This window comes from Natrix helvetica (assembly GCF_964273705.1).
Source record: "Natrix helvetica genome assembly, chromosome: 1".
NCBI lineage: Eukaryota > Metazoa > Chordata > Lepidosauria > Squamata > Natricidae > Natrix > Natrix helvetica.
The window spans coordinates 319,211,307-319,499,664 of record NC_138548.1 but is presented as its reverse complement, the minus strand read 5'-3'; the positions used below and the strand labels follow the sequence as shown (position 1 = coordinate 319,499,664).

At 39.3% G+C, this 288,358-nt stretch overlaps 4 protein-coding genes across 9 annotated transcripts; 1 reads left to right on the top strand and 3 right to left on the bottom strand.

The window, feature by feature from the left end:
* Positions 1-17,133: 17,133 nt before the first annotated feature.
* On the top strand, positions 17,134-83,243 carry LMCD1 (LIM and cysteine rich domains 1). The gene is made up of 6 exons (XM_081939018.1): positions 17,134-17,355; positions 45,875-45,963; positions 52,470-52,725; positions 71,957-72,292; positions 80,559-80,774; positions 83,083-83,243. Exons 1-6 carry the CDS (start codon positions 17,329-17,331, stop codon positions 83,239-83,241), a joined length of 1,083 nt encoding a protein of 360 aa, XP_081795144.1. The 5' UTR covers positions 17,134-17,328; the 3' UTR covers positions 83,242-83,243.
* Positions 83,244-108,709: 25,466 nt separating this feature from the next.
* LOC309394443 (protein SSUH2 homolog) lies at positions 108,710-164,851 on the bottom strand. The gene is made up of 12 exons (XM_081957609.1): positions 164,720-164,851; positions 153,361-153,459; positions 150,091-150,172; positions 148,656-148,785; positions 148,262-148,322; positions 138,581-138,705; positions 137,311-137,373; positions 136,333-136,430; positions 126,905-126,997; positions 119,398-119,503; positions 117,837-117,944; positions 108,710-109,026 (listed from the first exon to the last, which is right to left on the bottom strand). The coding sequence occupies exons 1-12, from the start codon at positions 164,745-164,747 to the stop codon at positions 108,880-108,882; spliced, it is 1,140 nt and encodes a 379-aa protein (XP_081813735.1). The 5' UTR covers positions 164,748-164,851; the 3' UTR covers positions 108,710-108,879.
* A 7,897-nt stretch (positions 164,852-172,748) lies between these two features.
* On the bottom strand, positions 172,749-209,958 carry LOC309398973 (protein SSUH2 homolog). 3 transcript variants are annotated; one of them, XM_081966341.1, is made up of 14 exons: positions 209,672-209,958; positions 206,490-206,548; positions 202,029-202,163; positions 201,344-201,445; positions 199,741-199,801; positions 197,004-197,133; positions 194,972-195,032; positions 188,704-188,828; positions 187,115-187,177; positions 185,026-185,111; positions 183,276-183,368; positions 181,880-181,985; positions 178,192-178,302; positions 172,749-174,239 (listed from the first exon to the last, which is right to left on the bottom strand). In XM_081966341.1, the coding sequence occupies exons 3-14, from the start codon at positions 202,087-202,089 to the stop codon at positions 174,099-174,101; spliced, it is 1,140 nt and encodes a 379-aa protein (XP_081822467.1). In that variant the 5' UTR covers positions 202,090-202,163; positions 206,490-206,548; positions 209,672-209,958; the 3' UTR covers positions 172,749-174,098. The 3 variants fall into 3 exon arrangements, with proteins under 3 accessions (XP_081822467.1, XP_081822466.1, XP_081822468.1); XM_081966340.1 differs by lacking the exon at positions 202,029-202,163; XM_081966342.1 differs by lacking the exons at positions 206,490-206,548; positions 209,672-209,958 and adding an exon at positions 202,290-202,496.
* Positions 209,959-230,790: 20,832 nt separating this feature from the next.
* On the bottom strand, positions 230,791-282,659 carry LOC309398956 (protein SSUH2 homolog). Of its 4 annotated transcripts, XM_081966300.1 has the most exons (13): positions 282,420-282,659; positions 280,337-280,398; positions 266,629-266,724; positions 264,577-264,649; positions 263,455-263,584; positions 260,105-260,165; positions 256,903-257,027; positions 255,234-255,296; positions 251,784-251,866; positions 241,332-241,424; positions 238,830-238,935; positions 234,721-234,828; positions 230,791-231,725 (listed from the first exon to the last, which is right to left on the bottom strand). In XM_081966300.1, exons 1-13 carry the CDS (start codon positions 282,443-282,445, stop codon positions 231,585-231,587), a joined length of 1,167 nt encoding a protein of 388 aa, XP_081822426.1. In that variant the 5' UTR covers positions 282,446-282,659; the 3' UTR covers positions 230,791-231,584. The 4 variants fall into 4 exon arrangements, with proteins under 4 accessions (XP_081822426.1, XP_081822427.1, XP_081822429.1 ...); XM_081966301.1 differs by lacking the exons at positions 280,337-280,398; positions 282,420-282,659 and adding an exon at positions 278,434-278,590; XM_081966303.1 differs by lacking the exons at positions 280,337-280,398; positions 282,420-282,659 and adding an exon at positions 277,501-277,520.
* Between the last annotated feature and the right edge of the window lie 5,699 nt (positions 282,660-288,358).

The window sequence follows — 288,358 nt, the reverse complement described above, 5'->3', positions numbered from 1 at the left end:
GTGCTGAGGCTGCTTTGCCTAAAGGTGGTTTTCTGGGCCCCATTGTCTGAGTTCAGAGATGAGTATAAATCTTTTGCAAAAGAAATGGCATCTGTGAAGCGCGCAGCCGAGTGAGTCCGAGAAGATAGGCAAATCCAAAAGTGAAAGTTAATCCTCAGTCACAATTCCAAGCCAAGAAGTCACACACACACACACAAAATCAAATAATCCAAATCCAGAAAGACCACATAACAGGAGAAGCTCCAGAAGTCCTTCGGGGGGGGGGGGGGGTAATATAAAGCCAGACTTTTTCAAAGATAGTTTCAAAAGGCAGACTTCATTTATAAGTGCAAAGAAGAAGACGGAAGCAGGCTATCTTAGCTCCCCCTTTCACAGGGAATCAGGAGTAGAACATCAAAAATTTCCATAAAGTTTTCAAAACAACTCAGCAATCACCTCTTGCAATTGTGATATAAATCTTTTCACATAGTTAGTTCAAGTGACTAATTCAACTTTTTGCTCGCTCTCTCCATTCCGAGATTGAGAGATAGTCCAAATGCCGCTTTGCCTGAGAGGGGTAGAAAAAAAAAGAAACCCCCCTCCAATCTTCCAACTTCAGATTGAATCCACAACTTACAAAAAGCTGCTGCTCATCAATTAAAAGCGATTAAGGAGATTGGAGCGAAATTCTCACCTCCAGCACTTCAGCCGCTGCATGTAATTAGTTATTTCCTTCCGGAATCCATTCAGCGAAGGTGCTGCTATGCACCCTCTATGCTCCCCGGCTCCTGAGGCGAAACTGGAAACCCCCCCATGGCTGCAATCATTTTTTTAATTGCTAACTTTGCCTTCCAGTAACCAAAATGATGCCTGTATATATAGGCATCAACAGATGGAGTACATAGAAATCAAATTGAATATATTATTGCAAAAAGGAGATGGAGGAACTCAATTATAGCATCAAAGGCATAACCAGATGCTGACTGTGGAACAGATCATAAATTGCTCGTGTGTAAGTCCCAAGTTCCAGATGTTGAAGATGACTATTAAAAAGGCAGCAAACCATGAGATTGTTGTTGATGTACACTGAATAATGGGGAAAACGCCAAAGCATACCAAAGAAAAAAGAAACCAATATGTGTCTCATTGATTACTGCAGGAAAAGGCCTTTGTTTTGATCATATCAGAAACATCATATTAGAAACATCTCATTTCTCCATGTGAAGCATATATTCAGGTCAAGAAGCTACAATACAAATATGTTAAAACAGAATTGTTCTCGGTTTACAAAGGAATGAAATAAGTCTATATGAACTTCACTTGTTTATTCATTTTATATGCCGAGTATACTTTAAGGAAAGCTACATTGGAAGAAGATTAGTGTGGTTTTAAAATTAAAGGAAGAAACATCAATAACTTGTGCTATGTTGATGACACTGCTTTGACAGCTGAAAAGGAAAAGAATCTGCAAGCTCTAGTAGCAGAAGTCAAGGAGCACAGTGGAAACATGGGATTAAAATGTTCGTCAAAGTAGGTGAAATGGCTATGTGCAAGACTATAGTTCTCCTTTATTATATCTCTATCCCAAGTAGAGAAAAATAAATGAAATTTGAATTCAGTGGGAAAAGGTACTTATGAAGTATATAAAATATAATATAAAAAGAAATAGGATCAAGAATTAATGGGGACTGAATACATATAGAATTGATCCAAAGTGACTGACCAGGACAAAACTAATACATTGAGTGATTTGGACATACAGAGAAAATAAGTGAGTAAATTGCAAAGCAAATATATGAAGGAAAAGTGAACGGGACAAGAGGAAGAGAAAGTTGTGGTTGTAAATCAGAAAATGAGAAAGATGAGAGCTTTAAAACAGAAAAGGCAGTGTATAAAGTGACATATGGATATGGTGAAAACAAGAATGATTTGCAACCATAGAAAAGTGTGCAACAATATATATTGAATAGTGCTGATATAAATTATACTTAGCAGTAATTCTTCTGCTTTTAAAATGTTTTAATTTCTTTAGTTTCTTCTTCTACTCAGCATAATATGACCCTTGCAGAAAGAACACTGTGCGGTATTCTGCATTGATGTTCTTTCATATTATGAAACCATTTGCCTAGCTCACTCTATGCTGTTTCCATGGAATATTGTTTGCATACATTGTAAATAAGAAAAAAGGGGTAGTAACAAGTTGTCTGAAAGCTTGAATCAGTTTAAACAAGTTTATAAGAGTATCATTCCCATGTGGTCAGGCCCGTCAATTCTCTTGCTGTAAACGTTGCTTTTTTTGCAATTTGTGATTTTATTGAATGGCACCTGGATGTAGTTTTAATTCTGTCTCCCTACCAAATATATATATATATATATATATATATATATATATATATATATATATATATATATATATATATATATATATATATATATATATATATATATATATATATATATATATATATATATATATATATATATATTTCCTGCTTTTCTGCATGCAAAAATGAGAATACAGACACAGCTTTCTCCAATCCCAAAAATAAACAGAGTATAATGTTTCATGCCCAGTGAGGCATATTTTAATCTTAACAAAGATCATTTTGTTAACAAGCTATGTGAAGGAAGCCACTTTTGTGTAAACCTGTAATTGTTTTCCTGATCTAACAATTAAAGGAGAAAGATTTACTGCAAGACCTTAGAGTATTTATCTTCTGAAATACCATAGCATGTAAACACCATTTATTCTTATGTCTGTGAAGGAAGCAAAATGAACTTTAGTTAATGCCAGATTTGCTTACATGATCAACAAGTTCAGTTTTCATAGAAGTGGGTGATTAATATTTATCATGACCAAATAACAGTTTAAGTGTGGCACTTAGAAATTAAACTAAAACAATACTTACTGACAGCTAAAGCAAACTCAGATTGTTGAGTGGTCAAGATAATATGATTTTTATTCTATCAATTATATGAACAGTTCAACTACAACATATTTGCAATATGAACAATTATGAACTGAGTAAAAATTATGGACACATTATTTTCTGGACAGGATATTGATCAGTTCCTGATGTATACATTGAATTTGTGCATAAATATTAATGTATTGGATTCTTATTGCAATTGGTTAATGAAGCATGCCTGTCATATTATATCATCCCTCATTTACCTTGGGCTGCCACTATTCACTGTCATTCTTGCAGATTCATTGGCCTTAATACTTGTAGAATTTTCAATAAATCTAGCAACTAAAAGATACTTACTCCTGATTCAGCTATCTTCTCTTTGTTCTTTAGGAAAAGTACAAGTGGGGTGAGAAGCATAGAGTTATTTACCAGGAAACCTGTAATATGACGTGAAATGAGATCAGTAGTCTGACTCCAATCAAAAGAAAATGGCAAAACCATACCAGTATAACTGGAGACTGGCTCTGCTGTATCCGTTTTTTTCTTCTTCTATGCAATCATGTCCAATTCTTGGAAATTGCCTGGATAAGTCCCTATTTTCTTGGCGAAGTTTTTCAGAAGTGGTTTGCCTCCTTTGTAGGGCTGAGAGAAAGTAAGTGGACAAAAGTCATGCAGCTGGTTTCATCCCCAAGGTAGGACCAGAACTTACACTTTCCCAGTTTCCAGCCTGATGCCTTAACCAGTATATCAAACTGGCTCTGCATTTCCATGGTATCATTGAATCAATTTCAGCAGCATTTGGGAGATGCCAAACTAAGGCTGTCAGAGTTATAATAAACAACTTGTGCTTAAGAAAAGTTATTGCCATTGGAGCAGTCATATTATATTAAGTCATCATGTCATCCAAGCAGAGAGCTTGAGTTTTGAAGGAGCTACATGTTAACAGAATAAAAGTTGGAACAGACCTTGGAGGTCTTCCAGACCAACCGCTGCTCAGGCAGGAGCCTCTATAGCATTTTAGACAAGTTGTCCAATTTCTTCTTGAAATCCTCCAGCGATGGAGCACCCACAACCACTGAAGTTAAGAGATTCCACGCATTAATTACTCTAACTGTCAGGAAATGTTTCTAGCTTGGTCCTCTCCTTAATTAGTTTCCATCCATTATTTCTTGTTCTGCCTTTAGGTGCTTTGGACAATAGGTTGACAAACCCCCCCCCTCTTTGTGACAGCCCCTTAGATATTGGGACATTGCTATCATGTCACCCCAGCACAAGTGGATTGATTCTGTTTCGGCCGTGATCAGGCGCACCGGGAGGCTCCACCCACTCGCTGCAAGCACACGCATGGTAGTAGTAAAAAAAATGGAAACCCACCACTGCACGCCAGTCCTTCTTTTCATTAAACTTGATGTATGCAATTAGAAACTGTAAAGTTTTGTTTGATGGCCAGGAATACACCAATACAATTTGAACAACTTGAAATGAGTTTCAACTTTTCCAAACTTAATTTCAAAGCAGATAGCTGAAAGGCATTGATCAGTCTTCTCAGGCTGTAATACTTCTTTATTGGACAAACTATTAGCAAAAGACTGCATTAGGAAGCACAGATGGATAAGTAGAAACATCAGAGAAAGAACTGGACCTTTTTCTTATATTGTAGAGATTGCTCCTGATGTGATACCAATGGAAAAGAACAGAGGTACAGAAAGGAAAAGATGCAACAGATGTGACTAGAGGTTCAACTGTAGCAGAAGTAGCATTTACCCCTGAATGTCTGTGGAGAGTCTCAATCATCCAGGTCATGGTTGTCCCAAAGGTGCTTTTTCAAGACGCAACTAGACTTTCTGGTTTTTCTTTGAAGATGTTTCACTTCACATCCAAGAAGCTTCTTCAGTTCTGACTAGATGGTGGGCAAATCCCAAAATAACTTTGGGATTTACCCCTGAAGTAAACATACAAGCAGTGGTTGCTCCACCCTCAGGAATACGATCAAACACACCATATATTCTTATTTGTAATAACAAATGATATCCCATTTATAGAGAAAAAACATGGCTGTATTTGTAAATACAATAGAAGCTGTGTCTTGGTAGGCAGGGCTATGGTATATTATTTGGTGTCTAAATAAGAACAGAAGAAAATCAAGGAAATGCATAAATTCCAAGGCCTACAATTGCTCAATACAGACATATTGGAGATAGGTTCTGTACAGTGGTGGGGTTCAAATTTTTTTACTACCAGTTCTGTGGCCATGGCTTGGTGTGCGTGGCAGAGAAAGGTTACTGCAAAATCCCCATTTCCTCCGGATCAGCTGCGACTCAGGAGGCAGAGAATAGATGGGGGTGGGGCCAGTCAGAGATGGTATTTACCCATTCTCTGTACTCAAAGTTTCCGCTACCAGTTCTCCAGAACTGGTCAGAACCTGCTGAATACCACAGTTTCCTACCCAATGCTTTCATCTTAGACATCCCATAATGTTTACTTGATAATTGTTGCACAAGACATTATTAAGAAGAAACAGACACCTATAAATCTTCAATTTTACATTGAATGATTTTTGTTGAATAAGAATTATCCTTGTGAATAGACATAACATTCCACTCCTCTTACGTTAAAGGTGTAAGGTAACCAAATACAGAAAGATGTCAAGCTAGAATGCATCTTTCACAGTAGCAGTTGCAGTCATACTGCTTTTCTACTGAGGAAATATAACTATGAACAAATAATTGCAACTAAAATTGACATATGAAGAAATCTCTCTTTGCTTTCCTGACAGCCATTACTAGAACTGACAGCTGAATTTAATTAAATGCTGTACATACAGAAAGATACACCATTTCATTTTTTATGTTGTAGCCATTGCTCTCATTTATATTCATGTTTTCTAAGACTACAAAATTAGTTCATCTGTACTGATACTCTCACAACCCTTCTTAATATTATTATTCTGCCTTGGATGCAGTCTCTGGAGCACATCCAGAAGTTGCCTCTAAAACATAGTTTTAAAGAAAGGAAAGTGTTACATATGATATGGAAATCCTTTGTTGCTGCTTTTAATTGAGTGCTGTAAAATAATAATTTAATAATTATCAGGGTAAATTAAATTCACCTGCGTTCCTAGCCCAGTCTATGATTTGGGATGTGATCCTCAGCACCCTATTGATAGGCCACATATTATTCCAGCCTAAAAATGTGTTTTCCATTTCAGAACTTGATCAAAGTAAATGTGGATTATTATTATTTTTTAAAAAATACAGGAATCTGCCTTTTTTCATTTACTTAATAATCATTTTTCTTATCAAAGTTCTACCCTTGTCATCCACATGCTGGGACTGAATTTCTATAAATTCTACCCAGGGATTATCAAATTTCTAAAAAGGGGGGAGAGATTTCAAATGGTAAAAAAGTTTCTTCTGGCCTCATTCAAACTCCAGTGACTCAAGAGCCGTGGAGTTACTAGGATGTGACCAAGTGATGAGTGCCTGCCTAACTTTCTACAGGCTCATTTTCTATGAAACAGACTCAGATATCTGAATGGCATTGAGCAACGTCCTGCATCTTTGACTTCAGCAATTCATTGCAAAGAACTATAAAAGGACATGAAAGAGACATGAAGTCTAGGATTTTCTATCCTAAGAATGTTGTCATTGTAAGAAAGGAATTCTGTTTAGTTATGAGGTCTCTGCTGATTTGAAGTCTTTACTACTGATTTACTAATCTTTCCTTGTTATAGCAGACTTAAGCATGCTTTGCTGATTCACAAATACTCATGAAAAACAATGGATTGGTGAAATATACAGGAAGTGATCTCCCTGATTTTCCAAAAATTAAGATTCTTTCGCCCTTCATCAGACTTGCCCAGGATGGTTGCAAAATAGGTCTGGTGCAGAAATAGATCTGATAGAATAAAATAACAATGTGAATCCTGAATAATAGGTAAGTACAATTGCATTAGTCAGAGGTCAGCAGAAAAAAACAAACATGTTTTGGAATTCTGCCCGGTCTCAGATTGAATATTTGAATTTCTTCTAGGTTAATAACTTCAGAATTTCCAGTTTAAATTGTTATGTCAATTTTTTACTTGGTGCTGTCATTGTCATTTTAGGTGTTCAACTACTGTACAGTTTGACGATATTATATCTATCAGATCTGGATTGCAAAAATACTGGCTATTCCCAGATGGCAGCATACAAACACAGAAAGCTGTATTGCTTTGTTCACATGGTCAGATTTTTGCAGCCAAAATATGATAGCCCTAAACATATAATTTTGGACTTTATTTCACGGTTCTTTCCTAGGTATGATTTTAATCTTATTTCAGGGGAGGGGGGGGTTAAATTTAACAAAAGGCAAAAAAAAAGTACATTATGCTTTTGCCAAGTTGATCGTAGGGGTGGAGAAAAATAAAAAGTAGAAGTCATCCTACAGTTTGCCTGTGTTTGAAATTATGAATGCTAGATTGGGTAATGGATAGGCACACACAGGCTTAACAGTAACAATAGCTCTTTATTAAGTACAACAAGTGAGAACAATCCAGCGAAGGTTGAGTCTGACAGCAGCCCTTTTATAGGGAGCTGTCAGACCCTTCGACTAATAGGATTAAACAGAGGACCTTGGTGGAAACCACTGTAGTTAGAGCAAGTATCTAACAATGAAGCTACTCATCTTTAAAGTCTAAATTTTACTCCCAAATGTCTAAATCCCATTACAGCCTTTCATAAAGGATACTTATAAAGATCCCAGCTCAGTATTTTATTCATTTTTGGAAACTATACAACACAACAATCGTGTACAAGCACATGTCATAAAAATAAATCATGGAGTTCAAGTTGGTTGTGACGACATGCTGGATGAGTACAACTCAAAGGGATTAGCAATATAATCCAAGCAAGCTCAAATATTTGAAACATATTGCTCTGAATCATACAAATGACCATATCTGGAAACACAGAGGAGACTATACACTGGGTGTAGAAAGGACACGATAGCTTGGTTATTTGACATGGTCATTACATGGTGATTCATGACAGTGTCTTAAATGAAAGAATAAGATTTTTTTTCACAACACTATAATTCATGTGCAATTTTATTTTCAAAGTATTACTTCCCCATTGTATAAACTTGATTTTATTTATTTATTTAGATTTCTAAACCGCCCCCTCTCCCAAAAAGGGACTTGATAGCCATATTGAGCTATAATCTATATTTTAATTAAAAATATTTAACTAATTGAAATATATAATTATCAAATCAAAGTACTCAATCTTCCCAGCAAACACGATTTAATTTTGCTTAAAATGTACAGTGTTTAAAATTGAGCCGATTTCATAATTATTATAAAATATAGTTTTTGTCCTCTCTTTTTAAAAATGCATTATGTTTTCCTCTAAACTGTTCAGACCCAATCTAGAATGAAGTGACCTATAAATCATTTAAATGCATGAATAAATGGATGGATGAATGGATGAATATTTCTTAGCACTGGACCCTAAATTGACTTTCAGTGTTTAGAGATTAGGATTGCATAAATTATTTTAAAAGGTGCTTCACTCTCAGAAGTGAAAGGTCTTTTGGATCTGTCCTTCAAACCAATAAAGAAACCACAACCAGACTGTGCAGAGTAGGAAATTGCAGTTTAATTATGTTTACTCAAAACTAAAGTCTTCTAATTTGAATGAGACACTTAGCACAATCCATTGCATGTTTCTTGGAAACAGATCACAATGGGTCATACAAAATGTACTTCACTGTATTTAATAAATAATCATAGCTTATTTATTAAAACATTGATTCAGTGCTTTCCACATTGTTAAATTGCTTACAATAAAACTGTCAACATTATACAAGTATAATTGCTTTTTTAAAAATATTTTTTAATCAAACTTGTTTTTTTTAGGAAAGAGCATTTTGGAGGTAGCTGGCTATGTAACAGCCAGAGAATTAACGAATGATCTACTCTTTAATTCTTGGTGGCAATGCTCCACAGTAGGAATCCCTACAGTAATCTCAGATAAAAACATCCCATTGAAAGTGTAGATGTCATAATGTAAAATCCCCCCACCTCTGTGTTACTTTTGGGTAGCACACAAAACATCAGAAATTCCTGGCATGAGAAGCATGCTGGTCCTCTCCACAGATCACAAAGTCTCAATTGATCTGCATAGAAAAAATTACATTTTCTTCGAAAAAAATTGTCCCATACTGCTTATAGCTTCATAAACCAACCATAATATCTAATTGTGGTAATCACAGTAGCTAATTAGACATTACAGCATAGGAATTGTACTTGCATCACTGATCAATCCAAATGCTTCATCTTTTGATAGCTATAATATCTGAATTACTCTGTAAAGCAGCAGTGTTCAAATAATCTTATAGTTACCAGCCTTTAGGTTTCCAATACATAGATCACTCTGGAAAGGCAATCCCCATTTAAAATAATTGTTGTACCTATCCTAACCTGTTTTGGAAAATACTTTGACCCCCTCGACATTGTAGGAGCCCCTCAAATATTGGAACATGATAGCACAATTTCAATATTTGAGGAGCTCCTATAAAGATGAGGGGGTCAAACTATTTTCCAAAGTATGAATAGACAAGTCAAGAAACAATGGAAATGAACCAAGGAGAGAGTCAACCTAGAACTAAGGAGAAATTTCCTAACAGTGAGAACAATTAACTAATGGGCTAATTTGCTTTCAGAAGTTGTGGCTGCCCCATCATTGAAGGCTTTCAAAGAGACTGGACAACCATTTGTCTGAAAAGATATAGGATCTTTTGCTTGAACAGGGTTGGACTAGACAACCGCTAAGGTCCCTTCCAACTCTATCATTCTATTCTAACCTCCAAAGGCATCTAGGAATGCATCTTATCAATATCTCCAGGATGCACACTTATTCATGACACACGTAGAATGCTGTTATCTGATTCCCAGATTCCAGGAATTGTAGTCCTTAGAACTGTAGTTTTCACCAATGCTCCACTTCAATGTATATATCTTGAGTCAATGTGCTACTGTTTTTGGCACTGATCCTAACCATGCTCACTCATACCTGAGTGAGCTGGGTTCCATTAGTGCATTGTGAGCAATTCTTCTATTTTTTCTAACTTAAAGCACATAAAGGCTTTACATAGCTATTAAAACTCCACATTGGTTTGCTTCACCCAAAGAGAATTTGAGCTAGTTTTTGCTGTCACTATCTTCTTTTACCCCTCAATCAGGTTATAGGAACAAGGCTAAGCAATCAAAAATGCCTCCTTTCCTGAGGAACCCAAAGACACTTTAAACTCCGTATCTAGTAGTCAGGAGAGGATTAAAATTTCTGAAGCATGTTAATAAACCACAACCTGTATTGCTGGAGCTATTCATTCCAGTATTGAATAGCACTGGAGATATTGGAGATAGCATTCTTCCTATTATACTGACCAAGTACAGACCTTTTAGTCCATTCCCGGAATGAGGAGGTCCTAGGACCATGATGGCAAACCTATGGCACGTGTGCCACAGAAGGCACATGGAACCATCTCTTCGGGCACGCAAACCATTACCCAGGTCAGGTCTACTGTTCATGCATGTGCGCCTCCCGCCAGCCATCTTATTTTTGGGTCTTTGCTGAGAGATGCGCTCATGTGTGGGGGTCGCACATGCATGCGCAGGGATGGGGGATGCGGTGGCCCCCTGCGCCCTGTTTTTGATCCCAGGAGGTTTCAGGGAGGCCTGCTAACACTAAAACAGGGGTCGCATGTGCACATGCATGCACAGGGCAGGGCCTGCAGGGGGCATTACATTATGGGTGTCGGCATGTGCGCACGATAGAGCGCGCATACAAGCGTACTTTCAGCACCCAAGGAAAAAAAGGTTCACCATCACTGTCCTAGGAGGTTGTTTTATAAATAGCCACATGCATGTATCTTTGTTATCAGTGAAAGGACCTGTCATTTTGCTGGTTCTGAGAACAGGGAAAAAAAATAGAAAATAAGAAAATCTCTAATGAATGTTTGGATATGTTGGCCATATGTTTGGAAATATTTCAATTGCTGTAATCCTTATAGCTTCAACCCTTTCTTCTTAATAAACTCGGAAAAAATTGTTTGTTCAAAATGTTTAGATAGAGATTACCGTACTTAAGGAGTTTCACTCAACTCAAGGAGTTTAGGTAGAGATTAACACAACTGAGAGGAAATGAGATAGAAACCTGCAATTATAATTATCTAAAGGGCTGTTACAAAGAAGAGGGAGTGGGATTATTTTCTTTTGCCCCAAAGGAGGATTAGAACCATTGGATTGAAACTATAAGAGCCACAGTGGCACAGTGCAGTACTTCAGATTACTTCTGCTGATCACCAGATGCCAGCAGTTTGGCACATCGAATCTCACCAGGCTCAAGGCTGACTCAGCCTTCCGTCCTTCTGAGGTGGGTAAAATGAGGACCCAGATTGTTGGGGGCAATAGACTGACTCTGTAAACCGCTTAGAGAGGGCTGTAAAGCACTGTGAAGCAGTATATAAGTAAGTGCTATTGCTATAAGCAAAGAAGTTGACGCCAGGAGGAACTTCCTGGTTATATTCGCTGTCAGTCAATGGAATACACTGCCACATGAAATAATACATTTCCCTTCACTGAGATCTTCAGAGAGAGGTCATCTGTCAAGAATGGTTAGTGAATCCTTCATTAAGTTGTGAGTTGGGCTAGATGACTTCTAAAATTCCTTCCAAACCTATGGGGTTGTTTTTTTTTTCTTTAGATACCACATGCAGTCATCACTTGCTCCAAATTAAGATTTGCTATCACAGTGATTAAAGCTGATTCTGTCTCAAAGCTAAGGCTCAAATGCCAAACTGAAATGGGTTTAATCGCCTGAGATCATTCACAGCTGTGCTGCTGCTACCCTTCCAAACTCCTTGTCATTAGAGGAGAGTACTAATACTGATGGTGTTAGCTAGTTTGGTTAATGAAATGTCTGCAAGAAAACAACCAAACACAGAGAGCATCAAGGATCCCTCCTATGTACAACCAATCTATAATTACTGTGAATTTATGAATGGACTGCTGTCAGACTCAACTTTCGCTGGATTGTTCTTACTTCTTGTACTTCAATAAAGAGCTGTTGTTGCCTTTTAGCCTTGTGTGCCTTTCCATTACCCAATCTAACAGAGGGAAACTCTGTTGTTGACACCATAATCCTCTCTTGGGGGTCAGCCAACATTACCGCATCCCATTTTCACAACTTTCTGGATTGATCAGGCTAGTTCCTCCCCAGGTCTAACTAAACCCTGCCAAAACATCCTGTGCCTTGCTAGGATGCTGCTAGATCAATAAAACAAAAATCATTTCCACAAAACTGGGTAAGACAATTTTGTATAGACTTCATTTAAATCTATATCTCTTGGACTGTTTCCTAGAAACTTATTTCAAACAGGCTGAAGAACAAAATGCCACCTTCTATGAAGCTATTTAAACAATAGGCGGGGAAAGGAGCTAGGCCCAAAATTGGTCTCTTATGTTTTCCTCATCAACATGTGAAAGAAATTTGAGAACGACCAAACCATGTATTAAAAAGAGAAAATAGTGGGGTTTGGGTTAGGGTTTTTCCTTAAAAATATTAATACATAGGCTAGAGATTAGGAAAATAAATTTGTTTTCCTGGATGGTGTCCCACCTTTAAAATTCTTAGAAAAATGTATTTTGACTTCTTTTTTCCACCAGAGATAATTGGGATGGGGAATTGTTTATTTAAACAAAAAAGAAACAAGTCAATGTGTGGTCTTGGTTACAACATTAAAACATCACTCAACGGAAGTTAATATAAATATCTACAATTTCCTCTGAACTTCCATTTTAAGATCACAACTGTACAAACTAATGATTTCAAAATCAGATATTTTTCCAATTCTTCCTCTGCTTTGTAATGTTCAAATCAATAATCTGGACAGCTTTACATGTTTGAATTCTGCCAATATAGACTCTAATGCAGCGATGGCGAACCTTTTTTGGCTCGCGGGCCATAAGTGGGGGGAGCGCAGGGGGGTCGGTTGCAGACGTGCCACACCCATAATGCAATGCACAACACCTCCCAATGCGCATGTGCACACTATAGGCGCCCCCCCATTTTTGCATGCTTTTTTGCCCTCCCCAGGCTCCAGAGGCTTTATAGGAGCATGGGGAGGGCAAAAACAGCCTCCCCCTCCTGGAAGCCCTCCGGAGGCTTCAGGGACCTTCAGGAGGCTTCCCTGAAGCCTTTGGAGCACTTAAAACGACCCCCCGAGCAAACCGGAAGTGACTTCCGGTTTGCTCGGAAGCTCATTTTGACTGCTTCAGAGGCTTCAGGGAAGCCTCCTGAAGGTCCCAGAAGCCTCCGGAGGGCTTCCGGGACCTTCAGGAGGCTTCCCTGAAGCCTTTGGAGCACTTAAAACGACCCTCCGAGCAAACCGGAAGTGACTTCCGGTTTGCTCGGAGGGTCATTTTGACTGCTTCAGAGGCTTCAGGGAAGCCTCCTGAAGGTCCCAGAAGCCTCCGGAGGGCTTCCGGGACCTTCAGGAGGCTTCCCTGAAGCCTTCAGAGTGTCCCAAAAGACCCTCCGAGCAAACCAGAAGTCACTTCCAGTTTGCTCAGAGGTCGTTTTGAGCGCTCCGAAGACTTCAGGGACCTTCAGGAGGCTTCTCTGAAGCCTCGAGAGCAGTCAAAACGACCCGCCGAGCAAACCGGAAGTCCGTTCCCGAACTTCTGGTTTGCCCATAGGGCTGGTTTTTGCGCTCCGGAGGCTTCAGGGAAGCTCATGAAGTCTCCGGAAGGCCTCCAGGGGGGCGGGGAGGCTCTTTTCGCCCTTCCCAGGCTCCTATAAAGCCTCTGGAGCCTGGGGAGGGCGAAACATGGCTTTAAAAAAGGGTGAACTCAGCTGGCTAGCATGCGCATGCGCTCTGGCCAGCTGACAGGGCAGCGCCTTCCGTGCCCTGACAAATGGCTCTGCATGCCACCTGTGGCATGCGTGCCATAGGTTCGCCGTCACTGCTCTAATGCAATAAGGTTGGCAACAATTCTATTGGCCTTCCAGAAGATTCTTAAAACATGATTCTGTAACTGGTTTGAGGAACCATTGATAGAATATAGTGGGGGTGTAAAACTCAAAGCCCAGGGGCAGGATCCAGTGTTTGAGGTGGTTAGATCTGGCCCATGGGACCGCCCTGGAAACAGCAAAGGACCGGCACGTGGCCCTCCCGAGCTCTGTTTTCACTGGCATAGGGCTGCAGGATGCTGTCACAGCCGAAAATAAAGCCTGGGAGAGCTCTGTGTGCGCCCCTCCCAAGCTCCATTTTTGCTGACAGAGTGCTATTAAAACAAACTACTAGCAAAAGTAGCATTTGATAACACAAATGACATTGAGCTGGCCACACCCACCCTGGCCCAAGGTCAAACACAACCTTGTGGCCTCAATGAAATCGAGTTTCACACCCAGGGATTAGAGCCTACTAGATGGCTTTAGGATAGATAATTGAACACACTCTCTTGTATGTGTTCCTGCCATACAGCTTTTTAAATATTTTATCTTATTTAATAGCAATGGCACTTAGATTTATATATTGCTTCATAGTGGTTTACAGCCTGCTCTAAGCAGTTCACAGAGTCAGCATACAGGCCTGAACATTCTGGATCCTCCTTTTACTGAAAAAGCAACTTTTCTTGGGAAGAGGTAGTGGTAAAAGGACTCCAGACCACCAAAGAACACAATGGCATGACTTCATCAAAGCTGACAACAGCCAGAGCATAGAGTAACTCAAGCAGTGCAATTTCAAAAGATGTGCAGAGACCTGACCCATAAAATCACCAAGAGTTGGACCTGATTGAATGGGTAACATCAAGATAGACAGACAGACAGACAGATTTTTCTTATAATCCAAAGCTACTTGGGGGCAGGGAGATGTCTGAAAATGTTTAAAAATGGCTGCTCTGCAAAGGAAAAAAAACCAATCTTTTCTTCTTTTTAAAGTTGAGACTTTATTCTCAGCAAAAAGCTATGATGTTTGATTTCCAGTGATTTTCCTATCCCTTTTCAAAATCTTACATTGATCACTTAAATCAATTACAGTTTTGTTAAGTATACAAGCAGACTAGCTAACATCCATTACATTTTCTACCTACCAAATGATTACTGTACGTTATCTCCCCAGGGGTTTGTATCTGGGTTTGAATTCAGAGTCTGGAGATGATTATGTATTCACAGCCTCTTTGCTTCTTTATCCAATACGCCCCAGGTGATCCTGCTTGCAGTCTGAAACTATTAGATCACTCAGCAAACCCTAATTTGAAAGTCCGCTGTACTATCTCCTTCCAATTCTACTTTAAGAACTCCGATCATCAGTATCCACCTCATTTCCCATTCTTCGCTCATGGAAGGTTCTAGAAACTTTGAAAGCAAGCTGCTCTTCATCCCCATTAGTGTACTGCAGTAAATCTCTGTGGCAAATGATCCTGTAGATGTATTTATTAAACAGTTCGTTAAATCCACTGTAACATCATACACACTGTATAGATCTGGTTTGCAAGCTGCCTTTACCAATTTGTTTCTGGGTCAAATTCAAAGTGTTGGTATTGACATTCATGGCATGGGACAGATATTTGAAAGACTGCATTTCCCCAAATTCATCTGCTTGTCCCACCAGATCCAGCTAAGCAAGGATGATACAAGTTCCATCTTAAGCAAATCCTACTCTAAGTGGTGGAATCTCTTCTCTATTGAGTGGAGATTGGCTTTATCACTTCCAAGCTTGTGGAAGTCCCTCAAAACCTGGTTTTGTCGATAGACCCGGGTACTCCAGATGAAGTGGCTCTGCTATATTAACATATCTTCACCTTCTATTTAGTTTAGCTCAGTTTTTAATACAGGTAGTCCTTGACTTAACAACAGTTCATTTAGTAACCCTTCAAAGCTACAATGGCACTGAAAAAAGTGACTTATGACAGTTTTTCACACTTATGACCACTGCAGCATCCCCATAGTCACGTGATCAAAATTCAGATGCTTGGCAACTGGGTCATATTTTTGATGGTTGCAGTGTCCTGGAGTCATGTAAGCACCTTTTGCAACCTTCTGACAAGCAAATTCAGTGGGAAAGCCAGATTCACTTAACAACTAAGTTGTTAATTTAATAAGTACAGAGATTCACTTAAAAACTCTGGCAAGAAAAGTCATAAAATGGGACAAAGCTCGCTTAACCAATGTCTTGCTTAGCAACAGAAATGTGGGTCTCAATTGTAGCTGTAAATCAAGGTCTACTTGTAGTTTTCAATGTTTTCATTGTTAAATGACTTTTAAATATTAACTTGTAACCTTTAAGTATGAAGGTTCTGTGAGATGGACAGCTGTTAAATAATTAGACATTTATTCTCGATACAAATTTATTACTGTCTCCCCTTCCTCAGCTGTCCTAAATACAGGAATCATTACATAAAACCTAACTGCAGCACAAGGAAATGTTATCTGAATGATATGCCAAATTCACTTGGCTGAAATATTTGAAAATATTTATATTTTACTCTAAATATTTTATCTGTAACCATGTACAGATTTACGAAATGAAAATCACACCATGCACTGGATGAAATAGGATGTACAATCTGTACCTCGTACCACAGCATCTCTTAATCCTTCAGGGGCCAAAGGGCCCCTTTCTATTTTTTGCTGCAACAGTCCAAGCATAGCTCCACTTATGGCATAATTCCTGACCAAACATTTTAATGATTTCCCCAAATCATAGATCATCTTTACCCAAACAAGCTTTCCCCAGGCTGGTTCCTCCAGTTCCCACTTCTGGAATTTTTCTTTTCCTTTTGCATTTTGTTTACCAAAAAAATATATGTTACCATGGCTTACAAGTATTTTTGGATTAGATAAAACGTTTGATTAATACAGTGACTTCATCAGTTCCGTCGAGATAGGAATTTATTTTTGGATTTAAAGAGCTAATAATATCATCAGCTCCGCCCCGCCCCCAGTCCTGAATGAATGAACTCGGGGACTTTCGGCCTCCGTGTTCAGACACCACGTGAAACAGATGTGGCAGACGCCTTCCCCAGCTGGAACGCAGCACCCACCCCGCCCTTTGCTCAGCGTGGGTTTCAAAGCAAGCCTTAAGGACCTGAAGCGAATGATTCGCTTCTCATTGGCTGGAAAAGTTAGAGCCGCTCGCCCGATTGGCTGCGGCGCTGTAAGAGGGAGTTGTGGGTTCCAATTATAAAAGGGACTTCGCTCAGGCGGCCAGGAGATTAGCGCTCCGGATCAGAAAGTGGAATTCGTGGTACTTGCTGAATCCGAATTCCTCCTGACACCCGGCAACAGACAAGTCGCTTGTTAATCGCTGCAGCGAGGCGCTTTTGCTGGCGGCGGTCCGATTCACCTCGGAGGGAACACGGGAATACGGAGGGAAGCAAGCAAGCGGGACCATGGATCTGAGTTCAGGGATTCAAAAAGTAGGTGCCTTGCCCCGTTTCTTCTTCGGGGAGCCTTGGTTTCTCTTTCATTCTCCCGCAAAGTTTTTAAAGAGGGACAGCTGCTTTTTTTTCATATATGCGAACCTGTTCATTTGCAGGAAAACCTCATTGCGCTCAATGGGCATTCTTTTTGAACCAGCCTCTGTAAAACGGCGCAGCTGGACCTTCCTTGAGGAGCTGCCGTTGTTATTTGAGAAGTGAGGTGTCTAAAGTGTCCTTTTTTGTAGGTAGCCTATAATACACTGCCTTAGACTTTATCCGGGAGAGTCAACATAGGTAACCGCAGCAGCTGGTACGTACGCTGCCAGTCTTTTCTACGTGTTAAGTCTTTAAAGCAATTACCTGAGTTTGCTAATGTTATAAAACAGTAACCCACGAATAGATGGAAGCTTGCTAGTCGTCTGTTTAGTTCTAGAGTTTTGACCTGGTTCCTGGACTCCCGGAGTGCTTGTAGAATGTGGTCAAGGTTACAAAATGTATCATGCGAATGAGGATTTTGGATTATTTCAACATCTTAGTCTGTTTTCCTTTAGAAATATGGGGAATAGAAAGCCATGAATCAAACCTATGGCACTATAATATGCACCCATATATTCATTTTACTTTTCCCCTTTATGCAATAATCCTCAGTAGGGAAATTCTGCAGGAATGGGCTGAAATCCTGTACATCTTTTTAAGTAAATCTCAAACTTTTGGTCTTGCTATGTTTGTTAGGGCTTCATTTCCAGGAAATGTGAACAGAGGGTTTAAGTTTTACACAGGATTGTTTTGAAATTAATATATGAAAGGATCTACAGCTGTGTTGATCTGCTTCCTACTTCCTTTTCCTGAGAAACTGTTCATTTAACACAACTGATATGAGGAGTGAAGGACCTTGACTCCACTGTTCCCTTTTTGTAACCACGCCCAAATGAAGCTGTGTAAGAGGGATAGAAAAAAGTGTGGGAATGAGGGAAGGGATGGGTGATGAAAGAAAATTTAGGTAGAATTGGAATAGGTCAAATCCAGTAGTTGAATTAAGTGTGTGGTGAGAGAACTGGGTGGTGAGAGATGGTAATGTAATGATCAAACAATGGGAGTTTTATCCAACAACCCAAGTCAGTTCCCAAAGTAGACAATAGGCTAAGGTGCTTGAGCATACAGAATCTGGCATTAAATAAACCAAAATCAGAATGAACTGTAATTTGATTTTCTCAGGCAGATTGTAAAAGCCAATTCAGCTGAACACTTTTCTCCTAGGAGTTAAAAAGTAGCTGCAAAAAAGGAATTTACTTCCAAGTAAGTCTGCTTTCTAAAAATGTATTCCCAAAGCAGAGAGACTGGGGAGAAGCCTCCTAACTTTTACCATGGCTCCAATGTAAAAAATAAAAATATAATTTAAGTAGAGTGAATTTAGTACTCAAAGGAGCTTCAACTTTGAAAGCCATTGCAAATAATTTTGCCTGGATCTCAGTCCAAAAATCTAGGGCTTGTACTCAAAGGGTAGTAATGGAAATCCAAGGATGCAAAATTGTAAAGTTAAAAAAAATGTAGAGTTAGGTTTAGGATTATAGTGATAGATGTGAATAAAGATAGAACTAGACAACAGAAAAAAGTTTTCTTGTTAAACCCAAGACTCCTTTTTAGATAATAAAACACTTTGCAGTGGAGCAAAATGCAATAAAGTCTCTGTGATTTGTGCCAACTCGAGTTCTTACAAATGGTGTTAGTATTAGGAATAGGAATGTGCATGAAAAAAGCTGTTTCCCAGAGAAGTAGCATTTCCTTACTTTAGTTGGAAAAAATACAGAATAAAGATACCTAAAATAGTGAAATATATGATGTCTAGTCATTATTTACAATATTCTTATTGAAGAGCATCATTACAATAAAAAACTAATACAAACTGAAAAATGAGAAAAAGGAAGAATAAAAGGTGTAGGACAAAAGAGGAAAATGGAGAAATAGGAAAAATGTAATATTCATACTCTTTATACAAATATAAACAATAAATTTTAGTAATTTATCACCTTTTTAAAAAATGTCTTCTTCCCATTTCTCTTATATATAAACAATTCCATAAAGCATCATTTCAACAGCAGAGATGTCAGCAAAAGTTATTGTAAGAGTTACAAGAAATAACATATATTTAACCTTGATCAAATTAACCAATGTTATATTCCTCCCTTTAACTGTTAATCTTAATTTTTACTCACTTCAAATAATGTTGTATAACTTCAGCTCTTTCCATTATTTCTTTGACTTAACAATTCTTTAAAACTTTAACAAGCTGCATTTGTAAATGCAATGTAGGAAATTTATCCAGGCCACTCTTTTGGTTCGTTATTTAAATTATCCCTTTTAATTGTTAAAACATCAGCCAGTTACACCATTTTCCTTACTGTTCATGGGGCAAACCACTTGATCCCAGTCTTGTGAGAAATAATTTGTTTCTCTTCCATAACATCTTATAGACACAGGGTATCTATAAATGAAGGTATTTTTAAAATTAATTTCAGGATCCATTGATCAAAAATATCCTTTAATATGTCTAATATTCAAATACTTTACTTCATTCTGTAATTGTAAGTTGAATGCAATTGTTCTTTTTAATTGTAATCTTTCTAGTAATCTAATTCTAGTGATCTAATTGTTAAAATCTTATGGGTTTTTTGTAAAAAAAAACATTTTCCCATAGGAATGATTCTTTATAAGTAATTTCAAAATCTTATTTCAAATTTATTTGGACTCCTAGTCAATTCGTAACTTTCTAAAATCAAAAGTTTTAATCACCATTTTATAAGTTCTAAGATACCCCATTAAAGACCACTGTTTTGCAGTCTCCTCACAAGCAGCTTTATGGCACATTTGTGGGCAATCTCAAGTTCTCTCCTTGTCCTGAGAAGGGTTATCAGAGAGCCGGTCTACTCTTTATTCTGCAATCATTGGCTCTTCTCTTCACAGAACTATGTTCATTCTGCTATTTTTTTCCAGAGGTCCGCAAGGTTAGAGGCATTATTTATAATAATCAAAAGGATGGTTTCATCCTGTAACTGGATATACATGCATGGCCAGGGTAAGTCCCTGTTTGATCACCAGAAGGATGATTACATTAAGACTCTGCATTAGTCTCTTTGCATTTGTTATCCATGGTTGTAAGGCAATGGGTGTCAAACACACATTGAGGACTGCATCGTGGTTGTGTTTGTTTGACATTGGGAGCGTTGGGGAGTATGGCCAGAGTGTGAGTGACCAGCTCAACATCACTCATGTTGGGGGTGCCTGTGGAGCCCTGAGCGTTCGGCCCTCCCAAGCACCATTTTCACTGGCAGAAGCACCGTGGGCTGGTCCTTTGCCATTTCCAGGGCAGCCCTGCAGGCTGGATGCGGCCCATGGACCTTGAGTTTGACACCTTGTAAGGGGTGAAGGAAATGAAACACTACCTATATGAAAGAATGAAATATTAAATCCACAGCCATTTCAAGGTTGTATCTACAACTCTTGGGACCTAAGGAAAAAATGGCTGAAGCCAGGTTAAGGCACCCAGGAGAAGGTTGTAGAAGAACAGTTTATGCAAATATTGCCAGGTCCAATACATTTTTGTATACACTAACATCACCCTGAAATGTCTACAAAAATAGTTTCCAGTAGTTTCCTTTACAGTAGCTGAGGATGATTTACTGACGGGAAAACTAAGCAGATACAAATGCAGGGGACAGAAAATTCTAGTGAAACCAAAAGAGATATTCTAGAAGTCTCACACAAAGAACCACCATGGATGGAAGATGCAAAAGATCCCTACCAGGGACAGCAACATCTAGATTTGTCACCACCTGATGAAATCTGCAACTTCCATGGTCACTTTTCAATGGTTCAATGGTGTGGAGGAGATTATAGCGTAATATGTGACAATGGGGAGGAGGTGAAATGACTTTTGGATCCAGGGACTACAGAGATGTTCTTTTGTCCTCTGGTAGGGGGAGAAGCACTTCTCTAGGGAAGGAGCTCTTAACCAATGAAGGCCACAGTAGAGCTAATGGTTCAAGGCAGAGAATTATATGAACAGAGCTATCCAAACACCCCAGGAATTTACTATAGTAATAAATACTGACTTCATAGCCTGCTGGAAGTTGCTAAGTGGAAAGAAACTCTTGTAATAAAAATAACTGAAATAATGACCGGAATAGCTGAAAAAAGGCAGGAAATAGAAACAATAAGAGAGGAGATATCCCGGAGGGAGGAGCCAATGTCGTGACGATACGGACGTGCGGTCTCGATGCTCCGAGACTGCTGCCTATACTTTTGTCACTGGGTGGTCCAATCGGACCTAAACCGTCCTGTAGAGACGGTGAACAGGAAGAATACGTCTTGCTGATCTCAGGGACACCGCAAAGTCCCTGATCGATCCAAGACAAGTTCTTCAAGCCGGCGACAAAATGTCCAGCCCCAGGCTGATGAAGTTGAGATGGCTCCGGAAGGGAAGGGAAGGGAAAGTGTCCATCTGATGAGGAAACTTTACTGTTTTGGAAAAGACTTCCCAAATTTTTTTTAAGTTAAATTAAATCCAAAAGCGGAAGAAAAAGAGCAGCGAAATCAATCTATATTGGATTGCTTTGGATAATGTGTTTCATTTTCTTTGGAATTTTACTTTGTGGATTGAAGTGCTTGCAACTTTTTTCTTTAAAGAGAACGGACAAATTTTTCTTCGATATTTTTTATTTTTCAACCTATGGATTAAAGTCGTCTTCTTTATTTCAACAAGGACTTTTATTACTTGCTATTAATTCTATTTAAGAACTCTGTTTCTTTTAAGTTTGAAATAACATTAGAGAGTGGGAGCAATACTGCCACTTGGAGGCTAGAGGCTTGAGTTTTTGAAACAATGCACTTTCCCTTTTCCTTTTGCTCTCACTGACCTTGTAACTCGAGGCTTGACAACTTGTTTATAGAAAGTGATAAGCAAGGGCATGAATTGTTTTCACAGGTGCACTTTGAGAGTCTTATTGGCAGTGGGAGAGAAAAAGAAACAGAACTTTCTTTTTTGAAGATCATAAATGAACTTGTGTTTAAGCTAATTTAATATAAGAAGACTTGAAAGCCAGAGTGGCAGTATCTATCAGCTTGCCAAAATAACACAATATTCAAAAGAAACAATAACTTTGCAAAACATCTTGGCTGGAATTCAAAACTTATTGGAAATAACAGAGAGAATTGAGAAGAAGATGGAAAAAATAGAGTTTTTAACAGCAAAAAATGATAGGGACAGAGTCCCAAAAATTGAAGGGGAAAATGATTATAAAGATAAGACAACTGATTACTTTACCAGTGGAGTGAACGTGTTTGAAAGTGGGAAAAGGGGAGTATGGAAAAGGGAATTAGATCGACAGGAACTATACCAAGGCATGGAAGAAGAAAAAAGAGGAAAAACAATGGATTTAAGGAGAGAGAACTTCTCAGAAGCAAGATTGACAACCAAAGATAAGCTGATTAAGATAGCACATGGAGGGCATCAAGATTACTTAAGTGATGCTACAAGCAAAAAGCTGCTGAGAGAAGTCTACAAAATTTTTTATTAAGGAAACAAATAGAAGATCAATTCCACAAATGACAAAAGAAATAAGACTGTATTATTACTGGAAGGATACAGGCTGATATATGAAAGTTGATAATAAAAAATTAGTTAATTTTAGTAATTAGTGATTAGTAATTTAGTAATTTCCAGAGTGCTATGTTAAATAAATAATTGATAAGGATAATAAGGTACATACATGTGTTGGTTTGATGAGAGGAAATTTGATATAATTAGTGAATGAATTTTTATGTATTGGTTTAATAAAAGGAATTGGGATATAAATTGTAAACAGCGATTTGGAAAGGAGGATTAGAAACCTTGTTATCAAACATAATTAACTTTTACTTAGAACATGCTATAAAGGGGTAATGTTGTTAGATGATATTAGAAATAATTAATGAAATGCTACGATGTGCTTGTGTTTTTTAATTTTGGACTATTTCATGCAAAACGATATTAAAACAACCACAGTCAAATGAGAAGTGTGGTATGTTGATAGTAAGATATATAAAGATTTTTGATTTGAAATACATTATGTGATTTGAATTATAAGTGATGACTGTGGAAGAGATGCATGAAAGTTATTTGTAACCAATCAACACACTTTTACAATATGATTAGTGATTAGTAATTTAGTAATCTTTAGAGTGATATATTAAATAAATAAATGATAATGATAACAATGTACACACATGTGTTGGTTTGAAGAGAGAAACCTGATATAATTAGCAAATGAATTTTTATTAATAAATAACAATTATAATAATGAAATGACAAGGGATATACTTAATATATATATGTACTGGCTCGATAAAAGTTATTGGGATACAAATAGTAAACAGCGACTTGGAAAAGAGGATTAGAAATTTTGTTATCAATCATAATTAATTCTTAGAACATGTTATAAAAGTGTAATGTTATTGGATGATGTTAGAAATAATTAATGAAATGTCATTATCTGGTTGTGTTTTCAATTTTGGATTATTTTATGCAAAAGGACGTTAAAACAATTATAGTCAAATGAGAATTGTGGGATGTTGATAGTAAGATATATAAAGACTTTTGATTTAAAATATACAATGTGATATGAATTATAAGTAATGATTGTGGAAGAGATGCACGAAAGTTATTTGTAACCAATCGGTACACTTCTACAATATGTAACGAAACATTATTTTATTGTGTTGTGTTGTGTTTGTTTAATCAAAAATAAAAAAAATTCTTAAAAAAAAAAGAGAGGAGATACCTCCTCTGTATTAAAAGGGATAAACTAATGAAGTGATTTCAGACAAGAATAGAATAACAGAGTTGGAAGAGACTTTGGAGGTCTTCTAGTTCAAGTCCCTGCTTAGGCAGGAAACCCTACACCACTTCAGACAAATGGTTATCCAACATCTTCTTAAAAACTTCCAGTGTTGTGGCATTCACAACTTCTGTAGGCAAGCTGTTCCACTGATTAATTGTTCTCACAGAAATTTCTCCTTAGTTCTAGATTGCTACTCTCCTTGATTAGTTTCCACCCATTGCTTCTTGTCCTGTCTTCAGGTCCTTTGGAGAATAGCTTGACTCCCTCTTTTTCTGGCAACCCTTGAGATATTGGAACACTTTATTTTTAACTAGTAGTTTACAATTTTGAGCAAAAAACTTAGCATGAAATTGGTTTCTTACATTTTTCTCATCAACATGTGAAAGAAATTTGAGAAGCGATGTATTAAGAACTTAAAATAGCTGGTTTGGTTTAAGGTTTTTCATATAAACATGATTAATGCATAGGCTAGAGAAAAGGGTCATTATTCTGATCTACGTTTAAAGGTCTTCAAAAACATATTTTAACTTCATAATAGAAAGCTTTGTTGTTTGAATTGAGTTTTCTGTTTTCTCAGTGTGGTTTCATATTTATTGTATTTTTTATTTATTTTACAAACCTTATATGCCACTCCCATTGAAATCAACACTGAATGTTTTACATACTTAAATGTCTAAAAAGGATTAAACAACGGAAGAAAAAGAAAATAAAAAAAACATAATCCTCTTGAATTGGGATATTATCAAATCATAAACTTTATAGCTATGTACATATTTTCTTAAGTTTAGGCTTGTTGTTGAAAGCAAAAATGAAACATTTGGACTGTTACCCTACAAAATCTGATCACTTTTCCTCCCATAGAAAGTTAGTAGGAAATTTATTTATAAAACAAAAGGAGAAAAAAAGGCTATTTAATATATACATGTGTATTTACCATTTTTTTAAAGATTCATAAATTGTATTTTCCTTAGTGTAATAATAATTGCTGATAATTTACTGAACTGTCTATTGCAAGGTCTGCAAATCCTTCGATGACAAAAGGACCCTTTTTTTTTTTGGCACAACTCTCTAAGCATAATTATGTCTATGGCATAATTCTGCCCAAGTATTTTAATGATTTCCCCAGATCATAGATCATTCTTAGCCAAACGAAGTTTACTCATACTAGTTCCTCCAGTTCCCACCTCATTCTTTTCTTCTCCTTTTCTTCTCCTCTGGAGGAAACCAAACAAATGTTACCATGGCTTCATTTTTTTAATTACATAAAACATTTGATTAAAGCAATGACTTCATCTGTTCCAACCAGATAGTAATTTATTTTGGGAATTAAAGATCTAACAATGTTTCCGGCTCCCCATCCACCCCTTTCCCCTTAGTCTTAATGAATAAACGTTGTTGTTTCAGCACGTTTATCAGCCAGCCCATGAAAGGTGAAATAGGGATGTGGGAGTTTCGACCTCCATGTTCAGACACCATGTGAAAAAGATTTTATTTATTAAATTTACATGCTACCCATCTCACTGATAAAATAACTCTAGACAGCAGATTTGGTAAATGCGTTCCTCATCGGGAACTTAGCATGACCCTGCCATCTGCTCAAAAGGTTAAAAGAAGCCTAAGGACCTGAGGGAATGATTTGCTTGTCATTGGCTGAAAAAGTTAGACCCACTCATCTGATTGGCTGTGGAGTTGTGAGAGGGAGTTCTGGCCTCGAATTAAAAGGAGTTAATTCAGACAGTGAAAAGGTCATTGGTCTGTATAAGAAAATAAACATTGTAATACTTTCCTCCCAGCACTCACAAGAAAGAAGCCGCTTCACACGTTGGAAGAGGCTGAACAAGAAAGGGAAATGCATCTGTCTGGCTGACGATCTTAACTGGGGCTTATTTTGGGGTTAGGGATTCAAAATGTAGGTACCGTGTTCCATTTCTTCTTCTCCTCCCCTCCCAAGTTTCTCTTTCATTCTCCCTCAAAGCCTTCAAAACTAGTTTTGTCCTTGGAACCTCCCCTTTTATGCAGGAAGACCACTAATTATGATCACAACAGAACTTGGAATGTTGGTCATAAGTCCTTGTGGTTGTCACCAAATCACCATATGCCTTGTTACAATGGTTTTTAAGTGAATGAGATAGTCGTCAATCTAAATGCAGTTCATCCAATGGGTATCTTTGCCAGCAAACAGCAAAATAGTCATAAAACATGATCACATGATCTTCAGACACTGGATATTGTCATAAATGTAATCCAGTTGTCAAGTACCCAAAAAGCAGTCACATAATCATTATGCAACTGGTTTTAAGTAAGATTATAAAAAGTGTTGATATTTGGAGATATGTAACTTAGAATGCATATTTATATAAAGACTATACAGGAAGAGTTTAAGTCCTTGGTTTTAACAATATAATTTCATATTTCTTCCATTAATAGAGCTTTTTACATTTGTCTAGTACTGTTTTGGAAAGTGGGCATCTTATACATTTAGAGGGGGACAATACAAGGTCATCTGTGTGGAAAATTGAACTAATGTAACCAAAGTGGAAGCTAAGTTGGAATTTTGCTTCCAAAGAGAAGATGATGATGCCGTAAAATACTGTCTAGAATGTAAATGTAATAGGAGTGTACAACCTTCTTTATCCAAATAAAATGAGAGGCATCCTAAACATCAAATGACTAGGTAAACAGTAATGGGAGTACTATTAATGTTGGGTTAAAATAACCTGGACGCCACCATAATGGAATGAAGAGCATGGTGAGAGTTGGCTTGAGAAACTTGTCATAGGGAGTTCTTAAAGCCAGTATCCTAATAGTCAGACTTGAAATGATTATGCCCTAAGATCAGCTCCACAGCTGGCTTTGTGTTGCATCTTGGCCTCATAAATCCAGGTTGTAGCTAGGTTTGTATAACACAGTAGGCTAAAACAGCCAGTTTGTGATTCAGTGTGTTCTACAGATCTCTGCAATTTGGGTAATTCAGTGAACCAGGAGTAGGTAACCCCGATTAGCCTGTTGTGCAAAGAGAATTTTGAACTCAGTTTATGAGCTTTAACTTGCAAACTGTAATACTTCCAAGGATAATGTGATGTGGTCTCTATGCAGGTAGCTTTTGGGATAGGCTAATTATGTGGCTGTTCTTCAAGTCAGAATAACTTCATGGGTACATTCAGTGCAGGAAAGGTTGGCTTACTCCAGCACAGGAGCATTAATATGTATGTCCTAGAGAAGAGAAATCGGATGCTCATCTTACCTCCCAATCCTTCCATTTTTATACTAATGCCAATTATTACACCTCTATCAATTTGCCTGCCTAGGAATATAAAATAGCTTACATCTTTAAATGGACCTCCAAGGTGCCTTCCAACTCTGTTATTCTGTTGTTCAGTAACAAGAGATTGGGGCTTCTTAAATTATTACTGCAGGAATAGCCACAGAGGAATGCTATCAATGGTATCTTCCAGTGATATAGTCTGTTAAAGAAGGTACAGAAAGACATGCCAAATTTAATTTTCTATATGAATCAAATGTAATAAAAGTTGGCTTTGCTTCAAATGCCATGGAATAAAGCTCTATGGAGTGGTTAGTCTAATTGTCAAAATTGGATTTTCTCCCCCCCCCCCCCAAATAAGACATGGTTTCATATTAATTTTTGCTCCAAAAGATGCATTAGGGCTTATTTTCCAGTTAGGTATTATTTTGGGGAAAATACGGTTCTAAATGCATCGGTCTGGCTGACAATCTTAACTGAGGCTTATTTTTGGGGTAGAGCTTATATTACGAGCATCCTGAAAAAAAATCATGCTAGGACTTATTTTCCGACTGGGTTTTAATTTTGGGGAAACGGTGTGGTCATAGTTACCTTCAGGAATAAAGTTGGGGTTAGATGTCACCTGAATAAACATGATGCCCAATTCCAGATTGGTTGATAAAACTGTATTATTTCAAAGACATTTGGGATTTCCTTTGTCTCCACGAGGTACTCATTGCTTCCCCCCCCCCCCCCAAAGTGGGCTATAAAACAAATAATCACAGGAGTAAAACAAATAATCACAATTTGAAGTTCACGTGTAACGGCCCCTTTATCAAGTTATGTAGCAATGTTTAAATGTAGTTAATCTGGCAAGAGAAGACTGAAATACAAATGGAGGCAAAATATTTCACCTTACGTGTCTTAAACCTAGAAGCAAGTGGAGTTTGAGTAGATGTTAGAGATGTGCAGAGACCAAGAATATGTTTTATTTCAATGCTCATATAGGCTGAGCAGTTTCCACGTTTAGTACATTTCTAAGGATTTTGTTTTTTTAAGTTTGTAAAAATAGTTCTTAGTTTAGGTGAAGTTTATTCTTGTGTAATGCCCAAGTCAACTGTGCTAAATAACTCCAAGATATTTTGCAGCATTTTGTTCTCTTGCCCCTCAGTTTTTAGAAGGCTTGAAGTGCTGTTATAGGAACCATTTATCGCTTTGATTTCCTTAGTGCTTATGAGATTGCTGCCTGGCTACTTCAAAAACACCCACCTCCATGAGAATTTTTTAAATTATATGGTATCTCTAATTTGAACATTCAATGAAGTAGAGCAATTTCCAACCATTGTATTACATTTGGAGAAGGGGAAATCCCCTTGCTGGTTGACTTTGTTTAGTTTTAATTATGAAAATCCAATCCCTGATAAAAATCTGAGTGATTCTTTCAGTGCCTGCTACTAAAAAGAAGTCGGCTTTGAATTTTGACACCACTTCTCCTCTCCAAAAGAACAGGATCAAACAAGATCATAAACACAAAATTCCCTTATGCTGCCAACTTCCCTGCTTGCTCATCTAAGGGTTGTCTACTGCCACTAAAATGTATACAAGATAGAATCGTGTGCATTTGTGCATATTTATGTTATAGATAAATTAACAGAGTAGGGGCCATATTAAAAAAAAAAACCACATGACCAAAGAAATTAGGAACTTTACATCTGTTTCTCCCATAGAAATGCATCGAGATATATATATATCTGCAGACTCTAAGCACATCTGGCCCATTTTTCAAATCAATGTAACCCTCCTGTAATAAATTTTGTTCTCTTCAGTTTTCAAAGAGTTACATCCAGACTAATAGACAAAGTCTACATTATTTCTTTCCAACGTTCTGTTGGCTTGGAAGGAATAAAATAATTAATAGTTGTAACCACTGATTAAAATAAACTGCCTTGAAATTAAGACATTCTTTTATAAAAGCATTTGATCTCTCCATATGGGTATATAGATACAACTGTTCTGTTTTACATAAAAGTACTCTCATACATAGGCAAAAATATGTGTATACCTAGAGGTTGTAGGAATCTGTATTCAGCAAGTGTGCACGTATATATACTTACTAGCTGATAACCCGGTATTGCCAGGGTATTTATAGAGGGAAAATATCCGGATGAGGGTTTCTGCCGGCATTACTGCTGGTTCGGTGAGCGCAGAATTTCCTCCGTGCATATGCGCAATTGCCTGTAAATAGGTCTGCACATGCGCAGAACATCAAAAATGTCAAAAAAACAATGCCGCAGCGACCGGGGAACCTATTCAGGAGTGTGACAAGCCTGCTGTCCCTACCAGTTCGACAACCCAGTCACAATTTCCAAACCAGTGCGAACCGGTAGCAACCCATCTCTGGGCCAAACTAAACATAATTTCTAATATTGGATTTTCCCCTTTACCAGAGGGAGCCCCCTTGTGGAGTACTGTGAAGCCATTACCATGGCAACTCCACTGCGATGTACAGTAGAAGCCACTTTATGGCAGTACAGTAGAAACCATTTTAAGGCACAACAGGCTGTATCTTAACAGAACACACACATCAAGGGTGTCTTACCCCCACAGTATTTTTTTTCCAGAGAGTAAATTATATGTATACCAAATTTAGTTGAAATTGCTCGAGGTGTTCCAGAGTTATGGTGGAACACACACACACACACACACACACACACACACAGAGAGAGATTTATATATCATTATTTGCAATCCCTGCCTGTTTGCTTCCTTTCCTTTCTTCCTTTGCATCTTCCTATTATTCTAGTCTCAACAAATGAAAGACAACCTACTCCTTGTTCAATATTGCAGGTAATAATTTGGGGAAAAACTTAATCATCCTTCCTACTTAAAGTCAAAGATTATGTAGAGAAAATACACGTCAATTTGCCAATCATCCTCTTCTCACATTGGTTTGTTTTGAAACCAAAATTTGGGGGAAGGGAAGAATAGTGATGTGTGTGGGAGATAGTGGTATCATGATGTAATATTCTTATCTATTATTTCTGGGCAAAAATAAAGGTGTTTATGTGCATGCTGATGCATTCCAGAATAATAGATATGACCTGGTTCTTTTCTCTAACTATATTATGAAAGAAAGTATCATTCAAACCCAAGGTCTGATCTTCCTTAATGGTGAAAGGAAACAGCATTGTCTTCTCTATTCGTATCTTCCTGCGTCAGTAGACTCGAGAATATTGTGAGGCTGAAAAACTTTCCTAGTCTACCAGGTTTAGGTGAATTTCTTATTTCTTCTTTTATCGGTTTGTTTTCTCGATTTTGTTTTGTTCACTTTTGTTTCTGAAATACATTGGGTTTCCCAGAGACTGTGGGAACCTAAAGTTCATATATGTTACTTCTCTTACATGTTCTTATTCTGATAAAAGCATTTCAGGAAAGAACTCTAGCTCAATAAATTTGTTTCTATGAGACCTTGATTGCAGCCAGTTAATGAGCCAGATAGCAGTTTGAAATTTTGCTTAGCAGTGCCACACAGGCATTTGGACAAAGGTGTGTACAGAATCTGAAATTCATTAAGACTATTTTCAGGGTGCTCACGTTTCCATTATTTGCTCATTTTTAGGCTTAAACATTGTTGATGTTTAAGCTGAAAGAATATTCTGTAAGTAAAACAAAATGAGTGGATAACATAGGATTCTTAATATTAGACTGATCTGATTTTAAAATGAAATATAAAGACCTTAAAGCAGAATTCAACATTTGTTGGCTTCTTCAGGGAGAGTTTTTTTTTTTCTCTTAAGCAATAAGCAGACAATTTGTTTTCAAAACTGGATTTTAAAAAAGTAAAATGTTGCCTTTTTTCCTTTAAGTATAGACAATTGAACAAACGGTTATTCCAAAGAGTTAAATTGCTAAAGTACAACATAGTTGCTAAATGGCAATGTAATGCATAATATTTATTAGTAAAAATATAGTCATATACCTGTGATATATAGTATAATAGAATAGAATGACAGAGCTGCAAGGGACCTTGGAGGTCTTATAAGCCAACCCCTGCTCAGACAGGAAGCGCTCCTATAGCAGACAAATGGTTGTTCACTCTCTTCTTAAAAACTTTCAATGTTGGGGCATTCACAACTTCTGGAGGCAAGCTGTTCCACTGATTAATTGTTCTGTCAGGAAGTTTCTCCTCAGTTCTAAGTTGCTTCTCTCCTTGATTAGTTTCCTTGTTTGCTTCTTGTTCTACCCTCAGGTGCTTTGGAGAATAGTTTGACTCCCACTTTTTTGTGGCAACCTCTGAGATATTGGAACACTGCTATCATGTCTCCCCTAGTGCTTCTTTTCATTAAACTAGACATACCCAGTTACTGCAACCGTTCTTCATATATTTCAGCCTCCACTCCAGTGGTGGGTTCCTGCCAGTTCTAACCTCTTCTGTAGAAGAGGTTCCACAAATCTACCGTGCCGTTTAGAACTCGTTCCAGCTCCCTCCCCCCACCTGTCTGCACCACGCTTGCCCCGCCCACCGCTCACTGATTGGCTGGTTCACCAATCACCCTGCCCGCCTCTAAGAGTCCTATCTAAACCTTAAAGTCTTAAAGCTGTCAAGTTTGAACATCCCTGGGGTTTTTTTCTAAAGGGTTGGGGTGCAAGGGTCTTGTAACTTGACAGCTTTATGACTTGCACGCTTCAATGCCAGAGTTCCTGAGCCAACATGACTGAAGGAGAAATTCTGGGAGTTGAAGTCCACAAGTCCTAAAGCTGTCAAGTTTGAACACCCCTGGAGTTTTTTTTTTCTAAAGGGTTAGGGGTGCAAGGGTCTTGTAACTTGACAGCTTTAAAACTTGCGTGCTTCAAATGCAAGAGTTTCTGAGCCAACATTTTGGTTGCTAAGCAAGAGCGTTGTTAAGTCAGTTTCACCACATTTTACAAATTGGCCATGCCCACCCATTCACATGGCTGGCAAGCCACTCCCACCCGGTCACATGGCCGGCAAGCCACTACCACAAAGCAGCCACACCTACAGAAGAGGTTCTAAAAATTTTGAAAGCCACCACTGCTCCAGTCCCCTAATCATCTTTGTTGCTCTTCACTGCACTCTTTCTAGAGTTTCAAAAGAATATAGTATACTAGTACTAAAATATCACAGTATAGTCAGCTATGAAAAACAAGAAAATCCAGTGTCCACCTGAAAAAGCACCTTTGAGACAACCATGACCTGGATGACTGAGAATCTCTACAGATTCTCACAAACCTTGGACAAATTGTTTTCTTGCCAGTAAGATGTACTGCCTTCCTTCCAGTTGCCAGATGAAAGCTACCACATTTTTGGAGTATAAGACGCACCGGTGTATAAGACGCACCCAGGTTTTGAAGAGGCAAATAACAAAAGTTTTTTTCACTCTGCAAACCTCCCAAAAATGACCCGCCCATTCCCCCCCCAAAAAAAAGCATAAATAGCCTTTAGGGTGCTTGCAGAGTGCTCCTCGCGGGTGGGGGGGGCAAAAATGAGCAAAAAATGGCCCATTTTTCATAGAAATGGGCTCGGTTTTCATTAAAAAGGGGGCATTTACAGCCTTTACGAAGCTTGTAGAGTGCTCCTGGGGGCTGGGGGGGGGGTAAATTGAGGAAAAATGGGCCATTTTTGTGAAGGTGTGGGGTTTCAGGAGGCAAAAAATGCTGTATTCAGTGTATAAGATGCACCCAGATTTTCAGCCTTTTTTTGAGGGGAAAAGGTGTGTCTTATACTCCTTATACTTATGTGGTAAGTGGAAAAATTGGTATTTGTAACAGCAAATGTTGCTGAAAAACACATAAATAGAGCTTTTCCTTCTGCCTTTTCAAAAAAAAATGAGTTGGGCTAAGTTTTGACCCTAAATTAAAGGCCAGCTATTAAATGTTTGGACTTGCTTACCACTTGAGATGATACCCTGTTTCCCCAAAAATAAGTCCTCTCTGAATAATAAGCCCAATTAGGCTTTTGAGCACTTGTACTAAAATAAGCCCTCCCCGAAAATAAGCCCTCCCTGAAAATATTGCAACACAGCAGCAGCCATGAGGTGACCATACTCGCCGCCTCCTGCACCTCAAAAATAATACCTCCTGAAAATAAAGCCAAGTGCTTATTTCGGGAGTCAAAAGAAAATAAGATCCTATCTTATTTTCTGGGAAACACAGTAATACTTGCTATGTTTTTATTAAGGGATGGGTAATCACCCTAAATACTAGTTTCTGTGGAATAGAAAACTGAGGTTTCAGATAGGGTGTATAGGCTTCTTCATGGACCATTGTACTAAAATTGCCTGATGCTTTCCAGCTGTTCTGAAGATCAACTCTTAGAATTCCCAAGCATCATGCTCACTTGAAGTTCTGGAAGTTACAGATCTAATACATCTGGAAACCATGTTGGTGAATGCTGTATTGAACTTAATAGTTAAGAGTACAACAAAACTTCTTCTTAAAAGATGTATTCAATAGCTAATTTTTCATTATATGCAGGTGAGTTATTCAAAATTCAAGGAAAAGCAATTTGTTGAAGACTGAAGTGCAAATAATTATATCCTTCTCCAAACGTCTGGTACATAGGTTGAACTTGTGAAGAAAAGCCTTCACAGTCAGTCTTTTAAAAACAATCATTTTATGGCATTTATTAGTTATACATTACCTTTAGTAAGTTAGACATTGTTAAATAATCACTAGAGACAGAACTTGGTCCAATATGCCTTCAAGGGGGAAAAAGTCAGAGATAAAATAAACTTGGGAAGGTAAAAGAGGTGTTGTGAGAAATTTGACTCTTGTACTATCTTATATCACAAGCCAGAACATACTTTCAAAATTCCAAATGTGTCCCCTGGCCTGAAATATTACATACAGCAACAAAAGAAGTTGTTAGAACGATGTAGAATTTCCTAATACTAACTAATGCAATTACAGCTATCAACCAAGAAAAAGAAAGAATTAATTCTGTCCAATTAGAATTCCTAAAAGTAACAATGCCTACATCTCTGAAGTGCATTAAAAAAGCAAAACCGAATGCAGCATGCATAGAAGTGTTCACAGAAAAACTGGAGAATTTTTTTAAAAAAATGCATAAAACTTTGAGAAATGACTCGCTACCAGCAAGTTGAAACCTATCCTGTATTAACTTTCTCTTTATCTGTTTAGTGCCTGGGATCCTTTTCCAAAATATCCATTTAAATCCAGTTACTGGAAGCTCTATTTTTAAAAGCTGCTTTTCTCCCTTATCGTGAATTCACACATTGTAGTTGGAAAGGGCATCTTGCCAAGTATTTGCACTTAGAAGAGTACAGACTCTTGCGTTGTTATGACTTTGTCACACAGGAGGACATTTGGCAGCTATCTGATCTTTGGTTTTCTTGTGGTAGCAATGGCCAGAATTACTGGGGTGACCAAATTATAATTTGTTTTGCTTCCTAGTACTGTTAACCAATCAAATGCTCCTAAACAATATTTATGGCAGTACAGGTAGTCCTCGACTTACAGCAGTTCACTTAGTGACCGTTCGGGGTTACAACAGCACTGGAAAAAAATGTAATTTATGGCAATTTTTCACTCTTGTGACCATTGCAGCAGCCCCAAGGCCACATGATTTACATTTGAATGCTTGATGAGTGGTTCACATTTATGACGGTTGCAGTGTCCCGGAGTTATATGATCCCCTTTTGCACCCTTCTGACAAGCAAATCATTAGGGAAGCCAGATTCACTTAACCGTGTTACAAATTTAAGAACTGCAGTGATTCGCTTAACAAATGTGGTGCAAAAAATCGTAAAATGGGGCAAAACTCACTTTACAACATTTGGGCTCAATTGTCACAAGTTGAGGACTAACTGTAAACCGTATTTTGTGTTTTTATCCAAAATTGTTCCAGTTGGAGTACCTGTTTTTGTATCCTGTAGTATTTGCTTGCAACATAGCTATCATATTAGCACATTACATTTATTCATCATAAAGAAATCAGTTATGAATTTAATTTACAGTTGTTCATGATGAGGAAGATTAGTGCATAAACATTTATCTGGACGATTAAAAATTAATCTGGACTAGAAGTGATTCTAGGCATTCATATATTCTCCACAAAATTATAGGAACTAATACTGAAAATGTACGATACTCATTTAAATGTTTAAGATTTACTGCAGTTTATCCATTATACTCTCAGTTTTAAACACCTTTTGTGAGCAGTGGGCAGTTCTAAGAACAGCAAACATAGGCTTTGGAAGAAATTGCTATGATTTTGTACTTGTGTGGGTATTCACAGAAAAAAAGGAAGTGTTATATTTTAATTCTTGGGAATGAACTGCCTTATCAGCAATGCATAAAAAATTATTGAGGATTGTACAAGGTAAATATTGCTATAACATACGAAACATAACGTGCCAGAAGCTGGTTCGTTTCACTTGTGTTGGCCTGTTTTATATCACATACTGTAGAGCTAAAATGTGATTTCATAAGTTTTGTCAAATTTTCTTTTAATATCCAGAGGTCGGAAGATTTGAATTTGCCTACGTATATTTAACAGATTTCAATTTACCAATCTGTTGAATTTTGCAAGATATTTGATTAGTGCAGGTTGAAAGAATTTGACTATATTAAAAATGAAACACTTCTGGTGTCAAAATTAAAACGTTTCTGGTAATGGGACTTTTAAGTGTTATTAACAGAATGGAGAATATTAAACAAAAGAAAAAAATTGTTTAAAATAAGTACCGGTAATTCAATCAAATGAGTTTTCTCCTTGGATAGGATTAGTAAAGAGGGGGGGGGGGAGAGTTTTACTGCCTTGAGATAATAAATGGTAGATTTTCAAAGGACTGCAAAAAGAACTGTGATGAACCAAAATTTATTCAGCTGGTTGTTGAGGCTCTAGGAATTAAATGTAATTTAATTTTTTAAAGTTAATTAAGTTAATTTATTTTTAATAATTTAAAAACTGCTGACTTGCAGCATTGACAATAGTTATGGAATACAGCTTATTGTGGACAAAAGAAGGTTCATTACTTGAAACATTCTCTTAATTCTACCATGGAGTGTGAAAGAATATATCATACATGTAAACTTTATGCTGAGCAAACTAGGTATTTGATATTCAGAATAAGGCAACTACTTAGTAAATATGTGCAGAGTTAAGTGGTATGCATGTCATTTTGTGAAATAACTTGGAAGAAGTGTCAGATAATCATTCAGCACAATGAGATGGATAAATGTAGTATTTCAAAACATAGTGAGATCGAGATATCAGGGTAGAACTTTCACTGGTTAACCTCCTCAGTGTGGGATTTGTTGTCTCACACACTGGAGAGGAAGTATCAACGATCAGTATCAGTGGTGGGATTCAAATTTGTTTTACTACTAGTTCTGTGGCTTGGTGGGTGTGGCATGGCTTGGTGGGTGTTGTGAGGAAGGATATGGTAAAATCTCTATTCCCTCCCCACTCCAGGGGAAGGTTACTGCAAAATCCCCATTTCCTCCCAATGAACAGGAACTCGGGAGGCAGAGAATAGATGTGGGCGGGGCCAGTCAGAGGTGGTATTTACCGTTTCTCTGAACTACTCAAAATTTCCCCTACCAATTCTCCAGAACTGGTCAGAATCTGCTGAATACCACCTCTGATCAGTATGTCTATAAAATGTTACTTTTATAGATTACCAGCCGATTTATACTATGCTATCTTTTAGCATTTCTGTGGAGATTCTCAGTCATCCAGGCCATGGTTGTTCCAAAGACGTTTTTTCAGGAAGCAGCTGGACTTACTTGTTTTTCTTTGAAGGTGTTTCACTTCTCATCTAAGAGGCTTCTTCAGCTCTGACTGGATGGTAGCTTGAATCCTTCCATTCCCCACCATCCAATCAGAGCTGAAGGAGCTTTTTGGATGAGAAGCAAAACATCTTCAAAGAAAAACAAAGTCCAGTTGCCTCCTGAAAAAGCATCTATGGGACCATCTTTTTTCATACACTAATTCCAAACATTTGTCTGAGGATTGTCTTCCTCCCTTCCCCTCTGTCATCAGTACCCATCTCCTATGTATACCTATCAATGGGATGGGAAATTTTAGAATGGCATTTTAAAATTCTGTTTGCACATCTTTCTTCTGTGAAAACTCTACACATTTTTCTCCTGGGTTGAAAAAAGAGAGGAGGGTTAGACTAAGAGGGTTTATTTTTCCTCCAGTATTCCCACAACGTTTTACAGCCTCTTCACAATATTCTCTACAGTCTTCGCCAGAATGAAGCTCTAGGAGTGAATGAAATTATTGTATGTTGAAACTGTTTGTACCTCCAATATTTGCTCTGGTTTTGTTCCTCCCAGTGAGTGAAGCTTTGAGCAAGCTGTTGGCTTTTTATTCAGACTTCGTCTGCCATATTTTTCACCTTGGAATCAAAGTAAACTTTAGAACACTCTGCCCTGTGTATTCATTAATACAGGGAGAAGTTCAAGCAAGGATAGACTGTACACAAAGATCTGTTAGTATAGGACAACAGACGTAGCTGTTTCGGGAATGTCCTAACTTGCCATGGAGTCATTGAAAGTCTAGTAACTTTTCTTTTGCTTACAGGATTTGATTTTGTGAGCTTCCTAATCTTGCCAGCTCATCACTGATATTTTGTATTGGTATAACTGATCTACTGAAATAGGCTGGATAGCACAGTTTAGTCTATAAAAAAGCCAACTGTAATCTATTGAAGCTTTGTTAATCAAGAAGCCTCTTTATTGACACATAGCAAGTTGCTATAAAGAGCACAACAACAAGGGGATAAACTATTTGTTTTTATTTAATTGTATTTATTTACTAGTTTTTTCCCACTGTCTTTATTGTAACTCAAGGCGGTGAACATACCTCAGGCTTCCTCATTTCCCCCACAACAATCTTGTGAGGTGAGTTAGGCCAATAGTCACTCAGCCAACTTTCAGGCCTAAGGCAGGACTAGAATTCACAGTCTCCTGGTTTCTAGGATAGCACCTTCACCACTTCACCAAACTATGTTTTAATCCTTGACCAAAATGTCAATAGATGCAGCATGAGCAGAAGCATTTCTGCTGCGATTTATGTTGGATGGAAGATCCGCCTTTAAATGTAGTGTCTGTGGAGATTCTCAGTCATCTAGGTCATGGTTGTCCAAAAGGTGCTTTTTGAAAAGGCAACTGGACTTTGTTTTTCCTTGAAGATGTTTTGCTTCTCGTCTGAGAAGCTTCTTCAGTTCTCACCAAATAGTGGAAGATGGAAGAATGGACACAAAATGTCTTCAAGGAAAAACAAGTCCAGTTGTCTTTTGAAAAAAGTACTTTTAAAGGTAAAGGACTCCCTGTCCAGTTGTGTCGCACTCTAGGGCATAGTGCTCATCTCCGTTTCTTGCCCGAGGGAGCCACATTGTCTGAAGACAGTTCCATGGTGATGTGGATACCAAGGACACACAGAATGCTACTGCCTTCCCATTGAAGTGGTATCTATTAATCTACTTTTATTTGCATGCTTTCGAACTGCTATCTGGGCAGGAGCTGGGACAAGGAACAGGAGCTCGCCCTGTTGCTTGGGTCTTGGGTCTCGAACCTGGGCTATCAAATTTAGCATCTTTAACTGCTGACTCCCCCCCACACACACAATCTTTAATTTATCTTTCCTTAATTTAATCCATGTAAGGTTCAATAGAGAGCACCCAAAATGTGGAAGGTTGGGTATTACTTCTATTATTACTTTTGGCATAGCTAGAGAAAGAGACTTTAAGTATATTCAAGTTTCAAATAGTGCTACACATAAAAATAAAATGGATTTTTTTTAGTATTCTCTTGAAACAAATGTCCATGGTCCAATTGCCAAAGGGGGGGGGGGCATGTTTCAGAGGCTTTCCTTGTGCTATGAAAAGCTACAGCACACAACCTTGTATGAATGATTGCCCTTTCCTTTTATTGCCCTTGTATTTTATGCCTGAGTTTCCTTAGTCTTTCAGCAGGATTTTGATGGACTTGCTCTGCGTAATAGTGAACATTGGAACAAATTCATCTGCCTGAGATACGTGCCTTGGGAATCCTTTCAGTCGAGAGGATTAGCGATTGAATATGGCAAGCCATTCATCAAAAGAAACTCCCAACTGGACTTAGAGATTTTAGAAAATCATGATTATAATAACTACACGTTCTGAATCTGTTTCATGTCAATTGCTTCATGTTAGGAATAGTGTATTTATTCATTCAAACTACCACAGAGGTGGAGTAACTTTGTCTGTGGGGGGTCTTTGTTGGTTTCTGCTAATGTGTTGAGCAGTTGGAAGATGATGGAGTTCAGACCTCTCTGTAACTCTTTGAAAAACCTGGGGAAAAATCCCTTTATTCTGTAAAAACCTCTACTATTACATTGCTTTTGACATTATGAGTCCAATTTGTTATGGTAACAATTAAGTTCTAAGGAATGGAAGTCCTAGCAGCTGCATGTCAGTTTAGCAGCACAAACCAACATATTTGTTCATAGTCTGGAATCAAAATACTTACAAAACACACACACACACACACACACACACACACACACACAATTTGATTTTATTCTTTCTGATTCTTTTGAAAGCAATATTTAAATCAGCTTTCCTCCCTTCTCTTGTACTTTTTAAATTTGCAAATGAACTATTTAAATTGACTCGTGCAGTCTTATCTGTCTGATGTTATCCAGATATATTGAAAGGACTGTTACGAGAATTCCTGGCTAGAATGGCATAAAATTCTGGGAGTTGCAATCCTCAAACAATTGGAAAGTAGATTGAGGATGTTTCTTCTACATTGCACTTCTGATGTACAATTAACTAAATTAAAAATAAGAAACAACTGCCAGTGGCCAATGAGATATATTTACAATGACCTTTGTTCATGTACATAAGTACTACATGAGGGCAATAGTTGTTTCTTGCTTGTGTTCCATCCCAGAAATATACAGCCATCTTGGCTAATAGCCACTGATAGCCTCATCCTTCATTAATTTCCCTCCTCCAGGACTTTGTCTGGTACATTTTTAAAAGCCAGCCAAGTTGGAACCACTAACAACACATTCCACATGTGTTGTGCGAAAATGCATTCCCTTTTTGTTCTGATTCTCCCACCATTCTGTTTCATTTGGGTGACTCTGGGTTCAAATATAATGAAGAAAGATTTTTTTTCCTTTTCCATTTGGTTTGCATCATACCTAATTTGGCATTTTTATAATGTCTTACTCATCATCTTATTCCCAACCAAAATATCTTTTTTTTTGTACTTGTGAGCTACAGATAAATGAACACTTCTGTCAAAAGCATTTTGTCTGGGTGCTGATTGCACTTTTAAGTTCTAGACAGATTAGAAAGCCAGCAAAACTGGTATGATTAGATGCAACGGTGGCTGAAATGAGTAACTATTTGCTAAGGGGAAGCTGTATTATAGCAATACAGCCTACTACACTGGTGGTCTCTCTGCACCAGTGGTGTGCTGGTAAATGTTTAATAATAGTTTATTAACATACCACCAAAACGAAACCCCATATTGCAGTGCCTCCACGTCTCACTATCACTGCTGACTCCATTACTCCCCCCACGCTGTGCAGCTAGTATTTAGCTGAACAACTGATTGGCATCCCAACAATGTGGCTCAGTTTTGCTCTCAACAAACCAGTGAAATTCCAGAAAATTTAACAGTTGATTCTTATGAGCCAGTACCAGCCATCTCTGCCACACCAATGTTCCTCTAGCTAAGTATTGTCATTGATTTCACCTCTAGGGGTTCAAATTCTGACTGAGGTTCTTAACCTATATCTGAACGTGCAGGTTTCATGTTCTATGCATACCACTGATGTGCACCACAGATGTTCATTTATCTGTAGCTGGTTCTATTAAGTTCTTTTCTAGGTTAGAATGTGAACATTCAACATAGCCTGTAGTTTGAGCTAGGGTTGGCTTATATTTGTGTATCTGGTCACTACTATATTGTCAGAAATATCACATGAAATATTGATTTGTAAAATAAGGGAAATACATGTTCTAATGTATTTGTTTTCCTCTCATCCTCCAGATATCTAAATTTATCTGAGAAGATTATACGTTCCTGCAGGATATTTCATTTTTAGTTTGTGTGTAAAACTGAACTTGATATTTCATTCAGTTAGACTTCAATGAATACTTTTATGTTGGCAGAACTGGCAAAACTCAGAGGATAAGAATCTCCATTTCTTCTTTATTTGTCTTCTGAATTGTGTTTTCCCTGGGTCAAATTTATCTTTTCAGTTACTCCCTCATTTCCTTAAAGTTTGCCAACAACAATTACGAGACTTCAGAACACAATTTAGAAATCTGTATTTCTGCACAGCAGGTTTTTATAAAACACTCTAAATGTAGACAAGGCCTTGTTTGCAAAGAGAATATTTGGCAGATAGCATTGACAGCAGGAGTGGGTTTTAAATCCAGGTTTTGCTATCTTTGCCAACTCCTTAAACCATCCTCTCTGCTGTATTTGGTGTGCAAGCATTCAATTAAAATAATATTTATCATCTGTGAAAAAATATTTTCTGAAATTCATATTCAAGATACTAAGTAAGAACATGTTTTTGTCTATTATAGTGAGCCCTACTCTACGTCAAAAGAGATTTTGTTTTTGTTCAGTTGTCAAGACATGTTTGATTCTTCACGACCCCATGGACCACAGCTCCCCTGTTTTCCACTATGTCCCAGAGCCTGCCCAAATCTAAACCTACCGTGTTGATGACATTATCAAACCATTTCATCCACCCCCTTTTCCTTTTGCCTTCAATCTTTCCAAATATCAGGGTCTTTTATAATGAGTCCTTGATTCTCATTTGATGGCCAAAGTATTTGAGCTTCAGCTTCAATATCTCTCCTTCCAAAGATCAGTCAGGGTTGAGTTCCTTTAGGATTGACTAATTTGATCTCCTTCAATTCAAGGGACTCTTAAGAGTCTTCTCCAAAACCACAATTCTAAAGCATGAATTCTTTGCTGCTCAGTCTTTCTTATGGTCCAACTTTCACAGCTGTACGTTACTCCTGAGAAAATCATAGCTTTGACTGTATAGACTTTTGTCAGCAGGGTGATGTCTCTTCTGTCAAAAGTTATAGCAAAGGAATATTTTCTGAAAAGCAGTAGTGTCTACCTACATTGTACACATGTTTCAGAAGGTCCATGTACAGCTACAATATTAAAAAGAATATATCAGTAGAATGAACCATAATGAAAAATGAACCATAATCATATCCATAATCTGAAAGCAAAATAGGTTTGATCTTTAGTTTACCCAATCTTTATCAATTAGGTTACAAATGTTTAGGATTCTTCACTGTAAGCAGAAGAACATAGAATCATGAGGTTAGAAGTCTTCTAGTCCAACTCCCTGTCCATCCCAGGAATTTTCATCCTATGCCAGACAAATTGTTGTCCTCACTTAGTGTGAAAACCTCCAATCATGGTGTACCCTTGACTCCAGGAAGCCTCTCCACAACTTAATAAGCTCTCATGATCAGGAAATGTCTAGTTTAAAATAAGGAACAAGATGATTACTAGATTGACACTTATACTGAACTTTGTGTATATTAACATTCCTGTGGACACTTCATTTTTGGGTAATGATGGGAAATTAAAAATAACAGAGCATTCAACTAAAGTTCATACAGTAATGAGAATTCCATTCAGTTCTGTTCTTCTGCTCAAATGTCATCAAACTATATATTTTTTATTACATCCTGTGCTAAGTACATTGGGCTTTAAGCTTACTCCACAGTTGTCAGTCCGCAACTACCATCTCTGTAACCTTCCATTTAAGATTAATGCTTTTTTTAGGCTGGAAGACGGCAATTGCTTTGCCTATTCAGCATTTCACATCTGCTTCTGTTCCCCATCTGTATCCATGATGCTTCTACCAAGATAGTTGAGTTGTTCTTCAGATTTTAAGGCGTGTCCTCCTAATGTTAACAGAGTATTGTCTTGAATAATGCCAACTTGCATCTGCAAATAGATGGTTGCATTTGCTCTTTTTGTGCTTCATCACAAGCACGTAAGCAGCTTTATGCTAAGCCACAATAGATGATCAAGGCTACCTGTGACTTATTTGACACACTGTTGTTAAATAAGCCTTGGCTTAGCTCTACACACAAAACCATTTAATTGTAAATCCTGGGCTGCACCTTCTGAGCACAAAATGAAAGGTCTGAAGAGTGTGCTCTTATGGCAAGCAAACATTCTCCCTTGGGATTGTGGACATTGATTGAGTCTCCACCACAATGAGCTAGTAATACCCGAATAGGGATTGAATATTTGGTGTGTGTGCTGACTGGTATGTATATTGCCAATCTCTACAGAAACATAAATGCATAATACTTATTTTGCTGGTTTTATTTAAAAAAACAGATACAGCAAAAAATAAAGAAAGGAAGGAAATTAAAAAAAAATCAAACTGGCACCTTTCTGGTTAGGATCTTGAACAAGCATAGTTTCTTGCCAGATCTGAAGATTTGATCTTTAGATTTTTGGCCTCTACAAAAATTCCTTGGGCTAGGGAATAAGGTGATGACAAGGCTGATGATTATGGAATCATTCCATGCTATCCTTTTCTCTACAATGTTTCCTTTTGGTACAGCTTAACTTTTGGCTCTTCCAGTACAGTTTTTCCTTTCTTTGACTCCACTGTCACATTTAATCTGCAGAAAATGATGAAAGGCAAGAATTCCAATTTAGAGACAATGGTCAAAACACTTGCTCCAAATAAACTCAAAGCAACCTCTGTTCTTCAACAAGTTAAAATTAATTTCAACTCAAATTGCTTTTATAGGTTTCTTTATGGGACAAATCACCTATTATCCCATCAAGAAAAACCAGAACAGTGTTATAAAACTAACTTTTGGGACATCTTAAACGATTGAGAATCAGGGTAGGGATGTGAACACTTGACGTTTATCAAGTTTTTTTTACATTGCACTTGTTATATTGTGGATCTGTTATGTGTGGTTTCCAAGACTAGACACTGCTACTTTTATAACTCAAACTAATATAAATCATGGCATGGTTTTTGGATTTTCATTCATGTGCTTCAAACATTAAAAATGAAAACGTTCCATAACCATTGATAGGACATTTAACATTTAGGCTTTCGAGCTGTATGCTTTTTTCCAGATGCAATTTTATAAAATATATGGAATACTAATGTAAGCTTGAGCATATCCCATGTTTTTGCTATTTTCAGATACAACGTATGGGAATAATCGAGGGACGGGTGGGAGCAGCGGCCACCGTACCAGAACGGTGTTTCGGTGGGCCCACCTACCTGCCTGCATTCCTTACCTCTTTTTGAGGGAAACGGGCCAATTGCGCATGCGCTCACAGCATACAGCACTTGCATGACCTTGCCAAGCAGCTGGGGCATCGCAGGGCGGTGGTGTGCGCATGCGTGCGCAGTGCACGTGCCCGAGGTGGACGTCCGGCATCGTTGTAGCGTGATTGCGATGAGATCCAGAGCTCACCACTGGGAGGGAATTCATTCAGATACTAGTACAACATCCCTTAGCCTGAACGTTTTTGAACACCATTCCGTACTTGAACTATAAAAGTATAAGATGACTCTTGCACCTGGAACTTGTTGATTTTGGGTTTTAGGTACAAGGTAGTATAAACCCAGCAACCCTAAAATATTCCTACTTTTTACCCAAAGCAACTATTTAGTTTTTCTACATTTTAATAAATCCTTCTGTGTGCTCAGTATGTATATGGCCCATTAGGAAAGACATTTTCTTCTGAAGAATTGGAAAGTTTCCTTGAACAAGCTTACTGAGTATCTTACAGTGAAAGTTCTATTTGGAAACGGTGATGGAAAGGATTAAGAGTAAACCTACATGAACTTGTCTCTCTTTAACCACAATTAATGTTTTTATGGATAAGCAGAGTATGCAAATCCACAACAATCTCCATTTCTAGCTAACAGTAAATGGAATTTTAAAATTAACCATGATCATGTTCACCAACGATGATATCCCCTTGGGTTCACACATTATGCTTGGGTATAGACATGCTATCCACCATGGTTAAGGAATCAAAAACTGCAAAAATAAAGTGATGTTCAAGTTGACATTAAGCAGCCAAAGCGGCAAAACTTCACTGAAGCAGCAGGTTTCACTGAAGGAGAATATAGTCTTTACAAGAGACTTGAATTCATCATTTGCAGAGAATTTTGAAATAAGACTAAGGGCCAAGTAGCAACAGTTTGTATACCTCTTGATTAACTATGTTGAGTTAAACTTGCTCTTCTCTGGAACAGTTACAGCTGCTTTTTATCATGTTTTAAATATTGTGTATACTAGTAATGATGTGTATCAATTGAGCCTAGTATAAGTGAATAAAAAATAGATTTAAAAAAAAAAATTCTTCTCTTTAGGTCTCAATTACTCATCAACCATCAGGAAGAGGTGTGCCTTGTTTGAAATGCAGAGAAAAGTGTGCTGGGTTTGAACCACATTCTTGGAGGTAAAGGTTTTACTATTCCTTTTGCTCCTATTTTCTGCTCTCATTTACTTTGTATTCAGGGCAATTGTAAAGAGCTGTGTTAGAATGCAGTATTGCAGGCTAACTCTGCTCACTGCCAGAAGTTCGAGTCTGACCGGCACAAGGTTAACTCAGCTTCCATCCTTCTAAGGTCAGTAAAATGAGGATCCAGATTGTTGGGGGCAATATGCTGACTCTGTAAACCACTTAGAGAGGGCTGTGAAGCATTATGTAAGTCTAAGTACTATTGCTAAATGAACAGGTATCAATTGTTCTTTAGATAGAAACTGTCAGAGATTGGTGTTAGTCTATTATATTAAAAATCTTTTTCGACTAACACATTTTATTAAAAGGTGGTGCATCTGATAAAGTGAGCTGCATATTTTATGATAATATTTAAACGTTGGAAAAGGTGACTCCTGATTATAGGTGAGAAGGAATACTAGTGGAATCCATTACTATCAGAGAAAGGGAATATTGTTGATTTGTCTTTGCTTTTTATATCAAATTTGCTTTAGTAATTCCCATCTCAATGATTTTGTATGTAGAAGGAATTACAATGTAAAAATAGTGGTGTCAAAGTTTGGCTGGTGAATTCATTGCTTTTCTAAAATTTTGAATTGGATGCTTGAATTCACCTTACATTAAATGTCTTCATCCTGCTAACAAACACAGAATATGTCATGTTATAATATAGGCATTAAGAACACATTAATACCATGTCTGCAGTTCAGATCATACATGCCCACATTCAAATCTAGTGGATTTCACTTCCATTAAGTCAAAACTAGAAAAATACACTGGATGCATATTAGCAATAAGTGCTTAGTGGAATCTCTAGCTTTTTAAAAATCTTATTAGAAGCAGTGTAGACAGTATATGTTTAAAATTCCTTGTATAACTGGCAATAATCCACCATCTGTCTTTATTCTCAGTTGCTGAAACAGAATAAAAGCAGCCCCTATTCAAGATGCAAATTTGCCTTGAAATCTTCTTTCATTTTCACCGTTCAGATAATGGAAAGAAACTTATTAACTTTAATACACTGTAGACTAGACTGGAACTAGTATAGGTTTTTTTTTTTTTTTTTATCCTTCAGAAAATTGAACTCTAGATCAAGGTAGCAGGGCTACAAAAGTGCATTGTGCCCTTTGTCAATTTTCCAGATCAGTAGCATTATGCTGCTAATTTTTCATTCACTGCATTTGAATTGTTACGTTCTTTGTTAAAGGCCGGCTTATATGCAGTAATTGTGTATCCCTGACTTCTGGCATTTCCAATAGTGGGTAGCAGCTCAGATAGTTCTGTCAAAGGATGCCAGGCTTTCAGCAGTGATGTCATCTTTAAAAATGTCACATTCCCTGAAGCCTTCACTCCCACGGGAATAAGTTAGAAATATGCTAGTGGCTTGGTTGAATACAAATATTTGAACCTTTTGGTGATATTGATTCACTTACTTTATGTGAATGCTGTTGGGCATGTTGGGATTTCAATCTGCTTTTCAGAAGAGTAAGTCAAAATACACATAAAGGTGCAGCACCATTCCTACCTATATTTTAATCTTACACAATTGGCAATGGGATTTCTTCCACAATAATGATATCTTTGTAGCTTTCTCAACTGCTCGAATAATCCTTCCTCTGCATTTTATCGTCGTGATCTTTGTTAACGTACTGTTCTTGCTAAATGCCAGCTTCCTCCTACTTTCCATCTATTAACTGAGTCTTATGTTCTGAGCACACGTTTCTGCCTCAGACTAAAAAAAAATAAAAATGGAAGGCTCTTCCCCCTCCCCATTGGGATACTTCCTCAAGATTTCTGGTAATGCTTGCCCTGAATTTCATGCCTCATTTTTAAGGCTTATCAGCTTTTCTTCCCTTCTCTCTATATGTGAGTGGTGTGATTATTCTTGTATTTCAGTTTCCAGGTACATTTCACACATTTCAAAAACTGAATTTAGTTATCATTTGAAGAAAGATTACAAAATCGGTTTATTTTATCAAGGTTAAAATAATGAATTGGTATTTCCATTTATTTTTTTTAAATTGGGGCTGGTTTTGACTATTTGAAAAGAAATGGGGGGGGGAATCTCTTTAAACAGAAATGGAGATTTAAATATTAAAGGAAGGATTCAAATTGGGTGTGAATTTTTTTTGGGGGTAGTTTTTCTATATTATGTAATTTTATTACTTTTATCTGTCTAATGTAATCTTCAATAAAATTATTAGGGAGAAAAATCCAAATCATCCAATTTGAATCATGCTTGTTTATCAGAGAGAGTTATTTGGATACAGATTCCTCCAGATTTCAGTTGTAATCAATAAGAAATCATGGGGAAAAAAGTGCTCTAAAATTTGGATTTCTTCCATGTGAGCCCATCATTGAAAAAATATGAGTTTCATTTCATATAAAATTATTCCCAATCTGTGGATGAGACAGAAATATGGTTTCAGTAAAGCTTCTAAGGAAACTAAAATCTAGATTAGAATCATGGGACATGTTGATTCCATTTGCAGCTAGCTTATACTGCCAATACATTATTTTCCCCACACATGTTCAGCAGTACAAATGTTATGGTTATAATGAACCCAAAATAATTCTGAATGATATTACCATCTGTTAATCAAATGAACTGCCAGGTATAAAATCTAAAAAGTTATGTTCTTTTCTTTATGATTTTGCAGAAAATATAAAACATAGACTGTGTGGCTCTCAGTTTTCTGTAAATTTGCTGCTGCTTAAAATATTTTCCTCTCAAACACTTTATTTTGAGATATTCATAGCTCAGAGTAAAACATAACATTCAGCACCCAGATTTAGAGTCCGTCCTTCTTTCTAAAAGGATTTTGTCTGTCTGTCTGTCTATCTGTCTATCAATCTAATTTATTGATCATCCATCTTGCTACAGGGTAACTCTGGGCGGTCAATTATTATTATGGTATATATGATAATTGTATATGATAATTAGAGTTGCAAACAACTCTTTCTGAGACTTGAGAAAGAATAGCTCTTTGAATTAATAGCTTCTTAATTATTTTGGGGGATGGTCTGTGGTCCTCAACTAGCTTTCCTGGAGAGCTATAGTAGATAAAACAAGAACTAAAATGGACAAATAGCCTTTCCATTCTAAAGCATGTTCATTCATTCATTCAATTTATGTATCCAGCTACCCATCTGGGCAATGAACAATATTTAAAGTAAAAAGTAACACAGTTACAAATATAGCAAATAAAAGTACACAGCTGTTAAGGAAATACAGTAATCACTAACAACCAGGAAACTGTTATCATTGATATTTTTTGGATTGATGCATTCTGCTAATTTTTTTTTAAATTATAGTTTACTGAGTATGCTGTAATTGTCGAAGTTCCTGTGAAACAGTGGTGGGGTTCACACAGCACAGCAAACTAAACAAAATAAGATGCAATTTCTTCTGGGTCTCAAAAATTAGAGGGGAAAACCAGATTATTTCAGACTAGCCTAATTCCAGGATTAACTTTTTCACATAAAATCAACCCATGTCCTCTTTGGGATGTACTTCAAATCCATAGTTTATGTAAATTTAGTGGAATAGTGCCCAGAGGCGATGATTTTCTAGGGTGGCCCACACCTATGGAGTAGCTTCAACTCTAAAATTATATCATCATCATCATTGCTGATCTTCCGAAGTTGGTTAAGACTAGAGTCTTTTGTTAGGTCTTTGAGAAACATTGCTGCTGTTACATAAATGTTTCTTCCCCACTTATTTTTATTTCTGCTGTAGGATTATTGGTAAATCACTAGTTGTTCATAGTTGTAAACATTTGGGAGCACATGCTGATTTAGCAATATATAAACCAAATTAACAAATTAAGTATTCTGTGGATAAGTGTTTCTCAATTTCAGCAACTCTTGTATGGATCTATGAGATGTGTAAATTTCAGTTCCCAGAATTCCCCCAGCCAGGCTATTTAGCATCCAAGTTCAAACAGAAATCAGCCAGATGCTGCCACTTGCTATAAAATATTTAACATGGATGTTCTCAAATTAGCCTTGTCTGTAGTGTGATATAGATCTAAACCTAGAACTATTTACAGCTGTGGAATCATTCCATACCTTAACAGTTCTATCATTCCCCTGTTTACACAAAGGATTAATAAAATGTTTGATAATAATAATTTTTCATATAATGTGAAATTGAGATAAAGCATTAATGAATGAAATCTTGGTTCTTTTAGAAGCATAGCAATAGCACTTAGACTTATATACTGCTTTACAGTCCTCTATAAGCAATTCACAGAGTTAGCATATTGCCTCCAACAATTTAGGGACCTCATTTTACCCATCTTGGAAGGATGGAAGGCTGAGTCAACCTTGAGCCTGGTGAGATTTGAACTGCCAAATGGCAAGCAGATGGCAGTCAGCAGAAGTAGCCTGCAGTACTGCACTCTAACCACTGCACCACCATGGCCCATAGACATCACATTGCTCCTTTATGAGGTATTAGCCATCTCTGACACTAAAAATTCAGGTTGAAAGCAGCAGATTTAATTATTGAGGAGTAAAAAACATGAAGAATTCAAGAGTCGGGGCTTGGCTTATACAAGTTAAATAAGGTTTATGTTTTAATTAATGCTTCTTGTTTTTCTCATTCGTAGGTAGGCATCCTATTTGTTGCATCACAAACTATTTTCCACATTGCACAATATTTTGTTTTGATTGTATATCTATTTTTTACCAGGACTAGTCTAGTCAAGATTTGTCAGACATTTTCTTTGAAGTTTGAGTTTTGATACAGGCAACTTTTTGCAGCTGCTGGCTATATTAAAAAATAAATAAAAACTGATTCCTGACAACTGCAGAGGGTGTGGCAGTGAAATGCAAAGATGAAATTTAATTTGGGGGTGAGTGGTTAATGTAATAACATGTGATGAACCTAGCAGAGGCTCAGTGTACATACTTTCTTTCTCTCAATGAAAAAAATCAGTGCCGAATTACTGTTTTGCATCCAAATTTTTAGCTGTGGCCCAGAGTGACCTTTCCTACTTTAGAACATAAATCAGCATTGGGCCCTTTTCTTTGGCTTAATTTTGGGTTTACCATTAACCTGTTAGGGTTTGGAAATCTTGCTCATACAGTTGAAAAATATACACTCTGACAACTGGAGTGAATTTTTGCCAGGTATTCTTCTAAGCCAAAACAGATTCCGGAAATAGCCCTACCTTATTACTGGGGCAATCCTTTGCAGCCAACTTTAGGGGCTAGAAATAGTGCCTTACCGTGGCAGCTGCAGAAAACAAAAATGCATATCCTGTTGCTTTATGATTAATATAATTCTATCCCTTTGTTCTTTCTCATATTTCGATTTAGGATAAGGAATCAATTTGTACAGTGACACTGAAATGACACTGAAATGATTTCTTGGTCCTTAACAGTGTTTTCCTAAAAATCTCTTTATACTATTTTTTTTACCTCATAAGTGAAATGTAATCACCTTGACTTGATGTACTTTGGAAGTGCACAGCAGAACTGAACCCCCCCCCCCCCCAAAAAAAAAGAAGAAGTCCTTGCACTTCATTTGTAATATTAGCACTCATTCTGGATTGAGGTTTGGCAAATCCAGTTGGAACAAATACATATCTATATAGTGTTTTTTTTTCTTTTGTCAAAGCACCTGGTGTGCCCAAATATGGGAGGGAGCATATTGCTTCCCTTTCCCCTTTCAGCTCCACTCCAGGAACGGTGGCTCAGTGGCTAAGACCCTGAGCTTGTTGATCAGAAAGGTTGGCACTTTGGCGGTTGAATCCTTAGTGCTGCATAACGGAGTGAGCTTGTCCCAGCTTCTGCCAACCTAGTGGTTCAAAAGCATGTAAAAATGCAAGTAGAAAAATAGAAACTGCTACCTTCTTTGGTGGGAAGGTAACAGCGTTCTGTGCGCCTTTGGCATTTAGTCATGCCAGCCACATGACCACAGAGACATCTTTGGACAGTGCTGGCCTTGAAACGGAGATGAGCACTGCCCCTTAGAGTCAGGAATGTCTAGCACATATGTGCAACCTTAGGAGCCTGTAGTTTCATTTCAGTATTTTAATACTGGGATGTTCACATAGTGAGCCCTATTTAAGCCCTCACATTTAAGCCCTATTTGCCTTTATCAGTGTTACCCAAAAGCATAGGCTTTCAGGTAACATTGTTTAGGCCGATGTTTATCAGCCTTAGCAATTTTAAGATGTGTCATTGGGTCATTGAAGGCTTTTCCTCCAGGGTTTTGACAGTGAGGCTTTTTATAGTCTTATGTTCTACACCATTGCAAATTCCATTAATCCTTGCTAGAGATTTTTCTCTTCGGATAGCATTTGACCAAAAAGATCTTTTGTTCTATGTCATAATCCACTTTGATTTATAACCTCGGCTGTTTATTCTAAGGTTCACCCTTGAGCCACCAAAAGAGCACATACCTATGAGGGCCCAAGCTTATATCAAAATATGACCTCATTTATCTCCCACAGGAAAATATGCAAGTCATGCAAATGCAGCCAGGAAGATCACAGCCTGAGCTCTGATGCAGAAGATGATCGGAAAATTGGCCGCTTGCTTGCTGATTCAAAATATTCTTCACTCACTGCTCGGGTAAAAGGAGGCGATGGAATCCGCATCTATAAAAGGAACCGCATGATTATCACTAATCCTATAGTATCTCGGAAAGATCCAACTTTTGACACCGTTACATATGAATGGGCTCCACCTGGATTGACTCAGAAACTGGTAAGGAAATGTGCCCAAGGGCTGGGAAGAGAATATGATGCCTTTCAGATGGAGTAATGGGTTAGTAGAGAACAAGGTTGTATAGCCATTAGGAACTGCATACGTTTCAAAGAGATGGTGCCAGAAGACAGATAGGGTGTCACTGACCTCAAGAAGCCCATCCCTTCATTGCCATCAAAGGCCTCCCTGCATTTTTCTATTTCTCCACCAAATTTGGGAAGGCCACAAAAAAGAAAAGCTAACATTGCCTCTGCCTTTCCCAACAAACTAAATCAGTATGGTTGGTAAAGTTTCATTCACGTGACATCCTTAACCAGCTAAACCAAAAGTTAATCAAATGCCTAGCAGCCACATTTGTGCTATATGCTAAACCTTAGTTCTTTTTGTTCTTTTTCCTTGGTTCCTTTTGCTTGGAATGTTAAGTGAATCCAGCTTGATTCATTAAGATCCAGTATATTATACAAGCCTAGGATTTGGGTTAATTCAATAACCAAGTTAAACTTGTTATGCAAACATAGCCATTTTGGAAGAAATGTGATATTTAGTATCATATAATTATGACTCTCAAAGACCCAAATACGTTTGCATTGAAATTAAATAGTTTTTCCAAAGGAATGCATTATTTAATATCGCTAAAACCAAGTAAAGCCAAACATATTTGAGTGTGGTAAATATCCCTATTCTTTGGGAAAGCTTCTTTAGACAATATAAACTTACAGTAAAATAAACTTTCTTGAAGAATAATGCTAAAAATAAAAAAGTAAAAATAGTTGGCAACATAGTTTTGCAAAGAAAAATGATTAATGCAGATTGTTCACCTATTTGAAAACACCAAATTAATCTATATTCTCTGTTTAGTAACAGAGATTATATTTATATGAAAACTGGAGTCAGTGGTCCTTCATTCATTCTGTTTATTTTCTTCACTCATCCAAACACAAGCACTAAAAGGTACAAAAACTATTTTTCCTCCACTTTCACACAAATAAGTTTAACCATAGATGTTAAGATCTGATCCTTGTGTTGATGCAAATTAAGTCTGAACTTGATCTTACGTCTTTCTAAAGTCTTCTTAAGGAACTGAAGTCTATTTAAGGAACTAAAAGAGGGATTATATTACACATCATATTGTGCTGAATAGATTAAATAATTCTACAATGGCAGTACTTGGCTTCTATTATTACAATGCCCATTGTGCTCACAGTATGCAGCAATAGACTGGAACAAACCTACTGCAGTGATATCAAGTAACCAGTGCCTTGTAATTTGTAGAAAAAGAAAATGCTTAGTGTTGTGTTTATCGTCTGTAAATTAAACAGAACAGTGAAAGCCTAATCACCTTTGTGCTCTCTTCAATGGATAATTAAACCCACAAAATGGACATTATGCTAAGACTGATAACTTTTCTTGCTATTATTATTATTATTATTATTATTATTATTATTATTATTATTATTATTATTATTATTATTATTATTATTATTATTATTATGCAATACCAGCCATTTTAGCTATAGAACTATGTTTACTAAATCCCAAAGCCTCTTTCCATAGTTCTTTAAAAAGTTGTACAGCATCTTTATACTGTATTATAATGACCACTATAAGTAGAGACTCATGACTGATTCTTGTTTCCTACAAGGGGAAACTGGTACACCCAGGTGAATACCATTTCAAAGCAGGTCTATTGCACCATTCAGGAATCCTAATTCTAAATACCCAACTTAATGATGATGTTGACCTTAAACCAATAAACTGAATTTAGCATCTTGGCAACATGCAACAATAGAGCAACTGCTGATTATATTCTTAGAAATCATGAATGTGTGAATCATGGTATACATGCATCCTGAATTTAAATGAGTACTTTATCAAACAGCTGCTTTAAACAATAAAAAAGTGAAGTCTAAAATTCAAATCTAGCAAACTACATGAATTGGCCAATTTTAAATGTATTTTGGATTTCAAAATGTCCTATCTTAAAGGATAAGGAGAAATGGGGTCTTAGCTTCCTTGGGTTCTTAAGACAGCTGTGATATTTTATGATTTTCACTTGAATGAACAATGTGATTTAGATATAAAGTTTGATATTTTGTTTAATCACCTATTTGGAAACAGTGACTTTTGCCTCCTGTAAATGAGCAGATTAGCCTATTGCAAACTTCTGTTCTCTTATATCCTCCTCCAAAGTCTTCTCATTCCTTAATATACTCCTTCAAATGGGAGAGGCAAAATAATGGCCCATGAGCTCATGAGAATCCTTCCTTCCCATTGGGATGAATGAAAGTGAAATGTGTCTTATAAAAAAGAAAAAAAGCTCCAATTTCCCATTAAGAACATGCAGGGCATAATGCGTGATTGCTCATTTATCATAGTTTCTGTGTCTATTAGATTGTTCTGCCATTTATTAAAAGCATTACCTTCCTTTTCGACTTTCTTCATTAATCATTAAAATGACTTTTAAGAAAAACAGTTCTAACTGATGATTAAATTTATCATTTTATGTTAAGTCACATGATGGTAAAAATCATACATCTTTGTTTCATTGCTTTTAAAATTTGGAAGTTAATATAGAGTAGAGTTTTATAAACTTCTTTAGATCTAAGTTTTTAATCACTGTTCTTCCCTTATGTAATTTGTTCATACATCAGTTTGAGGTCAGGGGACACAATACTTATCCATGATCAGTTTTCTTACATGGGTAATGTCAAGGGGCCGTAGTATCAATGTACAGAGATGGTGATCACTGAACAACACCTTATATAAGAAAGGTTATTCTAGAGTTGCTTTGGATGACCTTATAAAATTACAGTTCATCTCAACTGTGCCTGTTCATTGTCACTTGAACGGAATGAAACTGGGATTCTTGAGATACCTGTCAGCCTCTGGTAGCATATCCTCATCCTGAGTATTTCCACTACACTCGGGAGGGGGGGAGGATGGGATTGCATTGTGAAATTGGTCCAAGATTAAAGTAATGTAATTCAGGGGCTCTGTGCTACATGAAATAGTTGATATATATGGATATTTAGTCATTCAACAATACAACATTCATAACTGTCCTACTACCTAGTTAATACTATTGATCTTGTCTTTTTCACAGCACAGGTCATGAAACTACAGTATGTGTACAATGTTGATACAAAGCAACAGAAAACAGTTCTTTGTACCTGGGAGTAATGTTCTTAAATGCTCGTATATTTATTTGTGGGCATCTGATTTAAATAGAGTAGTGGTGATACAATTGGAGATAATGAGGAAATTTAGTGTCAGACTTCAGCTTTTGTTATCTACCTGAAATATTGACTGGCATAATTCTGGTGTGCATCTTCATATCTGATTATATCTGTTTCCTAAAAGGTGTAAGACCTTGTGTCTGATTCAGAATGAAATTAAAAAGCAAAAAAGTTGATGTCTAGCACAAAAGCTAATCTGTTTACATTAATGAGGATCATATCATTTAGTAACAAGGCTTCTTCTTGGAATTAAAATAGAGAGTTTAGAGTTATTTGGAAACTGATCTATACATACTATTGGAACCATCACTTTTCAAAATGCTACATTGGCTACTACAGTGTGCTAAAGCAGCATTACAGATCTGCTTTAGCATACATTCCCTACCTTCTTTCTGGTAGCAAGCAATTTTTTCCCTCCAAATGCTATAGGTTGCTGCCTTTATATTTCTCGGTGTTCTCCTATCCATTTACTAACAAAGCCTGAGCTCCTTAGTTTTCATTCTTCGCTACCAAGCCTAAATTCAATCTCCCAGATTTCTCTCCACTTGGAACAGAGTATTCCCAATAGTTATTGGAATGGCTTTTTAAAGACTTCCTGTTGTGATCCACCAGCGGCCTGCAAAGAGTGAGGAGGTTGGTGAGGAACATGGGCCAGTCCTGGAGTCTGGAGAAGGCTTGGACGAGGACTCTGTGTCAGAGGCAGAGAGGGGGGCAGCGCCATCTGGGAGTCATGTGCTGTCTCTGGAGCCACCAGAGTCTGACATCAATGAGGTAGAAGAACAGGGGGAGCCTGATCCCAATGGGTGCATGCGCAGAACTGCCAGAATCCAAGAACAGTTAAGACAAAAGGGATACTTGGAGTAAGGCTTGGAGATGATTGGCTCCTCCCATAAGACATAAAGGAGGAGCAAAGGCACTTAAGCCTTTGCAGGAAGCAACTTTGTTCTGGTTGGTTTAAACTCTGAAGCTCTGTTTTGAATCTGTGCTCACTGTGGCCTTGCAAAGCTAATTGGCAATTAGGTCTTTGGCAGCGTTTCAAGGGAGATAAATGTGGGTGCTTATCAGCCTTATAGACTGTAGCAGACTTCTGTCGGACTCTTTACAAACTATTTGTGACTCATTACTGGCTGTGAATGAACTTAATTCACAGCTGTTGAAATAAGTAGAGGGTTTTGAGGACTAAGCCTGTGCTTTTTACTGTCTCAGGAAGCCTAAGTCAGAACACTTCCGTAAAGTTTCTATGTCTCTAGAATGCATTTCCCTGCATCAGCATTTTGTGAGAATATTGTTTATTATAAACATTGTTCTCATATCTTTCTGCCCTTATAATAGGTAAATTGTTGAATAGAGTTATTTTTGGGGGTGGGGGGAGTGTTGCTTTTTATGTTACGAATCTCGTGAGTGAACAATCAAGTAACACCGCAGTTATATTCATTGACGAAACTTTTTATTCTCAAGACTTCATTGAATTTCAATAGCTATCGGTATTTCATACCGATTTCATAAGAAAGAAGCCTTGATTGTTAACAGAGCAAGAAATAACATTTTTATTCATGGCAATTCATGACAATGAAAAATGGAGGTGGGAGGAGGATACTCTTTTTCCCAGCATTCTCAACCTGGTGTCTTTCAGTTATTTTGGACTTTAATTCATGGCTTGGGACCTTGGGCATTAACATCTGACTCATTTGAAGAGCATCAAGCTGGGGAAGCTCTTTGTCTTTCAAATAGGAGCTTAAAAGGACAAGTATTCCTTTCCATATCATAAGTCAATTTACTGGAAATCCCTTTTTAGTGACTAAGAGAGAAGCTGCTTTCTACTGAGTATTTTCCAGATCTTTTGGACCATGACTCTTATAACTTCTGTCTCATAAATATTCTGGCTAAGAAATATGAGAATATAGTTCAACATCTGGAAGGCACAAGGATGGGAAAGATTGTCCTAGGTAATAATAAATATATGTCTAAGGAAGGCAGTATTGAGAATGTAAACATAAAATAAACAGGCATTTAGAAACAAATGTATTTATAAAATTACTGTCTAAATCAGAAATCCCCAAACTGGGCTGCGGCCCACTACTGAGTCATGGCCTAATTGCCACTGGCCTATCTGAGTGACTGGCCAGCGCATGCCCGTCCCATACGGCTCCACTTATGCAAGCATTGCAGGCAATCGTGGTTGTTTCCAGTCCCACTCGCACGAGCCTCATGGGCGCTTGTGGACTCACTCGTGTCACCGTGAGCATTGCAGGCAGTCGCTGCCCCACTTGTTCAAGCTTCATTGCGGGTGCTTTCAATCCCACTTGTGCAAGACTCAGCGATTGTGACCCCACTTGTGCAATCGTCATTGTGAGCGGTCATGGCCCCACTCACATGAGCCTCATTGCAAGCGCTCGTGCACATGAACCTGCCCCTCCCACAAAATCATGCCCTCTTTCCACCCTTCCCCCACTCTGGTCTAAATGACAGGGACATTAAAACAAACAAACCAAAATAGTTTACTTTTCAGGTACCGTTTTTGTCTTTTTGTCATTCTTGCCTATAATATTTTTAGTGAAAGGTATTGTGTAATAGTTGTCCCTTAATTTGAATTAGTATCGCATAGAAATGTATTTTTGGCATAGAATCATTTTATGGCCTGTAAAAAAGCTCTTGGTTTGAGTATCTAACAAAGCAGTGCAACATGTGTATATTCAAAAGTAAGTCCTCTATTTTATGGAGCACAAAGCCAACTAAATCTGTGTAGGAATTCAGCCTAGTGCACATATATTTAAAGGTAATAAATCAGTGTTAGAATACATTTGCAAATATATTTGCAAGTATAATACTTGGAAATAAAAAATCTGTACAAGATCTGTAATATATTGTACAGCCAAAATGAAAGTGACAGGAGTAGATAAACTATAAGGTTTCTGTATGAACTGTGTTACAAGTAAAGTAATTGATATTCCAAGAGTAGCTGAAGAAAAATATGTTCAATAAAATAAAGAGAGAACTGTTTGTTCATGCATGAGGAAGCCAACATTTAAGAGGAAAAATATGTTTTATGTTCCATATTTTCAGTAGGAATCAAGTGCGATGCAACTTAGTATAAAAATCAACAGACATCACATCCATCTTCCAAGTTGTAGCTACTGTACTTGGATCAAATAATTGGTCTTAGGAGTTATAATAATATGTTGTTTTTGTCATATAGCCCAGGGCTTTTCAAATCGTTTCATGGAATTCTGAGTACTGCAAGAACTTGATGGGATTCTATGAGAAACGTAGGGCAAACGTTTAAGATGTTTGCTCGAACCTTTCCAATTTCCAATTGCAAAAACTTTGTTTCTTGATGTGAGGTGATTCAGGATTTTTTTTTCCTTTTCACTAAAAGATTCCATGGCTTGAAAAAAGTGTGAAAAATTCTGGCCTAGCCTATTTAACAGTTGGTTACATAGAAATCTTACATGAATAAACTTCCCAAACAGCATTTTAGTGAAGCATGTTTATGAGACTGAGCTATTCCAATTAAAATGTGTTTATGACATTTTTTTTCAATCGTCAGAAAACAGACATTCACTATCCAAATATGGATTATAGACTATTAAGTTTGACTAAATATTGACAAGAAAGACTAAATATTTTGCTTGGCATGTTGATTCCTTCCTCTAGTGAAGGAAACAGATAAAGTATTTATTATCCCAGTGAGTGTTGATTCCTCATTTCTCGTTGCTAAAAGTACGAAACGGCGTGATGAACCTGCTAAGAGTGATTTGTATTAGTCAGTGTTGGAATTTGATGGGAAGGTACAGTGCTGGTGAAAGACCCACTATTTCACACAACTAAAATGGCTAGACTATAATTTGTTGTAGTGAGTTTGATTCAGGAATGGTATGTTTGATGCACCAACAATCTGTTTAAAACTTTCCTACCGATGCAATTAACAGCTGAAACAAATGTGATCAGTTATTTGTGGTCTTCCTAGTTTAGGGAAAACTTTATTCAGGTTGCGGGAGGGAGTGGGGACCTTATCCAGATTGACTTGACTACTTTCAGAACTTCTAATTATTCCAGAATATTCTGGGAGATTGTCCCATTTGCATCAGCACAGTTCCTATGAAGCTACCAACCTCTGTGAACTTCACCACATCTCCCAAAACAGTAGGGCAGGGGTGAAAATATACAGATGTTGCTAAACTACAGCACCCAACATCTTCATGAGTGATGCTAACCATGCTAGCTAACAGGCAGTCACCTTTCTACCTTGCTGTAGTGCACAATGTAAAGCCACAGAGCTAGGAAGGGTCAAATATTCATTAAAAATAACTTTTCATGACTATAATCTTCTGATTAAACAAAAACTGAAAAGTTGCTGCCTATGATCACTATCACACTAAGCTCTAGCATGTAACTGGACAGATGTACAGAGCATGCTGAGTCTTAATCATTGTTTATAAAGTACCATGGCTGGTCTTGCAAATCTTGCTAAGCTGAAAATACTCAAGTCACCATGGTTTATGTTTTCTGTGAACCCAGTCTGAATATATACCGCATTTTTCAGAGTATAAGACGCACCTTAGTTTTAGGGGAGGAAAATAGGGGGGGGGGAAATCCTGCCTATCAGGTATTCATCTGGCTAGCGTCCTTAGTCTGGCCAGCTTCAGCACATAAGTTTGCTGGTTTTGAGTGTGAGTTTTTTATCCCCTGGTTGGGAGATAAAAAACAGCTTCTAAAGCACAGCTGATCGTTGGAGGGAGCAGCAATGAGAAAAGCAGGCAAAGTAAGGAAGGATCGCTTCACTGGTTAGCGCCTCATGTCCTTTTCATACTAAACTTCAAAAGTTTTGTTTCATACAATTCCAGGCAGAACCCCTCAAATATTGTAGTTGAAACTGCTAGAAGAACCACTCAGTGTTTATGCACAGGTAGTACTGAGTTGCATGAGAACACTTTCTAGACGTATCAAAAGTGCTAAAAGTTGTTTGCATTACAATATTGTTTTAAAGCTGAATTGCATGCCTCAACTAAGATACACAACTATGTGCATCATGCAGGCAGTGGATCGCACGCTGGTACTATCTTGGATATAATCTCTGCAGCATGTCAGAAAAAGTGCATCTTCTGAGCTTGTGACAGTTGCTGTGCCAAACAGGGACTTGTCCATCCATTTTATTGTCAACATCAAGGTCAGACACCACAACTGGTGGAGAAGGGGGGAGGGAATCTTCCAAATTTAGCTTTCTTTCATCTCCATGCTGACTGTGGTCCTGAAAGTGCTCCCTGTGCTCCTACTCTGAACAAATATTTTTACCAAAGGCCTCCGGGCATGCTTTAAGCTATTGTCTTTGTGTGTTGCCCCTTCCATTCAGTGTTGATTCCCGATGACTGCCTGGACCAGTTCCTGCAATTTCCTTAGCAATATTGTTTGGAAGTGGCTTCCCATTGCTTCCATCCTGGTTATCCCCTGGTTGGGAGATAAAAAAAACAACTTCTAAAGCACAGCTGATTGTTGGAGGGAGCAGCAATGAGAAAAGCAGGTAAAGTAAGGAAGTAGGATCGCATCCTACCGCATACTTCCCTGCGACCAATTCGCTCTCACAGGGAGGGACTCCTCCTGGTGCCGTCCACTAAGCAATGCCAATGGGCGGCGCCTAGGAGTAGAGCCTTCTCTGTGATGGGCCCAACCCTCTGGAATGACCTCCCCCCCGATATCAGAATCACCACCGACTTCCGCTCCTTCCGACAAAAACTGAAGACTCACCTGTTTCGTTTAGCCGGCTTGGCCCATTCATAATATTATCTTACCTCCTGGCAGATATTTTTAATTGGGTATTTTTAGGGGTTATTTTAAACATTGTTTTAATTGCTTTACTTTAGGTACAGTTTTTACAGCCTCCTCTTTTAAGTATTTAGTATTTATTTATGTTTGTATTTATTCCCATGTATTTATGTGTTTTAATTTGACTGTACACCGCCCCGAGTCCCTTTTGGGAGAGGGGGCGGTATAAAAGTTTGAAATAAAGTAAAGTAAAGTAAAGTAAAGTGATTATCTCAAAGTCACCCAGTTGGTTTTATACCTAAGGACTAGAACTCACAGTCTTGTTGTCCCAAGGTTGCTTTTTCAAGAGGCAACTGGACTTTCTGGTTTTTCTTTGAAGACGTTTCGCTTTGACTATCCGTAGATGGTGGGGAATGGAAGGATTTATATTCCTTGCAAACAGCTGGTATACATATGTAAACCCTTCCATTCCCCACCATCCAGTCAGAGCTGAAGATGTTTCTTGCATTTCAAAGAAAAACCAGAAAGTCCTGCTGCCTCTTGAAAAAGCACCTTTGGGACAACCATGATCATGGATGACTGAGAATCTCCATAGACATTCACATTCTCCTTGTTTCCAGCCTGGTGCCTTAACTTCTCTCTAAGCAAGACCTGGCCATATGTGACCCTTTGGCCCTACGTGTTTGGCTCACGTGAGGCTAATTGGAAATCAGAAATCAAATGCAAATAAGCTCACCCCAGGTGGAAGAGAAGAAGGTAAATTAGATCCACCTCTGCACGGTTGCTGTACGCTCCTTCAGTCACCAGTGCTTGCCCCTCTCCTGGAGATGAGGTCACAGAGTTTGAGAACATCAAATCAGGTTACATTGGTTCAGCTTTCCACAACAGTTCCAGTTTTTCACATGGCCCCCTAAGAAAATTAATTGCCCATCCCTACTCTAAGCTGGGTAGATTCAAGTTTTCTACATTGAAATCCATCACACTTTCCTATTAACTCTTACCAGGCATAGTGAACAAAAATTGCTTCCTTATCCATATTGAACCTGTTAGATCTGGGCAACGAGAGACAGACTGCGGACACGAAGTGACTTAACAGCTCTTTATTAGTAATAATAGTGATCCAGCTTGTTTGGTAGTCGGAGGGTTCCCCTTTTATAGGGATTGGGCACGCCCCTCGACCAATCAGAGGGATACCCGTTTCCCGCTGTAGGAGCGGACCAGAGGGAAGACTTATCCCGATATATGTTAATATCTAACACCCCTCCCCTCCTAGATGGGACGTTGCGGTAGGTAACATAATCTTTTAGGTAGGTGGGTGTTTGTCTTGCTCGGGAGGAACGTCGTAGTTCGGGTTGGCTTGAAGTGGTTGCAGGACTGGGTGCGGGTTGGTTTGAAGTAGTTGCAGGATCGGGTGCTTTTTCTATTTCCCGTTCTGGAGGTCTTGTGCCTTCGTTGCTCGGGCGTTCAGGAGTTTGTTCGGCTGCGCTGTCTGGGGGTTTCTCTGTTACGTGTGTGTAGTCTTGTTCCACGCTTGGCTCGCCGGCGTCGTTGTTTCCTATGCTGGGGTTTTCTTGTGGCTGACTTTCCGTAGACAGGAAACTTTCGTCTTCATTTCTAAGGTTGGAGTGTGCTAGGCGACCCCGCAGTTGATCGATGTGCCTTTTCCAATTCCGCCCATCTTCTAGCTCTAGCAAATACGATCGTGGGCCCGTGATGCCTATGACCTTTGCCGGCATCCATAATGTTCCCCCCGTGTAGTTGTGAGCGTATACTGAATCCCCTACTCTGAAAAACCGGACCTTACTTGTAGAGTCTGGGGGAGCCGTGGCAGAGTAATTCGGATGGAGCCGGTCTAGGTGAGATCGTAGGCGACGGCCCATGAGTAGTTCAGCGGGGCTCCTACCCGTCGTTGCGCTCGGGGTAATGTGTTGAATGAGGAGGTAATGGTCAATGCGTGTTTGCCAATCACCTGGACCCATCCTGGCGAGGGCCTCTTTTGCGAATCGCACCATTCTCTCCGCCTGTCCGTTTGATGCTGGGTGGAATGGCGCGATGAGGGCATGCCGGATTCCCAACCCTGCTAAAAATGTTTCAAAGTGCATGGCCGTGAATTGGGGCCCGTTATCGGATACGAGGAGATCTGGCAGGCCATGGGTGGCGAAGAGTCGCCGTAGAACCTTTATGACTGCCTCTGCCGTGGTTGAAGTCATTAGGACTACATCTAGCCACTTTGAGTATGCATCCACAACTATAAGGAAAGTCTGACCTTGGAATGGCCCTGCGAAGTCGATGTGTATTCGCGACCAGGGTGCTTTGGGTTTCTCCCATTCTGTGGCGGGCGCTTCCGGGGGTGCTGGTCTCGATTCCTGGCATGGGTCACAAGTGGCCACCCACTCCTCTATTTCTTTGTCCATGTTTGGCCACCACACGTAACTTCTTGCTAACGCCTTCATTCTAACAATCCCCGGATGACCCATATGTAAAGCATCTAATACATTTTTACGTAAAGCATGCGGAATAACAACTCGATCCCCCCACAACAAACATCCTTGTAGTACTGAGAGCTCGTCCCGTTTCGACCAAAACATTTTGAATTCCGGGCCCACATTTCCCTTTGGCCACCCCCTCCAAACCCAAGTTTGAACTTGTTTTATTAAATTGTCTTTAGAGGAGAACCTTGCAACATCGTAGGAAGAAACCGGTCCCGAATCCAAACAGTCAATGAGCAATACCGGTACTTCTGGAGTGGGGTCTGGCAGAATGTCAGGTAATGGGCAACGGCTGAGTGCGTCTGCGTGTCCAAGAGTGGAGCCCGGTCGATGTATCAATTTGTATGAATATGCAGCCAGGAAAACAGTCCACCTGGTCATGCGAGGAGAAAGGGAGACCGGAGTGGGGCGGTTTCCCGCCAAAAGTCCCAACAGCGGTTTATGATCTGTGATCAGTTCAAAATCGCGGCCGTAGAGGTATTCGTGGAAACGCTTCACTCCCGCGACGGCAGCCAGCGCTTCCCTGTCCATTTGGCTGTAATTTCTTTCGGCCGATGAAAGATTTCTGGAGTAGAACGCGATGGGTGCTTCTTTTCCGTCGGGCATCCTGTGGCTGAGGACTGCTCCAACTCCGAAAGGTGATGCGTCGCAGGTCAATACCAGCGGTAGGGTCTGGCTGTATTGAACAAGCAATGAGTCAGTGGTGAGTAGACGCTTTACTCCGGCGAAAGCTGCAGCTTCGGATCGTCCCCATTTCCATGGTGCGTTCCTCTGGAGTAGACGGTGTAGTGGCTCAGCAACGGTCGCCTTCTGTCTCAGAAAAACGCTGTAGAAGTTAAGTAATCCGAGGAAGGCCTGCAACTCGGTCTGATTTCGTGGTGTGGGGGCGTCCTGGATCGCCTTAATTTTCTTTGAAGTGGGGTGTATTCCCTGACCATCGATTCTATAACCCAGGAATTCTACGCTAGGCACGTTAATTTGGCATTTTTCTTTTTTAAGGCGGAGACCCTTTTCTCTGATTCTGGCCAAAACAGATCTGACTCTTTTGTTTAATTGCTCCTCGTTTGCAGCTGACACCAAGATGTCGTCAAAATAGGGGACGACTCCTGGTATCCCTTGCAACAGTCGTTCCATGACGCTCTGGAACAATCCTGGGGCAATGCTAACGCCGAATTGTAGCCGGTTGCATTTGAATGCTCCTCTATGCATCACTATCGTTTGGGCCTCCGCTGTGGCGCTATCAACTGGCAGTTGCTGGTAAGCTTGTGCCATGTCTAACTTTGCGAATATCTTTCCTGGCCCCAACGAGTGCAATAAGTGCTGTACTACTGGCACAGGATATGCGCTCTGTTGTAGCGCGACATTAATTGTGCACTTATAGTCCGCGCAGATGCGGACTGATCCGTCTGGCTTGACTGGGGTCACGATGGGCGTTTCCCAGCGCGCGTGATCTACCGGCTCAAGGATTCCTTGCTCCACTAACTTATCTATCTCTTTGTCTATTTTAGGGCGGAGTGCAAAAGGCACTCGTCTCGGTTTAAGTCGGATTGGCGCCACTTTAGGGTCTAAATTGAATGATATTGGTTTACCCACATACTTACCAAGACCGGGGCTGAACACATCCTCGAATTCCTTAAAAATCTGTTCAGCGCTGCTGTTTCTTACGGCGTTGATCCCGGTGACTTCTAACCCCAGGGCTTCAAACCAATCAAGCCCCAGAAGGTTCTGCAATGGCGCGCTGGCGATGGTCACGGGCAGCTGGGCTTCGATGTCCTTGAAACGGATGTGGAATGTGCCTTGGCCCACGATGGGGACTTGGTTCCCCTGGTAGTCTCGTAGCAGGACGTCTGGAGCGTGTAGTTGGCTCTTTCTGAGGCTAGGGATAGCCTGTTTCATGGATGCCCATGAAATGATCGTCAGGGTCGATCCTGTGTCGACTTCTAGCTCGCAGGGTGAGCCCTCCAAGAGGACTGTGACTCTCAGCCTTTTGGGCCGCTTAGGGCGGACTTGATGTATTGTGGTGAGATACGTTCGCAACTCCTCTCTCTGGGTCAACTCTATCTCATCGTCTACATCCTGAAAATACTCTCGTTGAGCGTCTTGATAGAACGCTCGTTCAGCTCTTTGTGTGTATTCTCTCTGGGGATACGCTCGCTCAACTCCTTGTGAGTAATCTCTCTGGGGATACGCTCGTTCAGCTCTTTGGAAATGTTCTCTCTGGGTAAACACTTGTGGATTTCTCTCTGGGCGCCCTTTTTGATTTCGCCAAGCCCCTGGGTTGGGCTTCTGTTGGCGGTACATGGGTGGCTGCCGTGAGGCAGGGACTCCGCTCCGGCACACTCGTGCGATGTGCCCAAGTTTGTTGCAATGCGAACAAACAACGTTCCTGAACCTACAAGTAGACCTGGGGTGATTCCCTCCGCAACTTGCGCAGGGCGGCAAACGGGATCCGGGTCTCCCCCCAGGCCTCAAGTGACTGCTCTGCATCAGGTGACTGTCCTCGAACTCGGGATTCTCGTAGTCAGGGCTTGCGTCCTCGTAGTGCACTCTGGTTTGCCTTGCTGCTGGCTGGTTTATGTTGGCCCCTCGTTGTATGGTTACAGATGATTTCTCCGCTGATTCTGACGCTCTTGCTTCGTTTAACGCTGTCTGTAGGGTTAAATTCGGGTTTGCCAACAGCTTCTTTTGCAGCGAAATGTCTCTTAACCCACAGATGAGTTGCTCTAAGATGTGTTCTTCCAGATCCCTGTATTCGCAGTGAGCTGCTGCTTTTCGTAGGGCTGCAACATATTGATTAATGGATTCTCCCGCCTTCTGAGTCCTCATGTTGAATTCTTTGCGGCAGACATGGCGGGAAGGTTTTGGCGCGTAGTGAGTTTGCAGAGTCTGTTGCAACGTTGTCCACGATACTGCTTGTATTGGAGTAGGCGCGGTGAGGTCTCTGGCCGTATTGAAGACTTCTTTTCCGCAGTAGCCGAGGAAGATGTTTTTCTTCCTCGCATCGGTGATCCCCGTGTATTCGTTCGCTTCGAGGAAACACTCGAAACGAATCATGAAGGCTTCCCATTCGTCGTTTGCTGGGTCGAAAGGAGCGGGGGGAGCATGCATCGCCATCTTCTCTGTTTGAATTTGCCGCGCTGCGGTGATCTGAGATGGCTGTCGGAATTGCTGCCGAATTCCTGGGCTGGATCAAATCCGGAGATTCTGGAGGTAGCGTTCTTCGTCCTATCTGTCTCTCGATCCCACCTTCGTCGCCAATGTTAGATCTGGGCAACGAGAGACAGACTGCGGACACGAAGTGACTTAACAGCTCTTTATTAGTAATAATAGTGATCCAGCTTGTTTGGTAGTCGGAGGGTTCCCCTTTTATAGGGATTGGGCACGCCCCTCGACCAATCAGAGGGATACCTGTTTCCCGCTGTAGGAGCGGACCAGAGGGAAGACTTATCCCGATATATGTTAATATCTAACAGAACCCTTCCACAATTATTTTTGTTGATGCAGCTATATACTTTGCCTATTGTACTGATATTTGGGCAGCAGATCTCTGGTTTAAAGGCTTGAACTTCACATATAGTGAAACCTCAGGCAAGTATATATTAAAAATCTTTCTACAGTTCATTGACAATTTGCTGACCAAGATGGAAATAAATTGAATTAATACAGCGGGAAGCCTTTCTTCTAAAAATACTGGTTGGCCAACTGGCTGCCTCTGAAGAATTTTCACTGTAAAAACAGAAATGTCCCTGTTTTTTTTTTCAAACCTGATCCATCAGCTGTGCCAACAACAGCTTCTCCTAAATGTTAATTTAGAATTAATCACCCTGTTATCTCTGTGAATTAATCTGCAGTGTCATTCAGTTGTTGCCATGGAATGCCAGGTCACACTATAATAAGGCTTCTCTCATCTGTAATTTCATCACGGATGAGGGCTGACTTGGCATGTATCACTGGGTTCAGAAGGGGATGTTCTCCTCTTATAAATGTATCCAGCTGGGTTTCAAGTGTGGCATCAATCAAGATTCCAGATTAGCAGTAGGGTTACCATCTGGGAATCTCTAATGGTTCTCAAGAGAAATTCCACAAGTCACCAGATGTGAGACACAGTTTATTAAGCTGGACTCTAGGGATCAGTTGAGATTGGTCCTGGTAGCCTTCCTCCTGCATCTAGTGACTTCTCTGACTGAGCTCCTTGATGCAACTTCTGGGTTGCCCATGGAGTTTCTCAGGCTTATGGTTCTAGCAGACTTCAGTCTGGTTTCTGTCAGTCTAAGGCTACTTGGGAGTTCATGACCACCATGGATCATTGTTTTCCTCCCCAAAAGCTAGGAGCGTCTTTTGGAGCGTCTTATACTCCAAAAAATATGGTAATCTAAATTAATGGTTGCAGGAACTGGTTATGTCTAGTTTAATGAAAAGAAGGACTAGGGGAGACATGATAGCAGTGTTCCGACATCTCAAGGGATACCATAAAAAAGAGGGAGTCAAACTATTCTCCAAAGCACCTGTAGACAGGACAAGAAGCAATGGGTGGAAACTAATCAAGGAGAGAAGCAACTAAGGAGAAATTTCATGACAGTTAGAACTATTAATCAGTGGAACAACTTGCCTCCAAAAGTTGTGAATGCTGCAACCCTGGAAGTTTTTAAGAAGATGTTGGATAATCATTTGTCTGAAGTGGTGTAAGGTTTTCTGCCTAAGCAGGGTGTTGGACTAGAAGATCTCCAAGGTCCCTTCCAACTCTGTTATTCTAAGTCTAAATGTTGCTGGCCCTCAGGAAGTCTCTTAATATTTGGAGATCCAGTAATGGTGTCAAGCCTGCACTGTTACTAATTTATTGTTTTAATTAACTGCTTTAATTGGTTTAAATGGGATTTACCTTGCTTTATTCCTAATTGTTGTTTTAATTATGTAAGCCACCCAAAATCACTAAGGTAAGATGGGCGGTGATATAAATAACCAACTAAATGAATCAAGTTTACTGATAAATTGTTCTTGTTATGATAGAAAAAGAGTATCCAAATAAAATATTAATGTTATTTGATTACCATCTTCAAAGCGCTCCATGGCACAGGACCTAGTTACCTGCGGGATCGCATCCTACCGCATACATCCCTGCGACCAATTCGCTCTCACAGGGAGGGACTCCTCCGAGTGCCGTCCACCAAGCAATGCCAACGGGTGGCGCCTAGGAGTAGAGCCTTCTCTGTGATGGGCCCAACCCTCTGGAATGACCTCCCCCCTGATATCAGAACTACTACCGACCTCCGCTCCTTCCGACAGAAACTTAAGACCCACCTGTTCTGATTAGCTGGCCTGGCCCACTTATAGTCCCATTTATACCTCCTGGCAAATATTTTATCCTGAGATAGTTTTTAGGGGTGTTTTTTAATGTATTTTTAAATCTTTAAATTTTAAATCTAACTTTAACTATTGTACAGTAAATTATTGCTACCTCCTCCAGCCACACCTATATTTATTTTATATTTATATTATGTATATTTATTGTTTTTAATATGACTGTAAACCGCCCCGAGTCCCTTCTGGGAGAGGGGCGGTCTAGAAATCAAATTAAAGTTAAAGTTATCCTTTTCTCTTGTAGCATTTGACTGAATGCTTGAATTCCCCCCCGCCACCTCTCTGTAGTGAGGTGCAGTCCTATATTATTGGTAACCATCCTCCAATTCAGGTTTTTCCATTAATTTGCATTAAAAAGGGAAGTTGTGCTGGTGAAGCAAAGCTGAAGTATCCTTTTCTAACTTAGCCCTCTTTAGATGTGCTGGGTTTTCATTTCCCAGAATTATTAGACTTCAAGGGAGGCCAAGTTGGTATATATTGGCTCTTTTTCTATCCTGCCCATTGTAGAAGGCAGAACAAGAAGTATTTTAGACACTATACAACCCGATACTGTTTCTGTTTTGCCTTAAGTATTAAGTGAGAACCATTAATATCTCACCAGTATTATTTGTGCACCACAGGGAATTTATAAGGCATAGCAGCTGGTGATTAACTATTACAGCAAGCTTGCTTTTTAATGGCTTTTAGCCAACTAAATGTTGGCAACCACTTGAAAGTAATCTATCATAAATAGGAAGCATGTCCCCAGGCTCATAATTAATATTTGCTAGACACCAGAGATTCCCAAAAAGTAAAAGAGACTGAGATTTTTACTGATTCCCCCCCCCCCCATTTTTGTAGTGCTGTGTTTCTAGAATGTTGTGCAAATTGAGATGAACAAGGCAGAGCCAAACTATTTGCATTTTCAACAATTGGCAATAGAATGGTATGTTACCCTCAGATGGAGAATAGCAAGGGAAGTCGCCTTAAGTGATTGTGGTCCATGTTACTATTCTGTTCCAGAAAAATATCACACATGCAACTATATCACAAATGCAGGCTTTGGTTGCTTTTGGTAAACAGCCACTAAAAAGCTTATTACCATTTTAAATATTTGAATTTAATTATAAACAGGGGTGGCCTGCTACAGGTTCACCTGGTTCAGGAAAACCAGTAGCTAACGTTATGGCTGGTTCGGAGAACCTCCAAATCCAACTCCTGGCTGGCCCCGCCTATCCCTCCCTCCCAGAATCTCCACGCATCCCGTTTTGGATGTGAGGTAAGTGCAGGGCCCGCGTGGAGGCTTGGGGCCAGTGAAAAAAAGGCCACCCAGAAGTTCTGGAAGTTTCTGGCTTCCGGAGCCCAGGGGAGGCAGTTTTTGCCCTCCCAAAAGCTTGAGGAAAGCCTCCCAAGCCTAGGGAAGGTGAAACACCACCACCCCGCCATGGCACAGGAGTCCGAGTAGGCCACACCCACCATGGCAATGCCCACCCAGCAATTGGGCAAAGAATCTGTTGCTGAAATTTTTGAAGCCCACCCCGATTATAAATATAACAATCATCCCCATGGAAGCATTTAGCTTAAGCTTTCTGGGTAGCCATAGCTTGGTTTCCCAGATTCAGTGGTGCCTGCGTTTGAATCCAACTCATTCCATGATTCCATCTCTGCTTTAGTGAAAAGAGGAAAGATCTTATTCAACATTTCCCTAACATGATCCTGTATCAAAGTATTTGGCTCAGTGTGACGAGGTAACCAAGGAAATGCCAAGCCTTCCTTTATCTTCACTTACCCGAATACTAAGACTCAATATGTAATATTCATACAACAGTTGCAACGTCCCAGGGTCACCTTAGCTGACCTTCTGACAACCAAAGTCAACGGAGAAGCCGGATTCACTTAACAACTGTGATGCTAACTTAATAAATGCAGTGATTCATCTAGCAACTGTGGCAAGAAAGGTGGTGAAATGGAGCAAAATTCACTTATTAACTGTCCTACTTAGCAATGAAAATTTCAGGCTCAATTTAGGACTAATTGTGGTCCTAAATCAAGGGCTACCGGTACTGTACTGTTGTTGCATGTTTTATTATGTATACGGTAGATATTAGAATATTTATGCTGAAAGTATCAACTGCATAGTTAACACGGTCGACTTCATTAAAAAAAAAACCAATCCTGATATTGTTTCTGTTCTGAATAAGCATGAACAGAGTACTTATTGTTAGGGTAATGTCCTGTGGTTGGACAGCAGGGAAGAAACCCCACGTAGTTGAGCTGCTGAACAGAAAATGACTGCTCAAACCACAGCTTTTGCCTTCAACTTGAGAGGGTGAAGACTTGCTGTGCTTTTTAAAGGCTGTGATTGTGTGCCTCTTTATGCTGAATTTGTATTTCTCTCAATTTCTCCAGGCGACCCAGTATATGACTTTGATTTCAAAGGAAATGCAGCCCGTGGCTGGCACAGAAGGTGCTTATTACCGTCGTAGAAGGTTGATGAGACAACTTCCTCTATATGATCAGGACCCTTCCCAATGCCGGGGCCTATCGGAGAATGAAATCAAGCTGATGGAAGAGTTTATAAAACAATATAAAGACAATGTTCTCGGAGTCGGAGAAGTTGCGCTGCTGGGTCAAGGGGGAGTCACCAAAGAGGAAGGAAAGCCATCTGATAAAAACACTCCAGCAAGTAAGGAAGCAGCTTCAACCAATGGCACATTGGGCCATGTATCAAAAGGGCAGGACTTGGTAAGTCCTCAACACAGTGTTTCAGATTGGGGAGGAAATGCATTTTTTTGTTTAAAAAAAGTATATAATGAATGAATGTAATGTGGATATTCAAATATGAAATATACAAAATACTATTTTTGTGTTCTGAGGCAACAATAAGTGAGGAGGCTACAGAACCGTTAACTGTTTATTAACACGAAGGCTGGTAAGATCATGGGCTAAGAGAAAGCATTCGAAGCATTCGAGGAACGCCTCCCATGATTCAGCCTCATGGCAAAATGGAGAAAAAAGCGTAGTGGTAGCCATAGTAGTAAGTAGTTGTGGGTCTGTTTCGCCAGTCCTCGTCACCAGTTTTGTGTTCTGAGGCAACAATAAGTGAGGAGGCTACAGAACCGTTAACTCTTTATTAACACGTAAACCTGACAGAAACAGAACAGAACAAATCCCGTCTGACAGCTATTTATACGGGTAGCTGTCAGACGGGGAACCAATAGCACAGCGGTAATTCTCCCGCCGGCTGGCCAGCGCATCTGGACCAATCAGAGGCGCTTGACACAGCGCCATCTGCTGTGCTTGGAACACAACACCTATCAAATCTTATTTGATTGAAGCGTCTTTCAATCAAATGAAAGATGAACAGGGAAAGATGAAAAGACTGCAAATAGCTTTAGGGAATATGGAAGGTATGTGGAGTCAAAAATGCTACAAAGCTGATACCAGATTCTTTTAGATACATGTAATTGCACCCAAAGTTTAAGCCTAATAATTAGTTCACAAACATAATAGCCATGAACAATAAAGATAATCATGCTGCCAATACAAATGGTAAAAATCCAGGAGCAAAAGTATTAGACATGAAGTGACTGCCAGAAGAGGTGCTGAAATAAACAAAGCAAAAATATTATAGAATTCTGCCTTGGAAAGACATTCTATGAAATCTCTTCTTGGCATGGAGCCAAGTTATTTGGAAGACTGCCTCTTCCTACTCACGTCTGGCAGAAAAGGTATGTTGTGGGTCCTTTTCTGCCCTGAACCCACCCTGTGGAACATAATCCCCTACCGGTTCTGTGGGTGTGGCTTGGTGGGTGTGTCATGGCTTGGTGGGCGTGGCAGGGGAAGGATACTGTAAAATCTTCATTCTCTCCCCACTCCAGGGGAAGGTTACTGCAAAATCCCCATTTCCTCCAGATCAGCTGGGACTCGGGAGGCAGAGAATAGATGGGAGTGGGGCCAATCAGAGATGGTATTTACCGGTTCTCCAAACTACTCAAAATTTCTGCTACTGGTTCTCCAGAACTGGTCAGGACCTGCTGAATACCACTTTGCTTCTAATGCTAATATTTATGTTTCTGATCATAGATGTTTTATATTGCTATTTTATGATTTTGGGCAGCTGTATGGATGCATGATAGATAGATGATAGATAGAAAGGGAGGGAGGGGGAGAGAGAGAGAGAGAGAAATGATAGATAGACAGATGATAGATGATAGATGATAGATAGATAGATGGATAGATAGATAGATAGATAGATAGATAGATAGATAGATAGATAGATAGATAGATAGATAGATGATAGATAGATGATAGATAGATAGATGATAGATAGATAGATAGATAGATAGATAGATAGATAGATGATAGATAGATAGATAGATAGATAGATAGATAGATAGATGATAGATAGAAAGATAGAAAGATAGATAGATAGATAGATAGATAGATAGATAGATAGATGATAGATAGATAGAAAGATTATAGCCCTAAAGTACTTTGGTAGATGAAAATCATGCAGAGATCATCTTAACTACTTTTAAATCTTCAAAGTGTTGGTGTTAAAATTAAAACTGACAACCTGTATAGTTTAGGTACTACCTTACTTTCAAAATAGCCAGTTCCAAAGACAGCAGCTTATAAGAGGAGTATTTTTTGCTTGTCCTTTAAATCAGTGCTTCAATCTCAGCAACTTTAAGATATGTGGACTACGTCTCCCAGAATTCTCCCAACACAATTTAAAAGCCATGAGCTGAGAGACTAATAGGAAAGTCGTGACTGTAATCTGCTGCATAGGTGTTGGCATTGCTTCTCCAGAGCACAAAGAGATGTTTTTGCTTACTTGTTGGTTGGTTTGGAGAAACATATTTTTCTTAGTCTACATTATCGTTGTTATAGCAGCGGCTCAGTCTAAGAAAGGCTGTGTCATCCCAGGAAATAAAAACTTACTTGTGACAGAGGCTCTTATTAACGGTGTTTGTGAATACCATCATGGCATGATGAAATAATTTTGACTACAAGATCATCCCTCAAGTAAATATGTGTTGTGGTGTTTACTTTCTAGGAGATTTAAAACTTTACTTACTATTCTGCAAACATCAGTGAAAAGCCTAACTTCATTTTAAAAATAATTGTACAACTAAATCCTTCCACTGAAGGGTTTTTGCATTCCAATAAAACAACATTAAGCATTTTGAGACTTGTCTCATGCATTCATTTAGACTTTCAAGGCTGCGTGTATTTTTATTGACATTCATTTCATCTGTCTTACTTTATCAAAGTATATTCTGATTCATAATTTCCAGCACAAGGATCCTTATATTTTCGTAATTATTTAAATCTTTTGAGATTCTTAGTAGAAAACATCACAGTATTAAATTTTCCATTATTTTCTTAAACTTGTTTATACTTCTCTTTATCTATCAGAACAATGTTTGAATTTTGTGAAAGGTGCCAAAATTTTATAGCACAAAGTTCTGTTATTGCTGTACAGTCCCTGTCTAAAGCTACAGACAACATAGTTCTTGTTTTTGATGAAATGGACTTTACATTCCAAAAATGAAGCCCGTGCTATCTTCTGGATTTTAACCCCAGTGCAGGACACCGCATAAATTCTGCACAGTGTCTCATTTTTCTGATAGATGCGGAATTTCAAGGCTAACGCTTGAAGTAAGAGCTGAATCTCTAATTCATTCGTTTAAAACATTTTCATAGCCACCCATCTTGTAACCAACTCTGAGTGGTTCCTAGTCAAAATCTATAGGTTATGTACTGTATTAAAATAACAAATAATTATTGTTGCTGGAGGAGCAAAACAGATAAGCTTTCCAAAAGAGGGATGATATCCTTCTAATGCTTCAATTTTAAACAATCCCAAATTCTTAGCTTTTTAGTTTGGCCAAGCAACTCTCTGTTTTGCTCCAATACAATAATGTGGAAGATAAAAGTAAAGCCTCCTTCAATTTGAGCTCAACTCTTGATGACTTTATTAGTGTAACTTTCTTGGCAACAATACAAAAGCATTTAGCTATTCTTGTTCCAAGATGTTTTTTCAACTCCCCAGTCTAGCCTACAAGTCTGGACTTGATAGTTGTTTGCCAATCTCCTCTACATTTCCAATAATTGTTTGAGCGTAAGTTGAGGTAAAAGCTTGCTTCTAAGCTATATATTAAGGCGGTTTATTTATTTGTACATACATACATACATTCCAGGCATACTTAAAAAGATTTATATTCTGTCTGTCAAATGCTTTAAGGATTTCTCGGGGCTGCTTTCCAGTATTTAAAATAATACCCAAATTTTGAAATGTGTAAAAGACCAAAACAAACAAAAAATACACTATCACAAAAATTCCTTATGCAAATTATAAAGCAGTCAGAGGCAGCATATTTGTATTTTCTAACAGTGGTGCTGCCTATGGAGGAAAGTCACTCATTGGCAGAAAAGCGATTGAGATGGTGTAAACGTGGCCTCCTACTTCAGGGAGGTTCAGCTTTGAATGCCAACACTGAGAAGGCCCTTCCAAGTGCTAAAATGCTCTTTCTCTTCTGCTAAACACCTGATGAGCCCAAGAGAAGGACTTTCCGTCAATTCTTAGGGAGCAGGGAAGCTGATATAAGAGGAGACAGCCCCTGAACATAATCTGAACTACTTGGGATTGTTTGTTTGTTTATTAAATGTACATAGCTATCTAAGTCAAAGAGACTCCAGGCAACTTACAAGAATAAAATCCCAATACAAACCCCAATAAATTCCCATCCTCCTGATAACAATCAAAGCAACCACTTGGCTCCATATCTCCCTGGGATCCTCAGGTCCATTGGCAAAACCATAGTATATTTTCAGAGTTTCGAAAGAGCTTAAAATGGGGTCCAATCTTATTTCCACAGGTGTGATGTTCCTCAGGGAGGGAGTCATTATGGGGAAGGCCCTTCTTGGTCCTATCAGATGGACCTCTTTAAGAGAGGGAACTAGTAACATACCTCTGGTGGGTCTGGTAGATATAACTTGAAAAAGATGCTCCTTCAAATAACTTGGCTCCAGGCCATTTTAAGGCTTCAAGGTGACAAACAGCTTCCATGTAGAGTGCATTCTGGGGTATGCCTGGAACCTTAAATAAGAATAAATCAGTTGGACCTTAAACTATCTTAATTCAGTTATTTGGCAAAAACATGAAAGTTTAATCATTATTGTCTTGAATAAATAGTATATTCAGTACTAAGCAACTAACGGGTGTTGCTTTCTACTCCAGTGCATTTTTGAAGCCAGCAGCCATCCCGTAAAAAGTAACTGTAAAAATGTCAGCACTTGCTTAACCACAATGCCTTAAGTTTTCCTGGCATAACAAAGTAAATAAGAATCCTAATTCCAGGTCTTGAAATCATAGGTTGTACTTCTCTATGTGTCTCTTTAAAAAAATGATAGTCTTCCATACTCTTTAAAATGGAAGCTTTGAAGTATTTCTTAGTCAATCAGGTTATGCCTGTCTGATAACTTACAGTACCAACGTTCAAGTATTTCCTATCGTAGGTGACTAAAAGGAAATTGAAGGGATCTCCAGAAATTGCCGACTTTTTAGTAATTATGACCTGAAGTTATGCGCTCCAAATTTAAATTGCATTGTGACTATAATATTGTTTGTCTTCCTGCCTTCTTTCCTTCCTTCCTCTCTCCCTATCTCTGTCTCTTTCTTTTTTCTGATTGTTCTGTTATTGTACTTTCCCCTTTTCTTGTATTCAGCATTAGAATTTAGTGGAAAATATTAGTTGGACTCTGGGGATAAAGCTCAGAGGTGCGCACACGGAGTCTGGGACCATAAGCGTCTACATGACTCCATTAATTTTCTTGGAATGTGGATCTTGATTTAACACTGCAAGGAGATAAAATGCCCAAATAATGTTTATATCTCTTGTCACCATCTGCTCACTGACTGGATAACTCTTTCTAATTTATTTTAAAGTTTTTCTTTCTGAAGTAGTCATGATACAAATCATTACTAGAAGCCTTGCTGTGGATTGCAGGCTTCTAATGGTGTAAAGGAAAGACGTTTATTGGCCACCCTGGTATTTTCCAGGAGAAATTTACTCTGGGCTTTAACAACAAAAAGAACAACAAATTGACCCAGACATTCCATCATGGGCCAAGTTTAACTTCCTATGAAAAAAAGGATGTTGTGGGCAGAAGGTTTTTCTGAGGAAAATATTTTCATTTCCCTTGAAACAAAATGAAAGTCTTGTCAGTACTGACTAAGGGGTTGGCATGTGGAGAGAACAGTACAGCTTTCCTATACAATTTTGACCCAAGCTTACTTTGACTTGATTTTTTGCCTAGGAAAGAAGTATTTATCCTTCACAATATCTGATCTAGCCCCTTCTTCTTTAGCAAAAGTGTTTAATTGTATGAAAAGGTTTAAAATATGTTATCTTTCTTGAGGCTTTATGGGAAGTTTAGATTGGGCCTAGGTAAAAAATGTGAGTGGACAAGGAGTGGACAATTTGTGGTCCTTAGTCTAATTTCATGCAGCTGTTCCCAAAAGCTGCTTCAACCAGTCCATTGAGACATTAGATCAGGGGCAAGCATGAGAAGGCAATGTCAGAATGAAGAAGATGAGGGAGAAAAGGAGTAGCAGAGAGAAAATGGAAGGGCTACGAGGTGCTGCCGCTAAATTTCCCTGCCATAACTATTGTAAACTATGGTTGTGTTGCTCCCAAAGATGTATCTGTGCTGAAAGATGGCCTTGGTAAGAAAATCACCCTGTAGCTCAGGATTTCTCAAACTGATCAACTTTAAAGATTTGTGGACTTCAACTCCCAGAATCCCTGGCTAGGGAAGTCTGGGAGTTGAAGTCCACACATTTTAAAGTTGATAAAGTTAAGAAACTGCAGGGAAAATTGGGGCACTCAACTTCAAATGCATCTCTAGGCTGTCATAGAACAGTTATAGATTACCAAGGCAAAGTAAATGCACATATGAAGTAAAACTGTGGTGCATTGTATAAGCCCTGTCCAAAAAGAAATAAATCCACATAATCTTTCATTTCCCTGTGATTTAATACAGGTAAATAATTTTGAATCATTTAATAGGAAAAAAGGTGGAAATCTTAGTAATAAATAGGGGTTTTTAAAAAAAGAAATGTGACAGGGTCATGAATCGAATTTTGATAGAACAGCAGATCTTTTACAATTTGTACAAGGAAATATGCATGTATGTGTGTACATAGATCTATATATTTATTTATATAAGAAATTGGTATGTGGCTCACTTCGCTTAGTACCTGGCATGTATGGTTTACTGTGTTTAACAAAAATCCTAAATCTACGTATAGGAAGCCAATAGAGTAAAATTATTGTTGCTTCTGGTATTGGAAGAAATGTGAACCTCTTGCTAACTTAGCCAGGTTTTTCTCAGGCTTTTTTCTATAGTTACTGTATGTTTTAATACCATTCATTTTGCTGCTCCAAAGTAGCCGTCCATTTAGATTTCTTTATTGCTAAATCCAATCTTAACAGAGATGATTTCACGACTATTTTATTTTTAATTAGGAAATTCATTTCTGAACATCAGAAGCATATGTTTTTGCAATGCATCACAGAATGTTTCCACAAAAATGACTAAAGTCCATCTCACTGGATGGATCCTTTTTTGTTTTTCATTTGGGTCTAAAAGGCAAAAAAAAAAAAAAAAAGCCCGAGACCATTGTTATCATGGGGCAGGCCAACATGCTGCCATCTACTATGGGAATCACTCAAAATATACTATGTATAACAGGAAGAATCTATAGCCCTTCACATGCTGCTGAATTACCACTCCGAGCAGCCTCTGCCATTAGCCAAGCCTGCTGAGGATTATATCAACATTGAAAAATTTCAAGTACAATGTCTGTAGTATTACCTTTATTACCATTGAGAGCTGAATATGCCTAGCAACTGATGACAGGTTTACATATTAGCAGTGGAGTGGAGTCCTCCACTCCACTCCTTGCAACAGAATACCTTTTGCCGCCAGACTTGAAATGTTGGCCTTATACAATTTAGAACTACGCCGCCTTCGGTCTGACCTAAGCGTAGTACATAAAATTATCTACTACAATGTTCTACCTGTCAATGACTACTTCAGCTTCAACCACAACAATACACTAGCAAACAATAGATACAAACTTAAGGTAAACCGTACCAAACTCAATTGCAGAAAATACGACTTCAGCAACAAAGTGGTCAATGCCTGGAATGCATTACCTGACTCAGTGGATTCTTCCCCAAACCCTCTATCTACTGTTGACCTCACCCCATTCCTAAGAGCTTTGTAAGGGATGTGCCTTCCGTCCCTGTCCTAACAACCCCATTTATTCGTATCCATTTCATGTATTCATAATCTGGTATATACTTACATCTATTATCTTATTCATGCTTGACAAAGCAAGTAAAAAATAAATTATGTAGTCTCCCTTTATCAGTACAAATACAACACATATCTATATCTATATCATCTATATCTATCTATCTATCTATCTATCTATATATATATATATATATATATATATATATATATATATATATATATATCTATATCTATATCTATCTATCTATCTATCTATCTATCTATCATCTATCTATCTATCTATCTATCTATCTATCTATCTATCTATATATATTAAACTGACATATTCAGCACATTTATATACTTGCTTGTGGATGTTCCACTTTGGGTGCCTTAATATATTCAACTCTAAAAGTTAATTAGAAGAGAACATTTCCTGAGTGTATGGGACTAATTCAGCAGAGTTTCATTTTCATTTTCAATTATTCTATTTGCTTCACCATTTTTTATATTGGGCTATTTTTAATGATATATGGTAAAAAAAAAATTTAGTTGAGCAACCTTATGATATACTACACACACACCCACAAATACATACACCACTGGGAAATTCCAGGAGAAGAGCAAATTGTGGTGTGTTTGGCTGTAGGCTGATTGAGAGAAATTAATTATTATTTGACTTTGATTTCTTTCACAGTGTTGTGACTTCTGCAAGCAGGTGCTACCTGCTGAGTTTCCAGTAGTGTATGCAGACCGAGCCGGCTACAATCACCAGTGGCATCCAGCATGCTTTATGTGCTCTAAGTGCTCTGAACCACTTGTTGACTTGATCTACTTCTGGAACAATGGAGCCATCTGGTGTGGACGCCATTACTGTGACAGCATAAGGCCACGCTGCGCAGCTTGTGATGAGGTACGGTTACTATGAAAATGGGTATTCTTTTCTCGTCTGTGTTGGACCCCAATTGTGAGATGGTCTAAACAGCTGCAAGGAGTCAAGATGTTTATCCAACGTCTTTCCTCTTTTTTCCCTTTTAAGCAGGACCCATGTTGACTTGCCAAAAAGGAATTCAAAATGTGCAGAGTGCTTTTATATATGGTGATCAATGGGATGATCTTTTGTTCATTTCTTCTGGGAATTATAAGTGAATTTTCTAGAGAACACTGCATATTTATTTTATACCATGATGTTAAGTGCATGTATTTTTGTCTGAAGTTAAGCTTAAAAAGGATTCATTTTTACAAGGAGGGAGGGTGAAGAAACTCTAATCTGCTGCCATTCAGAAGTAAGCTACCCCTGGAGCTGCAGCAAAGTTAGAGGTAGCAAACAGACAACTCCATGCCATTTGACTTCTATTCCTTGTCTTATCCTATTTCTAAAAGAACTGTTCTAAGCTTGTGACAGAATTAGCTTACTTTCTCCTCCCCCATCCCCTTAAAACTAACATGTGCACATAGGCTATTTAGTTTGTATTGATCTTACTAAAACCATTCCCGGGATAAATATTTTATTCCTTCCAAATTGGTCCCTTGAGCCTGATATTAAGTACATATACAGTTAAATGTTTTACAGCAATATATTTCCAATAAGCATTCTTGTACCTCTCAGATCTGTCATCATAAATGTTATTTAGCACATAAATGCATCCTTCAGAAAATGCCCCAGCTGAGTTTATAGTTCTTCCATCTCTGTGTTTCTTTTTTAAACCATTTATCAAAATCTAGGCTTGCAAATAGGGCTCGGTTTCTCATTGTTTGGAAACCTCTAAGGATTCTTGCTTTTCGATAAAGGAACAGCCATCCAGAATCCAAGCTTAATTTTTGCCAGAGCTCACAATCATGGTGTACATTTTCAGTACCAGAATTATATGAAGAAAAGTGGGATATGGGAAATAAGCAAAAATAAACAAATGGAACATCTTTTGTATTACTCAATAAATGCTAAATTCCACAGGCTAGATTGTAGAGAATATTTTTAAAAAATCTAGTTACAAAAAGATACATTTGTATTAATTAAAATTACAATACAATATTACAATTTTAATATCCTTTCTGCACCCTATTTCCCAGTTGACCCATTGTAGAGTTGAAAGGATCTTGAAAATCAATCAAATATCTGCTCAGTACAATAAGCAGCCCTTGGCTATGTTTGTTCATTGTTTTTTTTCCCCGCTGATAGCAGCTGATAAGAAGTTTCCTTTTCCTTCGGACATAATTTCCTTTCTTGACACCTGTGTAGCATATATGCATGAGACTAGCCATTTTTTTTTACATGTTAACCATTGTACTGTGATAGTTAGGGTTAGATAACATTTAGTGTTAACCATGATCAGAGAAATTTGGCTCTGTTCTTCCCATGCAATAAAGCTCACTAACAGCTTCAGCTCCTCCATAGGTTTCTATAGGAAGAACAATGTACAGCATACTGAGCTTCCTAAATTATGGTATAGTACCATGATGGGGAATCTATGGCACACGTGCCAGTAGTGGCTCCCAAAACCATCTCTCCGGGCATGCCAGCCATCGTCCATTGCTCTTCCGAGTCTTCACATGCACAGGAATGCCGGAAACTGGAAGAGCAGCTCCCTGGCATACACCTGTGTTCCAGAAATGGAAGACCAGGATGCATGCTGGAAACCAGAAGCACAGCACACGCATGAGCACCAGGGAGCTGCTCTTCTGGTTTCCGGTGCTCCCTCCTCCGTGCGCGCTCCCGTTTCAGCACTTGGGGCTGAAAAGGTTCACCAACACTGGTATAGTAGCTACTATTTCAAGAAGGGAACTCTATGTAGTGAGCATGGACTATTATAAAGAAAAAGAAATAGAATTTGGGGAAGGTATAAAATACATATGAGATGAGGTTTTCCTGGAACTTAAATTACTTAAGGAACTCCTGCTTCAGATACATAGTGTATAAAGAACACAATATATTCCAGTATATTCAAAAAGTCTCCTAACCAAAGGTATTTTTCAAGCATTTGTTTTCAAACAATGCTTAGAACTAAACATAAACTTCTTCTGCAGCTTGGTTGGACCAGAACTCTGTTCTTTATAGGAATGTGTAAATATTTATTTTCTGTGCAAAGCTAAGTAGCATGGATGCACTCTTTACACTGTTGGCTTGTCAACAGCATTGTGTTTGTAGCTCTCTCACTGTGTGATGTTTTCATAATGAAGACATTCAGGAAAGGAATGATAAATGGACTTGTTTACTTTCACAGATAATATTTTCTGATGACTACCTGCAAACTGAAGGCCTTACCTGGCACAAACAGCATTTCACCTGCCTGGAATGTGAGAGCTCACTGGCTGGCAAACCCTTTATCCTGGACGCAGCCAGCTTGTGGTGTACCTCTTGCAGTAAAAGCAAGCTTTCTTAAAACCGGGTGTCATTTCAATGCTGACGTTTTTGTGTGTTCTGACTTGGAACGGACTGATTGGTGGGGAGGTCTTAAGCCAAAGAAATTGCATCCTAAGGCTTTAGATCACTGAGGTTATTTGCAATCAAGTAATTACAGGAAAGGAGATGGGAAATGATAACGCAATAGGAAAAGAATAGAGGAATGGAATGTTCTAGGCCTTTCAGGAAAGACTTTACACACAACCAAATGTACTGAAAACTAGGCCCCATTATGTTAAATTATTTCAACTTTGGCATATTACAAAAACAACTACTCCAGGAGGTTTAGAAATATATACATACAATTATCATTGTGATGCTGGGTTTTGCTGCTTTTTTTTTGGGGGGGGGGGGTAACCAAAGGGCTATATTTCTAAACTAAATATCACAACGCCATTGCCCACAAATGAGTAGTTTTAGAAATATACGTAGAATGATACAGTGGGGAAACAAAACCGCCAATATCTGCAGGAGAAGGGTTTCCCTTCCCCTATGTGTTATAACACATTGCCTCCAAGAAAGAACATTATGGTTTGAAAAATAGATTACATAAAAAAAAAATGGTTCAACAGCTTAAAGAACCTGAAAGCAGAGTAGCTCATGAAGGATCACTGGAAAAATACAGGTTACAGTGGATGATTTTTCTTTTTAAAAATGCTATCTAGAAGTAGAATTGAAGCAAAATATGTTTGATGAGCTTTCTGGATTACACATGTATTCAACGTTTTGATGGTTTTATTCTGCCCCATTTTTTTTTCGCATGGGGGGTGGGGAGCAGCAAACAGATGAAAATACTTTAGTGCATTTAGAAATCTACGTGCAGTGGTCTTTTTGCTAACAGCCACATGGAGGGAGTAAAGGCTAATAAATCTCAGCACATTAGTGCTTGATCTCTGGAGGCGCTGCTTACACAATGTTGCTTTCATAGACTAGGAGGAAGTAATCACATAAAATCAGCTTAGATATTCTTGACAACTTCTCCCTATCCCAGTGTTGAACAGTCATGGCAATAGGATTAATTCACATAGGTGATCTTTAGGCACATGAATACCAGCATGGTTTTGTGTAGTCCCGTGATGGCGAACCTATGGGACACATGCCATAAGTGGCACGCAGAGCATCTCTCCAGGCACGCCAGCCATTGCCCGGTGCTCTTCTGGGTGCTCTTCCAGCTGGTCTTTGGGTACGTAGGAGCACGGAAAACCGGAAGAGCAGCTCCCTGGTGTGTCTCATTTCCGATACATACATATATGCTCTCCAGCTGGTCTTTGCACGGACATGTGCGCCAGAAGACCAGGTGACCTGCGCACACTGGAAACTGGAAGCTCAGCATGTTCATGCCAGGGAACTGCTCTCCCGGTTTCTGGTGCTCCCATGCCCTTGCGCTCCCATTTTGGCACTTGGTGCCGAAAAGGTTCACCAACACTGGTGTAGCCCCTAAAGAAGACTGCTTGATAGTGCTTGAAGTCTTCCTTATGGGACTTGATTTTGTTCTTGCCACCCCAGCCAGCTAATGGTCAACAAAGAGAGGAGTTGTGTTTGTATAAAGGCATTACATCTGGAAGGAGAAGAGAATTCAACATGTATATAGAGACTATTAATATTAAATTCTCAATTGCTGCATCCCGTCATAGATTTTTAAATGGGCAGTAAAACTCATTCTTCCTAACATTTATGATAGGGCTTTTTTGGCTTTAACAGTAAGAAATTTTAAGAAAACAAAATAGTAATGGGCTGTGTTTATAGCAAGTGAATGCATGCAAAAGGACATTGGTTTTCTTGGTAAGAGTACTTTGAAATTCTAAATGCTAGCCAATTAATTCTGCTAGGACTAGCAACAAGGTTTATGTTGGCTAGATTTGCTGTTTCAACTAATACCAAGGCTCTTTACTATAAATAATGGATGCTTCGTTAGCAAACAGAAAAGCAGTTGTTGTTTAATAACATTAGATTAGGTCAATTAGTAATGGCAATTTATAGAAATCTTTAATGCGATAAAAGGAATCGCTTTAACAGAAACTGGAAAATATATTTTTGCTTTTAGACGCAACATGTAGTAAACATTTTTTGTGTTTGAAAACAAATTAGATCTTAACCTTTTATGGGAATTAGAGATTTGTCCCATTTGTTCTATACTGTTCATCTAATACAAGCATCTCCAAATATCCAGTGCTGAAGACACCTCTTGCAGATACAAAACTGTTGTATCTTTCAACATGCACAGTATATACAACAGAACTCCATGGGCATTTATGAAGTGTTTCTTTCTTTAAGAAGGTGTGTTCAGTTCAGTTACTTAGGCATCTCATACATGTTAACAGAAGTGCATCTCAACGTCTCTTAAGTCTTATTTGACACTCGGGGCAGTAACTAGCTAACATGGGTGTCAGTGTGGCACTATAATCTACAGAAAGTTAACTTAAGTGTATTCCTGTAAATTGGGATAGAGGGCCTATGATTAGTGTGCATTTGAAAGAACTTCCTGCAGAAGTCAATCCTTAGGTAGAAAAATCTGAATGCTAAATCAGTTAACCAGACGTAGCTTAGGCCAATTTGACCTTCATTTCCTACAAGGGAGGCACATACCATAGTTTTTGAGGTGCTGTTTATCATAGAGCATTATTAATAGTCATTGACCACCATTAGTGGCTGGTAAAATGATTCTCAAAATACAGGAGAATCTGATTATTCTTCTTCATTTCTTCTGTGTTTTACTTTAGGTAACTTTATGTATATGTAGTTGATATGCGGCTGTTCTACTTCTGATCATTGGTCATGCTGGTGATTTGTGAGAGTGGAGACCACAACAGGTTATCCTGTTCTTACATTCTGTAAGGATCTGCCAGACTATCAATTCTCCTAGTTACACTGTTTGTAATTTATCTGTTCCAACCTAATGTCTCTGGAAGTACTAAAATTATAGTTCTCCTCATCTCCAACCAGCAAGGTCAGTGGGGATAACAGGAATGAATAATATAATGGAATTGGGAAATATCACAGTTGAAAAGATTGCTATTAAACTTTATGGATTTTTTTTAATGTAATTGTCAGTGGGATGCTGGGAACTGCATAATTCAATATGTGGCTTTTATTTTATTTTGGTGGAAGACTAAATTCATTCTGGACTGTGCCTAATAGCTTTTGTACGTTGATGAGACTTAAAGTTCTAACATAAATTTTCAGAAGTTTAAGTATTTGTGGCAGTATTTACACACTTTGTAACTGTATGTTTTGGAGGAGTGAGTTTTTCTTCGATCACAGGTCATAAACTACATTTGTGATTAATTTCGGAAGGGAATCGAGTTAGTATAATATTCATTGGATTTCTATCATCCACCCAGCTGTTGGTTTCCACTGACAAGCTTCCTCCTTATGCCTATGCTATATTTTTCCAGTCATGGTTCCAGTGGTGGGTTTCACATTTTCTTATCACTGGTTCGGCCTGTGTGCACCCTCCGCCAGCGCCCGCCCACCAGTGCCCGCACTTTGCTCCATCAAGTGCCTTCCATGCATGCACCTGGCCTCAAAAAAATGCCTAAAAAGGACAGCATAGAGACAAGGCGGATGGGAAGGCCTACCCACAATTTCCACTACCGATTTGAGCGAACCGGTCCGAACTGGCTGAATACCACCTCTGCATGGTTCTCATTGATATGGAAGGTCTACCAGTCCAAATACGAAGAATTTGCAAGCCATTGTTTAGGTCTGAATGAGAACAAGGAAGCACACAGGCATTCTCATCTGTGTAATGGCCAGCAGCTTGCAACGCTCATGCCAAGGGAACTTCATTAAGGTCATCGGCTAATCTTTTTTGCATAATTGCAGGTTTTAAAGGTAAATAAATGTTTTTTCTAATGTGGATCGAGACAGATCACAAAGGTTGCTCTGCCATCCTGTTCTAGTACTCCATGATATTGTGCCTATATGCAAGAGATGTTAAATTCCATGATTCCAGAAGCAACCTGATTATCCCTCTTTGATATCATTTCAGTTTTGATTATATGGGAGTTTTGATAGTCATGGAACTTTATCAGTAATGGAACACAGTGTGCTTTGCTTCCTACAACCCTTCCATTTTTTTTCTTTCATTGGGAAATGCAGGTGGAATGAGAGTCGGGAGTTGGCTTGTTGCCCCTGCATTTATATATGGATATATATGTATATATACTTTGTGTTGTTTAAATTGTAGAGCTTAATGTATCTAATATTTTCCCAAGAGATTAACTGACAAGTCATGGAAATGTATCTAAATGCTTCAATATAAAATGCTCAATAAATAAAATATTAAAATGAAGGTTGTTTGAAATGTTGCCATTTAATTAATCAACAAACTTCTAAGTCATTCCTAAGAAAGCTCCAGTGGATAGGACAGAAGTGAATATAAGTAAATTATAATTAAGTAACTTCTTAATAAGTGTGGTACTTTAAATTCCTCTTTACATTCTGACTTTGCTGTTAGATAACATTGTTACATGCTTTGATCATATGAGTCACTCTCTTTTGTTTTCAACCCACATTCATTCATCATTTATTCATTCTTGAACCTTGATATTCATGTTTTACTCCACATACTTAAAACCCTATGCCCATTTCATTCAGCTTAGCTTTATGTTTCCCCAGATGTATCCCTCATTTTCAACTAAAAAAAACACTGTACAGGAGGTCCTCAACTTACAACCACAGTTGTTGAATTATATAAATCTGAGTACATAAAATGAAGATAACATGTACTTACCTTGCTACCTTACATATTCCCTTATATTGTAAAATGTGCTTAATACCTGAACAGGGTGAATTTTTTCCCTTTTCCAAAAGTGGATGGAGAGTTAAAATATCTGAAAAACTGAACTGGAAAAGTGGCAAAATTCTGTTTCACCAACATATTCTCACTCTGTTTGCAGCACATTAAGAGTAACAGCATCTTACTTGTTGATTTGGATTGCATGTTGTGGTAAATCAAATTTTCTTAATTGTGATTTGAATAAGCTACATTTGGCTCAATATGATACTGTTAAGCCATAACAGAAGATGGGTTCACATAGCATACTCTGAATGGTAGCGAAACTATATTAAGACCTAGTACAATGTATGGTTGAACTCATATTTGAAATTAAAGAAAACTACAATTGTTGAAGTTCTACACTGTCAACCTTTCTCATATAAACCCGGTAGGCTATGTGTATGATGATAGAAAATGGGATGAGAGTGTGAAGAAATGCTCTCTTGTTGCTACCTCATCAAACAATTATTAGGGTGTTTTCCCCATTCTACATTAAAAGCCTTGTGTGGCTTGGAAGACATCCAGTATCAGAACACATCTTTTACTTAACAAAAAGTTCTAAGTTCAGTTCCAAGGCTGGAAAAACCAGTCCCAAACTCTTGATTTGCCATTGCCAATCCATATTGACCTTAGTAAACCAAGATGCCTTAATAGAAAGCAATTTCATATCTTCTTCAATCCATGACTTTGAGAGATAGGCAGAGTCTTAAAAGTATGCCATCTGCTCGTAATTCAGTACACACGAGGTCAGCACAGCCCACTTATCACACTCTTGGGTTGTTTTAGTTGACGGATAGTGCTCTTAGCCTCCTGAAATTTAATTCTTCACAGGATGGAAGGAAAACACTAAGTAAACAGTCTAATCCAACAACAGATTTATTCCATACAACTGCAGCCCGCAGGGCAAATTGTATTTGGGTCAAATTAACTAATTGGCATAGCAGAATTCAATCAATAGCAAAGATATAAATACTACATCTGTTTCATATTGACCACTGCAGACTGAAGTTTCATCCCAAGCTGCCTTTTGGAATCTATATATATATAAAAGCAAAATGCCCATCATGCAGCATCATGAAATCTCAAACCGTAAAACTTGAAATTTGGCACGTACGTTCCTCTTGGCTTCTAGGTGCTTGCTAAGAAATGATTTTTCAAAATGACCATCAGATCATTAGTATTTCTTATATTATTATTAACATGCTCTGATGCTAAGGAGTTAGACATTCTACTCCCCCTCCCAAACTGAAAAGAACTCTGTTCCAACTGCCACTTGGGCATGGCCAGTGCATGAATCACCTGGCCAGCCAGTTGTGAGTTTGGAGAGGAGCCTGAGGGAGAGAAGGGGGAAAGGAGAGGCCTCTGTGGGGCAAGCCTGAGGGAGAGACGGGGATAAGATAGGAGAGGCCTCTGTGGGGCCAGCCTGAGGGAGAGGAGGGGAGAGGCCTCTGTGGCAAGCCTGAGGGAGAAAAGGGAAATAGGAGAGGCTTCTGTGGCAAGCCTGAGGAAGAGAAGGGGAGAAGAGAGGCTGATTGTAACTACTCATTAATTTTTGAGCTGTGTCAATTTATCAAGCCCGATCACATAATTTCGTAGTGGAGCACGGGTATGCAGCTAGTTTGTAATAAAAACCATTGGTCCTGGTGAGGAAATGCCCATTCTTCCTTTGGACATGAGCATCTTGGACAAAGTAACCTCCTTGCAAAGCTGGGTAATCCTCAAAGTCAGGGGCGCCTTATTTGTATTATCTAGAGCAGGGGTGTCAAACTCAAGCCCACAAGTCAGTTATGGGCCATAGGGTGCTTAGATCTGGCCCGTGGGGCCGCCATGGAAACAGTGAAGGACCAGCCTGCTGTGTCTTTCGCAGCAAACAATGGAGCCCGGGAGGGCCTTCGTTTTTGCAGGCCAAGTGTAGCAAAACAAACTACTAGCAAAAATGGCATTTGATCACACAAGTTACATCGAGCTGGCCATGCCCACCCTGGCCACCCCGAGGTCAAAAACAACCCTGATGCGGCCCTTAATGAAATTGAGTTTGACACCCCTGATCTAGAGAAATCTAATCTGATTAAAGATAAGAATAGGAGAAACTTTGAGTAAGCCAAAACCTCTAGCCCCATGTTGCCCTTGGACACACAACTCCCTCTCACTCAGAATTAAAGTTATTGTAATAGCACAAACATATGGGATGACACAAGTAGCTCTCCTTGATCTTTTATCCCTAAATGTATTTGAGAGATTCTGACCCAGAGTGAGATGATTTGATTTCCCCCCTCATTTTGTGTTCTAGGTTCATGTCTCATAAGTTTCCAGTATATTTTACATATGTATACCGTATATTGTATGTCTCCTTGGGATTTTGCATAGCAAAGATAGCAGATCAGTTTCTTAAAATAATATTTGCAGCAATGATATTACATTAAAATATGTGGATTGTCCTCTTGTGTCTGATAGATGAATGTGCAAATATATCTTAATTCTCACTTGTTTCATTCTTTGAATTTATGGTAAGTATTTCAGGATTTTCTTGCTACATTAAAGCTCTAGTAGTAAGCCAAGAATGTCAATTTGCTCTCCAGATCAATTAGAGCAGAAACTACATATGCTACATGTTTTCATGTATGGTATGCAAGCATCATTTCAAAAATACCAATTCTTTAATTGTGCCAATCAGGGTATTTTATTAGAAAAAGGAAAGTTTATGTTGCAACAAAGAATATTTCTGAAAAAATACAAAGAGAAAAATAAAACTTAAAAACTTCCTTGTGTTCCCATAAAAGGCAGGCAAGGTAGTTTATGGATTAGAATGAAATTATTCTGTTATCTGTTATTGTCCAGCAGCTCTTGAACACCTACATATATTTTAGAAAGTCCATTTTATGAGTAGTACCTTAATACAAAGTTTTCCAGAATCATTTTTCTAAATCCTATCACCTGGAATCATGTCTCTAGAGCAGATTCCAAAACAAAGATTCTGGAAAACAAATATTAATTTGGAAAAGAAATATGTTTTAATATTAATTAATTATGCATATTCACAGTTGCGACCTATTTAATTCAGTAGCTAGTAAAAAAAGATGGCTGCAATATTATTTCTGAAAGCTAAGAATTTTCATATGTATTAGCCAAATATATTTCTCCCAGGCATGCTCATGAGCTACTGCTAAAATTAAGAAGTATTTGCATAATCGGATCCCAATGCTATTTTATTTTATATATTCATAAAGCAAGCTGGTGATCTTTCTACTTACCTTCACACACCAAGATTGATTTTCTGTATTGGCTAATATTATCTCTTCCAACTGAAAAGAACCCTTCAGAGTATTGTCCAGAGGTCCTACCCATCATACACTAATTGGCATTTGACCTGGACAACATATTTATATTATGACACACTGTGCAAAATCTAGCACTAACAATGGAGTAGCCACTTGGCTTATCCATTCAGACCCATTTAAAACAGCAAAGTTCAACCAGCAGCAATTTTCTGCTTAAAAATATCCTCGATTTACAACTACAATTGAGACCAGAATTTCTACTGGTAAGCAAAACAATTTAAGGTTGTTAAGTGAGTCACACCCTACTTTACAACCCTTTTCTGCCATGGTTGTTAAACAAATCACTGCAGTTGTTAAGTGAGTCAAGCAGTCTTTAAGCAAATCCAGCCTATTTCATTGTTGGAAGCCAGCTGAGAAGGCTACAAATGAAAATCACATAATCTGAGTTTGCCAAGAGTCCAAATTTTGATGACATGACTGTAGGGACGTTGCAATGGTCGTAAGTGTGAGGACTGGTTGTAAGTCATTTTGTTTTCAGTGCCATTCTAACTTCTAACAGTAGCTAAACAAATGTTTTTAAGTTGAGGACTACCTGTTCCTTATTTTTTGGCCTATATTCCACCTACCTTTGATTAGGGTGGTCAACATTTTCTGATGTGCTTATGTTTAGGGAAAAAGAACATCTGATTGAGATCAGAACCATCGGTGAAGAAATGAACTCATGGTAGAGAGAGAGATGAAAAAAATGGAAGCAATAGTGATATTCTCCCTGGAGTGACTTCATTTTACAATCTCTAATGGTTCTGTCATTCTGTAGCAGAAAAGGAGATTATCCCTACATTCAATATATCACTTTGTCTGCCCTTATACTTTGCTGATAACTAAAAGCTAGAAATAAATGTAAAAGCACAATCTCTGAGGAATTCCCCCCCCCCCCCCGGCTAGACATTTACAAATAGCAAGGAGAAACTTGCATTTTATTTCATTTTTTTTAAAGGAAAGAAACATGAACTCTAAAAACCGAAACCGGTGTTCATTTCATCAAATGCCTGACCTTTTACAACCAATATATAACTCTCACTTTGTTTCACTTTCTATTTCAGATGTTAAATACATTGGGCATTGAAACCGGGGGCATAAGTGTTTGGGATCTTTTTCATTGTTTTAGGTATCTCCAAATAAGTTCATCAAAGGAATATTATGGATTGGGTTTTTGTAGCATCTTGAAGTCAAGCAAGATTTGATAACTAAAACATATTTAAAAAACGCTTTGAAAAAATAGCAAGAGAGATTAGATTTCTGTTCTGATCCCCCGTCTCTTATACCAAAGCACTCCAAAACAAGGTCTCTGCAAGATGTTTTATTTACACGGTTTAAACCTTGGCAGCAATCCAGGTATAGATAACACCTTGGCAGCAATCCAGCCTGCCGAGATACGACACAGATTTGAGAGCGTCTCCAACTCTAATGATAAGTTGATTCCTACAAAACAACTTTCGGAAAGTCCCTCCTTAAATAGCCTTGAGAGGAGCCTGATTACGATCACCTGAGTCCAATCATCTCTTGTAAATGCGTAGCTGTTCTCTACATCTATCAGCTCTCCGTTGCTGGGCATCCAGAAACCACTCCCTTGTCTCCTCCCCACTGCTCCAAGGCATGATGTCAGGAGCACACTCCCTTTGGCTTTCACCGCTGCTCCATGCCTCAGGCACTTCCTGGTGGCCAACCAGCCTCTCTGATCCCTGCTCAGAGTCAGAACCCTGTCCAGGGTCCTCCACATCCTCCAGAGCCGACTCATAGGGACCCTCGCTGTTGGAGTCTGGTGGCATCTCCAACAGCTCCTGTTGGGCCACAACAGATTTTCATTAGGATACTGATGACATTAGTTCTAGAAAAATGTTTCCCCAAATACTCTGAACATATAGAGGCATAGAAGAGGCACTTTTCGCTGTGATTGGTGAAACAAAGATTTGAAAATTTATTTCATATATAGTGCTTTCTTTGAGAACTTGGAAACCCCACAACTATCATTCCTTTAAAGATGTTCCAGTAAAGTATTTAGCCTCCAATCTAGTTATACTCTTAAAAGAGTTGGTTACTTCCAGCAGATAACCAACAGATATTCCTTTATAGATTTAAATAAAAATTAAACAGAATTGTATTGTTTTCAAGCAGCATATGAAATGTAATGACTAACCTTTCCGTGATGGCAAACCTATGGCGTGCATGCCAAAGGTAGCACGCAGAGCCCACCCATGCCCCACCTCCCACCGACCAGCTGGTCTTCGGGTCTCTGCTGCGCATATGCGCCTGTCCGTGCATGCATACCTTTCAGTTGGGGCATGCACTGTTTGGGCACTCGGTGTCTAAAAGTTTCAACATCACTGCACTAGGTGCTTGGTGTTTTGGTATTACAAAAATAATCTGTTAGAATATGGATGGAGTGGCTGTAAGAATGGGAAGCCATGTATTTGGTGGACTGCCCTACACAAGGCCTTGTTGTCCCACAATCATAACCAGTTAAACTTGCGGTCCGCGGGCCGAATGCATCACGCACTGGCCATGCCCACACCTGGTTTAGCAAAGAGGGGGAAAGTGGCTATACATCACGTGACGCTGCCATGATGATATATGTTTGACACCCCTGCAGTAGAGGTTGGGTAGAGGAGTATTGCAAAACTTCACGCAACAAGCTGGAATCGCTTCCATTCTACAATTAGTAAAGCGGCTCTTTCGATCATTAAAAAGCCTTTCCCTATGCTGCCAAATTGTTCACCCTGGGACATCTTGAAAAAACTAAGATGGCTAAGTACTGAAATCTAAGATCACTTGGAAGCCCCAAGGCTCAGGCTAGACTTGAGGTTGAAAAACATTCCAGGGGGGGAGGGGAAACAATGGCAAGGAAGAGTTATCTAGTCACCAGTTAAGCTTAACTTGAAGGGGATTATATTTATGTGGGTGTTGGGATGCCTCGCCTCCCGCCAGCCAGCCAGTCTTAGGGTCTCTGCTGCGCATGCGCACATGTGCATTCACACACCTTTCAGTTTTGGCATGCGTGCACGTGCAATTTGGGCACTTGGTATCTAAAAGGTTCGCCATCACTGTTGCAGGGTATAGCAGCAATGGAGAATTCTGAAGTTTAGGCACTATTTATTAATGATAAGAGAGGGGATTCATAATTAACAAAAGCTTGATGAGCGTGCATTAATGGCTCTATATCTCTGAAACAGGTGACCTTCCTTATGCAACTATGGAATGAAATCACTTAGATTCCTTAAGTCTCATGTTATGACAGTTCCCATGCATTACTTCTCATGCAGCTCTTTCAGAGGCGGGCTCTCAAAATTATTGCCAGCTTTTATGGCACTAGAAGAGACATCAGGCTAATGTTTGCTCTCTTCCGCTGGGATATTTCCTTTTAATTCATTCAAGTGCAGGGTGGAGGACATTAAATGACCCATTGCACTTGCCTTCCTGAAGACATCTGGAGATTGTTATTGTACTACTCTGAATATAAAAGGAAAGGAGACAAGGGTTTTTGTTTTAAGAAAAGACATGGTGGTCCCAGTCAATCGAAATGGAGTATGTCCAAACAATCTGATACTTAATGGCATGCACATGGAGACAGGCATTAGACAAAAAGTATTGACACATGTGTGTTGCCATAATATGCCAGCTGTTCCCACCCTTCCAGAGACAGAGGAGAATCTGCCATTTAGTACTACGACTAACTGTTGCTTTTAAGAAAATTAATGGTTGCTTTTAAGAAAATTGATCTGCCATATAATACAAGCAGAAACCATGCAAAAAATGGTTTACATGTGATTCTGCTGCTTTTCCCAGGCACAGCTGTGTTCATTTCACTATTCAGAGATCACTGGCTCAAACTAATGCAAGTTACATCAGTTAAATCATGATCTGTAATTTGGGCCAATATTGACCCCTAAATGTATGTCCAGAAATAGCCAGTTGTCCCCCTTGTCCTCATGGGCCAAGAATGCTCACCTGCATTTACAGCACAAGCATTGTAGGGCTTTCTTCGGGTTTGGGATTCAACTATGGTTAATTTCCAAAGTGCTAATTTGCTTACAACTCAAAGATAGGAATCCAATTCAATCCAAGAGTAACCACCAAACTGGAAAATGGCAGTGGGCAAAGCTTCCAAATAAAGGATTACCGCAAAGATACCATTCTTTGAGTTTCGTGCACAAGAGTTTCTTTCTTGATGAAGAAATTAAGAGCTGATTGGTTGCTTCCTTCTGTGGGAAGAAGTGTCCTTTTCAGTACTAGGTGAGAAACTTTCAAACTTGTGTATACCAGTGGTGAGATTCAACATTTTTTACTACTGGTTCTGTGGGTGTGGCTTGGTGGACATGGCAGGGCTTGGTGGGTGTGGCTTGGTGTGCGTGGCAGGGGAGGGATACTGCAAAATCTCCATTCCCACCCAGTCAACTGGGACTCTGGAGGCAGATAATAGATGGGGGTGGGGCCAGTCAGAGGTGGTATTTACCATTTCTCCGAACTTCTCAAAATTTCCACTACCGGTTCTCCAGAACTGGTCAGAACCTGCTGAATACCACCTCTGGTGTGTACTTCCACATCCTCTTCTCCTTTGTAACATTTCAGTGGATAGCTTAAACATCTATGTAGGCTAAGGCAGCCTTCACTTCCCAGGTGTTCCCCAAGGATTTCAACTTCCATGGTGCTTATCCTATACTGTAGTCAAGGCTGCTTGTAAGATAATGGCAGTTGATATATAATAAGGAGGAAAGAAGAAGGAGGAGACAGAATATCAGAGATAAAGACAAAATAGCAAACCACAGCTGAGCCAATGGCACATCTGCAAATGTGGAGCACCTTCTCACCAAAATATTGAGCTGAAGTTTAGAAAGGGACATTACTTCTTTTATTTGAGGGGATAGAAAGGAGTACTCTATGCAGTGCTACCATTCTCTGGATTAGCTCATAATCTATCTTGATTTCTTTTAATTTCTTGTCACAATATCTAAAAAAAAAAACACAAGACCTATAAAATAATTGATGATCCTAATATTGTACACACCAATACAACTTTTTAAAATATTCCTTTTAAGAAAGATGAAGCCATTATCTCCCTTGGTCACCTTGTTCTCGCTGAATCTAATACAAGGATCCCTCGTTTGAAGACAAGTGATTGTGAAGGACATAACCTTCTAGTGTTTTAGATAAACACAGATATAGGTTCTAGCTTCTTATACTTTTGTTTATTCTCCGCACCATTTTCATCCCTCTATATTTCTCAGGGCCCATCCATTTCCTATCTCCTTTCATGTTTTCCTGATTTTTCCACCTTTTTTATTCTCTTTGTTCTGATCAAAGTCCAACTCGGCTTGGGGGAATGGGGGAAATGTTTATCTGCCCTAAGGCTTCTTCAGCGCATTGCCAACAGTTGAAAAATATTAATAATGCAGAGATATATGCAACAATACCTAGAGCATTTCACTACCATCTTTAAGTAGAATGCAATGATGCTGGTAAGTGCCTTCTTCTATGTCACTACGTTAATTTGTTGAGCAATAGGCACGTGGTTAATCTTTGCAATGGCATCTATCCATTCATAATTCAACGAGTTAATGATGATGCTGATCATTTGGATATCATCATTCTAGATTTTGCCTTTTTCACACCAGCAATATTTCATCACACTTGGTAAACCTACTCTTCTTCCATAATATCTCTTAACTCATAAAAGCCTAATTTTCATCTCACGATCAGGAGGCTGTGAGTTCGATCCTAGGTAGAGGCAGATATTTCTCTCTCTAGGCACATATATTTCTGCTGAACAAAACTCCGCATTGGCTAGAGGAAGAGCATCCTATCTGTTGGCTCCATTCAGTTGCCCAGACTCCAGCCCCCAAAAGGATTATGGGAGCGTTAAATGGTGATGATAAGAGCCTAATTTCCTCTAGTAACTTGTATCACAGAAAATGTTAACCATGCTAGAAACAACAGAAAATTAGTAAAAATAAAATACAATTAAAAATGAATAAATAACATACGCAAATATGTTTATATATTTATTAAAATATCCAAAATATTTTTCCCTGCCTGCTTTGTCAAATCACTTTTATTCCTGCCCTTTGAATCAATAGATGAAATGAGAAGTGGTGGAGAGTTTTTGTGATTTATCAGAACACCCTGAAGCTGCTGTCCTTTTTCTACAGATTTAGCTGGTTCCATGCATAGAGGAATCTGTTTCAATTGAAAAAACTAAAACTAATATTTTGATAGCTGAGCTTGGTCTAAGGAGGTAAGGTTATAAACGCTGCCACCATAAATAAATGAAACTCAGGCCGTTTGATTTCATTACAATGAAGAATAGAGATTATTGAGCATTCGTTGGGGAAATCTGGGGAGATGGTGGACCATTAAGATCAAATTCTATCACAGGAAAACAGGCATTAAGGCAACTGAGATGTGAAAACAGAGACATTTGCTTGTGATAACCTACCTGCCCCAAGCTCTAAGCAGCTAATAGCACATAGCATTACAATACTGGCTTTAATGAGAAAACAATAATCCAATAAGATCAGAATCATACAAGCCTTGGTTTTACCCGTGGCACTCCATGGAAACAAAGCTGGACTTTGAAGAAGCAAGATAAGAGTATTAGCACTTTCAAACTTTGACTCCTGAGAATACCGTGGACAATAAATGAACTATTGAGCAAATCAACCCAGATTTTTCAATCAAGTACAAATGACCAGATTCAAATTAGTTTATTTGGAGTCCTTGTGGACAACCATATAAATATGAATCAGCAGTGTGCAGCAGCTGCCAAAAACAACAACACAGTTCTAGGCTACATAAACAGAGGGATAGAATCAAGATCACGTGAAGTGTTAATACCACTTTATAATGCCTTGATAAGGCCACACTTGGAATACTGCATTCCGTTTTGGTCGCCACGATGTAAAAAAGATGTGGAGACTCTAGAAAGAGTGCAGAGAAGAGCAACAAAGATGATTAGGGGACTGGAGACTAAAACATGAAGAACGGTTGCAGGAACTGGGAATGTCTAGCTTAATGAAAAGAAGGACTAGGGGAGACATGATAGCAGTGTTCCAATATCTCAGGGGTTGCCACAAAGAAGAGGGAGTCAAACTATTTGCCAAGGCACCTGAGGGTAGAACAAGAAGCAATGGGTGGAAACCTAATCAAGGAGACAAGCAACTTAGAATTGAGGAGAATTCTCCTGACAGTTAGAACAATTAATCAGTGGAACAGCTTGCCTCCAGAAGTTGTGAATGCCCCAACACTGGAAATCTTCAAGAAGATGCTGGATAACATTTGTCTGAAGTGGTGTAGGTTTCCTGCCTAAGCAGGGGGTTGGACTAGAAGACCTCCAAAGTCTCTTCCAACTCTGTTATTCTATTCTATTCTATTCTACGTCAGACATATTACATAAAGAGCTCTCTCTCTGAAGAAAGGTGGAAGGAAAGAGGATGACTAGCAGCAAGATGGAGAGACTCAGTTACAGTGGCAATGTATATACTATTGTAAGATCTGAAGGACCAAGTTAGGACAGGTTGTCATGCAATCAGTCTGTGATCGCTAAGTACAGGTAGTCCTCAACTTACAGCAGTTCATTGAATGTCCATTCAAAGTTACAATGGCACTGAAAAAAGTGACTTATGTCCATTTGTCACACTCACAACCATTGCAGCATCGCCATGCTCATGTGATTAAAAATCAGATGCTTGGCAACTAGTTCATACTTATGACCATTGAGGCATCCCAGGGTCATGTGATCTCCTTTTGCAAACGTCTAACAAGCAAAATCAATGGGGAAGCCAGATTCACTTAACAAATGGGTTACTAACTTATCAACTGCAGTGATTGACTTATAACAACTGTAGCAAGAAATGTCATAAAATGGGGCAAAACTCACCTAACAAATTCTCACTTAGCAACACACCTTTTGGGCTCGATTGTGGTCATAACTCGAGGACTACCTCTATTGAAATCAATCTGATGTCACATAATCAAAATGATAAAATGCTACTGTCAGGCATGCCTCCATCAATAACCAAGAAAGAAAACTCCCAACTCCATTGTACATGGAATTAAAATATTTTTACTGGTTATGAAAAGATAGCAATGAAAGAAAGATCTGAGCAAGAAAGGCACGAACAAGTACATATCAAATGATAACCCATCCCCCTCCATCTAATGACCCCACCCCAGTGTCCAATCTGCAGCTCCCTTAGGTGTCTTGTGGATTGCATCTCCAAAAGGCATCATCATGTTGGTATGAAGAACGGTTGACCTTGACCAGGTCCAAACACCAGCCACCAGCATGCGCAGAAGATCGCGAGAAGAAAACTCCCTTTTCCATATCACCTCCTGTACCATTTATTCCCATCCCAAATACCATGCCCCACTCTCCCCGTTTCTAGGGCAGCCGGTAGCAAGTAAGCGAAGCAGAGGCTGACAGCTACCAATAACAGCAGTTAACAGTATAGTATATTGATTACATATGCATTCAAATGTGAACCTTCAGGTTTTTAGCCAGGTTGGACACATTTTCATACGTTGCTTCTGAAAATATAAGAGTAGAGTCCGTTTGTTAATCAGGGAAACATAACCTAGAACAACTTGCACATGTAGCAATAGCACTATAGCAATAATACTTAGACTTATATACCACTTTACACGGGGGTGAAATGCTACTGATTTGGGCCAGTTTACCCGAACCGAACTGGTGGTAAAAAATGTCACCGGTTTGGGCGAGCCGGTATTTCCAACGATCAGCTGTGATGTGTGATTTATATTAGGATTTCCTGCTTTCTAGCTAATATAAATTGTGTGGCACAACGGATTCCCCCCCCCCTCCCTTGCTGTTCTACTTACCTTTGCAGGCATGTTCGGTAGCAGGCTGCACCCACCCACCCAGATGTCATCCTGTCCATTTTTGATGCTCTGCACATGCATGGAAGTTCCTGTGCATGCGCGGAGGTGACGTGTGAGAGCAAAGTGAGCACGCACATGCTCACATTTGCGAACCGATAGCAAAGTTAAGTAGATTTCACTCCTGGCTTTACAGCCCTATCTAAGCAGTTTTACTGAGTCAGCATATTGCTCCCAACAATCTGAGTCCTCATTTTACCCACCTCGGAAGGATGGAAGGCTGAGTCAACCTTGAACCTGGTGAGAATTGAACTACCAAATTGCAGGCAGCAGACGTAGCCTGCAGTACTGCCCTCTAACCACTGCGCCACTGCAGCTCAGCATACAGGTTGACCATCCAAAGCCTTTCTGAGCATCTTTACAGGAGCAGCTGCTCTCTATTAGCAAGAGGAATTGCTGATGTCAATGAAATGAAGCAGCAATCTCCACAGGTGACATGTTCAACTTGACTTGGAAAGGGGAACCGCTGCAAAGGTGTCTGTCTGACTGGGTGGTCAAAAATATTAAGACAGTAGCTGGGGCTGTGTGATCAAAGCTTTGCATTCGGGTTTTTTTTTTTATGTCCACTGAAAAACACATTTTAAAAGAGGTGGACTTTGGTTAACACCAGGGTTTCCCAACCTTGGCTGGCTGGTGAATTCTGGGAGTTGAATGCATCTTAAAATTGGCAAGGTTGGTTTACAAAGTTATAGTGAACATCATCATGCTTTGGGGTTGTTGTTTTTTTACTTCCTTTTGCTCATGGAAGGGCTGTTCAACCCTCCTTGTGAGTGTTTATATAGATTGACAAATAATTTGAAGAATAAATCTGTGCTCTAATCTTCTTTTCACAGCTAGGACTCTTAAGTAGATCTTTCCCTTAGGAATTCCCTTGCAAACGACTTGATGGTTTTTGTTTGTTTGCTTTTAAATTTGTTCTTGTTTCAAACAAACAACTCAGAGATTTGGGAGTATAAAAAACCCCCTCTTTTACTCATGGACAAGGTAAAAGGAATAATACAAAGTTACCCAAGCATCGTCTCTGAGCAGTGACTATTTCCCCTGCCTACCAATCAGTATTGTTAAAGGAAAATGTCTAAGCCTTAATAGGATTTAAGATACCTTTTTGTTTACAAACTGCTCAGTGAATGAACAAAATTCAAAGAGAGTTTGGCATATGAGCACAAAAAAAAAAACATTATGTAAGATCAAGGCACCAAAATATATTTTTTTTTGGAAAAACCTGGTCTGGCTTCTTTTTGTTTGGCTCTGAGAAAGGAGGGGGGGAAGGAACTTTCCGGTTCATTCTGTTAATACCACAAAGAACCTTCTTTCCTTTTATAGAGAATAACTGCCTGTTTTATTTCCAAGTATACATGAGGTCTAACATACCAGGCTGGGAATGCACCCTTAATCACATCCACATGTTGCAGCAGAATGAAAGATCTGCATACAAACACATACATGTCAGGGACATAGGCTTACATAGATCCTTAACATTATCTTAACATTAAAATTTAGCTCCGACACTTAACATTACAATTACCTGTTCCAATATAAGAGGCAATTAAATCTACATCCAACTGTTGGTATACTGAAGTTATCATTGGCTTGTTTCCCTACCGGGTGGGCAAATGTTACAGAAAGGAGCTTCCAAGAGCAAAAAGTAAAATATGTGTTCATTAGTAATTTTAAGGCCATTTCTCCCTTTATCTAGTAAAACTGAACTTGGAAAAGGAAGAAGCAACGTGCTAAGGTTGGGGAAGGAAATGTATTTTAGCCTACTCTTTAATACAAATTCTTGGGTGTGTGTCTACTTATTGGTGAGCCAGACCAACATATAATAGCTTATAATTTTTATTAAAGATTTTTTTTTCAAAAATAAAAGACAAATCTAAAATGACAAAATAGAAGAATAAAAAATAAAGAGTAGAGGAAAAAAGTACAGGAAACAAACAGCAGCAAAGAAACAAATAGAAAAAAGAAAAATAACAGAGAACACAAGCCAGAAAACTTTCTATTGTAAAATCTTCTTTACAATAGAAATTAACAAACTTATTATCCGATTTCCTTCTTTAGTTTTACAAAAATTCCTTTAAGCCCTTCTTTAGTCCTTTTTCAGTTATTAAATCCATAAATTATCACTTCACTTTTCTCTGTCTTATAGCAAAGACTGTAAAAGTTTCCAGTCTTTTTTTAAAAAGTATTTGTTTTAGCCTTGACCACACAAGTCAGTTTTGCCATTGCTTACAATTCCAACATCTTGTCAGCCCCTTCCTCCATTGTGGATTTCCACCATTACCATCATGGTGAACCTATGGCACACATGCCCAAAGTGGCACATGAAGCCATGTCACCCGGCACATGTAGCCTTGCCTATTTGCCTTCCGGATTTCTGGTGTGCATTCACGCATGATGATCAGCTGTTCTTCGAGTGTGTGGCAGTGCTAAAAACCATTGTGCGCATGCGCCCCAGCCAGCTGATTGTCGGGTGCGCATGTGCATCAGAACCCGTAAGTTCAGCTTTTCTGGAGCGTGTGCAACATTTCTGCGTGACATTCGGCACTGCGTGACATTCGGCCGAAAAGGTTCACCATCACTGCCCCTTTGTTATGGATATAATAGTTTGACCAGAGTTATATAAAAACAATCTTCCATGAGATTTTTTTCTAATTGATTATCCATAAATCCCAATAAGAAAAGTCCTGACTTCTTTTCAACATTAATCTTTAAGATTTTTTCTATCATTGTACTATAAACATTTGCATCCAGAATTTCATAGCTTTTTTTACAAGTCCGCCATGCAAGGTGAAATGTTTCTTCACGTACTTTGCATTTCCTACATTGCTTATACATCTTTGATAGGTTTTCCAGTGTCATATACCAAAAAGTACATTGTTTTATGCAAATTCTCTCTTAAATTATAAGCATTATGAATTTCAACCCATTTACTCATTCTTTCCAATTTGTCCGTTTGTATGTTATATTCATAGTCCACTTTATCATACAATTCTTAACTTGTTCTTCAGTTTCATGAAAGCTTATACATTTAATAAAAGCTTATACAATTCATCATTTGCACTTAACTAATTTTCAGATTCTTGATTAATTCCAATCACTTGTTTGTCTACACTAAAGCTTTCTCTTCATTGTGTATATGAAAACCATTCTAAGCTATATCCCTCTACAGTCAATTATTCTTTTGACTTAGTTTTTACCTCTTCTTGTATTAATAGGAATATTAATAAGCAATTCATTTCTCTCTATCTGCAATTTCTTTTTTATTAGATGCTGCCTAGGCTGAGACCATAAAGGTATGATAGCTTATTGCATTTTGAACATACTGTAAATTTGAAAACAATACCTGTATAATAGCTTATTCTTCTGCCTGAAAATAATACAAAAATTAACTTCTGAATGAAACTAAAGTCTGATTTTGATACATTGCTGTACTGTCCTTGGTTTTAAAGCACATGCTGCATAAAATTACTCCTATTATTAGATGTGAAACTGTATTTTTTCCTGTATTATAAACACATGATATAAAAATAATTACTTAGAATTATCTCAGATTACTGGAAGGGAATAAGAAACAGTATTTTTTAAAAAGCTTATAAAACAGCAAGCTTAAATGAATTCTTGCACATGTTCTTTAAATATTATCCTGGTTGCTTAGCTTGAAAAGATACACAGCTGGGAGAAAGGAAAATAGGGCATATCAGGAAACAATGTTTTGTGATGTAATTTTCTTCAAAAAGCTCTTCCTTTTTTACTTTGTGAAATCCAAAAATGATGATAATGGGGATAACAGTAATAATGACAACAACAATATATAAAGAAGTAATGCAATTTTATCAAGTCTGCTTCTGTTTGCTGACTTTGATAGGCTTATGACACTTGACTCAATTGGGCAATTTGGCCTGTCATGTCAATAAATGGTGGGTTAGCCAGCATGCCAAAGTTGACTTAGTTTTTCAATCAGATGCTTTGAAGATGATGTAAGCATGTTTTTTTCCACTTTACCAGGAAGAAAATGTGTAACTCCAAAAGGAAAAAGCCAAATATGGCAATAGATAAGCCTGCAGTCATGTCCTAAAATGGGATTTTTGATTGAGATTAATAAAGGCACTCTTCAGACAGGGTAGACCACATTGTTAATGCAAAAATTCCTTAAATGTATCTATTTACTGGACAATTGGGACTGGGAGGAAACCCACTATGCTTTGGAAAGCTAAGAAAACATCCAATTCATGGCATTTTTTCCCGCAAAAATGAGCTAAGTCAGGAGGTCAGTATGTGAAGAATTTCAGAGCTCGATGAGTAAATCCACACGCAAGATACATTTAATTTATATTTGTCACTTCATCCCAGAAGCTGCATGATTTTTCTACATATTGATGTGAGGGTCTTTTATCCATTTGTATTGCTAGTATAAAATCCTATAATTTCAGGAGTCTAATGTTACAGCTGCATGGTTTGATGATGATGGTGTAGAGAGAGGGAGAGATTCTCTTTCAATACATGGATAAAAAATAATAGAGTTGAAAGGGACCTTGGAAGTCTTAAAGTCCAACCCACTGCTCAGGCAGGAAACCCTATACCCTATACCATTTCAGCAAATGGTTGTCCAATCTCTTCTTAAAAATCTCCAGTACTCACAACATCTGGAGGCAAGTCATTCCACTGATTAAATGTTCCATCGATTCATTGTTCTGTCAGGAAATTTCTCCTTAGTGCTAGGTTGGTCCTCTCCTTGAGTATCCCTCAGTTAAGGTCTTCTTCTGGTTCAGTTTATGAAGCTTAGAAACACACACACACACACACACACACACACACACACGGCAACACTCTTGCTGAGTGCCAAGGAATATAGGACAAAGAGAAATGATTCCCTTGTCTCACTTCCCTCTACAAGCAGTTGATTTATACAGCAGGGATAAGATAGGATAAAATTCTTTTCATTGAATCTTTAGCCTGAACACTACAGCAATGTGCTATTTGTTTATGTAGGCATATGAGCAGCTTGAAAATATTTTAGATTTGTGTGTGTGTGTGTGTTCCAGGAATTAGGAAAAGGAATTAGATTTTTACCTTCTCCTGCTTTCTGCATTTTAATGTATCTGTTCAAGGGAGACTCTGCTTATTGTTATTTAACAAAAATGAAAAGAATCTATCCTTTCCAAGAAAGATATTAAAAAAATATATATTGGTAGGTTCTTAGCACGCTTTTGCTGCTCACGTTTGAAGAGAGAGGCAGAGTGGAAATTTGCTTTCTTGAATCCTGTCAAAACCACCCAGACATTAGTTATTGGTTTCTTGTCTTTTGCCAGTAAATGCACTTTCATTGCAGACAGCAGGACACCACGCACTACAAGATCAGTCACGGTAACGAATGTATCATTTTTATTGCCTAAAATCACATTTTAGAAGTTTTAAAAGATATTTCGCAATAACGCTCTACAATGGAAAAACTTCCAAATAGGAATATCACATCTGAGAAACAATCTTCTGAAAATAATATAATTTAGATGGGTAACCTGTGACCTTCTGGCTGTTGCTCCTCCCAGCCGCCCCAGCCTATATCACCAAAGGTAGAGATCTTTGGAATAGAAGTTCAATTATTCCTGGAGTGCCCAGGTTGCCAAGTCCTGTATATATAAACATGGGTAGCGGTGATTCCACAGGTTGTCATCTGGAAGGTCCTCTCTTACTTCTGAGGCACATTCTAGATGGTCTTCAGAGTTCCTAGGGGAAAAAAGCATTGATCTTGCAAAATAACAATTCTATCTATAAGATCCATGCTGATGCAGTGGTTAGAATGCAATATTGCAGGCTAAGTCTGCCAACTGCCAGCAATTCGATCCTGACCGGTTAAGGTTGACTCAGCCTTCCATCCTTCCAAGGTCAGTAAAATGAGGAGCCAGATGGTTGGGGGCAATATGCTGACTCTGTAAAGGCTGGGCCATTAGAGGAATCCATAGCAAGGTTCTATTCACTGTAGGGATTTCATTTTAATTGCTATACTGGTTTTTATCCTATATTAGCTGTCCAGAGGCATATAGAAATGGGTGACTATGAAGGTTTAAATGAGAGAAACATATAAATGATATACTACCAACTAGGCTAAAATGAAGCTGGATAATTAATAGCTTACATGCCACTAATGCCAGCCATTAGCATACTGTATGAGCCAAAGCTCCAATATAATTATTTGTTTAGACACACAATCATATGGTGTCCTAGTATAAGAATTATTTTTTGTTAGCCGAGGTTAGCATTTGTATGAAACTATCCAATGGGCACAGCAAACAATGCCAAAATCAAACGTACAGTAGTTAAACCGAAAAACAACTATGATTGCAGTTCTGTCTGCCAACTGTAGGGCAAAGCTTATTCAGTGGAATTTACTTTTGAGTAAACTATGCAAAACTTTGCACTATTTATATTTGAAAACCAGTATTCAGTACTTGCATCTGCAATGTGCTTTCTGCTGCTGTCTGAATTTTGGATTGTTTTTTTTTTCTGCCTGCTGTGGATTACATCATAGCGTCCAGTATATATTCATATAAAAATGTGAGGAAAAAATGATACGAACGCTTATATGCACAGTCGCTTGACATGTAAATGCAAGTTGAATATGCAGGCAGAGAGACAAGCACATTCATCCCGTGTGGGATTTGGAAAATGTCTTACAAATATGTACTTGTCAATGAATAATAAAGACCGATTTTTATGTCACTGCTTCCCTCTAGTGGAAAATCATGACTGTGTTCATAGGCTTCTCCTGAAACGATTGTTAATACCATGAATCCTGCAATAACAGGGACTACGGTATATGGAAAATCATCAATGGCTCACTTAGAGGCTGTAAAGGAAACTATTGGGACTTATAACGAAGCATCATTCTGCCTTTTTATCTATTCCAGTCCTCCTCTTCCTATTTTCTGAAGCTCCACCAAGGCCTCCAGTCTCTTAATTATTTTAGTTTAATGAGATCCCTCAAGCCTGTGGATAGTCCCGCTTGGTCCCATGCACTGGATCAGCATTCTCAAATGGAGTTTCTTATTAGTTTACATAAAAAGCAGTGAACCCCAAGCATTCATTTATTCATCTCCTTTCTGTCATTGGCCTGAAATCATGAGTAAGCAATGCAGGGTACTGCAGATTCATTCACTTCTAAATATGACAAAGCAATTCTGTAATGTATTTATTTATTTGTCTTTTAATGACCCCGTAATCCCTTGCTTCGGGGTGGAGTTTGAGAAACCAATAGAGCTGAGTGTTTACTGGCCAAATGCTCCTCCTGTCGCCAATGCAGAGTTTGCAGCTGATATTTTACTCATTGTGCCCAAGGAGAAAAATATCTGTCGCTACCTTGGATTGAACTCAGAGCCTCCTGATTGGGAGGCAAAAGTTTCACCTCTAGGTTACTGCACTCCACCTAGCAATTCTGCAATGATATGTGGAAATAATTATGCTGTGAATACGGGACGCTGACGTAGTTGGGATTTGGACTCAAACCAGAAATTTTTTTCTAGTTTTCTTTTTTTTTCTTTCTCTTTTTTTTGAGGGGGGGGGGTATTATGTCTCATAATTAGCCATGCTTTTTCTAAAGAAACATCATAGACAAAGATATTTATGAATGAGTTTAGAACTTAAGTATCAATGTCTTATTGATCTCTGCAAATTACAACCGCTGTAAGATACACCATGGAGCTCTCATCCATCTGTCTACTCTGCCTGTCCGTTTAAAATTTATATACAGATAAATCTTAGGATGCTTGCTTTCTGCCTAATCCTGATGAAACAGTTCACAGCAAAAGAAAAGATGGCTTGATTATATTGTTGTGTTTTCCCTACAAAAATATATTATATACTGAGTACAACGTATTCTACTAACACAAGTGTTTTTTATCTCAAGCTTGTAATTTAGTGTCAGCCTCTTGGCACGCAGGCCAGGTGTATTGTGTGCTGAGCCCGCCTACCCCTGGTTTAGCGAAGGGGAAAAAGTTGGAATACAGCATGCGTTGACAATGTGTCATTGCAAGTTTGACACCTCTGCCCTAGAACAAGTAGATTCACACTACCTATTTTATCTCTCTCTATAATGCACACGGAACTGCTTCTTGATAACTAAAAGGGAAGAACTGAATTTCATTGTCTCTCACTTAATCAAAATCACATTGAAAACAATCCAAATTTTAAAGAAAATAGCCTTAACCCATATGTACAATAACTAGCTAGTCTAGAGGTTTCTAGAATTATTCCTGTTTCCATCATCTCATTCATCTGCTTAAATCTGTACTCCTATAGATGTAACAGTGATTACTCTACAATACAGCAGATTTAGAGAATATATACATAGATTATGCTCCAAGGTGCTATTTTTCCAGAAAATAATATTAAACACATATATTTAAAGATACATATTTAGATATATGTTGTTTTAACAGTAGTAGAAATAGGATTTAGGACATTTTATTACCATGCCTTCAGCTTTCTTATCTGGAAGAGTAGGATAACAAAGCTTATCACAGTAGTAAGTAGGAAATCCATATCATCCCACTCTAGATAATTGAGGACATAAAAATAGCTTGTTTTATATGAAGAATACTTGCACAGAATTTCACTGTCAGATTATAGTGCAGCCACAACAGTATCTTTCTGGATAGTCCAGGGCATAGACTTTGTTCTCTGTTCCGTAAATATAATAAATATATGACTTTGCAGCATATCGATAATGGACTTCAGTCACAGGAATTAGCTCTATGGTCTGTCGCTGAGAAAAGAAAAGAAAATATCATTGTCATCAGATATAATAGAGTTCTCACGCTGAGGTCTGCACTCTGCTATCTACCGGAAATTCTATCTCTTGTTTTATTAAAATATATGCATACTTTGGGCATGCACAATTAGCATCTCATGAATATTATTTTAGTTGAGCTTCCTGACACTCTAATGTGGACTCTAGAGTTGTAGGCATGCTTTAAACAATGAAATCTACTGTGTGTCACAATAGAACCCAGAAATAAAACAGATAATGCTAATGTGTTTTGTGTTTTCTCTCTCTGTGTATTATTTTCCATATACAATATATAGATAATACACAGTAAGGAATAAGTGGATTGTGGACTGTGAAATTATTATCATTGCATTTAATACACTGGGTATAATTGGGGAGGCACTGTATCTTGTATCCATACAATAAATGTATCAGAGTTTTTCTATGAAGGGATTTGGCAAAGTATACCCATGTCTACTAAATGTGCCATTTGCAAAATAAAAAGAAATCCAAATGTGGATTTGTGGACTCTGATTTCTAAATCCATCATATAAAAGACTCAACAAAATTTATAAAATGCATATCATATGTTTTCGTTTCCTGGGTTATTGACGCACATGTCAAAACTAGAAATATTTGTCCCTTTAAACTGAGAATATTATTGAATGTGTTCCATACATGAATTTGACACTCCTTCCACACAATTTAAAATACCACATAAAAATTTTGATTGTGTGACTGACATAGAAAATTGGTTGAGTCCCTCAGCAAATAAAACATTGCTTTATTGGGCTGGATGCTATATGTGATGAGAAATATTATCTACATTACATACTTAATCTGTACTAATACAAAATATATTTTTATGAGTTCAGCATGAGGATTTCTATTTTTTCTATCATATGGTGCGATCCTTGTGCACGAAACAAACATGCCTTACAGGAGGCAGATATTTTGCAATGTACTTGTGTCTTTACTACATCATTGTCTTATTCACAGGCATAAAAGAAGCAAGAAGGATAGATGTAAATAAATAGTTGAACAATTTACTGCCATTGTTTAAGTACCTAACCATTATGACTGCCTGATTCTCCTAGGGCCAGTCTTAAATGCCAGAAGTTCTGGAAGAGGGAAAAGCGTAGCTCTCTTTCAAGCTACTGACATCTTTATCATTCCACAATTTAGACAAATTAAACCATAGTTTCCACACAGCTTCAACCTACCACATGAGTATTTACATCCCAGTATCTCAGAACCTATGAGAAATTTATTTATTTTATTTACACATTGATTACATTTTTATCCTGCCCATCTACCTTACAAGGTGACCCTGGTTGAATTACAAGTTATAAAATAAGTAAACAATATATAATTAAAACATTAAAACTGCACAATTAAAGTATGATTAAAAACAGTACTAAAATTGAAAATTAGAGATGGACGAGACTCGATGAGGTCTTCTTACTCCATCAGCCACTTCCAGTGGTGAATGGCCCTAGGCCAGCCAGCAAGCCAGCTTTTAACACCCTCCTTAACCCTTTCTTTAACCAAAAGGGACCATTCGCACATCTGGCAGTAGGATGTTTCACAGGCATGGGGCCACTGCAGAAAAGGATCTTCTCCTTGACCCCATCTCCTTCAATTCCTTAGCAGATGGGATATACAGCAGACCTCTTTCACTTGAGTGAGTGGGCTGAATGTGTCCCATTAGGGAAAGACAGGCTCCTCAGGTATCCTAGTCCCATGCCGTGTAGGGCTTTATAGTTAACAATGAACACCTTGAATTGTACCCAGAAGCAAAATGTAACCAATGCAACTCGCACAATAGAAGTGATGTGTGAAGTCTTAGAACCTCCCAGAACTGTGCATTTTAGCTACAACTTCCAAATACTCTTCAGGTATCACACTCCCCACGTAGAGATCAATGCCATCCCTTTTCTCTAGTCAGAGGTTTGTACAAGACAGATTTCAGATAGGATGACATCACTGTCCTTACCCAACCGAGTCTCAGTAATATATGGGACACGGATGGATGAACTCTTATTATACATAGATCTAAAGTTGACCTGCAACATTTTGAAGCAAGGAATTCTGACAATCTGACAACCTACTTCTCGGAAAGGAGTTACCCGTTCAGAAGTGGAGATAAGTGGATTTCCGTTCACATGGAACAATTTATCTATTAGTCCCCAGTTCACTTTCCTTGCTGAGTACTACTAGGATAGAGTTGCTATGCTACTTTGTATCCATACTGTATTAATGTATTTCCCCTCCAATGACTACAATGCTGGTGACTTGTAATGCTAGGATGTTCAGGTTCCTCTCTCCAATCAGGACTGCCTTGTAGGAACAGAAACAAGAAGCCAGGAACACAACAAGTGTTGGACACAACAAGTCTTGGCTCTCCCAAGTAGTTTTAATATTGTGTCCTCCTCATTTTCTGCTATTTCTCCAGTTCCACCCTCTCTGTCCCATGTCTTGTGCAGTAACGTGCCCTTAGTTCCATAACCTATCCACTTTCCCATCGGTCTACAAGCAGCACTAATATTCCTCCAATGCTCATTCTAAACTTTCCTGTATTAAAAGCAGAACTATTTGCACCCTGACTCCATGTTCAGGGGCGGGGAGAAGGCAAGTAATGTTTATAAGAGAGAGTGGCAAGGGTTGGGAGCGATGGGGAAATCAAAACTACATATTCCCTTTGGTTCAATTTTCTGCTTAGAAAACACTTTATTTGGGGTTTTTTTTCACCTTTATATACATCCCAACAGGCAGAGAAAATACATTTCTTAAGAGGAAGAGCACTTCTCACTTGAAAAGGCTGTTGTCAGAGACTTTTAAAGCTGCCTGCTTTTATTTATCCTCTCCTTGACGTGAGCAAACCCTTTCCATTAAGTGAAAAACAAGCTGAGCGAAAGCAAAGTGAAGGAATAAAAATGATTCAGTATGCCATAATTCCAGAGATATTCTTTTAGTACCATCAGTTCTAGCTGGTGTCATCCATAGTAGATTCCTTCTGCCTGAGTCCTTTAAACTTTAAGCTAAAAGCAACTTTAAAGAAAACACAGAAAACATTTCTAAGCTATAGGAGTCCTTTGAAGCAGGGATCTTCAAACTTGGCAACTTTAAGACTTGTGGACTTCAATTCCCAGTTTTCCTCACACTGGCTGGGGAATTCTGGGAGTTGAAGTCTACAAGTCTTACAAATTTGGAGATTTGGAGAGCCGTGCTTTAAGGATAAACCAGATCCTTTGACTGTGTATCCTGAAGTAAGATTACAGAGTTTTACAGGAGTTTCTTCCCAAATAAGGGTGACAAGTTTTTGAAATTCAGATTTTTCCTCAAGTACATCTTATTTGCATTGGCATCAACGGAAGTGTTCAAAAAAAAAGCAAGATGGCAGTGGCAGTAGTACAACGGAAGTCCCACCTCATATGATAACTATAAATACCTATGTGTAATTCATCCAATCATTGACTGTAATCTGGATTATACAACATAATGTGTCAACTCCTCATTTTCAGTTTCAGAGCACAAAGATTTTTCAAAACTATATAATGAATTCATAGCCTAATCCATTTCTTAAAAGCAGGAGAGTGACTTTCTTTCCAGTCACATAGGATTATCCTCTTTGCTTTTCCTCAAAGTCTCTCTAATCTTTAGTACCTCCATCAATCCTCCTCTTGAAAAAGGGACAATAAATAGAAAAGGCTCCCTCCCTACTTATCACATCCTTTAACCATTATATTCAAATGGAGGCCTTGAAAGGTTTCTAAACATTTAACAATAATTGATTATTGCAGCAAATATCTTGATGCTCAGTCATGTCTCCTCCTGAGTAAGTATAAAGACTGGCCTGTATGAAAAACAGAATCAAGAAAAGTGGAACTGCATAAATTGTGGTTAGGGATTACAAGAGCAATGTGTATATATACTAGGCCTTGTTTGAACTAGTAAATGACTTCTATTTGTGTTTTAATATGTAAGGATCTTCTTTTCAAGTTTAAACTGCAGCAACACAAATAAAAATGAAATCATCTTCAGGTCCAGATTTATTTCTGGTATCGTTATTCACACATCCATGCAATTTTTTTTAGAAATGGTTCAAAAATGTTTTGCCTCTATAATATATTCTAAGCAAATTCATGGTCAACAAGGGAGGAAAAAGGTAAGTCGGAGAAATTGGTCTTGGATGCGGAGTGTTTAAATTGCAGTATTGCAGGCAGAGTTTGAGATGGGATTCAAAGTTGACTCAGGCTTCCATCCTTCCGAGGTCGATAAAATGAACAGCCAGACTGTTGGGGTCAATATGCAAATAATGCTAACATTGTAAACTGCCCATAGAGTGCCATAAAACACTATGAGGTAGTATAAAAGCCCAAATGCTATTGCTAATTGAAAAGCACCGGATTAAGAAAATACATCCATTAGTTATAATTTTCCATAACTTTCTAATCCTTCCAACCCATCCTCACTGTCCATATGCTGTTCCTTTTTTATAGTATCCTTTTTGAGGATCTCTTCCCTACTATGACGGGCCCCAGTCTCCCTTTTCCTCTTACTATTCACTCTTCCTTCTCTATGGCCAAACACCTCAACATCATTCTTTCCTAGCTGCCACTCTCCTGTATATTCAATGGTCATACATATACAGTATATCACAGAAGTGGGTACACCCCTTCACATTTTGTAAATGTTTAAGCATATCTTTTCATGTGACAACACTGAAGAACTGACACTTGGCTACAATGTAAAGTAGTGAGCATACAGCTTGTATAACAGTGTAAATGTTCTGTCCCCTCAAAATAACACAGCACACAGCCATTAATGTCTAAAATGCTGGCAACAAAAGTGAGTACACCCCTAAGTGATAATGTCCAAATGGGGCCCAAAGTGTCAATGTTTTGTGTGGCCACCATTATTTTCCAGCACTTCCTTAACCCTCTTGGGCATAGAGTTCACCGTATTTCTATAAAATGATATACCAGTGGTATTTAACTCCACATAAATGTTTGTTGCAATGCAAACATAAGAAAGGTGTTTTTTTTAAAAAAATAACTTGTGGTGGACATGTGACAAGGCAAGGAAATATTGGGAACAAATTCATGGTTTAAATCAGAAGATTTAAAAATGGACTTATAATGGAAACCAGAAAGTTTTCTTCTAGGACTATTAGTTTAAAAAAATGGAAGGAAAAAATGGAACTTCATGCTATACATGTTGATAGCTGCAAGAATTCTATATGCCCAGATATGAAAAGAAATGATAATTCCCATAATGGAGGAATGGATTGAAAAGACGGCAGAGCTGGGTCCATTAATTAGGGACAAGAATGTAAATAGTTTTGGGGTTACAGGTTGTCCTCAATTTACAGTTACAATTAACCCCCAAATTTCCACTGCTAACAAGAGAGTTGTTAAGTGAGTTTTGCCCCATTTTACATCAATCTTGCCTTCGTTGTAAAGTGAATCACTGCCATCGTTAAGTTAATAACATGATTGTTAAGTAAATCTGGTTTCCCCATTTACTTTGCTTGTCAGAAGGTCATAAAAGCTGTTCACATGAACCCAGGACACTGCAACCGTCACAAATATGAATCAGTTGCCAAGCATGTGAATTTCCATCCCATGACCATGGAGATGCTGCAGAGGTCGTAAGTGTGAAAAATGATCCAAAGTTTTTTTTTTAATGTCAGAATGTCACTAAATGAATGGTTGTAAGTCAAGGACTACCTGTACTTCAAAGACGCTTCTGGGCCTCTGCATGAAAGAGGAGTGGGAGGGGAGAAACTTTGGGTTTGGATTTTGCCAATTAAATGGATGTCTGCAATAAAAATGGCTAATACAGCAGACCTTCTAGTCACAACCATAATTCATTCCATAACTTTCACAGCAAACCGATTCAGTTGTGACATGAACCTAATTTTAGAAATTTGGTGCTTACAAAAAAAAATGGTGTGGAAGGGGAAATCGACCGCGAAAACAAAATGTGAATGTTTTGGTCGCAACCCGATTTGGTAATGGTGAGAAGTGTTTGTGACCAGAGGTTCTACTGTAGTAACTATTCGGTATAACTAAAAAGTTGATACCATAACTTCATTACGTATCTTACTGCACCGGAAAAAGTTGGAAGTTACTGCTTTTTGCTTCTTTTTTTAAATTTCTTTCTCCGTTTTCCTTCACTTTATCTCCTCTATCCTCTTTCCTTCCCCTTTTCCATTGTTTTTATTTCTATTTCTATTTTACATTAAGAAAACAAACTTTTAATAAAATATATTTTAAAAAGAGAATAGAGAAATTAAAAACAGCAGGCAGGGTAATTAGGATAATGCAGGGCTCACAAGGGGACACAGTACCAATCACACTCATTCACTCCAACTATCTCTGTTGTTGTGGGTATAAAATGAAGAGACCTGTGTGCACACTACATTAGCCTCAGAGGAAGAGATATAAAGGCAATAGTAACATAATAATTACAAAAAATATGCAAATCCTACCACAAAATAAAATGCAACTATGTACCCTCTCTGTGCCAGAAAAAATAAATTTCTTGAACTGCAGTATGTGACTAATTTTTTAGCAGATTAGATTTCTAAAATAACTGACTCTAATTTAATATATATTCACCACATTTCTGATTTTATTCCAAATTAATTCTGAATCTTCTGGTAGGTTGATGAGTCATCTCTTCATGTTGCAGAAGATACAGTATTCGTGTTCAGATTCCTGGATTCCTCTTATCCACATTTCTGAGTTCTCAATGTACCTCTTAGTTAATGTACATCAAAGTATTGAGCAACTATGATATAACTGATTATATACTAACATAGTAGGGACACTGTGGCTCAGTGGCTAAGATGTTGAGCTTGTCGATCAGAAAGGTCAGCAGTTCAATGGTTTGAATCCCTAGCGCCGCATAACAGAGTGAGCTCCCGTTACTTGTCCCAGCTTCTGCCAAGCTAACAGTTCGAAAGCATGTAAAAATGCAAGTAGAAAGGATAGGGACCACCTTTGGTGGGAAGGTAACAGTGTTCCATGGCCTTTGGCATTTAGTCATGCCGGCCACATGACCACGGAGACGTCTTTGGGCAGTGCTGGCTCTTCGGCTTTGAAATGGAGATGAGCACCGCCCCCTAGAGTCGGGAATGACTAGCACATATGTGCGAGAGCAACCTTTGCCCTTTACCTTTACACTAACATAATATGGATGATGACCACATTCAGTTGTGTGATAGAAAGACATTTTAAAACAGAAAGTGTATATTTTTAAACAACTATTCAATTAAAATGCTTGGCAATAAGGTGTTTTTAAAGAGCAACTTCCTTATGAGGGAGAGAGAGCTCTCTGATCATGTAGTCACTCTGCCACCTGGTGCATAAATGAAACATTGCAACCTGTACAATTTTCTTGATCTTGTTTCTCCTGCTAAATTTCCAGCTCCATCTGATTTTGTATCAATCTAATCTAATGTATCAATCTATGATGAAAACATAGCCTATTCCAAAGGATTTATGGAAGACTATGCACATCTTCCAACATTATCTTTATTTCTAAGGATCGCTCTGGCCTTCAAAACTGCTATGCCTCCTTACTGTATCTTTTGCAAAGTCTGAAGGTGCCTTTTCATGAGAAAAGGTTTGATGTGTTGCATAAATAACCCAATTGTGGCTTATTCAGGAAGTCATTGTTAAAGTCACCTGTTTCAGTGAGATGTGTGCCAAAATTCAGCAAGTTTCCAGCCTCAATCATTGTGTGAGTGGTTTTAAGTTAGTAATTTTTAAGTATCTTCCATTTTAGCTATTACTGCATTTGATGATTGCAATAATGATTTCAAAGTATATTTCATTTGAGCCATTCTTGCAACTGATTAATGTTTATTGGTATTATTTTTACTATGCTTTTGACACATATCAACCACCTAGATTTCCTCCAGATTAAAATGGGGAAAAATATTTATAATTTTCCACAGAAACCAGTCTGGGGAAATGTTTCTCTTGGAAAAGTATGCAGATAAAAAAAAAAGTTTATGTTCCCCGTCTGCCAACACCACTTCTTAAATTAGCTACTTATAAGTAAAACAAGCAAACGTTAAGATCTCCCAATTTGCATGGTCCTCAGCCCCCGCAATAACCAATTCTTAAGAATTGTGTATTTCTTCCTTACAAACACACAGCAGATACAGTGAAATACCGTGTTTCTCCCAAAATATGACCTACCCGAAAGTAAGTCCTAGCTTGATTTTTACATGTGCACCCAATATAAGCCCTACCACCCCCACAATAAGCCCTAATTAAGACCCCTCCACTCCAGGGTGCACAGGTAAAAATTAAGCCAGGATGGGGATGGTGGAGCTGCCCTACTACTTACCTTTGGACAGTTGCAGCCAGGGCTTTCGCACACCGACACTGACTTGCTGCCTCACTTCTTCTGCAGCCAGCAAGGCTTTCCCGAAGGCCTCTGCAGCTGATAAGAGAACTCCAGATTGGAGTTCCAGAGCTCTGTTATTGGCTGCAGAGGCCTTCAGGAAAGCCTTGCTGACCACAGATAAATAAGTTCCTGATGACCTCTGACAGCAAATGTACACAGTGAGGTGAGCCAGTGGATGACATCCCCCCAAAATAACACCTGGTACCATTTTTGGTGGCAAAAAAAATGACAGGGTCTTGTTTTTGGGAAAACACAGGTGTCACTAACAGTTATTTTTGCTTGCTTGTTGTTTCTTAGTGTTGTGGTTTCCAAATTTCTCATATGTTGTAAGTTTAAAGTTTGGGTAGGATTCGTGATTTAAAAGTCCTGCTTTGACATACCTGCCGTAGGATGCGAGATGTGCTGGTGAGTTGGCCATGATGCTCTGCGATGGCTCTTTGTGAAGCCAGTGAGATCTCAGCATTAGGGAAATCAACGAGAGGATATACCTGAAACATTAAAAAAAAACTTCAAAAACTATACGTTCTATTCCTCTGAGTTGCTGCTGGTTGTTGGTTTTTTAAGTTTCCCTTCCCTCCTTTCTGATCAGGTCCACCCATCCATTGTTTTTATTAGGACACCAGGCATATGAGTTGAAGTAATGTCATTACTTTGTGCATTGTGCACAACACGTTGTCAAGCCTGATGAAACCAGAACAAACATGATATTATTACAATTTCTTTCTCCTCCCAAGTTCACCTGTCCCTGTTACCAGGAAGGTTTGTTCAATCCCTAAAGCTATAAGAAGCAGAATATTAGGAGCTGCAGAGCTTAAGTGAGTATCTCTACTCCAATTGCTTAAAATGATAACTATTTCAAGATACGTAATATGCATATGATGAATATGAAACTGCAGGACATGATGTATTTACTTTGCAATTCTGGAGCTGTTAACCGTAATAAGAAAAATTCTGAGTCATCATTTGTTCCTCTTGAGGCACCAGTGTAAAAATTATAAAGGCATTGTGTTACTGGTGCTTATGTCTTCATATATAATATCATCAAAATGTGTTTGAATATTAGTAGTTCGGGTTGGTAGCTAGGCTGTTGGTTTGAGCTCTGAGCTTGGCACGTTTTGTCACCATTTTAGGAGACATCATCAGTGCGTTTTGAATTCATTGAGGATGTCTCCTGGAATGGTGGTGAAACATTTGCAACCAACTTGCCAAGCTCGGAGCTCAAACCAACAGCCTAAATATAATATCACCTTTACAATTTTTTTTAAAGATTTAGCATTATTGATTAATAGAACAGGCATATTAATTTAAGAATTTTTTTTTAAAAATGGTGCAAATGTTTATGAGATGCCAAGCTATGAGAGGGGCATGACTATCAGCTGCAAACCAAGACCAAATATATTAAATAGTAATCAAAGACTTATAAAGATAGTTGAATCTTGTAACAAAAGCAGGAGCAAATAGCTCAAGTAGGCCATTTTCTCTGAAGTGTTCCCTTTCCAGTGGATTGGATCATAGCTCCAGAAACTAGAGGTTTGGAAACACCATTCTAGTAATTAATTAGCCAATATATGAACACAGTTTAAGTATATAGTTTGAAATTACAATGAAAGCCCAACTACGTTTAATATAACAATGCTAGATAAAGTTACATGGGGTAATACATAAATTATAACATTAAATCATGTTGTTGTTTCTAGTTGCCTTTTTTTTACTAGTGATGATGATGATGATGATGATGATGAAGAAGAAGAAGAAGATGAAGAAGAAGAAGAAGAAGAAGAAGAAGAAGAAGAAGAAGAAGAAGAAGAAGAAGAAGAAGAAGAAGAAGAAGAAGAAGAAGAAGAAGAAGAAGAAGAAGAAGAAGAAAGAGACAATAAGGATCTGGAGGCATTATTTGCAGACACCAGGAACTGTGCCTTAAGGAAGTATTATTGTACTTACCAGAGTATTTTCATCTTTAAGTACATTTTCCCCCATAGCTTTACTGAGCAGATCTCTTGGAAAGCTTAGCTGGTGTTCAGAAATGAATTCATATACATTGTTTTTCCTGGAAGATTTAAAAATAAAAGATTAGAGAAGGATGAGGGAGGGGGGAAGAGGGAGAAGGATTTAATATGAGGTTTTCCAAACTGTAAGGTGTACTAAGAGAGGATGAAGAACTTTGTAGTTACATTGTCACAATAAATCCACCTTTCCCAAATGTTAATTGCATTGTTTTCATTGTTCATTTGTGTTTGTGTTGGATTTTTAGGGGGGTGTACCTTAAAAAGGCAGTAAAGTAAAGTGTGATGGTGAAAGTTTTGGATTCCCTGATGCAAAATCATACATACATACATACAGCTAAGGCACAACACCGCAGTTGGTTTAAAAAGATGGACGTATTCATACCGGGTGTCAAACTTGCGGCCCCTGGGCTGGATGCATCACACACTCGCCACACCCACCTCAGTTTTAGTGAAGGGGGGGAAATCACAATTCGTCATGTGATGACAACGTGACGCCATGAGTTTGACACCCCTGTATTAACAGTTTGCTATGCGCTGAATGAATAACTGGACAGGGAGGAAAATAATCAGTTTGTGAAAGACAAGTTAAGAGGACAGTAGCAATAAAAGGAGAGGTCAGCTAAGGTAAGCTAGTTCATAACGAAAGCCCACCAAAACAAGATTCAGAGGAACTAGAAAAGATAAGCATGGATTTAAAAGTGAAAGAAATTTTCATTCAAAGGCCAAGTTCTTCGTTCTTCATCTTTTTTGTGTAAATGTCCTTGGTGCAAGTAATTTTGTTTTCTGATCAATAAGGTTCTTTTTCCTATTAGAAATAAGATGGAAGGACTGTTTGGAAAGTGTTCTGAGCCCCCTTCCTCCGTTGCCCACACAGCACACACACTCCGGAACAGTACAAGGGAACAAGGTTTATTACACCAACAGACAAGAGGTTTTGTGGCAGCAAGCCACCAAGACAGAACTCACAAAGATAGAACACACAAAAGCAGCTATCCAGCTTGCCAGGATCCCAGACTAGAGTTGCTGGCTTAAGTCCTTTGTTGATTGCTACGCAGAGCCTCTCCAGAGTCAACCCTTTTATAACCTAAAAAGGGCGTCTCCCAAACAGCACCTGAGAGCTCTTTACTGCCTATAATTACGCCCACGCTCCTTGCGTTTGTGGGCGCGCCGGAAACGGGCATCTAGAAATGCCCTGCTAAGTCCTGAGTCACTGTCCTCTCCGCTGCTCCAAGGCAGGGCATCGGGAGTCCTCCTCCTCTGGCTCTCACCGCTGCTCCATGCCTCTGGCGCCACCTGGTGGCCGACCAGACTCTTGGATTCCTGCTCAGCCTCCGAATCCTGTCCAGGATCGCACATCTCCTCTGGAGCTGACTCGTATGGAGTATCACTCTCGGAGTCTGGTGACAGCGGCACCGGCTTGGCCACAACAGGAAAGTATGCAGAATTTACTATAGGGTGAGCCACAGAAGGAGGGAGACTGAGAGAGAGAGATTGTCAGGGTTCCAAGTAACATCCCTAACGAAAGAAGATTCCAAGGCTTGAAGTTCCTCAAAGTTCCATTTTATTAGAGATGTCATATTGGCATATCTGGGAAAACCCAAACCTGAAAGTTTTCAGGTTTTCCCCACCCAAAAGAAAGTTCAAGTCCCTGCCCAGCAACCACATGTCCATCACATGAGCCAATCAGGCACCATCCAAAACTGGAGATGCTTCCCAGTCATCTCATCGCAGCTGCAGGGCAATGTGACCTTGACTCTCTGAGAAAGAATGAGACTTGGAAAGGGCTTTGAGAACAACAGAAAGCTCCGAGGTAGGGTAACGATGCACCACCTGAGGTCGTAAGTTCGAAGCTCCCTTCAGGAAGCTGCGTACACTCGGATGATGGCTGAGCTGTTGGTGAGAGCCCATTGACAAGATGGTGGACAAAGCCACAACCTGCCATCTTAGGGTATTTGGAGCGAGCCCTTGATCAAAACCTTCTTGGAGAAAATCCAAAATCTGTGGGAGAGACGACGTAAGAAGGTCCTGGTTACGGTGAGCACACTAGCCGGCAAAGGCGGCCCATGTGGCGCCATAGATTCTGGTAGTGGAAGGCCACCTGGATACCTGGATGGTATGGATGACCTGGCTGGAGAACGAGTCAGGAAGTCCCTCTCAAGTGCCAGACAGTCAGCTGGAGCCACTGGGGCTCCGGATGGAAAATGACCCCCTGGCTGAGAGAGACTGAATCCTGCAGGATTCTCCAGGGCCGAGCGATGGAGAGACTGGTCAGGTCGACAAATCAGGTCCTACTTGGCCAATGAGGTGCCACTAAGAATCTCCACCCGCTCCACAAGTAGTTTTCTGATGACTCAAGGAATCAGTGGCAATGGGGGGAAGGCGTAGAGAAGACCTGGAGGCCAGGGGCTGTTAAGGGCATCCACCCCCTCCGCTTGAGGAGAGTGATACCTGGTGAAGAAGTGAGGCAGTTGAGAATTCTCTGGTGGGGCGAAGAGGTCGACTAGGGGCTGGCTGAACCTCTGCAACAGTTGTTGAAACAGGCACTGGTGTAGGCATCACTCTGACTGGTCCAGAATGGTCTGGCTCAGCCAATCCACTTGGACATTGTCTACACCAGAGATGTGCTCTGCCCTTATAGAAGCCACATGGTGCTCTGCCCACCTTCCAAGTGCTTCTGCCTCTGTCATGAGTGAGCTGGATCTAGTGCCCCCCTGGCAGTTGATGTGCACCTTCATCGCCACATTTTCTGTCAGGATTAGTTCGTGGCGACACTGCACCTCCAATTGGAACCGGCATAGTGCGAGGCAAACTGCCCTCAGCTCCAACCAGTTGATGTTGTGCGATAACTGGCTGGCCGACCACCTGCCTTGCATGAGCTTACTGCCGAGGTGGGCCCCCCATCTGAAGAGGCTGGCATCTGATGTGATGATCACGCAGTCGGGCACTGGGAACAGGGACCCCTTTGTCAATGCAGCGGTCTGCTACCATCTGAGGGAACGAAGGACCTTCAGCGATGGACGTACCTTGACCTTGGAGTTGCTGGCATTGGCCCTCTGTGATGGTAGGAGGAACCACTGCAACTCTCTTGCGTGCAGCCTCACCCATGGGACAATTACTAGGCATGAAATCATTTTGCCCAGCAATTGCGACAACAGGAGCACTGGAACAGACTGCGACCGCCGAACCTGCTGCACAAGAGCTTGAAGACTGCAGATTCGCTCTGGGGACAGGGACACGAGGCAAAGCAACATGTTGATCACTGCCCCAGATGAAGAATCTTCGAGGAAGATGACAGATGGCTTGTTTCGAGGTTGATGGAAAACCCGTGATGTCACAGGGTGTCCATGGTCACTTGAAGGTCATGCAGTGCCTACGCTGGTGATGACGATTGTATCAAGATGTCATCGAGATAACACAAGAGGCAAATGGGGCTTATCAGGAGATGGGCCACCACTGCAACAAGGATCTTTGTGAATGCCCTGAGGGCTGATGATAGGCTGAAGGGTAAGGCACGGTACTGGTAAGGAGCTATAGTAAATTGTGTCATGATGAGCTTTGGACTGAATTGAAAAACTGAAGCTACAGGAAGCCAGGAGGCCTGGCCAAGAATTTCAATTCAGTCCTTGGGAAATGTAACAGAATTTAACCCATGCTTGGATACTATGCTTGGACACTCCAAGCAGTGCACAGGAGGATGTTATTTTGACTATATATCACCCACACTCTGTATAATCCCCCCTCCCATTTTCCCACAGTAGAAAATGTGGCAGGCCTGAAGTCCCAAGGGTAAAAGATGGCTTCCAGGTCTGACAGAGATAGTAAAAGACTGGCTTCAAATAGCAAAAGCACATAGACTTATATGCCACTTCACAGCTCTCTCTAAGCAGTTTATAGAGTCAGCATATTGCGCCCCAAAATCTGGGTCCTCATTTCACCTTGAGTCAGTGAGACTCGAGCTACCGAACAGCTGATAACTGGCAGTCATCAGAAGTAGCCTGCAGTACTGCATTCTAACCACTGCGCCACCATAGCTCTTAACATTATTCAAAACAGATAATCGCTTTCTGACATTCTCATTTAATTTTAAAAATACAAACCAATCCTACCTGGATGCTTCTGAAAACAAAACATCTTGCTTATTATCCTGCTAAAAAACTGACAAGGAAGTATAACAAGTATATCATTTTGAATAAAGGCAACCGTTGTCTTGTCGGAAATCATGTCATTTATTACAATTAAATATTTGTCTCATGCCGGTTTAGTCAAGTGATAAAGGGTTTGTTTCTCAATAAGTTTCAAAGCAAAGGGTATCCTACAGCATGGGTGTCAAACATGATCGTGTATTATGACATGGTTTGCTTTTACGAAGCTGGCATGGGCGTGGCCTGCACATGACGCATCTAGCCCACTGGCTGCCAGTTTGACACCCCTGTCCTACGGCTAAACCTCACCAATGAGCCCTGGTGGCACAGTGGTTAAGTGCAGCATTGCAGGCAAACTCTGCCCACAGTCAGAAGTTTTTGGATTTTTGGACCAAGATTTTTGTGCTAACTTACAATGTGTCCACTGTCCACCCATACTTTGAAAGAATACCTTCATTAGTAAAACTAATATATTTTCACTGTAACTTAATCCATGCTTAATGAGTGTGTCTGCGGAGATGTGCAAATGCTTGCATAGCTTCAGCACAATTAAATCAGATAACAACATTGTGTAAATTCTGTAATAAAAAGAGAAGCCTAGAGAACTGTGGTGCTTATATTAGAAAACTGGAATACTCTTATGGGCTGCCTGTGGTATCTGTATTTGTAGGTTGCATTCATTTCTAGCACTTAGAGCCCAGGATTTTATGTCTAGTTTTACAATATTACCATCACCATCTGAATTTTGGTTTTCACACAAGAGGACTTAAGCAAAGGAAATTAGAAAAACAGTAAATTTAGGTATTACTGGGCAAGTCTGTGATCTGTTTGAGAACACTCGTGGGGTGCCGCAGGGGTCGGTCCTCTCGCCTCTCCTGTTCAACACATATATGAAGCCGCTGGGCGAGATCATTCGTGGGTTCGGGGTGGATTACCATCTGTATGCAGACGACACCCAGTTGTACATTTCTACCCCGAACCACCCCAACGATGCCGTCGAAGTGATGTCCACTCCAACGATGCCGTCGAAGTGATGTCCACCCCAACGATGCCGTCGAAGTGATGTCCCGGTGTCTGGAAGCCGTACGGATATGGATGGGAAGTAACAGACTCAAACTCAACCCGTCCAAGACGGAGTGGCTGTGGCTACCAGCACCCCGGTTCAACCAGTTGCTTCCATCACTGGCCATTGGGGGCGAACAGCTGGCCCCCGTGGATCGGGTACGCAATTTGGGCGTCCTCCTAGATGCCCGGCTGTCAATGGATGACCATGTGACGGCCGTGGCAAGGGGTGCGTTTCACCAGGTTCGCCTGGTGTGCCAATTGCGTCCCCTATTGGACTGGAATGCCCTCCGCACAGTCACCCATGCACTTGTGACGTCTCGGCTGGACTACTGTAATGCTCTCTACATGGGGCTCCCCTTGAGATGCATCCGAAGGCTGCAGTTGGTCCAGAATGCGGCCGTGCGGGCAATTGTGGGAGTCTCTAGATACTACCACGTAACACCTCTCCTGCGTGGGCTGCACTGGCTACCTGTGGCTTTTCGGGTGCATTTCAAGGTGTTGATTATCATCTTTAAAGCGCTCCATGGCACAGGACCTAGGTACTTGTGGGATCGTATCCTGCCCCATACATCCCTTCGGCCGATCCGCTCTCACAGAGAGGGACTCCTCCAGGTACCGTCCACGAGGCAGTGCCAGCGGGCGGCGCCCAGGAGTAGGGCCTTCTCTGTGATGAAGAGTGACCTCTGGAATGACCTCCCCCCGGACATCAGAACAACTACTGATCTCCGCTCCTTCCGCAAGAAGCTTAAAACCCACCTGTTTGGTTTAGCTGGCCTGGCCTAATCCCAGTTTAGTCCCTCAATGCTGCACTTTTAAAATTTTTAGGGGTTGGTTTTAAGTTCATTTTTAATTTTTATTACTCTGTATAGTCTTAGGTTTAATTTGATTTTAAGTGTATTTATTCTTTATATATGGTTTTTAATATGCCTGTACACCACCCCGAGTCCCTTCGGGGAGAGGGGACAGTCTATAAATTTAATAAAATTAAATTAAATTAAAAAGGTAGTGCAGTCTGATTTGACCAGAATGAACCATACATGTTAGTCTGGCTATATTTTTTTTACCCCAATGCTGGACCTCCCTATGATGAAAACCAATTCTAAGAACATTCTATATCATAAATAAAGAAATAATTAAGATCTGGGTTTGGAACTTTAAGATATCTATCATGATCCTCAAAAATCTATACACTGCTAAAACTCTCATTATGTTTATTTGTTCATGTTTGTATCATCAATTTAGTCTAAATGGTGGAATTTACTACAACAACCTTTGAATCAAGATATATAAGATCCACTCATAGGCAAACAAATTTCAGTAAGGTCAATATTTACTTCCTAAACAAAAAAGCAGAATGATCTCAGGCAAAAAAAAAAAAAGAAAAAAGAAATGGGAATGGAAGAAACTTTTGATTTCCTGCAAGCTTCCTCTTTGATTTTGCTTGTGGAAAACTGGCAGGGAACATCGGAAATCATGATTAATGGCTGCGTGGATGTTGTAACAGCGACAACTTTGCAAATAAAACAGATGTGAACTTTGTAGAAATTTCAGTTCCACGGGAGTGATAAGTCCCAGAATTTTCATGCATTCATTAAGTGAGAGGATCTTAGGTACCTTGATTCAGAGATTGTTGTGACATAATCCTATCATTTGGGCTAAATTGATGATACAAACATGAACAAATAAACACAGTGAGAGTTTTAGTAGTAGTATATAGATTTTGAGGACGATGATAGAGATCTTAAGGTACCAAACTCAGATCTTACATTAATATGCCATTGTAAGTGTGTGTGACTTTTGTGATATATTATTTACTAAATAGAAATAATTATATATAACTCTCTCCCTCTAACCTCAGAGAGAAAGAGAGGTAGCTGAATAGTCCTATGACTACCAAAGTATAGAATCTATTCTACATTACATTTTTTTTAAAAAGCATCCAAATTCAACATTTGCCTTATCCCATCCTTTTGTGAGGCACCAAATATATTAACAGGACAGCCAATGAAATATCAGGCTGAGCACTGGGAAAGAGGACTAATTCCCAGTACAGTTGAACAGTGAAAAAGAGGATTTAAAGTAGTAAGGACAAAAATGAAGGCAGACAGGGAAAGGATGCAAAATTAAGAGTTGCTGAACATTCTTCACATAGGTGATGAAGAGGCTTTAGCAATGGCAGCAATTGGTTTTGCATGCTAACATCAACATAACAACAATACCAACAAGATTACATACCAAGTTATTATCAACTGGATGAAATGTAGCAACTTTTTCACCCCTTGGCAAGTGGAACAGGTTTTGTTGCCTCTTCCAGAACAAGTGTTGCACCTTTTAGATGTAAAAATGAAACCTGTTTATTTATTTATTTTGGTTTATTTTAAATACTCAATATAAAACTAAACATAAAATACCTGTTTTTTTTTAAAAAAATCTCTATATACTGTACATACGTACATGCACACATATGCTTTAAAAATATGACTTCTATTGTAGGCAAATTGCAGTGAAAGTAAAATTCTGTTTGATTGAAACATTTAAGAGATATCTAGGAAACCAGGAAAAAAAAACCCTAAAGACACAGGGATTTGACATGAAGTGGATTTGATATTTCAAATCAACCAGACTGTGGTGAGAGTAGATCCTTAATTGGAACAAATGGTATCAATACTAGTAAGGGCAATTTGTGTATCATTTATTTTGTAGCATTTCTCAAGTCTAATTTACAGAGTAATTGCATCAGTCGAACATTTAACTTAGCCCAGAAAGACAAAAGGGGAGAAAAGATCATGTTCCCCACCCATCTTTTGTCATTTAAAGAGACAATCCATCAGAGGAGAAGACAATCCCTAGGAGGAGGAGGAGGAAAATGAGGAAGAAGAAGGAGAAGGAGAAGGAGGAAGGGGGAGGGGGAGAAGGAGGAGGAGGAGGAGGAGGAGGAGGAGGAGGAGGAGGAGGTGGAGGAGGAGAAATATAACAACAACAACTTGGTTGATACCTAGGATGCTGGCAGCAACCCATATCAACCATCAGAGCTAGTCAACAATATTTGTGATACATTTTTAAATGTTTAGTTGTCTGAGTTTCATGTTTAATGAATAAAAGATAACAACAACAACAACAACAGGTTGTCGAGAATGTGGTGGCGCAGCAGTTTCCACAACACCTTGACGAATCCGAGTATCTAGACTCACGCCAGTCCGGCTTCCGACCCGGGCACAGCACAGAGACAGCCTTGGTCGCGTTGGTCGATGATCTCTGGAGGGCCAGAGATAGAGGTTGTTCCTCTATCCTGGTCCTATTAGACCTCTCGGCGGCTTTTGATACCATCGACCATGGTATCCTATTGCGCCGGTTGGAGGGGATAGGAGTCGGAGGTACCGTTTTGCGGTGGTTCGGCTCCTACCTCTCCGACCGGAGGCAATGTGTGTTGACAGGGGGACAGAGGTCGACCCCGAGGCCACTCACTTGTGGAGTGCCACAGGGGTCGGTCCTCTCGCCTCTCCTGTTCAACACATATGTGAAGCCGCTGGGTGAGATCATCCGTGGTTTGGGGGTTGAGTATCACCTCTACGCTGATGATACTCAGCTGTATATTTCAACCCCAAACCACCCCAACGAGGCTGTTGAAGTGATGTCCCGGTGCTTGGAAGCCGTCGGGGTCTGGATGGGGGACAACAGACTTAAACTCAACCCCTCCAAGACCGAGTGGCTGTGGCTACCGGCACCTCGGTTCAGCCAGCTGATTCCATCGCTGGCCATAGGGGGCGAACAATTGCCCCCTGTGGAACGGGCGCGCAATTTGGACGTCCTCCTTGATGCCCGGCTGTCAATGGATGACCATGTGGCAGCCGTGGCGAGGGGGGCGTTCCACCAGGTTCGCCTGGTGCGCCAATTGCGCCCCCTACTGGACCGGGATGCCTTACGCACGGTCACTCATGCGCTGGTGACGTCCCGCCTGGATTACTGCAACGCTCTCTACATGGGGCTGCCCTTGGGACGCGCCCGGAGACTGCAGTTGGTTCAGAACGCAGCCGCGCGGGCTGTGATGGGGAGTACGAGGTACTCCCATGTAACACCTCTCCTGCGCGAGCTGCACTGGCTACCTGTGGTTTTTCTGGTGCGTTTCAAGGTGCTGATTACCATCTTTAAAGCGCTCCATGGCACGGGACCTAGTTACTTGCGGGATCGCATCCTCCCACATACATCCCTGCGGCCAATTCGCTCACACAGGGAGGGACTTCTCCTGGTGCCGTCCACTAGGCAATGCCAACGGGCGACACCAAGGAGTAGGGCCTTCTCTGTGATGGGCCCAACCCTCTGGAATGACCTCCCCCCCGACATTAGAACCACTTCTGACCTCCGCTCCTTCCGGCAAAAATTGAAGACTCACCTGTTCCGATTAGCAGGCCTGGCATAATTACAACTGTCCCTCCTGGCAAATGTATTATTATCTGGTTATCTTAGGGTTTTTTAATCTGTTGTGTCTGTTTTAGGGATTTTAAAAAAAATTATATTTATTTAGCTTTGTACAGTTCTTTTAATTGCATTTTAACCTCCTCCAAACTGTACATATTTAATTTTTTATTGTATTTTTGTGATATTCTCTATGGACTGTACACCGCCCCGAGTCCCTTCTGGGAGAGGGGGCGGTCTAGAAGCACAAATAAATTGAAATTGAATTGAACAATATGGAACACCCTTCTCTCAATTAGTTTCACTTCCAAATGTGTCATCCTTTGCAGATCATTTGATCTACATAACCTATCAATATATCATATTGCCCAAGCTGTTCTGAATATATTTGTAAAATCTAACACTATCATGGCTTCCAAAAATTTATTAACTCTGGAATTTTGAGAAATGCTGAAAGAGAGGAAGAATTAAATGTAGCATGGCTGACATGGGTCCACTGTGTGACATTACCATTCTGACTACTAAGATAAAAGTTTGGAAACTAAAGAGATAAAATCTGGCTTGCTTCTTAACTCTGACTCAACAGCTAATTGACTAAATTCTGTGATTTATTCCACTAATACCAAGACCATTTGAAAACAAAGATGGCAGCATAGGAAATTAGCATGAACATCTGCACATCATGGCTATTTTGAGATTCAACAATGGAAGACTAGGTGACCCTTTCAAGGAATGTATTATCCTGTTTGTGACAGTTGCAGATGGCATATGTTTATGGTTGGTAAATTTATATAGCATTAGTCTGATACAGATCAGCAGCAATTACCTACTGATTTATTAAACCATTTTTAAGAAACTGTTAGTCCCCAAAGATCCCCATTTTCAAATTATTGTCCTGATTATTTGTTCTTTGTTATTTTAAGCTTAATGGAGTCTTATAACATACTTTGAAAGAAGAGAGGGGTATTTTGCATTTCCTAAAGATTATAGCAAACGTATTTTAGCAGGTGGAAAAATGAAAACATAACAATTTGTGAGCTGCATATAAGCTTCAGTAAATAAATATTAGCTGAAGACAAATATTGGTAGAAAAGTGGGAAACCTAAAATCAGTAGAAAAAAAAAGTTTTATATATCATGCGGAGATTTGGCTCTCTCTCCACAAGATAATTATTATTGAACATGATATCTTTTTTTTTTATAAAAGAATTTTATTGGTTTTTTTAACATTTATAAGGGAAAAGGTAAGGTATACAAATTTTGGCACTTGCAAAGCGTGGCAGGCGCCCCCTCCCTCCAAACTCATAGAATACATCTGGGTATAAAACATTAATACATAATCATATATAATCAGCATATTAATTCTATTGGTATTTTCAATCAGTTTATACAGTGTAGTATATAATCCACATATAATTCCATTACTACTTTCGGTCAGTTTATAACGATGAGGTTTTCTTATTCATTTTTGTGATCTGAGCTTTCTTGGTATCGCCCCTTCTCCCCCCGCTGGCAGAGCTCCGGCCCCTCCCGTGTCCTGCATATCTGTTGTGGAGTCTTCTGTTTTTTCTAGGTTTGTTTTGTTTTTTTCCATAAAGGCCTGTGCCTCTATGGGTGTGTTAATTCTAATTCTTGTCTCCTCCCAGAATATCAGCATACCTTCAGGCAGTAACCATCGAAACCACACCCCCTTCTGGTATGATATCTTGATCTCCTATGATTTAAGAAGTTATATCCATTTCCTATTGAGTTCTATTATTTGCACTGGAAAAATAATAATTCAAATCCTTATATTTTATGGAGGCAGCACAGCATTGTTATTAGGGACGGGAGTTGGCTGGTAAAAAAGAAGAAAAAAGTAATAGCATTTGGCAGAGAACTGGTGTTTCTGTCTTTTCTTAGCTAATTTCTTCTCATTTGTCTCAATAAGAATAATTGTCTTCTCTACCTGTATGTACATTCGACTAGGCTCAAAAGAGTAATTTACCCTCTTTTTCCTCTGTTTTATTGGCCAATATAAATGTAGGGAGTAGTGATTAAAGCAGTGGGTCTCCACCTTCCTAATGCCGCGACCCTTTAATACAGTTCCTCATGTTGTGGTGACCCCCAACCATAAAATTATTTTATGTTTGCCGTATTTTTTCAAAAATATGTGTTTTCCGATGGTCTTAGGGGACCCCTGTGAAAGGGTCGTTCGACCGCCAAAGGGGTTCTGACCCACAAGTTGAGAACCACTGGATTAAAGACACTAGGCCAGAAACCAGGAGATTATGAGTTGTAATCACTCCTTAGACATGAAGGCTAGTGAGTGACTTTGGGCTAGTCAGTCTCATTCAGTCCATGAAATTGGGTTTTGGTGACAAACTGGTTGGTTAATCCAGTCACAACCACTGGATCAAAACTGGGTTGATCTGGGGAAAAAAAGCAGACCCTTCAGTTGCAGGAAATCACTAGGAAGAACAAATTGTCGGGAGAATGGGTCTACTGGATTCCCTATTTAGTTTGGATGTACTGCTGTATATCCAAGGGGAAATGATACCCAAGAAAGCGTCTAGCACTAATATGACTAATGCTACCATTAATGCCACTAATATCTTCAACTTTGCACAAAACACAATGCAAACATTTTGTAGCCCATTCAGTATTTCTGGATTTTCCTCAAGAGACTGAGGTAATATACTTCTATCATAGCTGACTCCCCTTCTGGTGTCCGCTGAAGAGACAAGAATTTAACCTTTTTTGGCCTCAGTATTGTGAGTTTTCTTTTCTCTGAACTCCTATGAAATACATGAGGTTGAACCTTTCTGGCTAAAGCCTCAGAGGTGGTATTCAGCAGGTTCTGACCAGTTCTGAAAAACCGGTAGTGGAAATTTTGAGTAGTTCGGAGAACCAGTAAATACCACCTCTGACTGGCCCACCCCCATCTATACTCTGCCTCCCGAGTCCCAGGATGGGAGGAAGGGAATGGGGATTTTCCAGGAACCTTCCCCTAGAGTGGGGAGGGAATGGAGATTTTACAGTGTCCTTCCCCTGCCATGCCAACCAAGCCACACCCACCAAGCCAAGCCATGCCCACCAAGCCACGCCTACAGAACCAGTAGTAAATTTTTTTGAATCTGACCACTAGAAAGTACATGATGAATAATGTTGCTTCTCCCAGTGCACTTCTAGAAGAAAACCTAATCTTATTTGAACTACTTAATGACACTGTACAATCCTTCAGCCATCATTTTGATGCAGCTTGTTGTTTTGGAGTATGTTTTCTAAAAATGTAGGTTTAGAACAACTTTCTTCCTGCATAGGAAGTGGGAAGAAAGTTTTATGAACATTTCAAAACTTTCAGAATAATTTATTTCTAATTCCAGTGAAAAGCCATCTACTTTATCCGTAGTCAACCTCCACAGTCTGGCCTGTAAGAAAACACCTCCATCATTGCTTTAGATCCCTAAATCTGTCGTATTAATCTTTCTCCCAGCTACTTGATGGCTACTGCACTCAGGTAATGAAAAACACTTGAAAAACAGTTGCAAAGAAAAGTGGGGGAAAACATGATGTTTATGTACCTATCTTCTATTCCAGGAAAGGGACAATGGGCAATGAAGCAATATTACTTTAAAGTATAACTTCAGATATAAAGATAGGCATTTTACTTGTTATTGTAGAGACAACAGCCAGACTGGGTATGCTCCGTCCATTAACCAATCGGACTGAGTCTACACTTATGATGTCATCAAAGGTACTAGCAGCACTAGCCGCCAACATCAGGTCATCCCCAGTTCGGATTCTCTGTTACCTGGACGACAACCTCTTGTTGTCCAGGTCTCCGGTTCAGGCAGAAAGAGATCTCGCCCTCACCATTCACACCATGTGAAATCACGGGTTCAAGGTGAACCATGGCGGAGAGTGTGTTCCTATCCAACGACCGCATTCTCAGTCTGAGGGAACTTGTCAGGAAGGTGCTATGTATACGCAAGGCTTCCCTTCTTCTTCTCTTTCAAGTCTTGGGCAAGATGGTATCCTGTTTTGGGATTGTCCCGTGGGCCAGGTTTCACAGCAGGAGCCTTCAATGGTTCATGCTTCCACATCAAAAGGCCGACAGGAGCAGCTCTCCTCTCAGGGTCCCCCTTCCCAGACAGGTCTCAAATGGTGGCAGTCTCCGGCGATTTTGCAAGGGACCTTGTTCAGAGAGCCATGCCATCTCACACTTATGACGGATGCAACTCTGACAGCATGGGGGACACACATGCAGTACCTAGTGGCTCAGGGTCAGTGGTCCCTCGAAGAGAGCCAAAACAGCATAAATTGGCTAGAATTGCAGGCAGTTTGCCTCGCCCTCAGACACTTTCACCACAGAGTTCAGGCTCATCACATATTAGTCCTCACAGACAATACCACGACCAAGGCGCACATAAACAGACAGGGAGTAACTCGTTCCTGGTCCCTGATGCAGGAATCCAACCTGTCATGCCAGTGGGCGGAATCTCACCTGTCATCTCTCCGGGTAGAACACATCTCAGGGGTCTCCAACGTCCAAGCAGACTGGCTGAGCCGGACAAGGATAGATCAGGCGGAGTGGACCATCCATCCAAACCTCTTCCATCGACTGACACTATGGTTCAGTATCCCAGTCCTAGACCTGTTCGTGACGGCAGACAACAACCAGGTACCCAGGTATTACTCAAGGTTCATGGAATCCATGGCAGAAGGAGTAGATGCTCTCAGATGCCAGTGGCTGAGGGGTCTCCTGTACATATTTCCTCCCCTTCCCCTCATTCAGAGGGTAATTTAAAAAATGCTGGACCAGGAGGCAGAACTGTTGCTGCTAGCACCAAATTGGCCACACCAGCCTTGGTATGCTGACCTAGTGACTCTGTCAATCTCCACCTCATGGCACATCTCACGGTCTCTCCTGTCTGTACACCAAGGTCAGTTTGTCATCCTGACCCCCAGTGGCTGCAGTTAACCACATGGCGATTGAGCAGCAAGCCTTAACAGCTGACAACATCTCCCTCGACATCATTGCTACCATTCAGGCATCACGCAGAAGCTCTACTAACCGCATTTATGATGCCACATGGCAGACTTTTGCTCTGTGGTGTTCCAACCAGACTCTTGACCCACTTAGGGCATCCATTCTACAGATATTGGACTTCCTGCAGAGGGGGCTTGATCAGAGGCTTACCCCTAACACGCTATGCTGACAGGTGGCCGCTCTGGCCTCTTTTCTGGATGGCCTGGCATACGAACATCTGTCTTCTCACCCCTTGATCCGGAGATTTCTCTGTGGAGCATCCAACCTGCGTCCCCCTGCCATACATAGATATCCGACTTGGGACTTGCCTTGTGTCCCAGAGGCTTTGACTTCTGCACCCTTTGAACCTATGAGATCCACTTCTTTGAAACTGTTGTCCTTTAAAACGCTGTTTTTGGTGACTGTAACCTCAGCCAGACGTATTTCTGATTTGGCTGCTCTTTCAGTCAGGCATGACTTGTGTGTGTTCCATCCAGACTGAGTTGTCTTAAGACTGGACCCGACATTCATACCGAAGGTCAATAGCTGTTTCCACCAAGGTCAGGAGTTGACCTTACCTGATTTCTGTCTGTCTCCCCATCATGAAAGGGAGCGCAAGTAGCACACTCTTGACGTATGTTGTGCCCTCAAGATCTACATCGACCGCACCGCCTTGTTCCACCACTCAGAAGCTCGCTTCATCTCCTTTCGTCAGGCCTCTTTGGGTACCAAGACTTCATTGTCTAGTCTGGGGTGCTGGATAAGAGCCTGTATTAAACTGTCTTATGAACTTCAATCCATACAGGTCCCTGCAAACATTACAGCTCACTCTACACGCAACGCTGCAACATCTGCAGCTTGGTCCATTAAGCCACCTTGGAAGAAGTGGCCACCTGGGCATCCCCCACAGTCTTCATATGTCATTACAAGTTAAACAAGTACGCGTCGACTGACACAGCTTTTGGGCGCAGGGTGCTACAACAAGTCCTTGTGCCCTAACGGACCTTTTTTACAGTTTCCCACCCTAGTGGACAGCCCAATCATTGGTACGTCCCAGTCTGGCTGCTGTCTCTACGATAACAGGAAAATGGGTGTTGGTTCTTACCTATACGCTCATTTTTTGGTAGAGTACAGACAGCAGACAGTCCCGCCCTGGTATGGGTCACGCAAGGGGATTCCTTGTGCAAAGGAGAGAGAGATACAGTGACTACGGACTTTCACTTTTTGCTCATAATTCTCACTTGAGTCTACAGTGTTTCCTTCATCTGAAACTGGGGAGGAGCCACAAGGGCCCGATGGCATCATAAGTGTAGACTCAGTCTGATTGGTTAATGGACGGAGCATACCCAGTCTGGCTGCTGTCTCTACTCTACCAGAAAATGAGCGTATAAGGTAAGAACCAACACCCATTTTCTATTGCCAGAAATAATCTCTGATTTTTAAAAATTCAGATAATAACTGTGTCCCTTTGTTATGTGGGAAGGTACATAAAATTATGTGGAATGCAGTAAAACAAGTCTGGTAATATAAGAAGAGATGATTGGATCAAGAATAAATGGGTGATTGAACCCCGAGAACAGTATGGAAGAAGTGTATTTTAAAGGTTATAAAGCAGTCCTGAACTGCAGCCAATCATTTCAGAAAGATCCAGTGTTTCTTAAGCCAAACTCAGGTATTCCAGTCTACAGTAGATTGCTTTTGGTTGGAGTTGAGGCTGAACTGTGTTCACTTTAGACCAGGGTGTCAAACTCGATTCCATTGAAGGCCGCATCTGAATTGTGCTTTACCTCAGAGGGGGGGGAGTGGGAATGGTCAGGGTGGCCAGCTTGTTATCACTCATGTTAGGGGCGCCTGTGGTGGCCCAAGTGCTCTGCCAGAGAAAACAGGCTCTTGAGCTCGTTTTCACCTGTGACAGCCTCCTGCAATCCTCTGCCAGCGAAAATGGAGCTCGGGAGGGCCTCCATTTTCACTGGCAGAGACACCACAGGCCGGTCCTTTGCTGTTTCCAATGTGGCCCTACGAGCCAGCTCTAAGCACCCTGTGAGCCGGATCTGGCCCCCAGGCCTTGAGTTTGACACCCTGCTTTAGACAATGGGCAACAGTCTGTTGCTTCTTGCCGGTAATGGGATGTGGGAATATAGTATGATGGAGACATATACATGAACATATGTATAAAATGAGAGCAGTCACCACTGTTATTATCATTATCTTCATCATTATTACTTTCTTAAAATCCGTACCTTTTGTGACCAGTACCTGAGCACATCTGACACCGTTTCTGATATTTTAAATGTTTGCCTTTGGCTTTCCTGGCTCCATTACAAGTGATACATCTCATCTATGGGGACACAAAATAGCTAAGACAACATCAGGATGAAAAAAAAAAAACCAAAATAACAAAATATTTAAGGCGTGTTTTTATTTGATTTGGGCTGAAATTCTTTTAGTTCACTCTAATTCTCTTCGGAAAATATTCAGAATACTTCTAGATTTGAACTGGGTCTATTGTTTTTCCCCTCCCTTATGTAGTGTTTTCTATGTGAAATATTGTATACAGAAATGAAATTAATTTGAGTTCACAGAAAACAGCGTGTCTACCTGGAATTTTAGGCTTCATTATTAGCATTTTTAAAATGTGATTTTTTTAAAAAACATGGAAACCTGGGTCTCTTTTCTAACTTTAGGAAAGCATGTTTTCCTTCTAAGCCAAGACTATTTCTTTTGGTATGCGAGAACTTGCTTTTTCAGCAATTAAACAATAGAAAACATATTCTGAAAGTCCTTAAATGCAGTTGCAAGACTAAAAGATACAAACCCAACTGCTAAAGACAGTAATGTAATCCATACTTTCGCCACTTGTGGAATGCTATCCACAATCAATGTTTTCTATTGTTCAATTCCCACATGTAATAATTTGCTTGATCACTTGCTTTCTAATATATCACCCGTACCGAATGGATGTATCATTTGTTTCTGTATTCTGTAGAAAGATCTGACCTACCTTAATAAGTGTTTTTCGCTTTTCCTTGGCATACTTGAGATTCAGGCCATTTGGAGGCACACAAAAAAAATCACTTTGCCAATTGAGAGATTAAGTTTTTATCAGTTCCATACCAAACTCAGGGATCTGAGTTTTTATAGCAACTTTCCCATTAAACAGTAAAAACATTTTTTAGCATCAAAGAATATAAAATAATAAATATACTATCAGTACTCACCCTGCCTCCACCATGGCATCCACTACATTTGTATCGTCCCCGGCCATGGCATTTATGACATTCCTGAAATAGAAATTAGCCACCTACGTACGGTCACTTAAAATAGACTATTGTATATGGCAGTGATGGTGAACCTTTTTCTAAAGGCATGCCAAAATTGTGTGTGTGTGCGCGTGTGTGTATACTATCATGGACATGCCTGTGCTACAATTCAATGTGCCCCGCCCACCTGCCCATGACCCCGGGTGAAAACAGCCTTCCCTGGCTCTCCGGAAGCCAGAAACGGATAGAGGCCAAACTTCCAGTTGGCCCATTGGGCCTGTTTTGCACCGTCCTCAGACTCTGGAAGCTTTCCTAAAGCTTGGGGAGGGCAAAAAACAGACCCAAAGGACCAACCAGAAGTTCAGGAATGAACTTCTAGATGGCCCATTGTGCCTATTCTTTGACTTCCCCAGGCTCCAGAAGCCTGGGGTGGATGAAAACGGCCTCCCACAGCCCTCTGGAAGGCTGGAAATCAGCTGGTTGTCATGCACGTGTGCACCGGAGCTGACAGCTCATGTGCCAGCAAATATGGCTCCGTGTAGCACCGTGCATCATCAGGGGTATATGGTGATACCCGAATTAGGCAAGGCTGACTATCAACAAAGGTAGTTATTCTTACCTGATTCAAGTATTAGCATGCATCTATTCTATTATAAATTAATTATGGCAAAGAAAAAAAAAGACTTTCATGCTATATAAGACTAGCAGCGGTAGGAATTTCTGATAAAACAGCAATCAGAAATATAGGCTGAAGAGCAATATTTTATTGATTCTTTAAAATTAGAGAAGTGCCATGGAAATTTTATTTTGCTCCTTAACAGCAGATTCTATTCATGTTTTGAAGTCAATATTAAATGGAGAAGAAGGCCAGGTGATTCAAATTCAACATTATGATAATTTGTTGCAAACATAGACAGATTGGATTTGGCCTTTTCATTCACCTGTCAAGTCCTTTCCAATTTTTAAATATGATAACTGGTAATCTAGTCCACACCGTTTCTATATTTTTAAAAGGACATTATATGAAACCCTCAACTGATAAAATACATGAAAGATCTAGAAATAAAATCCCATGAGGGATGGTTAAAGGATCGGCTATTGATCTTTTAAGATTTACAGAAAAGACTAACGAAGAGAAATACAGCGGTCTTCAAATATAGGATGAGCTGTTACATAGAACAGGCTTATTATTCATCGTTTTGTTTGTTGTTTGTTGTGATAAAATTACCTTGAGTAAAGAAGAATGGGGAACACGAAACTTTTTTGTGTCTTCCTGAAACATCTGTGGAACTTGGACTTTAATGTCCCAAGGTCGTGGAGATGCACCATTTTGTGGACCATCCACCAAAGGATCTGATAAAATAAAACAAATAGATGCCACAATTCAACATAAGATTCAGCATTTTTAAATTCATTGTGATCAATGAAACTAACATTTCAAAAGTGCATCTCTGAATTATATTTATTCTCATCAGACATTGCTATCAATTTTTATATCTGTTGTATCTTATCCACAGCACTGAATTTATTTTACTACATTATTACATTATTTTATATTACATTACATTATGAACCGTGGTGGTGCAGTAGTTAGAATGCAGTACTGCAGGTTACTTCTGCTGACTGCCCACAGCCAGCAGTTCGGCAGTTCGATTTCCACTGGCTCAAGGTTGACTCAGCCTTCCATCCTTCCGAGGTTAGTAAAATAAGGACCCAGATTGTTGGGGGCAATATGCTGACTCTGTAAACCACCTAGAGAGAGCTGTAAAGCACTATGAAGTGGTATATAAGTCTAAGCGCTATTGCTATTTTATTGTCTTGAGAGTATAGATTTGGGACCTGCAAAAAAATCTTGCAATCTATTCAGCAGGCTTGTATCATTTTATCCTGGATATGGGACTGTGAGGGAGCCATCTTGCTATAGCAGCTAAGGCATCTGGCTTAAAAGAGTGTGAAGTTCTAATCCTGGAAGAGCGTGAGTTCTAATCCTGATTTGGGCACAAAACCAGCTGGTAAACTGGGCCAGTCACTTTCACTCAGCACTTCTGAAGTCTTGCAAGAAAATTACAGGGATTTGTTCAGTTAGTCACCAGCAGTCAACACTGACTTGAAAACACACACAAAAAAAATAATGGGACCATTAATCTCAAAGACTGAATGTATATTTTGTTAGATACTTGTTCTAACTACAGTGGTTTCCACCAAGGTCCTCTGTTCCCGCCCGTTTAATCCTATTGGTCGAAGGGTCTGACAGCTCCCTATAAAAGGGCTGCTGTCAGACTCAACCTTCGCTGGATTGTTCTCACTTGTTGTACATAATAAAGAGCTGTTGTTACCGTTAAGCCTGTGTGTGCCTATCCATTACCCAATCCAACATATTTATTGTTGATGATGGACAGAAAAGCTTGCTTGGAATTTTCCTGTCTTTGAGCACAGCACATGTTGACTAGGGAGGGAAGGGAAGAAAGTTCATTTGTTGCTCTGTCTCAGGCAGCAAAATGATTTGTGCCAGCTGTCACTTATATTGCTTTTCTCCTTCTCCCACTTCCAAGTTACTTGCCAGGCTCTTGCCTTCAGCCACAGAAGAGATGAAGGAAGAGAGAAATAAAGGCAGAAACAAAAAGGTGCATAAATCCCCACGTTTCTGTGCTGTATTGCTGATATACCTCTGAGAGACAGAGCAAGATTTCAGGTAACAGGTAGGACAGGAGATTGATTAGAGATGGAAAACCTGTCTGAATATATTTTACAAAGAATTCATCACAAGTTCCAGCGGGAGTCAAAAATGACAAGTTAAGGCTTATTGTGTGACGTCAACCACAACCATTAAAAAATATTTCACAAATGGTACATTCCCGCTTTGTTTAGAATCAAGGGAACCAGTCCAATATTATACCATTCTTTGTATCAAATATTGACAGGCTTTCTTGAAAGTCTTTTTTTTTTTTAAATGAGAAGAAAATTTATAATCTGAATTTGAGGAATCAGCTTGAAAGTCTTCATGGCATAAAATTCTCTCCACATCCATTTTGGTGAGTCATCTGGAATTGGCTGTAGAAATAATTCACAGATGGCATTTTACTGTACAGAATTACATTTTATTGATCGGGACTTTTCTTGGCGTATACCAGAAGTTACAGGCAAACTGATATATATATTTCGGTCTCTCTTATCCCTTTTAGATATTTACTTGAATTAAAGGTTTTAAGGAATTTAGGGAAAAAAATATAACAAATTTTAGGAATTAATCTTCCTACAGGCATGGTTTCTATGTTTTCCCAAATTTATAAATCAGTGAAACAGAAGAAACTGAATCACTATTTTTTTTCCTTTTATCTCCTGAGTCTATGACTGGAAAATACTGCAATATTTTCTTTGGATCAATAGCATTTTACAGTGGGAAATTGTACTTGATTGCAAAAATGGGAAAAAACACAGTAATAAAAAGTCTTGAAGAACTCTTTCTTTTTATTTATTTATATTCCACCTTCATTATTTTTTATAAATAACTGAAGGTAACAAACGTATCCAACAAACCTTCGTCCTCCCATTTTCCCAACAACTGTGATGGCACGGGTGCCACGGGTGGCATGCAGAGCCCTCTCTGAGGGCATGCCAGATTTCACCCCAGCCCAGCTCCACTGCACATGTGTTTGCACCTCCTGCTGGCCAGCTGGTCTTCGGGTCTCTGTTTCGCATGCATGGGGGGAGCTCGCATTGCATTTTGGGGCCTCGTGCAGTGCCCCTGTGCCCCGCTTTGGTTTTTAGGTTGGTGCAGGAGGCTTTCCAGGCCCAAAACAGGAAGCCAAATCTTGAAGCCAAAAATGGGTGAAGGGGGGTGCATCTGGGGGGGTTATGTGCGCATGGCAGGAGTCATGCGGGGCATGTGCAAATGCACAAGGGGTCATGTGCATGCCTGAGGGGTGGGGCACACATGGGGAGGATGCACATGCATGCACGGGGGGGCATGCAGGTGGTCGTGCACGCTTTCGGCATGCAACGACAAAAAGGTTAGCCATCACTGCCCTACAACAACAAGCCTAAAAGGTGTGTTGGGCTGAGAGAGAATGATAGGCCCATGATCACACGGTCAATTTTAATGGCTAAAGTGGGACTTGAACTCACAGACTCCTGGTTTTAGCCTGGTGCCTTACCGCTCTAGGCCAAACTGGCTCTTTCCTTAAGAATAGTTTTATTTAGTTTTTCCACTCCATGTTTACCTATTTTATTAGACTTTCTAAAACATTGAAACTGCATAATCCAATGTTTTAATCTAATGTTTCATGGATAAAACTACTGAACAGAGAACTTTAATGCCTTTGATTCCTTCATACAATTACATCCATAAATGCATAACTATAGAAATTTGATTCATAAATAAATACTGTAAACTATGTTTTAATGCCCCTAAGCAACGTATGTGTGTTTCTATTTTCAGTTGATGTTTTCTCCTCCTCATTTTAATGATTTTTAAAATCATTTCTGATGTGTTTCTAGGTAGTTCACATTTTAGACATGCGGAAAAAGCAATTGGTTAATTGTCTCATTTGGGAGAGAAAAAGTTAAGAGGAGCAGAGAATGAAATTTTGCCCGCAGATGATAATTGAAAATTGGAAGAAAATGGCCTTGATTAGAATCCTTTTCTGTTTCTTCCTCTTTCTATTTGGGAAGACAAAACAAGCCCTATTGACTGCAGGTCTTACAATTGCTGCCTTTTAGGGATTGTTCCCTTCTGCTTGATCTCATTCTTTTTCTTGGCTTTCCTGGATGTTTGGACACATGGATGATCCCTTGTTTTTTTCTGTTTTTCTTTAGAAATTGAAATATCTGAAAAGGTTACATCTTGGCCACTGGATCAAAAGTTTGTTAATCTGAGGCATTTCATTACTCATCCAAGTAACTTCATCAGTCAATTTTTTTTAAAATAGACCAAAAGTCAGAGAGTTGTTGGAATGTACTGTAGGAAGTTGGCACCCACCCCTCTCCTAAAAGAATGAAATATCCTAGGAAATATTGAAAAGTCAGAATATTATATTTCCCTGGATAAGAAATGGAGAAACATGTTTTTAGGTAGGAAACAGACTCACTCTTAATAGCCCCCATCTTTGTCAATGGGCCATTAAAATGCCTGAGCCAGTCTGCTGCACATAAAAAAGATCCCCCCCTTCAGCTTCAGGGTGATGGGATTAAGGCATGATAGTATTAGCCCTTTACCCATCTCACCACAGGGCACTTGGGAAGAAGCAATGCTCAACCAAACCTGGACTCAAAAGACAGCCTAAAGAATTGCCCCTGCATAGCCCCATGGGAGTCTGACAACCAATCAGAATCAGTGACGTGCGGTGAGGTTTATGGCTGGTGAGGCTGGTGACGTCATCAGGAAGGCGGGGAATGGGACCACGTGTGCTGGAGGCTCAGGCTGCCTCAGCCTCCAGCACACGTGATCCCATTCCCCGCCTTCCTGAGCGTGCTCCGCCGGCTCGCGCTCCGCAGTCCTCGAAAGTGACTGGGGAACGACCAGAACCTTCCTGCCTCTGCTGGACTTTGTGCTCTCCTCGCGATTGCATATTGGGGAACCAGTCGCTTTCGTGCCTTCGTCATCCGGGAGCGCCGACAACATTTCTGCCTCTGCAGCTCCTGGGCGCGGCCAGATGGATGTATATAATATTATTATTATATATATATAGTATATAATATTATATACTATTATTTCATGAAGGGAGGTGAGGCTCTGCCTCCCCTGCCTCCCCTGACCGCACATCCCTGATTCAGAATACATTTCTTATTCAGGAACAGGAAACAGAGAGGTGGGGGCGAACAGAGAGTATAAAAAACCCAGGAACTCTCAGCAAGCTCTTCTCCTTCTTTTTCTTCTTCACCCAACATCTTGAAGTATGTGATCACCTTTTTCCACAGGACCTCAAACCATGTGGTCCTGTCCACTGTTAAAATCATTTTTCCAAGCAACTATTTTATTTCACAATGGTGAGCACAAGATCTCTGAACTCTGTTAGAAAGGCTTATATGATAATTTTATTGAAACATTCCTTAAAAATCATAAAAAGTAAGCCTAGTAAAATTTCACCTTTCATGTTCTTCATAATTTGTCAAAGTTAATTTTATGTGAAATCTGTAAAATGAGTGGATTGTAGATATGCCTACTTATAGGAGGGTCACTACTATGTTATATCTGATTGATTTTTTCACTGGATTTTTCACAGGATTCATGTATTACATACAAGATGTGCAGAGGTTTTTCAATATGGGTTGCCTTTTTTTTCTTTTTACTTGGTTTCTGGGAGATGGGGAGAATACCATTAAGTGAGTCACTCTTTCTAAGACTTCTCAATTTTTTTTATTATTTCAGATATTGCAAGAATTTCTCATCCTGGAGGAAAGTTGATTTTCCCCCCTATTACAATGGTTGTCCCACTTATGAAAACATATCACAAAGCCACCAGGGAGGTTAAAAACCCTAGTAATGCATAGGAGAATTTTATTTTTTTATTCTAAAATATTGACTGGCCTGCTATCTAAACATCTCCCTGCCTTCTGACTGGACTTGTATGGTATATATGTGAAGAAGATACACAAATGCATTCATTTATATCATATTTGCTCTGAAAATTCAAGGCAGAGAGCTTGAAACTCTTGGCTTATTTTATTTGGACCAATCACAACTATATGAGAAAGTGAGTTGCGTTGAAAGAAAGAAAGTAACCAACCCAAAGTCACACAATGGCCAAAGAAGAACTTGAAACTCAAGTCTTCTTGAACTCAAAATGGGCCATCTTAACTACTAAAACTGGCAATATCTCATTTCTTAAGGTTGTAGAGCCACTGTAACTTTGGCTCTGTCTATTGCTCTTCTTGATTAAATTAAAATAAAAAGAAGTGATTGCTACTGTAGACACAGGGAAATCATCTGAGGTGATGTAGTCCAACACTCCTGCCTAAGCAGAGTGTTGGACTAGAAGACCTCCAAGGTCCTTTCCAACTCTGTTATTGTATCCTATTCTATTCCAAATGTGATGGAGCATTAACCCCGATTGATTAAAATTCTAAGATAAAAATGCTCCTTTGCATCTCCACAAAGGTTATTGTCCAAGGAAGACATGCTGCTCTCCTACTTTTCTGGCCAGGTGAAAAGAGTTAGTTGTGACTATTGCCTAATCTAATCACCATTTCATTTGCCAACACACAATGCAGAATTCAGAGACAGCTTCTCTAGCTATAGTTAATGAGCACTGCCAGTTTCAAAAGTGTTCAAATATTCAACTGATCTTCATATCAGCAGTCCTGTTTCTCAATCTTTATAACCTTTATAAAACCATATGATGAAGTCAATATGCATCAATATCTCATTGTTTTTCCTATTCTAAGCTTGCATTTCACCAAACTCAATTCTCAGAATAACTCTTGTGTAAGTAAAAAATGGTTCTTGCATACCCATTAGGTTTACTGTATGCTACATTCTGGATTGCCTACGTAACCAAATGCCTTGTAGTCAATAAAACAAAGATAAACTGTCCTATATTCTTTTTCTCACCTCATTTTCCACCTTATAGTAGCTATCTAAAGATGTATCTTTTTACCATTTTTAAAACCTGCCAATTTGTTTGCATTTTCCTCTCCACATAAGGTTTATCCTTCCTTGTAAGATTTTAAACTACTCTTTACTTGTGTGAGGAATAAAGGAAATAGTTGAATAATTTTAACATTTTCTTCTATTTCCTTTATTTGCTGTGAATATACTGTACATTCCAAACCTTTTTAATCACTAGGGAACATATTTTTTTGAGAAATCACTGTTGGAAGCAGTTGTTAACCATCTCTTCTCCTGCAGCTTTAAACAATTAAACAGGTATTTCACATGTTCATGGTGTTTTATTATTTGACAGCTGATCTATCGCCTGTCATATCACTCCATCTAGTGGAGTCATTTCCTGAATATATTTTCTTTCTACTGTCTTATATATATATATTTCTGTGTAAAGATTCATAATAGTTTTCTCTTTCAACTTCTGTTAAGGTGTGTTTATTATTACTCTTTAGTAGTCTTAGATTAAATGTGAATTTTCCCTTGATTTCCTCTGTTTGTTGACAATCGTAACTAAGATATTGTTCCTTGTCCTTTGTTATGTGATGTTGTAACTATACATTCCGTTCTCATACATTGTTATTATTGTCCAAAGCTTTTATCCCTTGTCTTGCTTTGACTATCTTGATCATTTGTTCTGAATCTTGGAACTTAGATCTCTTTGAAATAAAGTGGACCATTTTTTTTCCAAATAGGTTTTTAATAAATCTATTATCTCATTCTCTTTTGCATAAATTAATCTAATCCTTATATAAATAGCTGACTCGTGACCACAACTGAGACCAGAATTTCAGTTGCTAAGTGATGCAGTCATCAAATGAATCATTAAGGAACAGGATTCAATTTTAGGACCATTTTTACCGCAATTGTTAAGTGAAGCACATGATTGGCTTCCCAGCTGGCTTTTCCAATTGATTTTGCTTGTTGGAATCCAGCTGGGAAGGTTGCAAATTGCAATAATGTGACCACAGGATATTGCAACCATCATAAACGCAAACTGATTGCCAAGCTCCCAAATTGTGATCATGTGACTATAGGGTTGGTACAATGTTCATAGCTTCAAAGATCGATTGTAAATCACTTTTACTGTGACCACCATAACCTTGAACTGTCATTAAACAAATGGTTGTAAGTCAAGGACTACAAGTATTGATCTTATAATCTCAATAGTTAGCTTCCAGGTCATTTCTTTCAAGAACACCTAGTCCTTTTATGCTTGACATCACAAATTCATAGCCTATTCCAGTCTGTATCTAAAGTGTTCTATTTAACTAAATTATACTTCCCATCTTCTGTTTCCTATTACATAGTTCTTATGTGGCCCATCTGGTGATATGTGTATTTATGTTGCTTAAAATAGACATTGATTTTTTTTAAAAAAAAAACAATCATATATCTCCTGCATTATTGTATTTAGCCAATCCAAAACTTCTTTTAACATCAAGTTTCTCCATTTTTTTCCACTTATGCATTTCAATCACCCCATTAGCAATATTTCGTTCTTTCAAAATACTGCATTTATCAAATATTGATTTTTTTCCCCTCATTTCAATGTCTTCTATCACTATGTCCCTAGTAAATGCATATACTTATTATGTACTAACACTTCCTGGACACCCACTGTTTCTAATAAACAACGATCCTATCATTTATTGACTCATCACTGAGCACATACTTGGTGATAATCTTCTTGGAGTATCAATGTTATTCTCTTCTTAGTGACTCATGCCTTAAATAGTATGATGTAATCTTTATTTTAAAGTCCCTCTAAGTTCAGTTTTCTCTAAAATATACACTGAGTGCACAGCATTTCTATTTCCACAATTCAATATTTTCCTTGCTCTATGTTCCAATTTTCTACATCCTTGTAAAACAAGAACCATCTCTGCAGTCTTAATGTTACTGAGGATGTTACTAATGAAAGGTCTGAAAGAAAACCACCCAGCTCAGAAAGCACCAAGGACCCCACAAGGACCTTCTCATTCAGGACTGCACAATTAGTGACCAGGGTTCCCTGTAGCTTTGATCTAACCATGCCATCCTGCCAGATTTATTCATGAAAGCCTGATGTTCTCCAGGAACTGGAAGATAACATGTCTCCTGGGAGGTTCTCATCATGAGGCTCCTAAATTCATCTAAATATTGCAGCTAAATAGTTTCTGAAAACCTCCTTACACATTTAGAACCAAATAGTTGTTTTTCTCAATAAATTTCTTCTAGATCTATCTATCCATCCATCCATCCATCCATCCATCCATCATCTATCTATCTATCTATCTATCTATCTATCTATCTATCTATCTATCTATCATCTTGATTATTATTATTGTTTTCATTTCAAGGTCTTCTATCACTACGTCTCTAGTAAGTGCATATATTTGAATCATTAAAACTATTGGGAAAGCTCCATTAAAAGAATAATTATTTTTTAGATATCTCACGGGTTAAAATATGCAGGAATGTATGGAAAAGAGAGAGAAATTTGCAGAAACACATGTCTACCTCAGAGATCAGAGGTTTCTTAAGATCCTTCTTAGGATATTTCACGCATCTGGACAATCAAAATATCTTCTATACAACCTTATAGCAATAGCACTTAGCACTTACTTATATACCACTTCATAGTGTTTTTACAGCCCTCTCTAAGCGATTTACAGAGTCAACATATTGCCCCCAACAATCTGGGCCATCATTTTACCCACCTCGGAAGGATGGAAGGCTGAGTCAACCTTGAGCCGGTGAGATTTGAACTGCCAAACTGCAGCTAGCAGTCAGCTGAAGTAGCCTTCTGTACTGCACTCTAACCACTGAGCCACCTTGGCTCTTATAACATTTTGTGGCAATGATTTACATTTATTATGTACACAGAGTAAATAATTTTGATTCAAATATTCAATTTTTTTCAATTCTACTCAATGTTTACCATTTGTTTGATATTTATTAATGGGAAATTTAGAGATTTCTTTTTGTTTTACCAATACAGTCTCCTAATTCCATGCCACTGAGAATTATGTCCTTATAATAGTTGAATATTGTCTCTTACAGGTGCTCAGGATGAATTGTTTTTTAAAATAAAACTAGGATTTTTGGGGGATTGTATCAAACACCATATCTGATATATTTGATGTAAAATTTCACACGTGTGTATTTGGAAACTCTGAGTCCTAACCTGATTTGTATGTTTAGATACAAATGACTGTTTACAAGTGATGTGCACAGGTTGCATTTCATTACTAGACCCTTTTCTGCCAAAAACTCTTCATAAAGATTCAGTTGGAATCAAATGTATCTCTTTAAACATTTACTTACTGGTATAAGGCTCAAATGTCCATTCACATACCCTCGTTTCGTTAAAGGTTTTCAGCCGATACTGGGGAGAAAGACATCTTGTCATCAAATGTTAATTCTAGAATCCTTAGTATGAGAAAAAGAATTTTTTTTTTTTTCCATTTTGGATCTTTTGAGACCTCATTTTAACTCACTCGTGGATTACCCTATCTGCCATCATTAACATGGTTATGGAAAAATGTTACCGAGGTCATTAAAGCATTCTGTTTACCCCTATGAGCTTCAGGAGTTAGTCAAACTTCTGAACAAACATCACCTTTTTCTAGTTTCTGACAAAGGTGAGACTTCTGCAATGCCATTGATTTCCCCCACCTAGCTTTGTTCCCTCTCTGGTAACCTATCCCAAAACACTTACTCTGTAGAAGGTCTGCGGCTTCAGTTCCTGAATGAGTAGCTCGCCAGCAGCTCTGTTGCCGTAGCAACATTTGGAATTGACAAAACTGAGCAGTGCACTCCTGGCCATGTCATCTGTCATTCTAGGGAACCTGGGAATTAACGAGAGAGCAAGCACACATTCAGTTCTAAAGCATATATGCATTTGGTCTGTGGCATCTCCAGTAAAACAGACTAAATTGAAGCTGGTGAGTTGAGCCTTGCAGCTCCGCTGGCAGAGAACAAGGATCATCTATGAAGAACCAATTGGCTAGTGGTTTCGGCCGTGTTTCATTAATAAATGCCATGCTTTTTTTTAAAAAAAAAACCCACCATACTTCAGGAATAATATGATTTTAACACACTGGTTTAGCATTGGCTGCCCTAATGAAGGCTTCATTGTGAAAACATTACCTCCCACAATTTCTAATCCTGAGTATATCCATTTGATTTCAGTACAAGTAATCTTCAACGTATGGCCACAATTGAGCCCAAAATTTATGTTGCTAAGGGAGACATTTGTTCAATGAGTTTTGCCCCGTTTCATTACTTTTCCTGCGGCATTTATTAAGTGAATCCCTACAATTGTTAAATGAATAACACGGTGGGTAAGTGAATCTGGTTTACCCCATTTGACTTTGCTTTTCAGAAGGTTGCAAAAGATGATCACATGACTTTGGGACACTGCAACCGCCATAAATGTGAGTCAATTGCTAAGCATTCGCATTTTGATGGTGTGACCACGGGGATGCTGCAATGGTCGTAAGGGTGAAAAAATGGTCATAAGTCATTTTTTCAGTGGTCGTAACTTTGAATGGTCATTAAACTAATGTTGTAAGTCAAGGATTACCTGCACATATAGATGGAAAGGACAAATGACTTTCACTGTTCTTTGAATCTTTGTTATTTTCTAGACTCTGGTGCCTGGATGGCATTGGGAAAAAACTTACGTTGAAACGAGCTGCTATCTGCTAAGAGCCGTGATGGTGCAGTGGTTAGAATGCAGTACTGCAGGTTACTTCTGCTGATTGCTGGCTGCCAGCAGTTTGGCAGTTCAGTTCTCACCGGCTCAAGGTTAACTCAGCCTTACGTCCTTCCTAGGTCAGTTAAATGAGGACCCAGATTGTTGGGGGCAATATGCTGACTCTATTGACCTCTAAGAGAAGGCTATAAAGCATGGTGAAGTGATATATAAGTCTAAGTGCTATTGCTATTGCTAACAGCACTTGCTAGTCTCCTATGAGGCCAAGACTTTCAGCTTGGTCCAGTGTTCTATCGTCTTACTTGGAGATGACAGCTCATTGAATGTGCAGGTTTAATTTACCTTTCGTTAAATTGAGCAAGGAAGCAACTCATCCAACTAGTAGAACCAGAGCCAGGACATTCTTAAAAAGAAAAAGCAATCAGAAATGACTTACCTACACGCCAGCAACACAGGGCTGCTCCTCTCTTCACTAAGTTTTTGTATCATCTCTGGAGGCGGAAATAATTTTTTCCTGCCTAGGTGGAAAGGTTCAAGGAAGAATGAATAATGACAAATAGATACATACAGTGATGGGAACAAGATGAATAAGAGAGAAAACCACTCATAGCCCTGAGGGCATATTCAATCAGACACCCTTTCTGTGTTCATGTGGTATCTCTATGGGTGATTTATGATGTTTGAGGTGTCCTCACCAGTTGCTGCTGTGAATGTGTCTTCTCTATACATTCTCTGAATCATATTTATTATCTATTTATTCATTTGTTCCATTTGCACACATCTCATATGTATGGTCGAATCACACAATTAGAATAGCAACAGAAAACGGTAAGCAAAATGCAAATAAAAAAGCAAAGTATACGTAAAAGCAATTGAAAGCAAATTAAACTCATAAAACATAATCAGCAGGTGAGTATTTGCAGTTTGAATCGGGACTTTCATTATTACTTTTATATATTCTGTTGTATGTCATTTGCCAACTAGGTGCCTGAGGAAGATTTATATGGTAGACAGCTCTATGCTGTTAATCTTTAGAGTCACATGAGAACAGCTGTATTTTTCAGTAGTATGTTTTCTCCTCTTTTTTACTAATAGCAATTCATAAATGGATGCATGCTAACAAATAATGTTAGTATTCCTTATGAGAATTAATTAGAATGTCTATGGAGATTCTCAGTCATCCAGGTCATGGATGTCCCAAAGTTGCTTTTTTTTCAAGACGCAACTGGACTTTCTGGTTTTTCTTTGAAAATGTTTCATTTCTCAACCAAGAAGAAGCTTTTTCAGTTCTGACAGGATGGTGGGAAACGGAAGGATTTCTTTCTTAAATTTATTCATTTATTTAGTTAAGGTCACCTGTCATCAGGGTCACCTGAGTGGTACAAATGGATGTGGAGCCTTCTTGGAACTGTTGAAAGGACATCGTTGTAGACTGGAGATAGATGAACAGCTCTCTCTCAACAGAGGGGGATGGAAAGGACATCATCTATCTCCAATCTACAATACAGTCTTTTCAACAGTTCCACACCCATTTGCACGGCTCAGGTGACCCTGATGACACAGATTAACCTCCAGGTGACCTTAATGACCCGCTAAAAGGATGCAAATGACCAGCTGTCTGCAAGGAGTCTAAATCCTTCCATTCCCCACCATCCAGTCAAAGCTGAAGAAGCTTCTTGGATGAGAAGCAAAACTTCTTCAAAGAAAAACCAGAAAGTCCAGTTGCCTCTTGAAAAAAAAGCACTTTTGGGAATTAATTAGAATATGTTATCACGGAATAGGACAACCTATGTAGATAATAATATTTTATACCATTTTTATATTTTGCTTTTAATTCTAACCAAACAAAATAAATAAATAAATCTACACAAGAAGCTATAGATATTGTTTTAATGTGAAACTGAGCAAAGAATTTTTTAATATACTTTACAAAACAGATGATGATGGCATAGGTAAAAAGTTTTGGTTATTATTTAAAACACATTTACCGGTTTATTATTCTATTTCCATTCTATTACTTTTAGCTGCACAGCACTCTTTCAGGTCACAGGGACCTAAAAATATGACCTATGATTCACTAGTCTTCCTTTAATCCACCAATTTCTGTTATATTCCAGTGATGTCATGTTATAAACAAATATATTAGCTTTATTCCTAAGAGTATTGACATGCTCTATTTTTTTTTACAGATTTCCACTAAAGTATTAACAGGGTCACAAGCAAAATAGCCTACATTATTATAATCCCAATGCTTTCTTCTCCAGCATTTTATAGAGCATGATTTGCACATACAAATATACTTATCTGTAGAGTATAACAATTTTTTCTCAGTTATAGTATTGGTCTAACCACTCCAGTTCATATTTGAAATAACATTCATTTTTTATGTTTTTAAAGCCAGGAATCCAAGTTTATGAACAAAGACTGTGTTACGAATATTATGATTTATTCTCCTGTCATTTGTTACTATATTGTTACTACAAATATTTTTCGGCCTTAAACAGGGTGGTGTCATCTATAAGTTAAATTCAGAAGAAATTGACTTGTTTTTTTAACAAAAGTGCTGCTTTTTATACATCATTAGCCAGCAAAGATCACTAGGGAACAAAGATCCTTGTCGTTGGCCAGTTCAGGTGAAATATTTTAGAGATCTAGGCTACAGTTAAAAATAGCTGTGCACAGAATTCATCACAATAAATGAGAATGAGTTTCCTATTGTCTAGGTCTTCATTATCCAGGAAAAAACATTGGTGGTAAAGCACCCCATAATAATAAAAGACCCTCTTTTGAAGAACAGTTTGTCTTGTCCCTTCACAACCAATTTGGCTTTGTAAATACAAGCTAAATGTGAAAGCCACTGAAGACTTTGGGTGGGAGGGAAGGAGGGAGGGAGGGAGGGAAGTAGTAGTGAGTTTCAAATTATTTTACTACTGGTTAGCTTGTGCGCGCACATGCACAGAAGCCCCTGGGCATATGGGCAGACCCTCCAGATGCCAGTTCACCCAATCCAGAGCGAACCAGCAGAAGCCCACCTCTGGAAGGAAGGAGGTAGGGAGAAGGAAGGATTAACACCAGACAAACAAACAAGCAGAAATCAATACCGTAATCAATCGAACAGAAAATCACACCCACACCAAACCTGGCAGGGCAAATTACTCTATCTAAAAGGAAGCAAACCCCACACTATGATGTTATTTAGTTGGGTAATAAATGTCAGCAAGGAAACAACCAAGTTAAGAGAACACCAAGGACTCCACTAATTCTTTCTCCATCTAAAGGACAAAATAATAATAATCCCACAGTGCAGATCAGGAGATTGAAAGAACCAGATTTGGCTCATATTAGCACTGAAAGTTCACTGTTTTAAATTCTCCAAACCTTATGTTTCAGTAAGGATGTTTTGAGAACTTCTATGTTTCTAATTTGGAATTAAAGGAAAGGTTCTTTGAAGATACTACCTGAACTTCTTTCAAAGACGGAAAGCCGTCTATTTAGAGGAAACCTCTTATGTTCAAGATTGAACTATTAGGGTATCTCTGCACAGACCAAAATTTATTGTCTGACATGTTGTAGAAATGTTTGGGTTTTTTTAAAAAAATGTATATTAAAATACAAGGTAAGAAACACTGCCCTGATAAAGAACTTGTGTTCCTGTAGTTATACAACTGCAACGATCAGTAAAGCTCAATGGGTTATATATACATACCATGATCACGAAAACTCCATGTATCAAGACCAATTGGCGTAAACAGGTCCATAGAGGGCACTGAAGGACTTTCAGGCTCTGATTCCAGTTCCAGGGTAGCTATTTTAAATGTAAACAGTGAATGATATATTTAGCCCAGCCATTTTATTTTTGTGCATAACATATAAAATACGGGGCCAAGCTACTTATGGAACTATCTTCACCCCATTAAAATCTGTCCGTCCATTTCATTCAGGCAGGGAATATATGTTGCAGACCTCATCAATTAAAGAATTCTGACTGGCGGGATCCAGGAAGAGACTTTCCCTGCCATTGCCCACACCATGTGAGATAAGGCACGCCCCCACACTCCTGGGCACCAAGAAAGGTGTAAACCACATGGCTCTGTGGCCTTGCTTAGAGAGCATAGAGGAACATGCAACCGTACAGCTGGTTATTGCCCTGAAAGCTCTCCCTTTGCCTTTTAATTACTTTTTAATATTGTTTTTAATTATTTTTGTCTTTTTAAAACTTTAACTTTTATACACTGTTTTTGTGTTTAAATATTTTATTGTACATCATTCAGAGTCAATCTGTGAGGGAGATGAGTGGTTCCAGAATGCAATTCGATAGATGATAGAATGGATGGATGGAGAAGGAGAGGGAGAGGCAGAGAGATGATGCCTTGACTTCTGATTGCCCAGACTTATGATGGAAATTCTAGTCCCAGATGTAGTTGTAAATTGTGGATTATGTGTACCAGAACTAAAAACTATATATTTCTATAATATAGGTCAGTGATGGCAAACCTTTTTCCCCTTGGGTGCCAAAAGTACGAGCACACTGGTGTGCCTGTGTGTACCCACAACCATAATTAAATGCCCTCACATTGTGGCCACCTGCGCATGCATGTGCGACCCCCTGCTGCCCCCTGCACATGCGCACATAGCTTTCTTGGAGCCTCTCCTGGGCCCCCAGACCCTCTGGAGGCTGGAAATAGCACATTTCCTGACTTCTGGTGGGCCTATTTTTCACCCTCCCTAGATTCCAGATGCTTTTTTGGAGCCTGGGGAGGGCAAAAATGGCCTCCCCCACCCAGGCCCTTCAGAGGCCAGAAATGACCCATTTCCTGATTTCCGGTGGGCCTGGTAGGTCTGTTTTCACCCTCTCCACCTTCAGGGGGCTTTCCGGAAGTATGGGCAGGGTGAAAAACGGTTCAATGGGCCCTCCAGAAGTTCATTTCTGAACTTCCGGTGGGCCTGTTTTTCCAACCACAGGCTCCGGAGACTTTCCTGAAGCCTGGGAAGGGTGAAAACGGCCTCCCCCTGCCCTCCAGAAGCCCAAAAATCAGCTGGCCAGCATGTGCATGCGTGCTGGAGCTGACATAGTGCAATGCCTCGCATGCCCTCAGATATGGCTCTGCTTGTCACCTGTGGCAGGTGTGCCATAGGTTTGCCATCACGGATATAGGTAGAAATAGCTGTGGGAAGTGGAAATTTAACCACTAAATTCAGCCAGCAATTTAGTAAAATAGATTTTTAGCAATCTATAATGCAATTGTACAAACAATTGAAAGTTACAAGAAATGAAGCTTTTGATGAGTTATTGAATTTTTTTCCTCAACAAATTGTTGAATGCTTTTTTTAAAAAAATAAACTATTTTTAGCAACTTCTGTTGTGTGTGAAAAATGTGTTTCTACTAAAGTACTATAGTGGAGTATTTTAAATCCTTTTAAAAATCCATACAAGATACAATTTATATCCATGGATGTTACAGGAAATGCCTCCTGCTTACAAAGTACATTTCTAAAAGCAAAACAGTGATTTGATGTCATCATTCATGATCTGACTGAACAGAATTTTCTGCTAAAAGCTTTCACATATTCTTCACAAAGCAAAAAATAATATTTCAATTTTTTCTCACAAAAAAATGGAAGAAATAAACAAGCTGCAGAAGATTTCACATGAAGGTTGCCTCCGTTAAACTGAATATAAAGGCAAAAGAGGGTGTTTTTTTGTTCCATGACATGAGCAAATATGCAGTAACTTTTATTGTGAACTCTCTTCACATTCTATAGTAAAATGTATAATAAATTAAAGTCTTGAGGTTCATATATGTTAATCTCTTTCCTCAAAAACCCATGATGGACTTTTCTAGAAAAAATAAAAGAGTCCGAACGAGGTCCAAAGTTCTGATACAGACACAGAGGTGGGTTCCTACCAGTTTGGACCAGTTTGGCCGAGTAGGTAGTAACTCGGAGTAGGTAGTAACTCGGTCTGCCATGCCCCCAAACCGGTTCTATCGGCAATGGCACCACCTTGATTTTCAGTTCTGTGCATGCGCAGACAATCTTCATTGTAGAAATATATTTTCCCCCTTTTCTAACGTGCGCATGCTCAGACCTTTTTAGATGCAAATGTGCACATGAGTTTTTTGCGCACCAAACCAGTAGTAAAACCGGCAGCAACCCACCCCTGCCCAGATGGATGGTTGGTCAAGAACTTTGACTGAATAAGCCTGAATCTTTAACATGTTTAAAAATATAAGAAATTATGAACTTGTAGTTTTATTTATCCCTGTACAGATTTTACTTAATTTCCATCCCTCCCCTTAGAGGGGGATAAAATTTCATAATTCACACCAAGTGACCGATCACCAGGACACAGCCAATGTAAGACTGGTTGTCTCTCTTTTGAAACTTATTACATCTTGATTGCCTGATGTTATTCTGAGTGAATTCACTGTGAATGCCTATCTAAAGTGCAAAGATCCATGAGTTCATTTTCTAGCAGAGGGTATGTACCGGTGGTGGAATTCAGCCAGTTCGCACCTATTTGGGAGAACCAGTTATTAACTTTCTAAGCCAGTGATGGCGAACCTATGGCACGTGTGCCACAGGTGGCACGTGGAGCCATTTGTCAGGACACGCGAGGCGCTGCCCTGTCAGCTGGCCAGCGCGCATACGCGCGCTGGCCAGCTGAGTTCACCATTTTTAAAAGCCATTTTTTTGCCCTCCCCAGGCTCCAGAGGCTTTATAGGAGCCTGGGGAGGGCGAAAAGAGCCTCCCCTGCGCGCCCCCCGGAGGCCCTCCGGAGGCTTCAGGGACCGTCTGGAGGCTTCCCTGATGCCTTTGGAACGCTTAAAATGACTCTCCGAGCAAACCGGAAATGACTTCCGGTTTGCTCAGAGGGTCATTTTAAGCTCTCCGAAGGCGTCAGGGAAGCCTCCGGAGGGCCTCCGGGGGGTGGGGGAGGCTCTTTTTGCCCTCCCCAGGCTCCTATAAAGCCTCTGGAGCCTGGGGAGGGTGAAGAAAGCATGTAAAAATGGGGGGTCGCCACTGTTGTGCGCGCATGTGCACTGGGGGTGTCGCGCATTGCATTATGGGTGTGGCACGCCTGCACACGACCCCCCCTGCACTTCCCCCACAAAAAAGGTTCGCCATCGCTGTTCTAAGCAATTCAGAGAACCGGTTGTTGGAAGAAATCTCATTTTGGTTTTTTCACCTTTACATGGCTAATCCTGTAAGGAAGGCAGGAAGGAAACATTCTGGTGTTATTTCTAGCCTAATCTTTATTGCCCTGCTTACAGAAATTGCCTCTCCGGTTAACCCTTATTACATTGTAACAACTAAGGAAAAGCGCCCATCGACGTGAGTGATGTTGAGTTGGCCACACCCGCCCAGTCACATGACCACCAAGCCACGCCTACCCAGCTGGTCATTAGGGTAAAGAACGGGTTGTTAAATTATTTGAATCCCATCACTGGTATGGATTCTATAGAATAACATCTGGCTGCCTATGTAGCAGATGAAATAAATGAAAGCAATGGTGAAACATTTTCCTTGCAGAAGCAAAACATTGCATCTGTGATGTGAACATCATAGAACAAGGCAAATTTATGGATCCTTAAATCAGCATACCTGCCTTTTCTTCTTCCTCCGGCTAGGCTATCCAATAAATGGCCAAACCCAGCAGTCTTGGAGGAAAAGATTGCAACATTCTTTTTATTAACAGATGGGCATATTTTTATTTCTCCCCTGAGCTGTTTTTTTCCTCCCCTTCAACAACAACAACAAACAGATTTTTAAAATAGCAAGAGTGTAATAGTAGCTCAGGGATTTGGCAGGAAGAAAAAAAACACAGTGTGTGCTGACATAACTTATGTATGTTGCTGGAACTACAGACAATGTGCTTGAAATACTGGATGTTTACAGAAAAGGTAGCCCGTTATCATTTTGTCTCTACCTCCCCCCCCCCAAAAAGTGCCCCATGAGTGGAGAGATGAGAACTTAGCAGCAGAAATCTTGGAGGGCAAAAATATTTGGGGTGAGTTGCAGCAGATTGGCAAATACCGTAGCTCCAACTCTGCTCCAGTTGCTTAACAACTACACTTCCAAAATCTTGGATAACTCAGATGTAGCTTTCATTCATTGACTGCAGCTTATTCCAGTATTAGATTCAAGAGATGCTGCAGTTAATTGATCTATCTTCTAAGTATATTTTTATAAATATATTCCGTATTTTGATATTCAAATGAAAAACAAAATAGACCTGCAAGTTAGGCTCTCTTGTTTTAGAGCCGTGATGGAGAACCTATGGCACGCGTGCCACAGGTGGCATGCAGAGCCCTCTCTGCAGGCATGCCAGCTGTCATCCCAGCCCAGATCCACTGCACATGTGCGCATTCCTCCTGCCAACAGGAGTCCTTCCAGGCCCAAAATGGGGCATGGGGGGCACACACTGCCCCCCACCCCATTTTGGGCCTGGGAAGTCTGGCACCAACCTGGAAGCCATAATGAGCATGGGGGGCGGGGAGCCTGTGTGGGGGGAGGGGGAGCACAGGGGTCATGTGTGCATGCACGGGGGGGTCACGTATGCATGCGCAAGGGGTGGGGCACACGTAGGGGGGTTCTCACACACATTACATTCATTACATTGCTTTCAGCACACGGCGAGAAAAAGGTTAGCCATCACTGAATCTAGAGGAATATTTGTCAACCTCAGCAACTTTAAAATGTCTGGATTTCCACTTGCAAAACTTCCCCAGCTAGCATTTTCTGTGTGGTTTATCTTGTTCAGTTCAACTTCAGGTATAAGTAATCCTCAACTTATAACCATTTATTTAATAACAGTTCAAAGTTACAATAGCCTTGGAAAAAGTGTTTATGACCTGTACTCACACGACTGTACGACTCTTGTGTCAAGGGATCACACTTTGGGCACTTGGCAACTGACTCACATTTACGACTGGTTGTGGTGTCCTGCAGTCATGCGATCACAATTTGTGACCATTTGTGCTGATTCTGGCAAAAAAAAAAAAAATCCCATCCACCAGGGAAGCTGGATTTACTCAACACTTGATTTACTTAATAACTATATTATTCACTGAAAGGTTACAGTGATTCACTTTAAGCTCATGGTAAAAATGATCATAAAATTGATGATATCTTGACTTCTGACTGCCCAAACATATGACGGAAATTCTGGCCCCAACTGTAGTTGTAAGTTGAGAATTACTTGAAGCAGAACAAAAAGCTATATATTTCCACAATATAGGTAGGAATAGCTGTGAGAATTGGAAATTTAGCCCCTAAATCCATAAGATATTAACTGCATTTACACTCCACTGAATTCATTAAAGTATAAAATATGGGTTAATATGCTACATGTTGTACAGCTAATGTAAGAATATTAATGAGTGTTATTATATATATCTGTAAAATAAAATAAATGAGTTGAAAATCATTACGTGAGGAATGATGGGATTTTATTAGTTATATAAGCAATGTGCAAGCGTATCTGGCAACAATGGGCATCATAAATTGTGGGAAAATTAAAATGTACCATGTGATGTTTATATTTAATTTAGTATATTTAATTAAGTATTAATTAAAATAAGAGTTATTTAATAAATTGAGATTTTCATTTTGAGTCCCTCAAGTTGCTGTAAATAGTCTGACCATGGATACCACTCTCGGTACTTACTTGTCCTTCTTCAGGCTTCATGTAATTTATTTAAGGTACTTTAAGAAAATAACCAGTGTACTAGCCTGCTGTACAATATTGGCTTCCAGCATCACGTTTATTTCCAAGAATACTGTTGAACCACATTATTCTTTCCCCCACCAGAATGTTGGGACAGGTGTGTTTTTGAATGGGAGATGCTTTGTCCTTAGATTTATCCACAAATTATTTTTATTTTGTCTGAATAGTTTCCCCTTGGAAAATGACCATCTACAACTAGCCACACTTTCCAGAGCAGTCCTTTTATAAATGGAGATGTCCTCCTACATGAGGCTTTTTATGGGAATGCTTACAACTTTCACTATTCTGAAAAAAAAAGTCTGGAGACCCATTTTTTCCTACAATGCCTAGGCTGTTTTGACAGAATACAGAGTTGGAAGAGACCTTGGAGATCTTCTAGTCCAGGGGTGTCAAATTTGATTTAATTGAGGGCCACATCAGGGTTATGTTTGACCTGGGGGAGCAAGGGAGGCATGGACAGGTTGGGAGTGGCCAGATCAACGCCACCCGTGTGATCAAATGCCACTTTTGCTAGTAGTTTGTTTTGCTAGGACTCGGCCGGTGAAAATGGAGCTCGTGCACGGCCCTCCCAAGTTCCGTTTTTGCTAGCAGAGGCACTGCAGACTGCTCCCTTGCTGTTTCCAGAGCGACCCCATAGGCCAGATCTAAGATCACAGGCCTTGAGTTTGACAACCCTGTTCCAGTCCAATCCCCTGATCAAGCAAGAAATCCTATACTAGTGATGGCTAACCTTTTTGCCATCACATGCCAAAAGTTGGGGGAGGAGGTCATGCACGCACGTACTGCACCGATAATTGTATGGAACCACCCCCCCACGCATGCACGCACAACCCGCCTGAGCTTCCCCCGCTTTTGACATGTGATAGCACGGTGGACCCATTTTTCAGCCTCCCCAGCTCCAGACCATTTCTAGGAGCCTGGGGAGGACAAAAAAGACCTCCTCCCCCTGGAGACCCACCAGAGACTGAAAACAGCCTGTTTCCCAACTTCTGGTGGGCCCAGAAGGCCCAAAAATCAGCTAACCCATGCGCAAATCACGCCAGAGCTGAGCTTGCATGTACTCCTTCGTTCTAGGTTAACATTTCAACATGTCACTTCTAATCACAAAGAACAGCCAATTTTTCACAATGGTTATTTTACTATATCGGATAAATATCTAAATGAACTACTTCCATATTTATAGTGACTCCAAAAAACTTTATTGTTTCTATTCATTTCCCCCCAAATGACCAGACGTGATTTCAAATGAGAGTAGTCAAAGCTGCAACTTTATACATTATAGAAATAAACATGAGGACACATGAATATTCTCTGGCTGGATTTCAACATAGTATTGTATTTTCCCAGCTGGATTGCTATAGCAACAGGACTACTCTGGAAAGCATATTCTCCAAACAGAACTATTTATAACTTTGTTCTTTATTAGATAAATTATTTTCGGAATGGCTTGAGTCACATACACAGACTTTCCCTTTTTAATTAACCTTATCTATGGCATGTACAAAAATCAAACTGAAGTTTTAAATCAGTCTGTCTGAACAGATTTTATAATGACTATTTTATAGCCACATTGAATTAGTGTTTAAATTAATGGCTGAGTAAAAACAAAATCTTGAATTCATCCTTTTTTGCTCAAATATCAGTGGCCACTGAAATTGAAGCTATGAGAAAGTTGCACATCTATAGCATCTTTACGGTTACTCATATAACTGGTTGGGTGGTTGTATGTGTGTGTAAAGAGATGCTATATGCTTTGGTATGTCACAATACAAATACCACTTTTCACATTTTATTTTGTTTTTACAACCCTATAATCCCTTGCTTTGTGGTGGGGTCAGGAAGACTGAGTGATGCTGAGCATTTACTGGCCAGATGCCCTTCCTGATGCCTAGATGGAGTTTGCAGCAGATATTTTCTCTTTGTGCCCCTGATAGAGAAACATTTGTTACTCCCTAGGATTGAACTCTTAATTTCACGAGTAACAGGTGAGCATCTTCACCTCTAGGCCACCGTGTTGCAAATACTGCTTCAAACATACTTGCATCATAATGAATGTTGTGACATTTTGTGGTCTTTGGGGCTCGTTATAGTTGCTTATGGCTGCATGATTTGCTCTTTTAAAAGATTCAGAAAACTTAAGGAAGTGGTGTATTTGTTTCTTTGTTTGTTTGTCTGTCTTGTATTATTATAACTGCTAACCATTTGAGGACTAAATTTGTGTTAAAAGAATGTGTGACCACTAATCCACATCTTCATAAAAAAATTAGTTTGCTCCATTGGGGCCTCATGCAAATCACATGACATAAATTGCTTGTTGAAGTGATGTGGCATATGTTGAGCAGGGTTGTCCTACATGCTACCTGAAACATTCCTCACATGGCAACCTCTTGTTGCTTTCTTGGTGGTACCCTGTTTCCCTGAAAATAAGCCCTCTCCTGAAAATAAGCCCTCCCTTAAAACATTGCAACACAGCAGCAGCCATGAGGTGACCATGCTCGCCACCTCCTGCAGCTCAAAAATAATAAGACCTCCCAGAAAACAAGGCCAAGCATTTATTTCAGGGGTCAAAAGAAAACAAGATCCTGCCTTATTTTCGGGGAAACACGATATATAGCAAATTGATGTACATAGTATGGTGGAATGAACTTTGGATTCCCAGGAGTGGGTCTGTATTGCAGAAGAATAAGAGACAGTGACATTTAGATAGTTCGGTTGGGAGAAAGAGGAGCAGAGTAGCTCCTCCTTAGAAGTTATCAGAATACATCTTTAATAATGTGAGTAGTTGCTTTAGTCTAGAAATATTTTTCTCTATACATAAAGAACAATAAAGGGAACTACTGAAACTCTGTATGTTTTCTTGGTTTTGGAGCCTGACATATAGGGAAGATTTCTTTCACCAAATACCCTGTAATTATGTTGGACTTCAATTTCCAAAGTTCCCATCTACTGCAATTGCTGGAAAACTGGAGAAATCTGTGTAAATGATACAATACAATACAATAGTAGAGTTGGAAGGGACCTTGGAGGTCTTCTAGTCCAACCCCCTGCCTAGGCAGGAAACCCTATACCGTTTCAGACAAATGGCTATCCAACATCTTCTTAAAGACTTCCAGTGTTGGGGCATTCACAACTTCTGGAGGCAAGCTGTTCCACTGATTAATTGTTCTAACTGTCAGGAAATTTCTCCTCAGTTCTAAGTTGCTTCTCTCCTTGATTAGTTTCCACCCATTGCTTCTTGTTCTACCCTCAGGTGCCTTGGAAAATAGTTTGACTCCCTCTTCTTTGTGGCAACCCCTGAGATATTGGAACACTGCTATCATGTCTCCCCTAGTCCTTCTTTCTCTTAAGCTAAACATACCCAATTCCTGCAACCGTTCTTCATATGTTTTAGTCTCCATAGATCTTAGTGTCCTTAGATCTATCACTTTAAGCAGAACCTAAACTTGATGTGCATCAAGACATCAATTTCTATGCACTACTCTGTGCAGCCTACTTGATACTACAGAGATCAAATAAGTGCACATTGGTTTGTGAGTTATCAATTCCAACTTCTTTGTGAGAAGAAAAAAATTCAGGCAGTAACACACAGCTCCTTTGTATAGCTATTTTAAAAATTAAAGAAACATCTATTAAACAAGAAGAAATGGACCTAAGTAAAGTTGTCTAAACCCCAATAGACAACTTTATTTAGGTCCATTTCTTCTATTCCAGTTATAGAATCCACATCTGGGGGGAAAAAGTTGTACAGTACACCGGGAACGTACTTGATTTGCAAATCAAGTTAATTTACATATGAAAACTGCAGCAAAAAGTGTACTGTGGAAACAGAGCAGAAAAACATGTCTTGAGGTCACTTTAAAGGCGAATGGAAAAATTGAAGTGGGTGGTATTGTCTGTTTCTGCGCTCCAAAAACATTTGCCTGTCCATTCTAGTGAAGGAGCAATTGAATAGTTTGATAAATTATAAGCTATTGATCCTTGAAACCCACAGAGTAAGGTCTTACTAGCTGTATTATTGCAGCTGCCAATAAGTTACAGCTTCCAATAGGCATTGGAATTAAAACCAGTGGGTTCAAACTGTAGGTTTCAAGCTTTTGGGACCAGATATCCCTGCTTTGTACTTGGGCAACTTTCAACTTTATCAGCTTGTTTTTTGGAAAATGATTTGGAAATTTACATAGTCATATCTACCATTAAATTCATTTGATGAATGGGGAACCCTCTCACAGCAGCCTTTTATGGGAATGCACAAAATATCTTCTCAAAGTTCTAAGATACTCACTGACCCCTTAAAAGTTTGAAGAGCTCAGACTTAGATTGTATAAATAAAGAATAAACAACAGTGTTCAAACATTCACTACAGTTGGATTGGATCAATTACATTTCCAATTTTTCCAGGCTTTATAAAGAGGAGTCTTTACCATTGTAAGAGTCAAGGGGTATAAACCAAAATGAAAGCAGATGAGTGTCTCCAATAATTGTGATTTGCTGGCATATATGTTCTTTTCTGTGGAATAGAGATGTTTAAATAGCCTAAGCTGCACCACTTGATTTCTCCAGTCAATTGTAAATTGAATAGACTGAAACATTTTGTACTACTTTTGATGCCACAAAACTTGCTTTCTTTCCAAACCAAATTTCAGTTACTGTATATAAAGAAAAGGGCTTCAACCTAATTCTCACTATGTTTGAAGTTGAATATGTCAGTCCCTGGTGGAATAGAAATTAATATCAACTTGACATCTTAATTTTGTTTTTAAAAAACAAAGTGTTCATTTACTGGCAACAAGATTTTATATGCAAATATCTGGGAGCAAAAATCTCTGAGACAGATAAATGTATTACCTGTGCTTAAAATTAAGTTCTCCATCTTTGAATGTGCTTACAAATAATTACTTGACTGTTTTTTTTACAAAAAACATGCTTATGAATCCAATGCCTTCAAATAGCTTAGTGCTGCATAGCCAGCTTTTTATAACCCAGCTGTTTTGTGCACATTTTCCTTATGAGTTAGATAATAAATGATCACTAAGCTTTCTGATCACTAAAACTAGCAGAAAACTAAGAATGGTCTCAAATTACAAGTAAAAGCCAAAAGAGTATAAAGGAATTTTGCACTGGACTTTCAGCAAATATTATGATCCGTCCTCCAGTTTCTGAGAGCCATGCTTGACTCAGTATGAGGCAAATTTTCACCACAGTCTAAAAAGGGAATCACAAAGTACATATTATAGCTCAACGCTCAATCAGCACCCTAAAATACAAATTGTAAGACATTGGTTAAAACAGTGTAGACCATTCTGTTTTCTGAGATACTCCTTTCTTGTTTACTTACTGTCTGTGTGCTCTTGATCCATTCTCATGATGCAGAGAAGAATACAGGCAAGGCAAAGTCCCACTGCGACTGTTTGGATTTGTATTGTTTACTAAAAGTTCTGTGTTAGCAGCAGTTCAAAATCCCAGGCCAACTCTTGCAACCACTCCCAGAGAATAAAACAATTTGGAAACTGGTGATTAATCATCGGTCACTACGGAAATGAACTCTCAGCTCTGCAATGCCAGTAAGAGTTGCACTGATCACTACTTGGAAAGACATCCTGTCATCCTCTACATATGGCATTGCCTTTAATCTGTGTTTTACTTCTATTCAATTTACAGAAAACTTTTAGGGTTAGTTAAAATAGCAGTTGCATAAGCAAAATGTACTATGCTTCCCAAACGTATAGGTAGACTTATCTGTTTGCCCTCTACTTTTTCGGCTAAAAAACTCCTAATTCCTATTCTTATTCTTCATAATATCCCACTTAGATATTATGGGAATGAAACTGTAATATATCAAGAGACCAGACGCCACAGAAGAAAAGACTGCCTTTATGAACCAAAGGTAAAGGTAAAGATTCCCCTTGCAAATATGTGCTAGTCATTCTCAACTCTAGGGGGCGGTGCTCATCTCCGTTTCAAAGCCGAAGAGCCAGCGCTGTCCGAAGAAGTCTCTGTGGTCATGTGGCCAGCATGACTAAATGGCAAAGGCACAGAATGCTGTTACCTTCCCACCAAAGTGGTTCCTATTTTTCTACTTGCATTTTATATGCTTTTGAAAACTGCTGGATTGGAAGAAGCTGGGACCAGTAACAGGAGCTCACTCAGTAACGCGGCACTAGGGATTCGAACTGCCGAACTGCCGACCTTTCTGACTGACAAGCTCAGCATCTTAGCCACTGAGCCATGGTGTCCCTTTTGCGAACCACACATGGGCACACAAATAATCTAACATATGTTGACAGCACAAGAGTTCATAGAAACAGGAAAATCAATTTTCATTCTGCACTTAAACTAATAGTAATATTCAGAACATGGGTAAGTTTCACAGCCTCTAAAATCTGTTCCTCAAAATTTTTTAAAGTTTCTCTAGATCATTCCTGCAAGGTTTCTTCTATTGGGGTCTCTTTAGTAGGTGGCATGACAACTCCCAAACTTACTGCACAGATCTCTTTGGTGGCATCTCTCACTGATATTACTAGAAATGATCTTTGCTTTTACTACGTCTTTCACTACAGATGCAGGTAAGCTTGGCTGGGCTGCTGTTCTCCTTCCTCTCCAGCTATCACTTTGTTCTTCACCTACTCAGTCTTAGTAGAGATTTTTCTAAGTAGAGATTTTTCAGTTCCAATTTGTTCCTCAATTCGCTGGCAGACTTTCACCTTCCAAAAGAAGGTGACAATCTCATTTGTACCAGCTGCCAATAAGGGAGAAAAGACCTTCTCTCTTTATTGAACTTCTGACTGTTGCTTTTATTTTACCATCATCAGAAGATGGGTTTGTTTGAAAGGAGAAGTTCAAGGTCTTGCTAGATATTGTCTTCTCCACATCACATTGACAGATGTAGAGCCCTGGGCAATGTCTTGACTTTGACTTCTTTTTTACTTTTGTTGATGTCTCTGTAGTGAAATCCCCTGTGACTCCTTCTACATAACACATGCACATCCATTTCATGTTTTGCCTTCTGCTCCTTCTGTGATATTCAGATCATTGATCTATTGATTTCCTTTGAAACACTGTCTTCTTTTTCCTCTTCTTGAATTTCTGTTTGCTTTCCAAATCCTTCACTTACCACCAATAATTGATTCCCTTCAAATCATGATAAATTTGACTTTTAAGTGTCCCGCATCATTCAGTGCATAAGTTGCCCATCTAGGTCTAAAAATAAGCAAAAGCATTAACTTCATATAAATTCAAGTTTTCTACCCGATAAGGGACAGCAGGAGCAAAGGACAGCAGATGATAAAAGATGTATAATGACATTTGCATCACACACGGGCAAGAATATAATTGTAGGATTTGTGATAATGTCATTAAATGTGTATCATTTTAACAATGTAACAGTTTGCTGATTTACAAGATTAAATAGCAGGATCGTATCATTTTGATTTATGTAGTCTTAAGAAAGCTTCAGTGCCTATTCTCTACTATGATACTCTAACTTTGCTAAGGTCAACTTTCCCTCTGCTCACTCACTTTCTCACTCTTCTTTTTACATCTATTCCTACTTCTTCCCTTTACTTTTTCTCCTAACTACTCCACAGTCCTCATCTGAACTATCAGTTTATATCCTTTGATTCCTTCCTTGCCGTTTCTGTCCATCATGTTTCCAGCAAATTCATATCTCTCTTTCTGTCTGATTCTTCTTTAATGTGTTCAATCATGCAATACTACCCTAGCCTTAAGAAATATCTTCATCTCATTTAGTTATTTGTAAAAGATCGCCAATCTAATCACAGGGTAACTATCTTTGTCCTATTTTCCCTCTCCAGGTAGTTTCAATTTTCTTTTGCTTTTCATTTTTGATGCTTGTTATTTACTCATACCTTCTCAACTTTTTATTCTCTAGGTTCAATTATGATTCTATCTAATGGCATTTCCACATCCCTAAATTCTTCTTAATCTGCCATCACAACTAGATAATGAGTGAAAAATCTCACTACATCTAAGAAACCTTCTATAATCATTATTTTTATGCCATAAGTTTCTGTATTCATGTTTTGAATTAGTTCTTCTGCTTATCGGACTGCATATTCAGAACTCTTTCTTCAGTTCAACTCTTTAAGCAGTGGATTTATTTATCATGGCTTCACTCGTGACTTTCTGCACTTTTTCTTTACTTTCTGTCATCATTATATTACTCCCTCTTCTATATAAATATGTTGATCTAACCTTCTATAATCCATTTCCATATCTCTAACTGCTTTCTTAGCATTTCTGTACATGCTTCATGATCTTCAATTTATTTATTTATTGTACTTAGAAATCACCCATCTCCCTCATCGAACGACTCTATAGTAATAAAGAAAAATTTAATCTCTCCTCCTCCATAGCTCTCTTCAGGGGTGAAATCTATTTACCTTCACTACCACTTCGCAAATGTGAGCTTTTCTCGCCTATGCCACGTCTGTGCATGCACAGGACTTTCCGCGCATTTGCAGAGCATCAAAAACAGACATGATGATGTCCGGGGTGGGTGGGTGGAGCCTGCTACCGAGCGCGCCTGCAATGGTAAATAGAACAGTGAGGGACGAATCTGCTGGAAATCCTGTTTTCTAGCTAATATAAATTGTGTGTCACAGCTGATCATCGGAAATACCGGTTCGCCTGAACAGGTAGCAATTTTTTACTACGGGTTCAGGCGAACCGGTAGCATTTTTTACTACTGGTTCAGGCAAACCAGTCTGAACCGGTAACATTTCACTCCTACTCTGATTATCTATTGACAACATCAGTACCAACCCATGAATTTGAGTTTTTCTCTTCCTTAATCCACACATTCAATTTGTAGGATTTGTAATGCTGTTCCTTAACATCATGGAAAAAGTATGAGAACTACTTAAGTGTATGAAAAACATGCTTTTTAACGCCTACCTCATCCAGCTAAAAGTAGTGGACAAACACTAACTCCTGTTTGTAAGCCCTGGTACTGGTATTAAGGATATAGAGATTCTGAAAATGGGGGTAGTAGCTCAGAGCTGCTACTCATGGACAATCTTATTTTCCATTAAGTAGTTGATTCTTTTTTTTAAGCCACTAGCACCATCACCACCATTCACCAGTAGCGAATTGTATGAGACACAAAACACTACTCTGAATCTCATTGCAATCTATTTCACTGGTTTATCTCAAAAGTAAAAAAAGATAAAATGGAAAGCAGTTTGGTAGCAATTGTTTTTTCTGCAGATCTAATTATCCATTGAAGCCTGTGTTCGTCCTGTTTTGCAGAGCCAAACCAGACAGTTATGGAGGTGCAGATGACAGACTCAATAATTCCTCTGTAGAACTGAATCAACAGCTCTTTGGGCAGTTTGAGCCTTCTGAGTTAGATCTACAGAAAAAATAATTGCTACCAATCTGCCTTCCGTTGAGGACTTATATACTACACGAGTCAAAAAGAGGGCTGTGAAAATATCTACAGACTCCTCACATCCTGGACATAAATTGTTTCAACTTCTGCCCTTAAAACAACTGCTATAGGGCGCTACACACCAGAACAACTAGACACAAGGACAGTTTTTTCTTGAATGCCATCACTTTACTTAACAACTAATTCCCACAACACTGTCAAATAATTTTCTAAGACTGTATTACTATTATTCTTCTCTTCCTTGCTAGTTTCTCTCCCTTCCCACTTATGACTATAACCATGTTGCTTGTATCTTTCAATTTATATTGTTTTATTTGTTTACTGGTACGATTTGATAGCTTATTAGTAATCACTAAGTGTTGTATCTTATGATTCTTGATGAATGTTTTTTTATTCTCCTTATGTACACTGAGAGTATATGCACCGAAGACAAATTCGTTGTGTGTCCAATCACATTTGTCCAATAAAGTATTATACTTGGGGCAGCTGAAAAAAGTGAAGCTTCTGTTGTAAACAAAAAACATAAAAACTTCTCAGTAATATGAGCAGTGTCTGCTGTATAAACATCTTTGGATGCATTGCAGTTTGACTATACTTGGCATTGTAAAGTTAAGATGGGGAAAATATATGCCCATTATCCAGTCTGTACATCTGAATTTCCTCAAGAAAAGTGTCATTTGCTATTTTTAATCCTAGCTTAGAATTTTATGTATGCTATTGCTGCTATCAGTGATTTCATTATACATCAATGCATACCCCTTATATTCTCCTGTTTCAGGATAATCAATTTTATGCAAGACACAGAAAAACAGATGTAGGGAAAAAAAGAGATTAATTACAGAGAGAGAAGAGGAGAGAAGACAAAAAGAAATCTAAGTAAATCTAATTATGGATTGGGAATTTTTTTATTTTATTTTAGGGGTATTGTGAAGACCAAATTCATCTGGTAAAATTTAAGAAATATATGTTTTATTATTATAAGAATCAATAAATTATTCAAACCTTACCGCCAAAAGGTGCAAAATGAAGGGAAATTATAACCTTGACTTTGTCAATAGCTATAACTACATTGCCAGGTTTGCTGCAGTTTCTCATGTAGAAATTGCATCTGAATAACCAGAGTGGCTTCTGGCATCCCAACATCATTTCAGTAAATAATAGCATCTGGTCCTCCAGGCAGTAATGCTTTCATTAATGCATCCTTTATTATTTGCCTTTATTAATATGTATGACTTATACCGTACTCTTAGGGGGACAATTTGACACCACACTTCATCTTACTGTTTATCTTTTTTGTAGCTATCCTGGCACCAGGGCTGTGATTGACATCTGTAGGAGAGAAGAACATTATACGGAATCAGCAGACTTTGGAATTATGCATTCACATGACTTGCACATCATTCATTGAATCCTGTTTAATGCTATGGCAATGGAAAATCAACACAAATATAAGTTCAGGTGCTACTTTTTCAAGGAACATTATAAACGGTATTGTGTAATCCAAGTCAGTCTATCCACTAAGGAGGTGAAATAAATAGTGAATATTTGCATTGATTGGTTTATTTCATCTCAATCAGAGGTGGGTTGCAAATCCTGGCGCTACTGGTTCACGCGTGCACGTGCAATGCTTCTGTGCATGTGTGACAATTCTGCGCATGCGCAGAAGCTTCCAGGTGGGTGGTCAGAGCCTCCCGCCGCTGCTGCCACTACTGGTTCGCCAAATCCGGGCAGGAGCAACCTACCTCTAATCTCAATCAAGGTAATGTTTCTAAACCTGTCATTCAGGTTCAGATTAATGAATTCAGCTTGTCCAGTAGACAGACTCCCATCCTGTTCATGTTGGAGGCACCACTTAAGGCAATTCCAGGTTGAAAGGATTAGCCAGTAACATCACTGTTGCTCAGGGGATGCCGATGGGGGCTCCTTTCACATCCCCACCAGGGAAGTGGAACGAATGACAGGAGCTCACCCTGCCATACAGCAGGACTCGAGTCTTGAACACAGGCTTGCTACTCTCCAACCCAATTTTTTAGCCCACGTTTACTTTTTGCCAAACTCAAGGTTGTGAACATGCTTCTTGCTCATGCTTCCTGTTTTCCCCACATCAACAACCCTGTAAGTTGATGGGAACAAAATGACTGACCCAAAATCACCCAGCCATCTTTCATGACCAAGGGAAGAACTTGAGCTTATGGTCATTTTCTATCCCAGCACCTTAGACACTACATGCAGTCGTTATCTGGCAACTGCATTGTTTAGCAAGTGTTTACATTTACAACTGCGATGACAAAATAACTTTATGACCACTTCTCACATTTAACACATTTAAAGGTCTATAAAACAGGCCTATAACACAAAAGAAAGCTAAAATAAGATTATTAGCACAGTTCCTTTTTCACTTAGATTTGCTTAATGACCAAGTTGCTGGTCCTACTTGTAGTAATTAAATGTCATAAAATCTGGCAAATCTCACTTAACAATATAAATTTGGGACTTAATTGTGGTTGTAAGTTGAGGACTACCTGTAATACCATTTATCATATGATTGTATTAAAAAATGCAAAATTCCTATGAATTTGCCTCTTTCAAAGACTAAAAAGCCTCTTTCTCCAATTCTGCTCCAGTTATTTATGTCTTCTGTGTCAAATTATCCACATTTTATTATTGTGTGTCAAATGCTGTTAAAAATGTTACTTGTAAATGTCAGAAAAGTGGCACAAATTGTTCTTTTATGTTACTTATGAGAAATTGTATTGGATTATTGCAATTGTGAAAACTTGACATAAAAGGAAGAATATAAATGCTTTAACAGAAATAATACATTTGAATTTCCCACATTGCCATCAAATATACATGGCTGTCAAATACCATAAAAATCTATACATGCCATGAAATATTATTTCACTGTGTGTTACTATGAAAAGAAGTAGCAATAATTCCCAAATGCAAGTAGTCCTTGATTTATGACCAATACTGGGGCCTGAATTTCTTTTGCTAATCAAGGCAAATGTTCAGTGAGTTGCATCAAATTTTACAAGCTTTTTTTTGTCAGTTGTAAAGTGAATCACAGCAGTTTAGCGAATCCCATGGTTGTTAAGCAAATCTGGTTTCCCCCGTTGACTTTACTTGTCTGGAGCAAGCAGGGAGGATATATAACCTATACCAGGTTAAACATTGAGCTAGAGATATCTAATGAGCTTCATGGTAGAGTGAGCACTTAAGCCAGGTTCTCCCCAAGTACTTTAAACACTACAGTGTGCTGGATATTTAAAGAGTGTATTTATTTTATTGAATCATTTCTGTATCAAATTTGGAAACCACCCATCTCACACATATAATCTTTTTCAACTAGTACATCTGCAAATGATTTTCGGGAATTAAGACCTGTAATCATAGGGTTTTTTTTCTCCTTTGAAAACCTGATTAAGCAATTATGCTCACATCCTTAAACTTGTTCTAACAGTGCTATATAAATAGAACAAAACAAAGCAGCCTGTTACTTTCTGATAACATTGTCTTCTATTTATCTACTTTTGAAAAGGAGCAACATTTGGAGAAAACATTATTATTGCACCGTAAAATAATAAAGCATAAATAAAAATAACCAGACAAATAGCATTTTTTTAAAAGTAAGAAACAAGATGCCACACTTTATCAAAACAGTGCTGAGATCTTTATTCATGGGATAAATGGGAGCTAACAAATAAACAGTGGAAAATGTTTGCTTTACTATAATAAATGTTCTGATATAAATCACAGCTCTTCACTGAGCTGGTGTTGACATAGAGAGGGTGTTGTGATTTATAGTTTGTTTAGTTTTAGAGTACTGCAACTGAAATACCATTTTGCCTTAAACAGAGAAAGCCCACAAAGAAGATCTTTTGATATGATTGCACACGGAAAGGACAGTCGTAAGGAAATAATTCTATAAGAACGACTTACAAAACATGTAGCCTTTTTATGGTAAGTCGGGATCTTGAAAAAGTAGAACGTTTAATAAAATACAGGGATTATCAAGTTCAGATTTTAAATTTACAATACAATTGGAAAGAGGGGGAAAGGAAAGGCCATATAGCCATATAGATATATAGGATAGTACAGAAGTACAATCCTATATATCTGGAGGCACCAATTTAGAAAAGGCAACATAACATTAAATTGCCCATTTTTTTAAAAAAAAAGAAGAAGATATATAGTACATATGATGGTATGTGCATTGATTTCTGAGATGCAGACCTCACAAGGCTGACTGGTGTAGAAGCCTGCCTATACAGCTATTTGTGGGAAAGCTTGCCTCTTACACACAGCCCTGATGAGCAGCAGCATTGGAATGCACAACTTCTCCAGTGAATGCTCTGGGTAAAAAAATGACTGAATGAGGCTCACAAAAAGTATCTACCATATTTTTCAGAGTATAAGACGCTCCGGAGTGTAAGACGTACCTTAGTTTTTGGGGACGAAAATAATAAGAAGAAAAAATTCTGCCTCTGCCTACCAGCACCCATGGTATTCAGCTGACACATGGTAACAAGGTCAGCCAATGAATAGGCATAGCAACTAAGTCGGCCAATGAGAGCTATTTGCACTCTGAAATTTGCTGTGTGAGCAACAAGGAGACAGGAAGGAGCCTGGCTTAGCTGAGAACTGAAAGTGAAGCTGATTGTTTTTTGCTTGTATTTACTGCTACTTTGGAAAATCTGCTTTTGGTAATGTGTTGTATATTATTATTATTTTGAATCCTGCTGAATCTGTTACTGTGCTTTCTGAATGTGATTGCTGCTGTGGTCTCTGACCACCCAGGTCAGCTTCAGCATTTATTGCAGCCTGATTCAGCACAGCTGATTGGCGGGTGGATCAGACTGCCATAATATCCCCAATCAGCTGCTCCAGGCTGCAGGGCTTGCCACAGACCATCGCTGCCTCCATGCCTCACGTTTTTGGCCTCTGGTGGTGGGGGGTGGGGTTACATTCAGTGTATAAGACGCACCCAAATGTTCACCCTCTTTTTGGAGGGAAAAAGGTATGTCTTATACTCCGAAAAGTACGGTAAATATTTGAACTACAAATATGCTATTTCAAGGTGCATTAGAATTACTAGTTTCCTTCACTTTTCAGCCAATTAATGGATTAGACACACATTCTTTTGGACAGAGAAAACAATTGATTCCTCTGGATGGAGCAAATAGTAACATCCTTTTTTGCATAGTCCCTGCCCAAAAAGAATCCAGAGAGATGCTGTAGAAATTAAAAGCAAGGAACAGCTTTTGTAGTTTGATAGGGGACTGTTACTAAAACTTGTTCTTTTTCACAAGATTGAGCAGCAGCATTTTGCAGGGTAGTCTTCGCTGTAGACTTTATTCTCGTTGCCAAAGACATAAAAGGAGTAAGGTTTGCCTTTCCATTCATATTTAACTTTTGTGAGTGGCACCAGCTCAACCGTTTGTCTCTGAAAAAGGGGGGAAAAGAGTTATATTTCTGAGATCATTTATACCCTCTTCAAATATAAACTCTGCAATTTAGACATAAGATTGGCAATTAACAGAAAATAAAAAAAAAGTTTATGTTTTCAGACCATTTTTGTCAAAACAACCAGGGATTGGCTTCGAAACTTTTAGCAAGGGGTTCTCTGCCAGGTTGCTGGGTGGATGTGGCCATGGTGGCCGAGGCCTAGTCAGCCTCCTGCACCATGGTGGTGGGCATTTTTGCCCTCCCTTGGCTCTGGAGGCTTTCCTCAAGCCTCCGGGAGAGCGAAATGGCCTCCCCAGGGTCCGGAGGCCCTCTGGAGGCCAGAAATGGGCCCATTTCCCAAACTTCCAGTAGTCCCATTTTTTGCCCTACTCATGCCTCCCATGCGCCCTGCATTTACCTGCATCCAAAATGAGCCACATGGGGACTCCTGGCAGGGGAGGGGTGGACAGGGCCAGCCAGGAGTCGGATTTGGGGGTTCTCTGAACTGCACAGAATCTTAGCTAGAGGTTCTTCTGAACCCCTGTGGACCCCCCGCAGCCCAGCCCTGAAAACAACAATTCTGATGTGGCTATGACACCTGTTTGCAACTCATCTTGTTTTCTTTGGAACATCACCTTGAGAGGACATTACTTGTTTAGAACACATTGAAATAAAAAAGCAGCAAACTATTAGCCCAGTGTGTGAGTGCTGTTCTCTGCATATTTCCTTTTCCTTAGGAAACGCATACAAAACGATTGGAATTTGATGTACATGGTGAGATATAGGTCATTTTGTTCCCTTGGCATCCTATATCTAGCTGGAGGAAGATGAGAAAGGGAACGAATGGTTTGCAAACTCTGTGTTAATCCCAGAACCATTTTTATGCCTCCCCATCATCCTAAAACTCAGATGTACTGAGATGTAATTCAAAATTTGAGGATGGAAATGTGTGATGAAATGCTGTCCAGAGGAAGGGAGTGCATTCCAGAGAAGCAAAAGACAACACAGTTTAGATAGTTTGTGTGAGAGAAAGAGGGTGAAGATGGTTCCTGCCTAATAGTTCCCAGGATATATGTTTTATGGTACAGGTAGTCTGCTTTTGTTTGGCAAGATATCTATAGGTGAGGAAAATAAATAAATCCATTTAGAAGAGTCACAATGTGACTTTCTTTGTTTTGGGGAACCTGACAGAAGGGGAAGAGGAGGCCAATCCTCGCAAAAAAGCCATTTGTAGCCTAGTTTTTATTTTTATTTTTTTAAGGGAAAATAGAATGGAAAGCCTCATGGTGGTCCTTAGGGTTTCTTCTAATAGTATCTCAGCAAGGCCCCTTCCTATCTCGATCCTTCACTTCTTCACATCTGGAAGCTTGGTGCCAGTTTTCAATGGTTATGGTTTTAACAGATTTTTTTAACAGATTAACAGAATTGGAAGGGACCTTATAGGTCATCTAGTTCAACCCCTCGCTCAAGCAGGAGACCCCATTTCTGACAAATAGCAGTCCAATCTCTTCTTGAAAGTCTCCAGTGATGGAGCTCCCACAACTTCTGAAGGCAAAGCTGTTCCATTAGTTGATTGCTCTCACTGTCAGAAAATTTATCCTTATTTCCAGGTTGAATCTCTCCTTGATCAGTTTCCATCCATTATTCCTTGCCTAGCCTTCAGGTGCTTTGGAAAATCGTTTGACCCCCCCTCCTCTCTGTGGCAGGTCCTCAAATATTGGAACCCTGCTATCTTTTAATAGATATATGCATAGTTTATTTTAATATTGTTGTTTTAACCGTTGATTCGGAGCCACCCAGAGTTTGAACTAAGATGGGCAGTTATATAAATGTTTTCAATAAATAATGCTTGCTGAAATCATTCCCATATTACAAGGGGTACTTTTGTAAGCAGGTGGAAAGAAGAGAGATAGAAGTACAATCCCTAATTCCTAGACAGAGAAACCCGATGAATGTATCTACAACCTCCAATTTTGCTTCCATGTAATGGAAATCAGTTAAGTCAGTTCCCTGACCAAGCGGCTCTTTCACTATTCATGGATGCAAGTGTTATAAATTTAGAATCTTTGTCAGTGTGTAATCTTTGCAACATACATCGGTTGAAATATTATCTCAGAAAAACATGCTGGTGGAAAACTCTAGTTTCTTTTGTTTTTGTTTTAATTCTCATTGGTCCCCTCCTTTCCTTTCTGCTTGTTGTTTAATAAAGGCAAAAATAAGAAAGAACAACAAATTTCTGTTTCCATGCATAATTCACAAGCATGTAACTTAACTCTGCCAAAACAATTGGAACAAGTGTGCCTATTTTTTGGGGAGGGAGATGTGTTTATATTGAATATCTCTGTAATATAAACACAATTGAGAAATTAATGCGACATTATTTAGAAGAAAGAACAGCATGCCATTGTTTTAGTCCTTCAACAATCTTTAGCTCAGACCACTACAATTTGTGAACTGAAGAATTCAAAGAACATTTGAAAATTTACATTTTGGGATATTATCAGAAGAACAGTTTTCACAAAAATTCAGGCCAACTTGTGGATTGTGACTTTTAGGTGCATTTTAAAATAAATATCAATGATACATTAATGATGTTATCTAGTTTATGAAATCAAGCACTGCTAGAAAACGACCAAGCTCAGAGAGCACCAAGGACCCCTCATATTAATTCTGAGCTACAAATATTCTCCTTTATTGGAGAAATAATTTCTTGATGTTTAGCACTATTAAAAGTGTGTCCTTCGCACTTCAGGGAAAAGGGCTTAGATAATAACTAAACATTATTTCCGTGTTATCTAAGGCATGAGAAAAAGATGAAGTTTCCCAATTCCCCATCAAAGTCTTATGGAAATAATACCATCTTTCCCTGAAAAAAAGACAGTGTCATATTTTCTTTTGACCTCCAAAATAAGTGCTTGGCCTTATTTTCGGGGACGTCTTATTATTTTTGAGGTGCAGGAGGCAGTGAGCGTGGTCACCTCATGGCTGCTGCTGTGTTGCAATATTTTCAGGTAGCGCTTCTTTTGGGGGGAGGGCTTATTTTAGCGCATGCGCTCAAAAGCCCGATTGGGCTTATTATCCAGGGAGTTCTTATTTTGGGAAAAACAGGGTAAATTTTCGTTTTAGTTTTTTTTTTAAGAGGAAGTCTTTTGCCTCAAAAGTTAGTTTGGTTCTTGAGCATCATGTTGTTTTGGAATAAAATATTGGTAGTGATATATTATTTATTTTTCTTTTTATTGATTGATTGATTGCTGGACAATGAAACCTTTTTTGTAAAGGAGTACGGTTTTAAATGCAGACTTTAAATGCAATGGACAAAATGTGCATCCAGACAGCTCCTAAAATAATTCATTGTATATGAAGTAATCTGAATAGTTCATTAAACCTGCATTATTTCCATCACTTTCCATTATATGGGTCTTATTATGAAGTAAACAAATGCTGTTATTTATGTAATTTGTAGTAACTTGTGCCATTACATAAGTACATTATGCAAGTGACATAAACTGCCCTAAATTGAGGCATATAATATACTGTAAAGTTAGATTATATGGATATTTGGGGGTTAAAATACCCTATTTCTTAATGATCCCTTAAAGTAAGGTTTTGCTTTATTGTTACAGCAGTTAAAAATAATAAAGGATAAGAAAACTACACTTTGAAAAATGCAAAAAAATAATAATAATCTGATTGCAGAACATCCTGCAAAAGAAAAGGAAGAATAATCTAACTCAGAATAATCTAAGAGAAATTATTAGATAAATCTAAGAGAAATTCTTCATCAACTTGAAATATCCCCTCACACAAACATTTTCAAATCATATTGGGGAGAAAACCAAAAGAGCTGCTTAGTAAGTCAAGAAGTTTTTTAAATAAAGTAAACATGAAAATAAATGAAAATGAAAATAATGTTTCATTTTTAAAATGCAGTTGTTTTCTTTGGCACTCACCTGTTTCAAAATCCGATGCTCACCTGAAGCAAACATCATTTTGTGTTGAGCAATGCTTGACCTTGAATAGTCTTTAATGCATAATTCTGGGAACTCAATTATGGGACGTACCTGGTATGCAGAGAAAGGCCACAGAATACACTTTTGCATTAGATTATTTAGCACTTTTGACAGAACTACTGTACATGACTGCATAGAACCATCAACTTTCTCTCAGTAAATGGTTGGAATTGTATACCAAAAAGCATACATTCATCACTAAAAATTTAAGAAAACGTAGCTGTGATTGTCTTATCTTTTTGTACAGAGGACATGAGTAGTCTAAGTCAGTGTTTGTTATTCTTGGCAACTTTATATATGTTGGCTGGGGAATTCTGGCAGTTGAAGTCCATACATCTTAAAGCTGCCAAGGTTGAGAAACACTGGTCTAAATGATTGCATGCAAAATTAAACTATGCTTTTCGCCAGAAGCATGCAAACGTTTCCAGATTTAATCGTCAACATCTTCCAATTAGACTAGAAAAATTATCTCTGAAACATTGGAGCTTACTCCAGTCAGAGTTGGGAATGTTGAGCTAAATGACTTGCTATTATACATATGGAAAAACTCTATAATGGACTAGAGAGATCTGTTTTGGAGCGCTTTAATAGATTCTTGAACTGAACAAGGGATTGAATGACTAATAAGAGCACTCTAGCACTATGTTCTAGCATTCTAGAGCAGTCTACATTCTATCTTCCAATATTCTTTTATAAATAAAGGTAGTCCTCATTTAGCAACTGCCCTGTTTAGTGAGTACCTGGAGTGACTCTTTGCAGTTATGACAATGATGAAAAAAAATCACTTTACAACCAATCCTCACATTACAATGATGAAAAATAATTTTATGACCAAATCTCATATTTATTACCTTTGTAGGTCTGTAAAGCAAAAGAACACTGAAATAAGATCATAAGCACTGTCACAGTTTTTCATAACTGTCAGAGTGCACACAGCTTTATTATGTGAGACAACCCAGGAGCAATAACAGCAAACAGGGGTTTGTAAGAAATAGTGGTTTTATCGGAGAAGAAGGAGCTGACGTCGTGACTATATGGACATGCGATCTCGGAGCTCCTAGATCGCAGCCGATACTTTTACCACTGGGTGGTCCATCTGGACCTAAACTGTCCTGAAGAGACGGTGACAGGGAAGAGCATGTCTTGCTGATCTCAGGGACATCGCAAAGTCCCTGATTGAACCAAGAGAATCTCTTCTAGCCGGTGATAGAAGCACAGCCCCGAGCTGCTGAAGTGGGGACAGCTCCGCAACAGGAGGAAAATGGAAAGAGAAAGTATGTCCATCTGGTGAGGAAATTTTATTTTTACAAAAGAGACTGCCCAAAAAAGATTAAAACCAAGTTAAACTTGTAAAGAAAAGAAAAGAAAATAAGCGGCAAATTTAAGCTATTTTGGACAGTGTGTTATCCTTTTTTTAATCGTCTTCTATGGATGGAAGTTTTGCAAACACTTCCTACTTTTTAAAGTGAAAGTATTGGCTTTTCTTCTACTACTTTTTTTTTAACCTATGGATTAAATCTTTTTTTTTTTACTTTCACAATACTGGCTTGGATGGGATTTTTTTTCTTTTTATTTTTTTCCTTTTAAAAACCTTGTTTCTTTTAAGCTTGGAATATAAAGAGGATATAAAAGGAATATAAAGAGAGCAGTAACATCAGAAAGGATGTTATCAGAAGGAAAATAAGTTACACTGCCACTTGGAGGTTGGAGGCTGAGTCCTGGAAATATTTTTCTCTCTCTTTTCTTTGATCATTTTGACCTTGCACTTCAAAGGTTTTAGCTTGCAAAGAGATAAGATGGGTTGTTTATGCAGGTGCCCTTTGGATGTCTCTTTGGCAGCGAGAGAGAAGTGAAAAACAAAGCTTTGTTTTCCAACTAGAGTGGCAGTGTTTATAAATTGGACAATGACACAGTACCAAGAAGAAACCATAACATTGCAACAGATTATGTTTGAAATTCAAAAATTATTAGAAACATCAGAGAGAATTGAGAAGAAATTGGAAAATATAGATGATAATATAGCAAAATTTGATGAAATTGAAGATAGCCAGCTAATGGAAAAAGTGGAGGTTAGAGTCTCAAAAACCCAAAGAAAAAATGAACAAAGAGGCAAAATAACTGTGGACATTGACAGTCATCTGAGCATGGTTGGAAATGGAAAGAATGGAACATGGAAAGGGAAGAGAGATGGAAAGGAGCTCTACCCCAGATTTCAAGGTATAGAAGGAGGAAAAAAGAGAAGAATTGATGGATTTAAGGAGGGGAACTTTGACAAAAGCACTACTGATAACCAAAGTTAAGCTTATTAAAAAAGCTGATGGAGGGTTTCGAGAATTTATAAGACATGCAACAAGTAACAAGGTGTGAAGAGAAGTCGACACAAAGTTGATTAAGAAAATAACCAGAAGATTAATCCCACATAAGGCAAAAGAAATAAGATTGTACTACTACTGGAAAGATACAGGTTGAGATATGAAAACTATTAACAAAATACTAGCTAAATAGTTAAAATTAGAACATTATGTTAAAAATGAAGTGATAATGGATATAGCTAGATAGATAATTGATAATGATATAATGTATATATATGTATTGGTTTGACAAGAGAAAATTTGGTATAAAATTTTAAATGGTGACCATGAAAGGAAGTTTAGAAATTTTGTTATGTATGAAAGCCTATAATATTGAAATTGGATTGATCATGGATATAGTTAGATAAATAATTGATAATGATATAATGTATACATATATATTGGTTCGACAAGAGAAAATTTGGTATAAATTTTAAATGGTGACCATGAAAGGAAGTTTTGAAACTTAGTTATGTATGAAAGCCTATAATATTGAAATTGGATATAAATTGTAAACAGTGATTAAGAAAGGAGGTTTAGAAACTTTGTTATCAAACATAATTAATTTTTATTTAGAACGTTTCACAAAGATAGAATGTTGTTGGATGATATTGAAAATAGACAATGGAATGCCATTATGTGGTTTTGCATTGAATTTTGGAATATTTGTTATAAAGAGATGTTAAAACAACTATAGTCATATGAAGGATGAGGTATGATGATAGTAATATATATAAATATATTTGATGTAAAATATATAATTTGATATGGATTATAGGTGATGACTGTGGAAGGTATGCACGAAAGTTCTTTGTAACCAATTGACACACTTTTTATAATTTGTAATGAAATATGTTTTATGGTGTTTGTTGTGTCTTGTGTCTATTCAAAAATGAAAAAATGAAAAAAAAAAGAAATGGTTTTATCTACAAAAGAATATATACTATACATTTACATACTATAGGCAGAACTCAATCAGTAAATTAAAGCAGGGAAGATCACATGGCAAGAGAGAGATGCCCTAATAGGGCCTCTTATTATATAGGCTCTTAAAGGGATAACAATCAAAAAACCCTGCTGACTCATTCCCATCATTACATCAGTGCATCATTGCATCATCGTAGCAGCTGGTCAGCTCTTACATCACTACTCTTACAATAACAATCACTTTCCTTAACAACCAACTTGCTAGTCTCAATTATGGTTGCTGGATAAGGACCACCTATATATTCTTCCAGTAATCTTTGCATATGTATCTGTGGCAGTATCTATCTTACCAAGTTATGCTCATCACTAAGTATTTTTCTTCCAGTTACTTCCTGCAGATGGTAAATTGGGAGTTCAGATTTGTTGTCTGCTGTGTATTCTAAAATATTGTTCTCCCTATGAGGGGGGAAAAAGTGATATTTGCTTGTTAGGATGTCAATTTAAAGGTGAAATTGACTTAGTACACATAAATAAGTTTGACAAGATAAGGTATAACTTTAATCTCATGTATATTTTCTAGATTTTATAGAGACATGTTGCAGATAAGTGCCTGACAGAAGTCCATTCTTGGGCTGTAATCCCCTAATTCAATTACTGGCAGTAAACCTCAATTAATTTAAAATTAGGGCAAGGGGATTGTGCCTGGGTAAATAATGTTTAGTAAACAAACATTCAGCTTGCATTTTGAATCCATTCCACAATGCATTTAGTTAACTGCCTGAATATATGTTTCTTCCAATGATTAAAAGTCAGATAAATAAAAAAAATGGTATTCCAAACTCTACTGAGGCATATTCAAGGAGGTATGTTAAAATATCAGAGCATACAGAAGTAAACCACAAGGTCTGACTTAGTATTGGAACAGTTCCTCATTTTATAAAAAGAACATTAAGCAGAAATCCCAAGTTATAATCTGATCTGATTTAAAGGGGCCTTACTTTAAAGCATAAATAAAGAAATGCTATAAATTGGAATCTTTCCTAGTAACGAATTACATGTGTAAAGTACCCTGTAGTAAATAGACAAGATGGTTTATTAGAACATAGAATCATGGGGCTGGAAGGGACCTCAAAAATCTTCTAGTCCAACTCTCTGCTCAAGGCAAGAGACCTCATATCATCGCAGTCACATGATTGTCCAATCTATTTTTGAAAACTTCCAGTGATGGAGCACCCACAATTCCTGGAGGCAAACTATTCCTCTGATTAATTGTTCAGGAAATGTCTCCTTATTTCTAGTTTGGGGCTCTCATTAACAAGCATTCACACATTGTTCTTGTCTGCCCTCAGTTGCTTTGGAAAAAAAGTAAACTAAGTCCCCTCTTCTCTGTGACAGCCCCTTAATTATTAGAAAACACTATCTTGTGGCCCAGAGATCAAAAGCTTTGTGAAATATGGTCTTAACTGTACTCTTAACAATTTTCAAAGAAATATAACTTAGATGAAGGGAGAAACTACATACTGTAGTTTGTAGTTTATGAAAAATTTTTGCTTCTCCACTCTGGCAAAATATGCGTAATCCAAAATCTTATGCACCCAAGTATCCATGATAGGGGTGGTCATATTGGGGAATATATTACTGGGACAAAAAAGTGACATATGGCCCTTATAGGCCTTCTTTCATGTACTTTTTCCTCCAGATGACCAAAGAGACTTACAACATTCTTTCTTTTGCTTTACATCTTACCATGTGATTGAAAGTTCCGTATGATATAGCAATATGCCTTTCCAATCGCAACGGTAACACATGTCCCGCCCATTGCCACGGCATCTGAAGCAACTGTGAAAGAGAGATCAATGTTTGAATTAGACCCTATGATATTATAAGTTTCTCTGGCTTGGCAAACAGTAAATTAGATATCATCAACTTCGTCATTATCACTATAATTTTATTTCACTCACAGAGTAGTCTAGAATAATGCAAAACTAAATTTTCCATCAGTAACTACATCAATGTAGAGTACAAAAGTGCAAAAATTAAAGGTATTGGTGTCTATCACTATCTATCACTATCACAAACATCTAATATTATTAAATAGTATGGCTCAGTGATGGGATTCAAAAAAATGTTACTACCGGTTCTGTGGACATAGCTTGGTGGGCATGGCATGGTTTGGTGGGTGTTGCTTGATGGGCATGTCAGGGATAGGATACTGTAAAATCTCCATTCCCATGCCACTGCAGGGGAAGGTTACTGCAAAATCCCCTTTCCCTCCCAATCAGCTGGGACTCAGGAGGCAGATAATAGATGGGGGTGGGGCCAGTCAGAGATGGTATTTACCGATTCTCCAAACTACTCAAAATTTCTGCTACCAGTTCTTCAGAACTGGTCAGAACCTGCTGAATACCACCTCTGATATGGCTATGTTTAAAAGAAAAGATACAATGTAAAATATAAAATGTGGCAAATATGATAGATATAACTTAAAAATACCAAAAATATAAGAGACAACTAAAGCTTAGCATTACTAATACAACTATGAACATTGTTAAGTCCTCGGGTTTACGACCTGGGCCGAATCGAACTTGCTGGGGCTTCACTGATTGGTTCCAGCACGCCAGGAGACAGGTGCGTTGAGTGTAGCCCTCGGATTGGCCGACCGCCTTGCAGCAGTTCTACAAATGGCTGTCAGACAGCCCTTGTTGCTTGTTTGTAGTTCTACGTTATTTTTTTAATAAAGAGTTTGACTGCAACTTGGCGTCTGGCGTTACCTTGGCTTGCGGACCAAGCAAACATTATACCTTTTTGTTGTCAATGCAAAGACTCACCTTATTTTCTATTAGAAATAAAATCAAAATCTCTAATCAGGACTTATGGGTTGTAAATGAGATTTAATTCAGTTATTTAAATTCTGCAACCCTATCACTTTCTTTTCAATCATCTTATCAAAAAGAATTCTTTAATAATTATGCTAAAAAAAGGACCACTTTCCATTTTAGATAGCTGCCAAAGAACTTGATCTATATGGCCACATGCTGGGTTCATACAATGGCCAATCCTGCTTGTAAAATTCTGTGTTATCTATACTTCTGGACCAGAAAAAAATATTTTCTGCTAAATTTAAGGCTTTTTTCAGCGAAACCGGTAGTGGTATGGTGGCCTGTGTCACTGGAACCGGCAGCGACCCAGACTTGCCATGTCCCCGAACTGGTTCTCTGGTAGCCGCTGGTGCCATCTTGGTTTTTTTGTTCTGCGCATGTGAAGAATTTTAATTGAATTGTGCATGCACGTGCAATGCACATCCAGTGCATGCATGTACGCACGTGTGTAAAGCATGCCCACGAGCGAACTGGCAGTAGTGCTGGCCAGAATTCCACCCCTGACCTATACCTATAACTATCTATATCTATACACCCACATATTTATCTTTTCTGAAAGACCTAGATAAAAACTACCATAAGAATAGAAATGAAGTTTGGATTGAAGCAAAGCTTACCGCTTGTTTCCTGAGCCCGAACACCACGAGCAGGAATTGTAGTCAGAGGAATTGAACCCAGTCCCATTACAAGCCGAGCACTTTTTCTATATTTGAGGAAATACAGTATAACTTAAATTTATTTATTTAAGAACAGTAATGTCATCATCAACAAGTGGCTGAAGTTCCATATTATTTTTGGTGGTCTGCAATAAAAGCCATCAAACCCGAGATAAGACCAGTGACATTCAAATCAGCGTCAAAGATACTAAAAAGAAAACCTGTTTTAAATGAGTATTTGGGGGCTTCTCAGAACGGTAGCCAAGAAGCCAACCCTTCAGTTCAACAGGGAACAAGGCTCTGCTTTGAGAGAGAAGCTTCTTTTCAGATGGCTTACGATTCAGTGCAGGGGTGGGTTGCTGTCAGCATTACTGCCAGTTCAGTGCGCACGCTTGTGCAGTTGCCTGTAAATAGGTCAGTTCATGCGCAGAATATTTAAAAAATGCCGAAACAACATGCCGCGGCAACTGGGGAACCGCTTCGGAGGCATAGCTAGCCTGGGTCACTGCCGGTTCTGCGACCCAGGCCAAAATTCCGCTACGGGTTTGCCCGAACAGATGCAAACCGGTAGCAACCCACCTCTGATTCAGTGAACATACATCCTTTTTTTTATTTTTATAAAGGGCAGTCTTTAAATCAGAAAGCTGTCCCTTAAATTTATTTTTCAGAAACTCTCTTTAGTCCTTTATTTAACTTTTACCATATAAATAGTGCCATTAGGACTGCCTTTCAAATATATATGAAAAATATAAAAATTGCAATGTCTTTTTACAATAAATTTACACATTTTAGATATTTTTATTAGAATATGCGTTTTCCTAAATTTTCTTCACTTTGCTCTTAAATTTTCCTTTGTACACCAATATTATAGCTACAAACAATTAAGTTTTTTAATCTTTATCTACCTCTTTCAGATAATCCTCTATTTTTTCAAGAACATACTGTATGATGACGGTAGCTCTGGTTTCTTTATAAGGTGCTGGCCATCACCTTTAAAATCCTTCATAATTTGCATTTGGTCTAAAGTTAACAGTCAAATTTGATTGATAGATAGATGATTGATAGATAGATAGATGATAGATAGATAGATAGATAGATAGATAGATAGATAGATAGATAGATAGATAGATAGATCCTATAGATACAAAACACATACTGTAGTTTGCCCCTTCCCTTTATGAATGAAAGACCAGGGCTCTTAACTGCATTTTGAAGCTTAAATATAACCATCCAAACTGAGTCAAATTGCCTAGTTACACGTATTGACTTACAAACCATGTGTTGAGTGACCATTTAAAGCTACAATGGCACTGAAAAAAGTAACACAACTATTTTTCACATTTACGACCATTGCAGCATACCCATGAACAAAATTCAGATGCTTGGTAACTGGTCAGTGGTGGGTTACGACTGGTACGCCCCGGTACGGGCATACCGGTGCCTGCCGGGAGCACCGGGTACCGTTCCGGTACAGTGCTCTGGAAGGCCCACCCGCCCGCACTCCTTACCGGTATTTGAGCTCTTTGGGGCTTCCACGCATGTACATGGAGCGTACAGCTCCTGCGCGACGCTCTGCCAAGAAGCTGGAGCATCGCAGGCAGTAAGTACGCAAGTGTGTTCATGTAGTGGATGCCGGGTCCCATTGCACTGTATCATTTTCAATGGGATCAGGAACCCACCACTGCAACTGGCATATATTTTTGATGGTTGCAGTGTCCCCCGGGTGTGTTTGTGTATGTGATCACATTTGACAAGCAAAGTCAAGAGGGAAGCCAGATTCACTCAACAACCCTCTTGCTAGCTTAACAACTGCAGTGCTTCACTTAAAAACTGTGGCAAGAAAGGTCGTAAAATGGGGCAAACTTACTTAAAAACTTAGCAATGGAAATTTGAGGCACAATTATGGCCATAAGTCGAGGACCACCTGTATTTGTATCACCTATTTTTCTGGATTTGGGATGGTCATATATTCCTTCTACTCACAATTTCTGCACAAAAGGAAACACTGATAGCTGACAGGAATATTGTAATGTTCCTTGTGCTGACTTACTGTGCCTTTTCCTTTACATGATTGGCACGTAATTGCACCACGCCCTTTGCAGTTCTGACAATTCTGAAAGTAAAGGAAAAGACACGTAAGCAAATCATTCCAAAGACTTGTTGACAGGATAATCCTACTTCACTTGAGAATTAGTGTGCCTAAGAATCAATTTTATTATTTTTTTTCTTAAAATAACAATAGACCTCAACAAGAAGACAACAGATTCCTTCCCATATTTTTTTCTTTGACATCCATATGGTTAATCCATTTTATCATGCCCTAAGCTTCCTCCAAACTATACACAATTCTAACTATGAATACACAAATATCAAATGTTCTATGGGAGTTTTGTGGATATCTCTACCGATGTAATAAAAAGAAAGAGAAATTCCAAAATGATTTCAGAAAGCAATTGTCCCTTGAACTATTAATTTTCCTACAGAAAAACCATAATTTCTATTTAAAATCCCACACATTACATACTAATTGAATCCCTCAAGGCTAATAATAGCAATGAAATGTTATATGGTTCATATGTTTACTTTTTTTCTAATTGTACTATTTGTGCAAGAGTTCAAAAGGCAGCATTTTGAACCCTGTAGCTTCTTACTTTACTCAGAATTTACTTGGATTTACTATTAGTTAGATTTAAGAATATTTAACAACTTATCTTTAAAAGGTGGCATTTTATTGTGATTTATTTTTTATTCTATATCTGTTTCCCAATGATCTCATGAGCTTTAACATTCTTATGCTTACCTACTTTCTTTAACAAACTGCCAACAAAACCATTTCAATAATAATTTTATATTCTAGGAGTAACTTCTTATTTAGAAGATTGCAACAGTATTCAAAATATTGAACATTTCTAAGAATACTTTAAAAGTGGGAGTAACCAGTTAAACAATAACTTGAACAGATAGCCCAAGAAATATGTTGTGTTTTCTAGAGCTGTTGTTAGGACTCCTTTAGAAGTGGTTCATTTAGTGCAGGAGTGTCAAATTCAAGGCCGGCGGGCCAGATCCAGCCCATGGGGGTGCTTAAATCTGGCTTGTGGGGACGCCTGGAAATATCAAAAACTGGCCCACATGGCCTCTGCGCAGCCCATTTTTTGTGGCAGAGTGCTTGTGAAGGCCAGGAAGGCTGAAAACGGGCCATGGGGGACTTACTGATGCCTCCACACGACCCATGTTTAGCTGGCAGAGTGCTTCTGGAAGCCCAGGACTACCGTGGAAAGAAAGAAGGGGAAAAGCGCATCTTGAGCCTGTGTAAAACACCCATCATGACCACACCCACCCTGGCCACGCCCAGCCCCAGCCAGGCCTCCCCGTCCTCCAAGGTCAAACATAACCCTGATGTGGCCCTAAATGAAATCGAGTTTTACACCCTTGGTTTAGTTCAATGTTTTTCAAACTTGGCTGGGGAATGCTGGGAGTTGAAGTCCACACATCTTTAAGTTGCCATGTTTGAAAAAACCATTGTTTCTGGTGGACCATGTATTCATAAAACTGACTTGGTTGCCCTATTGAACACACTTTAGAAAAGCAGCATAAACTGTAACTCTAAGAAGAGTAAAGAGTAAGAAATATTTGCTTTACCCCCAGGGAATATGAGTGGGGCACTGGGATATGCATTTCACAGTCTGTAAACAAGGGAGGTGGATCCACAGAGATTTCCCAGGGGGTGGGCGCGGGTGCAACCTCAGCTGAGTCCACAAATCCACCTGAAAGACAAACACACAACCCTCCTCAGTCAATCAGTAACTAAATGACAAAACAGCATTATTGTGAATTGCATTCCTTTATGTATTTTGGCCTCGAAAGTAGACAACCACATAGCTACAATTAATGATGTATACTGCTTTAATAAACTTCCATTAAGCAGTACATATTTTTTTTAAAAAAGTTGAATAATATACCATGTATGAATACTGTAGCAATTTTTTAAAACACATTTAAAAATACACTGCCCAGGGTCACTCTATGAGGGAGATGAGCAGTCTCTAAATAGGATGTATAAACATAAATATTTTTTCTCAAGATCCCGTCAACAACCTCAGGATATTTGGGGATATGATGTCTTTCCAATTTTCTCTACCCACCCCATTAAATCCAACAGCAAGGACATGTTCCAGATCCTGTTAATTAAGGAAAGCTATCTAATGGGATCCAGGAAGCACAGTTTTTCTGTCTTGGTAGTTGTCCTATGGAACACCCAACCACCTGAAACCAGATTAGCCCTGTCCCTAACCCAGGCATGGGAGTCAGGAAGTTAATGGAGCCCATTCAGTATATCATTATTTTGAAGGTATTACCACTGGTGGCCTTTATTATTTTCTTTTTCCCTCTTTTATTATGTTCATTTGTTATTTTAATTTTAACAAATTTATTTAAAATGATCTCTGGAGAGACAAGGATAGGGGCTGTTCCTCTATCCTGGTTCTGTTAGACCTCTCAGCGGCTTTCGATACCATCGACCATGGTATCCTATTGCACCGGCTGGAGGGGTTGGGGGTAAGGGGCACCGTTTTACGGTGGTTCTGCTCCTACCTCTCCGACCGGACGCAATGTGTGTTGACGGGAGAGCAGAGGTCGACCCTGAGGCCACTCACTTGTGGGGTGCCACAGGGGTCGGTCCTCTCGCCTCTCCTGTTCAACACATATATGAAACCGCTGGGTGAGATCATCCATGGCTTTGGGGTGGGATACCACCTGTATGCTGATGATACTCAGCTGTACATTTCCACCCCGAACCACCCCAACGAGGCCATTGACGTGATGTCCCGGTGTTTGGAAGCCGTATGGGTCTGGATGGGAGACAACAGACTTAAACTCAACCCCTCCAAGACGGAGTGGCTGTGGCTACCGGCCTCTCGGTTCAACCAGCTGACTCCATCGCTGGCCATTGGGGGCGAGCAACTGGCCCCCGTGGAGTGGGTGCGCAATTTGGGCATCCTCCTAGATGCCAGGCTGTCTATGGATGACCATGTGGCAGCCGTGGCAAGGGGGGCGTTCCACCAGGTTCGCCTGGTGCGCCAATTGCGCCCCCCAATTGGACCGGGATGCCCTTCGCACAGTCACTCATGCGCTGGTGACGTCTCGTCTGGATTACTGTAATGCTCTTTACATGGGGCTTCCCTTGAGATGCACCCGAGGACTGCAGTTGGTCCAGAACGCGGCCGCACGGGCAGTGATGGGGAGTACGAGGTACTCCCACGTGAGACCTCTCCTGCGCGAGCTGCACTGGCTTCCTGTAGTCTTTCGGGTGCGTTTCAAGGTGTTGATCACTATCTTTAAAGCGCTCCATGGCACAGGACCTAGTTACTTGCGGGATCGTATCCTGCCCCATACATCCCTGCCACCAATTCGCTCTCACAGAGAGGGACTTCTCCGGGTGCCGTCCACTAAGCAATGCCAGAGGGCGCCGCCGAGGGTAGGGCCTTCTCTGTGATGGGCCCAGGCCTCTGGAATGACCTCCCCCCCGACATTAGGACAGCTACCGATCTCCGCTCCTTCCGCACGAAGCTCAAGATCTGCCTGTTCCAACTAGCCAGCCTGGCCTGAATTGTAACTATATTTGCTAATCCCCCCTGGATAATTTTTTAATTTAAATTAAGTTTGATTTGGGTATTTTAATTGTTTTAATTGCATTATGTTGTTTTTAACTAATGATTATTTATTTATTTATGTATTGTACAATGTTTTTGTATATCTCCTCCTTGTCATTTGTTGTGTAATGAATTGTACGCTGCCCCGAGTCCCTTGGTGGAGAGGGAGCGGCCTATAAATCGGATTAATAATAAATAAATAAATAAATAAATTCTTATTTTTAAACTTATTTGCCACCCAGAGTCACCAATAAAGAATATTTGTAGTTCAGGATTGAAATGAGAGTTCTTGGTGCTCTCTGAGCCTAGTTGTTTTCTTGAAAACAACCAATTTGGGTGATGAAACATCTGCAAGAAAGCAATCAAGTTCAGAGAGCACCAAGAACCCTCACCCAAGGTTATCTTGGCAAGATGGGCAGCAAGAAAGAAGAAAGAAAAAAAAAGAGAGAGAGAGAAGGGAGTGGAAGGGAGAGAGGAAGGGAAGGAAGGAGGAAGGAAGGAAGGAAATAAAGAAAAAGAGAGGGAAGGCATAAAAAGAAAGAGAGAGAGAGAAGGGAGTGGAAGGGAGGGAGGGAGTGAAGGAGGAAGGAAGGAATGAAAGAAAGAAAAAGAGAGGGAAGGCAGAAAAAGAAAAAAGACAGAGAGAGGAGGGAGTGGAAGGGAGGGAGGAAAGGCAGGAGGAAGGAATGAAAGAAAGAAAAAAGGGAAGGCAGAAAAAGAAAGAAAGAGAGAGAGAGAAAGAAAGAGAGAAAGAAAGAGGTAGAAAGAAAGAAAGAAAGAAAGAAAGAAAGAAAGGAAGGAAGGAAGGAAGGAAGGAAGGAAGGAAGGAAGGAAGGAAGGAAGGAAGGAAGGAAGAAAAAGAAAGGATGAATTATTTAGGTGCTTAAAGTGTAATCCTAAAAATGTTTACTGAGAAGCTCTAAAGCAGGATTGTCAAACTCATGTCATCATGGCAGCATCATGTGATGTATCAGGACTCCCCCCCCCCTTTGCTCAACCAGGTGTGGGCATGGCCAGCGCATGATGCATCCGGTCCATGGACCGGGAGTTTGACAGCCCTGCTCTAAAGGATTTCCTCACCAATGACAAGGAATGGAAATGAGGCCTGAGAGCTTCACAGGTTTTGATGACTTTCATCTTATTTGGAGCTCCAATGAGGACATCCTATGATGGAGACGGTAGGAGACTAGGAAGAAGATCCTATTTCAACCCTGCTGTATTCTGGTTCCCGATTTATCTAATTTCTGCTAATATTTAATGTTTAAATGTTTTGTGTTTTTGCTTTTAGGATGTGATAAACTGCCCAGAGGCACTGGCAGTGAGATGGCTGGCGTGTAACTTTTACAAATAAATAAATAAAATTTGTAAGAAACTGATAATATAAAGTCTTGAATTCCTGTTGTGTTTTTTTTTCCTAGGCCTTCTTCCCCAAACTGGAATTAAGAGATAGACAACAGATGAGGAAAGTAAGGGATCGTGTAAGGCAAGTAAATCTGCTTGCACGACCTGCCCTCAACCTCCTTGCACAAACTGCCCATCACAAGAGTTTAGTAACAGATGATGTACTTCATTCTCCACCTCCCAGTTCAAATTGCTCTGACTGTCTTTTAAAAATAATGTTGTGGTTTGACAAAAGTATTCTTAGTGATATCCTCTAAATAAATATGTTAATCGAAATGATGAACAAATAATCTGCCAAATAATCTGCCAAAAAAGCCAACGCAGTCCTACGCTGCATCAACAGAGGGATAGAATCAAGTTCATGTGAAGTATTGATGCCGCTTTATAATGCCTTGGTGAGGCCACACTTGGAATACTGCATTCAGTTCTGGTCGCCACGATGTAAAAAAGATGTAGAGACTCTAGAAAGAGTGCAGAGAAGAGCAACAAAGATGATTAGGGGACTGGAGACTAAAACATATGAAGAACGGTTGCAGGAATTAGGTATGTCTAGCTTAAGAGAAAGAAGGACTAGGGGAGACATGATAGCAGTGTTCCAATATCTCAGGGGTTGCCACAAAGAAGAGGGAGTCAAGCTATTCTCCAAGGCACCCGAGGACAGAACAAGAAGCAATGGGTGGAAACTAATCAAGGAGAGAAGCAACTTAGAACTGAGGAGAAATTTCCTGACAGTGAGGGCAATTAATCAGTGGAACAGCTTGCCTCCAGAAGTTGTGAATGCCCCAACACTGGAAGTCTTTAAGAAGATGTTGGATAGCCATTTGCCTGAAATGGTATAGGGTTTCCTGCCTAGGCAGGGGGTTGGACTAGAAGACCTCCAAGGTCCCTTCCAACTCTACTATTGTATTGTATTGTAATCCATAGAGGCTGTTAGATTGGGTAATGGATAGGCACACACAGGCTTAACGGTAACAACAGCTCTTTATTAAGTACAACAAGTGAGAACAATCCAGCGAAGGTTGAGTCTGACAGCAGCCCTTTTATAGGGAGCTGTCAGACCCTTCGACCAATAGGATTAAACCTCTGTTCCCGCCGGAACAGAGGACCTTGGTGGAAACCACTGCAGTTAGAACAAGTATCTAACAAAGTCATCAGTTCAGAGAAGAGAATCTTCACATTGTTTTCATTCAAGTGGAAATGTTACAATAAGGAGGGAGCCAACTAGGCAATCGGATTTTTACATTTTTGTTCTTTTTAAAATTTTCTATCCGCAGTTTAAAAGGCTGCCTTCTTGAAAGGACTACAGACAATCCATAGAAGGGCTGTCAAACTCCCGGCTGGTGGGCCAGATGTGTCATGCACTGGCTATGCCCACACACCTGGTTTAGCAAAGGGGGGGGGGAGTTCCGATATGATAGGGTGGGTTGTTCAGTCTGATCTAAGCGTAGCATAAATGAATGCAGTTCACAGGTGCATTCAGCCAATTCTGACAGGTTCTGGAGAGCCGGTAGCGGAAATTTTCAGTAGTTCAGAGAACCGGCAAATAGGCTGCCCCTGCCCCCGCTGCCTCCCAGCTGTTCTTCTTTCGTTCCCCTGAACAGGAGAATGGAGCTGGAAAGCAGGTTAGTGGGGTGGGGAGGTAATGGGGTTTTTGTAGTAACCTTCCCCCAGGAATGGGGAGGGAGCTGTTGGATTTAATGATTTTGCAGCATCCTTCCCATGCCATGCCAAGAAAGCCATGCCCACAAAGCCATGCCCACAAAGCCACACCCAGAGTACTTGCAGTTAAAAAAAAATGAATCCCACCACTGATCCAGTTCTATATAAGGATTTACATTATAAGGACTAACACTGATTATATTGCCTAATTTGGGTAATGAAATGTTTGTAGGAAAATAACCAAGCTCAGAGGTCACTAAGGACTCTTCATTTTAACCCTGTGCTGCAAATATTCTCCTTTAAAGAATGTACATGTTTGTCGATATCTCTGCTGATAGAAATGAAAGTAAAATCGTCTATTGCTTCCTCAATTGGAAAATGCCTAAAAATTGTGGCAGTTTTCCTAAACTGCATTTTTGTTTTTTTTCTATTTTTCACCTTCAAGGCCTTTTCAGGATAAATAAGTCCATTCATTCAATTAAGTTGGGTATGAAAAGGAACAGCCAGAGTGACCTTGATAGCTGAAACAAGCTTGCTTGGTATGATGGGAGAAAATATTAATGTGCAATGAATAATTCTACTAACTTTTTACATGAAGAGAGACAGAGAGAAGGGGGAAGGGAGAGGGAGGGAGGGAGGGAGGGAGAGAGAGAGAGAGAGAGAGAGAGAGAGAGAGAGGGAGAGAGGGAGAGAGAGAATGTTTTGGTCCCATCCAGTACATGCAGTCCTTGACTTATAACCACAACTGAGCTAAGCAAGACAATTGTTAAGTGAATTTTTCCCCATTTTACAACCTTTCTTGCCACAGTTGTTAAATGAATCTTTGCTGTTGTTAAGTTAGTAATACAGTTGTTAAGCGAATCTGGCTTCCGCGTTGAGTTTCCTTGTTGGAAGATGGCAAAAGTTTATCACATGACCTCATGATACTGCAACCGTCATAAATACGTGCCAGTTGGCAAGCACCCAAAATTTGATCATGTGACCACAGAGATGCCGTAACAGTCATGTGAAAAACGATCATTTTTTTCAACTTTGAATGGTCACTAAATAAATGGTTGTAAGTTGAGGACAACCTGCGCTTGGCCCTCATTCCATTAAATGTTAATGTTAGAATGTAACCAATATATGACTATTTGGATTAGTATCATTAAAAGTTCAAAGGGATTCTGGAAATTTTCCCTGATTCCCCAGTTACTCACCATAATAGCATTCACTAGCCAAATGTGTATCTCTACTTTCTGTGAAAGTCTCCAACCGATACTGAGAACAGAAAACAGCAAATAATCCATTAACTTGAAACTAAAGTCTTAATTCTTTGAAGATAAATGACCATCCTTGGAAAGCAAACTGGCTTCTAATGTGGAAATCTCAGCCAACAATTAGGAGAATCTGGCTCTGGACGTTTTGAGAAATTCTAAAACCCACCCCTAATGGTTTGAAACAAAGCAATTACTGCTTTGTTTTTAATTATTCAAGAGAGTGTAAACTGCTTTCATTCACCATGAAATAACTGCTCCCGTACAATTAAGTTGTTAGAAGTTTGAGGTCAAACTTGTTTACAGATATTGATTTTGGATTCTTAAACCACCATCTACACATACCAATAGATGCCCTTGGAACCTTTCAATAAATACATAATATAAAGCAGGGATGTTCAACCTTGGCAACTTTAAAATTGTGGACTACAACTCACAGAATTCAATGGCTGTCTGGGGAATTCTGGGAGTTGAACTCCACAAGTCTTAAAGTTGTCAAAATGGGACACTCCTAATCTAGAGAATAGCAAGGAAGTTCATTGACTTGATTATAGGAATGCGTACATATTGAATCCAAAGCCCAATGGTACCATACTTCTTAGAGCCATCTTAAAGGAGCTTCATCATTCTCTGGGATTGCACTATAGTCAAACAAATTCATGAAAATGTGCATTTGAATTCAGGTGGTCCTGCCAGGATGTGAGCAGATGCTTCCAAGTAGATGAGGACATATAATTTGGATCTGTTCTACAGTTGCCTCAAAATGTTGTCAGTATGATTTGGGAAAGAGGCATTATATAGCATTTAAAGATGTTCATACAATTTCAAAAAGTTATTGTTTTTTGAAAATCTTGAAATTTATTTACCATGGGCATGGAATACAACAAAACTGATGATGTATCTTTATCCATTCTCTGCCTGTTAATTGATTCTATATATTTTCATTATGGACAAATGAGTTGCTATTAAATATCAATTTCAAATCATATTTTATTTTTATCATTATGTCTCTTCCTTTTTATTTGTATATATTGTTTTGTATTTGAACATGTCTCTCATTTTCTCTCTTTGCTATATCATCTATATTTACACCTATATTATCATACACTGGTGGCATTCAGCCAGTTAGGACTGGTTCAGGTGAACCGGTTGTTAAATTGCTGGCTGCTCCTGCCCTTCCAGGAGTCCCCACACACCCCCTTTGACTCTCAGGTAAGTGTAGGGATGCCTATTAGGCCCAAAACGGAGTGCGAGGGGTGCAGCGTATCCCCCATGTGGCCCGTTTTTGCTCCCAGGAGTCTGCAAGGAGGCCTACTAGGCCCAAAATGGGGCACTGGGGAAGCTCCTCCCCCTGCGACCCATTTTTGCTCCCAGGGTGTTGCAGGAGACCTAGTGCTGCCTGTCACACCCCCTGGCCACACCCACCATGGCCACACCCACCCATCCGCTCATTAATTTTAAATTATTTGAATCCCACCACTGATTATCTATATCATCTATATCCACACGTGTTTAATATTAAGAATGGGAAAATTTAGACATTTAGATGTTTGGGCTTCCCAGTCCCAGTGAAACTAATTTGATAAACCTTCTTAAAACATTTTCTTAATTGGAAATTAATAACACTGGCAAACATATATACACATGTGTGGTAAAATCTTACACACAGTTACCCCAAATGTTCATCGCTAAGATGAAAACATTTTAAAGGAAACATAGATTTTTTCATGCTGAACTTTCTCTCTAAAGTTCAGTGTTGGTTTTCAACTGAAGGTGTACTTATATTTTTGAGTAACATTTCATAAGTGCTAAATGGCAAACTTGAAAGTATAACAAGGACCAATGTTAGAAATATAGACATTTAGCAACTTGACTGGGGCAGCCTAAGAGCCGCTTTGCTGAAGTTCAGGCCAGACTTCCCACAGTTCAGTTCCCAAGAAATGTCCAGTTCCCTAGATACAACTGTGGTACGTACTCTGTATGTGTTGAGAGGAGTTAGTTTCTGGACTTTTAAATGCTTTGCGGGGGCAGTCCTATAGCAACATTTTGTTGCTGTGTACTGGAGAAATGCATCTTTAATCTCTTGTTCAGAAGTGAGGAGGGTGCTGAGGAAACAAAAATAGACAATACAGTACTTCATTTGGGTTTGAAATAATTATTAGAAAGTTTTATATCCTGATGTTCTGCCCCCTGAAAATTATTGCATATAATGAAGCCATAACTACTATTCTAAAAAAAATAATCCTATTTTCCCCAAATTATTTCCTTCACCTAGAGAATCATAGGTTAATCTGTGAACTGGATAAAATTGTTTTGAAAGAACAATTGGATTTACTCTGTTTGCTGGTATGCTGTGTCAGCAGCCAGGATCATAGTATCTGAAAAAGTAATTCCTATAATCCACACTAATCTACTGTTCACCAAAATAATTTTAGGATGCCTGCTTAGAGTGCTTCCATCTTCTAAACTAAGGAGAATAGACTAGAGCAGGGCTGTAAAACTCCTGACCCGTGGGCTGGATGCGTCACATGTTTTTCATGCCTACACCCAGTTTAGTGAAGGGGGGAAAAGTCCCGATACATCATGTGATGCCGCCATGACAATGTGAGTTTGACACCCCAGGATTAGATTGTGAGGGGTCTTTGGTGCTCTCTGAACTTGGTTGCTTTCTTGCAGATGTTTTTATTACCGAAACTAGGTAACATTATCAGCCTAGCACTGATTTTGTTACCTAGTTAGGGTAATGAAATGTCTGCAAGAGAACAGCCAAGCTCAGAGAGCATCAAGGACTTTTTATTTCAACCTGAGCTACAAATATTCTCCTTTATTGGGATTAGAATCTTTTCAACTCTGTTTTGAAAACTAAGAGTTCAGGCATCTTTGTTTCCGAAACAAGACGCTTGCCCTCTTATTCAGGAAAGAATACCATTGCTTCTTCAGAATAATAAAGGGAATAATATTTCTCTTAACAAATCCTCTTCATGCAGTCTAGGTGCCCCAGTAATGGCGGCTCCTGAATTCTCCTTATAGTACTTACTTTTCTTTCAAAGCAACAAAAGTACAGGTGCTTTGTAAACATAATTTAAAGGGATGCAATATAAACATTTATTCTCTCTGCATCCTGCATTCTGTAAATTCCTAGGATATCAGGCATACTTAGGTAAATGAATCAATTTTATTTTATTTTATAATATTTTATTATATGCCATCCAGCATTGATCCCACCAAACACAATGCTGACATAAGTATACATACATACATACATACATACATACATACATACATACATACATACATATATATTCATGTCTCTGAAGTGCCCATCTCCTTCAAAGAGGGACTCTTAGATGGTGTATAATAAAATAGTGTTGAAAGTGGTTTTTATTTTTTAAGTCTCACCATATATGTCACCATTGTGTTTGGTGGGATCAATCTTAAGATGTTTCTGAATTGCATAGAATTGGGACCACATTTGTCCAATAGATTTCATGTATTCTATTAGTCAAAGAATAATTAGTTATATGTAAGCTTTGCTTATATAAAAGTATCCTCATTTGTAGGGGACTTACAAAAAAGGATTGTAAGAGTTAATAATATTAACTTCAGTTAATTTTTAGTTAATTAATAATTAACTAGCTAGTTAATAATATTAATAATATTAAAATCAAGTCCTGAAGGTTTTTTTTAAATAAAATTAAAAGGAGCACTGGAATTAACTACAGGGGTTTAAGATTAAGATTCTGTTAGCTAAGGAAAACCAAATATAAATGTTTTTTTTTAAAGCAGCTTAATTAGTATCAAAACTAGACATAGCAATTAGGTAGCAAATAAAGAGAAGGAATCAATGTAAAACATCTATAGCTGTTACCATTTTCTCAGCACTTATTTGTTTTGACATATAATGAGAGAACCTTTGATGTTGTGAGCAGAATGACACATACCCAAGACTTTCTAGAGGGGGAGATGAGTGGGGGTTGATATGTATGTTATATTCAGTGCAGAAAACATATCCCCAGTTGGATAACCTACACTGGCCTCCAAATGGAAAGAGGAATTTTCCAGCCATATTGAAAATGATTAAATGGATTATTATTTTTCTTTCAAGGCAATTCAGGTGATTCTGTCACTTATTCATTTCATCATGAAAGAATCAGTGCATAGTCTTGGTAGCATGGATAAAGAGATTGTCTCCATGCTGATGGCATAAAAGCATGGGGTGGAAAATCAAGCTGTACAGACTAATTGTAGACCGAGGTGTGGGTTGAAGTGGTTGGGTGCAATGTATGAAGTGTCTCCTCCAGCACTACTAGGAGAAATGAAGGAAATGTGGTTATAATTGATTTGATTAATTTAGGCCTTGAAAGAAAAGAATGTAATCACTGAACAAGGGTAGATAACAGCTAAACAAGGCTGAAGAGTCATTGAACATATATACCCAAATAAACCCACAAATTTACTGCAGGTAAACAATGAACAAAAAAAAAACAATGAAGGAAAAAAGTGTGTTGGCATATAATGCATTTAGAAATGATGAGTTCAGAGGGATTGGAATAACATAGTATCTCGTTTCTTGGGCCTGTGCATGTGAAGAGGAGACATGTGTAGGAATAAGTTGAAGATTTTATCCAGTGTTTTTATCAATACTATTAAGGTTAGTCATCCTTTCTATTTGAGTAAAACAGCAGAACAAAGTTAGTAAAATGATATCATACTTTGAATCGTTTAGATGTCGAGCTGGCTGTTGATCAAATACGTCAGACACAAAATTGTTTCCTGCAATGCAAGAAGAGGTAAAATAATAATAAATAACATAGGAAATCTTCTTTTCTTTTTCATCCATTCCAAGATAATATAAGCAATTTAAGGCACTACATAACGTTCAGGAATTGAATCTTGCAAATATAGCTCATGTGTAATGTCCTCTAGATATACTGGAGCAGTTGTAGCTAGTAGCAATGATATGATGACTGACAATTCTAGAATTGTAGGCAGCCAGGAAGCTAACCATGACAGAGATATGCAAGAATCATTATCCAGGCAAAATAGGGCTGAAACATATTTTAAGTCCAGATGATACTTGTTGACCAGGCAGTATCAAGCCTCCCTAATTCACAGTTATGAGTAGGGGAAGGTACAAGTACAATTGGATTTGCAAGATTCTTTTGTTATAGAGAATTTCAATATTAGTCATATTAGTCTTTTAGGAGTTGATTTCCTGGTCTGGTTTGTCTAGTGAGGATGACAGAAAGTCACAAATCCATTTATCTATTGATTTATCTACTGTATTGAAAACCATAGTTGGGTGTTTTTCTGATTGCAGTTATCTGTTTGGAAAGCTGGCAAATGGGCCAACAAAAGTATGTCAACAAAAAACGTATATATGTGAGCTACAAACAGGTATGATTATGGAATTAGGAGAAGCATACTAGGAGAAATATGGTAGGAATTAGTGATTCTTCTAGTAAGATATGCCCAGTCTTGTTATTTTGTGGTAAAATGCCTGGCTGATCAATGAAAAGGCAATGGCTGAAGGAAATCTTGACATGTAGGACGCACAAAAATCTAATTAGTATAGAATTTTCAAATATAAAAACAATTTCTACAGTCAAACTGTTTTTTGTTAAATAAGAACATTTTCATACTCCTAAAACTAAAAAAAACCTTTTCCATTGAAAAAAAAGAAAGTTACAAAGTATCCTGAAAATTACATGTTGATTGTCAATACTGTTTAAGAATTGCAAAGGAAAATATCTAAAAATGCAACTCTTTTATATACCGTGTTTCCCCAAAAATAAGATAGAGTCTTATTTTCTTTTGACCCCCAAAATAAGCTCTTGGCCTTATTTTCGGGGAGGTCTTATTATTTTTGAGGTGCAGGAGGTGGCAAGCGTTGTCACCTCATAGATATTGCTATATTTTCAGGGAGGGCTTATTTTCGAGGGAGGGCTTATTTTAGTGCATATGCTCAAAAGTCCGATTGGGCTTATTATTTGGGGAAGTCTTATTTTTGGCAAAACAGGGTTTTTCAGGTTTTGATTTAAATCAAAGTCCTAGAAATGTTCCTCAAATGTTTGAACATAAAAGAGGAAAAGAAAGCCATCTTCCCATACTAGATATTGTTGTTATTATTTATTCACAACTACGTGAAATCATAACTGCTAAATCTTTAGCTGATGTTGGTCTTCATATGATCAAATTGTTGTTATTGTTGTTAGTGTTGTTATTGAAAAATGATGAATAAAAGAATAAAAAGAAAGGATAATAGTAGAGTTAATTTAAGGGGTCAGTCAAGTGTGTGTAAAAAAATGTATTTACCATTCTTTCCTGAACCTCTTTTTTTAGCTATAGATCCATTGTTTATCAGTTCATAAGGAGGTGCAGAAGCTCCTTCAAAAAGAGATGAATGACTAGATGTATCTACAACAGAGAAAGATGTTATAGAAAGAAACAAATTAACAGAGTTGGAAGGGAACTTGCAGGTCATCTAGTCCAACCCCCTGCCCAAGCAGGAGACTCTACATCTGCCTCTACCTAGGATTGAACTCACAACCTCCTGCTTGTGAGGCAAGAGCTCCAGCTCTAGGCCACAATAAAAGCCTTTCCACTTGTTATTGACGAGCAAGCATGGAATGAGACAACTGGGAACATATACAATTTAGAGCTCTGAAAGTTATCACTAATACATGGAATATTCTAGGAAATAAACTGACAATCAGTGAAATATTTCACACAGATGTATCATCATCCCATAACCAAGCATATACTAAAATTCTGCTACAACATTCTGAACAGTTAAAATTTCCAAAAGTACCTTTAAGGTAGCCCCAAACAGAGAGTATTATGATTATTCAGCAGGTATATAACAGGTATTACCATAGTCGAGGCTATTTCTTTGGGTTGCCCATAGTCAAGGCTATTTCTTTCAAGAATGGACAAAGCAAATACACCAATATAACCTGGAGTTAGCTACACCTATGCAGGGCTCCATCCTGGTCCTTACCTAAAACATGTTCAGTCCCAAATTCAGAATCTTTTCTCTTTCCAACAGGAATCTCCTCCATCTTAACTGAATTAAAGCATAACCTAGTATTCCGAGTTTTACCAGTTCCAGCACCAATTCAAGACATCAAAATTTCTGAATAACAGATGAAAAGAATAAGTCGATATATACCATCTATGTCTTATTTCATACAAATCTTTCCAAGCTTCCAGAAGTGCAAAAGAAAAACAACCATACCATCCTCCAAACTATGATACTCACGTAACTAATCTTCCAATTCAGCTATGGAAAACAAACTCATTTCATTTCACCTCATTTTAAGCCATCTCATGAACGAGATATCCCATCACATCAAGTACGTGACACCCTGTTTTGGATTTTATGGTGGTCATTGATATAAAGAGAATCACGACATAGATAATAGTAGTAGTTCTTCTATTTTCTTAGTTTTAATTCCCAGAGGAGCTTTCAATCTTTATCTGCTGTCTGACTTTCCTTTTCATATGACCAACCTAGCAGCATTCTGAACACTAAAAGCCACTCCTGAATTTAGCTCTAAGCAATTCATATGCAAGAGAAGTTTGATTTGAAGCTCTCTTCTCACATACCTGGCATGTCTGCTGTATTCTAAGCATTCTAAGTACCCTCTATGGTGTATGGAATATTCCACGCAACCTCTGCATGTAAAGGAGTCTGAAGCTCAAATAACATGAGTACATTTGCTGTTGCTACAATCAAAGTGTTTCGAAAGGCCAAGGGAAGAGCAAATATGTAAACCTAATGCCACTAGCTTTTTCTCAACAATGAAAGTTGCAGCATTTGCAGAAGAGGACTGTATTAGAGAAACTTTCTGAAGGACAATTAATTATATATGTGAAGTTGACCATTGTAGTTGTAGTAGAGGGTAAGTCTGAGCAAGAGGAACAAACCTGCAACTGTTTGTAGTGTATTGTGCAACCAAATAAGAATGTTGTTCTGTGAGACTTGACATAATACTGAGGCTCTTGTACAGAGATATCTTTCAAAGATTTCATCTCATATTTGATGCTTGTCATAAGGATCAAAACTTTCTTTTTTCTCTATTCATTTCCAAGCCGAGAATTTAATAAAAAACACCATGTGATCAGTGGAGAGTCAAAAGAAATATGTCTATTCAATCAAAAGTTGCAACTGCTCTACCATCATAAATTATTCCTCCTGTGCAATCCTTCCTTCTTTTCATAGTCTGCTAAAATAGAAGTTTCCTTATCTTAGAGTTACAGGAAACTTCCTTATTTATACTGAAACAGATGTCTCTTCATATAGTGCTAAAACAATGGACATGTTGTCCTTCCTATACACATGTTTTTCCATACATAAGATATAAGTCTTCCTTTATATCCGTTTTGCTATGTGGTATATTCATTTGTTTATATTGTTAGGAACCAGCATTACTGTCTTCTCTTTATAATCTTTTCTTATTATAAAAATATAAGAAAAATATTCCAGTTTACCCATAGACCGTATTCAAATTTGTGCGAGTGTCACACATTCAATTTAATCTAGTTCAGTTGAAGCAGACAACAGATATCACAAGATTTTTCTGTTATAAGAATATACTATACTCAATTTACAACAGGAGAGATGTTTGAAATCTCACTTTTGGTGAGCTGTGCATCAATACTTCAGGAAATTGGAGTCTTTTTCTCTTCTTATAGTTATATAAAGATAAAGATGCCTAGCAATTAAATTAGTTTGATCATCCATGTTGGAGAAAAATGAAGGAATTTTCTAAATTGCTACACAAGTTTAAGCAACTTCAAACAAGCCAAATAAAAAAGTAAGATTATCTCTTGGTTGAAAAGAAGATAAATCTGACTTCTGGAGCCTGCTATATTAGGATAATAACAGCAGGACCCTATTTCAAGCACTCACAATTGTGGATGGAAAATTATCTCCCCAAATAGCATCTTTGGAGACAAATCAAAGACACAGAGGGACATAAAATATCTCTCTTCATTGATCTCCAAGAATAAAATTAATGTCATGATATTATTCTTAGGGTTAGAGCAGACAGTTAGGAATAAATTATTACTATGGTGACTTATCAATTAGGACTAGATGAGTAGCAAAATTATTTACACACTTTAGTTCCATTGATACTTTTCCTTTAGCAATTAAGGAAGGATCAATTAAGTATTAATCTTCTCAAAATGCAATTCCTGTGATTTAGGACTACTTAACTAATCAGTTGCCAGAATATACCGGCTGATGTAAGTATCTTCTTCAGGTGGTATGGTTCAGGGATTATTTATTTATGATAAAAAAGACCCAAATACCTAACTAAAAATTATAACCTAAAATTTGGCATTAAATAAAACAGTTTAGAAATAACATAGTTGACAAATGTTACATAAAACACTCAAAATATCAAGGTATTGATGTGCTACAAAAGACCTTGCTTTTCTAGCCATTATTAAAGAAATGCCTGTTGTTACTCGTAACCCCTCTCCTCCCAATAGTTAACAAAAAAAGAAAAGAAATATCAAATATATATATATATATATATATATATATATATATATATATATATATATATATATATATATATATATATATATATATATATATATATATATATATATATATATATATATATAAAGAAATGCCTGTTGCATCGGAAATTTCAAGATTACCATCTGTAAATTAAATCTGAATGTATTTTGAAGTATCTCTTTGAGATTTAATTTTAAAATACTGTAGGCCCAATAACATCCTGCCAACGATTTATACAATTTGCAATACAATATAATATGACCCATTGTTTCTAGATCAATATCATTACAGGGACAAAATCTTTCAGAAATTGGATTTTTTTAAAAAAAATCTACCACAGAGCATATTTGATAGCAATATATTTATCTGACTTTCAAATCTGCACCTCTATAACCGTCTGGTTTGGTTCTGCAACCCAACAAGACAGACACAGACTTCAGAGGATAAAGAGAACTGCAGAAAAAACAGTTACTGCCAACCTGCCTTCCATTGAGGATCTGTATGCTGCACAAGTCAAAAAGTGAAAATATTTACAGACCCCTTGCATTCTGGATATAAATTATTTCAACTCCTACCCTAAAAACAACGCTATAGAGCACTGTACACCAAAACAACTAGACACAAGAACAGTTTATTCCTGAACACCATCACTCTGCTAAACAAATAATTCCCTCACCACTGTCAAACCATTCACTAAGGCTGCATTGCTGTTACTTTAGTAATAGTAAATTTAGTAATAGTAAATTACTAAATCTAGTCTTCTCATCATTCCTATCACCCATCTCCTCCCACTTATGACTGCAGGACTGTAACTTTGCTGCTTGTATCCTTACGATTTATATTGATATTGATTGTTTCCTGATTGCTTATTTGTACCCCATCACTATCATTAAGGGTTGTACCTTATGATTCTTGATGAATGTATCTTTTATGTACCCTGAGAGCATATGCACCTAAGACAAATTCCTAGTGTGTCCAATCACATTTGGCCAATAAAGAATTCTATTCTATTCTATTCTAAAAATGATACTATGTATTTAGTTAAATAAAAACTATTAAGATATTTAGAGAGCTGCTAAGACTATCTGTAATTAGTTCTAAAAGTTACAGGTGAACACGGAACTTTGCCATTAATTTCTGAACTGCATTATTCCATATTTGTTTAATACAATTTCAAGACCTCTATTTCCCACATTCATTAACTTTACCATAGCCTTCACTGTAGAGGATAGAGAACAATTATAAAATTAATGTAAGAGAAGCAGACTTTGTTATTACGTTGGCTGATAAATCTCACGATAAATCTGCCATGAAAGTATGTCATGGGTTAACATATGGCTCCTTGTTGTTGTTCTTTATGGTTGTTGATCTTAAAAAGAGCCTCACAGTTTTCCCTCTTTTATTTCTGTTTCTAAAGGGAATGGGGAAAACACTTCAATTTTTTTGGCCACCAACATTAAGTAGCATTATGTCCAGAGGCTCTGGAGACTAATTTTGCAGTTACATAGGGCCTATTGGATATTGGAATGGGCACAAAGATACCAAATATCACCATTGCTTATTACATCTAGCCAAAAAAGGGTGTTCGGTTGGATCCAGGAAACTATGCATTTGCCCCTACACTTAATAGTTCCACATTTATTAAAGGATGCTCTAAGCAGAGGTGTCAAACGGGTGGCGTCATGCCCAGGCCACACCCACCCCAGCTCCACAAAGGGGGAAAAATCACAAAACATCACGTGACACCGCGAGTTGTCGAAACTAGGTGCAAGCAAAACAACCAGTTTGTGATTCTTCTCACAGCTAGGTGGCAATCTTCAAAAAATGATGCTGGAATATTCTCACTTGCATGTTATTCTGTATGGATTTGTAGTTTCCTGGTTTGAAACCCCAGTTTGAAGCTAGCTGCTATTGTGTTGGCCATACCTTGTACAGTCTTTGGGGAGAGCAGATTATCACTTCCATAGCTCACACAGCTTTTGTCTCTGGAAGAAGAAAAAACAAGAATCCATTGGAATATTTTTCTTGAAAAACAAGAAATTAAAAAAACCATGATCACAAGTAGCAACTTGCTATTCACTAAAGCCAAGAGATGGCTAGACTGATTATACATTTGAGAGGTCCCTTTAAGTTGACAATGGTTTCCTCTGGTACACAAATAAGGAAACATGGGTTTTTCCATAGTAAAAGAAGCCAACAATTGTTCAATGTACAGTACTGCCTACTATTGCTTATTCAAATTATTGGAATTTCTTAAATAGTGTCAATTCATTCTTCATACACTGAAGGCAATATCTTTATAGCAACATGTACATCTACACTGCAAAAATATATGGTCCCTATCCTGCAAGTTATTGTATGCTTTTGGAGAAATGCACTCATAGTCTCTAGTGTAGAAGTTTTTTTTTAAGCAGTTGTTGAGGCTGTATTTAGGGTAATGATACATCACTCTGATTCTCTGCAATCTGATTATCTAAGATAAATTCCTGGCACACTAGTGGAAGAATAGATTTAAGGAATTACATTTGAGAGATGCATAATGGAATAGTGATTAGTGTGTTGAGATCACTTAGATCTGAAATCAAAATCCCCCAGCATAAAAATGGATCAGCTTCTCACTTTATTAGCTTATCCAGTATCACTGATTTATAGAAACATAAGATGAGGGTGTGAGAGAAATTAGATTCTTGATGCTTAAAGTTAATAAAAAGTACAATGATATACTTGTTATCCATCCATCCATCCATCCATCCATCCATCCATCAGTCTATATATCTGTTAAGGCAGCCCAAATCCAGAAAAACTTGTGGCTTTCAATAACCAATACATAAATTATATTATCACAGTTTATTAAAACAGCATGACTGCCTGGACCAAAACAAAATTCATAACATAAAAATAGAAGACTCATCGTTTATTTTGAAAACACCTTAACTCCAGGCCTAGGATCAGAGCCAGGTCTTAAGGATAATCTCCAGGAGACTGCTGTGGGACAGGGGCTGCCTCGCTCTCACAAGACAACAACATTTAACTAAGGAGGCATGGGGTGCACCCAGTCTACCTGAATATATCTGAAGGGCAGAAACAACTGGAGGCAGGCAGTCCCTCAAGCAAGCAGCCAGGCCTTGTGTGCTTAACTTTGGATGACATTGCTATTATCTCATCTGCAAGAGCTCTAAACCATCCAGAGACCAGTGACTTGTCGTCTCGTCACGAGAAGCAACTGTCTGAAGTATTTTTTTTACTTTTCTTTTTAAAGTTTGTATTAGTTTTTATTGTTGAAACTGAATTTTTTAATAAAGCTACATGCCTTGTTAGACAAGAGCTTAAAACTCCATTAATTTATTCTAAGTACTGCCATTGAAAGCAGTGGTGGGATTCCAAAATTTTTACTACCGGTTCTGTGGGCATGGCTTGGCTTGGTGGGCTTGTCTTGGTGGGTGTGGCAGGGGAAGGATACTGTAAAATCTCCATTCCCTCCCCACTCCAGGGGAAGGTTACTGCAAAATCCTCATTCCTTCCATCAGCTGGGACTCAAGAGGCAGAGACTAGATGGGGGCGGGGCCAGTCAGAGGTGGTATTTACTGCTTCTCCGAACTACTCAAAATTTCTGTTACCAGTTCTCCAGAACTGGTCAGAACCTGCTGAATACTGTTGAAAGAAATGTCCTTCTGGGTTCGGCTCCAAGTGGGGAAAAAGACACTGGAGACATGGAGGCTGCTTGGAAAGATGGTTTAATGGTGGACAGGACCACATGGCTTGAGCCCTGAACAGAAAAGGTGATCACATGCTTCAATGTTGATGGAGAAGAAGAGAAGGGAAGAGAAGGGAAGATGGAGGGGCTTGCTAGGCTTTTTATAATCTGTTCTGCCCCACCTTTCTGTTTCCTGTTCCTGTGTAAGAAATGTATTCTGATTGGCTGTCAGACTCACATGGGCCCATGCAAGGGCAATCCTCTAGGCTGCTGAGTTTTGAATCCAGGTTTGATTGAGTTCAGATGCCATGTGGTCAGTTGAGTAAAGGCTTATATTATCATGCCTTCATTGTCACTGCCAGAACTCTACACCCATCCCCCTGGAGCTGAACTCTTTATTATGTAAAGTGGACTAGCTTGGCCTTCTTAATGGCCCATTGACAAAGTGGGGATGGGCAGGAAGCTGCAGGAATTTACTCTGTGTTTAAAATGTGTTTCTCCCTTTTTCACATCCAGGAAAATATAATATTCTGCCTTATCAATATTTCCTAGGATATTTCATTTTTCTGGGAGAGGGCTAGGTGATAACTTCCTACAATACCATCTCTGATTGAAAGGGATAGTAGTTGTTGGCGATCCTGCAAAGAGCATTGAGGCTGAGAAAGGTGGGTGTACTTAATACTGGGTTCAGTCGCAACACTACTAACTTGGTACATCCTTAGGCACAATGAAAGAAATCAAAATGTACATTACTGTGCACAATCATTTCCTTTGTCAATAACATCACTGTCAGTTTGGGCAGTTCGGATCATCAGGCATAAAAAGCAATCACATTGCTGAGAACGGCAGCTACACATGAAAACAAAAATCTATCTTATTTTTCTGGGATATAACCCAGTCTCCTTTTCAAAGTTTGAATATAATTACAGACATGAAATTAAGTCTTAAAAATTAGATTAGCAAAATTATTTATTTTAAAGCTTAAAAATTAGATGTAGCAAAATTACCTGATTACCTGTAGGAATATGTTCTAAAGGAATTATTTTATGAAAATACTTTTGAGGTTCATATGATGAAAAATGACATTGGAACAGTAAACATAGCTGCATTGTTCTATTAAGAAGAAAAGCACACCCAGATGGTGAATGGCATTAATCCCTGACATCAGGAGAAAAATACATATAAAATTTTACTATGTAATTTCCACTTAAAACTTTCCAAATCTATTATTCCTGATCTATATTATTTCAAGTCTCTGTTGCATCTTATTCTATATCTAGTACTTACTACTTACTTATGCTACAACTTACTAAGAGACAAAGATAGAGACAGAGATAGAAACAGAGGTGGATAGAAATCATGCTGATATACCTCACCTAATCAATCAAACAAAACTACTTTAAAAACAACTTACCCGATAAGCAGGTCTTTCTCCATTGCTGTTTGCTAGGGGTGGGTTAGGTCAAAGGAGAGGAAAAAACATCCTTACTTTTAGAAAGCCTCCCTCCAAGACTAAGGAAGTATTCAAAGGAAACTGAGAAGGACTCAGATACAAAAGCTTTCTACTTTATTGCTACATACTGTTGAAAATGGTCTTCCCTCCTGTAGTTTTTCAACAGGATATTGTGATTGTGTAACAGTAATTCTGTATTGCACAAGTTGTTTCTTAAGCGATAGCAACTCTATACATTCTGGAGCAAAGTTCACCCGTCTCCATTTAATAATATGTTTTCTATTTGTAACTGGGAGGAAGGTTCTTTCTTTCTTTTTCTTACACAAAGAAGTTTGCATCACAAAACAGTTTGCATCACAAAAGACAGGAAGTAAAGAAGATAATGTCATTTCAAGAAATGTTGGTATGATTGTTGTATTGCTCACTCTTTTTTTATGAAAGAGATGCCAATATCCATTCCCCCCAACAATTTTGAAACATTGTGGTTTCACAAACATTTTGGTAGCCGCCTTCACGACAATACAGAAGTGATTTGCCATTGCCTTTTTCTGGGATGGCTTGTCTTTTCCATTTCCTGCTTTATACAGTTTTGACATTTCCTGGTGGTCTTCCATCCAAAGATTAGATAGGTATATTTTGGATTACCTTTTTGAAATTAGGGACATGAACAACATATTGGAATAGGGATGAATTAGACAGGAGAAAATTTGGAAATTTTAAGTAGGCCCTTTCAGCTGTCAAAAGACTTTTACAAAATCAACTGTCTTTTTTGTATACAAAATGTAATAATTTATTAACCTTAAATTTAGACTCCTTAATGACTCCTGAAATCCTGGAGCAGTCTGCAAGAAATCCTGGATTCCTAGTCATTTCTCTTCACTTCATAGTCACATGTTAGTATAATAGATTAAGTTGTTTACAGTTACAAATAAAGAAACATTATAAAGTTGTAAAATATTGCTGAGGATTAAGAACATTTTGCTTTACTGAAGAGCTTTTCCGTCTTTTCCGTCCTGCTCAAATCTTGCAACATTTTTCTTATGTCACCGGATCCTTGTGTTTCCAATTTTCTCACACTGTATGTGACACAATGTTTACGGTCTCGTATGACATCCAATATGTGTGTTTTGTTTGAAGGTGAAAAAAAATGTCACTTCCATCAACTTATTGAAATCAATGACATTTTATTTGAAAATGGCTGGCTTAAACCTCATTGACACAACAGAGTCTGAGTCTTAATATAACACTTATGGGGATTTTCCTTCACACCTTGCAAGTTCACCATCACACCTGAATTTATCTTGCAGAAGCAACACAGTGTTAATCCACCAGGGACTTCAACACACTGAAAAATTGAAAAACATCCTGAAACCAAGCTTGACTTTTTTTTAACAACCTTTTTGGTAAAAATATGAAGTTACCAATCTGCTATTATTTTACAAGTAAATGGGAAGTTTACATGCTGCAAATGAAAGCAACACATTCAAGCACCATCTGCCCTTCCAACATTGCCTCTGAGCTCCTGTTAGACTACAGAGGTATTTGTAGGAAATAAAATATGAGTGGCTATAGGCTGGGAATTTATTTCAAAGACCACACACACAGAATGTAAAGGATGATAAAAAGAGACATCCTTAAAGGAGAATATGGAGAATGTCTGCTGATTATGTTTTAATGGATGGAATGAAATATGTATGCATGTGGGGACACGGTGGCTCTGTGGCTAAGATGTTGATCAGAAAGGTCGGCAGTTCGGCAGTTCGAGTCTCAAGCACCGCGTAATGGAGTGAGCTCCCGTTACTTGTCCCAGCTTCTGTCAACCTAGCAATTCGAAAGCAGGTAAAAATGCAAGTAGAAAAATAGGGACCACCTTTGGTGGGAAGGTAACAGGGTTCTGTGCACCTTCGGCATTTAGTCATGACCACAGAGATGTCTTCGGACAGCGCTGGCTCTTCGGCTTTGAAACAGAGATGAGCCCTGCCCTCTAGAGTCAGAAATGACTAGCACATATGTGCGGGGTGGGGAGGAACATTTACCTTTATGTATGTATATCATGCCTCAGTGGCAAGCATTTTGGGAGTATGTCCTTAACATGCTCTCAAAATTTGCCACTTAAAAAAATTAGGGACCCTCTGCAATAAGCCTTTGCTTGTTTTTACAAAAAACAAGAAATCAAAACCATGCACAGTTGCACTTTAGACCTTCTAGATCTAGATTAATTCAGGAAGGCTGGTCAGAGTCAAGAAGGGGGAAGAAGGAGCTCCACCTCCTATAACATCTTCCTTATGGAAGGTAAAATATCTTCTGAAGGGATGACTAAAATTACCTTCTTGCTCATTATATTTGGGCCACTGGGTGGCAATGTGAAACCAGAAAATAGAAGAAAAACCACAAAAGCCAAAGAAATGTTTTCAAACAGAGGGAACATTTTATGTATGTATATTCCCATTTGAAGATGATATTATCCAGAAGTCATGAGCTGAATTAGTGGACAGTTGGATACACTCCATATTTTCAACAAATTGCACTATTTGTTTTAATGTTGCACATAAAAGGGTTGCAATTGAAACAACCATAGCCCATTCCTAACTAACAGGATTGTTTCCAATGGCTCTGGAAAGTTCTGTGAACTTTTGACAGATGACAGATGGATAGATAGATGATAGATGATAGATAGATAGATAGATAGATAGATAGATAGATAGATAGATAGATAGATAGATAGACAATGAGAGAGAGAGAGAGAGAGAGAGAGAGAGAAACAGATAGACAAATGATAGACAGACAGATGATAGATAGATAGATAGATAGATAGATAGATAGATAGATAGATAGATAATGAGAGAGAGAGAGAGAGAGAGAAAAAACAGATAGACAAATGGTAGACAGACAGATGATAGATAGATAGATAGATAGATAGATAGATAGATAGATAGACAATGAGAGAGAGAGAGAGAGAGAGAGAAGAGAGAGACAAATGATAGACAGACAGATGATAGATAGATAGATAGATAGATAGATAGATAGATAGATAGACAGACAGATGATAGATAGATAGATAGATAGATAGATGAGAAGAGAGAGAGAGAGATGAGAGACATAGTTATAGATCATGTGCATTTTTGCCTGTTGTTCTTATCTTAATCTTTCCTGGCTTTTGCATGCCTTCTGCTCTGTTTTTGTTAATTATATTTCATGTAGTTTGCTGATGTTTAATAAATAAGCATCAAACTTTATTTTTGCTAGTTGTATGTGTATGGAGTAGGGAGAGAGATACACAGACATAGACAGAGCCAGGCAGGCAGGCAGGCAGGAAGCTTGTAGGCAGACTGAAGCCAGAAATAATCAGTCATTAATTTATTCATTTTTCTATTTAAAAGGCTTATATTGCCACCCATCTTGAGAAATACAACTCAAAATTGTTAATAGCAATAAGAAAAAACATAGGGGGACACACACCCAATGTTTTTATATAGTACATATCCACCTGACTATTGATAGCAGACACTAATACCAATATTAATTGACATCAGACCTGGGGTTTTTTTCTGTTTAAAATCTTTAATCCCCTCTAATGGCCAGTTTCTAAATAAAATAGAATATAATTCCTTATTGGCCAAGTTGATTGGACACACAAGGAATTTGTCTATAGTGCAGAGAAGCTCTGGGTGTACATACAAACAACAAAATAAGTCATAGATCATAAATCATAAGATAACAGCATAGTCATAAGATACAAACAGCAAGTGATAAATCATAAAATACAAATAGGAGAAGGTAGTAGGAAAGATGAGAAGGTGAGAAAGATAAGATGACAATAAAAATAATAGCAATACAGCCCTACTACATGGATAAATATCTTTAGACATAAGACATTACTATGGGAATTAGGTGTTTCCAGCATAACCAAAATAAATATATTTCCCATAAAAAGTTTATTTTTCTGTTACCTCCAAAATCATACAGTAAAAAGTCAATATTCCAAATTTCTCTGGATCTTTAATTTGTTTATAACTTTCTGAAATCCAAATCTTATTTATTTGCTGTTTTTCTTTTCAATTTTTTTTTAAATTCCTAAGCTTTTAATTAATTTTTCTTTTGTTCACAGTTGGAGATAAACTCACTTTAGGAAGACTTTTCAAACCTATCATCCTGAAGGTCTCTAATAACTTGGAATAATTGATAGGCAATTCCTGAAAGTGATTAAAACGTGAAGTTTGTAATTGAGTGTCCTTTAAAAGGCTGCACTGTGGCAGTGAACAAGATGGCTAATCTATTATCTCCCAATACTCAAATCCACAGGAAACTGCTGTCCTGTGGTCTTATCACATTGAGTACATTGGAACACATGTGGGTGATTTCCAGTCCTCTCCTAATCCAGAGAGGTTCCAAGAAATTGGTCTACTCACCGGTTCCTTGGTCCTTGCACAATTCTCATCATGGCCATCTCTCTGGTGTCATCTCACTGTAGGAGATGGCCTTAGTGAGATTATTTCCATTGACAAAAAAGAAAATGTCAAAGAAGCAGTGGCACATAACATTTATCACAATGAATTATCTCACATGGAGTTGTCTTGCGGTGAGATGGTTGTGGTGAGATAGCCATGGAATTTTATTTACACCCCTTCCTTGGAGCTACGCTGTCTACATTCTGACCTGAGCTTAGTGCACAAGATAACCTGTCATAATATCCTACCCAGTGGTGGGTTCCAGATCCCATCGCAACCAGTACTCTGTGACGGGGTTGGGCATCCAACACATGCGTGCATGTGTGCAAACAGCCCGCTAGCTTAAAAAGAGGTAACAAACAAGGGCAGGTGGGTGGGCCCAAAGGAAACACCATTCCAGTAGGGTGGCAGCTGCTCCCAGCTGCCTCTGGTACTCCAGTACCAGGGCGTACCTCCTGGAACCCACCACTGATCCTACCTGTTAATAGCTACTTTTACTTCAACTGCAATAACACAAGGGCTATCAATAGATACAAACTAATCCATTCAAATCTTGATTGCAGGAAAAATGATTTCAGCAATAGAGTAGTAAATGTGTGGAACACCTACCTGATCCTGTTGTTAGTTCCTCTAACCCCCCATACCTTTTACCTTAAGTTGTATACCATGGACCTTACGCATTTCGTAAGAGGTCCCTAAGGGGCCGTGCATAAGCGCACCAGTGTGCCTACCATCCCTGTCCTACTGTCCCATTTATATGTACTCCTTTTATGTCTCTATGGCTATATTTTGCTTATTTATAGTCATTTATTTGTGCCATTTTTTTCCATCTGTTTTCATACTCATTTCCTTGTACTTGTTGACAAACAAAAAATAAATAAAAATAAATAAATAAATGATCTGTTTTATATGTGGTTGTATCTCTGTTTCCATAAAGCCTTGCTATCTGTCCTTTTCATGTAACTGTAAAATGGAAGTTGTTGTTGCAACTTTTAATAAATACAGAATGTATGTGTGTGTAAGATGATCAGGCATTTAAAGAAAGTGTATTCCAAAGAAACAGGCATGTGTCCATTCACCTGCCTAGCTCCCAGCTGGACAACAGACAGTTATGCATAAACAGATGTAAGTCCCAAGGGCCACCTGTATAGGTAGTCTTTGCTTACAACTATCCATTTAGCAATTATTTAAAGTTAGAACAACACTGAAGAAAGTGACTTACAACTGGTCCTTATAACTGTTGTAGCATCTCAAGTCATGTGATAATCATTTGCAACCTTTCCAGCCAGCTTGCAACAAACAATGGATTCTCTTAACAACCTCATGATTCGCTTAACAACTGCAGCAATTTGCTTATCAGCTATGGCAAAAAAAAAAAGATTGTAATATCAGGTGCAACTTCCACCTTGCTTAGCAACAGAAATTCTGGTCCCAATTGTGACCCTAAGTCAAGGACCTCCTGTACTGAGGGGTTTTGCCCATTGAAAAGGGGCCTGTTGAAATGTTGGCAAATGTAACATTTTAGTTTAACTAGCCTGTTAGCATCTTTTCTGTCAAGAATCTGTCTAGCCACAAAGATCTGAAGAGAGAAAGTCTTTCTGAAATTACTTTTTATCTCACAGACAGCAGAAGGGCTTCTCTTTGGAATTTGTCACCACTTTTTTTGCTATTAGAAAAGGAATTAAAATTTTCTTTGTAGTCAAGAGTTAAATCATATTATTTGCACTTGTTTGTTTTATCTTTTGTATTTTTAATTGCTTGAAAACGGATGCTGCCTTGAAGGCAAAGTTTGAATAGAAAAGAGATATAGATAAAACAATGCAGTAGGGCTATGCATGGGGCCTTTAAGTTAAATATGCATATTTGGGGGGATAATCCATAAGAAATCTTCAGAGCAAGATGTAACTAACCTGGGAATATGTATTATAAATTTCTTTTATAGTAATGGAATTTCAAAATGACTCAAACTAGATTCTATCCATGTGTCCTCTGGGGATTTTATTTTAGAGCTAATCTTAATTGTATAAGATCTTACCATCTGAATTTTTCAGGCAAAAATAATTTTAAGGCATTTATTTAAAAAGAACACGTGCAGAAAATGTATTATCCATATTTTCTGAAAATCTGCATGCATGGAATGGAAAACATTATAGCCACATTCGAGCAGAATCTTTTTAAATAGAAAGGAATAGAAATTCCAGAAAATGTGTTGCACTGTAGATGGCTGGTTTTATTTTGAGTGTTTTGTTTTGCTACTTTTCTTTGCATTCACCTGCCTCAGTGTTTGTGTTATAGATGGAAATTGTGGATCAGTTTGTTTCAAAAGGCATTCCAGATGGATTAAATTGCAGAGCATATCAAAAATATATCAAATATATATTTCTTACAGAATAAAAACAATAAACATTATATGTATACAAATCCCTAGAATATGTGATATTTTAATCAAGGAGGGTTTGTGTGTGGTTTACTGATAAGGATATAGACTAGAAACTATTGTGCAAATCTAAGAGGTAGGCATTGAAGATGGTTTTGGAGGTTTACTTTGGTTGACCCCAAAATAAAAGCTAATGTGTGGGGGGAGAGACTGCAGACATCTCTAGCAACAGCTGTGCTTTTTCTCAGGATCATCTTTTGGAGATCAAACCTGAAGTACTGCACAGCTCCACTATTTCATAAGAAAGTAACACTACTTTCAATGAGCCATTCAATGACACACAGATCAATCAGTTAGAAAGCCTTTGAAAAGTACATTCAGTAACCTTTTACAGAAATCTGCAGGAAATTCTACCAAGCCCAAATACTTACCAACATTTTGCTATGAACAACTATTGCTCTAAAAACCGGAACAAAAATCATCAGGAGGGGGAAGTTGACAGGACAAAGAATATAAATATGAATGGACATGTTTATATCTGCATATTTTATTTGCGCATAAAGGTTGCACATATGTACAAACAGAGAGAGAGACGTATGCGTCCCATAGAGACAACAAACACGTAAATAAAAGGACTTTAAGCTCAGGCATACAGTATTAGTAAATAAAGGAAAGTTAGTTCAGAATGGATTCAAAACTTCTAGACTTTTTTAAATATAAAAGTTACTTGTAGTTGTGTCCACATCTGCTGATTAATCTGTTTGTTTGTTTTTTGCTCCATAGTGAATTTATGACATAATGTAACATTTGTATTTCTTTCCTAAAGAAAGTTAGCACCCATCCCTCTTAGCAGAATGAAATATTTTAGGAAATATTGAAAAGGCAGAATATTACAATATAATACAATAGTAGAGATGGAAGGGACTTTGGAGGTCTTCTAGTCCAATCCCCTGCCAAGGCAGGAAACCCTATACCATTTCAGACAATGACTATCCAACATCTTCCTAAAGACTTCCAGTGTTGGAGCATTCACAACCTCTGGAAGCAAGCTTTTCCATAGATTAATTGTTCTAACTGTCAGGAAGTTTCTCCTCAGTTCTGAGTTGCTTCTCTCCTTGATTAGTTTCCACTCTTTGCTTCTTGTCCTCTCTACAGGTGCCTTGGAGAATAGTTTGACTCCCTCTTCTTTGTGGCAACCCCTGAGATATTGGAACCTGTTACCATGTCTCCCCTAGTCCTTCTTTCTCTTAAACTAAACATACCCAGTTCCTTCAACCGTTCTTCATATGTTTTAGTCTCCAGTCCCCTAATCATCTTTGTTGCTCTTCTCTGCACTCTTAGAGTCTCCACATCTTTTCTACATCGTGGCGACCAAAACTGAATGCAATATTATATTTCCCTGGAATATGAGAAAAGGAGAAACAGATTTTTAAAGACAAAGAGCAGCTCCCTGCTGCCAGCAGATATTTTTGGTGCCAGCCTATCTACAAAACAAAAGACCTCAGCTCCAGGATGATGGGATTAAGACATGACCCTCCAGGACACAATAGGATTATCTAGCTCACCAAATGGCGCAACCAAGCTTCTTCATTACATCACCCAGCACAGTTCAACCAAGCTTCACTCAGAAAACCTACAAGGTTAGCTATGATCCCTACAGCAGCCAATAGCTTGAACAGGAACAGGAAGGTCAACTTCAAAGCCCCAGAGGGTACAAACAACACTCACTCACTACTCCATGTGTTCAGCTGCACCAGGACCATGTGCTTAATGGCTCCACTCCATTAAACCAGCTTTCCAAGCAGCCTCCATGTTTCCAGTCTCTTTCTTCCCACTGGGAACTGAACCCAGATGGATATTACTTCCAACACTCCTTCCAAATGGAAGATGGACTGTATTTTTTTTTTCTTATCTACCTGCTCCAATTTTAAAGTTTCCATCCAGGGCTATTTTTCCTGTTGCTGCATCAAATGATTTGCAATAACAAGCCAAACCTTTTTACGATGTAATTGCTACATTTGTGAAATATTCTCCTCTAAGAGACTGACCTGGAAACCGGAATTATGGTCTTTCCTATGCATAATAACTATTTCTTTTTTTCCAGACAAGATTCTTATTTCTTGTTGTTTTATTACCTTATTGCTGTTTTAACACTTTCATACTAACTGTGGTTGATGGACAGTTAAGCAGTATAATAACAAAGAAATAAAAGAGTAGATTGATATATATAAGAAATAGTCTGTAATAGAAAACGATGCTCATTTTATCAGTGATACAGCCCTGAACACATATTTTATTGATTTGGCTCAAAAACAATAGTAATTATATTTTATACTTGTCTCTGGAGACATTTTCTGTACAATGGAATGAAAAAAACACCAGGTTTTAGGTTAACAATCATGGTATAATGAGAAATTACAATTCCATCCCAAAAGGAAGCTGTAGTACTAAAAGAAGCAGCAATGAAAAAAGTGATTTTCCTTTCTTCTAATTTGCTACAAGTTGGGAACTATTCTGACTGGGCCCTGCCAATCCAGTTGGAAGCTCATCTCAACTCTCAGCTCAGTTTTGGGGTTAACCTTACTCTGACTTTCTGAATGATTGGAGGTTGACATATCTCAACAAAGAATGAATGATTGTCATGCTATTACTTATAGGCATCAATAGAAAGAAGGACTAGGGGAGACATGATAGCAGTGTTCCAATATCTCAGGGGTTGCCACAAAGAAGAGGGAGTCAAACTATTTGCCAAGCCACCTGAGGGTAGAACAAGAAGCAATGGGTGGAAACTAATCAAGGAGAGAAGCAACCTAGAACTGGGAGAAACTTCCTGACAGTTAGAACAATTAATCAGTGGAACAGCTTGCCTCCAGAAGTTGTGAATGCCCCAACACTGGAAGTCTTTAAGAAGATGTTGGATAGCCATTTGTCTGAAACGGTATAAGGTTTCCTGCCTAGGCAGGGGGTTGGACTAGAAGACCTCCAAGGTCCCTTCCAACTCTGCTATTGTATTGTATTGTAATCCTGGAGAGGTTCTAAGGCATAACAGGTTATGCTGTTATGAATGCTACTCTGTCTCTGTCACAGCCTTCTTTTCTGTGAGTTGCCTAATTTTCTACCATTGTGTCGCACAACCCCATCCTGCTTCTAACTATCCCTGCAACTACAATAACATATTGTCAGCAAGCTAAAAACAAACAAGGGAGCCGAGGTGGCGCAGTGGTTAGAGTGCAGCACTGCAGGCTACTTCAGCTGACTGCTAGCTGCAGTTCAGCAGTTCAAATCTCATCAGCTCAAGGTTGACTCAGCTTTCCATCCTGGATAAAATAAAGACCCAGATTGTTGGGGGGCAATATGCTGACTCTGTAAACTGCTTGGAGAAGGCTATGAAGCACTATGAAGCTAGGTCTAAATGCTCTTGCTATTGCTAACCCAATTCAAGTAGTGATGATAAAGAAGTCATTTCCAGGAGAACCCAAGTTTGCAATCACCTGTACCAGTCCTGCCAATTCCCCAGAAAATCCAAAGCTGCATTGGACATCAGGGAACATACTTCCAATTCCTACCTAGAAGAGTTGACACATTTCCCATGTTCCATGTCCATTTTGGAAATCCACCCAAACCAGTAATGAGGAGATCCTTCTCAAGAAGAGCCCAATCTACTAACTAGCTATGCCAAGCTTTTGGTATCCCAGAGAATCTAATGATGAGAGACAGCAAAACATGCCAGCCCAGTGTTGGCTAACCTTTTTGGCACCGAGGGCCAAAACGGGAGCACATGCATGCTGGAAACTAGAAGAGCAGCCCCCTGGTATGCATGTGTGCGCTGGGAAGATGATCTTCTGGTTTCCGGCATGTGTATGCGCTCCAGCCACCTGGTCTTTCAGTTTCTTGCATGCATGCACACGCAAAGACCAGCTGGCCAGTGCAACATGTGCATGCCGGAAAACGGAAGAGCAGCCTCCTGGTGCGCATGCGTGTTTCTGGTGCGTGCATGTACACCAGCCAGCTGGTCTTCATGCCTGCATGCAGGCCAGAAACCGGAAGACCAGGTGGCCGGAAGATCATCTTCCCAGTGCACACATGCGCATCGGGTGGCTGCTCTTCTGTTTTCTGATGCTCCCGCACACATGAAGATCAGCTGGCTGGTGGCCCAGAATCCGGAAGAGCAACGGGCAACAGCTCGTGTGCCCGGAGAGATGGCTCTGCATGCCACTTCCAGCACACGTACCATAGGTTTGCCATCATAGTGCTAGCCTACAAGGATAACGCAATGAACACTTGTCGGTCTATTGACATTCAGTGTCATATTAAGCCTGGCATCTTTACCTTTTTACCTTTTATTTCGATTTTTATACCGCCCCCTCTCCCCAAAGGGACTCGGGGCGGTGTACAGTCAAGTGAAATAAATAAAATAGACTACAAACATGGAAACATAAAAACATAGAAGAGGAGGCAATACAACACTGTACAGGTAAAGCAGATAAAAAACAGTATATAAACAATCCTAAAAAATACCCAATTAAAATTACCCATTTAAAAATATATCTGCCAAGAGGTATAATGAGGTTATGAATGGTCCAGGCCGGCTAAACGGAACAGGTGAGTCTTCAGTTTTCGTCGAAAGGAGAGAAAGTCGGTGGTGGTCCAGAAAGGCAAACAGAAAAGCAAGATCTTCCTTCTTAAACTTTTTTTTTGGAAAATTTTAAGTTTAACACTTGGATAGGATACTTGCTGCGTTGGTTCAGCAGAACCTGCCTCCTTGTTGAACAATTTAAAAACCTGTCCTGTCTTCTCCTCCCAGCTAGCGCTGCTTTAAAAGTAGACACATTTTGCAATAAAATTCCTTGAAGATATCCATCACATCTTGTAAACTTATGATCGTTTCTTTCAAATTTGGAAATTACTATTCAAATTGAATTGAGATTGTTTCTTGTTGCTATGTAAGAGAGGAACGAATATGAAGAGTTTGATAAAAAGGGAGCCTATGATCAGATAGTTCTTAATTCCTTGGTTCACCCCATTCAACGTGACATCTAGGTGTGGTTACTGTGTCTCTGAAACCGGGAATGCAGGGGTGATTTGGGGCTGATGGAATCCTAAAGAATTTGCAGTCAAAGCTTTCAGAATGGTAAAGTTTGGATATTGATGGAAAGATTTGCTACAGTCTGCCTGTCCAGATGCTGATTTGTTGTGATAATTACTTACTGCTCTTGTCATCAAAACACCTCAATGTATGTCAAGCCAAGGTACAATCCAAACACACACTGAGATATGCTTTTAAGCAAGGCATACTTAATGAGATTCACAGATCAATCACGCGATACTGATCATAGCTATTCAGAACCCAGTCATCCTTGTGTTTAATGGAATTTATTCATATTTAGGAGTGAATGTGTCAGCCTCTACTTTGCCTGCTTGCTATTGGCTGCCATAGAAACAGGAAGGGTGGGAGCTCATGGTATTTGGGGGGGAATAGGTACTAGAGGAGATATCTCATGCTGATGGCTCGTGTTTGGCTTTGGTCAAGGTCAACTGTCTCTGCATACCAACTGAATGAGGCCATTCGAAGATGCATCCCACATGACACCTTTGGGAGCTGGAGATTGGACATTGAGTTGGGGTAACTAGGGGGGAGGCTTTGGGCAAACATATGATATGTACAAGTTCACACATTTTTGCTTCAGATCTTGCTTCACTTTCACTGTTTTCATTTCATGCCTAGCAAAAGTACCTTTTTCTAATCAAATGGAATTGGGGTTATTCTTTCTTGGATTTTGAATGAGGCACGCCTGACAGAATGGTGAAATAGCATTCTTCTACAGCCTGGTGTTTCCTAGATGCATTGAACTACAATTCTCTAAAATTCCTAGGTGGCTTGAACAATGGCAATGTTTTGTGCTTAAGTAAAGCCTCACAGATCTCCATAGATGTGTTCAGCCTTGCAATATAATATGTTTTATGGTTTACTATTCTCAACCAGTTTATTTGCTTACAGTGAAACAGCCTTTTGTCCTGTGCGATTTGTTTAAGTAAATATGCAATAGAAAAAAATATGCACAATTTAGCTGGGTTACAACAAATGCCATAGCATTCCAGAGGAACTTCCTGCTTTATTTTATATAAATGAAATTTAGCAGTTAAAGCATTCTTAAAGAGGCTTTTAATTATCTAAAGAATATTGGATAAATCAAAGATTAGTAAGTGATTTCACACTACATTATTTTCAGTTTATAGCAATTCCAGTCTAATTCCAGTCATTTATTCATGGTGCTGATTTGTGTTTTTCCCAATAAACCAAGTTTTTCTTTCAAATGAAGATAAATCTGAACCCTGGTTTGGCTGTTCATTCATATACTATATGTGAAGTCCCCCCCCACCCGAAGACACTACTTTGATTTCACAAATGTCTATAGGAGAACAAAGCCACTTAAATGTCTATAGGGGAACAAAGCCACTTATTTGCACCAAAGATAAGCTCCTTATGTGTCCAATCACACTTGGCCAATAAAGAATTCTATTCTATTCTATTCTATTCTATTCTATTCTATTCTATTAAGCAACCAACAAGTAGGATGCTTAACTGGACTGTAAAGCATATACAGGTAGTCCTCGACTTACGCCAATTGAGCCCGATATTTATGTTGCTAAATGAGACATTTGTTAAGTGAGTTTTGCCCCATTGTACGACCTTTCTTGCCGCAGTTGTTAAAGTGCAGCACTGCCATTATTAAATTGGTAACTTGGTTGTTAAATGAGTCTGACTTCCGTATTGACTTTGCTTGTCAGAAGGTCTCAAAAGAGAATCCCATGACCCCGGGACACTGCAATCGTCATAAATATATCAGTCAGTTGCCAAAGGTCTGAATGAGGCTGCAATGGTTGCAAGTGTGAAAAATGGCCATAAGTGTCCTTTTTTCAGTGATGTTGTAACTTTGAAAGGTCACTAAATGAACTGTTGTAAGTTGAGGACTACCTGTAATGACTTGATGGGATTCCAGAGTTGTAAAAGTGAAATGGATTATTTTGGCATTGATTTCACCCCCTCTTTGGTGCAGACATTCAGAGTAACCCATTGATTGCCCATCTTTTGCTTGAAGACTTTCAGTGAAGGATATAGTAGTGCATTGCCATACCTGCTGTTTGACTATGTTCGGGTTTCCTAATATTTCATTGGAATTTGACTTCTAAAGGAGAATATTTGTAGCTCAGAGTTGATATGGGGGGCCCTTGGTGTTCTCGGAGTTTGGTTGTTTTCATCAGCACTACCACTGATGATCTTATCTTGTTTAGCAGCTGCCAAGAAAGCCAACACAGTTCTAGGCTGCATCAACAGAGGGATAGAATCAAGATCACGTGAAGTGTTAATACCACTTTATAATGCCTTGGTAAGGCCATACTTGGAATACTGCATTCAGTTCTGGTCGCCACGATGTAAAAAAGATGCAGAGACTCTAGAAAGAGTGCAGAGAAGAGCAACAAAGATGATTAGGGGACTGGAGACTAAAACATATGAGGAACGATTGCAGGAACTGGGTACGTTTAGCTTAAGAGAAAGAAGGACTAGGGGAGACATGATAGCAGTGTTCCAGGGGTTGCCACAAAGAAAAGGGAGTCAAGCTATTCTCCAAGGCACCTGAGGGTAGAACAAGAAGCAATGGGTGGAAATTAATCAAGGAGAGAAGCAACTTAGAACTGAGGAGAAACTTCCTGACAGTTAGAACAATTAATCAGTGGAACAGCTTGCCTCCAGAAGTTGTGAATGCCCCAACACTGGAAGTCTTTAAGAAGATGTTGGATAGCCATTTGTCTGAAACGGTATAGGGTTTCCTGCCTAGGCAGGGGGTTGGACTAGAAGACCTCCAAGGTCCCTTCCAACTCTACTATTGTATTGTATTGTATTGTTTAGGTAACGAAATATCTGCAAGAAAACAGCCAAGCTCAGAGACCACCAGAGATCCTTAGTTTGACTTCTAACTTAAAACTATTGTTCTTCCAGAGACCAAAAAGCAATCCGTTTATGACGTTTTTCATTTGGTCCTCTTGGAAACACAAGACTCTCATCTCTACCCTTAAAAATCCCCTTAACTTGAAATTTGGCAGCACAATTTAGCATTTCATGTAAATTTTTAGCAACAACAATAATAAAATGAGAATATTTTGATACCTACTGAGGGGTGGGCTGCTACCGGCATTACTGCCCATTCATCGCACAACTTTTTTTGCATGGGCGCCAAACGTTACACCTAAAAAGGTCTGCGCATGCGTAGAACATTAGAAAAAAAGGGGGGGATTACATTTCTGCAATGGAGATTGTTCTGCGCATGCGCAGAAAAAAAAATCAAGATGGCGCCACTGACAATAGAACCGGTTTGGGTGTGTGGGCCGCCGAGTTATTACCTTCTTGGCCAAACCAGGCCAAACCGGTAGGAACCCCACCTCTGTACCTACTTGCATCTGGAAGCTCCCAAATACTAAAGAATGGGCTGAAAAAATATCACCATGATCTTATCACTAGGCCACCAAATTGCTTCTGGTGACATTTCCCATCCCCCCACCCCCATGCCAAAAAGATGAAAGATTGAGTTGTCTCCCCCACTGTTCAAAGTTTGCTAAATTCTTGGTTGCGAACAAAAGCTATCCTGAATTCAATCCGCTTCATGGTAGCTTTGAATTGGCATCCTGAATGAAACTGCAAAAGGATGATTATGTACATTTGACACCTTTAAGCAAAGCAGCTATTACGTTATATGTGTGCTAGAGGCTTATGCTATAGCTTAAAAAGATCAATAAACATTCTAGTTTAATTGCAAATTAACTGCTCTTCTTCCCGTCCAATATTATCTATGACCTAAACTTGTAACATTTTTCACAGGCCCTGATTAGTATGTTATGCAATCGATTGTTTGCACGTTGAATGGTGGGTTAGCAAACAATTACTTAGATAACTGCACACAGGAAACATTTTCCACCAGCAAAATTACTTAGCAGGAGCAAGACTATAATTTTACTGCATGCTAACCCATGATTTACTGAATTACTGTAAACAAATTGAAGATTTATACAACACACTGAACTTTAAAGTAACTGTGGGCTTATAGAATGCTAAGACTCCAGAAACTTCAGCTGTGTAAAATGGCATAGGCAGTTATATCTGCTCCTAAGGGGACACATTACAGGTCCCACCCTTATCGGCTCCCTGCCAAACTTGGGGTGCCTGAGTTTCAAGGCAACACTATTTTCCCCACAACAAAAACCCTGTGTGGTAGGTTGGAATGAGAGTGACTGACTGGCCCAGTCAACCCCTTATGTAGAAATCTATATTTTCATTTACAAAGCAAACACATCAAAATCGCCCACTCTGACAACCTCTCTCTAGGGACAAGACCCCTTATTAGATATTTTCTTGCACAATCAGATGAACTATCTATCCATTATGGGGTTGTTGTTTTTTCGTGACTTGTAGAATTTGCTTGCATTTGACAATCTCTTTGATTATCTTAGCTGGCAGCCTTAATATTGAATTATGGCACAGCATCATAAATTATAAATGTCCATTGACTTGATATCTATTTTTACCCTTTTTGTTCTCTCTCCTAGAGAATTGTGTATTATTTGTTATATTGTACGGCATCTGTCCTGCTGATCGGTGACTCTAATAAGAAACTCAACTGAACTCATTACTGTATTCCCATATTGTAGGGAGAAATTTGGGCCTGCAGCCACATCCAAACACGTTTACTCAAAAAATTGCCCCTTTGGCCCCAGCAGGGATGTGCTGACCATATTCCAACTGAGGTCACAGATCAGGGAATTCCTCATTTCAGTTATATAATTAGCCCAAAGACACAGGACTGCATAAGTCTGCAAAGTTTTGCAAAAGTGAGCATGATGAGACTGCAATATTTTCTGCTGGGAACATGGAAGGGTACAACAATGACCAGCAATGATAATCTGGGAGCTGAGGCCTGGTAGAATGAAACCTCTACATCAACTTTTGATAACTTCATATCTAAGTCCCCAGCTCCCTGCCATCATTAGGTATAGACATGACTGAACCTTATCTTCCACAGGTTTAACCACAATGGTAAACTGATAGGAAGTGTTCCCCATCTATCCCTTCAAGGGTCCTTCCCAAAGCAGACTTTTTTTTCTTAGCTTTGGACCATCAAATTCAGCTAGATTACTTGAGCCAGTGATTCTCTCTCAGCCCTAGGAAGCAGACAATGGCAGGCTACTTCTGAAAAAACTTACCAAGAAAATTTCAGAGACTTGTGTAGTCTCTGAGAATTGGACAATGTTGAACAGAAGAAAAAGGAAGACATAGGTACATAATTTTAAAGTCTATGTTTGGAGGAAGAGATTGTCCATTAATTTTCTTTGTGGATCAAAATAAAGGTTGTTCCCATGTCCTAGAATACCTCTGCAGCCTTTTCTAATGCATTTCACATGGAATTTAGAATAACTGTTTTATGTTGTGGCAGATGGCATGGTTAGGAAACTTGTCACCTAACTTTTGAAAATATTGAAGTTAAAGTATTCCCAAAGTGCTCTGCTGTGGCACAGCCTAGTCTACCTGGACCTAAACATTTTAAAAACATATGTGCTGATTTGCCTTTGTTAGCTTTTTTTATTATTGCTGTCTCTAAAATGACCACAGATCAAGCTGGACCATAGTCTGTACACCCTCACTTGAAATATGGTGAGATATCCTTTGAAGTTTGACCACGTAACAACTGGGCTGTTAACTTCACACCATAATGTGTCTTTCAAAGAATCTGAATAGGATCAAGTGTTTAAACTGCCTTTAGTTAGAATCTAAGCACTGGTATTAGTCCTGAGAAAACTGCTGGAATAATAATATGTTTGAATGTCACATCCAAAAAAAAAAAAAATCAAAATGACCAAGTCAGAACCAAGGGAAAAAACCATCTGAAAGATCTGATCTATTTATAACTAGCTCACTTTAAAAGCCTAATAATTAACCTCTAAAATAGACAAAATTGAAGGACCTGATCACCTCTAGATAATCTTATAAGAATGGCCCTATTCAACTGTTATATTAAAGATGCTGCACCTTGACAATTCTCTTTCTCTTGCCAAGAACAGATTGTTTCCTTGATTCCGAAAGAAACGGTGTGGTCCTATAGGATTTCAGAGTGAGAATAAAGCTCTGGTGGCAACACACTTAAAGTAAGTAATCTTAAAATAAATTAAAATATGCCTATTTATAGAATAGAACACAAGATTTGAAATGCCACCAACAATAAAGCAAGGTCATGGGAAGGCAACTGGCTGTTGAAGTGTTATTAATGCAGGAGCTTCTAAGAAGGGAAATGACAAATGCTGGTTTTGATGCAATAACTCTACCTTTTGAGAGATAATCTAGGAAGCTTTGGGCATGTCTATTGCCATTTTAAGCCCGATATCTATGACTCTACTAATTTTTATCTTTCTGCTTCAAGAAAAATCATGATCGCACTCCACCAACAAATAACTAAAGCGCCTCTTACCATTTCATCCTAACTGTATCAGTCTTTTCAAAGAAGTTTCTCTCCAAGTATATCCCAAAGGTGCTTTTTCAAGAGACAACCAAACTTTCTGGTTTTTCTTTGAAGATGTTTTGCTTCTTTAGCTGAGGAAGATTCTTGGATGAGAAGCGAAACGTCTTCAAAGAAAAACCAGTTGCCTCTTGATAAAAAGCACCTTTGGGACAACCATGACATGGATGACTGAGAATCTCCAGACATTTAGCTATGCACTTTGGGATGAACACCCTTCAAATGGTGTGGGAGTATAAATGAATTTTCAGAAAAATTGCAGACTACAGGAACCATTTATACTTCAGTTTGAGATGCAGACAGCACTGACTCAAACCCAACAGCCTGTATCTCAGCACCAATGCTCAACGGTGAAGGAACACAGGGCACAAGACATCCTGCAGAAAGCACTGCTCCAACTTCTCTTCAGAGCTGAAGAAGCTTCTTGGATGAGAAGCGAAACGTCTTCAAAGAAAAACCAGAAAGTCCAGTTGCCTTTTGGAAAAGCATCTTTGGGACAACCATGACCGGATGACTGAGAATCTCCATAGACACTCTCCAAGTATAATCAATTAATAGAAGATAATATATAGTGCATTCAGAAAGTATTGAGACCCCTTTCACTTTTGTTAACTTTGTTATCCTAGTTGTTGAAATTCAGTGAAGGGTCTGAATACTTATGCCAAAGTGATATTTCAGGTTTTTTTTTCCTTTTTAATAAATTTACAAAGGTTTCTAAAATTCTGTTTTCACTTTGTCATTATAGGGTACTTAGATTAATGAGAAAAAAAATGAATTTCAATAACTGTAGAATTAGGCTGCAGCATAATGGAATTGACAAAAGTGAATACTTTCTGAATGTACTGTATGTAGCTCAGGGTTGAATTGTGGATCTTAGTGCTCTCTGAGCGCATTGGTGCTAGCATTACCGAGTTGGATAATGAAACATCTGCAAGAAAACAATCAAGGTCAGAGATCACCAAGGATCCACAATGGAAAATTCCACTGGCAGAACGGAAAGAGTAGCATATTTTAAGTTCTCATTCAGAGACACACACACACCCCAGAAATCCTCACAAGAGAGCTCAACTGGTATGAGATTTTTTTTAAAGCCTAACTGCAGCATCCAAAGCAACCTCAAAACAGAAGCTGTGCTTAAGTCTAACAGATGCAGCGAAAGCAAACCTGCAGGTGACCAGATGCATACTAGATTCAGATGTCAGGGTTCCAAGTAACACCCCTAATGAAAAAAGACTCCACGGCTTAAAGTTCCTTAAAGTTCCATTTTATTAGTGATTGTCATCTTGGCACATCTGGGAAAACCCAGATCGGAAAGCTTCCAGGTTTTGCCCATCCTGAAGGTCTAATGCAAAAGATGGCTACCAGCCCTGACATCAGATTCATTCAACACTGGAATTCATCTCCTAGAGTGCAGCTTAGAAGTGTTGGAAGCCCCCCACAACCCCGATAATGAAATATTTTGGGGAATACCAAAGAGGCAGGATAGAAAGAAGAAATAGAAAAAAAAAACTTAAGAGAGGCAGAAACCAGCCGGTTTCCCTGCCCCAAGCAGAAACTTAGGAGGCCAGTTTATAGAAATGCAGATTTGGTAATCCATTCAGAAAGACTCAGCCAGCTAGAAACTATAGATTAGCTCTGACATACCCCATAGGGTTTGCATTTCCCCTTTTTGCCTATAGAGCCAGCTATGATCTCAAAGGAATCTGACAACAGCCATTAGAATATTAAAGGACGTGGTTTTTTAAAATGTTTTTTTAATTTTCATACAAGTAACCACAAATATACCACTACATCTTAACAAGCATTATTTTGTATTATCCAATGGTATAATAATTCCTCTAACCATCCACCCACATTTGCTCTTCTGCTTTCCACATACCATGTTATACCCTATTCCACCACCGCCCTCTCTCTTCCTCCCTACCTCCTTTCTCCCTCTACCATCCCTCTCTTCTCTACTTCCCCTTCCTATCTCCTTCTCCTCTCCCCTCTTTCCATTCCTTCTCCCTCTCCTACTCTTTTCCTCCCTTCTACTTCCCTCCCTTAGAATATTAAAGGACATGTTCTTGCACAGCAACAGGAAGCTCAAAGCCCAAGTAAGGTATAAAAACCCACCCACTCTCAACTCCATTTTGTCAGCTATCTCAGAATCACATGTGCTTGGTGTTTTGCTTCATCAATAAAGGGAACCTTTCTTTCCAATCAGCCTCCAGCCTCCATTTTATTTCCAGTGCCTGTCTCCTGGACTGGAACTGAATCAGATGGATTTTTCTTCCAACAGAATGGGACAAGGTTCCTCATTCCTGACTCAATCTATTATATTCACACAGTAAGATCTTCACTTCTTGTACTTTAACTAACAGAAAGTTCATTAGGACTGGAGTGAGTCCCAATTAGCCTCCTCTAAAGAAATTTTCACCATAGGAAGGAGCCTGGGGCACTCACAATTTAAAAGTATATTAAATGACAGAACCAATTCCTTCAATGTTTCCCCTTTGATTGCTATTACTGTCATTATCCATTTCTCTTTTATTCCACTGACACCATATTTTCTTTTTTATTCTTTTCTATAATCTATTTTGTTACAATGTTTTTTAGGACAGAGCCATTCCATCCAGCTTTTGAAAAAAGGATATAGCTTTATAACATGTTTATGAAATTTTACAAGAAAATTTAAAACCTCATACCAGCATATCAGAGTGATCTTATTTTTTATTGCATATGTTTAGAATCACTGCACTTTATTAGTTCCGATTTCAGGCTAGAAAGATTATAATACGTAGTTATTAGGATATGATTATAATACATAGTTATTAGGATATGATCTTTCTGTTTGTAATCATTAGTGAGAGAAAAGTGAATTAGTATTACTTATATATACCGTCCTATCAAGGACATATTATAACAGTAATCAAGTGAAGAATTAAACATGAATTAAACAATTTAAAAGTTTTAGCCTCTACAAAGTCTTAGTCTTTCGGTCACTTTGGATAATCCATTTCCTGATATATATTGAAACTGTTAAAAAAAAGAGTGCAACTAAGAATTAATGATTTTAAAAAATCCAAAATTATATCTGGAATTGGGCAACACTGTGTGCCAAGTGCACTAAGCCAATGAAATACAATATTCCACTAAAAACTCAGAACATAATGAATTAATCCAGGACGAGAGAAGAAACTAAGGAAAACCAGAGATAGGAAAGGAATGGAATCTCTGGCATGTTTGGCTTAAACTTTTAACATTTGTTATAACTAATATACCAACACAAGAACAACGAACATTCAATTGTATAAAAAATATGCAAAGTGTTTCAGCCCTAAAGGCAATCCCCCAGGTCTTCTTATAAAGGCTAATGCAATGGTTCATAATTCATTTGAGATACATGACTTGAAGAAAAAAAATAGCCGGAGGGGAGGGAAGCAGGTGAGCAGACGTAATAAAGGAATGATCAGTGTTTCTCTGTCAATGGATGGAAGGTCCACGTATCATACAATAGTACAGGCACACTTTTTAGGATAATCCTCCGCATAGACCTTGTGCTCATTCCCGTAGACATAATAGGAATAGGATTTCCTGTGCCATTCGTATTCCACTTTGGTAAGAAATACCAGCTCAATGGTTTGCCTCTGCAAAAAGATAAAAGGTATAATTGTTATTAGGGGACGCTCAGTGGCTAAGACGCTGAGCTTGTCAATCAGAAAGGTTGGCAGTTCAGCGGTTCGAATCCCTAGCGCCGTGTAATGGAACTCCCGTTCCTTGTCCCAGCTTCTGCCAACCTAGCAGTTCGAAAGCACGTAAAATGCAAGTAGAAAAATAGGAACCACCTTTGGTGAGAAGGTAACAGGATTCCGTGCACCTTCGGGATTTAGTCATGCCGGCCACATGACCACAGAGACATCTTCGGACAGCACTGGCTCTTCGGCTTTGAAATAGAGATGACCACCGCCCCCTAGAGTCAAGAATGACTAGCACATATGTGCAAGGGGAACCTTTACCTTTACCTATAATTGTCATCTTTCAAACAGCTCTTTGAGAAACAGATTGGAAAGTATTATTTAGGGGCGATCAATTTCCACAAATCCAGCTGGTGATCTTCCCTTGGGGAGAGGATTACTTTCCCTTCCCATCCTTTGTTCTTACTCTGAGCACCACCTTTTTACTTTTAATCAGGTGACCATTGGGGAAGGAACCCTTACACTACAGCGGCTAGAGAATTTTGGAAAGCAAGCTGAAAAGGGTCCATAGGTAAGAGAGATTAAGAGAGGCTCAAATTCCCACATAATTGTTGAGTGTTCTGCATTTCCTTGGGCCAGTCATTTACCCTGTACTCTAAGGCAGGTTGTGGGCACAAAATGAGAGGAGATTCCCATCACTACCATGAGCCTGCCACTTTAGAGAAGAGGTAGAATAAAAATACAAGCATGGATAATGACACCTGGGTATAAAGCAACCAAATCAACAATGGCTTGCTGTTATAATTTACTTGTTTTTTTAATCTTTCTGGCTTCTTTGAACACTTGCTTGTTTATAATTTCAATGTATTAGACCAGGGCTGTCAAACTCGCATTTTTCCCCCTTTGCTAAACTGGGGGTAGGCATGGCCAGCGCATGATGCTCCGGCCCGCGGGTCGTGAGTTTGACACCCCTGTATTAGACTCAGTCCCCTTTGTTGTATATAGCTGAATACATAGCCCTCTCCATCCATCCATCTATCTACTGATATATTTGACTTGTATCCCCCCCCCCCACACCCGGTCTTTCTCTGTGTTTAAGAGCTGTGGTGAAGCAGTCATTAGAATACAGTACTGCAGGCTACCTCTGCTGACTACCGGCTGCTGGCAGTTCAAGTCTCACTAGGATTAAGGTTGACTCAGCCTTCCATCCTTCTGAGGTTAGTAAAATGAGGACCCAGATTATTGGGGGCAAGATGCTGACTCTGTAAACCATTTAGAGATATTTATTTATTTATTTTTATTTTATTCAATTTATAAGTCGCTCCCTCTCCACGAAGGGACTCGGGGCGGCGTACAATTAAATATATAAACATATGGCATGGAGGAGGTATATACATAAAACATTTTTACAATTCATAAATAAAATAGCCATAAATAAGATAGCTGCAAAACACTGTGAAGTGGTATATAAGTCTAAGTGCTATTGCTGTTAAGACAGTATATGTGTTGTCTCCCCCCCCCCCCCATCACTCAGGAAGTTGCCGCTACCGTAAATAATTCTGCAATATTCTTTTAAAATATCTCATTCGTTTATTCTATTAATTAATTAAATTAAAACATTTATTTTATGCAGAATACAAGTTTTCTGGACTCTCTGGACTTCTTAGTACATCCATTAGGATGTCTATAAAGACCATTTCTTGTAATTTAAGCCTTTTCTGCATGTATGTTATGAAAGTTTGATTTTTCTTTCTTTTCCACTCCAACACAATGAATATGTTCTGTATATATTAAAGATATATGGATTTGTTTTTAATCATGTTATTAAAGTGTAAATTGCTTTGAGATGCCACCACATGGGAAACAGTACCGATGTATATTAAGAAGGAAGTCTTGGCACTGAATCTTCCTTTTGACAGAGACATTAATAAAAGCAAAGAACAAGAAACTGCTAGAGGTGTTCATTGCAATCGAGGTCTTTTGCCTTCACAAGAAAAATAACACTGCAATTTGTGGCTCACTTGCAGTAGAAATAGTGACCCTAGATTTATAATTCCAGTAAATAAGCATTTTAGACAATATATTAAAGTTGCAATGTGGGTCAAAACCTCTCTACCTCTTACGACTCCTTGATTCCTGTCAACTTTCTTTTGAAATAGTAGAAATCACAAGGTGAGAAATACTTAAGCCCCTCACCCAATCCAGCTCCTCTGTCCACAATCAAAGATGTTTTATCTTTAAAAAGAATATGCAAAAGCTTCACAGTCCTATCTCCATCTCTAATTGATATGAATCTGACATGAAACACAAAAAGAAATTGGAAAACAAGAATAGGTTGTAGGAACTAGAAGAGCCCCTAGTAGTATAGGACTTAAGTTTGGGAGAGTTGAGACTATATCAGCTCTTTGGAAAATAGGCCAGAAGCTACATTTTAAAAGGCAAACAGATAAATTTAAATTATAAAATTTAAATAATTAATTTTAGGTTAATACATTAATTCAATACAGGTAGTAATTTTTTCCCCTTAAATTTTCTATTTCCTTAAGTTTTAATTTGCAGGTGGCTTTTACAGGAGTACTGAGAACTACATATTTGGAGTATAGGTGTACCCTTACATCATGCCTAGCGACACAAGAGCAACAAATTAACAACATGCATGAAATGATTTTATCATGGCCTCCTGTGAGAAGGAATAGCTCCATGCTGAGATATTTCCCTTTGAGGGTGGAGGTTCAGTCTTTTGGTTTCCGAACCTGGTTTCTTCATAAGCTGGGAGAATGAGCCTCCACCCTCATTCAACAGCCGAGCTACAGACATTTGCCATCGTCGCATATTTCCCTTTCTTCTATACTCCTTATCAGAAAGGCATATAAATCAGTTAATCCATAGTACCGCGATGGATCACCACCATTACAAAAAGCATTTTGCCAATCTCTGTTGCTCTCACCTGTCTCAGTATCCGTGCAGTAGATCCAAACTGAGCTTGATGTTGTTCAATGGCATTTCGGGAAGCTTGATTAACAGCACAGATAGGGAAGCTTACCACTGGATGAACCTAGGAAAACAACATTTTTAGGAGATACAAAACTCTAGAAAAATAAAACGAAGGGATGGGTAATGTTACTGCCCTACACCCGTGATGGCAAACCTATGGCACGTGTGCCAGAGGTGGCATACAGAGTCCCCTCTGTGGGCACGCGCGCTATCACCAGCTGCTCTTCATGGGTGCCGGAAAATAGCCAAAAAAGGGCCAGTTTCTGGGCTGTTTCTGGTCCATTTGGAGGGCGTTATTTGGGTCATTTTGGGGGGCATTTTCAGGCCATTTGTTGGGCCTTTTTCATGCTGAAAAATGACCCACAAATGCCCTGAAAACAGCCTCAACAGTCCAAAAACTGGATGTGCGCACCAGCCAGCTGATCTTTGGGTTTCAAGTGCTCCGAAGTGTACGAAGACCAGTTGGTTGGTGCACATGCATGCACACCAGCCAGCTGTTCTTTTGGTTTCTGGTGCTCCAGTGCACACACATGCATGCACATCAGTGGTGGGTTCCGGATCCCAGTGCAATCGGCGCGGCATCCACCACATGCACATGCGCAGAGCGCGCATGTGTACTTACTGCCCGTGATGCTCTGTGACACCTCTGCGATGCTCCAGCTGCTCGGCAGAGCGTTGCATAGGCACCGTATGCTCCGTGCGCGTAAGCCCCGATTGGGGCTCAAATACAGGTAAGGAGGGCGGGCAGGCGGGCCCTCCGGAGCACCGTACTGGAATGGTACCCGGTGCTCCCAGCAGGCACCGGTATGCCCATATCGGGGCATACCGGTCGTATCCCACCACTGACGCACATGCATGTGTGTTCTGGTTTGGGCACTTGATGCTGAAAAGGTTCGCCATCCCTGCCCTACACTAACAGAAACGCAACTGAACATTAAAAACAGAGCTAGATACAGCCCAGAAACAGTTTCTGAATGGACTAGATCCAGGCAAGTACAACAAACATTTACAGTCCATAATCTTTTATTCCAAAACTTTAGACTACTGCAGTGTGCTCTATACAAGGCTGCCCTAGAAGACTACTTGGAAGCTAATGCTAGTCCTGAACACTGCAGTGCAAGTAGATATAGGTGTGTCTCAATACACTCATGTAATACCACAATTGTCAATACTGATTGTCAATACATTTCCAGGTGCAATTCAAGGTGCCATCACTTCCTACATAGCCCAGAGATGAATATTTGAGGGACTGCAAGGATTTCTGCCTGTCATACACGATGCAACAGGACTGGCCTGATCCAGGTCCTACCAATTAAATGGTATATCATCTGATGGCACTTTTCTCTTTTCCAGTCCCTGCTCTAAGAAAAAGTCCCTCTCTGATTGCTTGATTCTTCCAGCTTTTAACAAAGCCTCAAAGACTTGATTCTTGCCCCAGGCACTGGGTCAGGTGAATATATAAGCTCACTATAAATGTAAGTATTTGAGAATCATGCTTTGTCACAAATAACATCTATTTTATTTTTCAATTGCTGCTTTCATGCTGCGATATTTTTAACACTGTTAAGTTCCCCAGAGCTGTTATACAAATTAAAGTTAAAGTTAAAATAAAAGTTCAAATAAGCAAACTAAGTAACTAAGAAAGTAAGCAGAGACAGGAAGAAAACACATCCATGGGAATATGTGGATGCACGCTCAATGAAATAAAACAATAAATTAACCAAAAGAAAAAAAGAAAACTGGGATAAAAGCTGCTTTTGGCTTGGTATTTTTCAGATCCTCTGGACAACAGTGACAGTATTTACAATATCTAAACAGGGTTGGTCATCAGGACCAGAGGTTTATTCTTCTGAGGTTTCAGACTTGTGCTGGAGCCCATCATCAGAGAACATTCTCTCAACTGGAATATGTGCTTTGGGCTGCTCTATATGCTATATTTATGTGGTGCCTTCCTATTGGTTGATTGGTGTGTTGCTGGGCAGCGATTGTACTTACAACACAGAAAGGGAGTGCTGAGATGCATAGTCTCAAAATCACTAGAGAAGGATATACTAAATAGTGGGCTGGATCTTCATAAACAACATTCATGAAGATATTTAGAATATGGAATGACAGAGTTGGAAGGTCTTCTAGTCCAACCCTCTGCCCAAGCAGGAAACTGTACATCATTCTGGACAAATTTCTTCTTCAAAACTTCCACTGTTGGAGTACTTCTGAAGGCAAGCTCTACCTCTGATTGTGTCAGCCATGGAAGCCATCTTTTTCTTTGGAGCTTCTGGGCTGCCACATTTAGTGCCTGGGAAACCAGGAGGGGGGATTTCAAGGAATCGGTGGAGAATTATCCATAACAACATTCCTTTATCTGGGAACCAATGACAATCAGCCTGCACCTGGATGGGAGTGCCTGGGGGGTTTGTCTCCAGTTGGGAAAGTGAATTGATTGGATCATGTGATGGACATGTGGGTGCAAAGGGTGGAACCTTGACTTTCTTTGGGTGGGGAAACCCTGGAAACTTTCAGGTTTGGGTTTTCCCAGATGTGCCAATATGACTTCTCTAATAAAATGGAACTTTGAGGAATTGCCTGGAGTATTCTTTTGTTGGGGTTCTTACTTGGAATGCTGACAGATTGATTGTTCTCATTGTCAGGAAATTTCTCCTTATTTCTAAGCTGGTTCTCTCTTTGATAAGTTTCCATCCAGTGCTGGGTAGATAGATTACTGGATAGGTTCACAGATAAATGGAAGAAGATATATTGCCTGGATTTATTTATTTATTTTTCATTCACTCATGGATTTATATGACTGCCCGTCTCAACAAGTGGTTCTGGCAAGTAAAAAAAAATTAAATAAAAATAATAATAACAAACATTATAAAAATTAAAATACACAGCAGCCAAGAAATATCATAGCCCAAACTACTAATTTAACCAAGAAACTCTTCCCTGCACATGCTCAGGGACTCAGGCTTGAGCACAGAATCAAGTCTTAAAGCTTTACAGAAGTCCAGCAGGGTCAGAGCCATCCCCATTTACAGAGGGAGGATGTTTCGTAACGTGGGCACAATAGCAGGAAGGGCACAAAGCAGAACGTTCTTGACTTACGACCTTTACAGATCTTACCCGCTATTGTTGTAAGTCTTGACAGTCATAAAGTGGATCACCACATGATTACCCCAGTTTTATGAACCCTTTTTTCCAGCAGTCATTAAGCAAATGCAGCAGTTGTTAAATGAACCCACTGTTTGCTAAGGGGTATTTTTGCAAAAAAAACTAAAGTAAATGCCAATTTTCAGCAAAATAAATAAATAAATAAAATTATGGTTACTTAACTTCCAGACACTGCAAAAAAGTCATAAATGTGAGCCAGTTGCTGACTGCCTGAAATGCAGTCACAAGATTGGAGGGAGCACTGGCCTTCAAAATTTTGGAACTGGGCCATAAATACCTTTTGGGAGGAATCTGTTATAACTTTGAACAGTTTCTGAGCAGCCAGTTATAATCAAGCGCTACTTATATTTATATTGTGCTATTTTTAATTGTTCTAATGTCAGGGTTCCAAGTAACACCTCTAACGAGAGAAGACTGAGGGATTGAGCTTCCTCAAAGTTCCATTTTATTAGAGATGGCACATCTGGCACATCCCAAATCTGAAAGTTTCCAGGTCTTCCCCACCCAAAAGGAAGTTCAAGTCCCTGCCCAGTACCCATATGTCCATCACATGATCCAATCAGGCACCATCCACAACTACATCATCTCATAGGAGCTGCAGGGCCAGATGGCCTTGACTCTCTGAGAAAGAATGTTATTTTGACTATATATCACCCACACTCTTTATACCCACCCACCCCAATTTTCCCACAGTAGAAAATGTGGCAGACCTGAAGTCCCACAGGTAAAAAAAATGGCTTCCAGGTCTGACATATAAGTTGCCCTGAGTGTTTGTGTAACATGCACCTATATACATTCAGGCATGCATAAGTGCATACATGCATTCAAATTGCTTTTTTCAATCCTGCCATCATGAGGTAAGGCCCTGTGTTTCTGCTATAAGTATTTCATTACCAAGTATTGTTCATCCACAAAGAGCTTCTTCCCTTTAACTGCTTTGAAGAGTTCAGTAGGAAACCCAGTTCTTTCATCCACCACGTATTCAAAAATGTTATTTTTCCTGTGAAGGCAAACAATACCGTTTACAAAGTGAACCTCTGGTGCATGCCCTATTTTCACAGCAAATCAGATTCAAAAAAACTGGGTATAGGGAAGAATAAGATCAATTGCTTGCTGAAGCCTCTAATATAGATCAACAATGAGGCAGGCATATAATTATGTTGTATTATGTGAAAAAAACAGATTAAATGAAGTGAAACCCCAGCATTGCTTCTAAAATTATGGTTAATGGTGGCTCTGAAATACAAGCCAATGCCATAATCTAGCCTTGTACTGCCAAGTTAAGCGACAAGAGATTGAGGCCCAATTTAACTATTATAATTATTTTTGACATGAATTGGAGGTCTTCCATTTGTACAGGCTGCAGAAAATTCCAAATGGTCATACTGAAATTCTTCCTTAGAGGAATGACAGTTTAAATTATGGGAGTATTCATCAACAGCCCAAATAACTTCATACATGAGAAACAAGCCTTATACAATACAATACAATACAATAGCAGAATTGGAAGGGACCTTGGAAGTCTTCTAGTCCAACCCCCTGCCTAGGCAGGAAACCTTATACCGTTTCAGACAAATGGCTATCCAACATCTTCTTAAAGACTTCCAGTGTTGGGGCATTCACAACTTCTGGAGGCAAGCTGTTCCACTGATTAATTGTTCTAACTGTCAGGAAATTTCTCCTCAGTTCTAAGTTGCTTCTCTCCTTGATTAGTTTCCACCCATTGCTTCTTGTTCTACCCTCAGGTGCCTTGGCAAATAGTTTGATTCCCTCTTCTTTGTGGTAACCCCTGAGATATTGGAACACTGCTATCATGTCTCCCCTAGTCCTTCTTTTCATTAAACTAGACATACCCAGTTCCTGCAACCGTTCTTCATATGTTTTAGCTTCCAGTCCCCTAATAATCTTTGTTGCTCTTCTCTGCACTCTTTCTAGAGTCTCCACATCTTTTCTACATCGTGGCGACCAGAACTGAATGCAGTATTCCAAGTGTGGCCTTACCAAGGCATTTTAAAGTGGTAAACACTTTACGTGATCTTGATTCTATCCCTCTGTTGATGCAGCCTAGAACTGTGTTGGCTTTTTTGGCAGCTGCTGCACACTGCTGGCTCATATTTAAATGGTTGTCCACTAGGACTCCAATATCCCTTTCACAGTTACTACTGTTGAGCAAGGTACCACCTATACTGTACCTGTGCATTTCGTTTTTGTTGCCTAAATGTGGAACCTTACTCTTTTCACCATTGAATTTCATTTTGTTAGATAGTGCCCAATGTTCAAGTTTGTCAAGCTCCTTCTGTATCTTAAGCCTATCTTCTGGAGTGTTGGCCATTCCTGCCAGCTTGGTGTCATCTGCAAATTTGATGAGTTCCCCATTTATTCCCTCATCCAAATCATTGATGAAGGTGTTGAAGAGTACTGGGCCCAAAACAGAGCCTTGGGATACTCCACTGCATACTTCCCTCCATGTAGATGCAGTTCCATTGAGGACTACACGTTGAGTGCGGTTGGTCAGCCAGTTACGAATCCATCTGGTGGTGATGCTGTCCAACCCACATTCTTCTACTTTATCTAGTAGTAGGTTATGGTCTACCTTATCAAATGCCTTACTGAAGTCCAAGTAAACTATATCGACGGCATTCCTCTGGTCCACTACCATTATGTTTTAATCTAACCTAGATATTGTTCATGGAGTAGAATTTTATGCAGTTTACTGTCAGATTCAAGACTTGGGCCCACTTAGAGTAAAGGTTAACTTATGATATGATTATGATACTTACAATTTATAGATATTGAAATCTAAAATATCTCACAATTAACCTATTGTTTCATTTTAATAATAGTTCAGTGTAATATAACAGTTTTGAAAGTGGTAAAACCTACAACTGTTATGAAACCATCTTGATTTTATCCTACTTGACATATAAAAGTGAGATGTTTCTTCCAATGGAATGGTCCCGCCCCTTCTTTTAATTTTACTTCATTTTGCTGTAGAAACATTTCTATATTGTGCCTATAATTTGTAATTTGCAATAAGACATAGTGGCACAGTGGTTAGAGTGCACTACTGCAGGCTAGTTCTGCTGACTGCAGGCTGACTGTAATTTGGCAGTTCAAATCTCATCAGGCTCAAGGTTGACTTAGCCATCCTTCAAGGTGGGTAAAATGAGGCCCATATTGTTGAGGGCAATATGCAGTCTCTGTAAACCACTTAGAGAGGGCTGTAAAGCACTGTGAAGTGGTATATAAGTCTAAGTGCTATTGCTAGAACCGCGGTGGCACGGTCGTTATAGTGCAGTACTGCAGGCTACTTCTGCTGAGAGGGCTATAAAAGCACTATGAAGCAGTATATAAGTCTAAGGGCTATTACTATTGCTATAATTTGGCAGTACTTGCCATTCAACTTGCATCTCAATGTATGTCAGCAACCTTCCTGTTCCTCCACAGTCTATACAAGCAGTTGTCCCCAGGCCAGAACAGATATTGCACCTATAAAGGAAATGAGACAAGAAGACATTTTCAGAGAGTGGAAATAACAGCATGATCCATGCAGCAGTTAGGATGGAGAAATCTAACAAGAATAAATCTTTGAAGTTCTTAACAGCTTGGCTTAAAACCCACCAGCACTTCCTTAAAGAAACGTCATTTATTTCTTTTTGATGTAGTTTCATCCCATCTTCTTCTATAGTAATTTACTTAACTAGGCCACCATAGAAAGTTAATTTCTCTTTCCATCTTTCCCTGCCAATCTCAGATTCCCTCCCCCCCTTCTAATTTCTAGATTCTAAGGGGAGCCACTGAACCAAAAAAGCTGCTTTTAAAGAGGCAGAAATAACCTTGTACAGAATTCTTGTGAGGAACACAAATTGTTTTGCATTTAAATTTCCAAAAAACAAAATGCACCAGAAATACTGTAGCAGGAAAAGGATATGCCTGTTCAATTTCAGGATGTTTTCCTCAGGATACTCTTCTCTCAGATGGCCTACAATTAATATTTTACGTGGGATTAGGTCAAAATGACTCAATAAATGATGCCATCCCAAAAGCTGCATACAATTTCTCAGCAGCTTTAGCAAAAGACAGGATGTTTTGAGCTTGGGTTGTTCAACCTGCAAAAAGGTCTAATGCTACAAGATGGCTGGTGAATCTTCTGTTTCACTGAATTTCTGAAGTCATTTTCCAAATAAGATGATCCTTGCAGACTGGGATGCTGAGATGTACATGTGGAACGTGCAGGCATGTGTGGATGGGACAAAGGGACACTATTGATTAGACCAATCATTACATTTATTTAACAGATTAACAGAGTTGGAAGGGACTTTGTAGGTAATCTAGTCCAACCCCCCACCCAAGCAGGAGACCCTACACCATTTCTGACAAATGGCAGTCCAATCTTTTCTTGAAAGTCTCAAGAAGAGCAAGCTGTTCCATTGGTTGAGTGTTCTGTCAGAAAAAAATTCTCCTTATTTCCAGGTTGAATCTTTCCTTGTTCAGTTTCCATCCATTATTCCTTGTCTGCCCTTCAGGCACTTTGGAAAATACCTTGACCCCCCCCCCCTCTCTGTGGTAGTCCCTCAAATATTGGAACAGTGCTATCATGTCTCCCCTGGTTCTTCTCTTCACTAGACTAGTCATGCCTAGTTACTGTAACTGTTCTTCGTATGTCTCCAGTCCCCTAATCATCCTGGTTGCTCTTCTCTGCACTTTTTCTAGAGGCTCAACATCTTTTTTATAGCGTGGTGACCAAAACTGGATGCAGTACTCTAGGTGTGATCTTACTAAGGCTTTATTATGGTATTAGTACCTCACTTGATCTTGATTGTATCCTATCCCTCTGTTAATACAATTTAGGATTGCATTGGCTTTTTTGGCTGCCGCTGCACACTGCTAGCTCATATTTAGCTGATTGTCCACTAAGACTCCAAGATCCCTCTCACAGTTACTGCTATTAAGCCTGGTTTCACCCAGTCTATATATTCACTTTTGGTTTTTCTTGCTTAAGTGTAGGAATTTACATTTCTTTACAATGAATTTCATTCTCTACATTGTGGATAGGGCCCAGTGTTCAAGTCTGTCAAGCTCCATCTGGATTTTGAGTCTATCTTTTATGATGTTAGCTATACCTACCAGTTTAGTGTCATCTGCATATTTGGCAGGTTCCCCTTCTATTCCCTCATCTAAGTCATTTATGAAGATATCGAACAGTATTAGGCCTAAGATGGAACCTTGTGGTACCCCACTACTTACTTCTCTCCATATAGACTTAGACCCATTTAGGACTACCCATTAAGCATGGTTTGTCAGCCAGTTGCAAATTCATCTGGTAGTGATGCTATCTATCCCACTTTTTTCTAGCTTACCAAGAAGTAGGTTGTGGTCTACTTTGTTGAATGCCTTGTTGACGTCTAAGTATATTATGTCCACAGTATTTTGCTGGTCTACTAATTTAGTTACTATGTCGAAGAATGAAATAAGATTGGTTTGGCATGATGTTTTTAACAAACCCGTGCTGACTGCTAGTTATTCATTTACTTGTTTCTAGATGATGGCAGATCTGTTTTTTTTTAAATGATCTTTTCTGGTATCTTCCTGGGTACTGATGTTAGGCTGATTGGTCTGTAGTTTCCTGGGTCTGTTTTTCTCCTTTCTTACCTTTCCTTTGGGGCCTTCTGTAGTCTTGCCAAGAAAGTCAACCATAGTCAACTTTGCTAAAAGACTGGTTCTTTTTATGTACTTTCCTCTTGGACTTCAAGGGTCATTCACATATGTATCACCTTATTTTATGCTCACAACAAGCTAAGAAAGAGTACAGGTAGTCCTCAACTTACGACAATTGAGCCAAAATTTCCATTGCTAAACAAGACAGTTGTTAATTTTGCCTTATTTTATGACCTTTCTTGCCACAGTTATTAAGTGAACCACTGCAGTTGCTAAGTTAGTAAGACGATTGTTAAGGGAACGGGGCTTCCCCGTTGAGTTTGCTTGTCAGGTCTCAAAAGGTGATCCCATGACCCCGGGAACCTGCAACCGTCATAAATATAAGTCAATTGCCAAGCATCTGAATTTTGATCATGCAACCCTGGGGATGCTGCAATGGTGGTAAGTGTGAAAAGCAGTCGTAAGTCACTTTTTTCAGTGCCATTGTAAATGAACTGTTGCAAGTCAAGGGTTACCTATAGTCCAAAGTTATCATACATTTACATTGATTTCCTGGTCAATGCCCTGAACTCTTGGAAGAGAAACCAGTCTTTACACCTGAAGTTTCCTGATTATTTTCCCTTCAAAGTAATTTTCTCTGATTTTTTGATGTTAAGCACCTACCAACATTAATATGGGATAGTGATTTGTATTATACATTTCCTGCACTATTTAAGGTTTCATATTATTTATGGTATTTAATATTTTATATAACTTTGTAGCGTATCCCGAGAACTCTGGTAATCTGGCTGGATCAAAAGTGCGATAATAATAAAAGTAATATATTTCTTCATCTATTCTAGCAACAAACTTATTACAATGAATTCCAGCAGCTACATGAAATAAAATGGGTTGATATGCAATTTTATTTATGAATCAAGAAGCCTAAAAGCCTTTGGGTTTCCCAAATGAATGATGGACAAGCGAAAAAATTGCCTGTAATAACATAATGCAAAAATAAGACAGTCTACGTCCTGTCTCCAAAATACAGGAGAAATAAACAGAATTAGCAAAAGACGACCTTCAAATGTCTAAGCCCTAAGGTATAATTTTACAAGTATCTAAGCTCCTTCTTATTTATTTTTTTCCAATGGCTTAGATATTAACAATAGCAATTTCTTCCTTTATGGGAATAAATTATCTATAGGAATTCAATGATAACTAAATAAATATAGCTCCCTTTTTGTTCAGCTTTTCTGCTGGGCAATGGTGCCATCTGCTGGATCTAGTAGGTATTAGAATAAAACTTAAGTTTATTTTTTAAAAAAATAGTTTTTATTAAACATTTTAACCTTTAAAAACAAGAAAAAAATACAGAAAAAACAAGACACACATAACAATATAAAATAGTTTTACAGCCTTCTGTATCGTCTTACATATTTAGCTTTTGTAGTTCTCTATTCTATATTGCCTTCCTATCGGTTTTAACATCTGTAATAGTGTAATAACAGTTGTACTCACAGTTGTAACAATAATAATTTGTTCATATCACCATTATATTTACATTATGGTCAATACTTTAAGTTTGATAGTAATTAGTAACTTTGGTTAATTTTTTTATTCAATACTAGTTTAGAAAAAGCAACCAAAAAAAAAAGACTTCTATTTCCTGTTTTGGCTTCTGTTTTCTAACTACATATACATTCTATTCCATATTTTATAATAATCTGATTCTTCTCTTTCTTTTAACTCCATAGTCATTTTGTCCATCTCTGCACATTTGAGTACCTTTCTAATTATTGTTTCATCTGTGAGTGCATTGATTTGTTTCCAGTTTTGTGCGAAAGCAATCCTAGCTACAGTGAGTATGTGTAGTATTATGTATTGATATTTTTTGTCTGTTTTCGAGTCTAATATTCCTAATAAGAACGATTCCGGTTTCAGTTCTATTTTTTGCTCTGTAATTTCTTTCAACCGTTTCTGAATTTTACACCAGTATTTCCTTGTGGTGGAGCATGTCCACCACATATGGTAAAATGTTCCAGACTTGTGGCTACATCTCCATTTGGGAGATAGATTTGGATACATTTTAGCCAATCTCACTGGGGGCAAATGAAATGACATCTATTTTATAGGTTTTCTTTGTAGGCTACTGTCGTTGTAAATTTATAATTTCTTTCCCATAGTTTGTCCCATTTTTCTAACTCTGTATTATGACCAAAGTTTCTGGCGCAGCTAATCATTGTCTCCTTTACTGTCTCTTCCTCCATTCCTTTTTGAAATCTTGTTTTGATTTGTAAATACGGCCACCATTCCATATTTATTCATTGTGTTTTCAGATATTGTACTGATTTTAGTTCTCCTTTCTCATCTAAGAGTTCTGCATAACTTACCATTTTACTGAGATCTTTGGTATTTGGATATGTCATTGCGTCCATTGTTGATAACCAGATTGGGATTTTCATATAATAGTTCTTTTTTATTTTTTCCCAGACATTAAACAGGGCATCCCTTACTATGTGTCTCTGGAAGTATGAATGAGATTTCCCTCCCAGAGGAAGCCATGCCAACCAAGTTGGACATCATGGCCTTCTAGCATAAGAATCCTTTTATTTTTAAGTTGGATCCAGTCCTTGAGCCATGTCAAGGCTGCCGCCTGATAAAAAAGCTCCCAGTTTGGGAGGCCGAAACCACCTTTGTTTCTACTATCTTGTAGAAGTTTGTATTTAATACGTGGTTTCTTCCCTGAACAGATAAATCTGGATTCCATTTTATTTAGTTGTTCAAAATAAAATTTCTCTAATTTAATCGGTATTGTTTGAAAAAGATAAAGTAGTTTGGGTAGTATGTTCATACTGATTGTTGAGATTCTGCCAATTAGTGATATCTGTAGTTTAGTCCAATTGTCCAGATCTTTTTGTATTTGTTGTAACAATTTATTGTAATTGTCTTCTTTTATCGTAGTACATTTTGCCAATAACCATAATAATTTAGAAGTTTTATTGACAGAGAAAGCACCACCCCTGCTCCAGGCAAGTTCTTGTAATTTTAATTGTTCTTATATTTATATTTTTTTATATATTTCTATTTTTATTGCATTGTAAACTGCCCAGAGTCGCTATAGCTAGCAAGATGGATGGCCTATAAATTTAATTAATAAACCTCTCTATATGTTACACAAATGTATTTTCTACCAGTTGTGTTCCACATTGGAATGGTACATAGCAAATACTATAAGAATGCTGAGGACATAAAATTCCATGTCATTTATGTGTTGTCTTTATATATTCCATAAATTCTGGTCCAGATGCTATCCTTTTCTCCCCCCATGCCAATGGGGGTTGGGGGGGGGGTACTGTGGGGATAAAGAAAACCTTTACTTTAAAGATCCCAACAAACCCATAAGCCTTCATACTAGACAAATCTACAGTACACACAAGGACTCCTGGTTGTAGAAAATGGCATTATATTTATGAAGACCAGTCTGTTCTGACCTAGGCTTCCCAAGAGCATGAAGCAAACTCCTTGTCCCAACAAAAGTCCCTTTTATTAATTTACTGTGAATTCTGCTCATTCGCATCCAGCAAAGTCTTTCAAAGGAGGGTTTACAGTCAGAGACCTTATCTGACTTGGAGAGCTGCCAGGCCAATATCTGCAAAACTTGGCAAGGAGTCTTAAGAGTCACAAACCAATTAAGAGAACTTAATTGTCTCCTGCAAATTCCACTCCCCCTTCACTCCTCTTTTATTTCCGCTGGAAGGGGCCATTCATTGCCCACCTGTGGTCTTATTTCCATGTCAACCCCTGTTCTTTAGCTGTTCCCTTCATCTGGCAACTCTGTGCATGCATACACTGGGAACAGGCTCCAGCTGTTTCTCTGCCTCACTGATGTCTGACTCTGAAGGCAGCTGATAACTGGCATACGGCTCTGTCCCCCTCTCTGCCTCCAACACAAAGCCCTCATCAGAGCCTTCCCCAGACTCCAGAACTGGCCCATATTCCTCCCCAACCTCCTCACTGTTCGAATATTACCAGCTCTGCTGGCCACAGTCTACATTGACAACTCCAGTGAAACTTTAAAGAACAAGAAGGGCTGCTTATCACAGCTCACATGGTAACTTCCATATGTGTTTATGTGGCCCAAACAGAACTAGAGGAGATGCACAATCCAAGCAAGGATCTCTCCTTGATTCACTTGAGATGTATTAAATTTCCATGCTGATGCAGCTTCTGAAAGCCACTAAATATTTCTTTGAAGTGCAGAGTAAAACAAAAGAGACTTATTTTTCTCTTTCTGGTTTGTCAGACAGATGCATATCAAAATGAGGGCTGCTTTTCAAGCTACATTTCAATTAGCTCAGGATTCTGATTCTTTCAACAAAAGTAACATTAGCATTTCTATTGCACCTTTGTATGCTTTCTCCTTAAAACTTGTTCTCATTTCTCTTAAGGACATTCAAAATTATGCTACCTCTTATTTTGTACCTAAAGTCTATTAGGCAGGCTTAGTAAATTCGAATTAAGAGTCAGATCTGAAACCTGGAAGCTCCTTGTCTATTGCTTCAAGTCCACATTATGATGTGATAGATAAATAACCTATTTTGCATGCATACGTACTCAGGAGGCCCATGAAAAGACTCTTAAGGACTTGTTGCTTCGAATGAGGCCTCTCCAATACAATTCCATAGGTCAATGCAACCCCTCCTTCTAGACCGGGGATATCAAATTCAAGGCCCGCAGACTGGATCCAGCCCGTGCTTAGATCTGGCCCACTGGGCTGCCCTGGAAATAGTGAAGGACCAGCCTGCAGTGCCTCTGCCAGCAAAAACGGAACTCAGGAGGGCTCCCTTTTTTATTGCAACGGCCTCCTGCAGCCTCTGCAGGCCCTCCCAAACTCTGTTTTTGCTGGCAGAGGGCTACAGGAAGATTCCCCCCAGCCTTGCCCAGGCCACCATGGGTGCCCCCAACACAAGTGATGTGGAGATGGCCACACCCAGCCAGCCCTCCGAGGTCAAACACAACCCTGATGCAGCCCTCAATGAAATCGAGTTTGACACCCCTATTCTAGACAATATGTTCCCAAGTGTCTGCACATGCACAGAAGACAGCTATGCTGCAAAGTAACCAGGTGAAGCGGCCCACTTCAGGGTTTCCAACTGGAACCAACAAGATCAGGTGTCTTATTTTTCAATGAAGCATCACTCCAGAGCAGTCTGCTTCAGTGATTGGGGGTAAAGCAGCTGCACAAATTGGAAGTAATATATTGCCTCACATAGCAATAGTGGTCAATATGCAGAAGTAGGAAAGCCACCTTGCTTTATGCCACAAAAGAGACCTAAAACAAGATAGACCCACAACATCAGCAAGTATTGTGGGGCCAATTTGCAAAAGAAAGCTCAGGACCGTATTGGTTGGAAACGTGGAAGAGGCCTTCATTCTTCATTGGATAAACAATGACAAGAATGATGATGACGATGTAGCAATAGCACTTAGACTTATATACCGCCACAGTGCTTTATAGAACTCTTGAGTGCTAATTCAGCACATTGCCCCAACAATCTAGGTCCTCATTTTACCGATCTCGGAAGCATGAAAGGATGAGTCAATCTTGAGCCACTCAGGATCAAACTCCTGGCTGTGGGCAGAGTCAGATTGCAATACTCCATTCTAATTACTGCACTATCACAGCCCCATGTAAATGTTACTCCAATATTTGAACACATGCGTATGTTGAGGGTTGAAGAAGTAACTTGAGGAAGAGGAGGAAAAGCCACAACCAAGATCAGATAAAAGAAATCTGAGTCATTCGAGGAAGCATCTGAATCAGGAGACTCCCTACTTCTCACAAAGACAAAGGGAGGGAAGGGGAAGGCATATTCAGACTTATATGATTTTGCTGCTGTAACCTTATAATGAAAGCAGGGTGGATAAAAATCTGATTCTTTTAAAAAAAATCTGATTTTTTTTTATTTAAACAGGATTTTCTAAATTTTGATTTCAAACTTTATTTCAAATTTATTTTAATAAAATGCTTTTGGAGTAGAAAATATATCTAAAGATAGTTTTCTATTTAAGATACATTCATAATTTAGTTTATTCAGCATGAAATGGAGCTTAGTTATGCAGCATGAGGCTGTATATTCTGCCATATTTGGTAAACTCATTCAATGAATCCAAGCTCTGCAAGCTAAATAGGAAATCTTCATTTTGCTTGCAAATAATAATATTAATATAAAGATTAATATTAATAATATTATAAAGATTCTAACTACCAGCAAGAATGAGTCCTTACTTTTAAAGAGCACCTGTCATTTCAGGCCCATTATGGCAGCGCCTGTTAGTGGGCATCCACTCGCCTGCTGCCTGCCACGCCCCTCACCTTGTTGCGTCACTGCCGCATCGCCAGCGGTCCCATTAAAGTGAATGGGACTGTCTGTGAGTCAACAGCGGGTCAGAGGAAGAGCCACTGCAGTGGGGCAGAGATGACTGTTGCTCTTTAAAAATTGTGATTCAAATCTTGTTGATTTAAACCCGTGCTTCTCAAATAGTGGGGCGCGCCCCCCAGGGGGGGGGCGCGAGGCTCCATAAAGGGGGGCTCGTTTGACCTCGGCAGGGATTGCCCGTCAGGATCGCTGAGCCCGCCCGTGTCTCTCTTCCCTCAGCCGCCCCTTCTCTTTCTCCTTCTTCCGACCGGCCCTCACAGTCGCGACTCAAGCCTATCCATCTCGGGCAGCCACAACAAGGCGACTGCTCCTCCCGCGGCCAGCGGCGGCGCCCATTTATTTGAGCCGTACGGGAACCGGATCTAGTGCCGGCTAAATGGGTGGGGAGTAAGGCGGGGCCCCGGCGGAGAGAAGCGAAACCCGGGCTTCAAGAATGCGTCTCTGTCTGGAGAGTTTCCAAGGCTCCGTGGTAAGGAAAGGCGAGAGTTTCCAAAGCTTAGAGCGCTCCGGTGTTTTATCCCGCTCTCCTTCCCTTTGAGCCCCGCTGCAGAGAAGCTCGTTGAGGGAGCCAATTGGCGAGCATTTGGTTGGCATAAAAGTCAAAAGCCTCTGCGGCTCCCTCCCTCCCTAAGTCGGCGGTCATCTTAAGGACCACTTGGACAGTCTTCGCATCTGGGATGCGTGGGTCTTTCCCACTGAGACGAGCAGGTGTTGTTTCTAGAAATCACTGCGTGCAGGATATATATGTTTGTGTTTGTGTGTGTATACATGCACATACAAGTGTCATTTCTTCAGTGTTATCACAGAAGTGAGTACACCCTTTAACATTTTGTAAATATTTAAATATACTTAAATATTTACAAAATGTTAAGGGGTGTACTCACTTCTGTGATACTCTATATATAAATATATGTATGTATATGTTCTAGCTGTGCTCCTTTAAATCTTTTCTGCTACAGTTAATAAAGCTATTCTTTGTTGTAAATTGATCCACATTTCTTTCTTTTTTTATTCTCTTATATGTTAATAAGGATACAGTGTTATGCAGAGGTGTACTTATAACAATTTTATAGACAAATGATACTATTTACAGTCGCGTGGGGCGCGAAATGTTTTCTTCTTCCTAGGGGGGGGCATGACAGAAAATAATTGAGAAGCACTGATTTAAACCAAGACTTTTTAATAGTGATTTAAATCATGATTTAAATCAACTTGATTTAATTCAAATCCACCCTGAATAAAAGTAAAATTAGCATCATGACCTTGCTTTCCTAGTCTCAACCTATCTTAAAGGTTTGGCATCACATAGGAGTGTGAAGGCTAGCCTTTTTGTCGTCACGTGCCGAAAGTGCACCACCGTGCGTGCGCCCGCACCCATAATGTAATGCATGCATAACACACCCACCCCCTGGTGCATGCATGTGCAGAACTCACTGCTCCCTCCCCACCCACCCCAATCCCGCACATGCACACATGTCTCCCACATTTGCCCTATGCATGCACGGCAGAGACCTGAAAATCAGTTGGCTGGCAGGAGGCGCGCACACATGCTCAGTGGAGCTGAGCCAGGGCAACAGCCGACATGCCCGCAGAGAGGATTTGAGTGACCGCATGCCACGCATGCCATAGGTTTGCCATCACAGACGTAGGACAATCCATTATCAGATTATTGACTGTGTATCACCTAGCTGCGATTTGAGCACAATCATTTTCTCACATTCAAGCCTAGAGTGCAAATAAAAAAGAAGAAGTACACTAACTCACGTACATGGTTGTTCCTGTGCCGGAACAAGAAGAACACCTCTGATTACTGAGCTGGGATCCTGTTCCATTGCAGACCCAACATTGCTTCTGTTGACATATAACATCAAATGGAAGAGCATCAAATCAACTGGATTTCCACCAACACATTATTCATTAGTCCAATGGTGAGAAGAGTAAGGTTCTACATTTAGGCAACAAAAGGGGACTGGAGACTAAAACATATGAAGAACAGTTGCAGGAACTGGGTGTGTCTAGTTTAATAGAAAGAAGGACTAGGGGAGACATGATAGCAGTGTTCCAATATCTCAGGGGTTGCCACAAAGAAGAGGGAGTCAAGCTATTCTCCAGGGCACCTGAGGGTAGAACAAGAAGCAATGGGTGGAAACTAATCAAGGAGAGAAGCAACTTAGAACTGAGGGGAAATTTCCTGACAGTTAGAACAATTAATCAGTGGAACAGCTTGCCTCCAGAAGTTGTGAATGCCCCAACACTGGAAGTCTTTAAGAAGATGTTGGATAGCTATTTGTCTGAAACGGTATAGGGTTTCCTGCCTAGGCAGGGGGTTGGACTAGAAGACCTCCAAGGTCCCCTCCAACTCTGCTATTGTATTTGTATTGTAAAAGCAGACCTCTGGGCTCCTCTTTAAAAAACAAAAACAAAACAGCACTCTATAACGAGTGGCTTTAAGATTGGGTAGGATTGTGGAAGTGACTAGGGAGATGCCTCATTATGAAATTCCTTCCACTAAACATTCTTCCTCCATGGAAACTGTCATCACTTCGTAAGGATCCACTCCCCACAGTTGATAGAATAAGAAATAAGATCTGCCAGTAATGAGGGGAGAGACGCCCAACCATCAAGAGTCATCGTTTTCTTCTGTAAATAAATTCACACTGAAAGCTGTGAGCATAGTGTGCAGCCAGGTGTTATTGACAACAGTGGCAACCCTTGTTTAATAGCTCCTCTGTGTCTTCAGGAGGCACACAACATGCATCATTGCTTACAATGGAACCAGAAGTGTCATCGCATAAGACTGCATGGCAGCTCCGTGGCATGACACTAAAAAAGCAGTGATTGGTTACTTCTTGTAATTAAAATATGACTATCGCCAACTACAGGAAAAGCTATGAATTCCTATATAGAGAATATGTTGTGATGGTCTGTGTAAGGTAGTCGACTGAAACATTTTGGGCAAAGTGTCTATGGAGATTCTCACTCATCCAGGTCATGATTGTCCCAAAGGTGCTTTTTTCAAGAGGCAACCGAACTTTCTGATTTTTCTTTGAAGATGTTTTGCTTCTCATCCAAGAAGCTTCTTCAACTCTGACTGGATGGTGGGGAATGGAAGGATTTATATTCCTTGCAGTGGTCATTTGCATTTTTTAGAAAGAAGGGTCAAAGAGGCCATTTATGTTGAAATTGAACAGCCCTCTCTCAACAGAGGCTTTTCAACCTGCTAGCAGAGAGAAGGTTCAACCATAATATTTTCAATAGCAATGCCACTAGCTTTTTAACTTTTATATCAACCCAATTTGCAAACTGCTCTGAGAATGTCAGCTTTTTTCTTTTCTTTTTTTAATTTTTTTTTTCTTCAGGGGACAAATTCTTCCACATGAAGCAAGACATGCCTCTGACTTAGAAGTACATACCTACTTGCAAATCAAAGCTAAACACAATAACAATACTAAATTATACAGCATCCAAATGGAACCACACGAATTAGACAAAATAATCCAAAGCACAGAAAGAAAGATGATAGGGAGAATATATAAATTTCTTCTGAAGTACAAAATGGAAGAATAAATTGTGAAAGAACAAATGGTAACATGGGCACAGAACTTTGGCTACAATATTGAATTAGATAATTGGGAAAAATTTTGGGGGACAAATTTTAAAATGACACTATAAGGTTACATACAAGGAAAACCAGTACAAAATGTTTTACAGATGGCACCTAGCACCAGCAAGGTTAGCAAAAATCTCAGTAAATATTTAACCAAAATGTTGGAAATGTGAATTAACACATGGCACATATTATCACATATGGTGGACGTGTGAGGAGGCTAAAAAGTATTGGAAAAGGATTAAAAATTGGCTAGAATCAATAACAGGAGTCAAAATAGATTGGAAACCAGACTTTTTTTTACTAGGAATAATGACAACGAAATATAAAAAAGAAATCCAGTACTTAATTTTACACACAATTACGGCGGCGAGGATTGCCTTCGCTCAGAAATGGAAAAATAAATTGATACCAAGCGAAGATGAAATATTAAGAAAGATTATGGAGTGTGCCGAAATGGACAAATTAACAAAAGAAATCCAGGGAAAAGAAGAAACAGAATATTATTAGATATGGGAAAAATGGTATAGGCGGATGGAGGAAACAAAACAAGGATCAATGAAAGAAGCCAATAAAGCCCAAAAATAGAAGTTAGGGAGAATTAACATATGTATGTATGTATGTGTGTGTGTGTGTGTGTGTTTGTTTGTTTGTTTGTTTGTTTGTGTTACAATCCCTGGTATGCCCAAATATGGTTCGAATCCCAGTAAAGGTATGGCTAGCTGATGAGAGCTAAATAGCTTGAAATAAATCTACACTAGTCTTCCTTTATTTATTTATCAGCACAAATACAACATGTATGTATGTATGTATGTATGTATGTATGTATGTATGTGTGTGTGTGTTACAACCCCTGGTATGCCCAAATATGGGAGGAAGCTCACTACTCCCTCCTTCTGTCCTTCAGCTCATCACAGAAAACCATCCAGGCAGAAAACCATATTTTTATTTTTAATGTTGCATTTTTATATTTGTGTTGTATTTGTACTGATAAATAAATAAAGGGAGACTAGTATAGATCTATTTCAAGCTATTTAGCTCTCATCAGCTAGCCATACCCTTACTGGGATTCGAACCTGGGCTGTATTACATATTAGGCAGGAGTCTTAGCCACTAAGCCACAGGCTCTCCTCCTTTTATCAGCTGAGCCAGGGAAATAGGTATGTATTTGTGTTACAACCCCTGGTATGCCCAAATCTGTCCTTCGGCTCATCATAGAAAACCATCCAGGCAGAAAACCATATTTTTATCTATACTAGATAAACTATACTATATACTGTATGTATGTATGTATGTATGTATGTATGTATGTATGTATGTATGTATGTATGTATATGTACACAAGAGAGTTTAAATTTATTAGAGGTAATCACCCAATATAGCAGATAGATTAGTAAAATAAGAGGGTTAAAAATGGTGAAATGCAAATGAAATATATTAGAAGGGGAAATAACATAAGGAGAATTGTATCGATTTGAAATTGCTATTAGAAGGAACAGGAAGTTCCTGTTTGTACTGTACTGTGTAAATGTAGTGTGCGTCTAAGTTCTAGGTGTGTGTGTGTATTTTGTATGTTTGTAAATATATATTTTTTAAAAAAGAAGTACATACCCTTGTGAGGCCATGGCACTGGGTGCAGGGGCGTCTGCCAGAACAGCCACAGATCGGACATCCCTTCAAATAAAAAGAGGGTGAAAAGGCAGCCATTCACTTTTACTGTGACTTGCTCAGCTTTGACAAGGAATGTAAAATGATCCATCTGTGCCAGAAAGGTTTTCCTCTTGAGAATCCTTTCCACAACCACAAAATAAAATAAAAATCAGAGCTGATAATGATTGCTTCAGTAGTTAAAGAAAGCACCCTAAATTATGATTCTTATGATGACAGCAACATTCCCTTGTTATTGGACAAAAGTCTGCACCAGCAAATAAAAGAAATGATGTACTAAATTTAGGTTTTTTTAATGTTCTAAATGTATGCAACATTGTTTACTTGAATGGATCTCATAACAATGATCCTCAATTTCCAAAGGTTTTTTTTAAAATGATTTTTCTAATGTACTTTTTGTTTTTCTTTGAGTAGCAAAAAAAATCCAAATATTAAGAATCCTGTAAATAAAATATTACCCAGTTATATGCAAGAGAATAGACTTGCAAGAGAATAGACTTGCTTTCCCAGAAAATATTTTCTTCAAAAATCAGTCCCAGTTGGTTTAATTGCTTAGATCATCAGGGGGTCTATCTTTCCCCCACATATCCTGTCCGGATGAGGATCATTCCAACCAACCAAATGAGGATCAATCTAACAACCTAACTACCTATCACAATCTAACAGTGAGGAGAAAACAAGACAGTTAGTATGTTGTGGTTACCTAAGCTTGTGTTTGAGCTTCAAACATGTCTACCTCTGTGGGATTCAGCAGGTTCTGATCAGTTCTGGAGAACTGGTAGCAGAATTTTTGAGTAGTTCGGAGAACCAGTAAATACCACCTCTGACTGGCCCCACCCCCATCTATTATCTTTTATGTTTTATGCTCCATTGTATGCCGCCCCGAGTCCTACTCGGAAAGGGAGCGGCTAATAAATCCAAATTTATTATTATTATTATTATTATTATTATCTGCCTCCCAAGTCCCAGCTGATGGGGAGGAAATGGGGATTTTGCAGTATCCTTCCCCTGCCATGCCCACCAAGTTACACCCAAAGAACTGATAGTAAAAAAATTTGAATCCCACCATTGGCCTACTGGCATCTCCCATGAACAGCATGTCTACTACATCTCTCCGCTCAGGCTTTGTTTAATATGAAGCATGTCTGAATGCAGAACTTGGATGACTTTAACCACCTACCTCTTTTCTAAGACAGAAAGAAAATTAGGCAAAATGGCTATTAAAGCACCCTCAGCACTCCCAAAACAAATCCCAAACTCCTCATAGTAAAGGTGGACAGGCTTGCTTAGAGATGCTCCAATTACTTTCTTCAGTCAACCCCAAAGAAATCTCCATTGATGTCCCACTTTAATCTAAGTGTGAACTAGAGTGCAAAGTCCGTGATCGCTATTGACCTTCTTCCAGAGAAGCAGCAGGAGCTTCACAATTAAGGTTGCAATTCTGTGCACATATACACTTCCCAAACCAAGCTCTACATAATGCAATGCAGTTTGTATTGTCCAAATGAATAAATAATGTAAGGCAAAGAACAGAATTGTACTGAAGAGACAGAAAGAGGGAGGGAGGGAGGTCCTAGCAATTAGAACATTATCCTATTTTTGCTTTCTATACCTTTACTGTTGATGTGTGAGGCACTTTATGTTTTACGATGTTGTCTTTGAATATTTCAGGAACTTCTACTCTCATGTCCCAGGGAGAAGGAGCTGCACCATACATAGCAGAATCAATAGGTTCTCCTGATTGAAGGCAAGGATGATTGGACAATGTCATAATATTCTATCTCGCACACAAACATTCAGCAGCATAGCTTGGGACTTAATGTATTTAATTTCAATAGAAGAGAATATATGTAACTCAAGGATGAACTGTGGAATCCTTAGTGCTCTCTTGAGCTGGGTTATCTGCTTTCAAACATTTCATTACCCAACTAGGTAAGCAGATCACTGCCTTTTTAACCTGGATGCTCTCCATTTGTGGACTTCAATTCCGAAAACTTATTATGTTGGTTAGAGAATTCTGAACGTTGAAATTCTCACCTTTTTTTATACTGTGTTTATTTTCTTAAAACAGTTCCCTAGGGCTGAAAGGCAATATATAAAATAGTAACAATAGCAAAAAGAAGCCCATTTTTCTCAGAAAGCAGATAAAAGCCTGAATGTCATGCAGTTCATATATTTCATCCTACCTATAGAAGTGAGTTAATATTTAAGTATTTTAAAAAATCTCCCTTCCAAGGAAGTCAACAAATTATGCAGTTCATTATACTAGTGGAATTCTTAAGCAGGCCTTTTGCTGCATAAATCACAAAATGCATTACTGTGTCCAAATTAATAAATTCTTGTAGTGGTGTAAATAGATCATTAATTTCCTAAACTCACATTAATCTTGACTGGTGTTGTAAAGCCACATACATCATCCTTTCTCGTGGCAGAAGTTAACTACTAAAGTTTGAAAGTGAGGACAAATATACTAGCTTCATCCTATGGTTTTATTATCTTCAGAACCTCCTCAAACTGATGTAAGAGACTCCTTTATAGCCATGGTTTCCCAGTGTACTGAATCAAGCATACGTAGAGCCCTGGAATACAGAACACTCCATGCATACAGAAACTATCCTCACACACATACCGTGTTTTTCAGAGTATAAGATGCCCCAAGGTTTTGAAGAGGCAATTTTTTTAAAAAAGTAGGTAGGTAGACAGGGAGAGAAAGAGAGAGAAATACAGTAGATAGGTAGGGAGAGAGGGAGTAGGTAGGTAGGTAAAGGGGGAGAGAGAGTGTGTGTGTGTAGGTAGGTAAATAGGTAGAGGGATAGAGAGAGAGAAATAGAAAAAAAGAGAGTGAAATACAGTAGATAGGTAGGGAGAGGGAGAGAGAGTAGGTAGATTGGTAGGTAGAGGGATAGAGAGAGAAATAGAGAGAGAAACGCAGTAGATAGGTAGGGAGAAGGAGAGAGTAGATAGGTAGGTAGATAGGTAGATAAAGGGAGGGAGGGAGGGAGGGAGGGAGAGAGAGAGAGAGAGAGAGAGAGAGAGAGAGAGAGAGAGAGAGAGAGAGAAATAAGGTAGATAGGGAGAGAGAGAGTAGTTAGGTAGGTAGGTAGGTAAGTAAAGGGAGAGAGAAAGAAATAGAGAGAGAGTGTGTAGGTAGGTAAGTAGGTAGAGGGATAGAGAGAGAGAAATAGAAAGAAAGAGAGAGAGAGAAATACAGTAGATAGGTAGGGAGAGAGTGAGAGTAGTTAGGTAGGTAGGTAGGTAGGTAGGTAGGTAGGTAGGTAGGTAGGTAGATAAAGAGAGAGAGAGAAAGAGAGAAATACAGTAGGTAGGGAGAGAGTGAGTGTGTAAATAGGTAGGTAGGTAGGTAGAGGGATAGAGAGAGAAATAGAGAGTGTGTAGGTGGGTAAGTAGGTAGAGGGATAGAGAGAGAGAAATAGAAAGAAAGAGATAGATAGAAATACAGTAGATAGGTAGGGAGAGAGTGAGAGTAGGTAGGTAGGTAGGTAGGTAGGTAGAGGGATAGAGAGAGAAATAGAGAGAGTGTGTGTAGGTAGGTAAGTAGGTAGAGGGATAGAGAGAAATAGAAAGAAAGAGAGAGAGAGAAATACAGTAGATAGGTAGGGAGAGAGAGAGTAGTTAGGTAGGTAGGTAGATAAAGAGAGAGAGAGAAATAGAGAAAGAGAGAAATACAGTAGGTAGGGAGAGAGAGTGTAGGTAGATAGGTAGGTAGAGGGAGAGAGAGAGAGAGAAATAGAGAAGAGAAATACAGTAGATAGGTAGGTGTTTCTGCTGGCACAGCACTTGATCAATGTAATTCTCATCAATCAAAGAGCTTTCCAAAAGGAAAAAAAAGTTTTTTCACTCTTCAAACCTTCCACAAAATATCCGTTTTTCATGAAAACGGGCACGTTTTTTTCCAAAAAGTCTTGAATAGCCTTGGGGGGGGGGGGGGCTTGCAGAGTGCTCCTGGGGGGCAAAAATAAGGAAAAAATGACCCTTTTTAAAAAAAACAGGCCCGTTTTTTGTCAAAAAAATTGCATGCATAGCATTATGGAGGCTTCTAGAGTGCTGCTGGGGGCTGGAGGAGGCAGAAAACGGCCCGGTTTTTGCTCATTTCTGCCCTCCCCAGCCCCCAGGTGCTCTCTGAAAGCCTCCATAAGGCTATGCCTGGCCATTTTGGTGAAGGGCGGGAGGGGTTTCTGGAGGCAAAAAATGCTGTATTTGGTGTATAAGACGCACCCAGATTTTCAGCCTCTTTTTGAGGAAAAAAGGTGTGTCTTATACTCCAAAAAATACAGTTACTTATAGGATGAAGCATGTATCTATTTCCCACATTGCTATTAAAAAAAGAATGTATAAATAGGTCTGACTATTAGAACAAAATCGAATGTGACATGATAGAATGAAAATTGATGATGAGTGAAGCAAGATGTCTCCAGTATGGAATCTGAATCCTATATGAAGCTTAATACAATAGAAATAACTTAAACTTATATTCTGCTTTACAGTCTTCTCTAGGCCATTCAGAGAGTCATCCTATTGCCCCCAACAATCTGAGTCCTCATTTTACCCACCTCAGAAGGATGGAAGGCTGAGTCAACCTTGAGCCTGGTGAGATTTGATCTGCCAAACTGCAGGCAGCAATTGATCAGCAGAAGTAGCCTGCAGTACTGCACTCTAACCACTGCGCCACAACGGCTCTTATGCCATCCCTATGACCTCCCAAAAACTACCAGAAGGAATACAAATTTGAAGACAAACGTACCATGTATTGGGGCAGCAAAATCAAAGTTCTACTATAGCATAGCAACACTTACCTTTATATGGTATGGTTTTCCATGATGAAGACCTTGATTCTGTGAACGTCTCCAAGTAATACTAAAAAATTCAATAAATATAAAAACTACAGCTTAGTGTCAAAAACTAGCAGATGAACAGAAATCTCTTAAGAAATGTTATCAAACATGCAGCCATGGAGTGCAGAGAAGACCAATATCTTTATATATAATAAACAACTTGTCACAATGATCAGAACTGCCAGTTTAAAATTCTGAGTTAGTCCACATAACTAGGATATTAGAAGCTACTGGTGCTGGTTTCTTGGGGTTTTGTGAGCTCGCATGCATTTCATTACAAGGCTAGGTAATATCATCAATGTAAGGGAAGGCAGGTTTTGCTGTTGTTTATATATACCCTATTTCCCTAAAAAGCAAGACCTATCCTGAAAATAAGACCTAGCATGCTTTTATGTTTGCACCTAACATAAGCCCTACGCCATAATAAGCCCTATTTAAGAGGCTACACAGCCAGCCACTGGCCCATTCCGTCTGGTTGTTCGCGGTGCCACAGCCACAAGGTGAAACAAGGGGGGGGGGGTGTAGCCACTCCACGTGCCCTGCACTGACTTACCTCAGGGCCTCCGCAGCCAGGCCATCCATGCCCCAATACCTGCCTCACAGCGGAAGCACTGGTAGCCATGTGCAGCAGGAGCCCACATGGCTGCTGGCCCACTTCTGCTTGCTTGCAGCTGCAATGGAACAGAAGGCTGAGTGGTGCTCCAGTGCTGCAGCCACGAGGTGAGGCAGGTGTCAGGGCATGGATGGCCTGGCTGCAGGGGCATTGATGTAAGCCGGTGTGGGGCACATGGGCAGCTCCACTCTCTCCTGCCCTGTGGCAGTGGCATTGGTACACTGTGCAGCCTCCTACCCGGCCACAAGCAAGAAGTGAGCCTCCTGTACATGTAAAAACAATAAGATACCACCACCACCCCAAAAAAAACCCCAAGCCCTAGTGTTTATTTTGGGATCCAAAATAAAATAAGACCCGGTCTTATTTTTGGGAAAACATGGGTAGGAGGTTGCCTTCCAGCTAAAGTATTGTTCTTTCTGTGTTTTCCTAGTGTGGTTTCCTCTTTTTCTGGATTTGGCTGCTGGACATGTGTTCTAGGCTGTTGGTTTCCTCCCCTGATTTTTGATTGTATCCTTAACATAGTATGTAAAGGGACTATATCTCGGTGTGTGGTTGATTTGTGTAGATACTTCCAGGAATTTCCAAGCATTTTAGCACAAGAGAGTATTAATTATGGCCCCACAGCTGCTGACAAGGAAGACTGTTTAGAATTATAGCTTGTTATTGTTGTTATTACTATTACATTTTAGGGTGAATGTGGCCCATATCCACTGACTTCAGTTCAATCCACCAAATTCTATATTATAAAATCATAAGTACAATTTATCCAAAATTGAGCTAAGTCACAAAGTGCCTGTTTCCCTTCCCTTCCTGGTCTCTTACACATATACAACTCTGTGCATAAGACACTGAGCAACAGATGACTTTCTCAGTCCAACTGGGCATCACATGTTATGCGCTTGTGTTCCCACAGTGAATTATCAAGCTGCCAGTTTCTATTCTCTTTCCAATCACTTATTTCCTGGTTGAAAGATTCTATCTTCACCACTGATATTTTATTGAAAAAAAGTAAATAGGTAAGGAAAGGAGCAAAGGGGGGGGGGGGGGGGGAGAAGGAAAAAAGCAGCATGCACCATAAAAGAAACACAACCCATATCTGAACAGAATTGACAGTCTACTTAACATTCTCCCCATTCCTTCAGGTTTTTTTTTATAGTCATCACTACACTAAGTATTATTCTCCCAGAGTTACAAATAGGTGTCCATTTCTCTCCATGATGCCAAAATGACAAAAATGTGCAATGCGACACAGTGTTTGCACTATGTTTTGTCACTTGCCTATGTTTTGTCACACCTTGGATTCAGATCAGAAGACTGAAGTTTAACAATAGTCTCATCTAAGACCACTGAATAAATTTGTGGAAAATGAAACCTCTCATGAATTACTACCTCTCGGTTGAATATACACAAACTGTATATTGTAAATATTGTAATCCTCCCTGGATATCTTCAATAAGGTGAATAGTAACTGGAGAAAGAATCTACTCTGATATAACTCCTGATTTAATTATTCTCCTGTTGGATTCACTTCAGATAGACTATTGAAAACCCATGGCACTTTCAAATAGAGAAACCTATATACTTTCTATATTTTCTACATGTCCTTTCTTAAACCATTTTATCCTGAAATTGCATATTGTTTTGTACGAACTACTGATGTTATTGCACTTTAAAATATTCATTGTGAATTGCCTTATACTCTTTACAAAAGCCAGAAAACTGCAAATCTTTCTGAGCGTATTCAGATCAATAGACACAATATAAACATTTGCAAGAAAACTGTGTGTGATAAAATCAAGAACATCAGGGGGCTTCTTGGTTCAGTTTCATAAACAGATCAATTTGCCTTATTGCAGAACAAGTGACTGGCAATGGCTCATCAAACCTTTCCCTGCATATATTAGAAATATTCCAATCTTTTTGGAAAAAGTTGGGGCTGAAGACATGAGTTTGCCTACAGATGTAAAACACTCTTCTTGTATTAATTGTTCGTTACTTAATTATTTAAGTTTGTGAGCTACATTTCTAACCAAGGTCTTTATGCAGCATGTAGTCCAAATCAGTGGTGAAATTCAATTTTTTTACTAGGTTCTGTGGGCGTGGCTTGGTAGGCGTGGCAGGGGAAGGATACTGCAAAATCTCCATTCCCACCACACTCTGGAGCCAGCCAGAGGTGACATTTGCCAGTTCTCCGAACTCCTCAAAATTTCCGCTACCGGTTCTCCAGAACCTGTCAGAACCTACTGGATTTCACCCCTGGTCCAAATATAATATATGTGGGCCTCAATTTTCTGTTGCTAAGCAAGACTGTCCTTAAGTGAGTTTTGCCCCATTTTACAGCCTTTCTTGCCACAAGGTGCTAAGTGAATCATTGCCGCTGTTACGTCAATAACACAGTAGTTAAATGAATCTACGCTTTGTCATTGACTTTGCTTGTGCAAAGGTTGCAAAAGGGGACTGCGTGACCCCAGGGCACTGCGACCTTCATGAACACATGCCAGTTGCCAAAGGTCCAAATTCAGATCACATGATGCTGCAACAGTCATAAATGAGAAAAATGGTCATACATCACTATTTTCAGTGCTGTTGTAATTTCAGACAGTCACTAAACAAATGGTGGTAGGTCAAGGACTGCCATGGCTTTACATACGGTTTGTTGCATGCACACACACACATGCTAATGCTACATTCTGCTTACTCTGTAGGTATTCAGTGCTAGGAGATCCTGAAACACAAAATCTCTGGCTGGATGCTTGCTGTAGCAGCACTTGCTTGCAGCGTACTCGATAAACGCGTCTTTGGCTTCGTCTTCCGAAATAGCAGGAATACTGTGGCACAAGCAAAAGCAAAGGAGACAGTGAGCATAAATCACAGGGCTAGCTTCAAATACTCCTCCAGGACAGGGACATGCTACCTTTTGAGTTGTTGGGCATGGTCAGAATTTTTAGAGCCTCTATGGATTCTCCCCCAAAATGAAAAGTCCCTGTGGGCATACTCCATGTAGTAGAGCCTCATTTATCAGGTGACAAAATGGAGAGGCCGCTATTGACTTAAGATCCTCATCGCCTCTCTCAATGACTTTGGGTTTTAGTATTTTCTTCTTCTTCTTCTGTTTCCCCCCAAAGGCAACCAATTGTAGCCACCCAGCATTTTTACATTTAAAGAATGCTTTGGGGAAAGAACAGTGATGCTGGAAACGAGTAAATGAAAGACATGGGAACTATATGGGCCTACCGGACGCTGAGGAAACCATAATTTAATAAGAAACATAACTTTCCCTCAATAGAAGCAGCTCTTATCTCCTGCTTTGATCTACTTCACTTTACAGGTAGTCCTTGACTTACAACCTTTCGTTTAGTGGCTGTTCAGAGTTACAACGGCACTGTAAAAAAAGTGATTTATGGCAGTTTTTCACAATTACGGCCATTGCCTGATCAAAATTTGGATGTTTGGCAACTGGCTCGTATTTCTGATGGTTGCAGTGTCCTGAGATCATGTGATCAACCGTTGTGAGCTTCAAAGCAAAGTCAATGTGGAAGCCAGAGTCACTTAACAACCATGGTACTTAGTTAACAACCGGAGTGATTCACTTTAACAACTGTGGCAAGAAAGATCATAAAATGGGGCCAAACTCACTGAACAACTGTCTCATTGAGCAACAGAAATATTGGGCTCATCTGTGGTCGTAAGTCAAGGACTACCTGTGTATCTATTGCACGTTCATTTTTCTCTTTCCTCCAGATAAGCAGCACTTAGTTTGAGGCAGAGGCAAAATAAAAATGGATTCTTAGAAGATTTAAAAGAACAGTATCCATCTTACTTCCAGTTTGTCTGAGCTGGCAAACTTTCCGGGTAAGAGAGCGGATCAGGTGGAGGAGGGAAATACTTCCCTGCTGCAAAAGAAGGGAGTAAAGATGAGAAAAGAGGTTGCAGATTAAACAGTGGCCAATGGTCTGTGGTCGAAGGGCCAGTGAAAGTGGCTTATCCTATTGTAAGTCATCCTAAATTCAAGGTTCTTATTCTCCAGTAAGTATTCTGTGATGCCTCTGTTTACAGTATAATTTGTAATTTGTTTCCTTACAGACTGTTACCAAATTCAAGCAACAGGTGATGGTCGAGCAGCTGGCCAATGGATCATTTGGATACACATCTGTTCTGACCCCCCTCTCTCCACGCCTGTGAACAAGCCAAAACACAGGCTTGGCTGTTTGCCACTGTTTAATTGCAAGATAACAAACCCTTTGGCTGAGGGCCAAGATAACTCACGTACAATAAAAACAAACCAAATATTCCCAACAAATCAAACATGGCTCTAAGACATACTTTCTTCACTACTAATTTTGAACAGTTGTTTCCTGCAAATGTCCTCTCCCAACGCCTCACCTATAAGGTCTCTTGGGAGGGGCCAATCCACAACCACCTGTGCTGAATTATCTTCTATGAGCCTGCCTACATAATTGCTGCTTTCGTTTCTCAGCCCTTCTCACTCTAGCATCAGGGACAAACTGCCTTTGATCCTCCCCACTGCTCCATGCTTCAGGCGCCTCCTGGTGGCCAACCAGCCCCTCTGGTCCCTGCTCTGAATCTAAACCCTGCATAGGGTCCTCCACATCATCCAGGGCAGACTCAATGATCCCTCGCTATCCGAGTCCATCAGCAGCTCAATTGGATCCTGTTGGGCCACAACACAGACCTATATATTTTTTCTTTCTATTTGCAAAAGAGTAAAGTTATGCAATTCTTCTCGGTTGTAAGTCCCACCATGTTCAGTGGCTCTCCCCACTACGGAGACCGGTATACTTAAGATTTTAAGTCCTGTACAAACAGGACCGATCTCTCGATGTCCTCCATGTTGGGGATGAAAATCTGCAAGGGAATGCCTTCAAAGTCAAAGTGAAATTCAATAGGTTCTGGAGCACCGGTAGCAAAAATTTTGAGTAGTTTGGAGAACCGGCTGCACCCAGAGTGGGGTGGGAATGGAAATTTTGCAATATCCTTCCCCTGGAGTGGGGTGGGAATGGGGATTTTGCAGTATCCTTCCCCTGCCACGCCCAAGAAGCCACATCCATAGAACTGGTAGTAAAAAAAATTGAATTTCACCACTGCTCTAAATCCATGTGTATGATTGATTTGAGGGTGCTAACTCTCCAGACAATGTTCATAACTGGAAAGCTTTATGTGGTGGACTTTCACTCTCTCCACCTGCATGTTTATTTTATTTATTAAATGTATGAGCCACCAATCTTGTTACCTAGAGTGACTGCAGGTGGTAAGAGCAGGACAGTATGAGTAAACTTGCCCTTGTTTCCCTCAAAGAAATGGGAGCAACCTCTCCTCTCTCTGCTCCACCCAGTCACTGTCTTTCTTTACAATGGATTGTTTCTACATCCTCCTCATTCATTCTTTTTCTACACCTCCATCTGTCGCTATTGCCACACTCAACAAATATACGTTTATCTGTTGTTTGCAATTCAGACAACAAGATCCATGGTGGCACAGTAGTTGGAATGCAGTATTGCTGGCTAACTCTACCGACTGCCAGCAGTTTGATCCTAAGCGCCTCAAGGTTGACTCAACCTTCCATCCTTCTGAGGTCAGTAAAATGAGGACCCAGATTGTTGAGGCAAATATGCTGACTCTGTAAACCACTTAGAGGGGGCTGTAAAACACAGTGAAACAGTATACAAGTCTAAGTGCTATTGCAATGTCATCATTGGGGGCAGGGAATCTTCCTTTCAGATAATATGGTAATTTCCCCCAAAGTAGCAAATTTAATTGCCACAAAATCAACACAAGAGCCTTGTGACACTTTAGCATTCAATATATAATCCCATGGATGTCATCGTTTGCATCAGTTCTACACCAAACTTACCATCCCCAACTGTAGTGCCTTCATAGCCAGACACGCTGTTTGCATCAAAGGCAGGAGCAGAAGGTCCTGTGGCTGTCATAACAGGAGGTGTGATCCCTACAACATGCAATGGAGAAACATTAATACTACCAGCATACAAGCATTTAACAAGCCATATGAAACACAGCATCCAATACATTCTCTTTCTTTCAAAAATCACATGATACATACACCGGAAGAACAGTCTAAATATATATCCCCCCCCCAAAAAAAGATGGTCATTTGATACAAGATCAATATGGATCTTGTCTTCAGAAAACTTTAAGACAGAGGAGGGCAATCTATGGCTAATGATCACAGATAGTTCCCCTAGCATCCCACTTGCCACTCTCAGATTACCACAGCCCAACATTTCAAATCTATTATTTCAATTGGAACAATATTTTTACGGAGGCTTAAGACACCTCTCAGAAATCCTGAGAACCCCAGAACACTGAATAACTCCCCTCCCTCTTTTTGGGAGGGCTTTTAAGAGGAAAACTGAACAAAATCTCTAAAAGCTTAAGATACTAATTTTGCCCCTTACACTCTCTCAAAAGGTGCAGGGGTGAGCAATTGGGTGTTTTCACACCTTCATCAATGCCACATCAGGCATTTAATCAACTCTTTATTCCTTGGCAAGTTTAAGTTGTATTAACTTTAACCCTAGGAGCTGAAGTCCACATCTCTTTAAAGCGTTTCAAAAAAACTGCTGTAACCTCTGTTTGTTTATCCTGAAGTACAATCAACTCCAGATTACAACAGTTGATACTAAAACTACTAATACTGACAGCAGAAAATGGCATAAAGCCAGTTTAATCTACTATACAAGAGACCTGGATGCAAAGAAATTTCATTTTAATGTATGCTGGTAAGTGTACATAAAGTGAAAATAAACTTTCTATTCTATTCTATTTCTATTGTATTTCATTCCACTCCATTCCATTATATTCCATTCTAATTTAAAGTGCTTAACCAGAACAGAGCCTATGTTCTAGATGATATTTATATTTCATAATTATGTACAAGCTAACTGCATAAAAAGCCAGCTTTTCTTATTAAAAATATAGCACGCTCATCTCGAGATTTGGATCAAAGAACCTTCTTGATAACTATCTATATTGTTAAGTATGTCTCCTTTTGGAGACTAGAGTTGAGTAGCAGAAGGTAGCAAGGAATGTGCCGCTGAATAGTCATGCTATCAATCACATCCTCCAAAGTTAAAACAAGGATAACTTTACTTGTGTTAACAAAAATAAAGCAGGATAAACATTCTCCAAAACAAGCGATAAGTAGTCTTGAATTATATACACAGTCTATGATACAACACGTTGGTTTACAGATGCTCAACTCACAATTCACCATGTAGACAGGTAACTAACATACAGAGTAGCCACCATCCAATACACAGTATTCAACCCCAATAACAAGCATGGAGAACATAACAGGAACAACGAGGAACAAACAATTCAATTCAATACAATACAATACAATTCAATAGTAGAGTTGGAAGGGACCTTGGAGGTCTTCTAGTCCAACCCCCTGCCTAGGCAGGAAACCCTATACCGTTTCAGACAAATAGCTATCCAACATCTTCTTAAAGACTTCCAGTGTAGTTCCTACTCCCTCTTATGGCTGATTAAAGCAACACCATCCAATCACATCTCACTTGAACATTTAAAGTGGCAGATACATTATTTCAGTCATGGCATGTATGTATGTATATGTATGTATACACACACACACACACACAAACACTGCCAACACAAGACTAGGGTTACATCCTAACATATATAATACTAAAAGGTTATATTATTACTCAATCATCTATCAATGAAATGTAATAAGATGGAGAAATACAACTTCATATTTATCTATGCCACAAAATTCAATGGGATGAACTTTGACTGATAATCATCTTTCAATCTAGCTTACCCCCAATGGATAATGTGAGCATTCAATGGGAAGTAAATAATACAAAGAGCTTTTTAGAGGAAAAAGTGAATAAAATACAAATAGATAAACTGATATTAATATTTTAGGAGGTCACCCTGCTTACAGCTGGAATGTTAGGTCTATTTTCTCCTATTCTTTATAGGATAATAAAGACAAATTGTCAGTGTATACTGGGAGTGTAAAAGAACAGGGGGTGATAAGGAATCTATTTACCCTAGAAGTCAACAGTAGGATTTTATTTAGTAATAACATTTATTATCTAAGAGCAGAAGCATGGCAAGAGGGCAACTTAACCCCAAAACCTTAACATTAAAATAAAATGTTTCTCTTAGGTCATTTTAATGACCTAACTGTGGATCCAGTGCTGCTTACTCTAGTAATTAGAGGCCACATGCTTTGTGAACAGCATAGAACCTGGAAGGTTATGATAACTGGCAATCTTGTATAGAACTTCTGTCTCTGCAATTGCTCTCCCCTCATACATAAACAACATCAAACTGCCATGCAAGTAGGAAATCTTCATAACACCAGCAAGACCCACATTCTTTTCTATATAGTCTAAATACATGTCAGGTGTCCTCTGGTGATGCTGATTTACTCAAGGATAAAGACAATAAATCCATGCAGGCTTTCCTGCATTTAGAACACAAGAAGAGTTCAACATACAATGATCAGAAGGGGCTGTTTGCTGGTTATGCCTCTAGTAAGTTAATGCCTATGTGAAGTGATCCCTCTTCCCCAGAGAAGCAGATGCACTCTTTCAAAGATAACATCCTCTACATCCTTATCTTGATGACTAGAATAGAATAGAATAGAATTATTTATTGGCCAAGTGCGATTGGACACAAGGAATATGTCTTTAGTGCTTATGTACATAAAAGAAAAAAATACATTCATCAAGAATAAAAGGGGATGGGCAGGGCTTGACATCACGACGAAACGACATGCAATCTTGGGGCTCCAGGATTGCTGTCGATATCTGTTGCTGGACGGTCCTTTTTGGATCTAAACCATTCTGAAGGAACGGTGATAGAGAAGAGCATGTCCTGCTGATCTCAGGGACATCACAAAGTCCCTGATCGATCCAGGAGAAAGCTCTTTTTGCAGGCTACAAGAGAAGCAGCCAAAATGGCTGCAGAAGGTTGGGACAGTCCCCTGAAACAGAAGCAGAACAGGAGAGACAGTGTGTCAAAATGGTGAGAAAAATCCTTATTATTAGAGAAGAGAAAACCCAAAAGACTTAAGAGTTAAAATAAAATTGAAGACAGAAGGAAGTAAGCGGCGAATTAACCCTGGTTTAAAACTATCGTGTTATCTTTTTCACTTTAATTTTGTTTGTTTTCTATGGATGGACTTTTTACAAATGCCTCTTACTTTTAAACTGGACTGGTCTTTTTTTCCCTTCTTCCTCTATACTTTTTCCATTTTTTGTATTTGTGGATTAAAAGTTTCTTTCCTCGCAAGGCTCAGCCGGATCGTAATCTTTAAACATTTTTTTTCTTCTCTTCCGGAGTTCGGAGCTTAGAAAGAGAGGCAATAACAGAAGGAAAGGATGTAACACTGCCACCTAGAGGCTAGAAGCTTGGCAACATCTGATAATACAAAGCTATTGGCTTTACGGAAAGGGTCAGTGCAAAATGTCTTGTTTCTTTGAAGGAAAGAGAAAGCTTTGACCTGAAAACTTTACTGAATTTGTTTGAAACCTAGCAAAAGCCTTGGATGTTTTAGTGGAAATGTTTATAACCTGGAAAAATGGCCCAATATTAAGAAGAAAAGGGACTAACATTGCAAAGAATTATGCTAGAAATTCAAAAAGTCTTAATAATCACAGAGAGAATTGAAAAGGGACTTGAAATTATAGATCAAAAAACAGAAAGTACGGAGGGAAGAGTTGAGAATACTTATAAAACAACGATGAAATTTGAGGACAGAGTTCAAAAAACCACAGAGACATATGAAAGTGACAAGAAAATTGTTGACACTGACAGCAAATCGAGAGTGGAGGGAAATGATAAGTGCAAAATATGGAGAGATCGATGAACTGGAACTCTATCTCAAATGTCAAAATATAGATGAAGAAAGGGGAGAAAATTTGGCAGAAAAATGAGAGTAATTTTGGCAGAAGCACCAGCAATAACAAAAGTCAAGCTGATGAAAGGAACAGATAGAGGGTTTCGAATCTTTATAAGATATGCAATGAATAACAAGTTGTCAAGAGAAGTCCACATAAGACTTATCAAGAAAACACTTAGAATACAGATTCTACAAACAGCAAGATATATTGGACTGCACTATTTCTGGAAAGATACAGAATGATGAAATAAAATGTCACAATAAAATTTAGTTAAATGTAGTTAAATTTTGAGTACTATGTATAAGACAAAGTAATAATAGCTATAGTCAAATATATGATTAATAATGATAATAAAGCATTTATATATACTAGATTGATAATATGAAACTATACAAACTGTAAGTGAGGATGATGGAGATGATGTTGAAAAACCTTTTTATAAAATATAAATAATTCTATATAGAATAGAATATAAAGATGTAATATCATTGGATGATTTCAGAATGATATAATGAAATGTCATAATATAAATTTACTTCAAATTTAATATGTTTCATATAAAAAGGATGTAATCAGCTATGCTTAATGGATATTTAACAATTATAACAATTTGTATACATGTATATTAGATTAATGATACTAATAATGGAAAAAACATAGAATTGAAAATTATTAGAGAATGTTATCAATGCTAAAATAATAGAATGACTTAGAATAGGATATAAAAAATTCTTTATTATTGGATATATTGAAGATGATATAATGAATCATTATAATATAAATGGATACATATTTAGAATACCTTGTTTAAAATGGAGAAACAATAGTGATAATCAAACAAATGAAGTATAATAACGTATACAAGGATATTTGATTGACAATATGTGATTTTTGATAAAGCTCAAGTGATGACTACGGAAAGGACGGAGAAAGACCTTGTAAGCAATCGACACACTGTATGCAGTTGAAGAGGTTTTTATGTTATATGTTTGGTGTTTGTTTGAAAATAAAAATTTTATTTTAAAAAAAAGAATAAAAAGATACAACACTTAGTGATAGTCATAGGTTACTAATAAGCAATCAAATCATACTAGGAAACAAGCAATATAAATCATAAAGATACAAGCAACATGGTTATAGTCATAAGTGGGAGGAGATAGTCACTAGGAAGGATGAAAATAATAATAGCAATAGTCTCAGTAAATAAATTGACAGTGTTGTGGGAATTAGTTGTTTAGCAGAGTGATGGCATTCGGGGGGGGGGGGGGACTGTCCTTGTGTCTACTTGTTCTGGTGTGCAGTGCCCTACAGCATCGTTTTGGGGGTAGAAGTTGAAACAATTTATGTCCAGGATGTGAAGATCTATAGATATTTTCACAGCATATGATATATGATATATTATAATTACATTATAATATCATATTACTATAAACTAAGTATTAATCAGCCAACATTTCTTACAATTTCATATAAATTTTGTAAGCCAATTAGGTGTAGCGGTGATGGCATCAGCTAGAAAAAAAGAGACCATTAATTCTAGTTTCACCTTTTTTTCCTCCTGTGGGGAAAAAAATAACACAGTTGCCATTTTGTGGATTGAAGTTCTGGGATTTAAAAAAAAAGAAAGCAGGTTCCGTGGCCTGAAACAGACAGAGGAATAATCAGACATATTCACTGATTCTGATTAGGAAGGAACGGGTAACCATTGCTCTGTTGCCAGTAATACAGGAATTGCTTTCTATATTTAATTTAGGGAGGGGGGGTTGTTTTGTTTTACTTTTTGGTGCTTTCAAGTCAGCCTTGACTCCTGGGGACTGAATAGAATAACAGAGTTAGAAGGGACCTTAGAGGTCTTCTAGTCCAACCCCCTGCTTAGGCAGGAAACCCTATGCCACCTCAGACAAATGGTTATCTAATCTCTTCTTACAGTTGTTCCACTGATTAATTGTTCTAACTATCATGAAATTTCTCCTTAGTTCTAAGTTGCTTCTCTCCTTGATTAGTTTCCATCCATTGCTTCTTGTTCTACCTTCAGGTGCTTTGGAGAATAGTTTGACTGCCTAAATAGTCCCTGCCATTATCTTGGCAACATATTTGGAAGTGATTTGCCATTGCTTGCTTCTTCCTAGGGCTGAGAGATTGTGATGGGCCAAAGTCATCCAGCTGCCTTCCATATCTAAGGAATTAACAGCCTCCTGGTTTTTAGCTTGGTTCCTTAAACCACTACGTCAAAGTGACTCTGTTCCATGACCTTTAGCTAGTTTGAAACATTCCCCAAATAATTTCAACATCATTAAAAGTAGCTTGTATATGTAACCGAAGCAAGTTTATTATAGGCACAAAGATGGAAGAGAACTGAAATTCTTACAGCGGAGGAATGGATCATAAACATGTCAGAGCTGGTGGAAATGGCAAAACTGACCTCTCTGGTGAGGCAGAAAACAAGTGTTTTATTTTGCTTTTAAGTCTGGAAACCTTTTATAGACTTTTCACTAAAAGAAGAAGAAAGCGAGAGGATGATTTATGGATTAAATGATTGAAACAGATGAGAATTCAATAAGGGGTTGAAGGGGTTTCTGGAAGAGTTAAGAGGGAGGACAGACAGTAGGTTTGTTAATATTTGTCAAAAGAAAACATTGGAAGTCATTAAATTTCATAACTTTAGGGGTTGTTTTCTTCTCTTGCTCTTCTTTCCTCTTTTTTTCTTTATCTTTTTTTTCTTTTTCTTTAGATTTGCCTTATACTCTATGTAAAATCTTCAATAAATACAGGTACTCCTCAACTTAGTAATCGTTTGAAGTTACAACGGCACTGAAAAAAAGTGACATGACCATTTTTCACACTTATGAGGTTGCAGCATCCCCATGGTCACTGATTTACATTCGGATCAGTGGTGGGATATGACCGGTACCCCCCGGTACGGACGTACCGGTGCCTGCTGGGAGCACCAGGTACCGTTCCGGTACAGTGCTCCAGAGGGCATGCCCACCCATCCTCCCTACTGGTATTTGAGCCGATCAGGGCTTCCGCGGTTGCGCACGGAGTGTACGGCGCCTGCACAATGCTCCGCCTAGAAGTTGGAGCGTTGCGGGCGGTAAGTAAGCATGCGCGTGCTGAGCATGTGCTGCACGCATGTGATGGATGCCCGGCTGATTCAGATGATTGGTAACTGGCTCATATATATGACTGCTGCAGTGTCTTGTAGTCATGTTATGACCTTGTGTGACCTTCTGACAAGTCAATGTGGAAGCCAGATTCACTGAACAACTGTGTTACCAATTTAACAACTTAACAACTGTGGCAAGAAAAGTCGTAAAATGGGACAAAACTCACTTAACAACTTTCTCACTTAACAACATAAATTTTGGACTCAATTATAGTCGTACGTGGAGGACTTCCTGTATAATTTTTTTAAAAACCTCAGTGTAATCAAAGTAACATTTATGGTTAATCGGTGTCCACCAAGAACCAAGGTAAACACCATAGAGTACATGTAGACCTCGACTTATGGGCAAGATTGAGCCCCAAATTTCTGTTGTTCAGTGAAACATTTAAGTGAATTTTGACCCATTTTACGACCTTTCTTGACACAGTTGTTAAGTGAGTCACTGCAATTGTTAAGTTAGTAGCATGGTCGTTAAATGATTCCGATTTTTCCCCATTGATGTAGATTGCCCGAAGGTTACAAAAGGGGAGCATATGACTCTGAGCCACTGCAACGGTCATAAACATGGTCATATGTGTGAAATACCTTTTTTCAGCTCCATTGTAACTTTGAACCATCACTAAATGGACTGCCGAGGACTGCCTGTAATGGGGATAAAATGCCTGCTAAATCGATGCTCACAGCATTTTGTGATTCTTTTGCATTTTAGTTTGTCTTTTGAGATCTGCTTTGGGTGGGGCATTCAAGCCAAGGCAGGCTCATGAAAAGCTGCCAGTTCTCATCTTAATTCCAAGGAAACTTGTTCTTCTGCACAAAATGCAGTTTGCATGTTGCTCAGAATACATCCCAGAGAGGAAGGGTGAATCAAAATGGAGTGTGATAAGGTTTTTTTTTTTACACACCCCTGATTTTAATCTACTTCTGATGAAGAATGAATGTCCTCTATGACTTTTTAGGTTCTAAAACTTCCTAGATATTTTGCAAGTGAAGTCCTTCGTTGCACAATCCAAGGCTATTATATTGCTGGGCTCTAGCTTAGGAAATCCAATGACAGGCCAAAAATGAAAGCCATCTGTGATTAAAAGCTGAAAAGGGGAGGTTATGAAAACCAGCCATTTTATACTTTAGTTTTTTATACTTTTAGTTTTGCAAGTCATGCAGTAATCTACTTTTCTAAAAAAAAAAACCCACAAAAATGGTTTTATTATTAATAGGGAGGCTATTTCTTTTTTTATTATCATTTCTGCGTAGGACTGCATTCTGAAAAGAATTTAGCCAAACCCTTCAGAGAATATGTTTCATTCTTTTGATATATTTACTGTAATTTTTTATATAGCCAAAACTCTCCATGAGTGAGCATGCACGCCTCTATGAAGAACATTTGCTCTTTTTAAGAAAGCATTTTGCTGAGCTACACTTATAGAGCTGGTTTCCATACTTGTTCAGGGGGGAAAGCTCACTTAATTTAGTCGGATTTACTTCTGAGCTAACTGATAGGTACTGGAAATCTTTTTTGACCATGTTTTAATTCAGAGCAGTGGTGAAATTCAATTTTTGTTTACTATTGGTTCTGTGGCTTGATGGGCGTGGTGTGGCTTGGTGGGCATGGCAGGGGAAGGATACTGCAAAATCTCCATTCCCACCAGGGACGTGCGGTCAGGGGAGGCAGGGCCTCACCGCTCTCATCTTGAAAAGAAAAAAAAAGGGAAAAGGCACACATGTTCCGATTCCCTGCCTTCCTGAGGCAACACGAAGGGGACCGCGGAATGTCCTGATGACATCACCAGTCTCACCAGCCATAAACCTCACCGCATGTCACTGATTCCCACCACACTCCAGGGGAAGGATATTGCAAAATCTCCATTCCCACCACACTCCAGGGGAAGAATACTGCAAAATCTCCATTCCCACCACACTCCAGGGGAAGGATACTGCAAAATCTCCATTCCCACCACACTCCAGGGGAAGGATACTGCAAAATCTCAATTCCCACCACACTCCAGGGGAAGGATACTGCAAAATCTCCATTCCCACCACACTCCAAGGGAAGGATACTGCAAAATCTCCATTCCCACCACACTCCAGGGGAAGGATACTGCAAAATCTCCATTCCCACCACACTCCAGGGGAAGAATACTGCAAAATCTCCATTCCCAGCACACTCCAAGGAAAGGATACTGCACAATCTCCATTCTCATCCCACTCCAGGGGAAGGATACTGCACAATCTCCATTCTCATCCCACTCCAGGGGAAGGATACTGCACAATCTCCATTTTCATCCCACTCCAGGGGAAGGATACTGCAAAATCTCCATTCCCACCACACTCCAGGGGAAGGATACTGCAAAATCTCCATTCCCACCACACTCCAAGGGAAGGATACTACAAAATTTTCATTCCCACCCCACTCTACGGGAAGGATACTGCAAAATCTCCATCCCCACCCCACTCCAGGGGAAGGATACTGCAAAATCTCCATTCTCACCCCACTCTGGAGCCAGCCAGAGGTGGCACTTGCCGAATCTCTGAACTACTCAAAATTTCAGCTACCAGTTCTCCAAACTACTAAAAATTTCCGCTACCAGTTCTCCAGAACTTGTCAGAATCTGCTGGATTTCATCCCTGATTCAGAAGAAAAAGAAATAGCTGCCATGGGGGCTGTTCATAAAATGGATTTTTTTTCTTTTTACAACCTTCTAATTCCTTCATTTGGGGTAGGATCGAGGAGACTGAATGGTGCTGAGCATTTATTGGCCGGATGCCCTTCCTGATGCCTATGCAGAGTTCGCAGCACATATTTTCTCTTTGCACCCTGATAGAGAAACAGCTGCCTAGGAGTGAACTCTCAACCTTTCAAGTGCGAGGTGAGCCTCTTCACCTCTAGGCCAATGTGCCACTTTGTTCATAAAATGAATATTCCCCTAAATACCAGTTCTTCATTATTTCAAAAAGTCATTAGGTGAAAAACTAAAAGCCAATTAAGAATCTTTATTTAAAAAAACCATGTCATTTTTATAGCATGAGACAAAGATGAAGGAATTTCCTTCTATTTGTACAGCCACTGGAGACCCATCAGTCTACTATAATCCCAAATCAGAAGTCTGGTAGTAACTTTTCCAACTAACAATTTCATCAATGAGCTGCAGCCATTTTCATGAGATGTATGCAGCTCCCAAAAGCTTTTCTGAAAATGCTTTAGTCAGAAGGCAGCTACCTAATTTTCATATTCCTGTGCCAATGTCTTTAACATATATATATATATATATATCTTTGAAGACATTTCATCTTCTTGGATGAGAAGCAAAAAGTCTTCAAAGAAAAACCAGAAAGTCCAATTCCCCTTTGATAAAAAGCACCTTTGGGACAACCATGTCCTGGATGACTTAGAATATCCATAGACAAGAAAACCAAGAGCTGAGATTGCAAAGAGAGAGAAAAAAAGGGGGGGCAGCAATAGAAAGCAGGGGAAAGGAAAGAAGGGGAAAGAACCTGATAGGAACAACAAACAAATGGGTACCAGTCTGGAAGATCTGTAACTGCAAGCAATAGATCCACCAAGGCCCTGTGATTTGTGGAACACCAGGATGATCTTCCTTCCTGCTGGTCTAACCATCATAAAGGAGCAACTAAGAAAGGAATGTTTCACAATTCTCTAGACCTCATTTTCTTCTTCAATCCAGGAAATGAAACCGATGCAAGGGCCCAGGGAACAGCCCAGCCCCTTTCCTCTTACTGAGCCCCAGATATGGTCAAAGAGTAGGAGGAGTCATCCGGACAAGCTGTAGAAGGGGTGTGACTAGTAACAGAGAAAGTAGAGGAAATGGAAAGCTATGTGGAATTGTAGTTCTCAGTCTTGGCACTTTGTCTTTCACCCACAGTAAAACCCTTTCCTTCCTCCTCCTTCCTGCAGATTTGGACCACACCCGCTTCGCAAATCCCCCCCCACCCCCCCGTTCCCAAATACTCTAGTTTTCAGTTTGCAGTATATTAGACTTCAGTCACACATGGAGGAAAATGCATTGCAACAAGTCAAGTTTTTTTTTTCCTCCAGGGATGAATTGGGACAAGGCTGCAACTTTCTCACCCCTGCTGAATGCCGTGGAAGAGTGTCCTTTTATCTGCTTGCTGTGAAAGAGGGCAGAAGCCCAGTTCTGCTTCTTGCTAAGCAACGGACGAGAGTCCAACTTGTGCTCTATTAGGGAAACATGGCTGGGGGTGGGAGAATCTTGCAAGCATTGTCTGGAGAATGGCCCAACACCGATCACCCAGGCAAAGGATGGATTCATCTAAAGCACTGTATGTTACAGTTCAATGTACCGTTATAAGCAGACAATCAGTGTAAAGCAATGTTTCCCAACCTTAGCAACACCCAGAATTTCTCAACCAGGATTGCTGGCTGGAGAATTCAAGGAATTGAAGTCCCTCCAGCTTAAAATTGCTACGGTTGAGAAACGCTGGTATAAAGTCTATAACTACATTACACGCTGTCTCCCACAGTACAAGGCCCTCTCCCACAGGCTTCCTCTCCCCTAAAAGACCATGTTTGGGGGGTGGGGGGGTTGGAGGCTTCCTCTCCTTTAATTCAGCTTACCTTTCTGTCAGTTATCTGAATCCCCCCAGGCTTTTCAAAGCTATTCGTTCTCCCCCAGCCAACTGCTTTGTTTCATGCCGATGAGTTTACATCCGGTTAGTTTCTTCCCCCTCCCAATGAGCTTACACATAGTGGGGGCAGAGCTAGAGGTGGAGCAGAATCCCTCTATTGTTATTTCCCCCAAGCAGATTTCACTTTTGAATCAAAACTGTTTAGCTCTTATCTGCAGCAGCAGGCTACCAGCTGCAAAACTCGTAACAACCACAAAGCACAAAAGAGTTTTCTGTATCTCTTTCCCTGCCATCTCCTAGATCTTTTCGGTCCAGATTAGGTAGCCCTATAACAGATAATTGCCCACTTTGGGTCCCTAAGTCTGCATTTGGGACAGGTAAAATTGGCTACCACTTGCTAAAGGGCTTTGTCCATGTCTGCTTGGATGGAGAAGGATCAAGGGGGAGAGCCTTCTCTGTGGGAGCGCCTTCCCTCTGGAATGAGCTGCCCCCGGAGCTTCGCATAATCCCTGACCTCCGGTCCTTCCGACGTGCCCTAAAAAGTTGGCTTTTCCAGCAAGCCGGCCTGGCCTGTTAATTTTAACTTATTTTAAATGTATTGTCTTTTAAATTCGGTTTGTTTTTTGGGATATGGATTTAATTTTTTTTTAACTTTTGGAATGTGTGTTTTTTAATGTTGTACGCCGCCCTGAGTCCTTTGGGAGAAGGGCGGCATATAAATCCAAATAAACAAACAAACAAACAAACAAGGAGATTGGGGAGGCAACTGCTGAAGGAAAACAACTCTGCTGGTGCCAAAGAACGCACTGCTATTTGTGGACAAAATGTGCCAACTTAAGGTTTACATGGCAACATTGAGAAGTAGACTGGGAGGAGAAAGAGCAAAAATCATATGCCTGCAGTTCATCAGTTTTAAGGGTGGGAAACTATGTTTAAATAAGCTTTGAAATCTCCTTCAGCAAAAAAAAAAACCAAAACCAAAACCACAGGATGTCACAATTTATATTTTGCAGTGAAATGATAAATCCGGTGAGAAATTGGAAGGGGTGGGAGCGAAAATAAATCCTGAAATGTAAAAAATAATTCTAGAGAAAATGCATGTATTATAAGACATAATTTTCCTATTTAGGGGTAATATAAGTGTCTGTGTCCCAAATAATTTGGAGAAGAAGAAGAAAAAAACTCCTGCAGTGCCTAAATTGGACTTTTCTACTGCAGTGAAAGGTTATTTTGTCCTTAAGGGAGAGAAAGGCTAGAATTTGTTTCATTCTTTATGGTGTTGAAGTTATTGGTTATGGTGAGAACCACAGCTTGCCAATTCCAGCTGTTTCCTGGATGGTATTAAAGTTTCCTGTTGCTAATAATTGACAAGAAGGGATTTGCAGGGCTTTGAACCTGAATCTGAGAAATGGAGTGTCATAGCTGTGAGCATCTCCCTAGAGAAGCCATGTAGAAGCTCTCGGGAACAAGAAATGTTGGAATTAAAGACAGTTAAAGACACATGTCTTCCTGAGGATTGTGCAGCTACCACCCAAGGTTAGGAAAAGATCCAGCTTCTTCAAGTTGTTGACCAGTTCAGCGAATCCTGAAGCTATTTTTTGGCTTCCGCTCCAAAGTTCACCTAGCACATCTCTAGAAGTGAGGCAGGTGCAGTTAGCTCAGCCATCTGGAGTTCTTATGGGCTCTGGATAGCATGCAGGAAATCCCGCTAAACACACGTGGGTTGCTTGTTAAAAGAAACTCAACTGATGCAGCCACAAACATTTTTTATCTGATTGCACTCAACCTATCTTGAGCTTGGTTGATGACAATAACATCTAAATTCATTATGTTGCAGGGTTCACCTGCAATATTTAGAATACTTGCTGTTAGAGATGGCTTAATTCTCATACCAAAAGCCTCCGGAGCAGGCATCTGATCAATCGCTCCATAATATTTATGATTTGATGCGTCGCTATGGGGAGAGAAAGAGAAGAGGTTATAAAATAGCACATCTTTAGTTGATTATTTTCTTTTTTTCTCTTGAAAACTCCTTTCACTTGATCCTCACAACAATCTTAGCAGAAAAGATGTTAAAATATAAATAATATGCTAACAGTCAGTATTATGATGATAAGGATTATTATATTAAATATTATTATTGCGTTTTTATTAGAAGATACGTTAAGAGGGAAAACAAACAGGTGTTACTATGTTCAACTGTTTAATATATTATAATTTTAAGATTAGATAATTAATATTGTGAATGATGTTGTAAATTGTGGTGGCTATTGCAGAGAGATATGTGTAGCCAGACAACACACTGTTTAAAGAAAGATGGAATGTTCATATTTAAAAAAAAATATTTTAAAAAAACAAACTTATCAGGAGGCTAAGTTGAAAAAAACCAACTTGTCCAAAGTCTCTCAGCCACCTTCAGGTTCAAATGGGGACATGAAGCCAAATTTCCCTGGTCCAAATCTATTTTTTTTTACCATTGTAGTTACTACAAAGGTGAACTTTCACAGATAGAAACCGAGGATAAGCTTCTGCCCTTTTCAATGTCTCAGTAAGTACTCATGCATCCAATATTTAACACTGAGTAAAACATAGCCAATTAATAATTCAAATATAACCAGGCTAGGCCTAATCAATCATGAACCAGATGACAGAAGAGAGATACTGAAAACTCTCTTTGTGGATATCTAATAGTTGTCTGTATTTTTGTTGTCCAGATACGATTTGCGCTAAATAAGGTTACATTCCTGTGACCATTTGTTTTTCTTGTCCCGAAGCAATGAGCAGTCATCTAATTTTCCCAAAACATGTGATTAATTTGAAATGAAGGGGGACACAGACAAAAGGTAAATAAATTGTGCTAATAGGAAAGCCAACTTCACTCAGAATTATGCACACACAATCCTAAATCAATATGGCCTAACTATAGTTTATTGCAGGGATGGACAATCTTTTGATGGCCACAGACAAATTTTTCAAAGGTTGAGGGCCCCCAAATTGGTTTGGTTCAGATTAGAATTTGGTTTCGATAAATTACAGATTTTATGCATATCCCAATTCAAATCTGTAAAAGAATATGCTGATTTTCAATATTCACGGTCAGAGAAATCTCCAAGAGTCACAAAAAGGGATCCAAGACCTCTTGCAACCCTGAGGCCACATCACAACTCCATAAAGATTGCTTATAAAACACAATGAGTACACATCTTATACAATACTTATATAACTAGCATATTGTAGGAATGCAGTCATAATGTGGCTTGTTATTGCATGCCATGAACGTAGCCATTGCAGTTTGTAAACCAGAGGTTATTAGCATGTTGCGTGAACTCAGATAATGGTGGTTTATTCAATGAACCATGATTAAGCAAACTATAAGCAAAGCTTGAGGCCATTATGCGTGTGAGATTAAATGAGTGCTTTGATTCAGTGTGACTCAAGCCCCATGTTTTTAATTAAGAATCCGGAGTGCCAATAACATAAGGTTGTGTTCTACGATTTCCAGAGCTGTTACAAATATGCCTTTACTAGGTCAACTACGTTTCTTCTTTTCAGAAGAAAACGGCAGTTCAGTTGTTGTTTTTAACCAGCCTATAAAACAACCGTTCGGGTTGAGCGAACCGGGTCCCTGTGATCTTCACTTGCCGTGAGAACCTAGGCAATCCGATTCGATCCGCAAACCGTGGTTTCTGAGAGCCAAGCCTCAATCTTTAGCCTGGGGATTCGGTGTCGCTGGCTTGGTTAGATCGCATTCTCGGTCTCCAGAATGAGACAAGCGAGGAGGCGTGGTTTACATTCTGTAATCAGCCCCGCTCCAGCTGGAGCTCGGACACACACACACACACACACACACACCACACAAAAGGGGGAGGGGTCCCTTTCCCCCTAGTTGTAGAGAGTTATTGAAATATTTAAAGAGGGTTTTTTTGGGGTGGGGGGAGGTCCTGCCGGGGAAGCGGGAGGGTAAAAGGCTCTCACCGGATCGCTTGGCTTGCTTGGGCCATGGCTGCGAAGAACCTCTCCGGAAACTACTGTAAAAGGGAAATACAAGCTCCTGACTTTCCCCTTTACTTTCACTTTCATTTCTCTTTAAACTCGGTCTCAGCCTTTCCGCCCGACCAACGAACTTCCCGGTTTGTGAAACTTTCCAGATTGGATTTTGGAAAGAATACGTGAAAAAGGGAAGGGTTGTTTTGTTTTGTTTTCTAAGAGCTCGCGCTCTGCAGGATGAGCGGCCAAAATTTGGGGCGGGGTTCTCGCTCAAGAATGTTTTGGGATCGAGGCTGGAGGTGCTTTTGTGTCTCCTGAAGTTTGCCGAGGCATGTCGCGCCTGCTCTGGGTGGGTGGATGTGCTGCATGCCTTGGCAAACTCAAGGAGGCACGAAAGCATCTTCAGCCTTGATCCCGAAGCGAGAACACCGTCCTCTCCACCCCCATTTTGGCCGCTCACCCTGCAGAGCGCGAGCGTGTGTGTGTGTGTGTGTGTGTGTGTATTTGGGGATGCAGTAATCGCTTTGAGGGGGGAGACGCGAAGATTCAGGAGCAAAATGGTCCACGCGCATTTGGCGAATGGAGGACTTTTTCCTCACTCTGGGATTTTTGTGATGGGCTCCAATCCAACTAACGACATCTTTATCTGCGTATAACTGGCTTTGGGATCCCCCTAAGTTAGTCAGTTCTATAGATACGTTTACTAAGAACTGAAATCAAAGAGATATTTCCCCAGGTAAAGTTCAAACATCGCAACTCCTGTTCGCAATGATGGTAGCTTGAGTGATAAAATGGATTTGTTTTCTATACATACATACGTACATACGTACCTATGTACGTACATATGTATGTATGTATGTATACAAAAGCGAAATATCACATACAAAAGCAAAATATCACTCACATACCATCACAATATCTCCAGAACAGTAAAGCCTACAAACTTGAAATTTGGCATATATGTTCCTCCTGGCTTCTAGGTGCTCACTAAGAAAGAAAGGATTTTTGGAAATGACCATCAGATCATTAGCATTTCTTATATTAGTTTTAACACACTCTGATGCTAAGGAGTTAGCCTTCTATTCCCCCTCCCCACCCGAAAAACACACTGATGCTAAGGAATTAGACTGAGGGAGAGAAGGGGATAAGATAGGAGAGGCTTCTGTGGGACAAGCCTGAGGGAGAAAAGGGGAGAGGAGAGGCCAATCGTAACTACTCATTAATTTTTAATGTGTGTCGATTTATCAAGCCTGATCGCCTAGTTTCCCCTACGGGTATCCAGCTAGCATTACATAACATATAATATTATATATTGTTTTCCAGATTTCCAACACATCTATATTATAAAAATGGTTACGATGGCTCCCAGGTTCAAAATCTCAGTCCCTAAAACTAATCAGTCAACCCTGGACAAATTACTACCTCTCTGGCCCTAAACTATCTCACTAAGAATCAACAGTGAAAGAGGAAGCCGTTAGACACTATACCAGTCTCCTGAAGATTTGTTCAGTACATGTGGAGGAAGGTAAATTTAAGCATGTAATTTTTCACAAACTGGTGAACAGCACACAGGCATGCTAAATTTGTGACCTTTCAGTTTAAGGAGAAAGAGAATGAGTATGTGAGAAAGAGACTGAGTGTGTGAGTCATTCCCAAAGTGGCTGCAGTGAGAGGATGTATAGTGTTCATTGTTGACCTTATGCCCTACTTGTGATCTTCTCAAGGTCTCTACTTTGCTGTGCGGCTAGACCTTTGACCTTCATTTAGCAGAATTCTCTTTAATCATTTGAGCAAATAAACCCTTCTACCAAGCAAAGTAGACAGTCTGAGTACAAATTACTCCAGAAAAAAACCCCAATCTTAACAAGAATTATCAAATGTGCCTGACCACTCAACCCTCTACAGAATAACCAACACAGCCTATTTATTTTATGTATTAATCACATTTATATAACTTCCCACCTCACAAGCAGATGAAAAGGATAGCATTGCCATACATTAAAAACATCTCAGAAACAACCATCAAACTCTTACACACAAACCAACTAAAATTATCCTAAACATCTTAAGTAAACCAAAAGACTCAGAAGCCCAAGAAGAAACAAATAGAACTCGTATACAACAATACAGTATAAGGACTGTAATTTGTCTGTAAGGACAGACAAATTGAAGATATTTATATTTATATATATATTTATTAAATTTGTTAGCCGCTCCCTCTCCATAAAGGGACTCGGGGCGGCGTACAATAAATAAAAACACATATTATAAAATACACATTGTACGGAGGAGGTATAAAACACAATACAATCATTATAATAACATAGAAATATTAAAATAAGTTAAGATTAAAACCCCAATGGAAATTACAAGTTTAAAAATTGCCAGGAGGAATAAAATGAAGCTATGGTTGAGCCAGGCCTGCTAGTTGAAAAAGGTGGGTCTTGAATTTTGAACGGAAGGAGCGGAGGTCGGTGGTAATCCTAATATCCGGGGGGAGGTCATTCCAGAGGGCTGGGCCCATCACAGAGAAGGCCCTACTCCTGGGTGCCGCCCTTTGGCACTGCTTAGTGGACGGCACCCGGAGAAGTCCCTCTCTGTGAGAGCGAATTGGTTGTAGGGATGTATGGGGCAGGATGCGATCCCGCAGGTAGCTAGGTCCTGTGCCATGGAGCGCTTTGAAGATGGTAATCAATACCTTGAAACGCACCCGATAGACCACAGGAAGCCAGTGCAGCTCGCACAGGAGAGGTGTTATATGGGAGTATCTCGTACTCCCCATAATCACCCACGCGGCCGTGTTCTGGACCAGCTGCAGTCTTCGAGTGCATCTCAAGGGAAGCCCCATGTAGAGAGCATTACAGTAGTCTAGGCGGGACGTCACCAGCGCGTGAGTGACTGTGCGAAGGGCATCCCGATCCAATAGGGGGCGCAATTGGCGCACTAGGCGAACCTGGTGGAACGCCCCCCTCGCCACGGCTGCCACATGGTCATCCATGGACAGCCGGGCATCCAGGAGGACGCCCAAATTGCGCGCCCGTTCCATCGGGGCCAGTTGTTCACCCCCAATGGCCAGTGTTGGAATTAGCTGGTTGAACCGGGGGGCCGGAAGCCACAGCCACTCCATCTTGGAGGGGTTGAGTTTGAGTCGGTTGTCACCCATCCAGACCAGTACGGCTTCTAAACACTGGGACATCATTTCAACGGCCTCGTTGGGGTGGTTCAGGGTGGAGATGTACAGCTGTGTATCATCAGCGTACAGATGATATCCCACCCCAAAACCACGGATGATCTCACCCAGCGGTTTCATATATGTGTTGAACAGGAGAGGCGAGAGGACTGACCCCTGCGGCACCCCACAAGTGAGAGGCCTCAGGGACGACCCCTGCTCTCCTGCCAACACACGCTGCGTCCGGTCGGAGAGGTAGGAGCAGAACCACCGTAGAACGGTGCCCCTTACCCCCAGCCCCTCCAGCCGGTGCAGGAGGATACCATGGTCGATGGTATCAAAAGCCGCTGAGAGATCTAATAGGACCAGGATAGAGGAACAACCCCTATCCCTGGCCCTCCAGAGATCATCTACCAACGCGACCAAGGCCGTCTCTGTGCTGTGCCCGGGTTGGAAGCCGGACTGGCGTGGGTCTAGATAATCATTCTCCTCCAGGTGACGTGGGAACTGTTGGGCCACCAACTGTTGGACTTGCAGAGTACATCCATAAACACTAACTGGCAGTTAGAAGACACAATGAATACCATTTAATTCTACAACACATGGACAGACTCAAGCATTGTTTCAATTGGGAACTCTGAACATCCTAGACCAGTGGTCGGCAAGCCGCGGCTCGCGAGCCACATGCGGCTCTTTACACCCTTTAATGTGGCTCTTCTGTGTGCCGGGCGCCCGCTCCCCTCCCTCCTCTTGGGCGGCTGCCCCAAAAGTCAGGACTCTGCAGCTAGCCTCTGTAATTGCGCCTATGTTTTCCACGGCGTGGAGCAGCGGCGAGCGATGATTCCGGAGGCCATCAGTGGGGAGGCAGGGTCCCCCCTCGCGTTCCTCATCTTCCTGGATGGCCCCCGGAATCATCGCTCGCCGCGCAGAATCTCGCCGCTGCTCTACGCCGTGGAAAACAGGCGTGCGCGCACAGCTCAGAAAATTACAGCCTCGGAGACTTCGTAACGGCGGGAACTTGTTGTCACTTGCCCGGGCTTTTGCAGAAGCTTCGCTCCGAAGCGTTCCGAGGGAGGAAGTTGGGAAAGGGGCTTTGCTCCTGCTCCGGGTTGTAAGCTTCCCTCCGAAGTCTTGGGATGTTCTGAGGAGCCCCCCAAGGCAAAGCACCGCTGCCAGGTAGTTAAAAGTACCTCTCTGATTCTGTCAGACTCTGTCAGTCTCTCTCTGATTCCCTCTCTCACTCCCTCTCTCTGTTCCTCTGTCTGTCTGACCAAAAATTGGTCCTATGACTGCAGAATGCTGCAAAATACCATAAATGCAGGCCAGTTGTTGAGTGTTTCAAATGTGATTGGAACACTCAACAAGGTGACCACAGTGTGTGTGTGTGAGAGAGTGAGACAGACAGACAGAGAGAGGAACAGAGAGAGGGAGTGAGGGAGGGAATCAGAGAGAGACTGACAGACACACACACACACACAGACAGAGACAGAGAGGGGGAGGGAGGGAGAGAAAGATAGACAGACAGAGAGAGACACACACACAGAGTGAGTGATTAAGTGAATGAGTGAGAGACAGACACACCCACATACACAGAGTGACAGAGAGAGAGGAAGGGAGGGGAGAGAGACACTGGGACAGACAGAGACAGACACACACACACACAGAGTGAGTGAGAGACAGACAGACACACACACACACACAGAGTGACAGAGATGGGGGAAGGAGGAGAGAGAGACAGAGATACAGAGAGAGAGACAGATAGACACCCAGAGAAAATGACAGAGGGAGACAGAGAGGGAGGGAGGGAGGGAGAGACAAAGAGCCAGAGAGAGAGAGATAAAGAAAAAGAAAAAAAGAAAGAAAGTGGGAGAGAGAGATGAAATTAAAAACAACAACATACAAACCTGACTTACTCAAACTATCCAAGGAAATGCAAGGCCAATGTTCACATTAGTGGTTGTGACTTTGTCAGTCATTGTCAGGATGTAATTTTCTCTACATTATAAGGCAAATTTTACGGAATTTAACGTTATCAATAAATAATATCATTCTAAAGTTTTGGTTTTATTAGTTGTGTTATTTGTATCCTCCCGACCTATGTGGATACTTGCATGCAGAATATTCTCAATAAAAACTTATTGAAACTAAAAACAGTGTACCATCCTATGTATTTTCGGTTTTAAAAATGTGGCTCTCAAAATAAATTTCAATCGTGGTTTTGGCGAGATTTGGCTCAGTTGAAAAAAAAAGGTTGCCCACCACTGTCCTAGACTAAGCTAATTCCAGAAATGCCAAGGAATTCCTGTAAATTTGGAAATCAGAAAAATCAGCCATCTACAAACACAGAGAAAAACCACATTTACAGACATTTCAAAAGAAACAATAAAAACCACAAAGAAACAAAAAGATCAGAACATATCCTTTCCAGCAGACAACACCCAGATAAGCAGGGATTAATACCAAACAAACTATCAAACAGAAACAATACCCTAATCAAGGAATTACTAATGAGAAAAACATCTCCACCAGCATTCACAGGGCAAGCTACTGTATATAAACAGGGAGCAAACCTCACTCTCACTAGCATTGATATTGTTCCCTAGGTGTGTAATAAAATGTAGGCAAAAAATCAAACTCAGAGAGCATCAAGCTTTCAACAATTACATTACATTCACAATGGATTCTGTTGCAAACTTTTTCCTCTTTTCTAAAACACTTTCTTGTGTTAAATTGATAGGCAAACATCTCATATTCCATA

Excerpts from the sequence above, each read along its gene's own strand:
- LMCD1 (XM_081939018.1), top strand. The coding sequence starts at position 17,329 with ATGGATCTGAGTTCAGGGATTCAAAAA. Across the intron at positions 45,964-52,469 it reads TTTGAACCACATTCTTGGAG|GAAAATATGCAAGTCATGCA; the intron begins GTAAAGGTTTTA and ends TATCTCCCACAG. Across the intron at positions 80,775-83,082 it reads GCTGCGCAGCTTGTGATGAG|ATAATATTTTCTGATGACTA; the intron begins GTACGGTTACTA and ends TTACTTTCACAG.
- LOC309394443 (XM_081957609.1), bottom strand. The coding sequence starts at position 164,747 with ATGAGAATGGATCAAGAGCACACAGACA. Across the intron at positions 148,323-148,655 it reads AGCCGCAGACCTTCTACAGA|TATCGGCTGAAAACCTTTAA; the intron begins GTAAGTGTTTTG and ends CTTTCTCCCCAG. Across the intron at positions 109,027-117,836 it reads CATCTCGCATCCTACGGCAG|CGACAGACCATAGAGCTAAT; the intron begins GTATGTCAAAGC and ends TTCTTTTCTCAG.
- LOC309398973 (XM_081966340.1), bottom strand. The coding sequence starts at position 209,694 with ATGGAGAAAGACCTGCTTATCGG. Across the intron at positions 197,134-199,740 it reads CGACATCTAAACGATTCAAA|CACCCTCCTCACTTCTGAAC; the intron begins GTATGATATCAT and ends TTGTTTCCTCAG. Across the intron at positions 188,829-194,971 it reads GGCTAGTGAATGCTATTATG|GTGGATTTGTGGACTCAGCT; the intron begins GTGAGTAACTGG and ends TTTGTCTTTCAG.
- LOC309398956 (XM_081966300.1), bottom strand. The coding sequence starts at position 282,445 with ATGGCCCAAGCAAGCCAAGCGATCCG. Across the intron at positions 266,725-280,336 it reads GCCTGCTCCGGAGGCTTTTG|GGATCACACCTCCTGTTATG; the intron begins GTATGAGAATTA and ends TGCATGTTGTAG. Across the intron at positions 264,650-266,628 it reads AGGCACTACAGTTGGGGATG|CAGGGAAGTATTTCCCTCCT; the intron begins GTAAGTTTGGTG and ends CTTCTTTTGCAG.